Raw genomic sequence first — 286,054 nt, forward strand, 5'->3', positions numbered from 1 at the left:
ATATTATTATTATTATTATTATTATTGCAATACATGACTGCAGTTAATTTTGTAAATATTCAAGTTTGCAGCCACTAGGGTGTGGAATCCAGAAAAATAGTCTGAAAAACCAAAAGAAATACCATCACAGCCCCCATCCAAAATTACAGAGAGATTTGGGTAGGTGTTTACGCCCAGATAGAGGCTCAGGGACATTTCAATCAGATTTTGATACAAGTGGCCTTTATTCAATAAGCTTGCTACAAAATTATCACTTGCTTTGGTTAGTGTTGTGATGACAAGGTATTCTATTGTATGTGTAAAAGTGGGAATATGGCTTCTTAATTTACCTTCAAGCACTAATCCTATTCATGGCTAGTTTGGAAGGGAAATGGGCACTTTTTGTATTTGGTATTAATTGCTATGTAATTGGTATTAGTTACATAAAAGCCTTATGTTTTTTGACTGACGCTTTTGACTGAAATCAGTCCCCAACAGCCTGTACTAGTTTTCTTCTTCGTAAAATCAGAAATTCAGATTGTTTCGCAATCTCTGTGCTGACAGAGCTTGTCTGACATACATCCGGCATGGGAATTTATACCTGCAAGCCATATGTAGCTTAACTTTAATATACTTACATAAATGATAAAATCATTAGTTTTCAACTCGTGGATTTTAACATTCCTGACATCATACCTCTCTTCCTTGGGGTTATACCTAAAAGCAATCCAGTGACCTGTTGTTTTGCACCAGGAGATAGTGGTTTGTTATGGTCCCAGTAAGGAAGACACTCAGACTGTAAAGTATTGCTTAAAATACCATTTATTGGAGCTAACACTGTAAAGAAAAAGGATAGCATAGATAATTTTATGTCTTTCTAGATACTGAGTTGTGTGGTATCGAACAGGTCTCAAATCAGAGCCCCGCATGCTGGGCAGATCCTGTCCATGAAAAGGTCATCTGACGTTTTGGTCTTTTGAGCTCTTACAGGATTTTCTTAAAACAATTCTAGTTCTCATTTCTACTGTCAAACAGAAAGCTTGTTCACTTGAGAACTGTTTGGTGCACTTTTAGATAAAGACAAGGACACACAGGTGATGTAGTCGCCAGTACCGAGTGGGAGCTGCCTGCAGGCTCCTGTGTTACAGCTAGCTAGCTGGCTAAGTTTATCCAGCAGCCAAGGGAAATTTGCTGCACAGCACAGGTCTGACAGCCAAGCTGTACATGCAGCACAGCGCTGGCCTGCGCCTGTTACGCAGATCACTAACTCCTCAACACAGTGGTCTTCTGGTTAGGATCAATACACCTGTGATTGAAGAAAAAATCACTTGGATAAATAATTGCAAAGTGATGCAATTACACATCTAGGTTTTGAGAGCATAAATGTTTTCAGGGCAGATATACAGCCTAGGTGAGTGGGGAATGATCCTAACTGAAACTCCTAAGTGGCTTCCATAATCAAATAATGATACTACATGATAAAATACAATGTGATGCCTGGAGTAGATAAGTTTACCTCTCCTTATAAATCTATTGAGCTCTGGACTGGTGGAGGGTGTTTTGAGCTTGTGCATAGTTTCACATTGATGTAAACATGTCAATTTTGTTGTTGTTGTTTGGGTTTTTTTGATTTGGGGTTTTTTTTAAGTTTTTCTTCCAGTTTATAAGTAAACTTGTTTTGAAGAAATTTTTTGTAAGAAATATTTTTTAAGAAATAGCCTGTGAAACTCTCAGCTGAAAGTAGGAACTTCTGTATTTCATCATGGCTTATTGGCAAATAGTTGGCGCATTTTTCACCTAGTAGAAAAGTAATAATAATAATTAAAAATAAGGTGTGAAAAAGTTCACTCAACGCAGTATACAGATTCTCCTTCATTTAGGGGGCGGGGGGAAAGAAACTCACTGCTCAGTTGTCACTGTGATTGATCAGCTGCTGTCTCCTAGGCAGGTCCGACTGCTGATTGGGCATAGGACTTCTCAAGGTGTGTCTTTTGCCAAGAAGCTTTTGCATTTTAAGAGTACATAATAGACCATGATAACCTCCTTCTATGGTAAGAACTGTTGTATGTCTATTTATTAATCAGTACTGTCTTATCGTTATGAACAGTGCTCACTGGTTAATAACAAATAATTAGGTGTGCTAGCAGATGTTTCCAAACCAAATTTTTGTGGGTTTAAAATTTGGAAAGATCTTAATCTTGGATCTTAATTGTGGCAGTTATTCCTCAGTATGCTAGTACTGTTTTTTAAAATTTGGAATTAAAAGAAATGTGATTAGGTAAGGGGTATTCTTAAATCCAGAGAGAATAAGATAAAAATCTTCTTTGTCATAATGTAATATTTTGAGAGAGAAATGTTTATAATAAGATTTTACATGGTCTGCATTTTTCATAAAAATTGTATGTGTTAACTATTTACAAATTACGTAATACAGGGAATCTTTCTTCTCATGTATAATGTTCAGGGCAATTTTTTTTTTTTCAGACATCTGAATTGGTTTTATATATTTTTTTGTCAATTTATCAATCTAAATTATTTGGAAGATAAAATTAATCTTTCAACCTATCTTTTCAGCTGCCTTTGAAAAAATAAGGCAGAATCTTGAGGAAAAATACAGGAATATGTTGAATAAATTTTTGCTTTGTAATTGGTAGTTTTATGTCAACTTTACTATCAAACAAAAAGATGGAATGATTGCTTTGAGAGACACACAGAGGGATTGAAAAGATCTGAAACATCCTACATAGACAAGTTTGCATGTAAATGTCTGTGATCCAATACTGTTGGATTATGGTAGAAAAGGCTTAGGACAACAGCAGCTGTAACACCCGGTCGGTGTAATGTCTGCTTTCCCACTTTTACAGCAGTAGTCCTTAGAGCTCATTTCACATGACTCTACTTGTTTCTGCTCTTGGAAAAATGTTGCAGTCATGGCACAAGCATCAACTTCTTTGTGAGGGATGATACAGTGAGCCATACTAAAAAGTGGTTTTCATTTTAATATTGCAGTAGTAATGATCTTATTTTTAGCAAATATAGAACCAAAAACAAAGAACCTTTTAATGATAAATAACTCATTTTAAGCAAAGAGATATTTCACCGAACTGTATAAAAAATACAAGGATTTTCTTAGATATTCAGACAAAGATTTCTTGCTATTAAGTTACATGGATTGGGTTCTAGTGCTTCTGCATTTTTTTTTTTTTTTTGGAGCACCAATTTTGTGCTTTAGAATAAAACGATCCTGTTCTTTACGTACATCAGGAGCGTCTCCACAGTTAGTAACATTACAGAGTGGATTTTTTCTCAGAATTTTAACTCTCAGCACCAGTCAACACCAGAGGGTGCCGAAATGCAATATAATATTCACAAATTCCTAGTAAAATAGTGTTATATACATAATACACCTTTTCTAAACATTGCTGTTTTGATCTCTCTCAGCCTTTTCTTGTTTGCGTGTTCACCACCATGATACTGTAATACTAGAATGCTCCTGGTTCTAGGTTTCCTTATAATGACAGCAACACATTCCTCTCACCCGCAGCTGGTACTGTCAAAGAAAGATTTTCAAGTATGCAGATAAACTTAGCTACAGCAGCAATTTATGTCATGTCCTTGTCTTGCTTGTCCTGGCTTTAGTTCTATGTGCAGGGATCAGAGGCTGTGGTTTCTATTTCTATATGCCATGCTCTCAGCAAAGGAAGAATTTAGTAAGAACTTTGAAATGCATTAATCATTCTTAGGCAAGACCTCATGGTGCAATTAATTTTACAATTCCCTTATTTATGTGACGATTTTGTCCAGGCTGAAGCTTTTAGGAGCCACCTGTGTTCCTCTCTTCAAGCTAATTTCCTCCAAGTCTTGCAGCTAGCATGCTTCAACACAAGGGGAACCAAAATGCAAGTGCTATTGATACAGGCATTTGCATTTTATGAGCTTAGAAATTTGACTTCAAGAAATGAGATGTTGTGCCTTTGTTCCTTGGATGGCAAAAATTATAAGGTACTCTAACTGAATGACATATATTTTTAGGTTGTTTTTACTTTCAAAAGATAAAGAATACCATACCTTATAGTCCCTACTGCTGAAGAACTGCAGTGCATTCCTAAAGCTGGTTTTCGTTCATCAGCCCGCTGGGGGAAGATACATGTATCTAGCTGAAGAATACTCTCAGACAGTATTTGTCAGACTTGAGTCAAGGAAAATTGTTCAGCAGTTTACATCATTATAATGGTGGACTGGATTAGTGAATGTCCTCTGTGTGCATGTGCATTTGATGAAGTGCTCGTAAAGAAGCAAATGCTTCTTTGTGTCTTCCTCTTTGGTCACACTCAGTAATAAACTGAGTTCAAATAATAAACTAAGTCCAGAATTCTTGAAAGCAACCATTAATTTCATGCCCATAATTTTGTTTCCTGCCCCAGCAGCTGATTGCAATCACCAGTGCCAAGGTTTAGACACTTCCCTACCTGATCTGTTGCATTGAAGATACATATCTAAGTGCATTATTGGTTCCTGCAGTAAATTACACCTCCAAATAGTGCAAGGATTGCATAATCCTTTCAGTGGATTATATAATTGGAATTATAATTAGGTGCCAGGCTAAGAACTCTTTTTGTCATATAAAAGGGTTTCTGAAAAGAAGGAAAATAATCTAGTCACTGTTGGAGTCTTTTCTGTATGTTTTTAATGAAAGGCCTGTCACTTTATTTGTTGGAGTAGTGTCATCAGATTAGTGCTGCTTTCTTAACTGTGTCTAATCTCATTTGATTCAAGCATCATAGAATAATAAAAAAAATCAATGTAGCATAGGTTTGTTTGAAATAAGGATGGGGGGTGTAGGAAATCAGTAAACATCAGTTCATCATGTCTAATTAGCTAACAGGGATTTTCTGAAGCTAAATTCAGATTCCTGAAGTGGGATCTGAACTAGCAAATTGGATGTAGGCTTATTAATTTATAGGGAAGTTCTGATGTGGAAACTGGAAACTTTAAATCTGACTCTGTTTTCCTTTATACAGACGCTTTCTTTTTGAATTTAACAGAAATTAGAAAAAAGTTTGTCAATATATTTTCAATAGCTCCTTCAATAATGTGAAGCGTTTCTTTTAGTCCCCTTCCAGGGAGCTATGAAATCAAAAAGATTAATATTTGCCTCCATCTTTGGATCATTTTCAGGAAATAAAAGATCATAAACAACTCAGAAATTCCTTTACATATCAATATATCAAATGCAAATCAAGTGAACTTTGCAGTGTTAGAGCAGTGACCTTCAACCAGACTCTGAGTCAAGAATTTCTGTTTCCAAGGCTTTTCATTCTTGCTGAGTATTTTCCTGGCATAATGTATGGATCTTTTGTGGTGTGTTGTTTGCTGGAGAATGAATGAAGGCCCTCTGGCTCATTTATCCTACTGTCTCACTTGGGAGTTGAAGTATGTTGCCAGAAAAGAAAGCCCAGTGCTCTCACTTTCGATTCTAATCCCCTCATCATTAGGCTTGCTATAGCAGTTCCCTGTTGCATGAATATTTTTTCAACTATAGAACGTAGTGGTAGTTTTGGAGAGTCAATAAAAGTTGAATGGTTTTGAACAATAGCTAACATTTACTGGATATTGTATGGTTGTGCTTTTGAAGCTCTCCATCACCATAAACATTTTGTATCTTAGAATGAGAAAAAAAGATCTGTATTTTTAATAATTTCATTTCACTTCCTCCATACACTGTCTTTCTTTTTTCAGTTTGGTTGGTGTCTTTTTATATTGTCCTTGTCTCAAACAGTTGAAATTAGGGCTATCTGATATATTATCATAACACTGATATAAAAGGTATAGTAGACTGAAAAGCATTGTGGGTTATTTTGGGTTTTTGGGGGGGGGGAGGTGTAGGTTGTTTTTGTTTAAAAAAAAAAAAAAAGACTCCCTTTGCATGCAGGCAGATACCATTTAAGAAGAAAAATACTGTTATCAAATATAACTGTCTTGATTTCCAAATCAAGGAAATAGGAATTTCCTTGGAATAGATCATGGCTTTTTTGTTCACTACATATAAGACACATTGGTAAGAGTTTATACATAATTATTAAAAGGCTTTCCTTTAAAAATTATTAATTTGAATTTATAATTAGATCCAAGAGAGGGTAATTTCAGTATGACCATTGAAATTGCACATAGGTTCTGGTTTAAATTGTATATGTACAGTATAAGTACACTGATTTGTATGTGAAGTTCATTTTGCAGATCCTGAAATATGGGTAAACATCTAATCTGGTGCACATTTTGTTAATGGAGTAAGGAACAAACTCCATTTCAAACATTCTTTAGTGGGAATACATGAGACATTTTTTGTAGTAAAGAATGATCTTTTGTGCAATTATCTTTAACTGGATTATATCACAGAATTGCCTTGTATTTATGAACCTCCTGTTAGGTCTGGATAGCTTGCTAAGAAAATAATATAACCCTCTTTTGACAGAATGCACTTTTTAGACATAGTTTTTGGGAGAACAGAATAAATTCTTTTACCAATTTTCTTTCTTGAATTAATTGTCCAAGAAATGGCAAGGCTATAATGTGTATAGTTTGTAACCTTATTAATTGATGTTATTAGAGTAAACGGTTATTAGTAACTTTAAAGAAAACCTATTATTACTTACCATAAAGTTTGGGTTTTTTTTTTTCATTAAAGTTCCCCAAAATATCACTATGATTCTACTGAATGTATGAGCTGGCTGGGGCATCTCTGCACCTTACATCACTGACCGATAGCTGAGGTAATTGTCTCAATCTGAGAAGAGGAGTTAAGGAGCATCAACAAACTTGGCACAGAAGAATGTGTGGAAAGCCTGACATTCACTTGTGGGGAGGGCTGTTTTTATTAACAGACTGTAACACTGGTCATGGAATAGCTGCATCAGTTCTCTAAAATGGTAACTGAATATTCCATGCTATCAGAGATCTTCTATGTTGATCTCTGTAACAGTACCTATTTTCTCCAGAATGAGAAACATCTAGGATTTTGAACTTGTGAATAATAAATATTTAGATACTAAATACCAAAATTATTTTTAGAAATATCGATCGCTACTCCAGAATCCCTAATTTCCGCTGGCATCTCTGTTTGATGCCTGTCTCTTAGAGGTCTTACGTACTCATATCTTTGTGGACTGATATCTTTGTGATTTCTTCTTTAGAAATCACATCTGATTGTTTTACTGTTATCTCTAAACAACTAACAAAACTTAAAATCCAGTTATGGCTTCAGCTTTTCCTGAACTTGCTGCTTCTTTATTGCATTGGCAAAGGACCTTAAACCAGCTACTTAAAGTAATTGTAAAATGGCATAGCTTATTGTTCTGGAAAATGCTGTGGTGAAAATCCATTGGAAGCTTTGTGACACAGTGGCCATAATATAACCTGGAAAAAGTGGCAGAAACGTCGATGTTTCATTACACAGTTAAAAGATTAAAAATGGGGAGATTTTTAATCCTAAATTTCACTGTCAAGTAGTGGATTGATATATTTTAGACTGATCTGTTATTTTTAAATCTGTGATCCATTTGCTTGTCTGAACCTCAGTTGTATTTCAGCAGTATAGTTTCCTGTCTTTTTCTTACCCTACATCACAACTGTTCAGAATGTTAATGATTTTTAAAAAATCCCACACCTCTGCTGTTAACTCTCCCTTAAGACCTGACAAAATAAAGCTAATCAAAAAACTGCCTCGAAGAAGACATCACTTTACAGGGATTCAGTCAAAAGATGGCATACCAACTGATGTAATTCAAGTGTGGAGGTTTTTTAACTATGGGGGAAAAAATTGTTTCTTTAAAAAAACGGAAACCTATTATTTAGCCAAGTGTTGATCTACTTCTAGAGCAATTAACATGTTTACAGACTCTTCCACTAGTAAAACTGCAGTATTGCTTGTGTAATGGCGGGGGAAAAAAAACACAAGGAAAATTCTAGTCATTCTTGCATGTCAGTTTTTTCTCTAATCATGCTTACTGCAGGCTTTCAGATCCTTGTTTTGGACTGTGCTAGATTCCTGTTCTCTATTCTCTTTACTCTCTTTACTAACTTCAGCTTAAAATTTTCTTGATGTCTTTTCATCTGGCTGGTTTTAGCTTCTGTTTTTCTTCCTCTTTACTGCATCTCACATTTCTGCCTGTGCCTTTCTTATTAATATGGAGCTTATTTCCTACTTTTTGAAAATATTTTTAGAAAGACTTCTCTAGAAGTGGAGTCTATGAACCTGTAAGAGGGAAAGTGAAAAGTAAAAGGACAAGATGGTTTGAGGAGGGGGATAAAAGAGAGTTGTTTAGTTATACGTAGAGAGAGAATGACTTCAGAAAAACTGCAATAAAATTAAAAAAGATCAGAATTCGCAAAAACAGTTTAGGAAACTTCTCACATTACTCCATCCATGAAGTTTGGGAACCATCAATAATCTCTAACATTTCAGTGAAGGAAAGAACAGCTCTCAGAGTGATTTTTCATACAGATAGGAGGCAGAAGTCCTCAAGTGCAGTGTTCTTGACTGGTGTTCCACTGTCTTTCTGTGTACAAGCTCTGTTTGTACACCCATGCCCAGCCATGTCATTAGAACTGAGAGCAGAAAATTTCCTTACAATGTTAAATATCTTATGGAAATATTTCTTTATATTGTAGCTTAATGTACTTGGGAGACTATAATATAGTCCTCTCACAACTACACAGTTAGTAAAATGACTACTGTGTTACAGACTGGTGTACTTCTTTCATCAGATTTCTGGATGTATCCGTTAATGTTAGTGTGACTTTTAACATTAATGTGGATACTTGTGCTAATAAACTTCAGGTTTTACAATACAATGCTGTCAGTCTTGAAACTCGCTTACCCTCTTGTTCCAGCAGAGAACAGACCCTCCCCCACAGAGAGCCTAATCTAGGCTCGCTTTGAAAGCCTGTCTATTTAACAAGCCCTCCAGGACAGGAGATGAGCTAGGTTCAGTTTTAGTTTCATTTTGTGGAATACTACTGCTGATGTACAAGTCTGTGTTACTTTTGCATGCAGATTTACTATTGTATTGTAAACACTTGGAATGTCTTTGAAATAGGTGGAGTACAAATGAAGGAAAATATATCAAAGGAGAGCTGCTATTACTACTGCACAGAGTTGTAAATCAGCTGTTTCTGTCTTCTTTTGCTCTTCTAATGAGAATACGTAAACCTTCAGACAGATGCCAGAGGAAGAGTCTAATGAGTTAAACTTCAGTGCTTAAAAGCACTGAAGCACTTCTTTCAGGTTGTACTTGATACAGCATAAAATTTGTGATGAGGAGTTTATCTGGTAATTGCAAGATTACAGACACAACACAATCAAAGGCAAAGTAGTACTGCAGGTGGAAGCCCAATGCTTCACCTGCAATGCGCTGGGATTTTAACGCAATCTAAGATACACTTGTGTCACTCAACAGGTGTTCAGCTATTGGTGCAAATTGAGGGCTTGGCTGAAGCAATAAGCTTTGCTCTGAATCACAGCTGAGTTCCTATAAGTTACACTTGAGAACCAAAGTTCTGCTTGATGGTGTCCTATACTGCAGCAGTATGGATCATCTTGTCTTTGCACTAGTGCCATGTTCTTGCAGCAGATTGCTACATAATATGGTGAGGCAAGGCTGGAGACCCTTCTGATGAAGAGGCTCAGTGCACAGCATAGTGTCGATGGAAGCCTGTTATGAGGAGTGCCACAGTATGGAAGTCAGCAGGTAAGGAAAGCTCAGTGGTAATGACTGAGAAATCAATAGAATCAATAGAATCCAGGCTTCATTTAAAGGTTACTGCATTGAATGCAGTAACACTGCATGAAGGAGTAGGAGGGAAGCTGGAAGGGACTGGAAAGAAATCCTTTGTGCTATCTGCAGAAAGACCAATAAAACTGTTGTGTAGACAGACTTGGTAAGGCATGAAGCTTGCTACCACAAAATTAATCAAAAATACTTTGAACAAATTTTAATTGGCATCACAAATTTAGACTGGCTCAGCATTTTGTGTTATCTACCTGTGGTGTTTTGTATCTGGCTCTAGGAATCCTGGCACTGCCTTTACTGTATCTTCAAAGGGAAAGGAAATAGTTCTTTGTTTATCAGACTTGCCCTGTGTTCACAAAAATACAACTGGTAGCATTTTTGCAAGTAAAGTCAGTTGATTCAAAGAAATTCCTGACTCACCACCAATGTTTTCTGCAACTAGAACCCAAGTATCTTAACATTTCAGCTAGCTAGCTAGCTCTTTGGGTCCAAAGGTATAGTAGAAAAATAAGCTGTTGCTTTTTGCACATATGATTAGATGTTAGAATTTAGTAAGGAAAGGATCTGTCTGACTCTTAGAGGCAGACTGACTTACTAAGAAGGTTGAGGAGATTATGATCCATACTACCCTTTATGGCTGAGCTCCCCATAAAGGTTCTGAACTGTTGCAATTTTTAGCCCAAGTTTTAATGATACTCAGACATTTTTTTATTGCTAGCTGTCTCAATGCAAGTTACCTGGTCTTGTGAGTTCTAGCCCTAAATGTCACGTATGCAGGGATCCTCAGTTTAGAAGAGGGAGAGAATATCAATCTAAAATTAAAATAGAATTTAGGTTAAAGCTACATTTGTTCCAGCTTTGTGCCCAGTGCTCTATAGATCATTCTCACTGAATAAAATACTTTATTTTAATAAACCTGCTTATTTGGATTCGATGACCTTAAAGGTCTTTTCCAACCTAAATGATTCTATGATTATTGATCATCTTCAGGAAGTGCACTCTTTTTCTTTTCCTGTGTAATTATAAGTTGATTAAAAAGAAACAAATCAGCAAGTGATTTTACTTTGAGGGAGTTGAATTTACAACTAAATTATTTTTTATTTCAAAGTTAATTATTTCTGTTATTGCTTATTATGCAGCTTTATGAAGAATATCTGGAGGTAGCAGCTGGTATGTTATGTTCTGCTCTAAACCCCTAAACAATTCTTATCACTTCATTATCTTTGCTAGGTAACCAAACATCTTAAGCAGTAGATGTTTTTGCCATTCACTTGCTTTAGAAATAATACCAGGAATTTTTCTAACAAAATATTATTTGCTATGATATCAGTTTGCTATGTTTTATAAGGAAGAAATATTTTTATTTCAAAGTAATTTAATTTACTGTAAAAAGTTACAAAATAAGCTTTTTATGTTAAATGAAAGCACCATGGCTTAGCAGGAATGTATTTTTCCTGTTCTCTTAGATCTTATCCTTAAGTATATTTTGTCACTAGGATTCTGTTTGTTGGTTTTGTGAGATTCAGTACCTAACTGGAACAGTTATAATCAAAGTAATCAATATGAAATGTTTTGTCTAGTGTCTTTTCCTGTTAATCCATTATTTAAATAAATAGAAGCAGTTTACATTAGGGGTTGTGCTTGAAATTGTAAAATAAAAGTCAACAAAAATGAGTGCATACATGGCTAGGGAAACGTACCAGGCATGGCTTTGCAGCTTGGCATACCAGACTGATAGGGAGGAGTGAGAGGCAGAGGGAAGGAAGGAAGGAAGGGACAATTCCTGTTGTTAACTACACAGTTCAGAAGTTTAGAGCAGCCAAGCGGTAAGAATACATGTATGTGAGAGCAAAGGCAGGTTGCAGAGTAGAGAGGCCCAAGACTACTAAGCTGTTGCAGAAAAGAAGAAACCAAGCTCAGATAAACTGAGACTTTTGTTCTAATCCATTTCAATGCAAAATCAGCTGGGTTTGCTCAAACCACCTTTATCAGTTTCTTAAGCTGAAAAGATTGATTTAGCACTGGTGTGTGTGAGGAGCGCCAACACAGTCCTTTCTTTTGTTACACTGCAATAAACTGCAATATAGGGGCGTAATGAAGCACAACTTTAAAAGAAAGCATGTGTTTGTCCATCGGTCATAATTTAGTAAACACACACCTGTGCTCTATTTTGTTATTATTACTGCTGCCAGTTTGATTCTTATCACAAGTCTAATTTGGTAGATTAGATAGCACTCAATTCCTAGAGTTAATTGGTCATGTGAATATCTCAGCCTTTTAAAAAAAGTTACATTATTTGTAGAACAACTTGAAAGAAAGACCTAAATTTACCAAAAAAGTTCAAGCACCAGAAGACAAATAAAAAGCGTATTGTTATTAAAGAAAAAATTGTGGGGCCTGATTCAGGAGTTCTGTGTGTATGAGCAACCTTATTAAAAAAATACGGCAGTCCTACTATTTCCTTCCCATTCTGAAGGGCAGAAGAGGTGAAGATGAATCTATTCTGTGACAAAACATTTCAGAAACCTATTGCAGTAGTAACTAGTCATTAAAGAACTTGAGACAGGCTCTTTATTTGAGTGGTCCTGGGTCTGCACATTTTTTAAAAATGCACACTCTGCAGGGGGGCAGTTGTTTTGTTTTGTTTGTTTTGTAAAAGAGGACCACTTCACATCCAGTTTAGCATTTGACTGTGCAAATGGTAGACTTGGTGCAATGGAGGTGAGTAACTTCTAGGTTGATATGGCTGAGGAATTGAAAAGAGCAGGACTAGAATGTTTTAAATTGGATTAGTCTACAGTGAAATTTTAGCTTGGAATCACAGCTATAATTTCATTTTCTCTTGATCTCCCCTCCCCACAGAGAGCTTAGCATGCTAGCTTTAACCAGATTTCTGATTATATGGCATATGCATTTACAGTCTGTTACTGTTGGGTGCATTATAAGCTCTGGCTGTTCAAGCTGAGAAGCAGCTGTGGAGTCTTTGCAACAGTGCATACTGGCTCAAGTTCAGCATTGCACTAGCACTTATGCTGTTTGTGATTGGTTTCAGGTGCAGGTAGAATGAATTCCCATTTAGCTACAAAAGACCACATAGACATACAGAAAGAGGAAAGACTGACTAGACTGTAGTGGTGAACACTTTCTGTTGAAGTGCTTGATGATCTTAGTTTGTTTATTTAACTAGAGTCTGCATCACATAAATACTGTTACAATTAGCCCTAGTCTTCAAAATATCTGCTACGCTGCATGTACTTTGGAGATTTGTACTAGTCTTTTCTGGTGAGGTACTAGGTTCATTAATACTTGATCACCTGATTGCCGTCAGATCACCTGCCAGGGCAAATCTGAGCTGCATCAAGCATGAACATGTAACATTTCTGTCAATCAATAAGCATACACAGTATACTATTCATGTTAGCTTTAGGCCAGTTGCAGGAGGATGGACAATAACTAGTCTGGGCATAGAGTTAGGGAATTGCCAATATGCTAGATCAAGTATTGTTAAAGTCTGCAAGAGCAAAGTGACATTTTCAAAATTCTTTGAACTAATTTGCACTAGTGGAGCAGGTTTGTGCCAGATCTGCACTCCAAGTGAAATGCAAGAACATCTGCATGGGATCAGACCAAAAGTGTATCAGTCTCTTCATAGGACAAGCTTATGCGTATAGAAGTGTTGTAAGAACATAAGTATACAGGGATACTTATTACCCCAGGATATCACCACAGCTGTTGGTAGTTTCTTGTGTAAGGATTTTCAGAGATTTTCGTTGTCTCTGTGTCTTTGTTTTAAAGAGTTTTTGATTTTGTTTTCTCTGCACATACTGTCTTTTAAGCTTATTTATACTTTTGCTACCCAGAACATCTGTGACAGTATGTTCTCCATTGAATAAGATTGTGTGAAAAACTGCTTCTTCTGTTTTAGAGTTTCTGCTTAATAATTAAAAATATGTTGATGTTAAGAAGTGGAGAAAGTTGCACTTCTGTTATGTAAGGAAGGTAAATGAAGGGTGGTTAGTCTATGCCTTCCATAAGTAGCACATAAAGAATGATGAACCACTGTCTTAGCTGTTTCTTGTAAGCTACTGGTGATAGGTATTGGCTACCTACCAACTGAAAATACCTGGTTTGAAGTCTGACATAAGGATAAGTAACTCGGTGTTTGTGGTATTATTTGTGAAGTGTCTGGAAACCAGAACTGTATCAGAAGGAGAAAACCAAATAGATGTATTCCATATAACTGAATTATTCTGACACACTAGTCTGAGTAGATGTTAAGGCACACACTTTAATTAGCTGTGAATGATAATCTGCTGGGTGGTTGCTGAGTTGCTGAGTCAGCATGTATTTAAGTCCGGATTGGTATTTTGTAGACATACAACATTACTCAACTTGTATATGCTGTTCTGGCCAATGTTTATGTAATGTTTTGTGTTTGTTTCTCTGTAGTCTGTAATAGATTTGCTAAATGTTGGGCTGACCTAAAAATCCAGGTTAGAAGTGTCACTTCAGTGCCTAGCCTGCCAACAATATTTACACTAATGGTTTCTTTTCAAAGAATTCAGTAAGTCCTTCACAACAATTCATCAAAATTTTACCAAAAATATTTTTATTATGATAGCTTAAAACAATGATTTGAACAAGGAAATATGAAGCAAATCAGGGATTAAAATAAATGTATGAGAGTACTGATAGTCTGCTCAGTACATTGTGTGATACTGCATATTCCTACTAGCTCTGCTCTGAGCTATTATGGTAAAAACCAGTTCTCTAGGTTCAGGCTGAACAGCATGTGTAATGTCTGTGACAGTTTGAGCCCTTGGAGATGGAATTGGTTGAACAGAGTAGTCTATTCAGATAAATGTAGGGGATTCATTCACATGGAAATCGTTCCTGGCACAGCTGATACAAAGTATGAGTGAAAGAGGAAACAAAAAGGAGCCACAGAGGGCTGCACTCCCAGCACTAGTAAATCAGCAGAGCTTCATTGTTCACCATACATGTAAGTTACTTTACATCACATCAGTCTCACCCAAAGTTTTAAGAGGTAGTGGTGAGACGGAGTCCTACAGTAAAAGGTTACTTTAAATTAATTTGAAACCTGATTCTTATTTATGTATATAAATAAACCATGTTATGCCATTATAGCAGCAAACTTTAAAGTGAAGTGATTTTCATCTTCCTTAAAAGCCCATAGATGTTTTCCTATAGTACTGAAAAGTTGGATGAGTCTAGTTTAAATCAGGAGAGAGGGTAGAAAAAATGCAGAGCTAGCCGGTACCAGCAAAAGCCTGGTATTATACCTAAGAAATCTGTGTTTTTCTGAATTTTGCTGCCAGATGTGCTTCCACTAGGAGGAGTTGTCATCATATACTTATGCTGTAAAAGTATCAGACTTGTGCTTTAATTACTTAACTCATCTGATGGAAAATGCAATTACTTATAGTTACAATGTGAAATATCTATAAAGTTCACCTATATCTGGCTGGCTTGTTGTACTTATTGCTAATTGGTATCAACATAAATATGAAAGGAAGTTTGCATCTTGTGATATCTTACAAGCAAACTTATGTTTGTCATTTGCATTTAGGGCAAAAATTGAGTTAATTTCCTAGAGATCATAATTTATTTTCAATTTAATGTTTTCCATAGAATATTGTGATAACTTGAGAATTTCAGAGTTTTAAATTATGTTTTAATAGTCACAGTTAAGTGAAAAGCTTGAAATGAAATGCCAGGATGTCTAGAAAGCCCAAGAAAGAGGCAAGAGGGGGAAAAAGTTAAATCTCATGTGTGCACAGTCTTAGGATTTTTTTGTTTATTTGTTTTTTTTGTTTAACACTTATGTTGCAAATACTGATTATGACTTAAAAATATGGTGGTTTAGAAGTTCTAATGGGACATACTTTCATTTGTATTTTAAATTCAATGTCATACAGTTACTGTTTGGATTTAAATGCTTCCTTTGATCTGTTCGCCACTCAAGTGTTGCAAGACAGTGGTACACTTGGTGGCACACAGTTTTGCTGTTTCTCATACTGTTTTCCAGTACTCGTCTCTTTTCATCAGATCATGAAATATGATTCTAGGAAAATGTATGTTTTGGTAGTTTTTCAGCAATACCGCTTCTGCATAGACTCCCATGGGAAAAAATAGAGACACGTTAAGCCTCTCCTTTCATTAAGAGAAGGGGACTGCTCAAGACATATATCAACTTGGTATGTTTAAAAGACTTTCAGATTGTTCTAGAGCAAAATAAAACAGATGTTTAAACCTCTTGGATATCACAAACCAGAACTGAAGTTTTCCATGCAGCTTTACTGTTTCTCTTGTCTCAGGGCCTTGATTTTTGCACTGAATCAAATAGCTACAGTGACTTATAGTGCTGCCACTCCCCAGCTGTCTTCCCCATACCTTCGCTGTAGTTGTTTCCACAACGCAGTTGGCAGAAATAAGAAAGTCTGTGCCTTACTTGCTTTATTTTTCAGTCCAAGATGGATTAAAAGGGTGTATGTTTACATGCAGACTTTTATCTGGATGGCAGAGGAGTCCATAACCTGCAGCAGAATTTGAGAGGAGATTTAATGTCTCAGATTCGCACTTTTGCTGTTTGACCACTTCCTCATCATTGCTTGCTTTGTGCCAGCACAAGATTTTCTGTGGCTGTGCAGTGAAGGAAATAAGAGACCTGATTTGACTTAAAATAACAACCCCTTCCTCTGGGTCATTTTCTCCGACAGATCAAGTCTCTGATCCCCTTCACTGCATGGTCAAGCAAATGCTAGTGCTGGCACAGCAAAGAAATCAGTGCAAGGGAGAAACAAGTACTTCGAGTTGGAGGCTAGTAATAGATGGTAGCTACATAGACTGGCTTCAGCAGTGCTGCCACCAGACATGTAACCATAACTGAAAGCCACTGAAGACTAATGGTTGTAGTCAAATGAATTTGACAGAAAAAAGCAGAGCAGTGTTTAGATAGTCTATTGGAATACGAATACATTTCTTCTCTATTCATTTTTACAGCTTTTATTTGCATCTCTTGAAAGCACAGTAGCTAAATGCTTGATAGAACTATAAGAAAATTATTCTTTTACAATATATTAAATACACATTTGATATAGGCAAGGTATTTCCATGTTTGTGGACAACAAATCTCTACATTTTATGTGGACAATACAAGTAAATACCAGTTTATGTTAGCTTGTGAGTTTTTTTGCTATATTCCAGAGTCTCAGTTGAATTAATTTTAATGAGGTCTGGGTAGAAGAAAAAAAGGAAAAATAAGATTAAACACAAATTAAAAAAATGCGTATCAGTTAGCCAAAGACCTTGGCCTTTTTTTGTTTGTTTGATCCAAAAGAAATTTTATTATTCAAGTTTTTTGATTTATCTGCCAAAGTAAAAAAGTCTGTTATTTGCCTCTTCAGCACAGAAGATGACAAAATTGAAAATGCAAATATATTTCTAATTTTTTTGAGAATGTGATATACAACCTAACAGTAGTTTAACACAGTTTGTGTCAGCCATTACTGTATGCTGCCAGCAGCATGGTATGCACTGTGCAAATGCATAGTGCCTTTGGAGTGGTCTAATTTATTTGCTTAGGCAGATAATATTTAGGATGCTGGTTGCTTTGACTCTACCAGCTTACCCCAAATTGCTTAAAACCCCAGTAAGTATTTGTTTGCATTCTCCATACGTACACATGCATTTATTTTAAATAGCTGATGTGACTCATTACACAGGAATGTCAGACTTTGAATCTGTTTTAAATTGGATATCTAAAAGAGAAATTCTCAATACTTTCTTCTATGTTTCAGTAAAAATCACCACCAATCGAAATAATACACTGGAAAAAGTATAAATGTAATGATGATGAAAATTCAGCAGTGTGATACTATTTATGAAAAACTTAGATTTTATAATAAAGCTAACTGTAGCAAACACCTTGCTAGCTCTAGCAGATAACATTTGCACTGAAGGTTCATGTTCAGTAATTTATCCTTTTAGTTTTCTTTCTTCAGTTAATCTCTCCCAGCATAGTATGAGATTATTAAAATGAAGAAAGTAAGTACATTAGATATGTGGTTTGACAGATACTTTAAAAATTGCTAATTACCATTGCCTATGCTCTTTTGACAACTGCCTTCATTTTACAGATATTTTAATTGTAAGACTGCGTGTCTTTTCCTTTCTGTAGTATGAACAACACTAGAAAGGAGTCAACTAAGTCGATGACTTATGTTCTTTTTGTGGTCAAGCTTACTGAGTATGGGTTCATGCTTCCCTCCACCCCATATGTATACTTCCAGATTTTTTTCTGATATCTGTTCAGTTGCCTGTTCCACTTCCTTCACATGCTGCCTTATGGAAATAGCTTGACCTCATATTTTCTCCTTTTCCAGTACTGTGAGAGCACCTTGGCTCTTTACTGTTTGAACTCTGCATGCTTACATGGTACTGAGAATAGTTGCATGTCAACAGATGGTTCATAAAATGCAGAAGGCATTAATAGTTTAGGTCCAGACTGTATAGATGTAATTAGTTTCCAAGAGAATTAAGTATGTATTTCACTTTACTAGGCCACAGATTTTCTGAACTTAAATTGCATGTATTTGTGTTAAGTAAAATAATTGGATCATCCACATTTTTTTTCCCCATGATTTTCCTCCTCTTGTGTGTTTTCTACATGTTATAACAGCGGTTTATCAGAGGTACTACTTTGATCGCTTTTATTTCTTTGTTTTATTTTGTTAAACCATCATCATTGTAAGAACATTAGTCTTTTTTTACATTATGTTCTTATGCTTTCTTTTTCCCTCTCCACCCTGGATGACCTCTGCATGTGGTTTGTACATAGGTCACATATCCATCTATGACATTTTCATATGTAGGTAATTCTTCCCTTGTAAGATGTTTTTTGATGGAAGTCTAGAGATGGAATCTGATTGTAGTAATTATTACATGATGAGTAGTTGTTGCCTATTATTCCTTTTCATGCAGAGTTAACCAAAACTTCAAAGTTTTGCATATTGTTCCTATCTGAAGGAAAAAAACAGTGGTAGCTTATCTTAGATGTCATCCAGTTTACATGCAATGTACCAAGCTCTGTTTCTGTGAATACAAGAGGATTGACACAGTAGGGGAAACAGGTTTTTTAGTCATAGTTTCCCACTCCTTTCAGCACAGTCCTTGGCCCAAGAAGTGCTTTCTCTGGACTGTCTAGTGCACAGTGCCAGTATTTGTTTGATCAGTGTCTGACACTTTGGTTCTACTGATGAATTGCTTTTCAGGTATTTCTGCTGCTTCTGTCTCTTGCCCTGTCTTGCAGATGCCCTTCCCTTTTTGCTAGCAGAAAAGATGGAGATGGCTTTATAATACACTGTTTTTGATCAGTGCATTACCAACCTATAGCCTTACTAGATTAGGAGAACCATGCTCAGTTCTTAACTAGAAAATGTCTGGTTTTCGTTTAAGGCAGTAGGCTAGAACAATTCTCACGGAAATTATGGCAGTTTACCATTACTGTATTAACAAATCCTGGAGAAGAAGGTTACTTTTCTCACTAAGATGTTATCACTGCCATAGAGATGAAACAAGCTTTGGGTCATTGACTGGTATCTTCTGACTTTCCCACTCTGCATTTAGTATTCCTTTTACAGAACAGTCAGCTTCTGAGATTTTTCCAAAATACACAGATTTACTGTCTTAAACTGTACTACTGTGTCCTGGTTTCGGCTGGGACAGAGTTAACTTTCTTTCTAGTAGCTGGTACAGTGCTGTGTTTTGGATTTAGTGTGAGAATGATGTTGATAACACACTGAGGTTTTAGTTGTTGCTAAGTAGCGCTTATCTTAAGCCAAAGACTTTTCAGTTTCCCATGCTCTGCCAGCAAGCGGGTGTGCAAGAAGCTGGGAGGGGACACAGCCAGGACAGCTGACCTGAACTAGCCAAAGGGGTATTCCATACCATGAAACGTCATGCCCAGTATAGAAACTGGGGGGAGTTGGCCGGGAGACGCGGATCGCGGCTTGGGAACTAACTGGGCATTGGTCAGCGGGTGGTGAGCAATTGCATTGTGCGTCACTGGTTTCCCCCCCCTCCTTTTTTTGTTGCATTCCTTTTCATTACTATTATTATTATATTTCATTATTACTATTGTTAGTATTATATTTTACTTTAGTTATTAAACTGTTCTTATCTCAACCCACGAGTTTTACTTTTTTTTTCTTCTTTCCTTTCCTCCTCCCCACCTCACTGGGAGGGGGAGGGGGAAGCGGCTGCGTGGTGCTTAGTTGCTGGCTGGGGTTAAACCACGACATGCTTTACACTTGGCAAATTGTTTAAAGAAGGGAGACGAGAAATAGAAATATGACCTGGGCTGCAAAAGAAAAGGTAGTTCTTTTGTATTGAGATGGTAAAATCTCTGAGAGGTGGCATCACAAGCATGATGACCACTTCCAGCTTTTCTGGTTTTTCATTCTACTGCATTCAGAAACTGGCACTTCAAACATACATTACAGTAGAACACTCAAGAAATACCTGTCTAAATTGCTTAGTTAAGATGTGATCAGCAGAGAGAGCAGACCTTTGGTCAGTGTTATTACTTAGTGCCACAATATAGGACCTGAGGTGTACAGAATGTTGTATGGGAAGGTCAGCTTTATTGAGGCTGTAATTTTGAGAGTTTGTTGATTTACTGATACCAGAGGAAAATAAAGGTGCATCTGAAAATGAAAGTACGTCTGAGTACATCTGAAAACAAAACTGATGGGCCCTTGATTCAAGGGAGCTAGTTAGGAAGGCACGCCAAGTTCAAGTGGTTAAAATCCTTAAGAAAACTCTTACTTATGCAGGTGTCAAATAAATCAGTCTTCCCCTAATAAATTATTATGTCACAGCAGGAGGCTAGTCTTAATTTGGAAGTACAATACAACAAGTCAATTTTGCTGAAGTAGAAAAGGCATAATAAGAGAAATGACTTTCCAGATGAGATTAAATTGCTGGCTCTGCTGGCTTACCTGAATAACTTTGGTGGGGACACGATTACACCATGATACGTGACTTGCTCCTTGTCATATTACAGCCTGAATACCCAAGGGAGACTGAAAAAGGAGCATGAATTGTTGTCCCTGGAATACTTGGTATATCCACGCAGTGATTTGGAGTTACTCAGCCTTGGTATCTTTGTAATACGTACTCACTTTTCAAAAATTGCAGTGAGGCTAATTTGACGAAACCATAGCTGAATTAAGAATCTGGTATTACATATCACTTACCTTGTGTCTGGCGTATAACAAGCCAACATCAGCAGCAGCATCTTTTGATAGTTCTGGGATATTGTGATAAAGAAGAAAACTAATGAATTTTCAGTATAGTAAATCATTGCAGTATGAAAAGTTGGATTTAAAAGCTACATATAAAACACCTTTTTCTGTGCTTTTGCTTCAAATATGCCCCAGTATGTATGACTGCAACTGTGAGCAAGTTTTTAAGATAATATAGAAAAGCACTCCGAGAGTAAAAGCTAAGTTCAGTTCAGTAGATCAGAGTGCCACTGTAGGAACCTCCCATTGTTACCCAATTGATAACTTTTTGGCAGCAACTTCATTTCATAAAAGCCTCTGAACAGCTGGTGTTCAGAAACAGAACTGTGCAAACCTAGGTTGGATTTGAATTGTTTATTTTGATGTAAAACAACCTGAAATTGTATAAATGATGTGGGTAATACTGCAAGACCTTCCACATAAGGTTTTCAGAATACTATAACTTCACTCTTGAGCTTGTTAAGTAATAACAGAAGAAAAAGTCTCACTGAATAAATAGAAGCAAGTCATGGAGCATCCATGGTTTTATCTCATAAAAATCTGGTGATCTGACTAAACCTATGAAGATCTCTTTATCGCAGGAAACCTGAGATGTACAGGAAATGACAGTGTTTAAAATGGGTAATTAGAACATAGATCTTGTATTGCCCTCCAATACATGCTGTCATCTTATATTTTTGTTTCCTTCCTTCCTCTGGAAAAAAAAATGTGCCCAACATCTGCCACACACCTTGCTGGTGTGTTTATAATCATATTTTGGATGTTAAAAAATGTTGGCATTACCTGCCCTAAGCAAGAGTTAATCCTATTTTCAGAAACAAAAACAAATAGTGTAAAAGTAGAAGAATAATAGGAAACTCCCTCTGCCTAAAACCAGTTCTCATAATGATATATTTAGGGTCTTTTAGAATTTATTTTGTAATTCCATTTTACTCTTAACCTTGATCAGGCTCTGAATATATCTCATGTCCTGACCACTAGGTTGTACCCTGCATCCAATTAACAGCATAATAATGGTTAAATAAGAGATGCTTGAGTTAACGTTTCTGTTACCTTTCTTCACTAAAACTACCATTAGCAGAAGGATCAGAAAGGCAATTAGTTATCTTGTGAGAGAAAGGAGATTTTTTTTCTTTTTTTTTTCAGCTGTAGGAACAAATTTTTCATTAAAACAGTAGGGAAAAATCTACACAGGTGTCAATAAAGACTTAATAGCATGTAAAAGTATGCCATAAAATAATCACATTCAAAAGTGTAAGTGCAGGACATTTGAAAACAATGCGTCTTGTATCCCTTAGTATATTGTCATATAAGGTTAACGTGGTTTTCTGCTTGCACTTGAATTTCCTTTTATATGGAGGTTTGGAGGTGGGGGGGTGTTGGGGGGGTTGGTTTTTTTTATTTGGTATAAATTAATAACAGAGCAAATGCAGCTGGTCAAGTAAGATTAGATAGCCACTGTTTATCACTGTATTGTTTCAAAAGAATTTTGCTCTGTGGAAATTCTGGGATTCCTTTCGTGCTTAGTGCAGAATTTCTCTTTGTTCTGGAATGATAACTGTGGTGACTGTGCACTAATTCTTGTAGATATTTTTTAATTGTTGTGTACTAGCATGGAAGCTAAGTATTCAAAATGAAATACAAAATTTCTAGTCTTAAAAAATATATTCCTAGTGAAGCTGTTAAACAGTTTTTGAAGACAAGTTCCTTTATGACAACAAAATTCAAGTCTGTGACTGAATTAGAAGTGTATGAACCAGAAAAGAGCTATTTGTCCATGGTTTTACTAATGTCCTAACCAACTAGCTGTGTTTTTTCCTTTTATCTCTCTGAAAATTGTATGCCTTTCATGCTGTCTTGCAGTCTGAAAGTACCTGTTTAAAGCAAGCCAATAAATGAAAGATTTCAGTGGCTGAGCTTGTCCTCGCCTCACATAAGAATGTTCTCTGTGGCTTTAACATTCCTCAAAGAAATTCTTTTGTGGTGTGTCCATTAAATGTTGAGATTTTCTGATCAATGTTACTCCACAAGATGCTCTTAGTTACTGTAATGCCACCATTCTTTAGATGTATACTTGTCATCCACAGCCTGCAATATTTTCACAATAATAAAAACCCTGCAATAAGTCAAGTAATATAGCAGAGTATTCCGGTGGAGGATAGAGGGATTTCATAATGTGGTTTGCAAATTAGCAGGTTTGTTCTTTAATAGATCATGAAATGACAAATTCCAGGATTACAGCTTCTGCAGGGTAATGGTGTGTGTGTGTGTGTCTGAAGTGTAACCATTTTGACTTGTTTCCAAGGTTGACCACTGAGGCAAAATCCATAGTGGCTTTCAAAACCATATCTGGTCCAAAACATTGTCTCTCTTACGGTACTTGTTCTAATTTAAATGCTTTTAAAATATTTCTAGGAATGTATTGTACTTTAACACAGGTAGTACTGCTACTGTGGCCTACCTTTCTGCAGGACAGTATTTTTGGTTTTGCAATTTGTATTTAAAAGAAAGAAAAAGAAAAGCTTCAACACTTTTCTAATGTTCCAAGAATTATAAAAATGCTAAACAGCTTTCTCTATCTGACAGAAAGCAACACTGGCTCTTTGCTGACCGTAACATGTCAGCCTTTGGGCAGCTTCTTGTCACATGTTCAGAGTAGACGGATGTGTTGGAACAAGTGGTTTGTGGCTGGAAAGTCATAATTCCAGTTGGTTTATACAGAGCTAATGAGCAAGTACTTTTCCTGAAGTATAGATGAGAGGAAAATCTTCAAATAAAAAAAAAAGTATCAAAATGTATGATGACGCTACATGTCTGAACATAAGCATTTCCTGCTTCTGGCATCAGTGCTCTGTTAGGAAATGTTCAGGTCACAAGTTACAGATTTAGAATTGGGCTTCCTTGAATTTATTTAGGATATGCTCAAACTTGTAAGTAGAAATCTCATCACAAATTCGGCAATTCTTTGGAAGCTTAAGTATTTGTTTATGTAGATCTTGCATAACTGCTTACATAGAGTAGTAATGTTGGGAGAATATTTTATGTGTCTATCTTTTGTCTTCCTATGTCTATCATGTGTCCATCTTAATATCTATCTTTTATTTCATTTTAGCAACTGGGAAAAAAGTAACAAAAAGTATTTTTATATTCAGATGACATCATGATGGAGACCAAACTGTAACAATCTCTCAGTTGCTTTTGTTGTAGAAATACTCCATAACAGGTTGACTTTAGCTATGTTCACATCTTCGACAAACACCCACCACAGAATCTTTTTCATTTTGACTGTCTTACGGAATATGCTGTTTCATTCACCTCCTTCATATTCCTACAGATAACACTGGTCCTTTCGCTATTCCTCTTCATTTTATACATTTTGTCATATGTGTTTGTCCTGGTTTCGGCTGGGATAGAGTTAATTTTCTTCCTAGTAGCTGGTATAGTGCTGTGTTTTGGATTTAGTGTGAGAATAACGTTGATAACACACTGATGTTTCAGTTGTTGCTAAGTAGCGCTTATCCCAAGTTAAGGATTTTTCAGTTTCCCATGCTGTGCCAGCAAGCAGGTGTGCAAGAAGCTGGGAGGGAGCAGAGCCGGGGCAGCTGACCTGAACTAGCCAAAGGGGTATTCCATACCATGGAACGTCATGCCCAGTATGTAAACGGAGGGAGTTGGCCGGGAGGGGTGGATCGCTGCTTGGGCATTGGTCAGCGGGTGGTGAGCAATTGCATTGTGCATCACTTGTCTTTTCTTGGGTTTTATTTCCTTGGCTATATTCCTTTTCATTACTATTATTATTATTAGTGTATTTTATTTTACTTTAGTTATTAAACTGTTCTTATCTCAACCCACGAGTTTTACTTTTTTCCTTCCCTCCTCCTCCCCACCCACTAGGAGGGGGAGGGGGAAGCGGCTGCGTGGTGCTTAGTTACTGGCTGGGGTTAAACCACGACAGTGTTACACTTGTAAGAAGAATGGCATCATCACTGAATGAGCATATTGAGGAACATTCTCTTTGAATACAAAGGCTGAGTATTTTTTAATTTATACTACAGTATTGAGTGACTGATTCATCTTCTAAAAGATTAATTCAGCTGTGAGAGCTAAACAAAATATAGTCTTCAACATTCCCTGTTTGTATGAGGATTACAATGAAACAATTAATTAAATGTAATAATCTTAATGCATAGATAACTACCTATTACCAAGCGGCCGAGAAAGTATTAATCTCTTTGGCCATAATGGTAGAACTTCCATGCTATTAAGTGCTTTCTGAGTTGTTCAGTCATTTAACATTCCTAAGCAATAGTATTTGTAATTGGGTTTTGTTTTTGGTTTTTAAAGTCAAAGGCATTCTGAGGGAATAGATAATGAAGTATCTACTGATTTCTAACTGGCTGACCCAGCTTGGTCTTGCAGAATATTGCACGCTCTTTGAACAATATCATGGCATAGAGGTAAGAATTGGCTTTTTCAATAAAATTCTTGAGAAAATGTCAAGCAAGATGACACAATGCAAGTGATTAATGTTCAGTGATATGATGTTGGAGCAAAAAACCTAAAGGCTGATAGTTTGCTTTTGTCTTAGGAAAGGAGAAAATAAAACAAATGTCTCCTGTAACTGTGTGCTAAAACTCACAGAGAAATAGTCGCTTACTGGTGAGCTAGATAAAATGAATATTTACTGTTTCTAATGCTGCTTGTCCTGTATTAGTCATGGCTGTCTCAGGTTGTAACAAATGGACATGTTCACCAGAGCAAGAATACATAGACAAATTTTGTTCTGCAAAAGTTAACAAATAAGTTTCTTTCTTAAACTTCAGAACTAGGTAAGATACAAACTTATGTGCCAATTGTTATAGGAAGTTGTTTGTAACATAAATGGATACTATGTGGCTTAAGAATAATCTTCTCTATTGAGCAAATACCACATTACAGAAGGACCTTACATGAGTCATCTTGAAGATCCCTAGAAATTTATTTTAAAATTCTTAGGAAGCCCTTTTCCCACAGGTCTTACTTGATCAAAATTTCCTTTTATTGTCCATTTTGTGCTTTCAGTTCTTATAATCCATGTACAAATTTATTGACACTTACATACTATGTCATCAATTAAATGCTGCTTTGACATGTTTTAATTCTGTCTCACTGTATTCTGAATTCAGAACATAAATGTAAAAAATACAACTGAATATTCTCATCAACTCAAAATATCCTTGGATTCCCTTTTAAACAAATCTTTTACAATTTTTTTTTTTGTCACTAATCAAAGTTTCATGAAGTGGCACTGAAGTTTTATTTAAAGTTGGCTTCTGTGTCACATCTGTGCTTCTTGTATACCAGAGTTCTTAGTGAGTGTCACAGTAATCTCATAATCCAAGCAAAATAAAAATAAAAGGATTTAAAATGTAAGTAGAATTTGTCACAGCTAGGAAAAGGACAGCATTTTCTACTTTCCCAAATGGACTCAGTCAGTAAGACTTAGAAGCACATTGGAAAATGTTATTACATGATTCACACTACCATTGTAACACAGAAGACAGTAATATAGAACCATGGGACAGCTGTTTTGACAGTCAACAAACAAAAAAAATCCTGCAGCAAAGATAGTTTATGGCTTACTGAGCCTGAAAGCTGCCTGTAAAAAGCTTTTGCTGAAGTGCAAAATTTAAAAATAGGCTTAGTGCATCATTCTGGATACAATGGACTGCTTTTAAGTTCAAGGCCATGAGTCAGAATTTCAGTTCTGCAATATCTGTAGATTACAAGCGTTATATCATTTCTTAGTTCCTCAGCCAAACTGAGTATTTTCCTGAAACAAAAATTTAATTTGAGAAAATACCTGACTTACCCTGACTTCACATATTTACTAACCTGCTTAATACTAGGCATACGCTTAAGAACCATGTTGAACCAAGCTTCTAAGTTCTGGAAAGTCTAAGTAATTGCCTTTGATGTCTTCTACTTTTAAAAATAATTACTAATAACTATTTACACTGGAGTTTTTATCTCTGCAGTAGAAGGTATGATTATATCCATTTTGCTGAGGAGGACAGTGATGCACAGTTTCTTGAATTAAATTTTTCTTAGCTAAGTAGTAAATTCATGGCAATAGAAGACAGAGGTCTTGGGTTTCAGTCAACTGCTCTAGTCAGTTCTTAAGCCAGACCAGAAAGCGCTTATGATCTTGAATGAAGAAAGAAAACTTCAAGGCGGGAGACTGTTCTCCCTGGCAAATAAAATTTCCACATATTAGTGTTGTCTGCTGCAAAATGCAGCAAGTTCTTTAATGCTACTAAAAAAAAAAAACCAAAATGTGTCTATAAAAGTTCCCACCGTGTTACCCTGAGCATATGCTGTTCAGTACTGGAGTTAACACCAACCTTTTTTGTATTCCTCCTTACAAGCTTTTAGCTAAACTTTGAAGGGCAGGCATATTGCATTTGTACTTCTTTGTGTGTGTTTTTTCTTGGAGGATGATTTTGGGGGTTGGGGGGGAGGGTGTTGGGGTTTTTTTTTTTTTTGAGAGAAGCAGAGGGAGTCTCTGTCACTGTTGCCAAAGATGAAAAATCCTTTCTACTGAAATGTGAATTCATCATTAGTACCAATTTTTGCATTTGGGTAAACCTAGAAAGGGATCAAGTAAGAGTAATATTCAACTCCTTTCTTTCATGTTGTTAGATACATATGCGATATCACTTGAGAAACACTTAATATGACATTTTCAGGCACAACTAAATTTCCCTAACAGCTTTGAAACATTATAGCTAGTGACATAAAAAATTGAGGCTTGCAGCAATTAGAGGACTACTCAGTCTAAATCAAAGAATGTCATGCTTTTGCAGTGGTTTTAGTTTGAAAGATAGATTTTTTTTTAAATGCCAATTTCAAAAACAATGGCTCACTTAGAGTAGAAATTCAGTGTCAATTGTCTTATTTACACAGTGAAACAATGTGATTTTGTATTTTAAGGTCTTAGGCCTGACTTGTAAAATCTCCATTAGAAAAGGCCACTTCTAGTAATATGACTTGCCAGTAACAAAATGGAGTACATCCTATGGATTTCTTTTTATCTGATTTACAGTGAAAATACAGAATAGTAAAAATAAAAAGAAATACATTTGATCATAAATTTTCTACTTTGGATGTGTTTTCTTTTTGCTCTGAAAGATGTCATCATCAAATGAATTTATAAATCAATATCAAATTGAAATGTTGTACTGACTTATAAATAATGCCTTGAGTCATTCAGCAGCTTATTTTGAAAATAAAATAGTAATGATAATTGTGGAGGAAAAGGGGAATAAAAGAGAACAGTTCAGGTTTGATTACCCAAGTGCATTATCTGGAAATTAATGTTTTTCAAAACAGTGTCACAATCCATGTTATCTATTAATTACAGTGAATATCCTCCTGATTATCCAAAACCTTCCTTTCCAGTATTATTATGCCCCTCAGTTTGCTCTGAGATTTATCTTTCTTCATTAGCTCAAGTGCAATTGGCATACTAGCACTTTTGTGTTTTGTTGGTTTTGGTTTTTTTTATTCAAGAGAGTCATAGCTTTTAGAAAATCTCCAGCTATCGTGACCAGTTTTGTTTTGAGAAAAAATTTAGAGACAATGAATTAATGTTTTAAAAGAAATGTTCTTCATCCCGTCAATGACATAGCTTATCACAACAAAGGGGCTTCATGTAATGCACAAATATACTTAGGTTTGCTGTTACATAGCTTACGGTATCAGAAACAGCAAACCTGTCTGAAAGAAATTTGAATTCTCCTGGACTAATAGGTATAGTATGTTCCTTACTCTGGCATTTGCTACAGGACTTACTCCATCTTACAGAAGCTGATCTTAGAAAAATGGGAATTGAAAATCAAGTCCACTGAACACACATCATTTCCAATATCCTGCTGCTTCAGGAGGTAGAAAAAAAGAGAGGTAAGATTTCCATGTTGTCTTCTAAAGACTAAGAGAATGAGTTAAGGCAACCTGAGCTTTCCTGTCACAAAGATGATAAACTAATACTCTGATTCAGCCTAGGATATTGCTCTGAATACCCATCACAGGGGTACTTTACATAGACAATAAGAAGAATAGCTAAACATTAATCTTTTGGCAGGATTTTAAAAAATAATATAACCTGTACTTTTTTTAGAAGTTGTCATTTAGAAAAGGCTTCACTTTCATTTCACTTTCTATTGCTCTCACAGTCTTCAGTTTAACAAGATACAGTAACGTTAACAGACCATAATTGATGGAAGACTGTCACGAATGTCTTCCTCACTCTGAAAGATCGTATCAAAAGGTCTAAACCAAGCTATTTTGTGTGTATGCCACCTCATCCCTAGTGAGGAGAGAGGAAGAGTGCTTACACAGGCAGTCCTGACCCTCCTTTTCCATTTGGGACTTTGCTATGAATTAAGACTTGATCACTACATCTTTTGTTGCTTTTATGATGCTTTTATCAGTTCAGTATAAAAATTCAACTCAAGTTTGTGAGAGTTGGAACAAGTCCTGTAAGACATTCTCTTCTGAGTGGAAGGATATAGTGAGATGTATTCAACTATGACTTATTGTACAGGATATTTTGAGAATAGTTAACAAGATAAGAGTCTTATGCAGTCTGCCCAATAATTCTAAAGATCACTGCCTAAGGCTTTTACAAATCTAATGTGAAGCAGTTATTTACTTGGCTAACATTCCTGCTTTTACCCTCTCTTGGTCAAGATAAAAAGACTTTTGGAGCATGTGTAGAAATTGAATATTCATAAAATGTCTTTAGGTACTTTAACTTTTCAGAAGAAACTAGAATTGGTTGTGTACAAGTAGATCAGTGTATTTTCTCAATGTTTTCTGAGAAGTTCAAAACTGGTTTAACAATTATGTAACTTCTGCAATTCATTGGTTTAACTTTCTTAAAATATGAATATAAATATGACATTTTTGTAACTGCTACTGTGAACAGATTAGGAAATTATTCAAGTTGATTACTGCAGTGAAACTAGATGTATTTCAATTAGAATCTATTTCCATGTGGCTTTGGGACTACATTTTGTAACCTTTTCAGGTACTGGAGTGAGGAATATATTACAGTTCTCAATGTAACATTTTTTCAGAGGAAAGGACTGTTCAAACTGTCTTTCACATGGTGAAATGATTTATAGATAGTTATGTAACATTTCAATCAACTCACTGGAACATTCCAAATTCTATTAACATAGCTACAACTCATGATTGTTCAGCTTCAGATATGTTGAGCTAAATCTAATCTTGCCGTACTGCTGGTGACTTCAGTGAATTTGAATTTGAGTCAAACATTTTATCTCCAAACTGGAGTGTATATATTTTTTGACCTCCGGACATATGTCTTGCAAGGTGACAGCATGATATTGTTTGTTTCTTTTTTTTTTTTTTTTTTTTTGGCAGTTAAGTGCTAGAATTCTTTAAGCTAAGTTCCAGTAAAAGTAGTGGTGGTTCATATTTTTATGGTCATGTATCTTGGTGAGCAATGTTTTTGTTCATTCTCTGGTTTTGGCTAATGAAAATAATTAAGTGTATAATTGAATTATGTGCTCAAAAAAATAGAGCCAAATTGATCTCTGAGTTGTTCTGTTTACACCAGGATATTTACATCCTAGATGGCTCTGCCTGTTGTCTTAAAGAATTCTGGGAAGGCTGCAAAACAGATAGGTTCAGTCAGTCATACATGAGTGCAGACTGTTTTGTTTTCACAGTAGGGACTAATGGTTGTTATCTAGTCTCCAGCCTATTATGACATGGTTTTGTTTTGTGTCTGTCTTTGATAGAGTGCTGTGTCTAGGAGCAAAGTGCCTAATCAGTTACACTGAAATGCTTGTTTTCCAGCACTGAACTGTACTGAAGTCAGACATTAGAAAAAAACTTTTTTTTTTAAATCTTCCATTCTATTAAATAAATACTAGTGTCCTACTAATGTACTTACCAGTACAGAGCGAAGACTGTATTATTCTGTTTGCTGTTATTTTGAGCTTTAAACAACAGCATTGTATTTGTTGCTGATTCAACAGTTGCCAGACAGTGCTTGATGTGATAAGTCACTTTAATATGTAAGCATTTTCACAAGGTTAATTTTATAGGACTAAGCATTTCTTTGTACAGGGAAGTTAAGTTTTTGAAACTTTTGTCAAAACATTTTCTGTTTTCTAAAATGTTATCTGGTTCTGAAACTTGTGAACAGAACATGTCTTAGTACACTAAGATTTGGATTCATCCCGTCTAACTCTAGTTACTCAGGCTGTGTTTCCACAGTAATTAATTCCAAGATCTGTGCATTGACATAATGCCCAGCAACACAGTTGACCTGGATCAAATATGTGCATGTGATCACATATCTGTTGAATTAGGCAGAGTACACAATACGAAGTTCACTACCTTTATGCTTTTACGTTATCTTTATGCCAGCCAAAGGTAGGGAAGTGATTAGAATAACTGGTTTGACGTGAGTAGCATTAGCTAATCAGTAGAAAAATAACCATTCAAAATTGTTAAACCACTTCAGTCCAGCAGAATGAATTTTATAGTGGATCAGTGCTTTGAATAATGGGGCTCTGATCAGTGTTAGAAAACTGAAAGGCTGCTGTGCCATTGACTCTGGACCTTAATTGAAGCTGGGGTTCCAAAATGCCAGCCTAAGCAGTCTGCACCCTCTTCGGCTTTCCTTTAGCTTCTTTTTCCCATCTCTGTATCATTCCTTTTGTTGTCAGTAAAACTATCCTGCAGCTGCATGGTGAACCCATTGGGAAATTTATCTGGCTGAAAACCAACTTTTTTCCCCTCATGTTCATCCAGATCAAGTCCCCATGCCAGTTCACTGTTCAGCTGCGCAAACACTTGCACAAGTATGAATGGCCAAGGAAGAGACAGAAGAGGTGAGCCCTGGTGGCTGAAACAGCCCCACTGCCTAAAGTGAAACCACAGCTGAAGGTGTTCTATTAGGAGGCAAGTCACTCTGTGCTCCCTCTAGGTATTAGAAAGAGATAGACGAATTCAGCAGATAATTCAGTCCACTTTCAATTTGAATTACCTTATATAGGTGTCTATATTTTTTTTGTTGATTGTAGAGATATCCCAGGATGGCTGACTTCCTGGCAGATCACTCAGCAAGTGCTGACAGCTAGTGGAATGAATTTAGGCCTAAAAGCTACAACTGCAGTTGGCCTGGAACATTTCATCTCTTCTTTTGAGTGCAGATTTCCAAATTTCAAGAAAGCGTTTGTTTCCTTTTCTCTAAATCCTGGTGATCTCAAATATCAAGTCCAGAATCTTGTATCAGGTGGTGGCAAAGTAGATGTCAAGTGAAACATGATAAAGCACACCAATCCATAGCGATGTTTTCCCAGAGTACTTTCTCAGCCTCTAAGCATTTAATCTAACAAAAATGAAGTTTCAAAAAGGTATGAATGTGAAGAGCCATAATAAGTACTCTTTCCACAATCTTTTTGCCTGTATCTTGACTTACCTTTTGATGAATGCTGCAGCACATTCTGGATCTTGGTGTCCTGCCATCTAGGCCAGTATCCAGTCATGTATTCATAGCATGCTGTGACTCCTTTGAGATGTACCTTTTGTTTTCTGTTCCAGGGAAATTGTAGAGTCAGAGGGTGGGGCCTGCAGCTTGCCTGGGCTTGTCCCAATATGGAATCAAGATGCGTCCAAAATTTGGGTACTAAACCACTCCTAAGTAAAGGAGCGGTTTATGGGCTGCGCTTCTGTCTGTGCTTATAGGAATGTTCTCAGCGGCTATCTAGCACCTTATTGTAGTCTTAGAAATGTTTGTTTGGCATCGCAAAGAAGCCAGGAAATAACATATCCTCTTCTAGAAGTAGCTTCTTCTGGTATGAGAGAAACTGATGACAAATTAGGTATAATCTGACTCCTGTATTACACAAAAAGGTCTTCCTCCCCAGAGCATGAGGCATAGCGCTCTGTCCTGTAACAATCAGCAGTTCAACACAGACATCCTGAAAGCTATAGCACAGTACTCATAGACTAGTGCTCCAGGAAGGAACTGTGGTTTTCTCAGTATCCTCTAATGCAACTAAAGCAGGGTTTGATGCTACGTGGGATTGGGACAGAATGATATTTAATCATGTTACCATATTGTGCTACAGTCTTTAGGAGTGTGGTTTTATTATGATTTCTTATGACCTATAGTAAAAGAGTAAATCATGCTTCAGATGTGTTGAGGAATCTCACCATGATGTGACCAGCTCCTTCAGTGTAGTAGAATGTTACCTACAGAGAGAGTAATGTAAATATATAAGTGCAAGTGTCTATTTTGATATAATAAAAAAATACCTTGGATATTGCCAGACATGGAAGATATTTCTTGGTTCCTTTATAACCATGAATTTAAATATAGAATTATTTTGGAAAGCTTTGTATCGTTTAACTATTAAAATGTTTGTGTACATTTGTAAGTATTCATTATGTACTTTTCTGTACATCATTGGTTGAGTTGTGAGTGGAAAGATACATAGAAAGCTGAGTGACAAGAAGGGGTTTTTTATGAGGTGTTCTAAGAGTTAGAACTCTGGTTTTCCAGTACCACCTTGTACTGAGCTGCATTCTGATTAATAGCATTTTATGGCTTAATGTGATTTCATTAACATGTTATAGTGTTTTCCTTTGAGAGGCTAAAGGTATAAAGAATCTTTCCTTTTTGTCTTGTATGGGTTTTCTTATACAGAGAGATTGCAGTTTTAATAGGATATATATTTAGATCTTTTATAATTTTATTTGTCATACAAAGAAGGCCAGCCTTAATGGATTTAAATAAAATATATGCATTGACGTAATTTATTGTGGGTGAATATAAAATAATATGCAAAACCTGAATTAGATTAAATGTAATTAATATTCCATAACTTCCTGCTTTTGGTGGGGAAAAGAGATTTTGCATTTAAATTCTTAAATAACTGTTTCTGCATATGTTGTATTTCTTGCCCTGCTGCAGTAGTGTAAAGTTAAATATGAACTGCTTTCTTGCCATGTGGGTCTTCTCCTTGTCATTCATTATATAGAAGACCTAAGATGTGTGCTATTAAGAAGGAAGATGAGTAAGCAGTACAGATCGTTGTTTGTGCTTGGGACAATACAGAGACAAGTCCGTCTTCAAAGAAGGTGTAAAATAACTGAGGGATCCCTCGTGTTTTTATTAGATGGTCAAAATAATTAGCATAAAGCCATGATTGGTTTTGCCTTGTCAAACCCAAATATCTTGCCTTTGTCACTCTCAGATAAAGCCCTTTTACTCATTCCTGGTTTTTTACTTCTCTTTGAAACATTACAAACAACCAGAGTGCTTTGGAGCAGTGGTATGTAGTGTCAACCTGGCAGATTCCAGACTAGTGCTAAAGTATTCTGGTAGCTTTGCCAATAGATGGAGAGGAGGCTGCTTTGAACACTTTCATCTGCATAATAGTTAGAGGTGGTATTGCTACCTGTGTGGTCTATTTTGCTCTCACTAAGAGATACAAGGATTTGAAGGTTTTTGCCATTTTTGTCTGAGGAGGTCAGAAATGTAGATGGTGTTAAAGGTGTAAACATACACCTCTGACTGTACCATTTCATCTGTTGAAAGTTCCAAATTTGTTTATTGCTGCTTTCTGGCCTTCTGTTTATCCTTGTCTCTACATCAGTTATGTTCTACATTAAAAACTCCCCAACATCTGTCACATGCAAAGAGAGGCTGTTAATTCTCTTGTATTTGAGACTTTTTACAGAAACACAGAAAAACAGAAGCTTACAAGGAAATCTTAGCTCCATAGTAACAGTTCTTCCACTGCTAGAAGCAAAGAGAGGAAAACAGGCCCCCTGGTAAAAAGGAACCCATAAAACCTTATCCAGCTTCTTTCTGGTGTTGTCTTCCAGTTTAATATGTCATTTACTAAAATTAGTCAATAAAAGAAAACTGGGTTTAGTGCAGTTTTACCCATGTATTTCCAACTTCTGAAACAGGTCTGTCTAATCTATGCCAGCACAAGTTGCTTGACATGATTTTCAATACCAAATTGAAGGCGGGGGGGAGGAACATAACATGTTCTTGTCACAGAATATATGCAATAGTTTATTTTTACTATTTTTTTCATTACTAATTGTTTTTTGTTAAAGATGATACTCAGTTTTCTTGTATTATATCTGACAAGGGCTGTACTTAGTTTTTTTTGATTCTAGTAGTGGCTGATACTAGCTGACTCAAAACACATGGAATTCTGTAGCTCTGAGAACTTCTGATATCTACAGTGAAAATTTTTTTCCAAATCTTTCCAAAAGTTTTGGTTTCTCTCTGACTTAAGACTTACAATAGTGAGCTGCAGATTAGAGGAGTTTAACAGTAAACCAATTCCTATTGGAAAATACTGATTTGTCAGAACTATAGTTTTTAGCCAGTAGTAAATGAAGATCAGACATCTGGTATTATATGTACCCAGTTTGTACTCTTCTAGATCTGCAAAATTAAATGTGCTGTAGCCAGAAACTCCAGCAAGTCAGAGCATGTTCATGCTCCAGTTTGTCACTGAATGAGCTAAGGTTTATATAACTCCTCAAAGTCTCTTGGTTTACTACAGCGTTATTTCCAGGATGATCAGCTACAGGACATTTCTGCTTGCAAACTCTTCTGAGGCTAGGGATCGCAAGGCTGCTTGACTCTTACTCATAACAGATAGCTCTTTGGGAGTTTCTGAAGGACCTTCTGTCTGCAGACCTAAGACAGACCAAATAGCAAGACTGGATGTTGCTAGCTTTATTATGGAGGTCTGGATAGCTGCTGACTAAACTTGTCTGTTTCAGTTGGCAGCTGGGGGGGCCCTTAGAAAGCACAGTTGCCATAGGTCATAGTTTTCAAACTAAATATTGTCAGATTTCAAGTACTGGAGCATTTTCACTTCATATTGTCATTCTAATTTGGCCTGATATGTCTTCGATTAACTTGAAAATTACCAGCGAATAAACTTGATTTCCTAGCCAACGGTTCTGCTGATCATTATTTTTTCTGTGTGGCATCTGTGGGAGTTGAGGGAATGTAGCGTTTTGTTTGTTTGGGTCCTTTCTCTTCTAAGACAAGTCTACAGTAGAAACTTGCTTTGACTTTTGTTTATCAGGGAATCTACAAGAACTGCTGTGTGAGCAATCTATGCATACCATGTCCTCATCTTGTGTAGTTACTTCTGCATTTTATCATTGCGGCTGCACAGCAGTGCTTTTGGAGTAGATGTATTTTCTCCTGGTTCTTTTAGGAAGACTGGAATTCTGATGTTTAAGGTCAAACTGCAAAGTTCCAATGAATCCTCTTGTTTTGTCCCATCATCTCTTTTGTTACTGTAAGCCAGGCATATTTTGAAAATGGTCTCTCAAGAACTGTCAAGTACCCAACTCTTGGCACAAGTAAGGTACGCAAGCTACAGCATCACAGGTCTTGGGACCTATGTCCCAGTTATGTTCCTCCTCACTCATCTGTCTAGATGGCTGCTTGCATAGGTGTCTTTGCAGTAGGTGGAAAGATGCACCTGTACATACTCCCTTCCTTCAGAAAGCAGAAGTCAAGGGTGACCATAGAAGGCCACAGCAGTGTCTGATGTGTGACCAGCGATGGCCAGCACACTGCTGGTTTCTCAGCCTTCCCTAGGCTGATGTCGCAAAGGGCAGCACTTCACCACTAACGTTTTTGTGGCGAGGTAATACACAGACAGCATGATGCTGTATAGATAAACAGATGGTTAAGGGGTAGGGCAGGTCAACATCAAATGCTGATGGGGAGAGCTTGACAGAGGTGCTGTGCTTGTTTCAGGACACTGGTGCTTCCAGACTTCATCCCACATCTCAGTAAATCCATCTCCAAAGCAGATACAAAGTATGAAAACAACAAAAATTTTGCAACGAGGAATCTAATCTAGCTTAATTCAAAGTAATTCACAACTAATGTAGCTAGTGTAGGCAGTCCTGTGAATTCTTCATTCTTACAGCTTGCAGGCGAATTCTCTTTAACAGCTTTGCATCAAGTATGTACAAGGATGGCTTGTGTAAATTGTCATATGTGAAGACAAAGAACAATTTTCAATTTGATCTGAAGACAGAATAAAACTCCTAGGAAAAGGATGTAATGACTCATGCAAGAGTAATCACAGTTTATGCAGGGCTGCCCAGCTACCAGTCCCATTACTTAGCACGCAGTCATGTTACTAAGGAAATTACTACTCCTTTTCTGGTTCTTATTCATAAAACATGACAATGAAGCATGACATTGCTTCCGATGTAATTACAGTGCCTGAAGATTTCCTGAGTTTTTAGAATCAGCCAATAGAGACCACCTTATGTGCTAACTGATGTGAGTTTGTGGCGTGATTTTAGATGTCTTTTACCTGAACTGTGGAACGTATGGTTTAGATAGAGAAGCAAGACATTTTCCTTTGTGCAATGAGGAAAATAATAGTGTGCGCTTCTGTAGCATCTTCCACTTGATGAGCTGATAAAGTACTGTACAGTCTTTCCTGTGGAAAATATCTACCACTGATGCATGTTACAAAAACGTAAATATAGGTCATACAGGAAGTAAGTGGGTCAGAACACTAGAACTGAAAGTGTAATCCAGGTATCTCAACTCCTCTTTCTGTATTCTCACCATAATTCCATTTTTCTTGCACAGGAGGTATTAGTGAGGCATTTTGGTGTCCAAGATGGGATCACAGTCTGTTGGTTTTTGGTTTCTTTCTCCTCCTCCTGCTTTTCCCCTCCCTCCCCCAGGTATATTTTGAAGAACGATTGTGCCTGAAATATCGTATGGGAGATCTCCGTAGATTGTTACTTGTGGCAGTGAAGTTCTGGAATCTGTCACTGTGCCTGAAACATTTCTGGTACGTCTCTGTCCTCAATACTTACCTGGTTTTACACAACTGGTAAGACAAAAGCAAAGTGCCATCAGCTATTCAAGATTTGCTAGGTTTCTTAGTTCATCAGTAGCTCAAATGTCATTGCATTTGGGGAAAAACTTAGTTGAAAAAAGATTGGAGTGGCGTTTTGTTGTGCATTTAGGCCTCATTTTATGTGAAGTTGGTTTGAATTCAGATCTGAACTTCAAGGTTCTGTTTGGTGTCAGTATGATGTTATAATTTTCTGTAATTTGGGGGGAGAGAGTTATGTAAGTGTGGCATGCTGATGGACACAGACTTCTACAAGTGGTGACTTACGTCCTAGCACCAGTGACTGAATCCTTTTGGAAACTATTGTCTTTCACATTTACCTTAATCTTTCTGTTTTGGAAGTTGTTATTGTAAAAGGTGTGTGGCAATAGCAACAGTGATAATGCTTTCCTACTGCTCGTGGCTGCCTTAAGGAACCAAAGTGGGGTTGCTATGGGAAGGGGGGCACCAGTCAGAAATGCCACTGTGAGCTTCCTTTACCTTGGTATATTAGATAGATTTAACTTTCTAATCTTCTGTCTCCTCTTCTTCCCTTACTGCATATTTGAGCGCTTTCTGCCTTTATTTTTTTTCTCTCTTATTTTATACTAAACTTCATCTTACATGAGCTTTCTTTATGCAAAGGTTCTACTCATATCTGTGAAAATTCCCAGACTTTTCCAAGAACTTTCCTCTCCCAATACCTATTTCTGCAACATACATGATGGCTAAAGAATCTTCTCTTGATGAGCTAAGTGTTTCTTAAGCTCTAGCTACACTTCAAAGGAAGGTCCAGTGCTCTTTCTGTCTTGAATTGCTTCATTTTTTTAAAAAACTCATTTTGCTGGAAGATATTTTAGATAGCTCAGATTGCAAAATTCAGTGTTCTGGACAATGCATAAAAACCCAAACTACAAAGAGATAAATGTCGTAGCTCTACCCAGTATCCAGAGATGTCACTATGGTAAACCAGCATGTGGAATTTTAATCCTGCTGTTGTTACCATTGGATGTAGCTTAACTTGTTTAGAGTAAGAATACCATAGTTTCATTTATTTTTGATGATTGGTTTGATAATACATAGAGGTCCTGGAAGATGAATAATCTGCTCCTTAATGACATTTATCATTTAGATAGTTTAGGACCACAACTTCAGCAACATCATGTAGTCAGCCTCTGAAGTAGATACATCAGAAGAAGCTTATTAAAGCTAGTCCTGGTAAAAATGGAGAAAGAGAGTGAAAGGATTGAACATTGGAGTGAAATGAAAATAATGCATGAAGAGGATCTCCCAAAACAGAAGAACCATACAACTAGTAGGGCTCAAATATTTAATGTCAAAATCAATTAAATGTTTGGTTAGGCAGAGAACTATTTGCCTCTGGAAAACTAATACCAGTAGGATAGCTTTGAAGAGGTTTGCAGAATGTTGGTTTGCAAATTCTGATAGGAGGGAAAGAACAGCGTTATCAAAATTGCTTTGGACAACTGGAATAACTGCAGCAAAACCTGAGAAATGTTGGCCAGGCAGCCTGAAAGACTGAGCCAACAGGAAAGAGACAAATACGATGTTAAAGAAAAATTTTATCTAGACAGTGGTTTAAAAAGTCAACTGAGTGTGCCTTGATTTCTATTTAAGCAAAAGCCCTTTGGCTGAGTCAGTGGTACAGCTGAAGGTGCCTGAGGTAATTTGTTAAAAATGAATGTTCTGTCTGTAATTATCTGATTGTTTTAATGGGTATACTTTACAAAAGGAGGTTAACTAGTCGTCTATTCTGTCAATAGCTCTCGATCCTTTACAGCTATTTGGCCATTTGTTTTAGAAAATGCTTTTTATCCCACCAACCTGTTGCACAGATAACTTCATGTGGCATGGTGGGATCAGGGGGAAGTCTGCTAATGTAAGTAAATTGTGTGTGTAAAGTATGTAATAGGCTCTTGAATCGTCCGTGGACAGCGTGGTTTTAGGAAACTTATTTTCTTCTGTAGTTTGGGAGACGAAATTGTGGAAGTCAAGTTCTTAAATCCATGGAAAAGGGCAAGGAGAGGTCACTGCACGTAAACGGCTTGCGTGCCGGGGGTTCGGCGAGACTCAGCCTGAATAGCCTGCGGAGGGGTGTGGTTGGAGAGCCGTAAATCACGGCTCGGCGCTGGCTCTGCTGCTCAGAGCGCCTGCGGCCGCGGCGCTGCCTGAGCTGCCGCACGCAGTGCACGGCCGCGGGGGGCTGCAGGGGCCGGCCCGACGCCACCTCCCCGCGCCCGCCGGTGCCGCGCTCGCCAGGTGAGTGGCGCCCGGGAGTCGGTCTTGTTTGCTGGGGTGAAAACGGGAGAGTCACGGAACCAGGTCCGTACTTTCGCGGCCCGGGCGAGTGAGCGATAAGGCGCTCTTAGAAGGCTCCGGTTGAGTCACCCTTAGTTTAGTTATCGCGAGCTGCTCTTCTTTAGGGCAGGCTGGTGCAAGTGTACGCGCCGGCTCCTACCGCGGCACGGCCATACCTTGGGCTCTCCCGAGAACGTCCCAGTTCGTTTATTGGAAGGGCTCCGGACCGCTGGTGTTGCGGGTCCGGCCTCCGGCCACCCCTTCCTCCTGCCCGGCTGCCCGCTTCCCCCGTGTCCGCCGCCCGCGGGGCTCCGCAACCCCGAGGGACCTGGACGAGACTCGCTGCCAGGAGGTCGCTTGGCCGGGACAAAACCTCCAACTAATTCCCAGAAAGCCTGGAAAGAAGCAGCAGTGATCAGACTGGTAACTGTGGGGACAGCGTTGTCCTCTCGGGCAGAGAATTAAAAGCTGGTTCGTGTGAGTGTGTGTGTGTGAGTGCGTCCTTCTGTCCCTCCTCCTCTATCCGGGCAGGGAACGGGGGAGCAGGGCGGCGGTTGATTTGCGGACTACTAGAAATGCGGTAGCTGTGGCAGTAACTACTGAGACGTTTGATCCAATGCTTAGGTTTTGTAGGGGTGGATCCCACGGAAATCTATTAAATATTCTTTAAGTATAAAACACTGGTGTACTCGAGATGCCGAGATACTTCACTGAGTGGAGAGAAAGGAAATGCTGTGTCCTTTTTATTTTTTTTGTTTGTTTGTTTTGTTAATTAAAGAGGAGCTTATATAAAAGCGCTTCTTTCTGTCCAAATTTGTAATTTCCATAAGTCAGTTGTTAGTTCAAAATAATTAAGTGCATACTTGCTGCTGAAAAGTTTTTTTTAAATACTTCATTTTCAGTTAGAGTGGGTTGTTTTGTGGGGTTTTTTTTCAGTAACATCGTGGGAACAGAGAAGCAGGCAAAATAATAAATGACTTCCTATACTAGAGGAGGAACAAAAAAAGCTTGTATTTTGAAGTATTAGCTGAAAAACGCTTAGATTTGACTGCAACCTTGGTGAAGTCCTCTATTTCTGCCCGCAAAATGGGGAGAGAATGTTTATTTCAAGTCAAGGCTTCATACTGTTCGGGATTACTGAGCTAACTGATTGAGCACTTAAGTTTCTGAGATAATTCCATAGTACAGGCCAAATGAGGAGGTCTCTACTTACTATTGAATCCTCTTTCAATGGTAACTTTTTCATGGCATGTTTTATAGATATCAAGGCATTCTACATGTGAAAACTCACTAAGAGAAGTGTGGGGTTTATCTGTTTCTCTCATCTTGAAACAGAGGGATTTCAAAGATAACTTACCCTGGCCTGTGTGCTTTCTGTTGCCTGAGAATACTAGTTAAAACTAACATTTTAAATAGATTGTCAGATTACAGTGCAAGGATGTATGGGAGGTGGAAATTGTGTGACACATAAGGAGAGAGAAAGAGAGCATGAACGTTTTGATAGCACTTCAAGACCCTTTGGAAGCACTGACCTGGCTGTAATCTCGTGGGGAGTTTTTGATGTTTGACAGACTCATGTTTTTTCTGATAGTAGCTTAAAGCCTTTGAACTATTGCATATGTTTTCTCAATCTATTTCTACGTATCATAACAGGCTGTAGGTTCTTGAACCTTATTATTCTTCTCAAAGTCCTGTGACCTGTTTGCTATAGCAGCTGCTGCATCAGTTTATCTCGTTTTAAAAAAAAAAAGGCAGAAAATACATGTTGTAGAAAGCTGCTTCTAAGCCATTTTGGGAGCAGGAATCCTCTCTTTATTATACTAACGAAGAAGACTACATTGCTTCTGGGGAGACAACATGAAATCTACATTGAGTTTATAGTGGCTACAGTTTTAACTGTATTTCTTTCTACGATATGTTAACTTTAGTGGCTTTTCAGTCATGCTTTTTCTGTTTCTGTAACTTATCCTCTTAGTACACAAAAATTAAATCTGAGGAAATGATCTGGGTTTTGTCCTGAACTTGACTTTCTTCACCATTAAGATCGATCACTTTCATTATTTCCCATGTGCATCTGCATAGTGCATGCAAATGTGCCAAGTAACTTAGCAGGGAGAAGAGAGTAATGTGTCTCCCACTTGTCATAATTTATTGTTACTGGTTATGAGGGAGGGCGGGCAGGCAGGTGGGTGGGAGGAGGTTGTGAGGAGATTTGCTGTGTCAAAAGTAAGTAGGGTTTTCACAAAAGTTGACTTCATCTTGTAAAGACCTGAGAATGTAAGTTAGTTGTTCTTCAGTTGGATGTATTAAACCATGTTCAAACCCCCGTAGCTTCATAGCATATATAATGATAAAGACATGGTAAGACTTTGGGTAAAATATTGTACCATTGGTGATGTGATAACACCAGGTATAGACTTCAGAGACTTTGATCTAACAGGGAGAATCACCCAGACTGCAGATCAATAAGACTTTGAGAGAAGTACGAATCTTTTAATGTCCAAAACTGGTTTATATATATAACAGAGTTTTGAGATAGCTTGAGAGTCTGGTTCGAAACTCTGAAATTGCTTTTCTATTTCCTTTTATGAGGTTCCCATTAGCATGAGCATATACAGCCTTGGACTGTTATGCCATTCATGAATCTCTGAGGCTGAACTGGAGATTCCCCTTTCCCTCACTTCCCCTCCTCCAATGTATTGAAACAACAAAGTAGCAGCCATTGCCACTAGTTGCATTATGTTGTGGTATGGAAGGGGCGCTTATTCTTGTACCTGTATCAGGTTGAATGAACCACCAGAATACTTCTTCAGACTGTGTGAACATCAGAAAGTTTTCATGAAGACAAGCTGAGCCAGAAAGTTTGTATTTGCATCCCAAAGCCAAGAGGGCATGAGCAGAAGGGTATTTTGTATGTTGTTTTGGGGAAGTGAAGGTTATTTGTTTCATTGTTCATATGGTTCTTTTTTGTTTTGAGCAATGATGTGAAGAGATGCACACCCCATCAGATTAGAACTTGGTGCATGTTTGGTCTTGCCCACCAGATCTGTATTTTATTCTATGTCCAATCTCATACTGTTTTCCTAAATGCCATGTTGATTTTAAAGACTTCTTCGTTTGTATTCCCTCACCCTCATTCATAACAAAAACTAGAACATGTCAGAAGTTACCTGGAAACCTTTCATGCCCTCCAATTCTCTGAATTCACAATCTGACTCCTGGCAATTCCATTCCCATATACTTTCCCAAATTACAGACTGAAGAAAGAGAAATACCACTCTCTATATAAATACAAATTCACCTAGCATTTTTAACATTATATTGGCATGAGTCAATCTTGTTTGCGTCTAGTTAGGGGAAACCTGTATGACTTCCGAAGTGCTCTGTTCTGTTAGATGCTGCATTTTGACAAATAGGAATGTGTACAATTAAATTTCAGTTCCTTTTGGGTTATCATTCTGCTATAATTTCTACCATTTCCATTGTTGATTGTATGATGGCAGATGTTCAAAGCACACTGTCTCTTAGGGAGTAAAATTTTCAGGGTTTCTATATCTAGTAAAGTCAAACATTCTTTGAATCATATGCTAAAGTATTTGAGACATTCCAGAGTCTTCAGTTGAAGAGGCTCCCTCCTTGCAGTGTTTACATTTAATACGAGAAAAATGTATGGATAGTTTGGCAGGACTTTTGTTACTGAGCTAATTGTTGTAGTTCTTGGTTTACATTTATGAAGAATACATAGTACAGCAGTACATAGGCAAGCAGATAAATTTATGGGTAGAAGTTAGCAAACCTGTTGTTTTGGGGTTTTTTGGGGGGGATGGTTTTTTTTGGAGGGGTTTTGCAGGGAGGCTTGCTCAAAATATTATCAAAGCTTCTGTATACACTTAATTGTGGCTAAGTGTCTTGCAAGTTCTTGAATGTAGGTATTTCATATTAACTTTGGAACTCTAACTTGTTTCCTCAAAACAAAACTCGGTGTGAAATTCAGGATTGGGTATTCAATTCATAAATCATGGGATGTTACTGAGAGTGACTTAAAAGGTGCAATGATTAGGACATAACTGAGGGAGTTTGGTTTTCTTTCTTAAGAAGGGCTTCTTAGGAAGGGAGGTTAAATGGAAAGTGCTGTACTTCAGAGTCATTGTTTATTTGTTGAAAATTCTCAGACTGTTGGATTGGAAACCTACTGGATTGCTATACTAATTATCCTGTGATTTGGTTAGGAGAGGGAATTCTCAGCTTAGTGGATCCTCAGACATGAAGTGGTTGACAGTTTACTGTGACTGTAAGCCTATCATTGATTCATCTGGTATCGACTATTAAACCAAAGCTTTCGTTGGTTATATTTATACCTGCTTGTTTTGATACCCATTTGCATGAAATGTCATGTGTTCCGTTTCAGCATAGTGGTGGTAATCTTGCAGGAAAGCCTAAGGAAAATCTCTCTGACTGGATAACCTGCACTTAAATAGTCAGAATTCAGAGGTTTGGAGGTGTTTTTTATAAACCAATAAGAAAGTATGATTATTAAGTACAGAATCTCAGTGGCCCCCAAAAGGAGAACAACAACATGTTTGTGCAATATGAGCAAGCTAGCCTCCAATTTTTCAGACTCTGTAAATGGTGTTTGTTGCCTTGCTACAGTAAACACACAAAGTTGAGTTTTCAAATGAATTTTAAGAAGCTTTTCTTTTTTTCCCTGTTGTTTGAGGTAATTTTTATCATTCCTCTATAATAATAAAGCTGAATTTACTGGAAACAAGCTCTGTCAGTTTGCTTTAGCTATAGGAGCTTGTAGTTTTGTGGTAATCATTTGCATTTTAGACCTTCCTGTCTCTGGACCAGTTGTTTTGCTTAGAACAATTGTAATGCAAAACTGACTTTACAGCACTTTTTTTTTTTTTTTTTAAATTATTATTTTGAAAATAATTATGTGATATTTTTAATACTGGCCAGCAGAAACTGTGTCCTCTGACCGCATGATAAATGGAGAGGTGATTTAGTATTTCACCTCAAGGGCCCATATGATAATTTGTGGCAGATTTTTTGTGAGAGTGTGGTTTGGTTTCTTTAGGATTTCGAGTTCTATTTGGATCTGTGTAACTAAAAATGTCAGTTCTTACTAACTTCTCAACTCTTTGCTACTCTTTTCAACAAGAAACCTGACCAAAGTCAAACAGATTCTCTCTGGGCAGAGGTGCTATTTCCAGAGGCTTTTCTACTATAGTATATAGTAGCTGTGCTCAGACAGAGCCTTGGCAAATTGAAGATTAAAAAAAAAAATCTAAATATTATTTATCATCTGTAATTAATGAGTATTTATTGTAGGACCTTCAATAAGGGAGAAGTGGGAGGGATTTGTTGTTGAAGTTTGGAAACCTTATTCAGCCTGTGAATCTCTGCAATGCAGCTGACAGGAAATAGCAGAATTCTTTCATAAATTTGGGATCAGCTTTAGTGTTACTGTAAAACTAAGCCTGTTATGATAACCTCTGAGTAGAAATAACAATAGCTTCAGTGCAGCAATGCTTTAATAGTACCTGTGATGCTGAGGCTGGAGAAGGGAACAGGAGGACTATAGAGGCAGCTCTGTTTTCCTTGCAACACCTGTGCATTCCCCAAAACCAGAGGAATTCTTGTGCAGCTGTAAGCAACTGACTTCCAGGCTGCTGGGCCTTCAGGGTGCTACTCTTATTTTTCAGCATGAAACTTGACTAAGGTCAGAACAGATTCTCGCTGTCCATTAACTGTTACTTCCAAAAGCTCTTCTGCTTTCTGATTTTATATCAATCTCTGCTGCTCCTGTGGCTTTTCCAGGTTTTATAGGAAGCACCTGGTTGACTACCACCTAGGTTAAATAATGCAGGACTGGTTGACCTTTAGATCTGTGTGTATGTTCCATAGAGTGGCTTTTGCAGGCTAATATAACTGGATAGGATAAGGCAGCCTGTCTTCTGTAATATAACACTATAAAGTGAGCACAAGGCAGCATTTTTTGAGGAACAGAACAGCAATCTGTTAATGTGCCTGAAGTGTTTGTCTCACAAAGTTTTTGCTCAGAAAAACCTGTACTGTATGGCAGGCTATAACTGATTGTACGAGAGACTGACAGCTATGCAAATCCCTAATATCAACAATGATTTGAGCCAGTAGGCTGTACATGCTGAAGAAGAGAATTCCAGTAATCTGCTCCTGCCCTTATCTCTTGGGTAGAGCCCTTTAGTTTACAGCCTGTTAGAAATGTCTGACCAGTTCTCTGCTAGATTTATTACTTGAGCAAGACTTTTCAGAAACAGTTTTTTCCTCACAGTGTGCCACCTACTGGGTTTAGAAACATATTGTTCCAAAGCAAGCTGTAGAGTGTCCTTTATTTTTTGTCAAAATGTTCTTAAAACTTTGCTTTTTGTTGATGATTCTAAGTTGATGTCCGAGTCTTCAGAGGATGTGAAGGAGCAAAAAAGAGGAACTTTGTGGATAAAAATGGAGAATTGCTCAGGGCCTGCTCTTGCATGTGTGTCCAGATCGGTTGTTTTTTGTTGTGACTTTTCACGTGTGTAAAAGTTAATATACATGTGTGCTTGATGTGCAGTTGGGACCAACGTGACTGGATTATAATACAGGCTACATCTTGAGGTATCTGACTGCCCCAAAGCAAAGTAGAAGTTCAGTTCTAGATGCCTTTGTTAGTCATGCTATTTACCTTCCATTAAAGTGGGGGCTTTGATGATTGATGTGCTATGGTAAGTCTTGGTTTTTGTTTTTCCAGAACCAAAAATGATAGCTGCAGGAAAATTTTCAAGTCTTCCCAGAAATGGCCCAGTGAACCACCAGTTCTCATTAGCTTCTTCCATGGACCTTTTAACTACTAAACCTTCACCAACTGAGCATCACTCGGACTCCTTTCAAGACATCTCTATCCATGGCACTCTCCCCAGGAAGAAGAAGGGGACAATTCCTACTAGGTCTTGTGATATGTTTAGCCACATGGGAACACTGCCATACACCAGAACACACCGGCAGCAGCCACCTTTTGTGCAGGGTGTTATAGAAGAGTACCCTCCGCAAAATGGGAAGAGCAGCAAACTCCATGCCAGGTACCTTGTAAAACTTTAATTTACATATGTTTGTTGCATAGGAATTATTATGTATTTTTCTAGACCTCTAAATGTCCAGTTATAGGTGCAGCTGTTTATTGTAACTCTGCATTCTACAGCGGTTGATTTTTCTCCCTAGTACTCAGTTTAGGTCTTGATTGAAGAAGTCAAACAAAAACCAAAGTGAAACATGTGCAGGGTGGGGGAGGAGTGAATCTGATGCATAGATTTCAGGAATTCTGAGAATTTCTTCTTTTTTTGACTTACTGAATAGCTCAGGCTTCAAAATAATTTTCCTTTTGCAATAAGATCAGTCAGTACGCGGGCTGTCAAATACTTATGCCTGTTTAAAATGTTCTTCTATACCACTCTTTCTGGGGGATCTAGTGATTTGGATTTTTAGTCTTTCTTTTGACATCTGTGTAGTTTTTAAGAATAATTTTTAAGGACTAGATCTTGCCTCTGAATGTTTAAAAGCTATAGCATCGCATGTACTATTCCCATGGAGGAAACTTTTAAAAGTCACCGAATTACTTTGAAATGACCCTTTGCATTGTTCTAACAGAGCAGTTTTAACCAAGAAGTCAGACTGTTCAAACTTGGTTTTGATTTGGATTCAGTGCTTTTATGGATGGAGTGCAGAGGAAAAGGAGAGAGTGGTGTTCCAGCTGCCTCCAACCTAGAGCTACACGTGAGCTGTTTTTCTTGAAGATTCAGTGGAACCCAACGTACACTGAGCTAAGGGCAAATTATCCCTGTTTATTATTGTTGCCTGACTTCCTGGTTATAATATTCATGACTCTTGAGAAAGAATTATACTCTCATAGCTAGCATTTCTTTTGGGAATCTATTATCATCACTGACATTTCATTGCTTACAAAAAAGTAATTTATTTTTTAAATGTCCTTTTTTTGTTCTGATATTGAGGCCTACAAAATGGGAAAAAAACTCCAGCTAACACAAGAAAAATTCAGTGTAATGCAGTGGATCAGTTAAAGGCACAAAGATGAGAGAGTGTTAGGTTGCTTGGGTGACAGAGTTAAAGGCTGAGAAAAGATAACCAAATGACAGCTTCTGAATTAGGATTTATAGTCTTGCTGTGTCACTGTAAGATTTCTTGTTCTCAAATCTTGTGAGGGAAGGACAGTTCTAATTATGTGGGGCTCTGTGTGTAGAGTGGGTTTTGTATGCTTTTTTGCTTGTGGCATACAGGATCAAGCTTTCTTGTCACTTGAAAATAAGTCTTTCTTCTCTATACCCCATTCACTTTGAAAGAAGAAAGGACCTCAGTGTGTTTAGTATTCCTCTGTCACTGATCTCTGAGATGTACCTGCTTACATGAACTGGCTTTTTAACGTAATTTGCTTTTTTGATTTGCATACTTTTAGAGAACGCAAGCAGCCAGGGCTGCTGCCATAAAAAGAACATGGTGGTATACACTGAAGTTTTATCTTATGTCTTCCTTCTCAAGAGCAGTTGCTAAACATGATTTGCAAGAGGTGTTTTCTTTTCTTGAGAGATCAAAGCCTCCATATTAAATATATTTTATACTTGTAACTGATAACTTTCCTTGTCCTGTGAAGAACACTTTTGCACAAGTAACAAGAGTAAGAACAGAGTGCTTGAGAGGAAAATGTCAAGAAGTTCTGCCTGATCAGAATTAAAACATGATGCTTTTGAAATAATAAGAGATTCAAAGGATGTTGTTAGTGCAGCCTGTTAATAGAATTTGTGTCTTTTTGAGTCATAGCAGCAAGTGCTGTTCCTGTGTTTGATCTTCCAATTGCTTTGCTAAAACACACACGGAATGCTATGGTAACAACTTCTAACTTTTGCTTTCTTTAATTTTTACAATGGATCTTTATACGTTCTGTTCCATGACCTGACAGCCCAGTTGTATTAGAGCAGAAGACACTACCAACTTGACAATCAGCAAATATATCACTTCTTGAGTCTTCTTGGGGTGACTCTGCACATTTCATTAGTACACTTAAAAGAAAATTGAGAGAGCAAGTCTGATTTTCCTGTGGTAAGCATTCTGCCATATATGCTAAGGTATATATTCTAATGCTTACACTCACATTGAAATTAGTTGGGACTAATAATATAGGGAAGTCCATGTTGCCTTATCAGAGTTTTAGCAAAAAAGCCCTGTAATATTTTTATTTCAGTGTAGGAACTTGTGAAATAGTATAATGTTACATGGATATTCTCATTTGGGAGTAAATCAGTCTTTCATTGCTGTAATGCTGTTTACAAAAATTAAAAGTGTGAACACATTTTAATCAAACTTTTTCATGATGCATTGTTCAACCCAAGTGCTGTATTTGATGTCAGTGGACCAGAATTAATAGTCACTAGGATTACAGTGTTCATGTGCACATGGATCCGATTATACTGAACTGTGACTCAGGCATGTCATAGTTGAAGTTTGATTAATTCTAATTTAAAAAACATAACTATATTAACATTTTCAGTAGTTCAAAATGAGTAATATAATCTTTAATATATAAATACACAAGACGTGATTTTGTGGAACAAAGAATAAGCCAAAGCGAGGAGAATAGGAAAAAGATAATGAATTGTGTCATTCCCTAATGGAACTCTTCTGATTTCCAGCAACTTTTCTCCTGTCTTATAGCACAGCTACCTAATTGCATTACTCTGCAGCCAAGATGAAGTGTATGTATATTAATTTATTTGTAGGATTATAGTCTGTCAGAATTTTTACACCTATATGACCAGAAATAGTATGTCTTTATGGAATTTCTAGTGTCTTCTGGATTAACATGGAAAAATAAAATTCTGATGTACAAAAGTACTCTTCTAATGTTGCAGTAACTAATTCATGCAGTTTCGGGGAAAAAAAAAACAAACAACAAAACACACAAAAGATGAAATCTCTTCAAACCTGATATCACCTCTGAAAACTTGGAGAAATTTTGTCAACTTTCAATACAATAAGGTTGTGTTCTCTTCTGCTTGGTTTGGGAATGTACACCTGTGCTAGTTAGTTCAAGGGGAAAAAAAATTTCTTTCTTGAGAAAGTCTATATCTGATTTTTAGAGTCTCTTGGAAATAATTAAATGGCCAAAGTTAGAAGCAGCGGAGCTCTTGGAAGTTCTTGAAAGTTAGGTTTGTTGGCTAAAATAAGCATTCTCTCTTGAAAGTTCTTTGCTTCTTATTTTAGTCTGTAAAACTGTAAAGCTGCTTGTGTGTAATGTTCTTTATTATCTGATGTTGACAATTAAACCTAAATAAAACACAATTGGAATTTCCCTTTGACACCTGGTCCATGGGTTCTCTTTGTTTAATTAGCTTCACCTTCTATTATATGATACCTTTATGTAAAAGAAAAATTGTTCAAATGCATATCTGTTGCTAGAACCTGTAGTCTTTTTTTGGCCTGCATCTTGTGGCTGCCATCAGGAAACCCAGAATTTCCAAGGTTTTTTTTTAATTATTAAAGTTTCACACTTGTGTGGATGAAGAAGGGGGTCAGCCCACATATCTTGCTTGCTGCTCTTGCTGAGGCAAAGAGTACTGGCTGTATTTGCTATATCAAATGCTTCATTTCACTATGCTGATACTCATGGTCTTGTGCAAGTATCTTGACTAGTATCTGTTCCAGGGAAGTAGAATAGTTCTTGTTTCTCTATTCTAGTGTTTTGGGAAGAGTTAAGTGGTTCTCCTGCCCCCCCCCCCCCCCCCCCCCCAATACTTTCCTGGTTTTCACAGGCAATGCTAGCTCAATTATTTGCATAATTTTAGACTCTATAGATCTTACAAGGCATATTTAATTTCCAATAAGTGAGTATTGGAAATGTCAAACTCACTTCAATTTTTCTGTGACCAAGCACATCACACATCTGCGGTCCTCATTAGGAAGATTTGTTGTACCTACATTTGGGCAAAAATCAGAGAGATGATGAGTCATAGCCTCATGTTGTTAAAAGCACAAACTTGAATTTACATTGGATTAACAGAAGAAATGCTGTCACTTGGAATTATGTGTGCACTTGGATGATTATGGTTCTCCCTGACTGACATTCCAGTTTAACAGACCTGTGGCATTTTCATGCTTTTTCATTAACGCAGCCAAATATCCCTCAGATAAACAAGATGTAAAAGCAATGCAGAACTAGCACTATCACAGCAAGTTTGAATGTAGTGATGAAATCAGCTGTCAAAGACCAATTTCGACATTCTACACCATTTTGGTTGTCAATAGTACCCCTGTAGTCTTGGGTTAAGGTAGTAGTTGTCCCTGTGGGTTTGGTACTGGCTCTGATACGAACATACTTATTTGTTTCCTTTTTGTAGAGATGCAAAGTATTTCTGAGGGTTGTTAAGAAGATGGAATGGAGCAAAGATTTTTGCAAATATTCCAAAGCAAAAGTAGATTCCAGTGTTGTTACTGTGCTCTCTGTTTCATGAGGCAGTGTGATTGCAAGAGATAGAAGACCAAGTAATTGCTTCTTGGATTGTCTGGCAGCTGACAGCTATAGTATTCTGTGTTCCTAAACTTCCTAATTAAAAAAAAAAATAAAATCTATCGAGCAGTTTCATAAAAACTAACAGAGTCTGATTCCAAAAGACATGTTTCTTGTACAAGGCTTATGTTTTGTTTGAATTTCAATAGGGCTGTGTATCTACTATCCATTATTGGCAAGCCAATCCGCATGCCAGGGAAAGAAGAGGAAGGAGGAGCATAAGACATATTCTGAAGGTTTTTCCTCCAGTTGGGGTTTTGAATTGAAATTAGTACTTTCACAAGACACACAAAAATCCATTTCATAGTCATGGGTGCTGCTGCATGTATTCTTCAGTACTTAGTCTAGAATAAACATCAACAAAGACTTTTTCCGTGGTTAGGATATTCATAGTGTTTCTTCTTATGTGGATTCTCTGACTAATAAATTTTGAACCTTGTGCCACAATCTCACTCTTAGGAAGCTGTCATGGAGGAAGTCGTTCCCTCTGCTGCCTCTTGCCACTTATTTTTTGAAATTGTGAGAAAGAAATATATTTTTGATACCCTGCTGTCAAACAGGTCATTAGTTCCAAAGTTGTTTTGTGGGGAGAGAAATAATGCAAGTGGTATGATAGTTTCAACATTGTATTCTTAGAGAATCAGGCTAATAAAGATGTGATCTTCACAATCAGTTTAAAGCATGGTGAAGGAAAGAAAAAAGATACTCCTTCTTCAATACTGGTAATTCCTCTATTGCCTGCAAAGTAATAGGAAAAAAACCCAGCCTGTATTCCTGTTGAAACAAACAGGCTTTGCGACAACATTAAGTGAAATTCAGTTTAATACCAGCTCTGGTGTGAAATTGTAAACTGTCAAGAGGCCAGAAGTAGGATCCAAATTTGCACAAAGTTGGCATTGTTGTGTGGTTTTTTTTTTTTTTTCTCTTCATGATGCTTTGAAGGAATTTAATACAAATTTCAGGACAGATAATCTAGCGCAGTAGTAAAATCAAAGCTAGACACAATTTCTTAGAAATAAAGTTGTTAATTTTTTATGCAGTTTGTAGAGTAACATGCCTATTTAAAGCCCTGAGTGTTTCATGTGTGTCCAACTCAGACTTTTTAGAAAAAATACTTGACTGATAAAAGTATGTGTATGAGAAATTTAGCGTTTGATGGAAAGAAAGATGAGTTAATTCTGTCCTTGCCCTGTATGTGTAGTACGGGACTCTTCAAAGAGTAGAGCTTTGGATATTTTCGGAGAAACTGTGTGGTCACACATTTGCATTAAATCACTATCTTCCTTCTGCTGAGCCTTCCCCTAGGAAGTGTTGAAGCACACCATCTGCCACAAATGATCACTCTAAGTTTTCATGCTAATTAAAGCCTCCAAACAAAGTTGATGTTAATTTACACTGGCTGTTTCCTGTTATACAGGATGTTTGTGAATATATGCTGGTTTAATTCCTGTTTACTAGCTGTCTTTCCAGTAGCCATTTCATCTGTTCACACTTGCAAAGACAATTTTTTGTTCAAATTCCATTCTTTATCTATACTGACATTTCAAAAATAAACAGTAGGGCTGTACTGTTCGAACTGGCTTGGAATCAAAATACTTGGTGCATTTCTCTAAATTACATATAATGCCCTGGATGCTTTGTTTTATCACTGTTCATGAGAGGTTCTGACCTACCAGCTGGTCAAAATTAATTTTTTTTTTCCCCTCCTGTTTTTAAAGCTTTACTTTTAACTGTCTATGTATTTAGAAGCATAGAGTTGTAACTACAGAGCTATAATTTTAATCTTTTCTCCTTTTCTCCTGTCTTGATTTTTGTGTTTTCAAGCCCTGTAAATTCCTGGCTATGCTGAAAGTCCTGAATGTGATTGTAGCTACAATGCTACTTCTGGTTTTATTGATGTGGCTACAAACTATTCCTTTTTGTAGGTAGATAAGGCATAACAGCTTCTTTTTACTCTACCAAATTCTCAAACATGAACTGTTCATATCCAACACTTTTTTAACATGGTTCAGGCATGTTAAAACAGAAAAATTGAATCGGGGCGGGGGGGGCAGGTTGTGGTTAGCTTGATTCTTTCACTGAGGAAATGGGCAAACCAGTAGCTCTAACATCTTCCAGTGCTCACTGAACACTGTTGCAAAAGATCCAAATGTGGCAAATAACCTGTAAACTAAAATGTATTTTATAGACTAGCCCTAAGCGTCTATGTACAGATGCTAAGAATATACTTAGTTTCTGTAGTTCTGAAAGTATGATAGGTGTGTCCAACTGTATATTTAGCTAGACTACTTAGTTCGAGTACTGATCAGCAGACTTTTTTTTTCCTCTTGTTTTTCTATGTCAGCTTTTTTCCCCGTTACTTCAGATGAAGTGCTATCATCTAGCATTGGACTTTCTATTGCTGTAGCAGAGTTATTCTAGAGTAGATTAGTCTGTCTGGTCATTTAGGATGTTCTGTACTCTTCAAAATTTCTCATCTTCGAGGCTCTGCATGTTTAGCTGAGTGAGACTTGCATACTTGTCTCATATAACTGTCCAGGAAAAAAATAAAAATATGTTCAATTTTAAACTTGACTAGTACCACTGACATTAATAGGGTAACTTCATCAGCATAAAGTTAAGCAGGCGCACTGACCTTTGCAGGACCTTGTCCTTGGAGGGTAGGTACATTTGGGAGTTAGCAGGGTGTTAGTCTTGAGGTATAAAGCCATCAATGGCTGGATTCTGGGTTCCTGAAAACTTTTCCTTTCCTCTTTGTGGTCTTACCACAATAGATGAGACCTGCTAAAGTCCTTGAATTGACAGTTGATTTATAAGGGAAAAGAGCTGGCAAGGCAGTACTTGGTGAGGAGCACGCTGTTCAGGGATTTGCTTCTTTCTTGTCAGAATTTGCAGCCCGTTTTGCTTCTCCAGATGCTGCAAATTCTGTTTTTCTTTGGGTTCTGAGAATGGGGTGGGTTGGGTATTTAGACAGCATTTATTTTGTTCTAACTAGTGATTTTGAAAATGTTATTCGTTGGATAATTTTAGTTTGAATATGTGTTACTTTTTTATATGAATACTGTGTGTACACTTACAGCATATGGTTAGGTGCACTTTGAAATTAAAATAAAAATAAAATTTTTGTGAAGTTAAGATTTGAATATATCAAGTAAAGTATGTATTTTACATGTTTCCTGTGTGGAGAAAAGTAAATAATACTGTTTGTTGGATTTATAGAATGCAGTGTAGTTCTTCGGGTATGAAAATATTTGCAAGATTAACAGGAAGATCAATACATTTGGTTCCCTTTAAATTTTAGGGTAAGGTGGGGAGGAAATTTTTATAAAACTACAGAATAGTAAAAATAAGTAATAAGTAAAAATAGTTACGGTTTTGGTGTAATGCCTGAAACTTCCTCTTAGTATGAGTTTTGTTTTCCAAAAAACCTGAACCAGACTGTTTGTGAGTTTGTGGTTGTGTTTTTTAATAGGAGTAAGACGAGTGTGGTGTGAATTTAGGGCTACTGAATATCTTGTTGACTTCTTCCATGCACACATAAATGGTTTTTCAAAAGGAAGGATTCCTTAGATGTTGCTAAAGCTTCATGCTTTTTGTCCCAGAATTTCCCATTCTTTCTCTGGATGTGTCCTGTTCACTTACGCACCTGCAAATCTGACCTCTGCTGTCTCAGAGGTGGAGCAGAGCTACCCACTAAAGCTGGTAGATGTTTGTGGTAGGAATGCTCTGCTGTATAAGCAGAGAATAGCTAATGTTCTCTGCTTACGTTCAGTACCAAATCCTCTTATCCTTTAACTTTTAGGGGTTGTTTCTGTTTTGGCTTGTCTGCCTTTCCTTTCTAGCCCTTCTGTCCGTTGTTGGGGTCAGATTCTTCTGTTGTGAAGTTCTACTCAACGCTTCAACCCTTTGTTCCTGTTTGGTGCACACATCTGCTGTCTTTGCTTGCTTGACATAGACCTGCAGAACCAAAGCTTCACTTCTTGCTTTTTATGGGGATTTTGGAAACCTGGCTACAGGCGACAATTATGAAAAACCTGCCCGTGTGGGATCTTGCGGGAGGGAGATGAGGGGAACGGGACAAAATGTCTCAAAAAGAGAGACCATCTCTCCAGTATTGGGGATTAATTAAACTCCAGTCCTTCAGCTTCTGAGCAAAGGAACTGAAGTGCCATATGGGATGGGCACAGTTGTATCATTGTTTGAAATTAATTGTGGGATCAGAACCTTATTGTTAATGAATGACTTGCCAGGTAAACTTGAGCCCAAATTCCTCAAAGCCCCAACCAAAATGAGTGTATGTTATTTTTCAAAAACTTCCTGAAAAATTCTGTCTTTTCAGGCTGTTTCTTCTTTGGGCAGAGGACACTGTATGTAGTGGAAAGTTTCTTGAATTACTCCTTCCATCACACCCAAAGTTTCTCTCCTAGCTCTGCTGTTTCCTGGTCTCTTTTGTAAAGATTCTGGAGTGCCCTATTCACTTGTACCAAGTACTGTATTGCTTCCTCAGCTTGTCTCCTGTCCACATGTGACCATTTATTTTCCTTTCTGCCCCTTTTATGCTTTAAATAAAGATCCACTTTCCATGACTACTGCAGGGTATAACAACAGTATGTTGGTACCTACAGCTAACAACTAACAGTCTTGCAGACAAATGTGAAAGTGACTATTTTCTTTTCAGTCCCTGAAGGAAGATGGCAGAAAGTGCGTAGCAAAAAGGCAACTATGATTTTAAAATACCTCTTTTCTCACCTGTGCTTAGGTGCTTACCTGTAGTAAATGCTTTTCTTAATCAGGGCAGCAATCATTTTAGAGGCCTTCTTTTTAAAAACACAATAAATCAGAAGAGATCATGACAATATTGTACTAGGACAACTGTCCTTATAATTTTAGATTATGGTAGACCATTTCTGTATCAAAAGTTTTACCAACTGTATATATGCTGCAAGGCACCTGTTAACATGTCACCTTCTGCATGAAACTACCATTTGTAGCTGTACTTCTTCCTTTCAGCAAGAAGTGTTTGTTAATAAAAGATAATAGTGCATTGTAATTTCTCCTATGCTACGATCTGATACGTATTTTTATAGTAGGTTGTGAGATACCTGCTGGCCTCTGAAAGTATTATAGAAGCTACAGTCAGTTCTTCACAACTCCTCCTCTTCCGTACCCTTGCTATCCTTCTTAATACCTTAGAACTGCTTTGTTACACTTCACAATTTGTTCTTCTTAAAGGTATTTTCAGTCTTTCTGTTCTGTAGCTGAAAAAAAGCGTGGAGCCAGTGCATTTTTCATGTCTGTTCTGGTAATAAGATAATTTGACACTTCCACATTTAAAGAATTTCAGCTACTACTGTAGAAAGCAGTTCACTTAGCACAGAAACATACACATGCATGAAATTAAAATCAAGTATCCCTAACATTTGCTAACCAGCTCCAATAAAGGAACAGTACTTCTATGCCCACTTTTTGCCACTTCTGTGTGCTAAGGTTGCATGTTTTCGGAGTTGTATTCTGAGCTTGTTGCAACTCACTGGTGCAAACTTCTCAAAATACAATCTGTTTTGATATTGTAAGGTGGGGAGGGGAGATGAGTGATCAATTGTAATACAGGATTATAAATTTCTGTTAGTTAGCAGGAAATCAGTGAAATTGAATAGAATATCTCCAGTGTAGTTAAATGTCACATAGGGGAATATGTTCCTAACGCTCACATGCAATGTCCAATGTAGAGAGGCATTTGATGCAATGAGCTTCTTAAATTGAGGTAAGGAAATAGACAGGGAGGACAGTTCTTCCTCCCACCATCATCTTACTCAGTACTAAAGGAAAGGATTAATTTTCCTATGCTTCAGTCCAAACACACGTTCCTGAAAGACATATCAGCCAGGTGACAACCATGCTTTGTGAATAAACTGTACCTAGATTTACATGAATTTCAGATGAATTGATGGAGTCTGTGATTCTACTGAGCATTTGTCAGTCTTTTGGGAATGTGCGTATTCATTTTGCAAGGTTAAATTATTTTTGAACACTGAAAAATTTGTGGAGCTGGCTTCTGAATAAATACAGCAACTAAAGCACTGACTGTAAAGAGTTGCCAACTGAAGGTGTAAGTTGACAGACGACAGCACACATATAAAGAAGTTTGTAGAAACAGTGACCATTTTGGATAAGCGATAGTCTTGCTGCCCAACCACTACTTTCACAACATTGTTACAGTCTGGGGAATAGAAGATTTAAGAAGGACTTCGAAGAACAGAGTTTTGGCTCTGGGACTCCTAAATGTTTAGGAAAATAAAGGAAAAAGAATGGAGGTGCCTAGTCTGAGCTTTTGAACGGGTTGTAGAGACCAGTACTGTATGTGGTGCAGAAGTAGAAATTGATTTGGAAAAGGTAGAAAAAATGGGGTAGATTTTTCTGCTGTGATAGGTAAAATGGAGCAAGTTGGGGGGATGCAGAAGATTGAAGTGGTAAAAGTAAATGGCTGTAACATTATCTGTGCAGGGGCATTGTGAACAAATATGAGTGAGTTGAGATTTCGTTTAATTCGGAGAAAACTACATTGTATCTTTTCTTGAGTTTTAATTACTGAAGAGTTCCTACTGTTCTTGTGTGAACTGCAGGTCATTACGCAGTTAGTCATAGCAGTTTGCACTTGTTTCCACTGGTGTTTGAATGAGTCATGCCCGTGGTGGTGTGCAGCTGTAGACAGAAGGGTGGAATGGCCTTAGGAATGTAGTAGGAGTGTGTATGTGAAGCAGAAGCTGCTGGAGGATAAAATCACTGGAGCTTTTACTCTAGTTTACAGTACAAATAACATCAGTCTGCAGTACACATACTTAAACACAGTATGTCTAGCATGCTCAGACTTGCACTTTCATACTTAAGTAGCAGTGTATTTCTTAAATCTACGTAGATGGAGAGATTTCAAAGACAGAAATTGAAGAAGGCATTTGATCCCATGTGGTCTCTTTATAGCAGTTCTGTCTGTGTAAGCAGCCGTGCAACAGCTTGGTACCTTTTCAGTTTCTCAGGCTCCTTTTGAGCCTCTATTGTCTTCACTCTGATTTGGCGTTGGCACTGTTGGTGTTGGCACTATTGAGAACATTGTTCTTCTTGGGATCACTCTTTCAATGTAGTAGAAAGGAGATGCTTTTGAAAATGTCCCCAACAAAGGTCACTTTCAAATAAACAAACAAACATACTTTCATACATCAAGTACTGGCAATATGTCCTAATGTTTTTCCCACAAGTACATTTGTAAAAGTGTGGAGTAGCACAAAGCTGCTTCAGGGCCATTCAGCAGTTTCCATTACTGTAAGAATATCTATATGATAGTTGAACGATGGTGAGGATTTGGGCATCTCTGATAATACTGTTGTGTCTACGCTTAAATTTTGTTAAAGTTATCACAGCTAATTTATAATTGTGGCTGATATGTCTGTGAGGATGCCAAAGGCCTGGAGAAAGCAGATGCTTAATATGGCTTAGTCTGTCAAGGGCTGTATGTTGCAGGATTCTTTACAGCAACAATGATGAGAGGAGGTAATGTACAATTGTTAGTGGAAAGGTGGAGGTTTTCGTAGAATCAACAGCTAAAGATTACAGGATATCTGCTTAAAGGTTCTTTACTGAAGCAGTGCTATAGAGAACTATTGGCAAACCTCAGAGTCTGGCAAAAAAAGACTGACTGTTTCTGAGTTACTGAAATTCTGGCTATTCTCCTGCACCCGCTGAACTGAATAATTTGTGTTGGGGTTGAGCTCCAGGATTCGGCTTTTCAGTTGTAGCATTGATTATAAGTACATAACAATTTTATTAAATATTTTTAAAAGAGTGACTACTTACTCAGACTTCAATGTCTTCTTTACCAGATTTTCATGTTTGGTTGCTCATTGTCTTCAGATCAATGCAGGATTTGAAGTTGGCAGTATGACAGTATTTAGTTTGTCATACCAGAAGTACAATTCAAGTTGCTTTTAGGGATTTTTTTCTTCCTTTTAGCTGATGACTGCTGATGTTGACAACTTCAAAAGGCTTTTTTTTTTTTAATTCTTCCCACACATTTGGCTGTCATTTAGAGGTGTTGGGAAGTGGAAGAATAGCATCCAATAACGTCTGAATTCCCTTCCCTTTTCTCATCTCAGCTTTAGCTGTATCTTGAAAGAGTCTACCTATAATGATAATCCCTGTTTTCTGAGAAGTTATGTTGGTTCTCACAGTGTTCAAAGGTATCAGTACTCGCTCATAGACAGTCACTTCCAACCAGTATGACACCAAGCTCTTCATTGTTGCAAAAGATTTTGTTTTGGGGGAAGAAGAGGGAAGCAAAGGAGCAGCTCCACATTTTCTGTTGTCTTGTCGTCTTCATCTTTTTGTAGGGTTGCTGGAGCTCCATGCCTGACTTTCAAGCTCTGTGTTATTTTCTTGGCAATATCAGTAAGAAACCTATATGTGCAAAAAACCTCATAATTCTAATAAGAATCTTGTAGCTGGACTGAAAAGAAATTGAGATAGTTTCTAAGGACTAGTAGGGAGAGATTAAAGGGTTGTTTGTCTGCAAGATCAGCCAGCAGAGAGAAAGGTGTTGTCAGATGTCAGTAGGGATGCTCTAGAAAGAATATGTTTCTAGCTAGGACAGCCTCAGAATGGTGAAGGTTAAGACTGTGATGACTAACTGCTTTCTTTTAGTGATGAATTATTACTAGGGGAGTGTCTATGCTACTACAGTTCCCACACAGACCTCCTACCTGTGGAGGAGGATCAACAGAGGACTTACACTACTCAGGAGAATGGTTTAATTACATGTATCAATCAGGCGCTTTTTTTTCTTTTTGCCCTTTTTTTTTTTTCTATGAGAAAAAAATGCTGGAAAGGGATTTTGTTTTGTCATTAAATGAGGTGATAGAGTCTGGCAGCAATGTGAATACCCAAAAAGGATGTGGGAGTGTGTTTGCATCCCTTTCGTAAATTTGTTTTGGTGACAGAATGAGCATGAAAAGAGCACAAAGTCAATACTGTGTGTCCTACTGCAGCCCTTACCCAACACGTTACCTTGAGGTGTCCTGAAAACTTCTCTATTACAGGTGACATCTTTCTGCATTTAATGTGCTTTTTGTCTGAATGGAAATGGGGCTTATCTGATTATTAGGAAGCCAAAATGTGTAATAAAACCCAATCTGTCAATCCACAGTTTACACAGTAATGGTTGACTAATGTGCAGACTCTAATACATACATGTTGTAGGTAAACAGATGCAAATGAATACAGCTGTGAAGTCAAGCTTATTATGAAGATAAACATTAGCATTACTTGAAACATAATAAAATCTGAGGAAAGATGAAGAACTTAGTATTATTGAAACAAACCTTTGGTTGAATTGATTTGAGAGACGGCAGAGCCTGCAAGTACCTTTCATCTGATCTAGTAGTTATCTGAAAGTATTAATTTTTTTCTGCAGATCATCTAATACAAGAAGTGAGAATGTTGGTTCACCATTTTTATTAAGATTCCTTAAGAGGGAAAATGGAAAGGAAAAGAAGTGCTTTATATTTTTCTCACGTTCCTGACATTATAGATTTCCTTCGCTGGGAGCATATGGCATAAAGGAGCACATCATCATTGCTAACAGAGAGCTGAGATTCAGGGGTTAGTTTTGTGATCTAGTTATTTGGTTAGTTCCTACTTATTTGGGCTAACTGCTTAATCTGTTTTTCTGCATATAATGTGACAGTATTATGGTGGAATCGAATGACAGGAAAATGGAAATTACCATTCCTTGAAAATAACTTCAAAAAATTTGCACAAAGATGAAGACTTAGACAAGGGATGATGGGGAGAGAGAGAGAGCTAGATCTGGTAGGAGAAAGGTATCTGAGGTGAATAGGGCTAAAATGTAAACATCATTATGTATAACCTGTGCTTGTGGTGAATTGCAGGGTTTCCTACATTTTGCTGTGGAACAGCCTACCAGATTAAATATTATAGTACTTGTGAAGAGATTTGTTACGCCAGCCGTTTCCTAAAGCCAAAATTTTCAAAGCACTTTTGTCACGTGGATGGTGAAGGAAATGTAGGTCACTTCTTTCCCTCTCTCTTCTGGTTTTCCTGCTTTATATAGCAGTAAATAGACTGTTTTGTCTTAAAGCTTTTCTACCTCTTTCATTTTGCTTTGGCTTGATCTGTCCTAAAGATCTTTTGTCTTGTACCTGACGGTGGGAACAGTGGAGTCCGTAGCAAGGCTAGTCTGCAGGAGCAGAGTTTGTAAATGCAGACCGTAACAAAATGTGCTCACTGCTGAAGTAAGCAAGTAAACTAGTTGTTAGCCTTGTTGCTCAGGTTCGTTCTCTTGGAGTGTGTTGCATATGCAGTGCTGGTAGACCCTTTGTCCTGAAAGATTCCACAGGCAAATGAAGAACTAAACTGCAAAGTTTTTCAGAAGCATTTGGTACTGGCACAACTTCCCTCAGATCATTTGAATGTGAGAAGAGTTCAGCCATGCTTAATGGCTTTGCTGAACTGATTAAGAATGGGATTTTTTTTTTTTCCCAGTCAAATTGCAAAGTGTTGAGAGAGAATTTGGACCACTTGAAACTTTTTCCTAGACAATATACAAAGAAGGGGCAGCTTGGTAACTGTATGCACATAAAATATGTACAGGCATACCAGAGAAAACAGGGGTGAAGCACAGAGGAAAAAGAAAAAGGAAGTTTCTAAACAGAAAAAAGTTTTCTATTTCTATTTAATTTGGCAGCATTGTTGTTGGTTTTTTTTTTTTAAATTAAGCTGGGAATGGAACTTGACCTGTGATAAATATTGGGATAATGTGAAACAGTAACCCATGATATAGCCCAAACAGCTGAGCACCATCATTTAAGGGCAGGGCTGAGAAGTGGGAGGGCTCTGTTTTGCCTCTGTGTAGATATTCTGGATTAAAAGCTGTTGGGGAACCAGACCAAAACCTGAGTATAAAATAACAGCTTAGTTTCAGGTGATACACAATTACATTCAAAACAACACAGGGAATTTAGAGACTGTATTCTGCATTGGTTGATTCCAGTGTAACCCAATTTCCACATATCTGAAGCTGCTTATTAGGTTTCCAGTGTTACATCATCGTAACAAGTTCCACCAAACAGGATTCTGTTTCTAAATTTATGGGGCATATGTTGGCGTGTGGCAAACTTGATTGCTATAACAAGCTCCTGATCCCTCTGTAAGTTTGCAAAGTTTTCATTGTGCCTGTTACATGTTTGTATTTAAGGCAGCACCAGGTATGTCATCCCAGGTTCTGTAGAAAGCATCCAATCATGTACTGCAAACTCATGTACCTGCTAGTTCTCAAACAAAAACAAATATACAAAAACCTTTGAAAAGATATGATTATTTTTATTTCTATTTATGGAAAGAGTTGTAATTGATCACAGGGCTCTTCACTTAGGCTTCTGTGCCCTTTGCCATCTGTATGTGTAGAAAACCTGCAGAGAGATCTTTTCTTTTTAAAATAGGGCAATGACTTGATTATCTGGCTTTCAAATAATTGTCATGTTGAAATTATGATAATTTTGAGCTCTTTTTAAAAGAGTGCAAGAACCATATTGATTTTTTCCAAATGTAAAATAAAACATTCTACTATTGCAAATCTATGAATTCTTTGCTTTGTTTATATAAAAATTGAATGTTTCGCTTTCTATTTTCTTATGTTAGCAAAGCCCTCTCAATGCTATCAGTAGCAGTTGCTTAAATAGGAAAACATACAGGCAAAGAAATAAATTTAGAAACCATTGGGAGAGCTCTCTTTTAAATTTATTTCAAATGTTTTAGGTGGTATATAAGTATTTTCAGCTATCTGTTGAAATTTCAAGATTTTTTTTGCTTTGCTTAAAACTGTATAATTGACTTTATTTCCCAAATTAATTACTAGTGGCTCTACTACCTGATCTTCTAGAAGAAATCAGTGATTTATATATCTGTTAAAAGTTAAATAGCATAGGCCATCTAGCTATAACACACAGTTTTTAATGAGGATTTTAACATGACTTAGTAGCCTATTGTTCATATGAATGCATCTCTTCAGTATGAGATTATATTTGGACTCACCATTTGTTTTTTTGTTTGTTTGTTTTTGTGTCCTTTCTTCCTCCTTCCTTGCCCCATTTTCTTACAGAGATCAGAATATTCTGGATCCTACTTTGGAATATGTTAAGGTAAGGTACCATTTCTTACCCTCAAAATATTTTATTCAGTATATAACCAGCACTGCCAGAGCATTTCCAGTCATTTGTAGTTAAATAGTGCTTCTGTCTATCTTTTGCTACAGAAGAACTAATTATATATGTCAGACTATTTTCTGCATGCTTTAGTGAAATACGTGTGGGCATTGTGCTTTGGGGGTAGGTTGCATTTTTATATTGGGGCCTCTTTTCAGTTACATGGTGACTACCTACGATCTTGCCTTTGTTAACAGATTAAAAGAATCCGTATTTCTTGCTTATGGATTTCTGGGGAAGTAAAGGAACACATCTGAAAAGATCATAAAAATTCAGATTTAGATTTATGGTTTTAGCAATATACTTACTAACATTACAGTTAAAAATTCACTTCTGGTCCAAAAAGTAACTGGAATCCTGGCAAAATTTTAAGTTCTGTTTTCCTTTTGTACAAGATCAGAGTGCTGAAAAACATAAAAAATATATAAACGTGTATTTTGTTAGAGTAAATAAAAAATACTCTGGAGCATTCATAAATTTTATTCAAAAATCAGTCCTGGATTGGCAATATAGAAACTTTGGAGGAAGCCTTAGGGATGTAATTCTGTACTGGGAGTCTCTTGCAGTGCTGTAATTTCCACTGAATTAGTACCTTTCAACATGTTTCATTTAAGAGAATGTTATTTCTCAGAACCTTGAAAGAATCTGGCTTCTATGTCATGTCTCTCAACAATGGGCTTCTTTAATTGTTGGGCTTTGTTCCCTGTCTTTTAGAAGACCATAATCTTCTGAAAAGTCTCTGATAAACACAGGTTATCCTCGAACGTAGGATATTCCTGTAGCTATTCATGTGGACAGCCTGAATTTCTCAGACACCAGAATTTCTGCTTCAGTTTAGAATTTGGGTGAGGAAGAGACTGAGGAGAGCCAGTCAGCTGGGTTCTGCTGCCAGAATTCCTTCTGTGGGTGTTCATAGTTGAGAGAAATGGAGAGGTGCCCAGGTTTAGGGTTCAGGTTGATCGAAGAAGTAAACTAGGAGAATGTAATGCAATGTTGAGGGAGGACTGCCAAAGGAAAGTGCCAAGGATTAATTTCCCTGAAAGTGTGAAGGGGTCCTCTGCTGGACTTTCTGCCTAGGGTTGGGGTGGAGGTAGGAATTAGGGTTTGGAAGAAGAGAAGGGGAAGAGCAGAACATGAAGGTCCATGGAAAAGGGGCTGCCAAAGGACTCTGAGGACTGCTGCTGGAATTCTGCTCTAAACAGCTCAGTGTTGCAAGGTCCCTGGCCTCAATCCCAGCCTAAAGTTGGGATATGGTAAAGTAGCAGAGATAGAGAAGGCCAAGAGCCTTCTGAAGAGTACTGTAGAAGAGGGGATGCCAAAGGCAACAAAGTGGTGGACATGTTAATTGCTCAATTTAATTTACTGTGTATCATGCAGTATGCTGTACAGGGTACGTTGTTACAGTTTTAATAATATGACCAAGTAGAAGGCAGAGGTTTCATGTGCCAATTCATCAATATGTGTGTCTTGTCTTGTTGCAGCAAGTTGTATATTACAAATGTGGTTTCTGATCTTTTCAACTTTTCTAGTAGAAGCTTGTCTTGGACTCTTGTCAATAGCAGTGGTGCTAAGCTTAGTTATTAAAACTTTGATGTTGGGGAGAAAAGCCTGGGGAAAAGAGACTTATGAGGGAGAATACAAGGGTTACCATCCCCTTCTTTTCTCCTTCCTCTTTCAGTTTTTCCTGTCTATATCCCTACCTTTAGTGAACTGTGAGTTTGGTCCCTGGTTCAGTGGTATTGTAACAGGAACTCTAGACAAGAAATCTTAAACTACAACTTTGAAAAATATGCAAAAATTGCTTTCCAATAAATATAGCCCCCCAAAACATTTTTTGGCTGTAAAAGTCCAGGTTACTAACAAAGCTGATTCCAGAAATGTATTCTTACATAAAAAATTATGACTAATGCCAAATAAAGGAGGACTGTCATAAATAATTTGTTATCAGTTTACTATGACTGTAAAAGATGTGCCTGAATTCATAACAACAGGATCTTAGAACCCCCTTTGTTGGCTTAAGTTTCAGCAAGTATGTGTTTATTGTCTTCTATAACTTACCTTATGGTAACTATTATATTAATGTTTATAAATTTTCCAGCTCCTTGAATAAATTATGATGGCAATGTTAAGTCAGGTTTATACCTGCAGTTTATACTGCAGAACACTAACCTACTCAAGTTACAAAGCTGAAAGAATAGATTTCTGTAGCATCTCACTATGCTTGTACCAACATTGCCATTTGCACAAAGTCTATTTGACATATAATGTGTGCATATTTAGTTTGAGCAAGCAGGGTTGGTGCCAGTTGGGTAGACTTTGACAGATGTTGCTTAAGTGGTGAAAAAAATACCTTTAAATGAAGAAGAGATAGTAAGAGAAGAGGAAGAAAACAACAAGAGCACTTTTGGCAATCCTATTTTGCTGATTCAGGATGCCAAAGTTCTGAGAGACAGATTCGTATTTCTGATGTACAGGAAAATATAGTTAGTATTGTCTCTAGGCAGAGAAGTGTTGATTGACTGACTGAAAGCACGTATAAACTTGAGTATTAAGCATGTATGATGTATCAAGCATACATCGAAACTAACACTAGAACAAGCTAATTGTACCCAAAAGTCTTGATACTGATTCTTGTTTCTCTCATCTTGCTGTTCAGACTGTAAAGAAAAGAGAGACTTTGGATTAATTTGCCTTGTAAAAAATTGCATTGTCTTGAAAGTAGTACATGGCACAAATGTAAGTTGTATTACGGTAGTCTGGCTGCTGGTGATTCTACCCAAGAGTTACAGTCCCAAGCAAAGTGTACTATGTCAGGGCCCTGAGGGCACTGATTGGCCTGAAGTGTCCTGACCAGCCTCATTTAAGACCTCCACCCACACCCACTGAGTAAGGGCTCCATTTAAGCTCAGACTGGGGCCATCGGGCCCTGCCTGAGCTGTCTTAGGTGTGCCTGCCCCTAGCCCTGTTCCCGAAGTGCTGTGTGGGAAGCCCTGGATGGACCTTGGACCTGGCCTGTTACCCTGTCTTGCCTGAGGCTCACTGGACTGTGATAGGACCTGTTGGTGTCATCACTGTGCTCAGCTTGCTTGCATCTTGGTGCTGTGGGACTGCACCTTGTTGGTGAGCACGTTGCCCACCCTGTGCTCCCGGATCACCTTCCCTTAGGGAGCAGCCCCACTCTTGCTGCTCCCTGACAAGCTAATTGTAGCCGGCTGTTTTGAAAGATCCAATATGATCCAACATGTGCCATCCTCATAACTGGTCCACTTTATCAGGCTGCACAGGCATACCTAGTCTCCTTCAACTCCAACACAAGCAGCTAGTTTTAAACTAGTGAGATTTAAAAAGCAATTTTAAAAAGGGAAGCTGGGCACAGAGCTGATCCTGCAGCTTCACAGTTGCAAATTAGCACTGTTTCTGCAGTGATGCAGGCATGCTACTTGAGTTTCTTGTGAGTCCTGTAAGAAAGATAATTAATACTTGTTCAGAATGTGCTCCTGCTGGGGAGTGATCAACATCTCTTCAGAACTGGACTCTACTGTAAATAGAATGCGGAGAATTCATTCAGGTTTGAGGAAAAGTAACACAGTTATTTTTTTGATTTAGTGTGCTCTGTTTCACAGTGAAAAGAATATCATAGTGTTTATCATGGCAGTAGTGACTACAAGCAGGTGTTGCTGTATAGGGCAGAGAGACTGATGGTAAACTTAGAAGCTGAGTGTATCAATTTGCTTTTTATACAAACTTTTCCTTGCTAGAATCTGGTGACTAAAAGTAATATAAGTAATTCCTTGTATTTAGAAATACTCTGGACAGAGGAAAGGCAAAATAAATTGTTTTTTCTCACGTTTTATCCTGTTTAAGATACAAGACAGAAAGCACTGATTATAAAATTAATCCTCCAAAGGCATTTTTTTAGAGAATGCTCTCCATAGATGCACAGTGGTTTCTAATACTTGAATCTAAATTACAGTTCACAAATGGCAGTTTCCTGCATCTTGAATATTGATGTATTAGTTCATTCAGTATATAAAGAGAGCTAATTATGCAAAAGCAAGTTCTAAGGAAAAAAAAAAGTACTGATTTGCTGGAGTCTGAGTACTGAAGTGTCCATATGGCTTCAACCCTTCCTTTGTCTTCACAGTGTTGCTGAAACCATGGTCACAGTTAAATGGCTCTTTCAAAAAACCCTTTTATGGTAGAAGTGAAAACAGGCCAGACTGCTTTGAGTCAGGCTGCTAACCAAGTCATGAAAGAGATTTACGGACACAATAGCACGTTGTACATTCTGTGAGATTTTTACAAGTTTTATGAGCCAAATAATAGATCCATTGGTAGTCTCAGCAGGTTCTTCCCACACTCTGAGTCTGCACATCCACAGAACAGACTCCTGCAGGGGAGAAAGGATCAAGTGCTGGCAGATTTGAGTGTGTCAGAGAACTTCTTGTGAGTCGTTTCAATCAAATTCATGTGAACTAAAGATAGCTTTCTGTCACATTCCTATTCACTATAAATACTTTAGGATCTTTTAATAGAAGTCTGTGCTGTAATCATTAAGGCTGTATCAGGGTGGAAAGAAAGAAAAACAGATTTCTGTCCTCCTTTCATGGAAACCTTCTGAGCATTTCCTGTGGAAATAGTGCTAATAATTACAGAAATACTTATCAGCGATGAGTTGATGAGTATTTATTATGGCCTGAGGTTTTGGACTTGTATTTTAATCCATTAGCGGAAAAATTACAAAATTTATGACTGATTGTCCACTCAGCATAGTCATGAGGGAAGCTTATATTTAGATGCAGACTTGAAAAAACTGTCACTGCTCTAAGGAAGTTACAGCTGCAGAAAAACATTATTCCCTTGTGAAGTTCTACAGAAGGATTCTCGTTTGTCTCAGCCCCATAGTGTTCATTTTTTCCCTATTTTTACTCCTCCTTGATTTTGTTAGAAAGCAAACTGTCATAGAAATTATTGTCATTTATGGCAGCTTCTGTGAGCACAACTGAAAATAAAATTTTGATGACATTCTGATGTGTTGGTCGTTATCTGTAGCTTTGTGAGATAGGACAATATTTTGTGGGTTTAATTCAACTTCAGGGAACTTTGATCAGGTGATGAGGTTTATTGATGCACAGTTTGTATAGTTAATTGCACAAATTCATAATATTGTGGATCCAATCAAATATATGCGTGGGTGTTTGACTCTCATCATTCTAATGGCTGTGCCAAGAAGGTAATATGGTAAGAATACTATCAAAAGCAAAGTTTGTATGTGTGTATGTATGTTTGGGAAAGTTTAGGAAAAAAGTCTGTGTCAGCATGACAAGTAGTCACAGTTTGGGAAGGAATTCTTTCTGATGACATTGAAACTTCATTGCAAGGAGCCTTTTTTAGACATGGAAATATATTAGAGAAATCCCCACCCCTCTGAAAAAGTTGCCAACTACAGTGTATACCTGTTCATGAGCTGCTACATATCACTCTCCTGTGGAGACTTGCTTGTTGAGATGCGAGTTGTGACTTGTGAGCAGGAAGTTTGTTGGGTTTCTGCGTTGTCTGGCAGCGTTATACATTAGTATCTGAGCTTGCAGGAATGCCTGATGCTAAGGCACCAAATGATCAGGAGGTTCTTTTTGAATCTGTAGCTCTATTTTTTTTTTTTTTCACCCCTCCTTTTTGCAACTGCAGCAAGGGCAACAGCATCACAGAAGGTGGAATTATCAGATGGAATGTATTTTGTTGAGGAGAAAAGGAGTATGCCCATACAGCTGACTTTGACTTTACACGTCTTTTTTGTCATTATGGATTTGTCGTCCAACTCAAAGATCATTATTGGTGTCAGTGATGTTTCAGTCAGAGATATTTACCTTTTTTCCCATGTTTCTCTGCTTAGTAGGAACTGAAGCTTCACAAACATCACTCCACAGCAGTTGCCTCTTGTATACAAGCTGTATAATTCAGAAAGATAAGATCCTGTTAGAGCTAATCTAATGTTAAATACATATATTTATGTCTCACAATGAAAACTTTCAGGTTTGATGCTTGATGGGTAGTTGCTAGTTATACACTGCCCTCTGCTGGAGAAAAAAAACCCTAAGTATTTTTTTTAATCGTCATGGCTGTTAAAATCATTCTTCATAATAATTTCATTCTAACTTTCGTACTAATAAAAAGTCTGTAGCCTGACTGTTGGAAGTTGGTTGCTTTCTTCTCCAGAGGCACAGAATGGGGGGGGAAGATTCCCCCCGCTCCTCGCCATTAAGTTTATAGAAGTAGGTCCTAGAGGCAACTCAAGAAATTTCTTTGTCGGGGTGTCACAGAGATTGTTAGAATAGATGTTCTGATTTGTTCAAAACCTCCAGCAAAAGAGATTCTGTAGCCTCCCAAGATAATCTGTTCGACCTCCCAAACTAGATTAGTCTAACGGTCTTTTCATTGTTATTGTGGAAAAGTTTTTCCTAAAATGTGATGTAAATCATCTTTTTTGCACATACAGGTGATTTTTTTCTTTTTTTTTTTTTGTCCAGCTGTCTTCTTTTTGTTACCTTGATTTAATTTTCTGGTGGGATAAGTTTTGGCTGTTGCAATAAGTTGGACAAATCATCTTGTCTTGTACTTTTAATCGTGTTCTGGTAGTAGCCAAGTTTTGGGTAGTAGAATTTTTAACTCAGCCTTATACCAGGCTTGTTTCTTACAATGTGTGCCCTTTCTCTACTTAGAAGGGGCAACTGTTTCTTTAAGTATGTGTGATAGTTATTCCTAAAAGCTTTCAGCAGCCCAGGAAAATTTCAAAAAAGACTTAAGGAGTTACATATGTAGTTGAAATTCAGCAGCTCTCAAGTAGTTAATTCCCCTAAAATCATTAGGGGAATCTTGCCCCATTTATTTGGAGATAATGAAAACTTGTTTTATTTGATAGAATGCAGTTATCCATAATTAGTGATGGAATCTCACACCCAAGTTTCAGTATTTTCTCATGTTGAATTTTGTTTGACCAACAGGCTAGTCTCTGAAAAGATGGTTGAGTCAGCAGTTCTGTAATCTTTTGGGTGCAAAGTGATGAAATAAAATCTAAGCTGGTGTTTGCAGTAAATATGCAGAAAGTATGATTTTGTGGCTCTGCAAGACAATGCACTTTTCAGTCTACTGTCCTAGTTCATGTTTTCCTAGTAGAGAGATTCCCAAGTTAGTCTGTTACCGTTTGGGGCTTTTTGTTTTTTCCCAGCCCCCAATTCCTGAATGACCTGATTAGCTCTAAGATCTGGGGGGTTTTGTGGGTTGGTTTTTTGTTTTGTTGTTTTGTTTTGTTTTAGCATACTGTGAGAAGCGATTTTTTTTCTTTGTGAATTATAATCCTCATATGAATTCAGTCAAGTGGATAGTGGCTTTCTAATTATTCTGGCCTTTATTGTGAAGTCTTTTAGCAGTGGCTCTTGCATTCCCTTCCTCTGATGCTGAAATGGATTTTATGGTATTTGGCTTATGGAGCATCTTTTGTAATGCTGAGTATGCCTTGGTAAATCTAAAATGTTGATAATTTTTAATGCAGCGTGCATTCTCTCTATTTGCCTGCTAAGGGTTAATCTTACATCTGTCCTATCATGAATTTGACCCTGTTAATGTCTGCGTTCTACTTCTTGTATTATTCCTCATTAACTCTTAAATTATGTCTGATCTGGAGTCATCAAAAGCCATTACATGCACTGAGATTGCACTGAGCTTTGAGTTAAAAACTGTCTATAAAATTACTTTGCGCTAATTTCCTTGGCACCAGTAGTAATACTAGTGGCAGTAGATACTTAGTTGATCTTTTCAATATCTTTGTTAGATGATCAGTAACTACTATCAAGCCTTATTCACAGATGAGAAGCATAAGCTGGAAAGGTCTGAATGTGAAACACAGGATAGGAGTGTTGAGGTACAAAGAAATATTTTGTCTCTAGTGATCTTGTGAAACTTGGATTTAAATGAATTACCCTTTTTCTCCAAAATATTAATGCCTGTGGCTCTCAAATGCTGACAGTTATACGTTGCTATTGATAATATCCCCAAGTCAAAATGACAGTGTCAGTGAAAGGAAATACTAGTAAATGGTGACATGCTTTTACTTTTCAAAGAAAGGAGAAAAAAAGGGTAGTTTTTACTTTTAAGACATTGTCTGGTTCACCTTGATTTGTGATCCTTTTCTGTTGCAAACAGAGTTATTGTATCTTCTGTCAGATACTGTGATTGTTGAAGTGATTGATCATTTCTGACAAACAGTGCTTTCCTGTACTGAATTAAGACAAGGTGTAATCCTGGACCCAATCCATTGCATTGCAGTAGGCAACTGTATTGCCCCCTTTGCCAGAAAAGAACATGCCATTTCCCACAAAAGTGCTACCTATGAGGAAGAAAGAAAGGGGCTGAATTATAATATTGCCATGCCTAATTTTTTCTGCCTCATCTGTACTGAACATTTTTTCTATCTTGGTAAGAGCAACCCCATGCACAATGAAAAGGATCTGAAGATTTGAGTGGAGACTAAGCGGTAAAGTGCATAAAACTTAATCTACTTGTAAAGTGAGTTTGGTTTTCTTTCTGTTTTCAATTTCTGTGCAAATACTTGTGTCAATTGACACAAAGAGAAGAAAAAGATATCTTTCTGTCTGTGTGATGGCATTAGCTGGAATTCTTACAGGTTACTGTAGGCTTTTATATACATATATGAATAGGGGGGGTGGTGGGTGTGTGTGTGTGTATATATATATATAAAAGGTATGAGTGCCATACAGAATTTTACTCCTTTTCATGTGAGATATTTAAACTGTTAATAACAGCAGAGATCTGACTACAGTCTACCATCTTTTGTGTTCATCTTTTCTTAACTGTTGCTGAGCTGTCTCTCTTGTGTGGAATACTTGTTTTTCTATTCATTTTGGGCTTTCAGTATTGTTCCACAGGAACTATGCCTTAAAGATGATAGTTATGGATGTTGTTGGATCCTTTTCATAATTTTGAAGATGGACTAATAGCAAAAGCTGACTGGGACATAAAAATATTTATATTTAATGCTGTCATAGCAACGCCTTACTGAACTTGATTTTTAAATGTATATAAGCATATGAACCACAAGGGGGAGTGAGTATATAGCGTGTGGAAGGCAGATTATTAATAAGCATTTCAGGTACTCTTACTGATAAAGCCTAGGGAGGTAAAGCTCCTAATCTCTTGGAGCTGTGTTTATAGATAGTAATTAGAGTAAGACTGGTACATTGTGTGTGTCTGTACATCTTGCCTCTTTTTGGAGACATACTGTTTAGATACAGTTTGGCTTGTGGAGAGGGCAGCAGAAGGAGCATTAGTACATTTCAGTTGAGATGCCATCTATTAATGTGTGCTGTCAAAGGAGCAGGTTTGTCTGAGATTTTTGTATGTCGGATACTATTAGGAACTAAACACCTACACAAATGAAGGAGTATAATGTTATGTTGGCTATCTAGAATACCCAGAGGTTGTTTGCCTCCATGCCCTCAAATCCTTCTGTTAGTAAAATGTTGAAAGGGAGGTATATGAGCTGAGGTGAGCTTGCTGCTTTTGCTTCATCGAAGTGTATTGTGCAAAAATGTGGGAGGGAGACAGGTCTCTTCAAACTCATGCATGCTGGTAAAGACTTTTGAAAAACTGAGCTCTGACAGAGCTCGAGTGACTTCTGAGTTTTATTTTCAAGTGCTACACATGCACAATCTCCCTGTGTATGAAAGGGAAGTATTTTAGGGTATTCAGGAGTTTTAGATAAATAGCTGATTTTGAAATGCGTCCACTTACCCTGGTGAAGTAACAGAATTTTTTCATCTTTGAATTATATGTGGAGTTGGTGTAAATCTCAGACAAACACTTTGCTTTGACAGGACTGGGGAGGCTTTCAAAAACAGAAACCTGAAGTTAGTGATTGTGTTAATGGCTTCTTTTTATATGCGAGAGAGCTCTTGTGCAGTGTCCAGCAAAGCTAGATTAATGACAGCTAAGTCAGCAGGAAAGAGAAGAAAGTGTGAGACATAAGTTGTGAACTAATTCTGAACAAAAGGAAATTAATGCCTTTTCATATTTTCTTTCTTTTTTTTTTTTTTTCCAATCCAAGGAATAAATTGAAGGAAAGACAGGTGAGACATTACAAAATTGCTTCATGTTTGTACATGGGTCGGCAGACAGTAGATGGAGCTCAAGAATATGTATACTAGTTTTTGGTAGGATCAATAAAACCTGCTGGTGGCTTCTTAATAGGAAGATGGCTAGTAGGAAAACCAGGCCTATTGCCAAATGACTTTAAAGTTGGTATGTTTTAGTTATAAAAGATCCGATTTTTCAAAGGTATTTGGATGTCTTAAAGTGCAAATCAGGACCTACTAAGAAGCTTATAAGCAGGTTGAGCGCTTATATTTCTTGTAGCTGCCAATCTGGGTTTTTACATGAGTCAGACTTTGAAAGAGATTTATTCAAGCAGCATTGAAAACTAAATAGATGCAAATTCTGTTTTCTCACTATTCCTGTACAACTGCAGCTTATTTCTGACTTTGCCTCACGGAACTGCAATAGAGAGGAGGAAGAAATTATGCTGACCTCTCCCATACCACACCCGTGCAATGCAAACAAGCGTAATTACCATTGCAGCTGTATCTATTGATTTACGATCAGAAGCTGCACCAACAATAGCCTCCAGGAAGTGAGGCTGTAGAAGAGAACACGAAAGAGTCAGTTCTATTGAGAATTGACACAGGAACGGTAGGACATGAGCTGGGTGGTGGGACCTTACGCGCCTGTAGACAGTTGAGTTAGGAACAGATAAAAGTAAGCAACACTTTCGACAGTGTTGTCATCCCCTTTCTTCCACTTATTCTACACTTTAAAAAGTGTTCAGCTGTAAACAGTTGGGCTCTACCTGTGTTTGGAGGCATCCCCCACAGAACGTTGTTAGAGGTGATGGGCCATGTCTGAAGGACTAAGTACTGAGGCTAAATGGTAATGGGCATTGTGAAGATGTTGTTTGCCTGGACAAATTATTTATCAGTTGTTGTCCCCTGTTTCCTGACTTTTTCTTACATTAAAAAGAACAAATAACTAGTTACAGAGAAAAGTCTTATGTATTAAATAAAGAATGTTTCAATCTGAAGATTGAATGCTTTGATTTTGGGGTTTTTTTTTCGTTCAAATTTTATATATATTGTACTTTATTACAACCTTACAGGTGCCATTTTATAGCCATAGGCACTTACAACCATAGTTAGATTGTGCATATGCACTGTGTAATCAGCACATATCTGTATTCCATGTGATGTCATTAGTCCAGCGACAGCAAGCAGCATGCTCTGGATTGGCTGCGTGCTGTATCAAATCAGATTTATGTTGTTGACCCTTGTACGGTACACCATGCCTTCTTTCATTTACAGCTGGCTTTCTGCCTGGATTGTTTACTTTCATTTAGTGGAGAGAAATCTAAAGCATTACATGTATTTCACTGAATATGGTTAGGCTGATTTAAATGCTTAAATGATTTGTTGATGTAGTACTAAGTAACAGTGGCAAGCCACCAATTCCCTCATCTAATTTAGTCTGAAATTATTTTCCTGTAATATGAAATCACAAATGATAATTCTGTGTGTGAATTATAAGCACTTCCATGATCATGAGTGGTATTTGGTTTAGAATAGCTTCTTGTAGATCTGCAGACTGTTTTGATAACTTTAGACTGCTTATGAGTTTTTGAGTGTTTATATTTTTATGGAGTTTGGTTGCTTTACTCAAGCCACTTACAACTTTGAAGCCAAAGAAATTTTTTTTTTTATGATAAGACAAAAAGAAACCAAACCCCCCTAGAGGAATTATCCCTACATTCTATCTTGTTTAACCTGTACAATTAAAGCAGCCTAAGAGGATTCCCCCAGAGCAGGTTCACACTATCCAGTGTGAAGTCTTCAAACTCCTGCATATGCAATGTGCTGTGAGTGGAGCTGGACACAGTTTAGGTGTGTCAGGGGAACAGTCCCAACATGCAGTGCTGGGTGAGTGTAATTTAAACCAGACCATGAAAACACCATAAATAACTCTAGAGGCTTTGTAATAACACAGATGGGGTCGGCAGAGACACCTTAATTTCTCTTCCTGATGGACTATCAGGAACTCAACACAGAATATGTGATCAAGTGTCCTTAAGCTCACGATGAGGCCTTGAATTCTATGAACTTAGAAATCCTTTCTTAATAAACTTAGTTATCAAAACCAATCTACCCAGCCATCCTTAGAAACAGATAAGAGATTATCAGATATTTTAAGATTCTTGGCGAGAATCTTTGAAAACAAAGAAATTAAGCTAATGGTTGATCTGTTGATGCTGGAGAGCATTAGAAATACATCAATAGATTGACTTAGCAGAAAGATTGTATTTGATGTTTCTAAGGTGCAAGAAACAGATGGTTTATTTCTTACGTGCAGAGCCTAAGAACCCAAAGTACCAGTAAAAAGTCAGAGGACAGGAGAGTGAAAATGTGGCTAAACCATCCTTTGTTTCTCTGAGTCAATATTTACAAGTGTACATCTTATCTGCGTATGAAGTGTAATTTGGAGCAGCCTGAAGGCTGTTCTCGATCATGCTGGCTGAAAACAGCTCCACGATAGTCAGCAGTGCAGGAACTATCATACTATCATCAAGAGGTTTCTCGTGTACTCTCTGAGATTCCTTCCAGTAGTCTTAATTTTCATACTGTTGTATCACAGTGTCATGCAAAGGTTCTGGTTCTGACTCTTAAGAATGTGTGAACCATTCATTGAACTATATGTGCAGAAGTCATGTTAACCTTTAATAAAAACAAAAATCCCATTCGTTTTGTTTTAAAAAAAATTAAATTCACTCTCTAAATAAAGCACCCTCTTTCCTGCCAGTTATACTGTTGATAAAAAGTGTCAGCAGCTGCTGTATGAAATTGTACAGTATTATTTTTTAAGGTTCATTATTTCTGGCATTCTCACAGCATACATAATTCTTGATTCTTTGCTTACTCCATTACAGACAGGAAATAAGGAACTAGCAATTACCATTTGTGATTTATGCCCTGCTGTTCATGTTGAGCTGTGGATGTAACGTAAACTTTTTTCATTGCTGCTTAGTAACAAGCCTTTCAAATGAACAATAGACACGCCCACATTGAATACATATTAGGCCAAATTTACTTTCCAGATTGAGCTGTGCTATTCCCATTGAAGGGGGGATATTGTGCCTACAATCCAGGGAATCTGTTGAAGATATACTCATTATGTCCCTTTGCTCTCAGTAGAGAAAAGACTAGAGGGGGAATCTAGTTCCTGTTGAAAAGGTTTGGGAAGATGATTCATATGCAAAAACTTCATTCTTTGCCTCCCTTGTGTTTTTACTACTTGTTTCAGGGGAAGGAACCATATTGAGAATTATATCATTCAAACTAGACCAGTGGAACTATATCAGTAAGTATCCCTGGGTAAACAAATCATATAAGAAGTTGCAAAACTAATAGGTCTTTCTCTAAGACATGAATGTACGTGTAGTTATCAAGGCCTGGGGAAATACACGTGTGTTAGCTAGTGAACTACAGTAATGGTTGGATTTGCAATCTAGAACTTGACAAAGTAGGAAAACACGAGTACATAAAGGATACTGCATCCTCTCTATTGTCACAAGTACCGTATCATGCTACTATGGGGACTTGGGGGGTGTTTTTTTCTTTTTATAAAGTGCTTCCTGTTGAAATCTATTAAACTGCCACTCCAACCCTCAATTTTTTTTGAAAGTTGGGGATTTTTATTCTTGGTGATGATTGAGAACCTTTGTCTAAATTCCAGTGTAGGTTTACTCATTGCTAGGTCATAATACTACTTGTCCCCCCCCCCTTTTTTTTTTTGACCCCATAAAGAACTCCTCTCCTTTTTGGAACTTCTAATTCTTCTCAGAGCAAAAGTGACCCACCGTATTTTGCATGGCTAAACCAGTTGGTTTCTGCTGCCAAAATAGATCAGTCATCCTAATACCCTCTTGTCATCTGCTGTAGTTTTGAGTTACTTGTCCTGATAGTTTCTGTTCATGATATTCCAAATGAAACCTTAGTGTATTGTTCAGTGATACTAATACTTTCTTGTCACCATTATAAAGCAGAAATGCCTCGACTGATGCATTCTTGAATTTAATTTCCCTTTTTGTCATTTTTTCCCCCCTTCTTATCTGTAAATTGGATTAGGGTGTTGTTATAAGAACTTCTTGATGAAGATTCTTAAAAAATACAGTCCTTGATGAGATGTCCGCCCACAGTACCAAAAAACTCCAGACAAGAAGTCACAGTTGAGGCTTTTGTGTTCGGAGTTCTGCAGGGTATCTTTTAATCTTCTCTTTGCTGGCTACCTGCTAAAGCAATCCTATGGATTTCCTCAAAGTGGAAAAAGAACTTAAAGTAAATTAAAATATGCTGCAGCATAGAGTAGAGAGAAAAGGAGGATACTTTCACATTCTTAGTATTTTATCTACTCATTTATTGTCTGAGTTTGTCATAACCTACTTGGAGAGGCATTTCCTCTCCCCAGCTATAGCAGGACTCCATCTTCAAAGGCATTATTTTCAGCTTCTTTTGTGAGCCAATCTTTCATCCTTTTTCTTGCCCGGGTAATCACTTTTCAGCCCATTTAATGCTCTAATCTTTTATTCCTACAGAGTTTTCCTTTTCTCAAAAGAGTCACAGGCATAACATCTACACATGGCCAAGTAGTCTGGCTGGCTTTATGAACATTCTGGTTTTAGTGCTTAACTTGGTGCTAGATACCTGCAAACCTTAGGTGGTCAAACAGGTAAGAGAACTTTACATGTCACACTTCCTTTTCCTTATTATCAAGACTGAGGTTTCCTTTTCTTTTTGGATAGGCTGTCCATCCCACTTGCCTTGAAAGACAGTGCAAATTTTATGTCTTGTCTTTGCTATGTGCTGCTGCTTGGTTTATGTGCCAAGTCCCATTGCTTGATGCAGACACTGAGGGCACTTCACGTTGTTCAGTCAATGTGGGAAGGAAGTACTACTCTGTTATTAGGTGAGAAGTATTGCCTTGCAAGTAATACCTGAGGACATCAATAAGCATTTAATATATGTACCCTCCTAATTATGGAATATATTTGTAGCTGATGAAAAAGACAAGTAGCTTTTCCTCTTAACCACTCTTTGGGACTATTTTATTCCTAATCTGAGATCTGAAATGTCTGTGACTTTTGGACTTTTTGGTACCATCCAAGTTATAAATGACTGATCTCTTCAAAGTTTCTCTTTGTTAAGTGTTACAGGCTTTCTTATACCCTTCACTCCAGTGCATTTTGTTTCCTTTCACCAAGTCTGTTAACTGGGCTGCTATGGAGGTGAGGTCTTGTCTCTAATGGCTATTATAATTAGTCAAGTTATTTGCCTTTTTTGCCTTAGTTCTTGAGAGGGCCTTGAGGTATGTAGGACAGATTCTTTGCTGATGAGTGGTTTACTGGTCAGTAAGCTATGGAGTATGCTGTCCAAGAGAACAGAATCACAGGCATAAATAAAACTGCTGCTTTTTATTTTGTTTTAGTGTTTATTTTTACTTTGCCAAATCCGAGGTGTTCTTGAATTCAGTTCTTTCTTTCTCTAGCAGTTTGCACAGTCCCATGGGACTATCACCAAGCTAAAGCTGTCCACTGATACCTTTAAATACTAAAGGTACCTTGGTTGCACCACTAATACTGACCATGCTGACAGTGTTGGTTTCTTGCTATATTTTCCAAGGACTGGTTGCCAGAAGGTTCCTAATTAAAAATAAACAGATTTATCATTTTCCTTGGTTACCTAAGCTCTAAGGATGTAATTCTTATTTGAGTATGAAGAGTAACAGTCATCAAACAGTAATCAACTGCTTTTCCTCTTTTTTTTTTTAATGTGTATATTATTGATGATGCAGATAGAGACGTTGCATGATTGAGCTGGAGCAACTGATTAAGCCTTTATCAGCACAGGGAGACAGTCAGGCATTGTATCTCATCAAGAAGAGAAGTTTGCCTTGAGCTGGTGGCTTAAATACATCTCTGAGCCAGGGGATACCAAGATAGAGGAGCTAGGATTTCACTGGTGAGTGAAACAGATCACATGAAGATTCTGGCACTCTCTATATGGCATGCTGGAAGCAAGCATGCCAGCAGCCACTGAATTGATAGTATCAGCTTCAGCTGTGGAAAGTGTCCCAGACCGATACGTGAGTAGGGGGGTGTAGCCGCTCTGGCAGGCAGTGGTGATACTGAGGAGCTTGCTAAACCTCTGAAAACTGCTAATAGTGACTGTTTATCTTCAGTCTTGAGGAACCACAAACAGCAGAACTGAAAATGCCAAAGGATTATAATGTTTTTCAAATGCTGGTTGCAGCACTTTGCTGCTTTTATCATCGTAAGTCTATTATCAGAGTCAAGGTAGGTGACCTTTTTCAATAACAGTAAATACATAGTGTCCTAGTCAGTAATGCTTTTAGTTTTTGTTCAGAAGTGTTTGTTTTTATACAATGGTTGGGTACAGTGTGTTTCTGTTCTAAAGAACATCTTTAGAATTCATCATTGTCTCAGAAACTTAAACAACTTTCAGTTTTATGAGCCTGAAGCTGGCTGTCTTTATGTTTAGGCATTAAGCTAAAAATGCCCTGGTTTGGGACTTGCGGAAGAGAATTTTAGCGAACTTTCAAGCTTTCAGAATTTAACTGATCAGACCACTTGGTTCCCTAACTTTTTCACGTCCTTACTGAAAACATAGGCAATTGTGCTCAGGAGCTCAGGTTTTTTTAAACACTTCAGACGATTTTGGACTTGTCCTTATATTTTAGAACTTTTTTAATTACAAAATACACAAAATCATATACTCATAGAATGGTTTGGGTTGGAAGGAACCTGTAAAGATCATCTAGTCTGACCCTCTTGCCGTGGGCAGGGACATCTTTCACTTTATGAAAAATGCACTATATGCATTATATGCAAAGAAAAAGCCTTTATAAACATTTCAAGCCACACTTGCGGAAGTGTCTAAGTGGCTTGGGAATTGAATTGTAATCAGGTGGGGTATCTAACTACTTTTGAGTATCTTTGAGCTACACCTAAGCTTTTAAATCTTTTTATTTAAGATTTATGCTTGAATTGTTCTTTGAATAACGAAGTGTCAGCTCTGTAAGTCACTGTGTAATGTGTATAGATTTTCTGGAGCACTTGTAATGAGGAAGGATGTGAAGGTTGCTATCTTCTGGCTTGTCGGCTTTCAAACTTTGATGGAGGCACTTAAAAGTTGGGAACAGCTGCCCCTCCTCTCTCCGCCAGTGATTTAGCCTTTTTTAACTGTCCATTTCTGAAAGTAGGGTGTGGGGCTCAGTCTTTTTGGCACACTGAAAAAGTGACTCTGATCAGACTGTCTTCTCGTTCTCTCTGGGACAAATGTCAGAAGTTATCAGAACAGGGAGCTAAAGATGCTCTCCTATTACTGTAATTAATTTTCATTCCAATTTTGAGCATAAGGCTTAATTCTTCTGTTCTAAAACTTTAAAAAGGACATTGGGTTTTATTGCCGGCTGTCAGAACAGTTATAAAACCGTTGTTCTTGACCATGCATGCCCTTTGTTTAACTTGGCGTGAATGTCTAATACCTAAAATAATGGTGGTGTTGTCATGGCAACTTTCCATTTAGTCCATTTAATCCATATAGTCTCTAGAGAAACTGAAACATTAATAGTGTTTGCTGTATGGAGGGTAAAAAATAAAACCTTTTATGTAGAAACAAATTACAGCTGGGCTCTTTCAAAAATAAGGTTCTATTTAAAGAGATTTGCAGCATTTAAAATAGATTTGAATGCATGTGTTCCAGCATGCAGATTTAGCATTAGTTGAATCTGATGAACTGCTATTTTAAGAAGTTCTGATGGTAGGAAGCTGGGGTGCGTTTGCTGAAGAGAGAGTGGCTGTAGGTATAGAAACACCTGGTGGTCAAATCAAGTAAGGTCTGCACCTTGGGGCCAAATGATGTACGTTCCATGAAATGCCAAAGTGCCTAGGATGGTATGAACACCTGAGCCTAAGTCATTGTCTTACTTAATTTGTGAAAACATACCACTTTAAGCAAAATCAGTTTGTGTAATTAGATGAGATTAATTCTTAGTTTTAATAGTAATTACAAGTGTAATGAAATACCAAATAGATCCATAAATAAGCATGCTGAAGTCCACAGCTACCTCTGAGAGGTTCAGATTTTTTGCTGCACCAAGATAAATTCATTGTAATTATGTTGTCCAATTTAATTGAAAACAGTATGTGGCCAAGCTGAGAGATGCCTCATTGTGTCCCATCAAAGCACAGGAAACGGTACAAGACTTGAGCACTCACGTTTTGCTGTACTTAATTTTAGCATGCGAAATTAGGATCTCAATAGCAGATGTTTGGTTTGTTTTCCCACACATTAATAGAAAATACAATGATCAGCGCAGAAGATCTGAACTTGGATCAACTCATTCTTCAGTCATGAGGTGTCAGTACCTTTTACAATCCTATTTGGTTTTAATAGCTGTTTACAGTTAAGGTCAGCTTCTATGTTTGAGGAAAATAAAGAGAAACTTCAAGGCAAGGGGTTCCTGTTTGTGGTTAAAAAAAAGAAAATGAAGAGAGAATTCTAAATTGTGACTTACACCACTTTCAAGCCAAAATATTGTTCTTTAATTTTTGCATTTTTTGGAAGTTAAGAATTAAGTTAAGACTAAATCAGTGAAAAAGGTGACTTAAAAAATGAAGAGGTCTAAATTAATAAAGTTAACTTTGCCACAAGACAGCTTGGTTGTCATTGGAGGGAAAGACCTTGAAGTTCAAGTATTTTCTTTCTTAATTCTCTGCTATGATTCACCCTCAGCTGAAGCTGCGCAAAAGGGGAAAGCCACTCAAATTATCAGGACTGCCAAGTTTTAAAATTTTCCAGCCAGTAACGAGCTAGATCAACATGCTAATGTACTAATGCTATGAATGTGGCATGAGGAAGAAGCCTTTTATAAGCAGCTACTTATTGCAAGTGCCATCTCTTATCTTGGATGAATTGCAAACACTTTTTATAGATAGTAGATCTTAATTAATATTTCTTCAGTATGTGATGATCTAAATCTGTTTCACTGGCATCCTTGGGCTTCGTGTATCCAGTTTCAGCATGTATGTGGAGGCAGTTGGATTTGATAACATGAGTTTACAAGTCATCACCACCCAGCATTATGGGTCTGCCTTTTTGATGTTAGGTTTGTTGTTGGAGAGGGCCAGATGGGTAAAGACTGAGTTATGAAAATGATGTGAAATTTTGTATAGGTCCGTGAACTTTGATTCCCCATTGTCTTGCCACTTTTGATGAGTCTTATACTATATAACTTTTTTCAATTTCCTATGGTAATTTTATACAGTTTATCAAACTTTCACTGCAGTATACCCTCTATCATAAACATATAGATAGCACAGGGACCACTGGTGCTCTGTAAGTGATTCCTGTTTGATGGGAATGGGAACATTCTCCAGTAGATATTTATGCATTTAACGTCTGGGTAATACCTTTCATTTAGGTATTTCTCAGATTAAAACAAAAAAACTACCCAACTTATAAAATCCTTTAGATTTGGTAGTCAAAATCCCCAGGGTCACTGAGTGAGGAGGAGATTAGGATTTGATTAACTCTAAACTCAGGATTTCTCAGGATCCATATTCTAGAAATGAGGCTGTCCTCCTAGCTCTGAATGTGGTCACCTAGAAAATTAAGGAATTACTATCAGTGTAGTGTTGTAGTGGAAGGTGGATGCAGAGTCCACTAGAATTAAGTCTTTCCATTACTTTCACTTAACATTAGACTGAACTTGGTACTAAAAGCCTTTTTTATTTTCCTCCTCCCAAACAAATATCTCACTTATTAGTTAATAAAAAAATGACTGCTTTTCTGTGAATGTCAGGCAGGTTATGTTGTTCATAGTGGCAGACTGAGAACATGCACATCATGGAGTTTATTTGATTTTAAAGAGCCGTCACAGTTATGATGGAAGTTTTCATGGTGATTTGTTATCTTTTCATCAGTAACCTCAAAAGTTGTCACCTATTACCTAAACAAGCACACAGAAATCTTGTGGCTTCAAAATTGCCGTTCTCCTGTACTAATTAATCTCTCTGAGTAGTTCGAGATTTCTCTCCTGTATCTGGGGCATGGCGAAAGTTTATATATTATTTGTTCTGTGTCTCAACCAACCAGTTAAGCCACTAGAAAATAAAAATAAAATCCTGCAGAAGTTGGCAGTCATCTATGCAAAGAGACTTTTATCACCCGTTTTGTACCTCCCATTACTTAAGATAGCACTTGTTATAGTCCTGTGTGAACTTTGGGCACTCTGGAAGATTAGAGAAAACTGCCCCTGTGAAGAACATTGCCACAGTTGTAGTTCAAAATGTCCAAGTTAATCAGAAAGTGGTTTCCTGAATTTAGGAACTCCCTTTTTCCCATTAGTTCTTTCTCAAAAAAACTATTTCAGAAATAACTCTGTCCGTGTGTTCTTGTCACTTTGTAAGTTCTTAGCCAATGATACTGCTTTTTTGTACAGGAGAAAATAAGGACCAACAAGAATGTTTTCAAAAAAAGATGTAGAGTCTGGTTCCACATGGGTATTCTTTTAAATGCCTAGTACAAGTCTGTTTGTTTTGGTGGCCAATTAATAGAGTTACAAGTGAAATGAAATCCATTGTACTCATTATAAATAAAATTAAAACATATTATAAATTGATGTAACTGTATGTTTTAAAATGCTTGTACTCATACTGCCAGACAGGCAGTCTGATCAGGATCACAAGAGCATAGGGTTAGAGACTTAAGGGATCTCTGCAGCCAGTAAAGTATATCTTGATCCAGAATTGGAACTTTGACAACAAAATGTTCATTTTCTGTATGAACAAGTTGATTGCTCTCTAGTGGTTTGGAAATAGAAGAATTTCATTAATTTTTCACTTTTCCAGATGTTTTTAGTGTCCTGTGTCTGTGCGTCCTCTCCCTTCTTTCTCGTTTCACATCTTTGTCTTCCCTCTTGGTATTTCCTGTCCCTGCCCCAGGATCCCCTTCACATTTTCTGTTGATTGGTCTTTCTGTTAAATTATCCACTTGGCTAAAAGCTATGTAAATCTCACAAAATTTAAGTTTTTGCTGAATGACAAAGTATCTCCCATCTCTCCTCATTTATTTGGTGATTCTGTAGGACCTAGTGATTTTACAAGGTCAGAAACTTGTAGTTCAGAGTTCATGGTGCACTTAACCAAACGCAGCAGGCCTCCAGTGTTGGAGAAAAGATGGATTTGGGAGAAAGCTGTAATAGATTTGGTTTAGATAGATACAGTACATTTATTAAAAGTTTAGGAAAGGTACTGGCTTGACTTATTTCCTCAATCAGATCACACTTCAGTTTTCACAGAGCTGTTCTCATTTATCCCTAATAATTATCTCTTTTTCTTTTTTACTTGAAACCTTCAAAGGAACAGGAAATCAGGTGGTTCCAAGGCTGCCTGTTGGGCTAATTTAAGTATCAGCTGGCAGAGCTGTGCAAAGCACCAGGAAATAATTGAGACTGAATGGAAATGTGGCCACCTTTAATCATGTACCTGTAACAGTCCTTGGCTGTGCTTTAAGTAAATACTACTTTGCCAGAAGGATACAGAGTGAGGTGATATGAAATTCCGCAGTATCAGGACTGAAGGAGATGATCTAGCATGACAGATTTTGGACCACTTCCAAACTGTGCCTAAAAAGTGAAAGTCTTTTCCTCATTATTCAAGCTGTTTAAAAAACCAAAAAACAAACAAGCAAGAAAACCCCCACTTGATCACCTTAGAGAGGAATTAATTAATAACAATTGAGGTAAGCCATGAAAGCTAGAACATATAAGTTACAACTTTGGATATATATGTGGAAACCTGTGTGATTCTCCTCTCAGGTATTTTGATATTCCATTGGTACATGTACTTCACTGCAGTTGTTGCAGATATGAGCTGGAGAAAGAATCCACTGCCATTAGGCAATAAAAATAACTGTGGGACGTCTATTTTGTTTACCACCAAACTCATACAGTAGATTATTCAGCACAATTAAAAATTATTCTAATCTAATGTGATAAATTCAGCTAGGATGGTTGACACAAGAGCTTGATATAGCGAGTTTCCTTTGGAGGGTGCCAAACACTCAAATGAAAGTAACCCCTTGGATGCACAAACAACACATTATTGTGAGAAATTCTCATTAAAATGTGTTCACAAGTTTCACAGGTACAGCATATTGTGGTAGGATCAAGTACTTTTTAAATTTACCCTAAATAAGATCCTATTTTGATGTTTTACTTCCTTAAACTTTGATATTTTCCAGTTTTCAGTGCGCTAGATTAATATTTGCCTGAAAAAATGTAAAATAATATGTAACATCAAGGGTAGCTTGTTACATCTGTAAGCACAGTCTGCTTTTAGTTTAATGGCCCTGAAGTAGAAATCCTTTGTGAAATACAATAAACTTGCCTGGCATTTATTAGAAACACTAAAATAACTGTACTGACTGGAAATTTTTTTCCCCCCTTCTAAGCTCTTGGCTCTTCAGGTTTTCCATTGGGTATGTAAGTAGGATTGAGGGCTTTTGCTGGAGGTTGATAATATTGTATTGCTAGATAGTTTTGTATTTTTCTTTTAAAGACCTGTTCACAAAAACTCAGCATGGCAGGAATATCTTAAAATAGCACCAGGACTGGAAACAATGCGACTAAAATGTGAACAAACAGTTCTGGAAAGCACATACTTAGGGGGAGTTCTTTGTAGGTCAGGAAAAGCATCTGTATTTGAAAAGAGTTCTGCTGACTTGATTTGCTTTTATATTCCAGGGATCTCTGACAGGGTTGTTACTATTTGGAAATCTTAAAGAATTTAAACTGGAAGCTTCCCTGTGTCGCTTCAGCCGTGTTTTGTTGCAGAATATACTGAAGTCTTTAATTTTTTCCCTAGATTTTTTTTTTTTAAATTTCTTTTTAGCATCCACTTCACTATCTGGCTGTAAAAGTAAATTCAGGTTTGTCCTGGTTTTGGCTAGGATAGAGTTAATTTTCTTCCTAGTAGCTGGTATAGTGCTGTGTTTTGGATTTAGTGTGAGAATGATGTTGATAACACACTGATGTTTTCAGTTGTTGCTAAGTAGTGTTTATACTAAGTCAAGGATTTTTCAGCTTCGCATGCCCAGCCAGCAAGAAGGCTGGAGGGGCACAAGAAGTTGAGAGGGGACACAGCCAGGACAGCTGACCCAGACTGGCCAAAGGAATATTCCATACCATATGGCGTCACACCCAGTATATAAACTGGGGGGAGCTGGCTGGGAGGGGCGGATCGCTGCTCAGGAACTAACTGGGCATCGGTCGGCGAGTGGTGAGCAGTTGCATTGTGCATCGCTTGTTTTGTATAGTCTAATTCTTTTAGTATTATTATTGTCATATTATTATCATTATTTTTCCTTCCTTTCTGTCTTATTAAACTGTCTTTATCTCAACCCATGAGGGTTTTTTTTCGATTCTCTCCACTATCCCACTGGGTGAGGGGAGTGAGCGAGCGGCTGCGTGGTACTTAGTTGCCGGCTGGGGTTAATCCACGACAAGGTTTCTTTCTGTCATTGGGTAGGAGCCAACAAAGTGTCTTAGACAAAGGCATAAACTGAGGACATACTACTAAATGAAGGTTTGTCACTATGAAGTTAGTGCAAATTTACAGCACACCATTACTGCCCATTAACATTTGGGTGCTATTGGGAAATGAGGCTGAAGTATCTGCATCATGTTGTGTGGAATAGGTCACCTTTTCTTTTAAAAGAAAACCCATCGACATAGCTAATTACAATGTTCTAAGCTTACACTCTTCCTTATTTACAGACTAACATGCTTGTGCAGGCTGTCCCTGGAGTGATTTTTGAGCCCTTACTTGCATGATGTGAAGTTCAGTGTATGCAGAGATTCTTGCAGGACCAGAGGCCTTTGGGTGTAGCATTTAGCATAGAAAGGCATAGGCTGGTATGGTTACAGATAGTTCATCGGTCACGCTTCTCCTTTAACAGACATAGGTTGTATAAGGAATCAGTCTCAGCCAACAAAAAACTGTCCAGGAAGACATGCTATTACTAAACTTGCTTACCTAGGCAGTTTCCCCTCTGTGTATTTTGGGATTTGTGCTAGCCTTAGGAGTTCTTCCGCTGAGTTCAGAGTTGCATAAGGGTTATTTAAGCATGTTTCCTTCATCTCAGGAGATGTCTGACCTCTGGCAATCAGAGTATGCTCAGTGTGGTTAGACCATGGTGGAGAGGATTTTTAACAAACCAATAATCATGAATGTTAACAATTTAGTTGGTTTGGATTCCTTAAATGTTTTTCTTGTTGTGTAGATGTAATTCAAGTGCAGTGTGTCTCATTACATTCATTCGGATAGTGAAAAATCCACTAAAAGAAATTCTAGATTTCTCTGCTGTATTTGTAATTCGTGTGTATCTGTAACTTGATCATCCTGGTTTTTTAAGGTAATTTGTGTCAGTACAATGGATGAAATTAGTCCATATGCAAAGACCTATAGCTCTTTTTGTTGGCTAAGGATCTAGCTCTCCTAAGCAAATTCAGTTATTGCATTCGTATGCTATAGTCTGTTCCATTTACGATGGCTTTGCCTACTACTGAGGTACAGTGAGATGCTTTTGGAATGATGGTAACAATTTGTACAGTAGCTTTGGGTTTTTTCAGCTCTCTATTCAGTCAAAAGCATCTTTCAAAAACTTAAATACAATTCACATTAAAGTAGTAGTTCCTTTCAGAAGATCAGCAAAATACACAACTATGAATGTGAGAGATTCATATACCATTACAACTGAACGCTGTTGTGTAGATTGAAGGGGGTACTTTAAAAGTTCTCCAGCCACTTCCTTGTGCGGTCAGGGGAAAGGTGTTCTTGGAAAGTCTACTCTCAATTTGTGTGCTCTTCACTCTACCTTCAGCTTATGTAAATGCTATAATACTTGCTATCGTTCTGTAAGATGTGGCAGTGAAATGGCTGTTAATTCTGGAATCAATGTCAGTCAGCTTTAAATGGGTACCCAGCCATTTGAGTTGGGAAATAAAGGTGGCAGATATGTGCCACTAGTCCTTTAGCTGTGTTAGTCTGATAGGTCACAGAGGTTTGGAGTGGAGGGGGGATTTTTGGCCTTATTTGGCTATGTTTTGATACTTTGATATGCTTTTGGACTTGAGTCCTCACCAAGCCTCTTCTATGACTCTTTCTACACCCAGTAACTTAACCTCTTCACATTGTACATGGTTTTATGAAAGAGCCCTTGCAGTGAAGGTCTTTTTTGGTGGCATTGTTTGTTCCTGCACAGACTTTTCTCCTTATAAAGCCTGGGAGGAGTTGGTGAAAGACCTTGACTGTACAAAAGCACAAAGGATTTACTCCTTGTTGAAAATGATTGTCCATTTTTAACCACATTTGTATGGATAAATACCACCCTGTTATGGTTCACAGAAGCAAAACTGAGGTGGAAAGTGATTCTTTACCAGGTTGTTTTTATCTGTTGCCTACCTGTATAAGCTACTATGCTCATTTGTGTTTGTCTAAGAGAAGCCTTAGTTTTCTCTGAGAGAAGAGGAGAATTTATCTCAGAGTTTTTCTGGGCTCCCAGCATGTTTAAATAGTCTTGGCAGCAGGATGCCTCTTCTGGCATTATTCCACCAGAAATCTGCTGTCTAGTAATCTGTTGTAATTCAGTCTGCTTGAAATTGCAGGGAGGATTGTTGAAAGAAGTGATAAATGTATGCCACCTGCTCCCACGGTTAGGTGCTGTGAGTATTCAATATGAAGAAGAAAATGCTATAGAGAGCAGTGTTCATGGAAAGAATAGGATTGGTAGGCAAGCATTCCCAGTTCTTTTTTAAATAATGCATGTGCTGCATATTTACATCAGTGTGTCAGTGAAGGGAACCTGTAAGCTTTGGCTCATATCCAGAGCTAAGAAAAAAATCCATAATGCACTGGGGCAAATGTTGCATTTTAGTCTGCTGTCCAGCTGGAGGCCCCTCTCTCTCTCCCCTTCTCTCTTTTTAAAAATGTACTTTCTTTTAAAAGAGAGTATACTCTGATTCTTTGATCAATGTAGAACATGTTCCCTGCAATGAACCTGTTTCTCTTGAGTATCTTAGGCTTCTGAAACTCTAAAGCAACAGTAAAGGTGGGCTGGAGTCCCCAGCCCTTGGAGAATGTAAGGAAGTCCAAAGAACTTCCCTCCACAGGGAGCTTATGAAAGAGTACATGACAACTCTCTAGAGAAGATACTACACCTTACTTTGTGAGCAACACTGCATCCACAAGAAGGACTAATGAGCCAGAGTGGTCCAGCATGGAAGCTGTACTCCAAGAAGAGATGAAGATAGAAATTTTCCAGAAAATCTTGTAGTAGTTGTATAGTGGTGATGGAGATATCTCCAAGTAGATCTTGTGCTTTTTGTGCTAAGGGGCAACAAGAGCTTTTTTCTCTTAAGAAGGGAACATCTTGGACATGCAGATTTAATGCCCATTAGAAGGGAGCCCTTTAAGGTTGAAAATTTACTTTGGTAAACTGTTTTTTAGTGCAACAGAAATATTGAACAACCGTGTATGTCCAGGTTAGCCTGTCTTGATGGATTTGGAATGTTCTTAATTGGATGGGTTCAAAGGGGGTGGGTGGGAAAGAATCTGAAATTAAAATGGAAGTTTAAGCAGGAGGAAGAATATTGGAGCAGGGCATTTGGGTCCAGCTGCATTTTTTTGAGTATAGTTAGAATTCTTATTGGGAAGAGGAAGTAAGAGAAGTGACTTTGTAGGTGTGTCATTATTAGCTTGGTGTACAGACAGAACACTTTGCTCTGTTCCATGCAGTGTATAACAATCACGTTATCTCACTGAATGCTGGATTTTGCAAATACAATCTAGAGAGCGAAGCCAAGCCAGCCTGCTAAAAGCAGCACCTGCATTCCAGTGGCTAGTGCCGATCATGTGATACAAGTTATAACCCAGGTAAAATGTTAATCACTAAACTTGGCACAGTTGAAGCTTTTAATCTTTTATTGCAGTTTTCTAGGGAGAGGCAAGTTATGGACAACAGCCCAGAAAAACTGAAGAAGGAGTTAGAGGAAGAACTGCAGCTAAGTAGTGAAGACTTGCGTAGCCATGCCTGGTACCATGGACGTATTCCTCGGCAGGTACGTGGTCTTTGCATTGCCAAATGTGCTTTGAGCTTTTATAGACAAGCAGAATTGCACTAAAGTACTATACACATCTCTGATATCTGCATTAATTTAGTAGAAACATAATGCTTATTTGTGTGAAAGCTATGGTATTTATCACAGCTTGGCATAAAATGAGGCTGAGGAAGGATTCAGGGCAGGCACTGGTGGAAAATATAGGTATTTCAGGATTTGTGTGCACTGAATAAAGGCGGAAATGGAATTTAAGCTTTATGTGAGAATAGTATCCCCACGTATTGTTCAGACACACTGACATTAATTTGGTTCAGTATTCTTAGCCAAAGTTAAAATGTTCTCGTTTGTTGTCTTTCTTGCACTTGGATTTGGGGAAGGGGAAAAAAAAACCACAACAAAATCTATGCAATAACTTAATTTTGATCCTTACAAACGTAGTTAAAAATATGTTAAAGCTGTCGTTGGATTGGCACTTAGGTTCCCAGAGCACCTGGAGCTCCCCCTGCGGGCCTCCCTCCTGTGCGTAGCCGGCTCTCACCAGAGCTGCGAGCTGCCTGCTGCCCTTCACCTAAATAAGGAGAGCAGGCACAGCAGCCACATACACTGCACTTGATTAACTGTTAGATGTGTAGTTTATCACATGAAAGGACTAACTCCAAACAGAAAAACAGGATTTCTCTGACTCTTCCTAGTACTATGCGGTATTCACAAAGAATGAAAAATGAAAGCTTCTGTCACTTAAGATAATAATGAAAGGACAATTTCCGGGGTCCTGTAGTAATGGCTTCTAAACTTCGGTGTGACTGTCTATTCAGATGCTTTAAACTCTAAAATCCTGAATCATTGCTTTCCCTTCATGTCTTATTTTCTATTAGCAAACCAGAAGAAATCTATATGCAAAAGTGGGTCATGCTTCTGGCTGCTGGGCATTTTCCAAGAAACCCCTCCAGATCTCTGCTGTGGGATGAGCTCTTAATTTTAGAATTGGAGACATCATTCTTCTACCACACTTCATGCTTTGCTTTGTCTTTCTGGCTTTGTCTGTCCTCCCAGAGCAGCCAAATTAAGTCCTATGTTTAAGAATATTTTGTTGCGATGTGTTGTTTGACTACTTGTTTTCTGATTCTGAAAGTATTTTTTGTATAATTCTTTTTCCTCAAAGGTGGCAGAAGGCCTAGTTCAGAGAGATGGAGATTTTCTGATTAGGGATTCTCTCTCCAGTCCTGGGAACTTTGTTCTTACCTGTCAGTGGAAAAATACCTCTCAGCATTTTAAAATCAACAGAACAGTTCTAAGACTCAATGAAGCCTACTGTCGCGTTCAGTATCAGTTTGAACTTGAAAGTTTCGACAGTATCCCTGGCTTAGTTAGATACTATGTTGGGAATCGCACACCAATATCAAAGCAGAGCGGAGCAATTATTTTTCAGCCTATCAACAGGACTGTGCCTCTCAGGTGTCTAGAAGAAAAGTATGGTGTAACTCCACTCCGACAAAAAGAAGGAAAAACAGAAACTGCAAAAAGGCTGAGTCTTGGTATATGCAGCATGCAATCCCCAGAGCAGAGCATACCCAGAGGAAATCTTTTGAGGTACTTTAATTTTGCTGTCCTTATGGAGGGAAATGAGGTAACTCTATCAGCTCCTGCTGTAGGTGATGTGAATTTTCACTCTGATTTTAGATGGAAGACTAGGTGTGAGGGTTTGCTGATTTTTAGCAAAGGATTTTTTAGGCCCTAAAAAATCCTTTGCTAAAAATCAGCAAATCCACAGAGTGAGAGCAAATGTAGACTCTGGAAGCACAACAGCGGTGCAACTTGTTCTTCAGTGACTTGGCAAATCTTGACTAGTATAAGACAAAGGATTAAAATAAAATCTTGCTGCTGCTCCAGAGAAGTCTTTCTTTCCATATTTGACATCTACAATAAAAATACCAAGTGTGGGAGAATGGATCCTAATTTCAGTGTCCAAATCAAATGTTCCTTTAAAAAGTCTTAACATTCAAAGAAACACCCTCACAAATGCTGCAGGGTCACACATATTATAGCCCATTTCATTGCTACCACAACAGCACGAAGTACCTTTTATTCTTATAAGCTGCCCAAGTGGAAAGCTAATGATCCTTGCACTGGTTATGATATATTCTGGCAATTAGGTATGTATGTTAAGAGTGTTGAATATATTGATATGTTTTTGTTTGCATTTTTGTTTACCCTAGAAACAAAGAAAAAAGCGGTAGCCAGCCAGCTAGTTTGGATCATGTTCTGGAGAAAAGATTCCCTTTAAAGGCTCACCAGTCAGAGAGCTATCTGCTAATAGGTATGTTTTGTAATTAAATGTTTCACACTTAAAATCTGTGCGTGCCCAGGTGGTCTGTTACACTTCAGACCAAAGTGAGACTGTTGAGTGTTCTGAGTACCGTATATACAGTTATATTTAATGGCCAATGTAAGCTGTGTTAGCATACTGCTTGCTCTTTAAGTCATCGGAACAGGTTTTTTATTTACAATGCACCAGCTAGTTGAGTACCTTAGCACACAACTCAGCAGGCTTCCACACTAAAAAAAAAAGATAGCTACAGTTGGCATTAGTATCCTTTTTGACAGTATTACCTTTCCTCACTTGTGCTGTACAAGAACTGACTTGTTTCACTCGTGTCATTCTGACAGAAGTCTATTAAGTAGAAGTGGTGTTTCATGGAAATCCTGGTAACTGCTTTTTCTCAGGGTAAAGTATGCAGGATGTGGTAGTGTTCCTCCAGGAGAAAAGCACTACCATGGCTTTTGTACTGAGTTCTGCCCTTCTCTCTCTCCCCCCCATCCCTTTTGTTTTTCATTCCTTTTGCTGCTGTCTGGTTCCACGGCCACTGTCATTGTCTCCCTCCAGTGATACAAGGTGTACCAACACTTGATCAGTTGTTGATCATGGCATTTTCTTTCTCAGATTCTTCAGAGGTTTAAGCAATTGTTTCCATACTAACATACTGTGTAAGGAAGCTTGCAATGATGCATCTATTCCCATGTGGACAAATTCTAGTGTTTGACTTCCAAGGCTGCTAGTAATTTTGAACATGGTAGCTGTTAAAATTTATAGTGCCTATTGTGGAAAGACTTCTTGAGACAAAGATAATATTAAGTATTTGTATGGTGAGACTGTATTTTGATAGAAAGCATGTGCTCCTGTGTTTAACAGTGGGATGGACAGACATTCATAAAACAAGTTTCTGTCCATCTGTAGTTGAATTGATTATCTTATTCCAATACATGGCTACAAAAACTTTTCTTTTGGTACTGTAACAGTTAACCTGAAGAGTACTGCCGTGTGTTTTGTCATGGGGTCCTCTAAGCGGGTTCTGGTATCATAGTGCTCACAAGTGGTGACAGGCTGTGATTTGCAGATTTTGTTGTCTACATAAATTGAGAGCCAGCTGGAAACAAGCAGGAAAGCCCACATGATGCAATGGGCCACTTTGCTGTAGATACCAGCAAATGCACTGAGAACTGCAGATTGGGAATGTCTGATATAGGGTTCAGTCCTATATTGGATGCTGAGGTTTGCATATGCAAGGAGTACAGGATGAGGCATAAATACACAGAAGTATATGGATGTGTTTCTCTAGCTCTTCAAATCAGCTACTGTTTAGCAAGATTAGCATCCCTGAAATTCATTCCTTCCATACCTTATTGCAGGTTCAGGCTTGACTTGGGGAAGCTTTCCTTTCATCTCAAACTTGTCATTCTCAGAAATGACTCATCTTTTATGTGGTGTGGCTGGAAGTTTCTGTTTTTATAGACTAGATCAGGTTACAAAGAAACCTCCTATTCCAAGCCATGGAGACTATCCAGCTCTGACAGTATAGCCTATGTATGCAGCAGGGACTGGAATTATTGTCAGCATTACCACAGAATAATATTATGGTGCAGCTGTTCTGTGTATTTGGGATTTTGGGAGGATCAGCAAGTGAATGGAATTTGCTGGCTAGCTCATTCCTCAAAATATAATTTCATATACATTTTTGTCAGCAAGTAATTGACAGGATCGGACAATATTTTCCTCAGGAAATAGCATTAAGAGATGACCCCTGGGACAGGCATCAGGAATTGTATATGTTTTGGCCTTCTAAAATACCGTTTTCCCCTGCAGGTTCAAGACATCCATCTCGATTACCTGAAGCAGATGCAGACTCCTGTCCAAGCTCTCCTGCGTTTAGAACAGGCAGTGAACCTTCTCTAAGCCCCACAGTTGTTCAGAAAGTCACCTCTGAGTCACAAGTAGGGGAAGCTCTTAGAGGATCAGACAGTCAGCTCTGTCCGAGGCCTCCACCTAAACCCAGCAAAGCGCCCCTGATGAAGCCCCCCGGTTCTCCTTTAGCTTCCCGCAGTTCAGAAGGACACTATTGTGAGCTAAGCCCTGCCAGAGACCCTGCAGCAACAAAACAACATTTATGTCAGAAAAACAGCTATGTGGAACATCTGACACGAAAGGAGAGGGGAACACACTCGTTCAGGAACTCTGAAACAAACTATTTGATCCTGGAAGATGACTCTACACTGAACTCTGCAGGTCCTTTAGAAGCTTCAACTGAGATGGCCGAAGAAGACAGCATCTTTTCTGCACCTATTTTTGAGACGGTGTCTAGTTTTAAACCGAATGATTTTGAATCCAGACTACTTCCTCCTGAAAACAAGCCATTGGAAACATCAATGTTAAGAAGAGTTAAGGAGCTTTTCACCAACAACAATCCAAAGATTATTGCACAACATATTCTTAAAATGGACTGCAAGGTAAACAAACAAACAAACAAATTCTTGCATTTTATTTTATATTGTGCAAGTTTAGACTTTTTAAAGAACTGATTTGAAAAGATTAATGGGTAGATTTGCAGCTAATGTAATAAATGTATTGACTTGCTTGCAGGAATTTTTAGGGTGGGGTGGTTTTTTTCCCCATTTGAAGAACAAGAATGTTAACAAACCCTTTGGACTAAAGGTCTCCCACTGTCCTTGACTTTAGACTCAAATTCTCAGTGTTCCATACATCTTTTTAATCTCCTATCAGTTGCTGTGTATCTGTGATTCAGCCTTTCTTCTATACTGGCGGAAGAGCTATCTATGCTGCAAACCATTGTGGAAAGAACTACTCGTGACGGGAAATAGCTAGTTAGCTTGCAAGGGCAAACAGTTGACAGACATTATCAGGTTGCCATGTTGCTGGCCATAATATAAGATGTTCAACGGAACTAAATATATTTAAACTTCTAAAACTAGCTGCTCTTCTAATCTTTCTCTGAGTCTCTGTCTTACAGCTGGATAGGTGGTGTGGGAAAATAGCTATCAGGACTTCTGCATTTCTCTCCTGTGAGAGAACTGTATTGCTAGTGGAATTGTTTAGAAAGATGTAAAAACTCAAAGAACTATATTTCACAATGTAGGCTTTGTTCAGCTGACAGGGCTTGGAGATAAGCTATTGGGTCAGAAATATGGAAAGACAGGAGAAGTCATCTCCTTATGAGATGCTGACTTTGTGTAATAAAAGAAATGCAACTGCAGTTGAATCAGCACCGCTTTGCTGGGATGACTGAGTGCTGTACCTGCCACAGAGCAGCTACAGGAACCAAGTGTCATGGGTTTTGGTGGGTGGTTGGGTTTTTGTTTTTTTTTTTTTCTTAAGAGCAGCTTGGGAGCAACACACATGACTACTTACCGGGCAACTCCGTTACAGACAAGAAAGGAAGTGGGAATAGTGGTGCTCCAGAAGACACGTGTCTGTTGCACTCGGCTGGTGCTGCTGCACTAGCTGCACACCATAGCTCTGGGAAGGGGGCAGTTCACTGGAGCAGCAGTGGGATGAGTGTGTGTGAGTGCCTGCCAGCTGCTGGGTTCCTGCCAGCAGCAAACACAGCTTCTCTCCTCAGTAGCAGTGTCGGCTGCTGCTAAGTGAAGCTTCATGCAGACATGGTGACTCAGAAAAACTCGGCTCCACAACTGCTTGGTCTTTTCAGCAGTGATAGATTGTGGCTTCTTTACTATGGTTCCAAGAGTAGTAACAGCATTCTCTAACATTTTAGTTCCAAAATTCACCTTTTCCGCCTTCAACCTAATAACAATAACCAGTATGTCTTAATATATTGTTAAAGAGTATGTTGCCTGAAGGCATAGGATATGCATGCCTTAGAGAAGCAGTAAGGGGTTTTATATATGTATATATATATTATATTCAATTAGCTGATTATTAGTCTCCTTATTTTAAATCCTGTAAACTTTGGAATGGGGCCAAGGAAACTGGCCTGCTGGAAGTGTGGGAGCCTGTACAATTAAGAGTCACTGGAGTGTTTTACAGAAACAGGTTTTTGGATTTTGGAGCAGGAACAGTAACTAGCTGGGACATGTAGAGAAGTCTTGTTTTATCTTCATCTCGCAGTGCTGAGAGCCAATGACTGTCATTCATTGGTAACTTGTTGCATACTACTGCACTGATACGAACTGCATGATACAATGAGATTGGCATGTGAACTGGGCCAGAATAAATGCTTTGTACTGAGATCTGTGATAAGGCTGAAGTTTGTAGGTCTTCTGTGTGGCATCAGTAGCTCAGTTTGCCTTTTAAATAATGGTATTTCTAATAATGAAAGAAGCACCCATATGGTAAGTGATGGAGTGAGTATCTGCCCCTTGCACGCCTGAGAGGGCTTTTTGTGATGGAGTAGCAATCAGTGTGTCTCTAGGGGGTTCATATCACTCCTGCATCTCTAAGTGAAACAGGTTTCTCTACAGTGCTAGATTTTGTACCAGTGAGGCTTGTTGTGTGGCCCAGCTTGCTTTCATCTTTTCATAACCAAGAAAGCCTGCTGATGGGTGTATCAGAAAATAGCAGGCAGCTTGGTTGGTAAATGTGTCAACATACAGGCCTTAAACCAGCAGATAATACCACATTATCATATTAATGTGGGTTTGCTTGTAATTAGCATATATAATTGTTATTGATATAACCAGTAGCTAATACTGTATGTTTAAAAAGCAAAGACAAATTGGTGACAGTGTCAGCTTTCACATACTGACTTCATTAGGCACTCAACATTCAGTGTCCTCCTTAAAGTCCTTTTACTAATTAATCCTTATGAGGACCCTGTGGTGTAATCCAAAAACATTTTGAGCAGTTGCCTTTCTAAAAATGAAGAAGGCAAAGCAAATGTGTACATCTTTAAGGCCAAAGAGCAGTGCCACCCTGAGAAGGATCAGGCCAAGAGAGCACCACATTTCCTGGAGCTTGTGTATGAATCTCCTTCTGGAAGTGGAGGACGGAAGTTTGATAAAGCATTTTGGTCACACCTTTTATAGGTTTTTTGTGATGGCCAAATCATGCAAAAAAATATTTTACTGGGGTTTTTTTGTGTAAGGCACTGAATGTGCATAAGTTAATTTTTTTCTTAGATGACTGTATTCTAATGTTGTGCGCTGTGCACTTAGCTCTATATGCCCTGCACTAATCTGGAGGACTTCTACGTGGCTCGGGGTTTTTTTGAAGTAAGTTAGTTTCAAAACTCATGCACAAATTTTTGCACTTGACAGGTGGCGAGGATACTAGAAGTTTCTGAAGAGATGAGGAGGATTATGGGAGTGAACTCTGGTCTTGAACTGATTACCTTGCCTTTTGGACATCAACTGCGCCTTGACCTAATTGAAAGGTAAACGTTCCTGTTACTCATTTCCAGGGCAGATTGCCAGAAGATCAGATCACTGCTACATTGTACTCTGCGTTTCCTCAAAGAATGCTCTCCTGCGCATTTTCTGAATTCACGTGTACAGAAGATAATGTAGTGAGATGGCATAGAACTTCTTTTTGCATAGGAAAAATTCCTTAAGGTCATGGAGCAACTCCATGCATGTAATACAGGGGAAGGGGAACTGTATTGAAAGCAGGATCCTTAGAGCTGCTGAACACCCTCAGCTCTCCTTTAAGAGCTCAGGTAAACTAAAGTTCAGGGGACCTCTATCTAGCTGAGCATGTTATGTGTTTGTGGAAGAGACTGAAGGCAGTAGCCTTCTGCAACTGGGGAAGAGGCTAGAGGATCTAGTAAAGTAAAAAATGATCAGCAAAGCGTTCTGCAAAACCTCCGCACAAGTTAAAGGGGAAGAATTAGGGTCCTCTATCCCTGATCTAGCTTTTCTGCTTCTCTGATTCAGATTTCAGTAGTTCGGTTGCTGAAATTTAGGGGGAAGGTCCCAGGATTTGAGTGTGGAGAACAAAGAGAATTGGGGCAATTTTTCCAAAAGTGTTCACTCATTCATTGGTTGAGCACAATTTTGTATAGTGGTAATATCTTAGGAAAATCTATTAAATTTATTAAAACATAAATTCAAAGCCAATGTATATATATTCCGTATAATGGCATTGCTGCTCTTGATACAAAGATGTTAGTAAGTTTTCCGGGCACACCAAGATATTGAAATAACCTTTGAATTGATCTTCTCTGAACACATGTACAGCATAATGTATTACTAATTTAATAATTTGTAACCAGTAGTATAAATTGTTTCACTTACAGGCACACCACCATGGCAATAGGAATAGCTGTGGATATCTTGGGTTGCACAGGCAATCTAGAAGATAGAGCGGCAACATTGAACAGGATCATCCAAGTCGCAGTGGAGCTGAAGGACTCGCTGGGGGATTTGTATGCATTTTCTGCCATTATGAAAGCCCTGGAAATGCCACAGGTAAAAATCTGTTTCTCTTCATGTTTTGGAACATGGAGTTGTTTGATGGTTAATTTAATTTATGCAATTTCTTCAAGACTAGAGAGATCATCAGAACAGAAAGTTCGTCACTAGCAGTGTACTTTTCCTGTGAATTGCTATGGAGTCAATAATGGGTATTCTGTATTTTGTATGAACAGGTCACTAGGTTAGAACAAACCTGGACCTCTCTAAGACATTGTTATACCCAGACTGCCATCATGTATGAAAAACAGCTGAAGCCGTTTAGCAAAGCTTTGCATGAAGGACAAGATCAGTGGAATAGTGAGTATGAGTGACACTGGTTTCTATTTAGCCTGTTAACTCTCCCACTACTGCTGTCCTGTGGAGGGAGATGAGGCAGCTGCGCGTCATATGTTAAAATGACTATGTGAACTTGTATAATGCAGTATAAGACAATGAAATAGAAGGAAAGAGCCTGCCAGCCAAACATCAGTATGTGCTTGTGTGTGTGTACCCATGCAGAATGTAACATTCTGCCCAAAGCCACACTCCCTCTTTGTGGAGCAGAAACTGAAACACTCTGCATCATCTTGCCTCAAAGACGGGAAAAAATCTCGTCCTTCCTCAGAGGACAGTTACTTCTGGCAGATTTTGCTTTTTATTTGCTTTGCCTATTGGATCAGAGGAAGAATCCTCAAATACAAAGAATGGGTTGGCCAGCTAATTCCTCTGCTCAGGTGGTCCTGCGTCAGATTCTTTGCAGCTCTAGTCTCCAAAGGGGTGCAAGACAGAGATAACATTTCTCTGAACACTTCTCTTAAGAGAATGGGTAGAGAAGGAAAACTTTTTAGCCTCACAGAATTTATTAGAATGACCCAGACTTTAAATGTGTTTAAAATGTCTGTGCCACGCTCTAGTAATTCAGCAGAGCCTTCTCCTGTAGCAAATACAGTTTTCCGACACTAATTTGTCCTGGCCTTGTCCCCCAACCAGTTCACTGGAAGGTGGTAGGACAGGTGTATCTGAGGTAAGGTGTTAATTTGAAAGATGGAAGACAAATAGTAGTTTCCAACTTTGAAAAGAATACTGCAGTTACAATACCTTCTTTAAATGTCTGATGAGATGATTTGTTCGTTACTCTCTATCCCAGACACAGTCAGTGCTCCACAGAACAATGTAACAGTGCCACTGCTGATGCCTCTCGTTACCTTGATGGAGCGACAAGCTGTCATTTTTGAAGGCATGGACCTGTGGGAAAGCAGTGACCAAAGCTGCGAAATAATGCTCAGGCACTTGGCCACAGCTCGTCAGATAGCACAGAATGCAGAAATGTACAGCTTGACTGCAGAACGGATGCTGGAAGGTAAGAAGTACTAGTAGGAGAAACTGCTGGACATTAACACAATGTGTGGGTTACGCCTGAAGAATAAGGTCTCTGCCTAAGTAAGCGCCACTAAAAGTCAGCGCAAGAAATTCTTCTCCTCTTTCATGGGAGCTGAAATAGTAGCAAATGTCCTGCAGGAAACTCAGTCTGAGGACAACATCAATATTGTTTAAAAGCAGACAGTAAATTATTCATCAATATAGTTCTTCAGTAAGCAATAGAGCATACACTTTTGCTAAACATACTTGAAGTTCTCATGACTTAATATGCTGACCCTTCTAGCAACTGAATAGAAGTACAGTAAGGACTGAGGATAACTTCCTGGCTTCTGTACAATTTAAAACTCCTGCTCTGATTTTTGTGAATAAAACACCACCCATCATAAGAAGTTTCTTTACAGCAGCCCAAGATGCAACACAGATCTTGACGGCTTGCAGCCAGAAAGCAGCAACATGTTACTAATGTGACTGTATTTTAAACTTGCAGTGAAAAAAAGTTAAGGGAGGGGAGAGAAATGTAAGTATTTCTGCAGGCAGCATGTATAAATCAGTACTTTTATTTAAGGTCAGGCTATATAGTGACCATTCTAGACCTTGAGCAAAGGATAGCCTGTCCCAGTGTCCCTAGAGCCATTAGTGTCCTACTAGAATGTCACAGATGGAAAGGATTTTCACTGGTTTACTAGCTTGTTAAAATTGCTGTGCAAAAGGAACCCAGCACGCTACAGCTTATCTTATTTGGAGGGCATACAGTTTAAAAGCAGTTTCTTCTGAATAAAAAACTTGCCTGATGGTGATAATGTGGGATTCTTTTTACTTACTAGGTTTCCAGCCAGATGAAGAGATGAGTGAAATCTTCAAGACAGAATTTCAAATGAGATTGCTCTGGGGCAGCAAAGGAGCACAAGTTAATCAAAATGAAAGATACGAGAAATTCAGCCAGATTTTAACTGCACTTTCCCGAAAACTGGAACCTCCTCCTGTGAAGCAGGTGGAACAATTAAGTATATAAGACTCAGTAAACACTATTTAAATATTAGACTTGAAATAACCTTAGCTTTCTTTTGGCAATTTGATACTGCACAAACTTCTTGCATTTCATAAGATGTTTAGAACTTTTAACTGCAAAATGCACACTTGTTTTAAAACTACTGATTTCTAAACAAATTATTTATTTACTGTGTCACCAAGTCATTTAATGATCCCTTTAAACAGTTAGGTTATCCCTGTAAGATAGTCTTACAGCTTTCTGTATTTCCCCGGAGTTGCAGTGTTTTGATAATGCCCAAGAGTAAGGGCATTGGCATCTTAATATTAAAATGAAGCAGAGAGTGTAAATAAAATGATAGATTAAGTACGTGACATTGCAGAAAATTTGCTGTATGATATTCCTTTAATGAATATAAAACAGTGTACAGAGAATTGTGAATTAAAGTGTATCTTTATGCAAAATAATTCGCATATTTGCAGATCGCAGAAATACTGTAGGTTGCAGAAGTGATCCTTTATCTGTGACCACAACAGAAGGCTCAAATATCACTGCACCTATGGAAGTAGAAAATTAGTTGTGTATGTGTTGTGACAACTTACAGGTTTTTTTTTTTAAGACGGCATCTGTAGTAGTTTGGCTTTTGCTGGAGCCTGCACAACAGCTACGCTGCCAGGAACGAATGATGAAATGGCAAGAACAAACAATCCAGATAATTAAAATGCTTTCAGATATGAGTAAATGTGGGTGTATGTATATATTAAACTTGCTTCATTTACTGAGGTGAATCACTTTGGTAAGTAGTATTTTTTTCTTTTCCTTGGATGAAGGCAAAGCATAAGCTGTTAGCACTTTTCATAGGAAATCAGCATGCATGGTGTTTATATAAAGAGTGCTTTAGCAGCAACTTCCACTTTGTCACATACAGAATTGGTGTGTAAGCATTATCCTCAGAAGTTGTATAAATATTTAAGCAAGAACTATGGTTAGAGCTGCCTGTGCTCATTGTCAGTAAGCCTATTTCTGGAGTGAGATGTTACTTACAGCATTTGAAAGTATTTGAGTAGGCTAACAACAAAACCAACACCAAAATGGTATTATCTGTTCCCCCCCATCTACAATCATAGCAGAGGTTCCACCACTGTAACAAGAGGTTCCAGACCTCATGCTGAAAGTCTCTCTGTCAATCTTAACAGAAAACAAATGGGGAAATTAATCACTTAGACCATGAAAAGATTTTTTTATTCCATGAAAATATTCTCAACAGAGAACACTATTTTTAAACAAAGCATTTAACATTTAGGAAATCAACATGTGCACAAAAAAGGATTAAAAATTACTGGAAAATGTAAGATTCTTTAAGACAACTCACGTTCAAAATTTTAGAATAAGTGATTTATAACTAGCTGTGCAAGTACAAATGTTTTTTTCCTATGTTTAATAACCCTCATACAAGTTGCACTATCCCTCAATGAAAGCAACCTGCCTCCAAAGGAAGCAAATCCTGGTTTTAGAAAAACAAACAGTAGCGTGAAAAGAACATTTAGTCCTTTTACCAGGAAGCGTTATTACTGACCTGCAAGGCGGTTAGCCAGGCAAACCACAGGCCCTTTAGCAGAAAATACACAGATCACATTTCCTCCTTTTCTCTAACTTTAAAATAAAAAAGAACTAATTAAAAAAAAAAAAAAACCAAAACAAAAAAACCCATCAAAAAAACCCCAACAACCCCAAACCCAAAAAACTACCTAAGTAGTTTTGTCAGTATTGAGTAATGTCACATTATTATATAAATAACCCTGTATACAAGCTCCAAAAATCTAAACTTTAGAGTTTAATAGCCCCCATAATACACTAGGTCAAGCTGTGTAATAGTGGTATACATAACAAAAGGAATAAACCTCTACACAAGTCACTCAAATTCAGTTTTACTGGTAATACAGTTCCTAATAACACTGAAATTAAAAAGAATCCAGCACTGCTGCATCCAAATATTGCTTCAGACCCCAGAAAAACAGGATGTTTTGATTATTATTTAATTTCCCCAAACAGCAGGTGGCTGGGTTGACAAGCTCGCTTTGATACAAGTATCCCTCCCCCAACATCTCTAGTCTAATTCTTATCACCCTAATAAATCAGATATGATGTATTTATTAATAGAACCACAAATGGGAGGCAAGACAACATAAGCAATAGGGGCACTGCAGACAACTATATTTACACGTATAAACATATCCAAATTTCAATTGTTTACAAGTAAAAGTGCACATAGATCATTACGAAGTATCACTCAAATTTCAACTGGTCCATACAATGAAGCATCACCTGGGAATGGACTAGCACTGCAGTAATTAAAATGGGAACTTCATAGTGAAAAACTAAAAGACAGTTTCCATAAAAATATTCTAAAAAATATTAAAATCAAATGAAGAGATACACATTTCAATGTATAAAATTCATGATGCACCATGTATCCAGTAAAGTAGAGCTCTAGAAAACACCTACCGTGGCTACCTCAGCAGCTGCAGCACTGTGAAAAGAGCTGAGACACAAAGCCCTTTGTGGGATACTGTCAGTGGTAGTGTTGGCAAACAACAGATTTAGGCACTCTAGTTTAAGGCAGCATTTGAATGGCAAGTGGTTGACTTCTGAAAACAGTCATTAGCTTGCAGTGGAGATCTCTCTGGTGGTGTTCCAGGTTTTCAGTGCTCACAACAGGTTACTGAAGTGCTGAAGATGGACCACAGTTCTCGGAGTTTCTCTTGATTGCATTGTAGGCTAGAGCCGAGATGTATTATTTCCCCAAACCAACACAAATACATTATGGTCTCTTATCAGTTGTTATGCCAAAAACTGGAATGTAATGATGGTTGCAGTGGTATAGTTATAGCAGCATACATGGATACTGGGATGAAACTCTAGTGCTGAAGATACTTAAACAAAATGATTTGTTACAAAATAAGACAAGCAATAATGGGAAAGTGTTATGCAGACATGCCTGACTGTCCTAGGCATGCAGGAGGAGGTTAACAGCGAGCATGGAGGTGGCACAGGCGGACTGATAACTGACATATGGTTCTAAATGACTGCCAATTAAAATGAGTTGGAAAAGAGCATAATTGAGATAACCAAAACACAGCACAAGCTAAAATATAGTTTGTGCATCTGGGACAACCTAGGACAATGAAAATGAAGCAATTTTAGGAGCAGTAGCCTTTTTACTCTGGTAATGGAACTCTTATTTTCCTGCACAAATTGAAGAATTTGTAATACATCCTTACCTATGTATGGAGATGCTAAGATGTTAGTGACTAAATGTATGTCTGCATGCATTCATGCAACTAGCTTTTCCCCTTGGGCCTCCCAGTCTAGTACCCCCCCCACCCCCCCCCACCCCCCCCAGCAGCTGCATGTAACCTCCTTCAAGATCTCGCCCATTTTCTCAGAAACCCGCTTCAGGAACCTGCAGTCCAAGAGGAAAAAGAAAAGAACAGAGTTACTGAAGGCCTTTAGAAGACAGAGAAGCGTGCTCAGTTCTAACAGGCCATTCTCAGTGGCTATACATTAGCCTTGTACTTAATTCCACAAACTCTCATTAGAAATACAAGCCACACCTTTTAGATTAGGGTTTTTTTTCCCTAGTAATCAAGTAGTGCAACACAGTTTCCAACCCTCAGTGATTTAACAGTGAGGGGAATTACTGTACATGTAAGACCTTGATTTCAAACTAAACATGATGCAATTCAAAGACTTAGCTTACAGCACAGATTAAGAATATAAAAATGATTCCCTTTTCAGGAGCAGAGAGAGGTTTCAGTAAGACATCAAGCATTACACGTGGTCTCTTTTTTGTTTGTTCAAGGTATCTAGAGTTAAAACAATGAAGTTGTGTCCAATACACAACATTCTACATTACAAGTACTGAAAAGGAAGGAGAGAGGCAGGTCCGTGGACTTTCTGTCCTTCTTAATCATAGTGTTTTTTCCTGAGTATTTTTGTTGAGCTTTCAGAATCAGAAAACATTTTCCTGTTTAAGAAGTGAAAGCTGCCAAGTATTTGCTGAGGAAGGAAATTAATAATTTTCAGTAACTGAGTTCAGTTAGTTATTAGAGGAAAAAACCCTCTGTTTTAAGCATATCGTTTAATCATAAAAGTGGGAACAGTAAATCTTAAGAGACCTTTAAGTAATTTTTCAGTTCTCTACAAAAACAAAGTATTCTACAGAACAAGCAGGAATCCTGGTCTTTTTGTTGAATTGGATTTAGTGCTTTGTAAAGCAGGAACACTAGATCAGTTAAAGCAGAAGACATTGGTCAAAATTCCAGACCAATGTAAGATGCATAATTTAATGCGGTCATCTCTGAAAAAACTATAGCAAACTCACATTGCAAACAGACCATTGCTGACTTCTGATATTCTAATGCTTTCCACGAACCTGTGTAACTTACTATTTTTCCACTATTTTCCCTGGGGAATGTACAACTGAAAGCTGCCAGTTTACTGTTAGATATAGGTTACTGCACCTTTGCTGTTTTTCTCTAGCGTTACATCTATATATGATGTTGGCACATAGCCTTCCTCTCCATTATGTCTTCGAGCTCTTGTCCACCCATCTCCTTTGTCCTCCTCAATAATGTACAAAATTTCCCCTTCTTTCATTGCTAGAGTGCCTTCATTATGACCTGGGAAAAAACAAGAGGCAAAGAAGTCTCAATGTTCAGACAGAATTTCAAGTCATCTTTTCCCCAGGGCATAGTTTGCAGATCATATATAAACAGGAAGAACCAAAAATCTGTGCAAGAGAACATATGGTCAAACAGGCTTACAGACAAAAAACTAGTCCAATTTGTAAAGCTGAATATTTGCCAATAGCTCTGCTAATATTTATCTTAAAACAGTACAGAAGTACTGCTCATGAATTAAAGTGATTTATAGTTCCACTGATCTTATAAGCAACTAGTTGCTCATACAGTTAATTTACTTTAAATTATTCTACCTGTCTTCTCTGTAACAAATAATCCATGCCTTACAGTCAAAGAATCATAGTGCATGTTGTTAACCTTACCATCAAATGGATATATTGCCTTGCAATGTCCTATAGCTGGCAATGGATCATCATCTTCAAACTCATCATCAAACTCATTTGGATGTGCATGTTGCTGTGGCGGGCCTCGAACTTCCTGATTTGCATCATCCGTGTAACTCCCTTCGGGGCTATAATGCAATGATTGGAGCATGAGGACTCTGAAGAGTTCTTAGCTCTAAAACTCAGAACAGACGTGCATCACAGAAAGGGCAGACCCTGGATATCGCTCTGGGAATGCCTGCTGGCAGTTTTTATATTTACTGCTGGAGGTGATTTTCTGAAAATACTGATCTAACAAAGGCTTGGGCTGAATTCTGCTACAAAAACAAACGTAAATTTGACATACCCGTCTCTACAGAACGTGGAGAACTGATGAGCCTTACGCAAGAGAATAAGATAGCTTTAAAAGGCACTGCTATTTAATGAGTGGGTGTTTTGATTAGACTCACTATTTTTTTATGTTACCATAATGACATGAAGTGACCTCTAGAATTCAGAACCAGTAAGATCTTCCTTTAGAAGGACATAAACTTTCAGAGGATAAGTAACAACCATCACCTACTGTTAACTATCAAAGAGATGTACTGATTCTAGCATAAGGTATAAAAAGCAGTAGAGATAGAATAGTGACCTCTCTCTGCCCTGTGTTACAAGGTGGTTGATATCACTGCTGTGCCGCCTGTCGCTTCTGGCTGCTACTTTACCTTCAACTTCAGAGAGCCAGGCCTTGGGGAAAAAAGACAAATAGTGGTGTCACAGAAAACTTGATTCTAAACCAGCAAATAACATTTAACAAATGCACTTAACTGCATACAGTTTACTTGTCAGTACACAGCCACAGAGAGACTGCATTCACATGCGGAGTCTCATAATTACTTCACACGAAGCATGAACCTATCCCTCATGCTTAGCCTATACTCCATGCTAGTCTTAAGGAAAAAAATAATCTTTCATCACATATGAATTTCAGAATAAGTGATTAATAAGAAATTCTTCTAAACAGTTTACATCTTTATTAATGTACATCCTTATTCTAGCTAGATGAAAGTACTTGAAAATATGGCACCCCACAAAAAACTGTATCAGGAGCGCTTTCTTAAATCAAGTATTTTTCTGTGTGCTCTATTTATAACCCGTATGGCAAACTACAATTTTACCACTCATTTACATTTTCCAAGGAATTGTTTGAGAGTCTAACCTCATTCTTGTGTATTTCCATCCGAAGACGGTCCATGTTGCTCATAGTCTCAGTTAATTTTGGCTGCAAACTGCCTGGATCACCCATCTGGGGGTTTTTTTCATAAACATCCTTCATCTTGATGAGGGCATCTCTAAAAACATACAAAACCCGACAATAATTATAAAAATTACATACATCAGTACTGATTCATTAAAGCTAAAATAATGTGTATGAGATCCTGACCCATGATTAGATACTAAGCACAGACATCAGGAACTACTGCTCCCCACACCACGCCTAAATCCTTTTCCCATTCTGTCATCTGAGCACTTTGCCGTCCTTTCTTGTGTCATGCACAAGGACTCCAACCGTCGACTCTTCTCTATCTAGTCTCAATACTGTTTCCCATATTGTTTGTTCTACACAATTTCCTAAATAATGTTCTTTTCTTAATGCACTAAGTTGTAGCTCTCTTGCTCAACAGACCTACGCGGTGATTTTTTTTTTAATGCATGCTTTTAGATCCAATGTTTCCTATGCAACATTAGGATCAAAATGTGTATTATAGTAAAGCAGAAGGAAGCAATGCTAACAGAACCTACATACAATAAACCATGAACTCAAAAACGCCTTGTAATAGCCTAGACTAGTACATTGTCTCCTAGCTTCTGAGCACTGTTGGCTTAGGTAGAGGACTTCAAAAGAAACAGACATAGAGAGAACCATGATGAAATTCAAAAAAATGCATTCACTTTTGGTCTGTTTCCTTCTGTAGTTCTCTGTTAAGTTCATCGATTCTCTGTTGCAGTTTCTTGCGTCTTTGTTCTGGAGGGAGATGGCTGAAGTCTTCTAGTGCAGGGCCCTGCAAGTGGAAATACTATTAAACAAGTAACACGCACATATCTGGACAGCTGAACTGACATACCCACACACGGACAGTGTTCACTGGAAGCAGGATGGACCTTCTTAAAAACTCTACTTGACACACAGCTCTATAAAAGACCGCAACAGAATAAATGCACGTTCTTGCTGCCAGATCGTAGTCATTCATTCAAGGTTCTTTCTGCCTTCTGTAACAGTTGGCTCACAGATGTAATTCAAAATTTGTAGACTTAATTATTTTTCTGAAAAGCTGAGCCACGTACAGCCTCCTGTTACATCCACTGCACTTAAAGCAGATTTAGAAAGGACAGAATTAATTACTACAGAGTAATTTCAGTCAGAACAAAAATCTAAGGTATGTGTATAATGATAATACGTATATAATTGATTCTTTCTCTGGAGTGTGTGTTCTATGGTGATTTGGATGCTATCAAAAGAAAAATATTGTATTTTGGATCTTCATTCCAAAGTACTATTATAGTTCTCTTGGGGAAGTTCAGCAATCTTGCTAGAAAACATATTAAAACTTACGAAGTTCTGATGCATTTTACCTCGAGTAAAAATAGTTCATGGAGCACAGAAAAAGCCTTTGTAATATCAAAATTTTGACATAAATTTGTTTAATCTTTAGCAAAACTTGCTCAAATATTCTAAGTCACCTTTTTTATTATAAAAAATAATGTTCCAGGGAGGGAAAAACCCTCTAACTTTCCAAACTTTTTTTTTTTTTTTAAAACTGAAGACCACCTATTGTTATGAGCCCAAACCTGCAAAGGTTTGATTGCAAACTTGTGCCAAGGCTATAAACAGAATGGAAGGACTTGGGTGTGAAAAGCATGGGAAGAGATTGTTACGTATCTTGTGAGTTTGTTGTGAAAACTCTTGCCCTCAGGGTGACAAGACACCGACAGTGTTAAGTTAAGAAGGAAATGTGGTACACGTCTTAATAACAGAAAGTTAAGTTACATTACTTGTGTCCTAGTTGCCTAGGAAAGTTGGTTTTAGCACAAGAAACCCACTTGCCATTACAGTAACCCTCCATGGAGGCAAACTGAACTGGAGAGCATTTCTTTTGTCAAGAAGAAACTTGACAGAAACTTGACTGTTGAGACTGTGAGACAAGCAGCCTTAGGCTCAGGTGCCAAGTTTCTAATATTCCCTCTTAAGATCCTCTTGCCCCTCAACTTTTTGGTTCTTTTGCACTTGTAAAATCATAATCTCACTGCTTTTTAAGAAGGGAATACGAGACACCATAAAAGGAGGTAAATCAAGATATGATGTTTCCAAAATAAAGCAGAAGTGTTTCTTTCTGGAGGAAAAAAATAATTAAAATCCTTTCAGGTGCTTTTACACACTACAAAGAAACAAAAAGACAATCACATCCTCTGTATCATTCTTCCTTACAGGTCAGTTAAAACCAGAGTAACCTACAGCAATAATCAGAAGACCAGAGGTCTTTTTGTGAATTTTTACTGATTTACTCTGCAAAACAACAGTATCGATTAAGGTGTGGTTTTCATTTAATATAACAGCTTTCTAATATTCCTAAGCATAAAGGATCATCTCCCCTGCGATTTTTTGGTTAAATTCAAAGGAGTGAATTTTGCAGTATTCAGTATTTCTCCTTTACACAAGTTTTGTAATCTTTTCATATACCTATTTTATGCTGCTTTAACAATTTTCCTGACAAAGAGAAATCACCAAGTATTTCCATCATGACCAACTCGTGAATACCGGTCAACCCTAAAATTCCAAAACCACAGATTTCGTGGCAGCCAGATCACAAGTCCAATTATCTTACATTAAGCATGGATGATTTAAGAAGACTGTGTATATGAGTGGAAAATCTGAAGATGTATTTCAGCACCTGACTTAAAGCAGTTATGATATGGAAACACTTTCAAAAGATTACTTTCATGCTATCTTAGCAGAAGTACAGCAGACAGATCAGCACACGGGCTTACCATCTTCACCGACCACTGCACAGTTCATTTGAAAACAGAAAGAAACGGGAAATTATTCACATACAACGACCAATTACAAAAATGATTAATGCCTAAAAATGTATCTCTAATATTTTACTTAAGGATTACAGTTTTAATTTATAAAAAATACATTTTACTATAAGCACAAGAAAAGCAAAATACAATAATCAGAAATGCACTTCTGCTTTAAGAATTACTGATGTAAAAAATTGCTAGGTGATAATGGGTAGTTTAACTTACGAAATTCTAATACACAACTTCATTAAACTACTTTTGAATTTTAGTGTTTTGAACAATATGCTAAAGAACTTCTGTTGTAGGAGAAGAAACAAACACACAGCCAACATTGCACAAAGTAGCAGAATTTGATGATGATGAAGGACTGGTCAGCCATATGCAAATAATTTGTTAATTATAGCTAACAATCCACTACCATCACTTTTACAAACGTAATTTTTACAATGTCTTTATTATCACACTAGAACTACAGTAAACAAATATCTTTTTCAAGTTTAGAAGTTAGTAATTTTACTTTCCAAAAACAGGATTTGGGTCATTGCTACTATCCTGGAAATGTTTTAGTCCAGCTAAAAATAAAGACATTTAAAGAGTAAAGACTTTATCCTTAGAGGAAGCAAATGAAACATGGGATGCCAGCTGTCATATCTTGGGTTTAACATTCACAGTCTTTTGAAGATCTACCATGCTTTCAATGACTTTGGATAACTCTTTCCAGAGAAACACCAAGCAACTTGGAAGACACATATCTCTGACATCATTTATGACCCTCAGCAATTGTTAAGGCTGTTGATTGGGGCACACACACAAAATCAGAATTTCTAGCAATGAGGAAAGCAAAGCACCATACAAATGATACTTTGGTAGGAACCTCAATAAAGTCCAAAGATGTAAAATGGCTCTAGAATAAACTTCTTGCTCCCTTTAGAAAGAGTCTTCCAAGAAAACACAAGTAAGGTTTACGTATCATTGTTGACAATGTGTCTATTTATGTATTAAGTGGCATTAAGCAAAGACCTCTCATAAGCACTATCTGGAAATGTTAAGATTTCAAAGGATAATAAGCAGCATGTAATAGCAGTACTAATAAAGTAAGTTACACTTGCTCACACTTAAAGACTTTTTTCAAGAACCTATTCTACAGCTACTGTTTGCTGCTTTCGCTATACATCACGATAGGAAAATCTAATGCATGAAGCACAGAATAAGGAGAGTCTGGTTTTGTGATCTCCAGTGCCTTGAGTGAAATCTTGTACAGGGCATGTTAAACAAAATAACCAGCATGCTTACTGTCTGATATATGCCAACTCATGGATAAATCTCGGTAGAAGCAGAAGCGAATTAAATACCATTGGGTAGTTCTGCCTGTCAGTACCACTTGGACATTGTTTTCCAGGGACAAAACTGTGGAAAGCAGCATCAGGTACTAGCAACTATTAAGCAGTGAATCAAGATATATTATAAAGATAAGACTGATCAATGAGATTTAAAAAAAAAAAAAAAAAAAAAATCTATTAGCATTACAGTACACATTTAAGTTGAAAAAGCACTCTATGTGATAATGTGATGTCTGTTAAAATGCTTGCAAGGAATTTCAAAATACATAAAAATTAAACATTCATCCTGAAGATTTACAGAGACTAACTATTTAACATTGTGGGATATTTGAGTTAATGCAGATTTGCAGGATACTAGTGATCCTTGCTAATTTTACGGAATACTGTTCTATATTAAATTCATTCACAACATGAACAATGAATTGTAAGAATATAAAAAAATAAATAAAAATATGGTTTCATTTTCCATTAGCATTCTGTAGTTGTTAGGAGATGATCTTTTGCTTCAGTAGGAGGTTCTAGAACTACTGATATTACAGGGTGTTCATTTGTGAGCCAGGAGTCAATACATTTACTGATCAACAAAAAGGAGGTGTAATCAAGACCTGTGCCATTTCAACAACTATCTAATCCAGTCAGATCCTCGCCGAGTACTAAAGGAGCAACATTATCTTCATGACCAGAACAAATTATGATGTAAGTGACTCAGAAGGGGAAAGGAGAAACTGTCCTCCATAAATACTTAAAGGACCACAAAAATTTTCTAAAAAACGGTGGTGGTAGAAAGGGTATTTCCAAGATATCTGGGGGCCTGAAATAAGATGCCACAACATGACTTAACGATAAAGAAAGTAAGTTTTAAGTGTAACTCATTCTATTTCAGAAGGACAGCAAGGGAGCCTCTAAATCATAACTTCACTGCAACATAACATTGTTGCACTTTGATCTCCACATTATGTCAACAGTAGTCAACCATTCTTGATGCACATGAGCCAGCAAGTCAATATTGTTTTCAAATATCAGAAAATCATGAATTATATATAATCAAATGCATCCAATTATCTCATTATTTAGATCAATAAGTATCGTAAAACGTACATAAACTGGGCAGCCTATGCGTCACTGACATAACAGGAAAGTGCCAGTACATTTATCACTAGTACTATAAATGTTGCTAGGAAACCACTTAACATTTCCCTTTTATTGTCTTCCAAACAAATTCTGTTTGCAGAATATGCCACTATAAATTAGTAATTGAATTGATAAATGTCAGAAGATGGCATTTGGTAGTAATTTTTCAATAATTTTACCCAAAAGAACCTTGGACAAACAAGAACAATTTATTAATCAGAAAATGCATTAAAATTGTAATGTTTCAAAAAATCAGTATTTCAAAATCTGCAAGCACCATGTGCTATAGCATTTGATGTACAAAAGAAATGAAATTTCTCTCCCTTCTTAGTTCATGTCTCGTAATCAACCACTATTATTTCAGTTAAAAGTCAGCAAATAAGACATCTGACCTGTCAGATGTTTTTTGTGGTGACTATATACCCAATGATAAATTACTGCAAAAATATGTTACATGATGGTGGGAAAACATTTGTGAATGTGAACAACAATGAAGAAAGGTATCAAACACATGCTGAGCACCCTCTTTATAACACCTTTCTTTTAGGCACAAGTATCTGGAATGCAATAAAGAGTATTTCTGTTTTATTTTATTTTTAACCTGTTGGTAACTTCTGTATAATATGAAACACAGTATCCTACAAGTGACCTTAGAGCTGAAGTGTTACTTTTAACAAAGTAAGCCTTATAATGAGGGTGAAGAGCATTAGAAAAGCCACATCACAAACACACTATTCATAGCCCATCATGCATTTCAACTTGTTATCAAACTTACCCCTCTTTTGAGGCTTCTGAAAGAAGGAATTCTGGGCTTCCCTGTTTTTATGTCACTCATGCAATAATGCACTGGTTCAATGGAGAATATGGGATACTGGGACCCATTAGGAGTACTGGATGTGTATAAACTAGTAGGGGTTAGGGGTGGGGATTGTGGCTAATGTGGAAATAAAGAAAGCAATAAATAAGCCAAATGTTCAAAGTGATTTTAAAATGAAAATTCTGTCTTACAAAAATAAAATTTCCATCCAACACAGAAACAGCTTGTAACATTCCAGATACATTTACACTATAACTGTATTGGTTTTAAAAGGTTTCTGTCATGAATTAATCTTCAGAGTTACAACTTGGTGCAGAGAATGAAGGAATACTCAAAAAAGCGTTAGACTCAACACTTCCACAAGATCCCGAAGCTGTCTGCCTCTTTTCCCAACTTCAGTTACAGCCTTTCTGGAAGCTTGTGCATTCCTGCTCAGTGTTTCTTCCTAGATTTTGATGTACCCTACCAGGTAAGCTAAAATAGAAATACTAGGTACGTCTACGGAGAATGACTAAAGCAAAAAGTATACTCAATCTCTGTAGTCAGGCTGGGCTGACACAATGGCTGCGTGGCATTCTTAAGCAATATCATCATGAGAACTTCCTCCACTTTCTTCCTCCCCTTTTTTCAAATTGCTTCTCTCATTTTTTGTGTCTCATACCTCTGCTGCTTCTTCCCAGTTCGATTTTTCTGTACTATTTCCTCTGCTGCACAACTCATTCCCTTTCCGAAAGACTTTTATGTCTTTGACAACATCAAAAATAGGTAAATGCGTATCTGGAAGTCAAGACCAGCCATAGTTTCAGCTAAATGAATGCCCAAAGGCCACCATGAATACCCCAGCTACAAGAAATCAGCATATTTTATATTAGCTAATTTAAGAATATCTTTTAAAATCTGTAAATAGTGTTTGGAATTAAACATGTATCTCCTGAGAAGTATTTTGCTCCCAGCTACTGTTCTGTAGAGCGCCCCGCCATCCTCCCCAAAAACAGGTGAAAAAAAGGGACATAATATTCCATTTCCTCCAGGTCCTTAAGGAAGAGATGCATGTAGTATGCATACACGTATGTTTATCTGTGATTCCATACAGGAAACAGTAAGGCTGACTCTCTGAATTCTACATACAAAGTGAACAAACTGGGGAGAAGAAAGAGTAGGGAAAGCCCTGTCAGCTTTCTTCAGCTGTCATCATACTAAGGAATTTCTTATAACTACAGTAAATGCCAAGGTCCAGACTGAAAACCAATGCAGCTTCCCTCTCCAAAGTTCTCGGAAAGATGTCTTGTTGTCAAACTGGTAATCACGATCTAATTTCAGAACAGGCTGAATCTCACCCATCTCTGCAGCCAAATGCGATAAATATGCTAATGCATTAATGCATCTAAACTATTATCAATCATTAAATATACTGCATGAAAAGTGAACAATTAGTTTTCATTTTAACACACAGCTGCAGTTACATAATATACTGAGGAGGGAATAAAGAATCAGCTATATCCTTTCCTTCTGTAAAGATCTGCTTTCTTGGAATACTATCAAGTGGGAAATAAATCCTACCACTAACAAGCTATAGTTTCCTATAATAAATGGCAGAAACTGACTTGGAGCATTAAAATAACCTCATAGAAATTTGTGGGAATCATTAAAATGACTCACTGATATGCTCCAATACTAAATAAAGACCTAGCATAAAATTTAAATATGTATATGCTTCATTATTCATTTATATAGCTAATGCATGTATTGATAACCTTTTTTGTTGATCTATGAAGGCATCTTGCACAGAAAGTGTTAACTGAAACTCATATAATAATACAAGAAAGGAGTAATTTCTCTGCTTTCAATTTTTTCTTGAGCATGGGAATATTTTTACCTATTTCATAGTAATATTTCTTCTGGGACATTTACCTGTATGGAGCTTCAACGGTATGTTTTATCAATGAGGTATTATAAATTTTAATGTTCTCAGACAAACCTCAGAAGTTTTCAAAACTAGCAGCAGGTATAATAAAAATCCGTATAACACTCCTAGATATAAACATCTACAAAATGCGACAATTAGAACGGGGTTGCTTTTTGTAGTATAAAAGAGAGATCTGAAGTCTGCCCGATTCCAAAGCGTACTCCCCCTCCCCTTATTTTTACATTCACAATTAACACCTTTTCTATGCAATCGCAGAAAGTCTTTACAGAAACTTAGAAACATTACAGAAACGGGAAGCTACTTTTATCAAATAACTATGAAAAACATTCCCAGACACAAATCAATAGAAGAAAAATTGGAAAACTTCCCCCATCGAGAACTTCGATTTTTAATACGTAAGTATCCAACCCTACTCAAACCTTCAGATCTCCTTACATATCTTTTAAGACAGTGGCAGGCAAGGGGAAGGTTATTTTAAAATAAATAAATTGCTGCTTCCATGCACTCTAGATCTTCACATTTTAATTTTCCGAATAGTAATTTCTTAATTGTTACCTTTGGCTTCTTTCCAAATAGCCACAGCTTTCCTTTAGCCTTGCCCACTGTAGTTTTTGAATCAATTCTCATTCCTTCCTGCTTTGGTGTACTGATGGTTCCATCAGAGATAGTTCTGTAAATATTCTGACTGTAATCTTCAAATGGAAAATCTCCAGGAGGTTCAAAACCGGATTTGAAGCAGTCTATCACTAGTTGAGAGTCCTAAACATAGGACATTAAGGAGTTTAAAACAAGCAAACCCATCAAGAACCGGAGAGAGAAAAACACGGAGACATAATTTTTCCCTTTAATTGCAGAGACGCACAGATGGGAAAGTGAGAGCGTGCTCAAAACGCATGCTTTTGGATAGATCAAGTTAAGATAACGTATGTTCTTGTTTCTCAGTAGTGTTACCATGAGTGTAAATCAAAGCATACCCTGCTATTCAGAATCCACTCCCCAAGGGTTATCACAAATTTAAAACAGGACATGCTTTAGGGCCAAACTACTACTCCACCTTCTAATCCTTCAACATTAGCACTGAAATGAAGATAACACTAAGAAACTAGATGTAGTAAGATAAAATAGGGAAGAACCCGTATTAGAAGGAATAAGAAAGAAGTGCCAATAGCTGCAATCAAGGAGGGCGTAGAATGATACTTTGTTAACTGAACACCCTTTATATGATTTAATGCTACATACTGGAGAAAATACCAACCATGGTGGTATTCCAGGATGTTCCAGGATAACCAGAACAATGTGTCCAAAATCACGTACAGTGAGAAAGTGTCAAAGATCTTCAGATAACAAGAAAGCAATAAAACAGGAAGAGAACAGACTCCGAAAGTGGAAGTGACCATTTAGGCTAAAACTGAAGTCACAACACTTTTCAAGCAGACAAATATTTGACAACAGGAAGATACATGTACAGGGTAAGTCCGTCTTTCCCCTCTCCACAGCTTCCGTATCAGATAAATTGCTCATGCACATTTAAAAAGTCACTCAATTCTACTTACTCTATGTTCATCAACTGATTTTGCTGCAAGGATCATCCCTTCTAAACATTTAGAGATAATCGGAATAACCTTGCGCTCAGAGTCAGCAAAGCCTTTGTAACATTCACTAAGTTTGATAGTCCTTCTTTCATCCATTTCTTGAAGTTGCTGCAAGCACAAAGTAAGATAAAATGAAGCTTTTATTTGCAGATTTTTTCCCCCAGTCCTGATGTATGCAGTTACTGTGGTCACCACAGCATGGTACAGAATTTCTGTGCTTTCCCAGTATTTTTATTTGCTTAACAAAACAGAACTTATTTAAGTTAAAAAATCAAGTCCTTTCAGACATAGACCTAAGATGCCCAGAACAGTAATTACAAAGAGTTGATACGCTCTGATTTTTAAAAATTATATAAAAGACTGGACTTTCTTTTCCTTATTCTTTTTGAAATCATGTATACAGTGTCTACAGCCACCTATTTAGTTTAAAATATTTGTTTCATGCAAAAATGAAAACTACAGTAAAGAAATTCTACTAATTTCTACATCTTCTCACTCTCTCCTAGTTCCAAATAATTTCTCTCTGGTGATAAATATCTCTATCTTGCTTTTATTTTTATACTTTCCAATAAATACCAATGATTAAAAAAAATAGGAAAAATTAGAAATATTAAAATTATATGCTGTTTAGACATGCTCTCTGATTTGAAATACAAACCATTTCCTTTAGAAGTGTGCAAGAAAATAAAGAAAAGAATACTATTACATAAGATTTGTAATAAAAGTCTACTGGAACACAACAAAAAGAACAAATTAAAGAGAAATACTATTAAGATAATAGCCCTGGACCTTTCACCTGGGGGGGGGGGGGGGGCAGGCGGAAATGGGGACAGGGGGACAGGACCAAAAGAAAACAAAAAGCAATAGTACATACATCAATAGGATATCAAAAAAGGGATAAGAATTGGATCTTTCCTATATCTACTCTAACAAAGGCAGATGTCTCAAACAGCATCCAATTTCATCTCTCCAAAAGAAAGCAACAATCTAGTCATGCTAAATCCCTCTCCCAAGGTTTTCCCATAGAATTTTACCAAATACTTGCAAGCAAATAATAAAAATGTAGTCCCAAGAGAAAGTAGGACTAGGCCTTTCTGCTCTTACTGGAGATTTCAAAAAACATAAGCAATATCTTACAATGATAATGGATTTTAACACTAGAGAAATAAAGGCAATAAACCAAAACTCTGGTCCAAGCTAGACAAAGATGATCGAACTGTTTCTCCTGGGAGTTGACTGCAATTCCTCCATCAGCGTGCTAATGTCAGATCTACTGTAGCGCTGCTTAACAGTTAAAGTATGAGAAAATTCTTTAATAAGCCAAGGCAATTTTCTCCTGTGAATCCCAGACGTTCTAATAAGTGTTTTTTAAAAATATGAACTCCCTTGTGCTTCTGGAAAATATCAAGCATTCTGAAGTTGGTACACCTTCAAATAAAGTCAGTATTTTCACTTCCCACTTCCTCACTCCACGTCTCAGAATCAGTTTCTATAGTCACAGTATTCTCCCAAATGGCTGAATGTATATGCCAATACACTTCTGAACTCTCCCTCACCTGACACCCCCTCAACTACTTGACTTTAAACTAGTTTTGCAAAGTCTGTTTTTGAAAGAATCTTAAAAAAAAATCTTAATAGTTACATGAAGCACCTTCCAAAATCCCCTTTTTAGATGCAAAGTATTGATCTAATTTGACCTTTAACTTTTTAAATTATTTTAGAGAGTCCTGTGGATTGCTGGTAATATTGATGAAGCAATGACCAACTGGGGGGGGAGGGGGGAAGGACTTCTGCCTCCAATCCACCCATTTTATACCTGTACATGAGATACATTAAACCACATAGTCACCATTAGCTATATGCTTTCCTTCATCTCTGCCAGAGTCAAAGCAGTCACACAAAAATACCACAAGAACTAGCGATCAAACCTTATTGGAATGATTGTTTTAAATGTCTGCTCTCACCCAGATGTGTCAAATGTTTATTTTGCCATACCTCTTCAGCAACATGTAAACAAAGAGTCTATAAAATATAAAATCTTCATAGAAAAGGCAACAGAATATTTTCATTACAAGTCTAAGCATAATTACTGTAAGCAGTAAGTCTCATGATAAAATGCATGTTATATCAAGATTATGCTAATTTCTTTATAAAACAATCCACTAAAATCCCCAAAAATAAAGTTTTAAATTTAAAAATCTACTTCTCCCTTAGAAGATCAGACATACTTTCTCTGTTAATTATTTTACCTTATAAATCTGAGGAATGACAATGTAGTAGTGTTTGTGCTGTTCTCCATTAAAATTCTGTAGTTGTGCAGCATATTCATTTTTGTTTTCATCAGCCATATGTGTGCGCAGATTTAACTGTTGCTTAGCCTAGAAGGAAAGTGTTACCAGTTCAAACATGTCTTGTGCTTTGCAATGACATACAGCATTATTTTAATTTATTTTATCAACTATGCAAAAACGCTAATCACAAGTAATCAAAACTGACATCCTTATAATTGAAATAAAAAGAACGTGAGACTTCATATATACTGACAGTCTACAGACCTAATTTGTTATATACAAAGAGAGCAATGATCATTTTAGCTCCCTTAGCCACGTCGCTTAAATGCATATCCTAAAAAACACTGAAGTGACTGAACACATATACCACAAGATACCAAATACCAGTAAGCCTGCCTAAGATAATCATCTCAACAGCATCATCTCTAGACTGATGAAGCGTACTCCCTCTCTGTGCTGTCTTATATTTTACTTTTAACTTTGATTTTGCACATAATAAGCAAGCATATTTTATACACAGTTTTATACACTCAAAGAATGTTGTTCCAGTACTGACAATAAACATGCAAATAAAATATTTTTTATAATAAAGAGTAAAGAAAGAAATGGCACTGCTCTTACCTTCTCAACATCAGCCTTTGTCGCATTAGTGTCGTTGTCCAGTCTTTCGTAGCTTTGCTGTGCCTTCTCTGCCTCTCTGCATTCCCTCTCAAATTTCTTTTTGCTCTACAAAAGCCACAAACTTACTGCTTCAACAGCCATTATCCCCTTCTGGTTTTGTACAGTAATTTTGAATTCTAAACATCAAAGCTTCCATTTAAATATCTTAAATTCACTAAGTACCTTTAAGTAAATACATTGTTCTCACAGCAGCCAAGTCTCAAAAATTTTCAACTTTTCTATGTAAAACTTACTTCCTTGAAATACCAGCAAGGAAACAACTGTAATTATGCTATAAAATATCAGATAATCAAAATACAAAATAACCTATTACAAAGATCTGCAGTTAATTATAAACAGACAAGTCTACTTTCTAGCCTGACTTCAATAACCTAGATAGAAGTTAGGGGGCTGGAAACTTAATCCTGGACTTGTATGAGTAAAATTTTCAAGTTCCCTTCTTCAGTGATCAATTTGAATTGAATAAATTTAACTAAATTATTTTGAAGGTAGTCTGAAGGATTTATCTACATTACGAGATCTTAGCATATCCATCCATTATCATCAGTATTCATATCAACTGGCGGAGCTGTAAGCAGTACAGACAACAGTATTCAATGTACTTGATGTCCAATATATCCGGCTGTTGTCAAGGCAACTGCTGTAGGAAAAACTGTTGCAGCTCAAGAAGTTAGTATCTCTAGAGACAAACTGGCAACAGAGATTGTGTGAGCACCACTCTCCTGCTTCAGTGCAAAGTCAAGCAGTTGAGGTTAATGTGTCCCTTAAAGGCTGTATGCATTTAAAAGACTGACTTTGCACACAACACAACTGATTGATTGAGGTGAACTCTGGGAACTATCTTGGTGAAGGGTGACAGCATCTAAAACTACCACATCTGCTTCTACTCTGATCCTCTGACCATGAATTAAGCTCTTTGACTTGACACTGAAGAAAGACATTGCTTATCTGGGTCCACAACAACCACATAGAAATTCACCTCTCCAGTACTGCTTCACAGTACTCTGGATCAGATATAATAAATTTCTAAGACACAAAACCAGCAGAATATCAGAATGCATCTTGAATGCACTTGGTTGAATTTTATATTTTCTCATCTTTAAAAGCATGTCTCTCAAGAAAAAGGACCTTATAATCTGTTCTAGAGACATTCACTTCCTGCATTTCTCTCTTAAAAAGTAATTCTACCTCCTGAAAGTATAACAGTCTATAGTGGTATTCTTGAATAGACCTCATGTAACAAGCCCTCAAACTCAAGTCAAAGGCAGTGACTTAGGATTTCATCTTCATATAAATAAATTGTCATTATTAATTACTCTCTAAACAAAAAGCAGCCTGCGGACAAGCAACCAATGAAGTCTGTACCCGTGTTAAAAACAGATTCCTTTATGCTGGATTAAAGCCAAGGCTTCACTGAAATATACACACAGAACCTGTTTACAGGAGATTTTTTTTTAAACAGGGAACTACAAATACATTGAACTGTATTTTGGATGTTCCTAAGTCTGATTTGGACATTCAGTAACATAGCTAAACATTAAAGTCTAAGCAAGACAGATTACAACAGTTCCATTTACAGACTGTATATTATTAAGTTTGACAGGAAAAACCCCAAAACACAAACTCACATTATCCATCTGTTTCCAGCACATGTCCAGATACTGTTGAGCCTTTCGCCCTTCCTGAAGATGCTAAAAACACCACAAATACGTTTAATTTACATATCTTTTTAGTACTATTAGCATTAGTTAGTCCCTGCTCTAGTTGACACACTACAATGTGCAGTATCTCCCACAAGTTACCAGTACTCTTTGGAAGACATTACTAATCATATAAGAACAGTACCACAGATGAAAGTTACACTGGCAAAAAAGTTACTAGTAAGCACTATCTCCCAAGATCTTAATTTTTAGGTTTAATAACTGTAGTAAACCAGTACATAAAAATACAGAATAACTTTAAGTGTGTTTTATAAATATCTTACAAAACCTAATTACTGCCAAGTTCATTAAGTTGGGTAAACAAATACATCAATTCATTAAAAGACATATCCATTTTGATATCCTATTATCAAATCAAAATATAGAAATTACCATTTTTCTCTCAGTTTTCAGATCATGAGAATATCTCATCAATTCTCCATACACTCGGTGTCCCATTTCTTCTGCAACTACTTCTCGTTGTCCTGCATAGTCATTCAACTCATTAAGGATGTTAAAAAAGGCAATACACGAAGTAAACCTGACAGAAAGCACATACACACAAACATACATACACAAAAAGTGAGACAGTTTTTTTACATGGACTTTGAGTACAGTCTGTACTCCTGATTAAATAAAAAAACCATACATATTTTACAATAAACCTTATCTTAATGCTAATTGAATTATAGTAGAAATGCAAGTTGGGAAAGCCTGCGTTAAGCCTAGCATGTGCTATATGTTGCAATGGCTCTTCAAATACATTTCATAAGAATACGGATTTTTGTGGATGGAAAAGAAAGAAGAAGAATACTACCTGGAAAGCCCTGTAGTATAGTGGTATCTCCTAAGCTGCCAACTGAGAGGCCTGAGCTTGGGAACGGATACATGCGTCCCTAGGCTCGGAGGCTGAACTTGCTGCAGAGATGATGTGCTTGGTAGTCTTGAGGGTGGAACATGCCAATCAAACCACTCATATGCATCCCGATGGATGATCTACAGAACAAGTTTGCTATCAGCTCTGGAGACAGCTGCCTGTTTGCCTGCCCACCTCTTGGCTGGAAGTAAGGTGCCACTATGGCTGGCACTACAAAGGGGGGAAGAGGAGGGGCAAAGGGTAGAAAGTGTGTGTGGAAGGGAAGAAAGGAAAAAAAAAAAAAAAAACAAAAACACAGGCACCACATTAAAATATACATCTTTCTCTCTTTTAATTGTGGAATACTGCCATCTCCATAGGCTTGGCTCTGGGGAATTCAAATGCCACCCTAGCACTAGAAATCAGAAAACCCATTCCCTGTGGTCCAGGATCTTTAAATAGTTGAAAGAGCTAGAGGAAATCCGAGTGTGAATTCTCAGGCACTCTGTGCACAGCATGTGCTCTGGCTGCAAACTGAAACTTGCCCACTTTCTTTCCTTCATAAGAGTTATCCCTGAAGAAAAAAAGTATTGTGTTTTTCTAAATAAACAGAAAAATGGCTATGGACATGGACAGCAAAAAAAGCACCTCTCTGATAAATAATCATAAAGTAGTTTAGCACAAATTGCTCCTCCACAGTTAGACAGTCACTTATTTTGTCTCCGGAGTCAAAGCAAGCCAGCAGTTTAAGAGCTCTTTTTGCAAAAACATGACAATTTTGTGTACACTCAAGTCTCAGTATACAAATGTATAGCTACATTCGTATTGCTATACAAATGCACTGAAAAACTCTACTAAACTAAGCAAAAACCACAGCCTCAGGACACATAATTGCTTTTCTATAAAAAATAATACTAGACTGTACATAGCATACTAAACTTCTGCTTTCAAACTTGCAGCCAGCTAAAGATTAATTTGGAATGGAGCAAGTACAACCTGCCATGTTTACTACTTTACAATACTAATAGAAGTAAACTCAGGTTTCATGCTTAAGAATTACAGCAGAACTGTAAGAAGCCAAGCACAATTCTTCTGTTGTCTTAGCCAATTAAATACTTTATCTTAAAAAAAGGGGGGGATATCATCCATAAAAGGACAGAGTATACCATAGTCCTTGTTTCTTATACATAGAACTTGAAATACACGTTTTACACGTTTTTACCTGGGTTCCTCGTCTTTGGGTGAACGTTTAGGACAGTACTTCTTAACCAGATTTCTATTAAGGAAAAATGAAAGAAAGATGCATTAGAGTCTCTTTTGAGAAGACATACACATAGAAAACTGCATGAACAAATTATTTCTTTTGAATGACTTCAAGGAACGAATCTATTCCCTCTGTTATCTTATAAGGGTCCTTTAGATAACACAAGGCAGAAATCTACGGCATTTTCAAAGTTTTAAGTCACTTTGATCTGGAACAATATAAGTATTTTAAAACCTCTATTGAACAGTGACTAGACATAAAATAATGAGTTCTTTATTTAACATCCTTTTCACACACGCAAAAGAAGCTAGCAGACAAGAAAAAAGCAGATGTATGATCACTATGTAACATATAGATAGCGCACACTGTATGCTATATGCATGAGCACAAAATCCATGACTGAATTAAGCTTTGAGTGTACATTCAGGTCAAAGGTTTTAACCACAGCATCTCCAAATATTCAATAAGGATATTTCCAGAACAGAAGAGGAAACATCTCTTTTCAGTTGTTACATGCCATACCACCAGTGTTGTAAATATCAGGTTTTTAGAAACCAAGAAAATCTCTAAAAGACGATCCATGGGACCAGCACTTTACACAGTATCACAGCCCAATTTCTGAGAACACTGATATGAACTCATTTGCTTATACAATGCAGAAACAGCACCTTAAGAAACATACAAACCACATCACCTACTCTACCCTAGAGTACAAATAACACAGGCATACACTGCTTACACAAACAACTGCAAAATATTTGCAGTTACATATATTGCTACAAATATCCCAAATCCTGTGATGAACATGAAATGAAGCCACACAATTTTACAGACAGGAGGAATAAGAGGATTTTTCAAATTCTTATCTTCCTGTACGTCAACCTTGGCTTTAAACTTCTGAGTACGCATTTTTTCCAGCACAGCATTCTGCCTGGACTTACTATTGTTTTTCTGACAGCAATGAGGTCTTAAAATTCTTAAAATTCAAAAGGATACAGGTTGTCAGTCTTGGGAAAAAAAAGCCATAATTTCGTTCTCATTTTTAGTAGCTGGATGTTCACACCTTCAATTGGTTGCATTTTTTTATTCTAGCAATTTTCAAAACTGTCAGGTTTTCCCATGAAACAGAAAAATTGAAATTATAACTCTACTACAGTTCTTTTCCTTTCCCCCTGAGAGTTTGTCATTTTACAGCAAATAAAGAATCCTTTTCTGTACAAAAGAAAAACAGGTAAGACACAGGATTTTTCTCAAATTGCTTACCCTCAACTTTTGTGCTTTTTGAGGTCAAAGAAGTAAAACATCTCAGTTGCTGTGTATTTTTAAAACCCGCAAACAGTATTTAAAGAGATATACTACTCAAATTAAATAGACCAGTATTTAAATACCAATGCCCACCCTCACAAAAATTCTCATATTTTCCAAACATTAGAACCACTTCATCAAAATCTTGCTAGTAATGTTTAAACTGTGGACCAGATTGCCTGCTATGATATCTCTCATTTAAACTATCAAAGTAATATTTTCAAGTGTGAATTAACATCTCAGCAGAAAATAATGCATGTCAATTATTTGCTTTACAACCCACAAATAGAAGCAACACAACGCTGGCAATTTTTTTCCCTATACATCTCTAAATAATCACACCTTCCATTTAAGAACAAAAAAACCCAACAAAACAAGTGCACACAACTGAATCATTTTGTTCAAGAGACAGTGTTTGCCTTGAGCTTGTCAGGGAAGACTTCTCAAAGTGTGTTCTTGAGGTGGACCTGGATTACGCAAAGAATGCTTCTGGTTTTTAACTGGTATGAAATAGACTTCATTCAAACTCCTGTATGGTGTAAAGGGAGGATATTTTGTAAGGAAACTATCTTACACATCCACCCAAAGAAGAAATTAAGTACAAAACAATGCAAACCTAGCAGACCTGCTTTAACAGTTGTCTTTTAATTGGCCTCTGGATATAATTCTTCCCCCTGTCTGTCCAGTAGTAATCAAGATAATTGGCCATTGACTTCTTTGTCTAATTATTAATATAGCCCAAAACAGTTTCCCCAAAAGCAGCAAAGAAGTGGACTATTTAAAGCAATCTACACCCCCAATGCTACAGAAAAAAGGAGAGGAGGAATAAGAGAAGATTCTATGAAACAAAATCTTGCATGCATGTTTTGTATCTCATTCCCACTGTCTAATGTGTAACTTCAGTTGTTACAAACTATGAACCACCTTATCATTAAAATAAGGGTGCTGCTTTCACATAAAATAACCTTGTGCAATTTCTCAAATCAATTTATCTGGAAGTCGTATTATCTCTACGGTACAAGGGTACAAGTAGTGAGACTACATTCAGTCACAAAGTATATACCAAAATATGAGCAGGGAGTCGGTGTGGAAATAGCAAGCTTAGACCCTTTGTCTCTTTCCATACCCTCAGAGACTACAACCAGAAAGAACAATCATGATAAGACAGCCAAGTCCTTTTCACATCAGTATGTACTAAGAAACAGAATAAACACTGACTTTTTAAAAAGTACCTACAAATTTTATAAGAACGTTCTCACTAAAGTTAAAACAAGAATCTCTCTTCGCTATCACCAGAATCCACTGTCTGTTGTAACACTTTACTTGGTAGGGATTAAACGCAGACATTTCAACTGGAAAATGCATAAACCCAAGTAAAAGGAAAAAAAGAATAATCTTCTTCGCTAAGTAACTTTCCCATGTTTCATTTTCCCTTACATTTCTGCTTTGCTCCTCAGTGCTTATTAACAAATGGGAAACTCCTAAAATTCACCTTATTATTATTCAGAAGGTGAAATGCATAACAAGCATACAATGCTGTAGCCAAGCAACCACGCACAAGCCTTTTCAATGGAAGATTTTCAGAGGTGTTAAAAATGAGAAAAGAAACCACTTACTAAAACCCATACAGTTTAAAGTGGCAGGAGAGAAGGGCCACAAATATAGACTATTTACTAGCATGCTGATTTCTGTTCTGGTTTCATTTTTTAATGCAACTGTTTACTATTTCTAGGAAGACAAACATATTATATAGTCCTTTCTCCTAATAAAAGTCAGTTTCACTAGTCAATGCTGTCTACCTTAGGATCACAGGAACATACAGTTTTGAGACACTGTGTGATCAGGATTTAAGGTTCAATAACAGCATGAGGTACAATAATCAAAGTCAATAAATACGAAATGACAAGCAGATGCAGAATTTAAAGTTCAAAGAAAAATCCAGTGTTCATGTGAACAATGAAACATAAATGGCTTTTCCAAGAAGTGAACACCAACACTTAGAAAAAGTAGAGAAATCAGATTTAAATCTTTGAAAAAATGCAGGTTGACAAGCAGCTAGTATGAGTGTGGATCTGAAGAGTGAAGCATTATTTCAAAGAGGAGCCAGTTGACACTTTAAGGGGGCATAACGTTCTTTAACATTTTTATCTAAACATGTGTCTAATCCTCAGGATCCAAATATGGATCTGGACTAGTTTAGAAGAAAACTGCAGAAGTAACTGCAGATCATCAGAACTGAACCAAATCTACAAGGTAAATTGCTCTATACTTCCTTAGAAAAGCGTAGATTGATGACACTTCAATCCTCTCTGGAAGTACAATTTAAACCTCTTCTACCGCACTCTGTCTTAGAGCCATGTGGAAGCAGATTTCATACAGGACCAACCACATCCAATTGTGCTGCTCCTGTAATTTTATCAACCTCTCTTCTCAGTAAAAATTGGTGTCAGGTCAACACCAGTGAGATAGCAGCCTGGACTACATTACTGATTTTTAAGAGAAGTACCACCTCAGTCACGTAGCCAGAAGTTTCAAAAAGCACTCTAGTTAATAAATTAAAATTATTTATAGTCATGTACATAAAACATCTACACAAAATTTTACAGACATTTGTACAAAAATTGTGTTTATCAACTCAAAACTAAGTTTTCTTCAGTCAATTAATATGGAATGTAAAGAACGGGAGCATCATCATCAATATGGTAGAATTTGTATTAAGGTAGCAGCTCAGGTACTGTGGCATCTGCTTATACTAAACCTCTACAGCCTCTATATCGTATTACGAATGAGCCTGGGAACACACTTTGAAGCCTGCTTTCATAAGTTACTAAAAAAACGCAGTAAGTACTTAAAGGCATTTCATATTTATATGTAAAGTAACATTTTCAATAGGGTTCTGATGGCTTCAGTGATTGCATATCAATATGATGGACTGGGTGAAAACAATGACAATGAACTCTACTTAGTAACATGGCATCAGAAAAGGTTTTAACTGAAGAGATGAATCTTAAAAAATTGTAACATGGAATTTGGGTTTACAAAGCTGAATATCCTTGGAACTGTTAAGAATTCATATGTTTTGGCTTGCAGAAACATCACTATAAAAAAAACCTTCCAAATGCACATTTGGATAATAATCAACAGTGTAAATTCTCAGCTCCAATCAAAGGAAGAGGGGTTTGAAAAATGAACACATACAGTGATAATTTGTGTCCCCAACTTCACATTTGAGCTTACACTCACTTTCAATAATGTTTCCAAGATTCTGCATATAAAAATGCGGTACCTATGTCTCAATTTGACTAGACATATGCTTATATTAATACTGTATTTAGAAAAAATCCACTTATACACAATAGTACGCAGAAGCAACATGAAAAATACATTTGCTCAGATTAACTAGACATGTCCAGAGATCACAACGTTCAATCTTAAAGGAAAACACTCAAATAGTTCAAGAACAATCATCACTATTTTCTTTAAACTGACAAAAGAGAAGCTGACCAAACTCAGAAATCTTATTCCACATGGTAGTTTCATCTATAACTGCAGGTAGAACTTGTATTACTGCCTAACATCACAGGAAGTGGAACTCCTCTGTCTTCTCAAGTATCATAATGCTTCAGACAGAACAAAAAGGGAGTGAACCTCCAGAATTATTGTGTGTGTGATGATGTGGAAGTAAACAAAACAGACCTTCACCTCACCCCTTTTAAGCAACAATGCTGATCAAAAACAGCATCTGAGAATTCAATTACAAAATTCAGCCAAGAGCCCAGTAATTTGGCACACACCAAACCTATTTTTTCCCACTTATAAAATAAGAACAAATTAAACAGTCATATAATTAAAATGAAATCTGTTAATCTACAATGTATATTGCAATATGTTTGTCCTGATTCATATCCCTGTAACTCAGTAACAGCCTATAATAACCTTCACAATCCTCGGGGTACCACAATACGTTAGTTGAGACCTAAGCTACACACAACTTAAGATTTTGCTGTAAGTCAGCTCAAAAAAAAAGAAATTATAGTTTCCTTTTTCAGAATAAAGTATATTGCAGACAAAGACAAGACAAGCTCTCTAGACATTTTTTTTTCTCCGTAGACATTTGAGGATTCCTCAATGGTTTCAATTTTACACTTTTTCTCAGTATCAAGAGCTGCCTATCAAAGAAGAGGAGCAAGGAATGACCTACAGCCTAAAACCAGCATTTGGACAGGATTCTCACGAGTTACCATTTCTGGAATTACTCAGCGACCATAAACTGCAATAACTGCATACGGTAAGAATATAGTGAGTTCACTCAAACAGTTCCTCATATGCTGTACATGCATCACTTGTCATCTCCTAGAAGACTCGGAATAGCTGTTGCACCTGGGAAAGTCTCACCACTAAGTTGTGACAGTATACAAAAAAAATTTTTAATCAAAATGCAAGGCTATACACAAAGTGAATATGAATTTCTGCCAGGACATTAATTTTCTGTTATGAAAAATTCAATCAAGTTTTCATCCTTGTATTTAAGTCTATGAGAATAAGATCCATCAACAATCTCAACAGAATGTTCATGGCCCACACTGAAACCAAGACAGAAAAAAAATACCACCATACATCACTAGCATTATCTCCCTCATTAAACTTGTTTTTTCTTGGTCTCCCATCCAAGTACTGAGAGCTGTAGAACTACCAAGATGTGACCACTCACTGTACTGTTTATACACCTACTAAACAACGGCATAATAAATCTCAGTTATAAAGTTCATTATGAAGAGATTCTCACCACTCTATTTTTCAGATTGTATTTCATTACAAAAGGAAAAAACTACGATAAACTAGAAATTTCTATCAGAGATATTAATATCTATCTCACAGGCCATATGCTGCCAGCATTAAAATTCACCAGAACCATAGTCCATCCCCAAGATCTTCTCTCTCAGAACTTCTCAGGAGCAAGCTGCAGGATGGCTAACTCTTCTGGAGGTGAAAATTTTGATTGATCTCGATCTCCCCTGGGGCCTCATGACTGTTTTACATGGTTAAAAACAGTGAGTGTCCTCAAGAGCAATGATGGCTGAAATCAAGTTGCTATCACAAGACAGTTCACTACTAACAATCAATTCTCCCCCAAGGAATACACAGGCAAAAATATTGAAGAGTAGCTTCATTAACTGGTCTACTGGCAGAAAATCAGTCACCCTCTTGTGTGTGTGCTGTCCACACCCTCGTTGGCAGCAGGCAGGAAGTGCATACACGCGCTGTACAACACATGTGCAGCAAAGACCCGTGCTTCCCAAAACTGTCATACTTACTGCACATGGACAGTCAGTCCAGTCATCTAACAGAAGGGGTACTCAACAGAACTCTTTCATTTTTGAAAGACACTTTGAGAAAAATCACTAGTTTTACCCAAAACAGTAAAATGCTGAACGGAGATGATTTCCTATTTTTAGTCAAATCCTGAATAATGTGGTGTCTCATCTAGCTAGCTGTAGAATGAACCTTTAAACATAATTAAGCAAAATAGCATTGGTTCATACTATTTAAGGAAAAGATCTGAATAGATCCATGCAAATAAAACACATTTCCATTTTTAAACAGACAACTGAAATCAAAACTGGGCTGTGAACTGGTGCTGTGCATGCTTCAAACTTTCCTTTACCTCCTGAAGTTCTTCTACACCAGCTTTGGCAAAGTGGTATTTATTTTCTTCCTTTTAAGAAAAAAGTTCCTTCAGTAATCGAGTATTATGTTAGGTGAATATACACAACTGGATCAAAAGAAACTGCTAAAGAAATCAAAAAAGAAATGAGCAGCCTAGACAGAGAACATCCATACCCTCAGCTGTGAGCCTCATTACTGCATTTATGAGGAAGGATTCCTCAATTCTGTATCTGGTGACAATCTAGTTTGCCAGCGATGAGATGATGGAAGACACCACAGGAGAGAAGCAGCTGTCAGTTTCAGTCTGACAAGGGCTAGGCAGCAGCTTCAGCTGAATCCCAAAGGAATTCAAGATAGCAAAGAAGTGAAGGTGAAGGCCAAGTTCACAGAAGTGTCTTATTTTAAATCTTGTTCTTCAAGCACTGTGTGCACCTTTTGGTAAAAATCAACCCTACTTTATTCTGAAGAATGTGCTTCTCTGCCATTTCATTGCTGCTACTCTTTTTGTACGATCCCCAAGGGGAAATTCCTATTGGACCTAAAAGATGTTTCACTTGGCACCAACAGAAAGTAAACTGGAGAGGTAAGACAAAGGGTGGTTGGGTTACAGACTCACCCAAAGGGACAAGACCAGCTATGGAAAGGGTGCGCTTTAAGGACAGGAAGATCTGCTGCTTTCTCAAGTTCTACTCAATGATTTCAATAAGATTTCTTAACACAATGTAGCGTAGCTCTTGCCAGTTCAACATGAGAAATTCATTAGTAGCAGAGGCTTGAAGCTGGTTGAACACACACGCACAAAAACGTAGATATGGATAATGCACTTTGCAACAAACATGCTGATAGTCACTGGAAAAATATTACTATGGTTTTGTTTTGAATCTTACAATTTAAGTCTTAAACCTTTTTAGTTCAAAGATTTGAAGGGTGGGTCGGAAGAGAGGGAGGGAAGAAGGCAAAAACAAGCAAGCAAGCAAGCGCACACCCAAAGATACTTTTCTGTTTTGGACTGATGAAGAAAAACTTGTCTGTCATGAAAAGAACTAGTGATCTAATTCACTCTGTAAATGAAAAATGGTCGTTAATCACGACATTACATACTTGCCTATCATCTGATACAGTGATTTTAAGTAACTGTTAAGATTCTTCTAAAAAGAAAAAGAAAAATCCTTACCTCAGTTGTTTTGCATAGTTTTGCTCAATTTCTATCCTTTCTTTTACAAATTTTGCGTATTTCTCCAAGAAGTCAATGCCCCACTGCGTATGCTTGTCCAAGTTATCAAACTGATCCTTTAAAAACAAGAGGAAACAAAAATACCCAGAATTAGTTAAGAATCACAGCAGCACCTGAAACGACATATAATTTATTTATGAGTTGTGCTGCGAGGGAATGCTTGCTCCTTGAACAGAAGTTATTCAAGTTATAAACCAGTCATGTATATATATACACCAGCCATATACCAGAACAGTAAGCTGTATGTGCAGGCACAGATCTACCTCTTTCTGTAAAAACAGCTCTAAATACTTGCATTTTAAGTTGCATGCAATCTTCGATCATTTTCACAATGCAAATGTGTCTTTTTTTCCCCCTAAAAATCCTTTAATTCAAAAGTGGATCTTTTCCACCAAGATAATGAAGACATAACTGAAGATCAGTGTTAGGTAAATAAGAGACTGTTCCACAGAAGAGATGTGTTTGGCAGTTTTAAAACACAAGAAGTTGTAATTTCATTGGACACAAAAAATTACTTCCACTCTTACAATTACCCACTGAAAGAAAAATAATATAAATTATAGCTGCATGACTAAGTTGGGTGTAGTCTGCATATGAAAAACATTTATTAAAGCAAATCTACATACACAGTTCATGATCAGCTCTAGCAAAAGATTCCAAAGAAAGCAAACCTGTCCTTAGCCATTAAGAAAGTTATAGCAAAGCAAAGGCACAAAACAAAGAAGAGAAACAGTCAAAAATAAATGACGCTTGCAAAAAAAATTGGGGGATTTTTTTAATACATTAAATCATCTTCAAAACCAATCTTTCACTGTATTCTGTACTGATCAACAGGTGGAAAATACACTAATTAGGACAAGTTGAAAATTCAAAAAACAAGTGGAAATATGGAGGTTAGGAATTAGACAGGAATGAATAAAGGTACAAAATACAGCCTAGCAAAAATTTTATTCTAGCACATATTTGTATTTTACGCTAAAAAATCTGCCACAGTGGAAAAATCAAGGATTTTCAGCTTACGACAGCATTTACCGTAAATTTTTCTTAACAATTACTTAGTAATCCAAAAAGACAAGCAACTGCAAGATCAAAGTTTGTGTCCTGTGTATGCTGAATTAAAATACACTTCAGGGTAAATTTAAAAAATAAAAAGTAGAAAAAGGAAAAAAAAGCTAGACAAAGCATTTGAAGGCAAAGTTTAAACTTACACAAAAAACTGAGGGGTGTTTATCAGAAGCTGTGTCTTGCAGATTCAGTAACTTGCCTGAACCTAATGAATTATGTCGACCTTTAACATCAGTAATTTAAGTTCAATTTCAACATGCAGTAGGATGATCTGAAGTTAAATCAAAAAATGCCATAAAATGCTGCAGGGCTTAAGACTCAAGGAAAACGTATTCACTAAAAGAGATACCAAGACAACACAACTATACACAACCAACAAGAATAATAAAAAAAGAACATAATGGGATTAAGGTTGCTCTCAAATTTTGCCTTGCGGCTCTTAGTAACCTACACCATGGACTAACAATCATGGCCGTTAGTGTCTTGAACACTTCAATCCAATGGCATGCAAGTACTGCCACCAAAAGCACCCATCCTGTTCCACTACCAGCCATGTGCTCCTGCCTCTGCATCACTCTCTCCACCAAAAACATAAACACTTTCCCTGACCTGTTTCACCAGGGAACCATATAAACAGCCAAGAGACAGGAGAGGGAGTAAAGACAAGAATTTAATATATTCGGGAAACCACGGCCTGTATCTCATTGTTCTGATGCACCCACTTTACACCATTTCCACACTAAGTATCTTTTCTCAAATAAAGTGACATTCCTGCTATTGTTTATAGAAAAGTTGCATGTGCATTGTTTGTGTGTGGGAAGAGGGAGACAGTTACCATGCTGTAGGGTCAAACCACTGTTGCATATTGCATAAAAATACACCATCAATCTCAAGAAGCCTTTCTTTTTTATATTCCACTCATTTTTGTAATTACTCTGACAACATTAACCTGGCATCCAAAAGTTGTTTTCAAAAGGTGCTTTTGGCATGGAGCCAACATCCAGTACCATTAAGAAGAACTGACTTCCTTCAGTGCACAGCAGAACAAAGCCTTTGCTGTCCTACTTAGGCTCTTTAGTCCACAAAGCTCTCATTTGCTGCTAAGGTTTCATTAGCATCACGGAACACCACATTAACTTATGTTTCCAAACATGTAACCAGAGAGGATGGCTTTCCAAGTATTTTGTTCAAACAAAAAAGGACTCTACTGGTCAAAATTAATTCTCTGCTACTAACATGAAAGTGGAATGGAAAAAAGTGAATACATTTGACATGCTATTCTCCCCTCATGCTTTACTGGAAGTATTTCATCACTGACCGAGTGCCAAAAACTCTTCCTTTCCTCAACTCCTCTTTTTCATCCGATTCTAGAAACAGTACGCTCTGTGCAAAGACAGCTTTGTAGAATTATCCCATAGCCCCTCAAGGGAAGAAAGAATTTGTTCCCTCCCTATATGAGGAACATGCATAGAACACGCACAGAACAACCTGAATGGAGTAAATCCCATGTAAGAAAAAAATTAAAACCCATTAGCTATCCTCACCACTCTGTGGACCTTTACATTAGTCCAGCTCCTCCGCCATTATTGACATCTATGAAACTACTCATGGATGCATTAATGATCTCCCAGATAAGGAATGGAAATCCTAATTTAGTGAGCCATTAGTCCACATTTACTGGAATTAAAAAAAAAAAAAAAGTAGTAGTACGTTCCCACTCTTCAAAAGAGTGAGACAGCTTCACGTCAGTTTGTTCACTGCCATTTTTTGGTCAGCAATTATATTATGCACTATCTTAGAATGAAGCATACAGTATGAAGGATAAAAAAAATAATACTTTCAAGAAGTACCAAAGCATTTTCTGAAAACTAGCTTATAAATGACCAAAGTTGGATGCCTTTTAAAAAAAAAAATCTACAGATGATTTGTAGATTTGTATTCAAAATAAAAACACTATAATAAACTCTCACATAAACATTGATTCCTTGGATTAAACTGGACATACCGACAATGTCTCTTAAGTTCTCTAAGTCACGTATGTACTGTGGAACAGAGCTCTGAATTAACAGATAAAGAAAATATATTAAGCAAACACATCAGCTTCACAGTTTTTCAAATTCTCTATAAACAACGAACCAGCGAATGAAAGTCCACAGTCACAAAAATCACCTTACACTGCTCAATAATGACACAGATAAATGAGCAAAAGATAAAGGCAACATCAATGAATAAGCAGAAAGGAATGGCCTTTTCAGAGAGGTTTCTAGAGGTGAGCTACAAATTTACTCATGGTCCTTTCAACTTCTCTCTAGAAGCATCCATGTTTGAGCTCTGGGCCTAGATTAAGCAAAAAGTTTCCTTTTCATCCAGGAACACAAGCAGAAAATCTTCCACACTGCTACAAAGGAAATCAAATCAATGCACTGAGATACAAGCCAAGCCAAGTGATATCTTGAATGGAGAAAAAAAAAGGCACAAAAATCAGGCAATACTGTACAGAGGACAAAATGGACCAAATAGTTGCAATAAAATTTAAGCCTGGAATTTCAGAATAAATGTATCAGTGTATTAATTTGTCTGGCTGCTTTATACGAAATGTGAAAAATGCATTAACTAAAGATCAGCAAAAGGCAGTTAAAAAAAAAAGAGCACATCCTACAATATCTGGCTATCTACTACCTTGATAACAAAGTATGTTCTCAACAATGTTCCAAGGCAAATATATATTGCTGTTTGTCCAGTAACTCCCCACACCCCTTAGCAGCTGAGCAGGCAATTTTTGTAAAAAGCTTTATTAAAACTGCAGCTGACTATTATTAAACTGATAAATGTCAGCTAATGGATGGTGGCCCTAAGTAGAAACTGCCCACTCAAAAGCTGGAACATAGTCCAAAGTCTCTACATCATAAACAAACAAATCTGACACTTCACAAAAAGTTTGTAGTAGGCCAATATAGACTATTCCAAAAGAAATGCTACCTCCCTAAATTCTACTTCCAGATTATTTACTGGAACCACAGATCAATGTTATGAATACTTCAGGTATGCAGTTCTAAACTTAGCAGGTTTTTGCAGATATCAGGAAGCTTTACAATAATAGCAGCTGAAGCATCAAAGCAAGGAGCTAAGCTGAATCAAATCTGCACCAAAGACAAAAGAGCCTTTCCTGGGTTAAACTCAAGATTTGTTCTCCCCCTGTTAAGAGACACCTGTTTTTTTCCCCAGACATGCCTCAAGAACCAATAAAAAGAAAAACATGGAGGATCTCTTCAGAGGGATGAGCATGGAGGTAATGCTACAGCATAAATACCAAACCTTTAGTCTTCCTAAAGCTATCACAGTAGCTAGTCCAGACACTGTTTTATATGAGTTTCAAATAAAAGGCATTAAACCAGATTCAGATTTTTAAAGAGTTAATGTTCCCAGTTTTCATCAACTTTGGAAAGCATTTCTACTTGCATTAAAAGCTAGGACTGTGATATCAAATTCTGTAAAAAAAAAAAATTTCTGCTTTACTAAATGATTCCTTTACAATAAACTCTAGTTTACTGCATCAACATCAAATTGCCGATTAGTCTCCATTTCACTGACCTCTGTTTTGATAACCTCCAGACAACACAGCTGAAAGCCTTAAGAATCATACTAAACATAGAACTACATCAGCTTACAAGTTTAAGCAACTGATCTCAATTAATTACTATAATTAATTAAACCTGCTATATTTTTAAATTATTTAATAAAACATTTTAGTTTAAATCATGACACTTCGCATTAATTATGCTACCATCATTTTATTCTCTTTTGACTCAATTGTACATCATTATTTCCACACTTTTATCTGACCACAATTTTAGTCTGCAGTTACCCAAGTGATATTATTTGCAGTTTTGAAGCACTGGTACAAGATTAGTTTTTTTCCCAATTCTTTGTTCTCCAGGCTGCATAGCTTCGCTAGCCTAGACTTCCGATTCAGTGAGTGGGAGATTAAAAGCTCAATCCCATATTTAGCTAAATTCTTAACACTTATGCAGTCCAGTATAAGGAAAAATATACTATGCCCTAACAAGATTCCACAAAGAAAGTGTTCAGAGCAAAGAAAAGCAGGAATCAGGTCTTTTCAGGGAAAACACCCAAAACATTTGGCACCAAAAAAGCCCCAGTGCATTTGTGGATAGAAATGTTGTATTTTATTATCACTTTAGGAAAAGTAACAAATTACTTGACCACACAAACTGCAAGTCCACAGTAATCCAACTGAGAAAATGTGGCTGATTATATAACTCAGCATTGATCATAGCAGTCCTTGTTTACTCAATTAAAGCCCACGAGGGTTTCTCAAATGAACCTGAATTATGGATAAATTTAAATGATAGGTTAAATTCTGCACAATGTCCTTCCTTCCTGCATCAGCAGTACTGCAGAAGACAAAAAGACCCAACTCTATTCAAGAAGTTAAATACTTTAAGTTATAAAACATTATAAAGTGACTACTTCACATATTAAGACTTTATCAAACTCTTTTCCTGAAATATCTGAAGTGTTTCTATAAAACATTATGCAGCTTGCTTTTTGCTTTTTTCTTTTTTTTTTAAAAATAAAGATCAAGGCCTTGAATTAAGTTCAAATGATTCAATATTTTACATGAATGAGATGACTCCGGGTAATTTAATTTATTTAAAAAAAAAAAAAACTTGCAGCATTTGTGCGAAGAACTACTTGATGTGCTACATTAAAAATTATGGGAGCCATAATCAAACATAAATATATTAATGAGAAGTTACCAGTATTAGTATAGTATACCTTTCCCTATTTGTCTTCAGGACAAATTAGATTATAAAATTTTCATTAGAGTATGTTACGCTAATATATTTCTGGCAATACATTTCAGTTTTTCTCATCTTTGAAACCTCTTCAGTGCCTAATTGTTTTTGTTTTCTACTTTTGTCTCTATCTTTATGCATTCCTGCTTCCTTTTCTGTTCTAGGATAATAGCTCTTCTATTTTACTGTCTGAACTGATTATCACTTCTCTCTCTTCCTGCCCGCTTGTTTTTATAATTATCAATTTGGTCTTCTGGTCTTTCTTTTTCCCTTGCAACTGCAATGTGCTTCTTCCTAACAGGCAGACAAGAACTGCTTCCAGCTAAACAGTAGTTTATTTTTTTTAAACATCCTGTTAGTTTTACATCTAAAAACTAACAAAGGGCTGTTTCTATATCAAGAACAAAACAGAAAGTGTCTTGCTTTTCTGCTTTCTATGAGTTCTGGATTGTAGCTTCCAGACTAACCTGCAAATTATACCTCATTCGTCTCTGAAAACAATCTATGTATTGAAGTTAAGAGTGGAAAAAATGTGGCTATGAGCAAACTTAAAGGTGAAGCATTTTATAGACTAGAAGATTAATCTCAATGAGAAGGTTCAGAGCAGCAACATCAAAAACAACAGCTACACTGGAAATAAAGCAGAGGCACTCAGATTAAGATGAAAAAAACTAGTTACAGGTGCATATACGTAAACTAAATAGCACTTCACATTTTAATTTCATATTAAAACAAAACCTCAGTGTAGACTGTACAGGCAGGATAGTATGAAGAAAATCTACGAGTCTTTCGGAGACATAAAAAAGAAAAATAATTCCTAAAAAGAACTTCCGAAAACAATTTGTAAACTGACCTCCAGGACACAGAGCTATTTTGCTTGCAAAAATTAAGACACCGGTGTTAAAAGTAAACTGTATGTTGCAGCTTGAAAATATTTAAGTGAGAAACTCTGCTAGAAATGCAGACTTAAAGTGCTTAATATGCAAAAGGAAAACAATGGGAATTAAAAAATTACTTTTAGCTGGATGAAAGACTACTTTGCTCTAAGGAGTAAATTAATAAATTCATAGCATGAATGCAGTATGAAAAATCCGTTTGATTGTTAAACTTCTGTATGTATTCTTAAAAAGCAATACCACTGTCAACTTTGATTTTTAAAAGTCAATTTCTATGATTAGAGAAATGTTTGCATGATAAAGTGAGCAAACAACTCAAAAGTAGTACTGAACTGCTGGAGATCTAGCCATGCTGTAAGACAACACATACAGCAAGTCAGGTTTCTAAAGTGAAGCTAAAAATGGAGAGCCACAATTGAGGAAGAGAAATACAAAGTCTATGCTTGTCTCCTTAAAGATCTCAGACCAGCAGCAAAGGAACTGCTTTGGAAACTTTTGATGGGAAGTCAGTTCTGGCAGGAGGGGATATCTTGTTTGGCAGCTAACAGCTTCACAGGTGTGACAGACACATTTATTTTCCAGGAAAGGGCAGGAATTTACCACAGACAGAAGAGGAGTAGAAACATTTGTGACTGCTTTTGGAATGAGCGGCCAGAACCACAACAGAATCCAGTTCTGCACCCGGACATGAGCAGATCAGCTGGAAGACATTAGAGATTGGCGTTAGAGATTACAGCTGTGCACACCAGTTCACCCATGCCACAATGTATCAGTTGGACTAAGGATTAGATTTTAACAGCCTTAATTTTCTACCAGCAGAGCAAATTGATTGAAACAGTTCACAGCTGGGACACTGAACACCAATGTTAAGACAAGAGAGGAAAGGAACACGCTGCCACAGAAGGCATCTCAACAACCGCTCCTATTTGGAGTGCTCCACTGGACAGCTTATGAATCACCTCCAGAATTATTCAGTTAATGGATGGGCATGTTCATATGAAGTAAAACAGTGTTTTTACCTCACTGTATCAGGACGCAAACTTAAGTGAAGAAATATTCAATTCTTCGCAAGTTTACCTACAGGTCTGCTTTCTGTTTCTCTTGGGGGACTCCCACTCTGTCTTCCCGTGGCAGACTCACCTCCTGCCTCACTCCCACTCCGCAGGGAGGGCGGTTTCCTAAATGCACTGTCTCCTCCTCAGGAAGTTCTACCAACACAGTGCGCAGTAGCCAGAACATGATTACAGGCATCCTTCCTCTCTGCTAGCCATCACAGCCTCTTCACATTGTGCTTGTCAATGAACAGGGTTGTTCGTTGTGGGTACGTATCAGCTTTAATTTAACATCTTTACCTACAAGTTAGTAAGGAGGCAAGATACTCTGTCCCAAGCAAACAGAATAGTCTTCCTTACCACCACCAGTTGAGAAAAATATAAACACACACACAAAGCAGGTATCACTAACCATACACCCCTGCTTGTAGAATACAGGCATACATAAAATATATACCAGGAAATCCTACTTTGAAAACTGGATCAGAATGCACTCACTTAGCTTTCAAATAGCCCCTTAATCTCATTAAACTTTTAACTGAGAAGAAATTTGTTTAAAAAAAAAAAAAGATTTTTTTCACATATGCTCTTTATTGAGATCTTAAAAATACTTGAGTCTTATTTGAATTTGAACCAAAGCTTAATTCTGAAACAGTAATTCTCCACTTAGTTCTACTTTAAGCTTAATTCCCACTTTAACACACATCAGACCATTTTCAAACAGCTCTGTCCAAGACAACAGCAGATCATAAATCATATAAATATGTTTTCAAGCATTGTTGGATTAAAATAGTTGCCACTTTAACACAGGGACAGCACTACACTTGCCTTCTATATACTAAGGACATAATTATGTCCATTCCCCTAAACAACAAGAAATCTTATTTTCACCATAGCCAAGCCAGAAAGCAGGCACTTCCCGAGTGTTCTGAGAGTGGCTGAATGCTGTTAATAACAGACACAGGCATAAGTAGATTTTTAGTCCTAGTTACGTCGCTTGTAAAAGGAGCCAGGAAGACTAAGTTTAACCATAAATGAAGCGTGATACAATACATCACATTAAAAAAATATTACTGTCTGTAAAATGCTTAGAGATGCTGTTGCTCATTATAAGAAATACCTGGAGAAAATCCCATGTTTGCAGTAACACAGGAATAACACAGAGTATAAAGCAGTTGGGCTATATATCAATTAAGCAGTAGAATACTGAATCTGCTCTATGACCAATAGCCATGCGAGGCCTCACGTGAAGCAGAAGCTCTGTACAAAACCAGCGCATTTACCACATGACTAACGTTAGCCTGCAGAAAATCTGCAAGAACAAAGTATCTGGCTTGGAAAACAATGCTACAAGATTGCAGCAGAAGAAAACAAGTTCCACCAGCTTTGCTGCTCATTCTGTTGCAACAAGCCTGCATCCACTGCTTTGCAGGACACAATCATTGCTTATCATCTCCATCCCTTACGTGTACATATACAACTCTGTACAAGCTGTATTACAGTATGTCCAGTTGCATTACCATGAAACCCAGCTTACACTGCACTATTTAGTGAGTTTTACTGAATTAAAATGTGGCTTAAGTAAAATCACTATTAGTTTGCATATAACTTAGTCAGAGTCTATACTATAGACTATACTATGGTTGAGAACTACAACAGAGTCATAGCTCTGAACTCACCAAAAAGCCAAGATGACTGTGATAGCAAGTGATACAAATTTAAAACAAGGAAGTACTTTCTGCCAGCTAGGGGAAGTGAAAAAGAAGGGAGAGTATCAACTTCCCTGTCATCCAAATATCAGTTCCTTGTATTTATCTGCTCAACTATTAAGCAGACCTTTCTGAGGATACCATTTTTAACTGACTTAAAAACCATAAAGTGTTTAACAAGTAGGGTGCACAAATCCCATGCAGACGAGTCACTTTGGTGTGTTTCACATTTAAAGATGCGCCTTTAAGCCTTATCTCAGTGGAAGAAGTAGAAAGAAAAAATCCTGTTTGGTATGGGTTGAATCATACTGTTTATCATTCTGACAATTAGGACAAACATAGTATAAAAGTATCCGTACAGAATCCAAGCACTCAGTAACAGCAGCAGAACATCGTTTCAACACACACAGAGCAAGGTATATTCCTTATAACCTTCCTCATACATATTTAATAAAGGTGCACATTATTTAGAATATTAAACTCAAGTCAATAGTTCCTTAAACAAAATATACTTCATGGCACTATTTCCACACAGTAATTGGAGTAAACGATGAACTCATAAAATAAAACTTACAGCACAGGAATAAAACAAACATGTCCTGGTGTTAACTTTTAGATCACTTCTCACAATTACACAATAGGTGTAATTAAAATATCCAGCAAACCTACAAGAACTTGGGACTGAAATAATACATATTGGATCTTCTGGTAAACATGAATCTTTTACCTTTAAACACAGACGTAGAGATCCAGACAGAATCTCCTTATTTAGCACAGCTCTGATAAGCTGTTTCAAGTACTCTCTCTATTCCTAATGTAGGAATATACAGTGAATGCAACTGGAATATAAGAAGGTATTTCCTAGTGTTATTATCAGCTCCCATCGGACAGATTTAAGATGAAGGCATATACCTTACATTTGTTGCTATTGGTATTCTAAAGATACAACTGTACTATACAGATTGTCAACAAATATTTGCTCTTCTAAATCACTCAGAGTAAGATATCCACACACAGGTATTCTGATCAGCTCTTCAATTTTATTAAACTGAATCATTAGCCTTTTGTTGTTTAGGAAAGGCTGCAAATATTAACACAATTAATCACCACAGACTCTGATCTGAGCACACTCACTTCCCATTAAATGGGAGCAGACACCATTCAATGCTTCAGAAGATCAGAGATCACTGGGGACAGGTTAGGTAAACAGTTATGAACTGGAAGGCTCACCTGTTAACTGATTCACCGTATACTGTTTGGTTTTGTCAACTCAGACTAGGGGATTTTTCTGTAAGAAGTCCTACTCTAAGCTGAACTTCCCTTTTCAGTATCACCTGTGAATATTTTAGCATTCAAGAGAAAGAATATACAAGCCACACCTTTTCCCCTTCACAAATATCTTGCAAACAGTAGTAAATACTTTTCAAACTTGATTATAAAACCAGATCCATATACTTAACAGGAAATTAACATGGCAGTAAATTAGAGCCTTCCTATCTTCTTTGGAACATTATTTCAGATAAAGATAACACCCGGGGCAGGGGACAAAACCAACAACAAAAAAATCCAAATCCACAAAAATCATCCTCAATTCACAATGGAATCTACTGCACTCATTGTTTTTAAAGCAAAATTCGTAGTAACATTAACATAACTGAATAAAGAATTTAAACTAAAACCAGATGTTACTACTGGCATCTTCAAAACAATGGAATTTTTCAAGGTTTTGTGGTTCAGATAACATTAAACTGTAACACAACTTTGCTGTGTACCAGTTTATCTCAGAGATTTTAAGATATGAGCCTAGAAATACACAGTGAAGTCCTCTTATATTTCACCATAGACTTCAGAATCATAACCTGTATTGTAAGAATAACATTAAAATTATTCATAAAACTTTTTTTTCCTAGTAGAAATGTACTTTCTTTGCAAGATCAAATAATACAAACACATACTGTTCCCCTTCCAGGTTAACAAGGTATTTTTCCTTCCCAAATACCTTAAATTACAAAGGAAATTATCAGAGTGATGTAATTTAACCATAAGCATATGCACTTCCATTAGAAAAGTTACATTTTTAAAACCATAAAAAACCCTCTTACAGCATATTTGGACATTGAAGTTGCATATACAAAAGCTGAGTACAAACTTCAGTGTACTGAAAAAACCTCACACACTTTTAAACTGTCATAGCTAGTTTCTCATTCTTTCCAAAACATATACAAAGCCCAAACTCAAAACAGCTCAATTTCATACTGTTTCTGTAATCCGGCATAGCAATTACATCAGTATTAAAAAGACAATGGGCTCCATAAATATATTCCACACCACTGCAGGAGTTCAATACTGAAAGCAAGCAAATCTATAGCATAATCAGTGCAAATATTTCTGAAGCAAGACAAATAGTACTCACATTCAGGAGAGAAGTAAACATGGAACGACAGGGTCACATCTGGCAATACTGACACCAGACTGCATCCATTTCTTTTTGGAGAGCCGATTTCTTTTTGAGAGCCAATCAAATAGCCAATGTAGAAATTAAAAGGTACTTCAGCAGGAGCCTACCTTCTGCAGTTATTTCCTTCCTGACTAAACTAATAAAAATACAAGGGTATTCACACTGAAATACAGTGGAGATCAGAAAGGTATAAACAAGCATCAAATCTAGGTACTTTATCTGTGACTGAAGCAGAAGCGTCTTGGCCACTTTTTCCCTCTCATAATTCTCAGGATCATTTTGTAATCATCTTCTAATCTAATTTTTTCATCTCCTAACTACTACTTACCTTTTAATGTCTTCTTTAAGCCTCTTTTGCACAATTTACCCTACTGACATAACTTCACTGTTTACTCAATAGGCAGACACTGAGAACCTTCTCTCTGCCCTAATCAAGAAATACTTTGGGAAACCAATTTAACAACAACATTTTAAGCACTATGTTAATTCTATACTCCATACAAAGCAGCTTGTTCCACTGATAACAGCCACAGAAAAACTGCTACTGTAGTAAATAATTAGTAGGTTTCTTTCCTAATGACTTTTCAGTATTACCAAATCAGAAATAATAAAGAGCAAAACAGTAAAAAAGTGCTCAACAATATACTGGAGATGTAGTTCAAAATTCAATTGCAGATCAGCACAGTAACTTGCTACGAATCATAGTACTTCCCTTTCAAAATCCAGTTCCAACCAAAGAACCCTATAAAACTAACACTCCTTACTACACATCAACCTGTTAGTAGAAGAAAGTGGCACAGTCTTTTTCTCATCTAAAGATGTGGAACCTCTCCTGTATTTTATGTCATTGCCACATCACATTCTTTATGTCCTATATGGAAAATGCAACTATTTGTAATTTCATTCTTCAACATGAAGTGCTACTCATGTCTTTACTAAGTACTCATTTCACTAAGTCCTCAAGGAATTAAAATATCAAAATATTAAACAGTAAGTGATAAATTTCAGTAAATAATCAATGTTCTAGGAACTGTCATAAAATGCTAAATAAATTCTGACAAACAGCCTCAAATATTGAATAAAACATGAAATAATGACAAAACCACAAAACCTTTTCTTTTACACTGAATAAAACTGTTATGTCTTTTCTTATTACATTGACTATAAAACTGAAACCATCTAATTGCATAGGGGAGTTCCAACATTGCTTTTAACATTATGAGCTTGATTAAAAACCCACTGAAAATTGATGTTTTGTATCTGGGGAGCCTTAACACTTTATATCCTAGCAAAAACATTTTCAAATCAGTGATTAAAGCATGCCAATTTGTAATCAAAAACACATCAGGATTTTGTGGCAGAAAAAATGCAAGAGAAGTGTCTTTTCCCTACGTATCTCTTTTTTTATTTCATAAATCATTACATATCAATGTGTAAAACCATGCCTATTTTTTAGAAAGAAAATAATTAAAACCAAAATAAAATTTAATTAGTCATTTTCTTACTGTGTCAGTACCTGAATTCAAATTAGCATATAATGGGAAATTAAAGACACTCCCCAGCCACCCGTTTTTTCTGAAGAGAATTACTTGGGAAGGAAGCAAGAAAATCTCAAGAAAAGAGTTCAAAGACAACTCCATAGCATTCCTGCAAAGGAGGAGAACACTATCATAAATGTTTTTTATTTGTAACTCTCATCCCCATGAGTCTCAGATAAATACTAAATATTTAAAATGTTCAGAAGATCATTTATCAAAATATAGTTGACTGAATTTTGAATGTTCTTCTGTATCACATATGATATCACAAAACAGTCACATGAAGCATTTATTTCCCAGATGCTTTAAAATGTTTGATAAGAATAAGCAAAATTATTATACTTCTACAAGAGCAGAACGGGCAATTTACATTAAAAAAACCACAAGGTTTATTGTGACAGCAAAATTTGTTTTCATATCACAAAAAAGCATAAACAAAATATTTAACTCATAGATTGAGATACATTAAACTATTTCATACCAAGATTAAGTATCTCCACTCTCAGCTTCAAAGTAAGTTAATAAACTGAAACAAAGGTAGCAAAACTGCATCAAGTAACAGTCAAGAATATATTTTTATCTTAACCTGTTAGCAGTATCCTGAAACGTCTCTTTAACAATTAAATCCTCAATGCAAAGTTTTTACTTCAGAATGCTAGATTTCTTCTATTTCTTTACTCTGAAGCAACTTCACTCCTCTGCGAATTGAAAATAACCTTGTACTGTCTAGAAAGATTTATATAGGGAGAGAAAAACAGAAGAGAAAGAATACTGCTTACAATTCGATCTTCCTATCTGAAGGAGTCATCCAGAGAACTAGATTTTAGCCCAAGTCATTTAAATGAATGTGACCCTGATGATAATGGCATGAAACACAGGTTAACTCTTGGCATTTCTTAAACTGCAAAAAGAAAGCCTATACTGTAATAAAATTTATTTTCAGCTCTGAAAGTTATAGTGGACTTGGTTTTATTCTAATTGTTAGAAACTCAGTTTTCAAATTAGATTATATATATGCAGGAACCAACTCACGTGACACGTGCCCAGCACTTACACTCACACATTTTGCATTAGTCCATTAGGCTGGAAATACTCATTTGATATCAACCTGTTACAATTAAAAATGCAGTCCTAATAGTAAAATTAAAGTTTCTCTTTTTTTGTTACATACAATCCAAAATTTTTATGCCTCTCAAGAATACATAGTAGCACAAACCCATAACAAATACTTGAATCTCTAGCATTCCACAAACCGATCATTCACACAACAATTCAATTGTTTGGATTGTTCCAGTATCATCCAGTTCATAGAGGCAATCGCTAGTAACAAGCGAGCAATTTAAAAATAACTTAATGCTCTCTAAACTGCTATAGTTCTCAGCATCCATCTTTATGGTTGTCACCATCATTAGTTTCATTTGTTCTACTTGCACTTTAAAGTCATGCTGAGATACAATATACTAATATCTTAATAATCACACTTTTAACTAAGCCTATATGAAGTGTTTTGATTGATATGGAACTTTATTGCTCATGAGTATTGCAAACATCTCACATCAAGGATTCCAAACTCAACAATAAAGTAAAATGTTAATTAAAATGTTTTTCACCATGCTGCAAAACAGTTTTCCCCATTTCAACGAACTACTGGAGAGATTACACAATACACTTATCACCACATCTGCAGTCATCCCTGATTTCTGAATCTGTGAATCTTAGAAACAACTCTATTCATTTTTACAACTGTAATGCGTAAACTAATAACAGCTTTTTTGCAATAAAATGGATGTAATAGGTAAAGAACTCAAATAGAAACAAGTAGATTCTCAGTAACTACAGCAGAATACTGAATAGCAATAAAACTGGGCCACAACATCAATAAATGCACAACTAGTACACAAACACTGAGGTGAAATCAGGCATATAAAATCATAGAGAAAATACTGAATAAAGGTGCTTTTCTCAAGATGTAACTTAGGATTCCTAATATTAATGTAGGGTAACAGCATACCAAATGTAATTCAAATAAACTACTTGCAGCTGAAACAGTAATCTGTTTCCAGCCAGATGAATGTAATTGGATGAGCCGTACTACCTTCTGTGTCAGCTAGTATTAAATACAGCTTTACTGGAAATGTCTTTTCGTATACTGTCCTTAAGGTTTAAAGCCAAAAGATAAACTCATAAACTTCACATTTAAGCACTATATAAAACATATCTACCATTGTTTCCACTCAAAAAAGTTAAAGCAATGATGGCTACTGAAAGTGTTCTTCATATGGCAATACTGATTATGAAAGCCTGCTGAAATATTAACGTGAAAGCCTTCGGTAACACCTTTCTAAGATGTTGCAGTTGTTTCATACCGTATAATAGAGATGATAAACCACAGCTCATACAAAGCCCAGGAGAAAACTGCACACGTCAGAAAGCATGCTGTACCCCAAAAGAAGACCTTCTTACAAATAACTTTATATAACTGGTACTTCTTCATTGTTAACTTGCCATGCTAACTCTTTATTCTTCTACTTTCCTCATAAAATAGAAGTTAATACTAAGCAGAAGACAGAAGCTAATGCTGTTGAAGCAACTGAATGAATTGTAACTCTAAAGAGATAAAAAATTATGAATAAAAATAACATAAGAAGATAGTCAAAATAAAAATGGAGCAAGTAAATCATTAGGAACTTCTGGCAAATGAAGATAAAAAGAAATTGTTTTCAGGAAAAAGAAAAGCAGAATCTCATGGCAAAAAATTGCTTAATACGTTAGGGTGCCATTTCCTGGTATAAACTTACCATTGCATTAGGTTGTTTAGTGGCAGAGAATATTGAAAGATAAAGGATCCAACTTCAAGCAAAGCCTCAAACCCTTTACTTATGACAGGAATATACAGATTTTTATTTAGATTTTTCAAGTGCCCTCATCAGCTCTCTGCAAAATATAGTAACAACTAAAAAAAAAAATTATCTCTTGCAATGAGGTTAAACTGCATACTGTACTACTTTGAGATAATTGAAATCAACTGGAAATAAATGAAAAATTTGCAAAGTGCTCTTGAAGAAATGCTTTAAAACTCACCACCTCACTTAAAGAACAAAAACCCCTTTACACCACATGAAACTGTTTTATGTTGATTGCTTTAGGACAGATGAAGCCTGCAAGTGTTCTGTCTTTCCTTTGTATTTCATTACGGTGATCAATAACAAAACAAAAATTTACAGAAGTTTAAAAATATGCAGTCATTCCTCAATGTTTAACAAACAAAATATGTAACCAGAACTGAAGATAAAGTATTCCACAGCAGACATTCAGAAATTAATTACTGAAATGCCACCTAAAAATCCACTGAAATTAACAAGTTCAAGGGTACTTTGTATTGACTAAGAGGAATTAACAACCTAAGAAAGGATAGGAAGAAACAATATTATGAAAAGCTATGCTGTCTTCCTAACAGAGTAACTGGTACCAGTCCTAAAAGTATCACAGGGAACATCCAAACAACTGTCAGATTAACTCAGAGATATAGGAGCATGATCCTCTTCCCACAAGCGAACAGAAGTCAGCAAAAAATTAAGCCTCTTTTCCAATGACCTAATGAAGAAAAACAGTTATGAAAGCCACAAGCTTCAGGTTTGACTTATGGTCTGATTATGTCTGCATGATAAAAGTTTGAAATGCTGAGTACAAAGTACTACAAATAGTCTATCAAGATCATAAAAAACATTTACATATAAGGTCTTTGTTAGAAATTCACTGTTCTCAGTTTCCCAGCATCCAGTATAGCATCCAAACTAATAGCAGTACTCCCACCTGAGGTCTGTATAAAGGTAAAACAGCAGCTCTCCTTTCAGAATTAAAACTCAAGGTTGAAACTTGTGTTTGAGGCAGTGATATTCCATTGTAGCTCATTATTGAAAAAAGCATGAATGCTGGCTATCACCTTCAGTTGATTACATAGTTTCTCAAAAATTGCAAGGCATTTTATACAAATGATGTCAAGATGTATTCATTACACAGCCCACCATTACAGCCTTGCAGTGTAAAGCAGACAGAACATGGAAAAATGTTTTATCGAAGAATCACTAAGCATAAATACCACTGGCATCTCATCTTTTTAAGACTTTATTTTAAACCTCTAAGAAAATTACTTCAGTTCAACTATTGAAATTTCAGTGAAACTAAATGACATCCCCTCAGAACCAAAGTAATTGAAAGTCACTGGGTGCTAAGCCATCCAAGCACAAAGAGCAGCTAGCACACTCAGCCTATCATTGTTTTTGTTTGCACTTACTAAGGTTTTAACATACAGAGCGAATTCCTGGTTTTACAAGACTCCAATTCCAATCCACTGATTGGATGTTTCTTCCAGTAAAAACTTGTTAGTTACACACAACTACTCCTACCTCACTATTTTCCTCTCAGGAATGCAGAAGATAAAGCTGAAACTCGGGGAATCACACTTGTATCTCTCAAGTGCTAGGCTAGCACCAGAGCAACTGCAACATTGTTCCTGGAAACAGAGAATCATTACACTCCCTAGCACCAGTACCAAAGTAAAAATGTTTCTTAAAAAGCCATTTTAGAAAGAAGTTGCCCTCATTATTAGAGAGAGATCAGTCAGGAAAAAACTTCTTAACAAAGCCTCAAACTCAGGGAGATAGGTTAGAAAAATCTAGGTTATATGAATCCAATACTTCAGCCCGAATGAGAACATGACAAGGAACACAAAAGGCCTTGCAGCTTTTACAAAACAAAGCAGCAATCAAGCTAAACAAATAACCCACAACCCTTACTTCCTTTGTCTCAACCTAAAGACTTAATCAGACCACCACACCTCTTGCTACAAGAGTAACTATTTGAGTATCATACCAAAGAGTCAGGATACTTCACAAAATTGCTTGGCTTGCTTCACATGGCGACATATCTATTTAAGTTTCATGGAACTGTATAGTCTACATTCCCCTCGCATTACTTATGAAGTAGAAAAATCCCAGGCATTTGGATTTTCCTGATAAGTTACTATTTATTTTCAAGAAACTAATTTTTCCTCTTTTAAACATGCCATCTTCTTAGATATGAGACCTAACCAGATATTCCAGTCTGTTTTTTCCCATTTTATACATCATACTGAAGAACCTTTCAACAGAAGTTCATCCTTTTCTTCCCCTCCTCCAAACAAATTTGTAACACCTTCTTGACCATATTGCACAGATCTCAAATGTCATCATCTGTTTAGCAAATTTCACAGATAATAGTTAAGATAAAACTTTTAATTAATTAGATTAATTCTAAATCATTTGAGAATAAAACTTTCACCATTCATAAATCCAAGTACTAACCTATATCCTTGTTACACTAAATCCCAGTTTACAGCAGTCAAAGCTCATAAGCCTGAAAAGAGATCCCATTAAATAATTAAAGAAAATAACAAAACATCAGTAATTTTTGCTGACTTAAATAATGCAGTGCAGCACAATCTACAGGTAGAGCCAGGAAGCTCAGATGCAAAGTGGTAACTCAAGATATATTGCACATTTTACCACAGAAACACACTGGAGGGGCTGGGCAGGGTGAAAAACAGAAGACTGTCCTGTAAGATTACTTTGAAGAATGCATTAGTACTGTAATATCACTAGAGCATCTGCAGACTTAATCAGCTCTGCAATTACCCTCTCTCTTAAAAAAATCTGCTCTGTAAAGTTCCTGGTATACAATACTTAGTCTCAAGCACATTAATGAGTTTCACTGATCCTGTGAGACCTTTGCTCATAAAATGAACAAATATTGGTAAAATTAAATATATAGACAAGTATCTGCACTATTAGGGTCTGACTAAAAGTAGATCTAAGGGGGATGAGGGAACCCATACTTGACTCTTCAGAACAAAATTGTTTTATCAGTCCTCATTAACGGACTTTCATACAGTTTTCCATTTACTAATCACAAATTTGAACTTATTTTCAGAGAAAAACTAAGATAAAATATGTTTCATTAAAATGCCAATAATGTGCATCATCTCTTATCAGCTACTGCACTTTATTGCTTTGTACCTTTTATAAACTAGGGTCTTAACCTTTAGCTTTTCTTTCACCTGAGCATTTGACTTCTTTCCTGAATCTCAAATCCATATTCTATCCTAAGACTTGTTAACAATTTCTACATAATTTTTTTTTAAATCAGGCTCTTTCTAACCATTCCAATAGCTGCAATCTTTATCCATTCTCTATCCATCTCATTTCTCAATTACAGCAACATCCTTTTCTCTGGTATTGAGAGCCTATCATTTCACTCGCATACGTTTCTTTAGTGTTATCTCTCCCTGTCTCTTTGCATCTTTCTCTATTGCATCAAACATTAGCTTCTTAACCTCACTTTCAAGGGCATTGCTGGCTGATTCCAGCTCTATTACCTCATTATACCAAAGGATTACTGTTTGCTTTTCATAAGACTCCAACACTCCGTCATACATTTCAACAAGTATTTCCTGCATTCTCTTAGGTTGCTTATGTGCTAATCCTCTACAAACATGACAAAGGTCCACCCCCTTGCTACCCTTTGCTTGCAAGGCTTACCAAAAGAAACAGTTAAGATGCTGCAGTTGAGATCTTTGCCCACCATGCTGAACAATATTGGGTTTTGCACAACTCTGTCATTTGGCACGATCAGTAGATCACCCACCTTCTGCTGGAATTGAAAGCTGACTGAATTGGGGATGGTCTTTACACTCTGTGTTTGTGTAGAACACAGCACAACACAAGCCCACTATACGACTAATGCTTCTAGGCACTAAATAAATACAAACATAAAATATGCTCCAACTATTGATTACAGATGTCAAATAGCCTAAATATTCCTCTAATTGTGACTGACTTCATATAAAAAGGAGAAAAAATTGCAGGACAATTAGACGTCGTAACAGATAGCTAAAACAGGAACAATTTGTCCACTTATTATAGGAAAAAAAAGTGTTGGGCAGTAGAAACATTATCATTTCCTCTACCAGAATATCCCTCTGCTGCAGACAAAGCCAACTGCATCGTAGCACAGATATTGTCTTGGGTTCACACATACCAATTATTTTCCTACTCATAGCCGTAAGAAAATCCTACGCCACCTAGCAAATGCTTATTTGAAAACGTTATTCGAAAAGTAAAACATGATTTACCTTCTTTGAAAGAAATGAAGCATCTGGGGGAAGAATGAAGTGTACAAGAAGCATACCCACATTCAAAGAAAACCCCCTCAATTACTCTGCCAACCAGAATGTACAAAGTGAGGTTTTCACATCCACTTGAGTTGGGCACCCAGCATGAGAAAGAATCCAGCAACCAAATGCTGTCTTTCTAAAGGATTTACAAAGCAGATAAAGATCCAAAAGGCACACCCATCCTCATAGCCTTCACTCACATCTGGTTCCCCCAAGTATGCCAAAAGTAAGACTGCCTCTCAACTCTACAGTGCAATTGCTGTCATATTTCAGAAGTTCTTCAGTATTTAAGTAACACTCCCAACTCAAATCAAGTGGATGTCATTTCATTGCACAATGCTGGAAAAATATTGTTTACTTAATATGGAACTACAAAAAAGCATATTGTACTATTTCTTGTGTACCAGCTGATGAGAAGTGATTTGCATGGTACCTGCCTCCTGAACAAATACTTGCTAAGCGTAAGAATTACATGAATAGATACTATGATAAAATGGTGAACTTTCTTGTTAGTACACAGCAGATTTTGCCCATTCAAGTGAAGAGTTTTAAATGGTTACTTCAAGTAGACAGTCTGATCAAAGAGAATCAGGACAAGTTATTAGAACTCGTTGCTTTTTGTGTTTTGCTTTTAACATTTTAAAACACTATATTGCTTTGCACTTACACATTAAAGAACGCTGAATTATTCTACAAATGCAGGTATTGTTACAATATTAATTTGATTAAAAAGACCCCCAAGCTTCATTCCAATTTTACAACCCAACTAACAGAGACAAAAAGTAAGTTTACTTGCCCAAGACCACACAAGAGTTTCACAGTAAAGCCCAAGAAAAATTCAAGTCTTGCAATATTAGCTTTTTAGCTCACTGTAAGACTGCACTTCTCCTTTGAAATATGTAAAAAGTAACAAAACTATGTACAAACGTACAAACCACAATGCCAGAAAGCAGTTTTAGCAGTCGAATGCCCTTTTTATTGTAAATGACAAAGCAGAAGCAGAGTTCTGACTAAAGAAAAAAAATCAAGGAAAAAGTATTAATAAATCTCACATGTAACTATTTCAAATTTCAATATGATTGAAATTAACAGAAAAATAAGTACATCTGAAATTAAACCCTTTCTTGTTCTTGTCACCTAGTAGCAAATACAATACTGCTGCCACTCTCCTCTTAAATAGAACTTGTAGTTGAGAAAAAACAGCAACTCAGACTAACAAATTTATTGCAGATAATTCCATAAACAAAGTCAGTGTAGAGGGTCTGCATTTTAATGAAAACCAGAAGGTTTTCATTAGTATAATACTTTTTTTTTTTCCCCCCCTTCATTCTCCTCCCATCCAGCTGAAGCACTGACATGCATCTGAAGACAAACCTCTGAACTTTCTGCCAAGAGAGCACTGGGACTGGGGTACGCAAACTCACTAGGGGCAAAATGAAACAAGCTGATTGGAATTTCAGCTTTCACTGAACAATTTGTTCACCAACAGAAGGAAAAAGCTGAACATATCGGACTTTGGGGAATTCTTTTTCTACCAAAAAGAATTCAAGTTGCTGAAAAAGTAAGCACACGTGTGCTACGAACAATGAAAACTTAATCCGAAATGTGTTAAAGAACCTCCCCTCCATAGAAAAAAACAAAAGAAACCCCCAAAACCCCTGTGTTACTCAATTACTGGCTTTACCAAGCACACTAAGAAACTGCTCTGCAAATGTACAGACTGAAGTATTTAACTATTGTATTAATAACAGAGGGTCTCACTCAGATCAATCCAGTATAAGAACTAATTTAAATACACAAATGAACTTTTAGACATTTTAGACTTATTTCAGTAGGGCTACAGCATCAGTGACAACTCTACACAAGCATTAACACAAACCTTCTGTCTTACAGTATTTACGTGCAAACTGTTGAAAGCACAAATCATACCTACTTGGACACTCCTCACCAAGAACAGAAACCTGAACACATTTACAACAGACTTTTCTCTACTCATGCTTTTCCCCATACCAAGTTCTGATGGATTTGCTGTTTCAAAGGATCATTATTTTGACAGATACACTCTTCAAAGAAATCCTCTGCTTGGCTGAGATAAAAGATCTTGCAATCTCAAACAACCTCCTGCTATTCTCACTCAGGAAATCAAAATGCCAGCTGCAGCATTTAGAATCTTGATATAGGCAACTCTCAGATTTTGTATTATGAAAAAGGATACTACATACAGTTTTAAAAAGACAGAAATCTTTTTCCAGCGTTCAGCATTTCCACATTAGTAAAGTCCCATGTACGTTTGTACAAAATTCCTTGAAGAGCACATACATATCCGAGTACATACACAAGTGGGGCCATAAATAAAAACAGATGCCATTTTAATAGGTATCAGGTGATAAACAGTTTTCAAGACTGAAAAAATACTTTCTAAACAGATACTCAAGGGCACAAACACGTATGCATTCTTAAGTTATGTTCAACATCAAAACCAAACTGATAAAGTCTCAAGACAATGACTCACCCCTTCCTGGAAAAATCAGTATAAAGGTCAGATGTTTATGAACCAGACAATTGCTGGAAAAATACGGACAAACATTATTTCTAACTAAAACTCGATACAATTGTTTTCATTCCAGAGCCTGAAGTAACTACACATTCAATAATCAAGTACTTGATCCTTACATAACTTTCTATTTGGAAATCTCAGAGGTCTTCACAAGGATAAGATAAGCTGCACAATACTCCTTGTGAAAGACTAACCTCACAGAGGTTAAGCATTTTATCCAATATCTTACCCATGACAGAGGAAATGTATGGCCATCCCATGCATCTGGAAAACTCTGTAATTTCATACTTCAGCCACAAGACACATTCATTGCACACATTTGCAGACCACAACAGCAAGAACACTGAATGAAAAGAGAATCCATACAGAGTACTGCTTGCAATCTTTGGGTTAACTTGAAGGAGAAATCTGGGAAAAACACATCCAGGTTTCATCTCAAACATCTACATATTAAATAGAATATTGCCTTTAACACAGTTTATGTTAGCACGCTGGAAAAGAAGTTTACAAAAGATTAAGATTCAAAAGTACAGAAGAACTTCCACATGGGATATAGTTTGATATTTAGAACTACTTTCAACGGGTTTTTAACTGTTTAAAAAAACAATTTGACTACATAACCACACAGTCATATTAATTGTAGAGAAAGGCTTCTCAGTTTCAAACTGCTTTGAAAAAAACTTTTATCCAGCTAAAAAAATCAAATTTTCTAATCTAGTGAACAAAAATACAAGGAATTATTAAAACAGAAATGTGCTGCATAATACTAAGCTACTTTTTGAAGTCAGCTTTTTCATATTTACATTGTGGATGTTTTCCATATAATTAAACTTGGCAACTTTTGAGATTAGACAACATCACCACATAATTTATCTTCTTTTATAAAAAGAGAATATATGATTTTAAAACAAGAAGGAAACAATGTCTGAAACAGGCACTGAAAGCATAAGAAACTTTTTAACAGCTTTTGAAAAACTACTGATGCAACTGAAAATTATTTAATATTTTTGTAAATAAAACTTGGGTTTAGGCACGGAATGGATTTTGTTTAAGGAAAGATTAAAAAGAGCACATCACCAAATATTCTTTGATCTTTCTTTGGTCCAACATAACTCATTTCTAAAATAGTATTCTACAGTGCCAGTGGTTTCTTAATTATAAAAGATGGTGTGCTTCTGGCCCCAAGGAGCTCACAACAATAGTATCATTAAATCTTCTATAGCTTTTTTTTTTTTAATCATGAAATCTTAGCACAAAAGCCCTCAGCAAAATTTCTGCTTTAAATATTTATCAAGAGGTGAGAAACAGATGGCTAGACTGGTTTTACAGACTGAAAATGTTCTGACATGGTATTCAAACTCTTTTTCTGCCAACTGCTATTATGGGGTTCACAGAGGTTCGAAAGACAGAACATGCATCAAAAATTGAAAAACATCCTTCCTGGTTTTTTTTAAAGAGACAGCACAAACTCTTTAATTAATTTCCAAGGAAGTCACTTCAGAGTGCCAATCAGAGCTTCACTTGTCTCCACTCATTAAGCCAAGAACTTCATTATCAACCATTCTCCAGTCTCCAAAGCTTAGTGAGCCTTTAGCATCAAAGCAAATGCACTACATATTCAGTTTAACTGCACAAAAACCCAAGACAACAATAACCAGATACATTTTGTTAAATATTCTATGTTAATGTTATTTGTACACTTTACACCCATCACAAAAAGAACTCCAGATGTACAGAAACATACACACTGAACAGATGCTCATGCTGAGTAGATTCTTTCGCATATCAGAATCCATCATTTTTATTTCCAAATATTTAAACTTACTAAAAAAAACCCAATTTTAGTTCCATTCATCTATTCTTGCCTTGGCTACTGCAGCACAGTTTGATAGAAGTCAGACAGGGGCACCTTATAAAGCAAGTATGCAAGTCTGCCCAGGACTTCAATGTGTAAACCCTCTTACTGCTCATGAAGGGAACATAAGCATGCTGCATTTGAAAAAAGCATGTTAAAAAAAAAAGTTAAAACTCTGAAAAGTGTATAAAAATAAACACCAACAATTTTCTATTACGAATGAAGTGCAGCAATGCTACTTTGTGATTACGTGCCCTCTTTCATCAGATGATTATTGCTTTACAAATATTACCTAGGAAAAAGTTAAAGATAGGAAAATTTAGCACACAACAGTCAAATTCTCAGAAAATATAATTTCAACTGGATTACAGAAGACCAGACTTCCTAGTTCTCACTACTCTTTTCTAACCATTAAGAGAATATTATCACACAAGGCAGTTCACTGAAGAATCTTAGTTTTTGTGTGGACATACCGTAAGAAATATGCTGCGGAGTGACCACAAAGATAAATGCACTGATGAGAATAACACTATTTGTGGAATAATACTTTCAAAATTGACCAAAAATTTTTGTTGCAATAAAAAAAAAGCATAAAATGGGAACACATTTCACACAGCATAGAAAATGTAATAGAATGAAATAGTTCTAATGACAGGATGACTTAAATCAACATTTATTTTACTATTACTAATTCACATTCGTTCATAGAATGCTATCAAAGGAAACACAACAGGGAGCATGCTGTTTAGCCAAGACATACTGAAAAGCACAAAGTGCCTCTAACTACTTCAGCCTTCTCAAGACATATATGTTTTGGCTAATGCACACCCACTTCAGAGAATGGTGGTGTACTTATAAAAACAGTTGCTTGAAAAACAAAACCCCCCATAATCCACAAACAGAAATAGCAGCTACCAAACGTAAAGAATTAGAAAATACTGGCCCATCAAAGAAAATCTTTCCCTTGTCATGTCCCTGATAAAACCATTTAATTAGCATATGCATCATTTCAATACCAGAACAACCATATTAAATAAGTACCACATAAATACCAGACATGAGTTGCTTTCCTAATCCCCTAAATTTCTCTTCTGGCTCTCATTTGTCTCTGAATTCATCCATGCACACTTTTTACTTTATCAGAAATAGCATAAAGCATATGACTCCAGAAAAAAAAAAAATCAGAACTGTGAATCAGCATAAAAGAGATACAATTTGAGAAGGCAGGGTTAAGGAGATATTAAAACACCTGATACAAAGTCATCAAATTTGCCTCAGTGAATCAGCAAAGCCTACATACCTATTTGCAAATGTTCTGAAAAACTATCATCTAGATACCAGTCTTAATCCTGAAAAATTCCACTGTATGACCACAGGTGCAAGCACTAATGAGGGAGAGCTTTAGGCTCAACGAGGTCTCCAGAAAACCTGTGCAGAACAGCTCTCTGCAGCTGGAGACTCTTCACACCGTGAGCTGCCAGTGCCCTGCTGCCATTAGCAAACCCAGCATGGCTTGGGCTGCCTTCTGAAGCTGCACTGATGCTAGCAACAGGAAACAATGAAGGAAAAGCTACAGTAGAACACAAATACATCTAATAGTTTATTCACTCCTTGTTCAGAGCCTTGTCTTTGAAGCTCCACAAATACTGTTTTTCCTTGTGTTTTTAACCTAGATTTAAGCTAATTTTTAATGAATTTAATTTTGTGCCAGATTTAAAAACAAAAAAACAAAAAAAATCTTTATTTGCCCAACACAAGTTGTTAAAACAATTAAACGTTCAATATCCTTTTCAATCAGTAAGAGAAGCACTATTTTTCCAACTAAGAAAACAGTTTGCTTTATAACCCCAACAGACATTTTTTAAAAGTATGATTAGATTCAACAGAAAAAAAAAAATTTAAAAGGTACACTTTAATGTAAAAACTTGTATTGTCAGAGTCTAGTTGTAGTTACAAACAGACCATTTTATGCATAAAGTTACCTCATTAGCGTAGAATTGCAGGTATCTCCTGATATCAAGAAAAAATATATTAAATTTTGCTGAAATAAAAGTGTTGCAGTGAAACTTTTAGCTTAAGATTCTGGCATTATTTCTTCAAAATAACACATACGAATTAGCAACTTAGGAAAAAAACCATATAGTAAGGTCTAGATAAAATTCAGCTAGTTTCATGACACTGAATGAAATGTCTGTCATTAAAAGGAAGTCTGAGGTCAAAATCCACCTTTTTGTATATATTTATTAAGCACATAAGGAAGATATACACTTTCTTACAAAACTGAATACAAGATAGACTACAAAACCTTAACTGTCACTTACAAGCTGAACAAAGAAAATAAAATTAAGAGGCTGCCAAAATGAACAGAGATGAGTAAGCTAAAACTGTTTTCTAGAGTGATACATACTTAAGTGCTTACAGAAGAAAATTCAGTGCTCTCTTAAAATGCAAACCCCTACTCTTCCAAAACAATGAAGTATATACAAGCATGAGCTACAAAGACACACTGGTGGTGCCAATATAAATCATGGCTTTTACTTACTCCTTACTGTTAATATTACAACAGTTTTATATTTCAGTTTTGTTACAGCAGTGCTGTTAGTACTTCACAAGTATATTTTATCTGAATTCTCATCATGCCTCATCATAAATCCTACGTACAAGGTACTGTACAAAACACTAAAGTAACCCCTAAGTATCTTTAAATCAGGCTTCTCCATGTAGTACACTTGAAGCAATGCTATTACGTCTTCATTTTGCATAGCCAGACACGACTTATTCAGGTGGCTTCAGGAGCTTCACTGGCCCAACTCCTATACCCCACCCACATACTCTGATGGCGATGCCACAGCCTGCCTTTGACTCCCCAGCTCACTCGGGCAACTAGTTGTCTCAGTGCTGAGGAGATCTTTGCTCCTCTAGAGACCAACAGCCCTGTACTAGAAACTACTGGTAAAGGAATTTAATTCAACTTCAAATTTAAAAAAAAGAAAAAAAAGTATAATGCTAGGTCCAAGTTAAGAGTTCCTGAATAGACTTCAAGCCGCAATGTTTAGCTTTCTGTAAATTTTTTTTCTGAGCACAAGTGTCTGTGCTTCACAGTCTTTAAAAGCAAATAAACGAAGCGCAGGCAGCATTTAAAATGGGGACGTTAAACCCTCCTTGGTACTATAATTTTTTTTTCCTTAAGCTTTCCCACGATCAGTGTCAGCTCCAGTTATAGCAGCAGCAGTAGGAAATCTGACAAGAGAAAATAAAACATCCCACAACTGCCTGCGAGTAGACATCACTGTGCTTCACTCCGGCAAGATTCCCCCGGGAGAAGCCCCTTCTTTACTGCTCTCGGCACAGCCAAAAAACCTTCGGAAGAGTAGTGGAGATTTAAGAAAAGATCTAACGCAACGCAGACACAGGCGTCTGTCTCCTTGCTGCCAATTCTTCGTATTAAAAAAAAAAAAAATACAATACAGTATTAGCCAATGTTCTGGAGTACTTCTAGAGACAAAGCTATATAATAGCTGCTTCTAATTAGGGGCGACAGCTCAAAACGCTTTACTCGTCAGAGCAGTCCGGTGGTTTTCGGGAGAGGAGGAGCCCTGCGACCGCCCGGCACCGCCGCCCAGAGGGTGCCCAGTGCGGGCCGCGGCCCCTGCCCGAGCCGCGGCGGGACTCCGCCCCACGCCGCCGGCCCCAGCCGCCTCAAACCGAGAGCCCTCCCCTCCTTTCGCCTCAGAGGAAGGCGGGGGGCGCACACAAAGAAGCCCGACCTGCTGTGACCGTTACCGGGCGAACGGTGGAGGGCGAGGCGGCGCGTGCCCCCCGCCCCCCCCCCCCCCGGTGAGCGCCATGGCCGCGCGAGGCGGCGCGCGCGCGCACCCACACCCCGGACAAGGCGCTCCCCGACCCACCGCCCCCGCCGAGCGCCCGCCCCTCCTCAGCTCCCCCTTCCCCAGCGCTTACGCCACCTCCCTCCGCCGCTTCCAGCGCCTCGGCCACCCCCCCACCCCCCCCCCCGCCAAGCTCCCCCTGCCCGGTGCCCGCCGCCGAACAAAGCGCCTCGGCGGCCGCCTCAGCTCCGGCCGCTCCGCGCCTCCCCCGGGGAAGCCGCCTCAGCAGACAAGGGAAGGCGGCGAATCCCAGACACAATGAGAGGCGAGCCGGGACTCACCCACAGCTCCGTGCCCCAGCTCATGGCTGCTTCCCGGGCAATGCTGGCTCCAGCAGAGGCGACGGCGAGATTAGGCGTCGGGCGGCGGCCGGAGAAGGGGTCCCGCCGGGCAGCGCCGGTGCCCTCGGTCACTGGGGAGAGACGGCGGCAAGGAACGACGTCGCTCCCAGCTCCAGCTCCGCCTGGCTCGGGGAGGGGGGAGCCGCGGAGGAGACTGGGAGAGGGGCGGGTCCGACTGAGGCGGCGGGGGGACGGGGCGGGGTGAGGCCGCGGCTCCTACGGCGCCACACGCACACCAGAGCCCCTAACGGCCGCGGGGCGGAGGGGTGTCACGGTGCAAAGTGGCTCCCGTTGCCGGCTGCATCGTTACTCATTAACGAGGAAGAGGAGGCGGCAACGAGGCCCCGGGTCTTTGTATCCCGCCCGGCTGCGAGGCCTCCTCGCCTTCCCCCGGGAAAGGGCTGACTCACGCCCGGGAGACAGGCGGGAGTCCCGCCTGCCTGGCTGCGCAGCGGCGGGGTCTCGCACCCTCCTCACCTGGCACGATGGTGAGAAAGAGAAATAAACAAGGAAGGTTTGTTGTTGGTTTGTTTTTTTTTTTTTAACCCCACAGGTGTGTAAGTGAATCATAAATTGAGAAGTTAGGAAATGCGAGGCTGACATCTGAGGAAGAATAACCTACAGTTGGATGAATCGTATCGTTGAATGACTGTAACGGGGAGTTTCCTCAGCAACTAGAAAAGGAGGGGTGTTATATCCTCGTCAAAGATTATTTTTGCACCAACGTGTCTTATGAAGCTACTAATAGAAAACAAAGGCTTTGAAAGCCACCTGAATTAAATTCCCCTCCAAGGCACCAATTTCTTGATTTTCTCCTCATTTTTACTTAAAATCATTTTTATAAGCTGCAATAAAAACTCAGTGAAAATACTGCTGTCTCAAGTCTCTGTATCATGAAACAAAAATGACTTAAATCCAATCATTTTTTCATTTCCAAATCACCTTTCAGGTGATGTTCCTTTGCATCATGCTTAATTTAGGTTTAGTCCTGTTTTCCATATGAAAGGAAAATGCAAGTTCTTCTAGATGGATATGAAATTATTGTATTAGAGTAATATTAACATCAGAATTTATCAAAATAAGCAGATGAGATCACAGATCAACAATGTAATTTCTGGAGTGAAATGTTTAAGCTAGTCACAGTACACGAGAAATGCATTTGGGTCTGCAGGGATCCACAAAATGAATAAATGTGCCACATGCTGTGGTGGCCTACATGTACGTTTTGGCAAGCTGGTGGTCATATAACCCCCAAATTTTAGACTCAAGATTAAATTCCACACTTGGGCACACTTCAGTTGAACTCTGACACATTAACTCAGTTTGTAGATTGCATGCATTACTGAAAATATTCACCAAGCAGAATACATGTTGAGGATTCAGGTAATGAAGCAGAAATAAATAAATTATAAAAATGATGAATAAATATGTATTTGAATTCACTCAACTTACATGCCTTTCAGGATTAGGAAAAAATAATTTCCATCAAATGCTGTAAACTTCAATTAACATTTTGCTTAGCTACCAGTTCACCACACACCTTTATACAATTCTTCAAAAAATATAATCAGATGATATAATGAGATAACCTGGTTCAAAACATAATTAAGTAAAAATTAAAAGAATTTGCTCATTTTATATGCTTTTTAATACATGTTTTAAATTAATACCTATGCTATAAGTTGCTGCATATGTAATAATTTTAGAAAGAAGGATTTCAAAATCTTTAATCACGCATTAATCCATATTGTACTGTGTCCTAACCAAGGTTTATAAATGCACCCAATGATCTGGGCACCTTTGGTTTTGGATGCCTGATTTGGCATATTTTTTTTAAAAAGTGTATTTTTGAGAAACAAATGTACACTGAACCTTTAAACACTGGGGGTGAGCGTCCTGAGCATTTAATGGTCAGGAATTAGAAATTTGCTGCTGGCTTCAGGAGAGCCAGGATTTTTTTACTTTCTGATCATTTCAGGAAAACTCATCTTTCCAATTATTTCAGCTTAGATATCTAAAAAAGGAACCCTAAAAAGTAACTCTTGAGTTAAAATTTTCAATCTTAGAAGCCCCAATGAGGTACTGAAAAACAATACTGGAAAATGGATCCTAAATTCTAGATCTATGGATCTAGAAGCTTTGAAAGTCAGGCACTTACTTGGCACTCAAATTTGAAATACCAGCCTTTCACTGCATGAAACATACATCAAGAGAGTTTCAATGTGTAAAATACATATATATTTATATATATTTACATTTGTGGTTGGTTGATTGATACCCGAACCCTGAGGTTCTTTTACTTAACTTTAATTTAAGAACTAATTACTCCGATTTCTGCAAAATGTGCAAGGCCAATATTCTCAACATGTCAGGATTTGTTTTCAATTTAGAGCAATATAACAAGATTGAATGTTTTATGGTGATCTTTAGCCATTTTAGGAGAAGGAAACTGCAGCCTGTATCATAGGTACATAAATAAAATACTTAGCTTCTCAGTAATGCTTAAAAAGCCTAATTCCAGCTAATGAGAGGTTTTCCCAGGACAAACAGGATTCCTTCTTTCCACGCAGCGCTCTTCAAAAAAACATCTTTACAAGCCCTAGGGTAAAGCAAGCGTCAGGAACTGGACAATGTTGCAGAGATTCTGGGTAACTTCACAACCTCCAGAACAAGTTGAGAGGCTGCTCTGAAATACTGTGTAAAATAGGATAGGTGTTATCACAGCAGCCTCTAGGCTATACCTACCTTTTAAGAGCATATGTACACTATAAAGAGGAGCAATCAAAAGATATTACTGAACAGGCTTTGAACAAGCTAGCACTGGAATAGGAAACTGTATCGTTGCATCAGAGCACTACTGCAGTCTGGCTAGTTATTCATGTTCAGAGGTTAACAATTAGACCTGGGAAGTAAGGCTGATTAGGCCAGAAGCTGTACACATTAACATACTGTTTCTGGGACCCAACCTAGTGTTTCTGCATAGAAGCGTGATGAGCCATTTAGCTGTATCAGTTCATTCACAGCTAGCTCAGATCTTGGACCTTCATTGCGCAACATAGAAACACCCCTAGAGAATTAGCACAAAATCTGACTCAAAGGATATAGTTCACAATTATCTGAGATACTGCTGATAGCCGTTGCTTCTTCAGGTAAAGTAAATGAAACAGACTGGGGAGAGTTGGACAACGTATAAACACTGTAGGGAAATGGAGGAATGATTGCTTCCAATATTCCTGGAAAGGCAGTAGGATTTCTTAATCTAATCTGGACATATTATTATTTTAAAACATCAAAAAAACAATGTAAGCTTTTAAAGTCTGTGTGATATAGGGTAAAAACCTTCATAATGCCTTTTATCCAGTTTTCATATTACAGGATTCAAAAAAATTCAAGCGCAAAGCCTATTTCTTGCCAACAGATTTCAGTGGCTTTCTTAGTGTTTGAATTGAAATACGGGCACAACTGTTTTCAGGATTGGTTTCTGATTTTTAGTTTGCTTTCTTCCAAAAACAGAAGTACATATATGTATCAGGTATGTATACAGAGATGTGCATTTCACCTTTACTTAAACTAGGAGCCTCCTCTTCATCAGTAAAGAGAAGATCATAGCTCATTACAACAATAAACTACAAAGGTAATTGATTGTAAGTTAGTTAGAAGACAAAAAGCACTTACATAAGTTATCACAGAACCTGGAATTCATAAACAATATATTAATTAAGACCATGTGATCAAATCAATTTTTAAGTCATTAAAAATAAAACAGAAGTCTTAGCAGCATAACACTTACCATTTCAGCTTAGAGACAAGTCTGACATCAGTCATCATTAGGCCCTTTTCCTGCTTGAGTACACTCTTGCTTTAGTTGATTCCCATATATATACTGAGCTACGCTCTCTTCCAGTTTAGCAGTTCAGGATGTGAAATGACCTAGCTGTAAGACGAGGGGAAGAGTCTACTGCATCTCCGCAGGATATTGCCGGAAATGTTATAATTAATCATTTAGAATTCTGACATTGTTTCCGTTATCAGGGATTGCAAATGGCCCTAGGCCTAGAAGTAATTAAACAAATATTACCCTACAGATTTTTATTCTTTTAGTCACATCCTTAAAAACATTAGCGGGGGGGGGGGGGGGGGGGGGAGATTTAAAAAAGTCTCACTAAAGGGACTCAAGAATACATTAAAGACATATTTAAGTAATTTTTACATGCAGCAAAGGCTTTGTGATAAACTGCATTGTTCTAGTATCCTTGTAAACCATTAGCATTTTCTGGAAGATAATGACAACTTATTTTTAGCTTCGAAAATTTACAGTTATATTTAGCTCTTTTCCCCATCATTGACTAATTAATGCAGGCTTTAAAAGAAAACTGCCTGATTTTATTTTTAGACTGAATCCACATAATTCCAGTTATTACAATAGTTATGTATTTTTTAAATTCTATTCACTTCTCAACAGAATCTACTTGAGTTTACAAGTGCACCTAAGGATATTATCTTAGCAGAACAACAATCTGCATGATTAATTTGGAGTGGCAGAAAAGCTGTCTGGCACTCCCTGTGGGCACACCTTCTAAAGAGAGAAGCAGCTTAGCTTTCCATTGCCACAAAAATCAGCAGGACCAAACAAATTACTTCCAAATATCTCTTTCTCAGTGTGAGGTGCCATTAATCCTTTTCTCTGCTAGCCAGCAGTCTCTTTGTCATATTGAAATTGGATTTTTACTCCACAAAGAAAATGAAGTGTTGCAAAAACCCTGAGTATTATCTCTTTTTGCTTGAAAATCAAAAGAATTTAGCTCCCTCCCCCCTTTACACATGTATTCCCCCATCACCAGCACTCTAAGTGCTCTAATTTTTAAAAATATTGATGTCCATAACGCCTCCATGTGGTGAGTGGGTAATCATTACTTTACAGCTCAGGAAATACTTTGAGACAAAAGAATAGGTGTTTTGACATTTCAACTTGTGCCGAGTTCTCCGCAGACTTCCTCTGTCTCCCAGAGGCTGGTTATTTAACTATAACCAGCAGTATGCAAAGAGTTTGTAGCTGTGCATCTGACTAGAGGCTTACTTCCACTGGGTTCCTATTTCAACTATTAGGCAAAATAAACTTACAGTTTTACCCTGAGTACTGATTTTTTTTTTTTTGAAGCAAAAAATTAGCAGGAAACTGTATTAGTTAGACCACACCACCCCTGCTTCAAGGCAGAATGAAAACTGCACTTATTAATGCAGCCTCAGCCACTGCTTAGGGTGACCTAATTCTAATTTTTCTCCTAACTCTGAATTTTTGTGGGAAGAACTGTACCCCCCATCTTTTCTAGTCTGTACTGAAATGCATTTTACATAGCAGAAGAAAGGTATGTTTCTTCTTTTTCTCTTGTCTCAGCAAGCAAAAAGCAGTGATCGGATAACAACTGAACGGACACTACTTAAACCAGCTATAAATAGGAAGAAAATGAGAACTTCCATCTGCTTTTATGAAATATCCTGTGTTCACTCGTTTTGCCTGCACTATAGCCAAGAGCACATCTTTCCATGCCATATGTAGCAGAGGAAATGTGGTGTCAATCAGCATCAACTAGCAATATCCCAAGTACAAACAGCCTCTTATTTCACAGGAATTTGCTTTTTTCCAGTGAAGCAAGACTATCACATGATAACTCAGCATTTCCTTTTGATAACATACAACTCTATCCCAAGCTGGAGGCTGGACAATTACAAAATATCAGGGAATACCCATAAATCATGATATCAAAATATTATTTTCAACTCTTTAATGCTTGCATTACCTGCTTGAATACTATAAATCCATTGGCTTTCATTGCACATACTTTCAGAATTATATCAAAACATAACCATAAATGCCAGGGCTTTGCTACCTTAATTTCTGATATCGCCAGTTCACCTAACCCATGTCTTCTCCATTTTCCCACCAACCCCACCCATGCACATTTCCTTACATTAAAAGAACATCAAGCTGTATCTAATAAGCAGAGTTAGGTATAGCTACGGTGAAGTCCAACAGTTAAAGTTTTTCACTACCATATTATCTACAGGCATAAAGATTATTAGTTTTGAGATAATAGCCAAAGACTTGAATAGTAACTGCTATCTGCATCGATTAGCTAGCAGCTTTCAAGCAGTGTGTATGGCTTGGCATACTGTATCAATATTGAAAGATGGAGAGTCTGTCATGGTACTAATTCAAGCTGTGGAAAAATGAAAAGAGGATGAATGTGTAGCTAAGGATCAGCACCACCCAATTTCAGACTTGATAAAATATTTTACTACCATCTGACTTTGAATTATGATCAGAAACAAATATATATGCAGTTGTGCAAAATCTGCCTTAACATTTGAACATAATCAGTATCCTGGGTTACTGGTTAATCTCATTAAAGAAGTTTTAATTTAAAACTGGTTCATGAATTATCACCATAGACTGTAAGGTTCAGTTAACAGGTTTCAGTAGTTTCAACACATCCAGCTGAAATCCATTTCCTGAACTTGACAGCCGCCTGCTGGCAAGCGAAAGAACAAGCAGTTTAACAGAATTCCAGCCTGTTTCTGCTGTAATCAATCAGATCCTATTTCATTGAATAAGGTATGAGTTACATTAATTTGAAACTGAGAAAGCCAATGATCCCTTGATTGTCCTACCTTCCATACAACTGCAGAAGTCTTGACTTCTCTCCTTTAAAGGATTTCATTTCAGTGATCAGTGGTTTAGTTTCAGGTGTCCGTCCCGTTATTTTAAATCTGTGGTGGTTCCTCCTTTTCTCATGAGAAAGTTGATGTCCACGTTGCATAATACCACCTTTAACTGGTGCATGAAAAAACTGTCAAAGGATGACAATCTGGAAGTAAACTCAAGAGTAATCCACATAACCAAGAAAACTCTCTCCCTCCCACTATTAATCACTTTAAGAGAACAGGAATCAGTAAATAAAAATGGGAATGAGAACTCAGTGTGCTGTGCATAGAATAGATATCCCACTAAGCAAATCAATTACCTATGTCTCCTTCTCGCATTAATAAAGATAGCTACAACTCTGTTTATCATTCTTATTTGTTCCAAGCGAGATTCTGATCAGAGATTAACTGCAGAAGTTTTCACATAATCCCAAAGAAAAAAAAGCCGAAATAAAGAAATCACTTGTTTAGGAAGGAATTTTATTTTTGTGACATTACATTTTTGGAGCCCTATTTAACTAAATTCGAATACCAACGCCTGCTCTTTGGACTTAAAAGGCAGATCAAATCTAACAGGTAGCCAACTGGATCCTAGTAAGAGTCTTTCCCTCACCCCCCTTTGTCTTTGCATATTCTTCCCTTTGAGACAAGGTGAGATGCAAAGGGAAGAATACACACAATTTCTTAAGCCTGTTCTTTTCCCTCCCTAACACACTCATCTTCCAGTAGCCAGGGTTTTTCCCTTTGGATTTACCACTAGCTTGGGTACTTTCCTTATGTCCAGATCTTCTCAGCTGGTGAATTTTTGAGCTAGTCCACAAAAAGAAGTTATCATGTCACTACTTCCTATGGCCTTTTCTTCCCACTAAAAAATTGCACCATTTTCAGCACCAAGTAAAAAATTTGACTGAATTTGAGGACTAAACTGCCCCTCTGCGCTGGAATATATACACCACTGAGGCAGGTTACAAAACTATATCTGAACACAGATACATATGAAAAAAAAATCTATTTCAGCATTCAGAAGCTTTATTCTGCATTCATAAAGGAGAAACTTTTAAAATATGCTATTGTAACACAGTCAATACTAGAGATTTCATTCTAGGGCAATGTCCTGTTCTCAGTCCCTTTTTCACATGATTAAAGCAAAAACACAAGTTAAAGCAATCAATGAAATGCCCTCTCCCTCCAGGCTTGTCTGCTACTATAGTTCTTCCTGCAGGACTGTGATTCATGCCCTAGATCCTTTTCATCTATGAAGGGAAGCCAGTTCATCATTTTCCTGAGAGAAAAGTTTAAGGGGTGATTTTTGTCTCAGAACATCAACTAACACTTTTAAAATAGGTAAAATAACATTTTTTAATATTTTGGAAAAGATAACTCACTAACAGCAGTGACAGACAGTTTAGCCCTGTGTTTTTACATCCTGCAGACAGAATAAATACCTTTTTCACATTCAGTCAAAAATTGCCCCTTCCATTTTAATGATACAATATATTAAGATAAACTAATTTCATTTGTTTATAAAGCTTTAGTTTTATTTAAATTTTATTTAGAACTATATTTTTAAAAACAATTTTGTAAGCATCTCAAAAATTGCAAAATTTTTGTAGAAATGAAAACATGATTGTTTCCAACAGTTTCAAGTTTCAAAACATTAGAACATATTGAAAACAAGAAAAGAACAAGTTATTAATAATTTAAGGGTAATGAGTTAAGCTGCATACAACTTACCCAGCAATCCCAGACAACTATATTACCACAGGTATAGAATACATAACGCTGTCAGAGAATATGGAAGACGTATGTAAGTGCATATTTAAGAAGCAACTGTCTGTATTTAAATTTTTAATTTTATCTGCCTGAAAAATAACTATATATGCATGAAAAATACCAGTTAACTGTTTGCATTACAGTAGGGGGAAAAAAAAAATAAAGTCTTTGTTGCTCACATTCCTCCATCATACAGATCTTCTAACATTTTTACAAGTGAAGTCTCCTTTACTGCAGGATGGGACAGTGAAGACTTTCATATTTTTTGCATTACTAACACTGCCACTGCTCTGATAAATTTAGTTCTTTTCCATGGGTTACACTGCTGCCTAACTGAGAAAACAAATTTGTATCTGAAACAAAAAGGATGTTGAATTTGATTTCTAATTCAGCTGTGTTTTTTCACTCTGTAGGTGACAGAATGAAACTTGAACACAACGTTAATGAAACCAAGTCCTAGCCCATAACCAGCAATCTCAAGCACTGTGCTATTACAAATAAATGCTTTCATCTCTGACAATGACTTTTATAACAAGTCTGTCTGTTTTCCCAATTACTTGCTCTCTAGATGAGTCACCCTTCCATGAAGTCTGACATGAAGATAACATCTCTTTCCTCTACATAGTGCACCACCTTTTAGTTCTGTAGCATGTGAAAGTGTTAACTTCAAAGCACAGCATGGACTGTTCAAATACCAACATTATTACACTGGGCAGTGTAACATTGCCTACACCTAATTAATGCTTGGACAACGCTTTGAAGATATAAAAGTTTATGATTACTGACTAGTAACAGTATTGAACTAACACCAAAACTGGACTAATTCCTACTGAAATGAGCGTGGAAATTGTTCAAAGTTACACCATGCAATACTACTACTTCAACAACATTAGTTATCCTAGATGGGGGCTGAGGGGGAAGGGGAGAAATCAATTACTTTCTTTGAAATAAGAAAAAAAACTCATCTCTAAAGTATTACAAAAATTAACCACATTAACATTCAGCCTTAAAATTAATTGTAATCTTTACATAATTTAATACGCCTCTTATAAATCTTCACCCCAGATATGTAAAGTATAGTAGCTCTTCACATTTAAAACTCAAGAAAAAGGAAACAGGTTGTAGCAAGTACTGTCAATCCTTACTTGAACATTTGGTTCAGGCTGTGGGATAGAAGTCTTCATGTTGTATTCCAGCAGTTGACATGACAATAAATCACGGCCATGAAGAATTAAAATCAAATGTCCCCTTCCCCAACATATGCAGGAGCATCATCTGCTACATATTTCTACCCTAGGTTATTCAAGTTTATGCTAGACTCATTCACACAGCGAAACCCACGCTTATTGGATTTGTGAATGACTGATGTATGGGATCTGGCGTATCCAATTGGATTCACTGTCTAATAATTTTGCTGCAAAACCTCCACTCCCCAAGTACTAGCTTGGTTGCATTCTAGCACAGTACCACAGAAAAGAACAGCCTCCAATTCAAGCATTAACTGGATCTGTTTCTTCCCAGGAATGCACTGCTCTAGCATACTTGTTGCCCCACGTACCCAAGAACTGCGATAACTATTTCCAATGCCATTATTAAATTCTCAAAATTACTCATTTCTGTAGCTATGTTTGCATGGAACCAAAAAGAAAAACACTCATTTCCATCAGGAAAAAAAAATATTCAAACTAAGCGCAAACATCTTTTCAAAAGGAACCTATCATTCCTGATTGCCAGCAAACCTTAACCAGCCTATGCCAAGCCTCACTGACACTCGTTTTCATCACTGAGTTATACCCGGCATACTCTAGTCACAGATGGCACATTCATTGAGCAGACTTTTAGCAAGTCCAAGGGATCAAAGAGCTACATTGCCTAATTTATCTGTAAGCAAAAACCATCCTAACACAGGCCAGTATCCCACTGAGATGCTCCCACTGTGTAAGCTGCAAAGTAAAACTTTTCCATCTTAGACAGATTAACAGTGTAATACTAAAAGTAAATTTAACCACAGCATTCTTAACCTTTCATACTACACTCCTCCTTTCACATTGTTTTGTGCATGGTTTACACAAAATCACAATCCAACACTGGGAGACTAAAATGAGGTGTACATTTCAGAGTAAGGGTTTTACTGTTCCACAATCATTAAGTCACTTTATGCCCTTGACTTGGCACTGTTGCAAAATTATGAAAAGATCAACACAGGCATTATTACACAGAGTCCTCCTTAATGGAGGTACTTTTACAAAATCTGAAGAGCACCATTTATAATTGTGGCTTTCGGAGACTTTTTCCATTCTTGCAGAAATTCCTTTCCAGTGTTTCAATACCAAACTCAACTAGCCACATTTAAGTAGTGAAATTCAAATACCATTTTAAGTATTTGATGTTTAGAAACCTTAAGACACTTCCTTTAAAAGTACCTCAGTGTAGTAAATACAACTATATTCATTATTCACAATGTCATGCAGAGATACGCTTTATTAAAGTAACAGAAAAGAAAGATTTCGCAAGAAAGTCACTTAGTGAAAGCACTCTGAAACAGACTGTCAGAATAATTATGGAAAACCCACAGATAATCTCATCAACTCAATATTTAAGAAATAGACACACCCTTATACATGTTTCTTCTGAGACAAAGTAACAATACAGTTTACTAACCAAACTTTACACTCTATGTATCTGGTGTACCAAAAAATCAGTGGCACCACAAATTCAGAAATCTGTCTTCACTGAGCAGCTAGTACATGGAAGCACAATAGGAATGTAATACAAAGTTCTTAGTTTGTTGAAAGATCAGTGAAGATTCTCCCCCTGCAATTGCCAGAGTTTACTTTTCATACTTGAGGTGGAATGGCTGAATAAGTAGAGTAGTCTCTAAACACAACTATCCACATGAAATTAATTCAACAGGAGACTAACATACGCTGTTATTTCCCCAGCCTCTGCCTGTGGTCTTTCACTTTGTTAAACTGAAAGTATTTCAGTAGATTATACCTGATCTACAGGGGTTTTGTCCAACTTTTCAAGTTAAGAAGGTCAGGTTATAAAAATGCATATACACAAAATGCAATTCCCAAGAGGAAAGAGAGCAGGTCAAGCCCAGAAATATTGCCTGCAAGCATTAACAACCCCAGTGAACAGCAATGCCATCCAACAGCACTCAGGTTGTAAAGACTTTGGTCACAAGAAGTGTTCAGTGGGTCAAAATAACAGCAGAGTTTAAGTAGTCTTAACTTTTCTCTTTATAAATGCAATGAAGAAGACAGACTATTCATTAAATATAAAAGAATTTTATAAAAACACATCAGAATTTTATTGCTTGAAGAATACAGCATATGAAAAAGCACAAGAATGTCCAAAAGAAAGGTCACAAGGATCCAAACATATTACACCATACATACCAGATGCAGTAAAATGTTAACCTGAATTCTGCATCAGAAAAGAAAGGTGTGAAAATATACCTAATATTATTTAAAAGGAAAAGACTCATTTAAAATAGAAAGTGTGAAGGTGTTACAGTACAAATTAGAAAAGCCAACACTGCACATTAACATTGAATCACTAGACTAGATTCTCTACCTTTGGTACTTAAACCTTTACAGAAAACCACTTCCTCGGTCAAACCTTGCCTAACATGTTTCATATAGTATCCATGAAAGGGTTTTTGTTTTGTTTTTCTTTTTTAAACTTAAACATTCAAACAAATACTTTTCTGAGTGTTCACTGCATTAATGCATTTAATCAAGTGTTCACATTTATTCAATACGCAACTTTATGTATCTGAAATTTAAAGCAAAAGTCACTATGTGACTGAGATCTGAATATATGCCAATTGTACCTTGTTCAGATCTTTTTGTAAAAATGGGCACACCATTTTCTGTTTGCATCCTTATGTAAACAGACTGCTGCAGCCCTCCTCAAGAATTCTAACTACAGCAACTTGCTGAGGACATGGGTTAATAAAAAATCCACATTGTTAGAGAGCTATGGGATCATCTACAGCAGCATGCAAGTGGCTTTTCTAGTCTGCTCAGATTAGTGTACCAGAAGATATGCCAGTATTACTTCAAGTAACACATTAAAACTCAGCAATGGACACTACTGTGCTTTATTTCAACACAAAGAACAGCTGCTCATCCATTAATCAACAGAATTTTCAAATCAACTATCAAAAGGACTACTACATCATTTCTGTTCCATGTATTGCTGATCACTCTTGGGGAATAGTTTATCAAAAACTTGGACTTACCTACTAACCAATTTGAATGAAGAAAATGTTATCTTTCAACAAGGTATCTTAGTAATCCAGTGGCAATCTAGTCTGGAGAATGTTAGCATTATGCTGACAACAATGACTAATCAATGTTAAATAAATTCCCTCTTTTATGGTAAGCATGCTCTTAGCTTCAGCTTTTGCCTTCTTAGCCTTGAATACTTAATCATTCCCAGTTACATCAGTGGAACTAAAACAATTTTATCAAGTTCCAACTTTATATTTCAACAATATGAATAGATCTGGACTACGAAATACCATCAACAACAGTTAACATTAAACTGGAGTGAAATAATAGAAGAGTTAGTTCTTCAAACCAGGCAGTCTTTGAAGTGAAATACTCAGTTAGGACTGTCAAAGGATGTCATAATAAAACCATGGGTTTATTTTTTTCACCCCTATACAAAAAAATGACTGAATTTGTACAACTCCTATTAAACATACCTCTTCCTAGCTTGGTGAAAACGTATCATTTTCAAATTTTAACAAGTGTGGTATTTGAGCATATATAATATTTATTGCCATATACATCCTCATTTTAAAAAGAACTAAGAACTCAGACTCTACTATGCTGAACTCTGCTTTTTGCCCATTAACAGATTATGTCTACTGTACCACTCCCCCAAAAAACAATTAAAAATTCTAAGTAAGATTTTATAGTTTAGTTAAAAGGGAAGAAATGCAAATGTGGATTTAGAGCTTTTTGTATAAATCTCACTATATTTTATAAACTCATTGTTTATTGTAACACTGTTTATTGATCAAATAAATGACACACTGCTATCTAAAATTTCCATATACACCATTAAAAATCCAAAGTTGATATGATACTGAACCTTAAATCTTCAAGAGTTCAAAAAAAGACAGTTTATACATGTACAGCACACAACAGCAGACACCCCTAGAATACCAATTGCCAGTCCATGATGCATACAAACTTACAGGTAAGCATTCATTTCACTGTTTTCATTGTGCAGGAAAAATATTTCTTAGTAAAGACAAACTCAGCTGGTGAATTTCAGATATCATCTTCATCATCTTCATCCTGAGAGGATCCTGCCTGATTGGATGCACTGGCTGAGGCAGCAGCAAGCTGTGCCTGTTGAGCTGCTTGTTGCATCTGTAGCCATTCCTGCTGCGCCAGTTCTGCTTGCTGTTGTCTAGCCTAAAGACATGAATTTAATTGTTAAGGCCATACATAGCTTGTGAAGAATCTCAACAGCACCTTATCTTTAAAAGCAGTTCTATCTGCACCTGCAGATTCCTTTTGTATAATTTTTATTAACTGTACATATAAAAACACATCTAGAAGTACCTTAATTATTTGTACCAAGATGTTTAGCTATATTCTCTCTTCTGCTGAAGAGGCCACCATTTGGAGGATTTACAGTTACAAAAACAAGGGGCAGAAGCTAGTGTGCTTAAGTTCCATTGTAAGGATTGTGCTGAACCACTTCCTAATGGAAGAATTAAGTGAAGCAAAGCAATGGAAATTTTAGGCTTCAATTTCAAGGGATTTTCACATTTAATCACAGTTCAGAGATGAGAACAGCCCTTGTTGATTACAAATACTGAAACTTGCAATTATGAAATCATCCAATTGTACCACAAAGGCACACATTATTACAAAAACATAAAGAAAGCCATTATCTTACTTTGCTAAGCAATCTTTAGAAAACAGAGCAATGTAAGGTCTTCTCAAATTCAGGTATGCAGATTGAGGATGGCTTTGCTACAGAAAGGTACAGTCCTTTACTGAAAGGTACAAGATGTTCTAACAAAACATTTCAAATAGTTCAACTGGTGACCTCCCATTTTTCTATCCGGGGTTTTCACTTCTTTTTCAGCAACTACTGTTGATTTCAACAGTATACTAATCAATTGTGTTAAAGTTAAAACTTCAATTTCTATTTTGAGTGAACATTAAGAAAAAATTCTTAAAATTAAAAATATTCAGTCTTCTTGACTTTTCTACTTTTCCAAGTCATCACTAAGACTGTAATGATTTCCTTTCTAATCCCATTGCACTCACAGAATTTTCCTTTTTTTTTCCAAAGCATCAACAAATTTTACAGTTTTGCAAACTTCAAGATGCCAAAAAATGATGCTTCGAAAAACAATCAAAACCACTTTATCTACTTAGCAAAGTGAAAAAAATGGGAGTCTTCCCTTATTATAAGAAGTGTCACATTTCCTCAGTTTGTTCTAGCATTAGAAGAAAATACTTTTACAGAGGTAGAAATCTCTTCTCAATGAAGACTTTTTGGTATTTCAAACTTAAAGTCGTAGTGAAGTTACAAGGGTTGGAAAACAATTTAAGACATTGTAAAGTTTTAAACAAAGGAAGACAGCAGCATCTGTACACATAGGAGAGGCATAAATATTTATCGCACACAAGGTAACAATAGGGCTCCCTACTGTTCCTGCTACAATGAAGTTTACTATACACTCAACAAGGTGATACACATGCATGCACCAGGAATCAGAGGCTCAGCACTTCACACTGGGTGGATCGCTTTGTCAGTGCCTACCCTCACTGTCATATTTATAATGACATCACTTAGCCATTTCAAAAATGGAAAAAAAAGAAAAATTCCATTGAGTTGTATTGACTAAGAAGCTTTATCAGCATCTGGTAAACTTAACTCATTTATTGCACAGATAAACTTTAGTGAGGAAGCCTCAAAAAAACCCCAAATCTGTTAGGACCCTCGTCTTGCACAGAAACTTATAGACATGCACGAACATCGGGATAAGCCATTCCCCTGACTTCAAATATTTACAATCATCCAAGCTATAGGCATCAAAACATTCGTAACATTAACAGGCAAGTATTTTAAACTAGACCAAGAAGTCAGCATTAGTGTCATGCTCTAGAATATTAACAGGATTAGCACAAATAAATGAACATGCACTTGTGTAACTATTTTTAAGAATTATTACAGTACCTCCAACAGCATATCACAACTAGTATTTTTAAAAAATGAGACTGCCATCTTTGAATCTAAGCAGAGATCTTCCATATTACCACAGACTATTTTAAAAACATCATTCATACAATCTTGTCAAACTTGCATGCATTGCCTTAATTCAGACATTAAGGCACAGTATTATAGCATTTAAACAGAACATACCTCAAGGGGTCATTCCTTAGATAAAGTGTGGCTTACATAAGGTGGCCACGGTTTCAGCATTTTTTTTTTTTTTTTAATGTTACTCAAGAGGTAGTACTCCCTTAACACATACCATGCTAAGTTATTTGAACAAAACAGTAAGTAAAAAACAGGTATCAAACTGACTATTATTTGTAAATCTTACCCTTAATCCAGAAGCAGCCATATTGGTCTTTCTAATGTTAGTACAGTCAAACAAAAGCTAGGCACACATGAATTTATCATAACTAGTTCACTGCATGCTAACAATAGCTACGTGGTATGCTGAAATTTTAAATGCCTTAAAATTCATCACGCAATTAAGATTAAAATAGTTGGCATGTTGTAATATGAAAAACAACAGTTATTGTTTCAGCAAGATACAAGTATAGCAAAGGGGAGAGAAGGTCGCAGTAATCAGACATGATAACACATAACTGAATAAGCATTTTCACCAGAGGAAATTAAGCAAATTGAGAAAATAAGACTCATGCCTTGGGTAAGAGGAAAGAGAAATCCAAGATAATTTTCACATCACGTAATTTAGAGAATGGTCTTCTTGTCAAACTAAGAGAATAGTAGAGAGAAAGATGGTGTAGAAAGATAAATAAATAAAATTGGCTTTTAGCTATTTAAACTTGGAGATGTTCAGAAACTATCTGGGAAAGCTGGGAGGGGAGAAGGCTGGGATGAAGGAGAGTGTGTGTGTGTGTGTGCGCGTGCACGCGCACATGTGTGCACAGTATTTGCAGGCAAATGCTCTTCCTATGCCTGAATTGCCTCTTTAAAAATGTATGCATTAATTCACTCAATTAGAGCCTTGCCAAGAGTAAAGGAAGATGAGAAAGGACAAATCAGAAATTTTGAACGATTAAATGTTTCTTTCAAAGCCTAAGAAATAACATTTGTGCACTGATGGCCAGAAACAGAAAAGATATTTTCACTTTTTAATGCATCAAAACTGGTAATTTCCTAGAACACCAGCTGTCATTCTTCCATTTCCTCAGCCAAGTAATTCTTAATGTATTCTCTACAGCAGAATGGAAATACCCAAGTAGCAGCAGTAAAAAACCATGCTTTTTAAACCTAGAGTATACAATTTGTTTGTATACAAAGTCCTATCTGTCAAATCACAGAAGTAACAAGTAGCAGCATCTTACTTGTTGACTTTACTTTCCCCAATTCAAACAGGCCAAGGTCAATAGCATCTTAGATGCCACAGCAATTCACAAGGAAGAGGACTCTTCTTGAGGTCTGCACATGCTTTTGTGGCACTAGATCTGCAGCATTAATTATTCTAACCTCATCAGTACAAGTATTGCTTCACTTACTTTTGCAAATAATTCCTGTTGCTGCCTTAGAAGCTCTTCTTCCGGAATGCCGAGGTTCTCCAAGCGTGAACTGGCCTTTCTTCTCTTTAGTGCTACTGTTTTGCATTCTTGTAAGACTTCTTTTACTTCAGTGATATAGGAGCCAAACCCCAAACTTTCTAGTGCTAGAAAGAAAGAAAGAAAACACATTGTTTATCATTTACAAAGCTTTTGATAACGGATATCGATTTGTTTATTTAAAAGATTAAAAAAAAAGTAAAGAGTTTGATCACTTTTCTATCATCTGGTGACGAAAATCTGTGTTCATAAGAAGATCTGACAGCTATTTTCCCTGTCTCTTCTCCTATGCCATTTAAGAGTGCATGTTTTCAGGCTAGAAAAATTAAGGTTTGTCAAGTACAACCAAAGAAGTTTGCACTTGCAGAGGATTCAGGGCTTTCAGATACATTTTGCTAGAGATAAGCATTCTTCTCCAAAAGACATCTTTCTCCCACCTTCTACATATCAGAATCAAGCAGAATTTATACAACTAAGCAGTCCTTCCTATCTGAATTGTTAACCTTTAATCTCTCAGGGATTCTATCTTTCCAGGTTTGTTGCAAGTCTTCAGAAGAAGGTAAATTAGCAACCTATAACAGAGCAAAAGCAATGCATGTAAAATGATCACAGATCCTTCATTAAGGCAGAAATAATTATTACCTTAGACTTCTGAATTTTAGCTTTTGTTTTTTAATATCTAAATTCATTTCAAGTGCCAAGAAGCTAAAAATGCATAGTTCACACATACAAAGTTCTATAAAATTATGTATGAGCTCTTTATTGTTTTATTTCTCAACAGAAACCGTTTTCTTTATCTCCACATGAAAACGTATTCAGAAACTAAAATCTTGCACTTTTATCTGCCCAAAGAAATCTGAAATGCAGCTATATCCTGCAACAACAGGGTTTTTTAAAGAATGCAAAAGTAACAGGAAGGATTATAAAAACTCAGACAGAATATGTGACAAAAGGCACGCTCTGTTTCCTTATTCACCATTTACTATGATATGCCTCCACATATACACACCCCCCAAAGAATATGCTAGAAATATTACATAAACACCAATTATACTAGAAACAAGTCTCAGTTTAATAAAACACCTGGTTCATTTCCAGTATTTACACAAATCAGAGTTTTCTTTAGGGAATGATCGTTGTTTTAACCTTTATCTTACTTTATTTCAACCTTATGTCACAAGCTATTCAAGAAATACCACTAAAATAAACTGCACAACAGCAATCAACAGCTTGTTACAAACAAGCTCTTAGTTACACTCAGACTATATTCTAACATTAATTTTGTAAGCAACATTTTCCTACCCATAATTATGCCAGCATGCCATTGTATCATACACCTAAACAATAACCCAAAGGCACTCTGTAAGTTTTCAGCTTCCAACCTGTACTCAAGGAGACAATTAATACACTGTCTTCAATAGGGCAGCACAGTGCAGCCATCTAATCATGCAGGACTACCATTCCTTTAACAGATAACATTTGGCACATGAATTTACATAATATCTATTTCTTAAGAAAAACAAAGTTAAAAGACAAACTGCTTTAGAGATAATCAAATTACTTCAGAGACAGTATGCCAGTTCAGCCTCAGCCCATACACAGACATCGGAAACACTTTTTTAAATTAGCCCACAGTTTCTATGAGAATTATCAAAAACCTTCAGAAACGTGTTTAATCCAGCCTCAGCAGATAGGAGGCAAATCCATGTCTCATGGTCCAGAACTCGTTATCTAAGCAGTCTATAAATATTTAAGAACTCATTCAATTTTGAAGTGTAAACAGTATATACAGCAAACTATCTACAAGTCACAATTTTTAACCAAAGTATAAAATTTTAAGAACTCTACAAGTCTAACATCACTAAGACAAACCATCATAGTAAAACCATAGGTGTTCGTCAAAAGAACATTCACAATGATCAGGGTTGGCAATCTGCTGCATCAGAATACGAACAACTGCCCAATCTGAAGTCAACAGTAAGGTGTGTTTTTACTGAAATTTTAAGTGGCCCTTAAAAGAAAATAAATTAATGGAAAGAACTTGCAGTTACATATTGAATATAGCACACAAAAAAAATATCCAAAAGAAAACGTGTGATATAACCAACACAGATTTGTACAATTGTTCAACATAATAAAGCTATGAAGAACCATATATGCACTATAGGTCTAGTGCATCAAAATACTGCTGGCTGTGAAACGATTTAAGAAGTTTACTACCTTCTTGAAACACATCAAAGCTTTACAGAACACATGCACGGAAGGAATATGAATCCCTGTATACCAGCATGGTGCTAAAACGTGGGACAAATGATTACTACTTTAGCAGAGCTACTGTTCCACCAAAACTCACAGTCTATTTCTTGAGTCTGAAATCTATATGTTTACCCAGATCGCTGAAAATTAGGTATCTGACTGAGGTTAGAATGATCACACCAAATTTAAACAACTGAATCCCAAAATACAGCATCTTTTACAGGGGGGGAGAGGGACAGGGGACTTTCATATTTACAAACACCAAATCACAACTATCCTTTCCCCAGTTTCCTCCCACTCTTAAAGACTGCATGAAGGTGCAGATCTCCGATTAATCAGTTAAGCATAATTAGTTCTACATTTGTTTATACAATCAGGTCATTCATATCTGAGACTTTCAACTTTTTACACTCCTTTCAAAGAAAAAATAACTTCCAAAGTAAAATCCCAAACATTAACAGTTGTTTGGGTTTTTTTAAGATTAAATGCTAACATAAACACTGTCAGTATCCTAACAGCCCATGAAAAGAAGCTACAGGATTTGCCATCAATCCACAGCCTACCTTACTGCACAACAGTTCTACGTAGACCAAGTACTCAAAGTAATCAACTTCATAAAAATGGTGATTTAACATCTCACCATTTTCAGAATTCAATGGAAGTTGAATTTCGCATTAAAAGCCTGCTTTGTCACGACTCACATAACAATCAAATGAGGCTATTTTCTGTTCCAGGATGGAAGGATATTCATTTGCTTATTAGAGTCTCAGACTCACAGCTGGGTTCCTGATGGTGGGATTCAACAATAAACATGGAGACTATCTCCACTTAAGACTATTACATAGCCTTGATGCTTTTGGGTACTCTCCAGGGAAGCTGCTTTGTGTTTTATCGCTAATCGTGAGTGCTTGGCACAGTCTGAGTACATCTACCAAATCAGATCTCTCATGGGATGCAAGCCTCTGCTTTCCTTTCGCTATGCTGTTGACAGCACTGTGCCAGTCAAGTGTTTGTGCTACCACACAATGAAACACGGGAGGGACTACATCTATCTGAAGCATAACCCAGTGGTAGGAGGAAAGAGTTCTAGCACTTGGCCACACAATCATTTTACCAGTGCAGCAAAGGAAGGGGTGTCTTAAGCACCACTGCTGCCAAACACATAAGCACAGTGATGAAGTGCAGTTTCACATTACCTCTAATATAGTCCAATGGCAGGGTATCACCAACTGCATTTTCTCTTCCTCCTTCCTCCTTCCCAGTGAAATACCCTTCCTGCTCCTTGCTTCCAATCTAGTAACTTCTTGTTTACAGAACAGTCAGATCAGCAGACTCACCTGACAGAAAACTGTGCTCCCCTCTAGATTCTCAAAAAGCCACAGGGTCAGTTGTATCAGCAATTGCTAGATCCAGCTCTAGGAAGGGTACAAAAAGATTCCTCTTGGCAGCGCCCTGTGTTTAGACTGGACCAGGTGTGATGCAATGGCCATTAGCCTCATTTTACTTCTCAATGAACTGGGTTAAGCATTCAAAAGGAACAAGATATCTGGATGACCACAACAAACATATTTCAATTACTTAATCTGTTAGCATCGTTGTCATGGAGCTACATTAAGAGGCAGTCAAAACAGCAAGTATCTAGAATGTATGAAGATGGATGAAAATGCTGAAATACTATGCCTATATACACATAATCACTGTTTCCAAAATTAGCAATCTAAACCCTCATACCTCACAGAGGGATCATCTGCCAACTGACCAGCATCTGGAAGAAGCTAATAGCACATACATCACCCTAAAGATAAGAAAAGCAGAAAATCCAAGAACAACTCCTTCCATCTCTGGAGCATTACAAAAATGGATACATCTCCAAAGTTTTCCTTACCAATATTTGACTAAAAAGTACAGTTCTAATTTGAAAATAACTTTTCCTAACTCTAAAATCTGGTAACACAAAGACACAGAACCCAGCGAAATACCTGGTTTGGGACCACCTGCCGATGATATGCACACGCACGTCTGTATATACGCACACACATTTTAGTTTCAATTTGTTTTCCAAAAAACCCAGACTAACCCTAGGGGCAGCAATAGGTGAAATCTTTTCTAAGGACCACCACTACTGGGCAAAAAATACTTTCATACATTAATTCTTTATTGTCCTCAATCTTAAAGATAACGTCTATTCCTGTGTTAAGAACTGAGCTCAAACATTTTGGTGGTCACTTGGAGAAACTATCCATGTATCAAGAAGCATCATACACAAAGTATGCTTCCAATTGCAAGCACAAGTTTTATTCTTTACATCCTGAGCTTCTCTGATGGAGTTGCTTTGCTAACTTCCAGGTTCACATGTATTGTCTTTAATATTAAAGCTCATACACGCTACCTATTTTCTTTTGCTGTTCATAATCCAGTCAAGTCTTTGAAACTCTTCTGGTGAGCGAACTGATATAATCCAAAGGAATTAGATTTTTTTGTTTGTTTCAAACAGAGAATCATTACCAAAAAACCACAACATTTTTTTAACTAACTTGATACCATCACAGTCCTGAACACAGCTCTACTGCAAATGCTGCTGTTAATCTCTCTATCAGGCACCAGAGTAAAGTACTCTTTCACTATTACTGCTATAAATTTGTTTGCACAGACACTGATATCAACAACTTTTGCTTAAGTAGCAAAGTGAATGATTCCTGACAAAAGATGCCTGTTGCAGACTTAAGGATGAGGCAAGGAAAATCCCTGTTTGTGGCACAATTTAAAGAAAAGCAAATGAGACACAGAGAGAGAACTCTCCTTTTATTCAAGCAACGGGAAGTGGAAGTGAACAGCAGAAAAAGATGGAAGGCCACAGGTGACATTTAAATGCTTTCTACAACTGATACAAATACTTAACGTCAAACAATCAGACTCCAAGGATAGCCCCAGAGGAATATTTTACTCTACAGGATCCAGACAGGACGACTCTGGATTAAAGCCTGGGCCCCACATACTCAATCATACATCTTTTGTCAGTCTCCAATTAGAAAGACATTTAATAAATTCCGGATCTTAAGACATGCCGTAAAAGAAATCTGCATTACCATTCGAAAAAGCAGACCTCGTTTCACAGGTACGAAAAAGACAAATGGATTTGGTGACTTCACTCAAAGCATCACAGACTTCTCTGGACCACAAAATGAGAGCTGGTCCTGAGCACACTCAACAGTCGCTCTAACCACACAAAGACAACCTTCCCTTGCGATGCGACTGACAAGCCAGACAACATACTTCTCCTCCAGACCCTTAAAAGATCCCTGCCTTTTGTCTTTTATATAGCTACAAGAAACCACAGAGAAAAAAGTCGCAACAGGACAGGAGTGGCTCAGAGCCTGAATGACCCGTGGCGTACCGGGCAGAAGCACGCCGCCCCCAGAAGCTTACCTTGTATGACATGCTCTGGGGAGATGGTTTTCTTCTCCGATTTGTTGCAGATCTCGTTGGCCTCGGAGGAGATGAGGTGGATGAATTCAGTGCAGCAGTTTACCACCAGCTCCCGGGCATCATTTGCCACGCGGACGTTGGGGAGCGTTTCTTTGATCATCTTGTTGATGGCAGCCCTGGGGATGGTGAGGTCGTCGTCGTTGCCCGACGACGAGGCCATCCTGGCTGCCACTCGCTCCCCGAGAGGCGCTCAGCTCCCGCGCTCACGGGCTCCCCCTCAGCTCCCGCGCGGGGCTCCAGCGCGCGGGGAGCCGGCGAGGGGCGGGCGGTGCCGCGGCAGGCGACGCTGCGGAGGGGCGGCGACGCTGCGGAGGGGCGGCGACGCCGCTGGACGAGCGGGCCGGGCCAGGGGCCGCTGCCGGGCCGCCGGTGCGCGGAGCCGGGACGCGCTGCTCGGGCTCAGGGCTCCCTCGGCCGCGGCGCCTGCCACTGCCGCCTCCACCACATCCTTCGGGCGCTGGCGTCGCCTTATGAACAGCCCAAGGGAAGGCGAGCCGCCAAATTACCCGCGCGCAGCACGGCTCGGCTCCGCGCCCTCCTCCCCCGGCGGCGGCGGCGGCGGCGGCGTCTGGCCCGACGGTGATGGGCGGCCGCGAGGCGGAAACGGTCTGACTACGGGCTCGACCTGCGAGGGACGTCGCTTCCGCCGGAAGCCGGAACACGCTTCCGCCGCCTGGCCCCTCCCGCCTGGGGAGCGGCGGAAGGGCTGGCGGCGCGCAGGCAGTGAGGCGGCGCCACGTGCGGGCGGCGGCGGCGGCAGCGAGGGATCCGCCGACCTCCCGCCGTCGGGCTGGGGCCTCTGCGCGGGCGCCTCGGCCTGGCTGGGCCCGACGTCTCCTTGGAGAGCTGCTCTCTGTCCCTGCCTGGGCTCCCCCAGGCCCCACCCGTCCTTCCCCTCGGTTTCTGTAGCAGCAGCGGATTTTACACCCTCGGCAGGCTCGTTCCCGAAGCAGGACGAGTGGCTGGCGCTCGGCTTTTCATCCGCGGTTTATCCGCGAGTTGCAGTCATTGCTAGATTTACTCAGGATCCATCTATGAAGTTGCATTTTGTGCTTTCATCCACTCCATAAACGGTGGTGTAAGGGTTGTATGAAAATTAACCAAACCACACTGGCATTGGTGGAAGGCCCATTAAAACCTGCAGTCCTGGTAGCTGCTTGCTTCTTTGTGCTGCAAAGGAAAAACCCACGGTAAAGCAGCCCAGCCCCAAGCTGCAGGCCAGAGACAACCACACCTAAGCCATACTGAGATGCTCCAGCTGCAGCCCTCGCCGCTGACAGGCCGTGCTCCTTGGATGTGTCTGCCCAAGCCGTAACCCTGCGCTGAACCCTAGCCCTCAACAGACAGCGACGGGATCTCTCTGGCTGCCCCTCAGGGTGCAGAGGGGCAAGTGGCCATGCTCCCTTCAGCCCTGGCAGCACTTTACTGTCATTTTAATTCCTGCCTTCCTATTTGCAGCCTAGCTGCTATTCCCACCTCTGCCCCATCCACACACTGATGTTGAGGTGCAGGCACCAGCCTGGTATTTTGGAGAAGGAGGTGTGAGTTATGAGTGGAACATAGATTAGGCCTCCAGCTGTGCGCAGGGGCTGCTGCAGGCGCTGTCCTGCAAGCACTCCCCTCCCTGCAGTCCTAGGGAGGTCCCTGCACACCCCCACATCTTGGGCCCCACCAAAAGGGTCATGACTGCAAAGCAAGCCAAGCATTACCTGAAGTGCTTGGTATCTGCAGGAGCTGCCTACATAGGGGCTGCTGCTTGTTTCCTCTGAGCTAGCCTTTGGGGAGAGGCAGGGCAGGGCAGGGCAGGGCCACTGCAAGTCCCAGCACGGAGTTAGATGTAGGCTTAGTGAGAAAGCCAGTTCTTGTATCCCCAGTGAGCTCGAGCTGGGCTCTCTGAGTGAAACCAGGACTGCTGCTGGAATATGCTGAGAAACTGCAGCCTGGAGGCCCGAGGGGCGCTGGGCCTTCGTCTCAGCCTGGGGCAGCGCCGAGGCAAGGTTGGAGGTCAGAGAACAAGAACGCCCTGCCGGAACAGCGCTTAAACCCAGGTCCCCAGCTTAGCCTCAGCTGACTTGTAGGACTAGAGTGAGAGAAAAGAGAGGGAAAAGACCTTCTCCTCATGCTAGAATTTTGGTTTAATACGTACTTATTAAGATAGCTTGGAAAAGGAGAGCTTGTGGCTCAGCTTCAGCCACTCAGGGCACTGAAGGCATTTAATAGATTACTTCTTACTGATAATATTTTGTTATTTTTGCAAAAAAAAAAAAAAAATAGTACCCAGACAGTAAGAGGATGTTTTAAGATGCTTTTAAAAAACATTTTATTGTCCACTATATGTAATATGCCAGTAACCACTGCATATAAAGGAAGCATTCAGAATATTATAACATATATATATGAATAATTAATATTCTAGTTGTGACATTTTAAGATTGATGAGACTTTCTCCTATGTTACTGGTAAATAGACCTGATTTCTGAAAGTGAGAATGCTATTGTGATTGAGGGATTACTATACTTATTCTATTCTAATAAGTAAAAACATATTTTTATGATATTAATCTAAATAATCTACATACAGTACACATCTCAGTATGTATTATATTATGATAAGTGAAGGGGAACGGTTCAATATTGAATACGCAACTATCAGTCAATGTTCATGTTCCTATGAAAACAGTTCTCTAAAAAGCAAACACTAAACAGAATAAACCTATAGTTAGAGGATTTTCGTTTCAAGGTTCTGCAAACTGTAAAGTTTAAGATAAACACATTGAGCTGAATATCTTAGCTAAGCTCAGATAAACACCTTGAATGCCTTTTCACAACTACGGAGCAAAGGCATTTGAGTAACAACATACTGCATTATCATTAGCTACAACAAGTAATTCCAATTTGCACTATATAATCTTATATTTATTGTGAGGGTTTTCCCAGGTCAAAGCTCTTTCTACTTCTCCACCTTAGCAACTTGATAAAGTTAAGACTTGCACTGAAGATTTTGTCATGATGAAAAACCATTTTGTAGAATATATCAATGGGCAGATCTCCGTTTGGATCTGCGTATTTCAGAGTCGTCATCGGAGTATACAAAGTGTTGGTCTGATGGCGAAACGGTGGATTTTCTGCAAGAATTATCTTTACTGTATGCTGTCAAGAATAAGAAATAGAATTGTTAAAGAACCTTTACCAAAATAAAGTAAAAATCTAGTTTTCAGTTAAGCAGTGGAAAAGTGGAAGAATAAAGTGCTACAATTACGTAAAACCCTGTATGTAGTAGTATTAGAATTTCATTAGAAGTTTTTCTTAAAATATTTTTAAGGCCATAAGAAGTACTTCTTGTTTGTTCTTAGTCCTATTTCTGTTTATCTATACCACGGTGATAGCACCTTACACCTAAGTATCCTGAACAGTCCTCCAAAATTATCCTATGTGCCCACAATAGGTAGATGCTTTCTTTTACAGTTCACTGGGAAAGGATTGGAACAGTGCACTTTGCAGCAAGATCTGGGAACCTTCAGTTGACACTGAAGCTATTCCTTAGCAGCAAGCACCTGAAATCATTGTTCCCTTCCACAGCTTGCCTAAACTTGTCTTCCTGCAGGAAGCCCCAAGCGCCAGAAACCACAACCATGTATCTTCTATTGTGCCTTGGTGGTCTGGGGTAGCTGAGTGAACTTCACATTAGTGGAGGGATTACTAGTGAGATGGAGAGGAGAGCGGCTTTAAACAATGGTGGGAACCCTGTGTAGATGTATGGTAACACTGCAGAATGTCCAGACTTCACTGATGTATAAGTGCATCTAATACCTCAGTGGTATTTAAATTACAATTCACGATTGTCTTCAATACTTCAAAATGAACATTCTTTTAATATTCTAAAGGGTTTTGTTTAAAACTTTCAAGATTCTCTTGAGTTTTTTAAAATATTTTTAAATTGTGTACATTACATTTAATTAAATCTAATGCTTCTACCAAAAAAAACCCCACCAACCAACCAGGGCATTCGTAAATTACAAAGAAAAAAAAAATTTGCGAAAAAAGAAGATGGAGAATTGTTGATGAGTTACCTCTGCAACATCTTCAGCACTTTGTCCCAGGCTCTGGAAAATTTGTTTGTAATTTTTAAGGTAAATATTAGTAAACATCTCAGCTGTTTCCTCATCTGCAGCTGAAAGATCCATTTTCATTCCATCTTCAAACACTTTTCTTTCAAACTCTGTAACTACTGGGCCTGGTTCAATCAGACTTAACCTGTTCAAAAAGCAAAGATATACTGGTTATTGACTATCCTCCGTGGGTCTGTAAAGGCTATCCATGCCACATTATTGCTGTCATGTTCCTACCGATGCACAGGTAGTAGTAGAAATCTGCGTAGCTTAAATTTCAGGGAAGTGCTCTAACTTAATTCAAGGCAGAAGTGAGTGCACTTGTTACCTGCTGTCTTGCAGCTGTGGAATGTTAAGGATGATTTATCCACAAGAACTTCTCAAATATTAAGAAAAATGATTAAAGAATGATAACAAAATTCAGTACTTTCTGGACAAAATCCTACATAGATTTCTTTGTTGTAGCTTTCCCATGATAATACTAGAAGTAACTGAAAGAGAGGGGAGAATTGCCTAAACATGGATTTTCTTTGTCAAGCTATCAGTGTTACATAATTCAAGATCCTTCCACAATATTATAATAAAATACAATATAGAGAATTTTACTGTGGGTGGACAGATTTTGGCTGCTGCCAAATCTGGAAAATTTTATTCTGCTCAGTAGCGTATTATAGCAAATCACTGAAATAAAGTTACTGGTCAGTTCTTTCTGGGTTCTTTTCTCAGGCAGTAATTACTCCCAGCCACAATGTTTATCAAAATACTCTTTGGGTTTGGACCTCTTCCTAGACTTGAGTTCTGGTCAGGCTCTTCTTTAGAACTAAATCAAGCTATTGACCTTGACAGCAGAATTCCAGCTGCTGCTGCAATTAAAGCCTTTTCTCTTGCATCACTCTTCACACTGGACCTTGGACTTTCCCCATTCTACTTTCTTTTTTTTTTAACCTTTTTGCTGTATCTTATACTCTTGAAATCTTATTATGAATTCTGGTATATTCTGGGTATCATTACGACATATTTCTTTTAAATCCCTCCAAACTTTTCAGAGTGGTATGCAAAACCACAGTTTGGATGCTGCCTTGTCTCTGAAATCCCATGACAGCAGCCGTCTCTTCTCCCACAGCACAAGGGTTAAATGCTTAGGCACACAGAGATGCAATGGATATTTAACAATTGTTGGACTTCACACAAAGAATAGTAGTAGAATTACATGAATGTGAATATACACGTGACAAATCAAACCCCAGAGTCCCACAGATGATGAACAGGACCATTCTCTTAAATACTGTCTTAAACATTAAGAAACAGTACACTGCATTCTTCTCACTTTCCTCCCACTTCCTGGCCTTATAGGTATCTTGCCCTGTGTTCCATTCTGATGGATTTCCACTTGCTCTCTCTCTATGCTGAGCCCTTGAGCTTTTTTATCTGTGAATTGCCTAAGTCTGATATCCTTTCTAAAGGAAAATATTACAGGTTGATACTATAATTTTGTTCTTATGATATTGTATGCAAGAATCTGTTTTCAGAAGTGTTACATAAACTGTACTTTATCCAAAGCTAAACAGCCTTTAACTGTTCAAGAGAACATGTTTATTTTAGCATCTAGACCTTTTTATTTGCTTATGTAGTGTGAAGAATGTGGACATTTCTATATGCCTTTTGTGATGTACAATTTCCATGGGTTCCTCAGTCTGTTTCTCCTAGATAGCAGCAAGCTTTAAAAATTTGTTTGCTAACTCTGAATATATTTAAAACTATCTAAAATACAATTTACACCAGTGGATCAATACTTACTGCAGTTTGAACTTGAGTGCTTGTATAGCTAAACTCTCGCAGAATCCTTCCACAGCAAACTTAGATGCAGCATAAACATCATTAAATAAGATACCTGAAGGTACAAACAAAACATCCTCAGAATATGATTGTATTCAACATACTAATAGTTTAGTTTTAAAAACTCTTGTGTTTTCCAAAAATTTCTACAGTCTTTCTGGGAAAACATTAGAAAAAACCTTGTGTATACTGAATCTAAATACTGATTTTTTTGCATATGTTCTCAAAATTGCTTATTCTAGGAAAGGATGCTTGGACGAATGCTTTTCCTCCTCCTAGCTGATGCTCTGATCTCTTTGGATGATATTAAATATTTTGTAGTCTAAGGTATGAAAGTGTCTGTACATGCAATACCATCTGCATTATTTATCAGCAAGACTTTAATAGGCTATAGATGAACACAGAAGCTGAGTGCAATGCAGGAGCTACAATTATGCAAGAGATCCAGCTTGCATCCGAGTGATTTAGAAAAAGCACTACATCGATCCACTTAGGTGGATGGTAAGCATTGTATTAAACAATAACAACTCTTGCAGTTTGACTTAGGACCTTCGCTCACCAGAATAATCCAGGTAAGATCAATGCCACTGTTGTAATAATTGAAACAAATAGAGCTAGACCAGATGGAACACAAGAGTGGGATCATCATTATCTGTGGCTAAAATTAGACTCTGTGGAGTTTATGAGAGGAGAAACCTTACAAAAAGATGGTACATTTGTCCAGGACATGATTGGATTTTATTCCATTATTGTGCAGAGTGTAGTAAGCATGTTTGCCTGTCCCCATAATCTTTTCCAATAGGAAAGAGGAAAGTAATGCTAATTACTTATTCCAGATAATAAAAATAACATAATAAAATTAAAAAAAAAAAAAGAAATAGAGTTTGAATTAAAACTGTAAAAAAAAATTCACTCTGCAGTTTCTGTTGTTAAAATGTCTTGAGAGTAGTTGTGTAGTAACATACTACCTAGATGCATAAAAACCATCAGGTCTAAGTGCTGTGCTTTTTATAGTTGGAACTTCAGCATTACAAAGCACAATAGTTAGATATGCTAGCTTCTACATTTTTTTTTTCAGCTAAAAAGAGGTAAGCTTTAGATTTTGAATACTGAACTCTTAGTTCAAACAAACAAAAAAACCAACTTTGCCTTGTATTCCCATAACACTGCTTATTATAACTATATGCCCGCTCTTTCTCCTCTTCATGTCAGGCAAAATCTCCTTCAGGAGTCGAACCAGTCCGAAGAAGTTGGTATCCATCACAGTTTTCATTTCATCTATGGTCTGACATTCTATAGGTCCAATGAGTCCCATTCCAGCATTGCTAACTGCACAAAATGGGAGACAACAGTGAGCAATAACCTCCATAAACATTAACTTGTAATCTTCACTGGAAAGCATTTGAAAGTAAAATGAGGATTAAGGATTAAATGACCCTTAAATAATCCTTAAAGAAAGGATTAAAAGATGTTATTCTGTCACTAAAGCTTTGCAAATACACTTGACATTTCCATATATTTTTAATTATGCTTTTAAGCCAATTTAAATTATCTGATATTTTGCACTTTAACTGATTTATTTCTGATTAGTCCTTTTTCTTTAAATTATAAAAGGATTACAGGGAAGTGAGCCAAGAATTATGTATATTTGTTTATAATTCAGTATTAAGAATTAGAGACTATAGTCAATACCCATAGGAATGAACCGAAGTCTTCAATTTATTCCAAAAGGTGATAGACCAGGCCATATTTTCGTCTGCTTTTTGTTTTGTTAACATTCACATCTTCAAGAAAAAGAAACCAAACAAAAACACACACTTCCATCGTTTTTTATTTGCCTCCTGGATATTTGTAAGTGGGGAATGATAGATAGAACTGGCATTCTGCACTACAACTAGTATGTCAAATTAGAGTATAATACAGTTTGCAGAAGAAGCTTGTTAAGCAGTGCTTTAATAATTAATCAAAATAAAGGCAGGTCCACAATTTTCTATTAGAGAAAATTTAATAGTTGATGGTGTAAGCAATTTCCATCTTACTAAGATATATTTATTTTTAGCAAAACAGTATGAAAACACTTCTTGTTGAATGATTTGTAAAGTTCAATTACAAGTCTCAATACAAAGTGAAAGTACCCTTACTTTCTTTGCCTTTGTTCTTTTACTTGCTAATTCCCAAATGCTGTTGCTTTCTTAGGACAAAGAGCTGTTGCCTTCATTGTAAATAGGGCTATGCTTCATCGATAGGGCAGAAAGTCTTGTACGTGAATATGCCAATTTAGGCAAAAGTTCTTTTCTCACATTTACTAAAAACTGTATCATCTTATCCAAGACACTTCTCTGTGATGAAGTTTCCCCTTTGTAAACACGGAAACCAAGCTTCCCTGCTTCATAGAAGCATGGTGAGATTTAATCCACTCACGTCTTCATGAAGCCTTAAGAATCTTGAACACTATATAATTATTATTACTTTGATCATTTAAAAAATACACTAATGAAACTTCTCCAGGGTATTTGAGATGATGTTAAGTAGAAAACTGATATCTGTTCATAGCATACACATCCTGTACTTGCCTAGGACATCAATCCTTCTGTCAGGGATACTATTCACACAAGCTTTAATAGACTGTTCATCACAGACATCCAGTTGTTTAATTTCGAGGGTTTTGCCCAGCCTGCGACCTGCAGCTTCCTCAAGTGGCTCTTTCTTAGCCAGATTCCGCATTGTGGCATACACTGCAACACACCAGAAGCAACAGTTATCAGAAATAAAACCTTTTCTGTGGCAGTCTGACTGAGAAGTATTAAAGAATATTGCTTTTACATCCATATCTTCAGTATCAGTGATAGAATCCAGATAAAAACTTAAAGTAGAAAGAATCTGTTTTCAACACATGTTGTCACCGATTTCCCAGCATCTGGTTCTGAAATCTTTAAGAAATTCAAAAGGAGAATTAAACCGCTATGCACAACGAAGAACATGCAGTGTATGAAGATAATATTATCATCAAAACTTTAAATAATGGGTATAAGGTTATGCCGCTGAATCATTTTTAGGTACCTAAAACCTAATTTTGGATTCCAGATATCCTTTTTTTTTTTTAAATCACCGTCAACATGTTTAGCAGAACAACCATAATTTTATTAAAAAGCGGAAGGACAGATGCTTCCTTAGGTTGCAAAAACGTCTATTTTTGTCTACTTCTCAAAATAGAAATTAGTTTTATCATTCTTGTGGCCTAATTACCCAGAAAACTATGAATCTGCATCCAGTCAGTTAGCAGTAAAATACTGTGTGAGTAAGTGTGAGAAGCTGAATTACCACACATTGCTGTATTTGCCTTGCCATCCATTTTCAATCATAGCAAATACCCCATTTTGCAGCAGAAAGACAAATCCCAACCCCTTTGTTCACCCTCTTATGCCTACACATGGTTGGAATAATGAAACATGCTTTAAGGAAAATATTGCAAATTTAAGAACTGTTTTCCTAAATTAATTTCTTTGGTCCTCAAATGGGCATGTACGTTTCATTCAACAAAGATTTTAGTAGCCAGAAGCAAAGCTAACTACAACTGTGAATGTATATCCAAGGTAGCATACTACAGACATTTTCAGCTATTTGGTTTTATACTTTTTTTTTTTTGTAAACTATTCAGTTCAAGTAGCTGTTCAGCTTCAATACAGGTACAGAAATATCATCTGCTTACAGAAAGCAGTATATTTTCACTGTATTGTATTTTCTTGACAGTAGGGGGGGGAAACTAACAAGAAACAAGTCACCAAACTGAATACAGTCACCTGTTCAATTACAGAGGGGGAAAAAAAAAAAAATAGTACTGCCTTGAAGAATATCTTTTTATAAAGATAAATAACAGATACATTGTTACCTTTAAATCTTTTCTGTTCATCTTTTGCCATTTTTTCAGCTAATGCCAGTCCAATTCCTGAGGAGCAACCTGTAATGAGAACATTTCTTCTTGCCATTCTTTTCACTGGGTGGTTCAAGCGAGTTCTTGTTCAGAGGAGCAACAACCTAAATGTAGCATTAAAGGCCAATGACATTATACTGTAGCTATCTACAGCTTTCCTGAGCCAACAAATCTGAAAATGCACACCTGGACCCTGCATGATTAAGGGATAATCTCCAACTAGACAAAAACAGAAGCAGATGCTCCTGCATGAGCTTATAATCTGCATTATCAACATGGACTATATTTAATACAAAATTTGATTAATCTTTAAAATGAGACATTTGTAAGCTACATGGATTTTTTTAATAGTGGAATAACCAGTTTGCATACTACTGGCAGGAAAAGCCTTGCCACAATTACAATCAGTCTGTAGTGTCAAGTCCTCCACTCGCATGTATGAAAAGTGAACTGCACCCAAAATGGATCCCTCTGCTAAAGGTGTTCAGACTTCCTACACTTACAGCACCCTCCTCATTCTTTTGCGACAGAATGACAAATGGATTTCTTCCCTGATGCTTTACTATTATAAGAGTCCTAATAGGCTTTACAGAAAAAGTAAATTGAAAAATGGGATGTGGATTTGGAAAGAGACAAGTTGTTTAGACAGATTCCTCACATTCTTTTTAGCACTGTTCCCAACCAAGAATAGAGAAAGTAAGCAAGTATGCCAGCAGTGGAGAACAGCCAGGAAGATGTGGAACAGACCAGCTTCACTACATCCTTGCTAACACTGAAATATCTTTGAACACTTTCTATTCTCCAGTTGACAAGGGGTGGAGGTGGGGGGGAAGTCAGAACTAGCATGATGTCTGACTCAGTTTTAGTTTTGGAGAAAATATTCCACCAACTTTGCATAGAAACTCTGAATTAAACAGAGGGACATCTGGACTGGCAATTTGGTGCAATTCACGTTTAACATACAGTAACTGTAGGCATACTACATTCACAAAGAAAATCAGTCTCTTGTGAAATTTATAACCCATCCTGAGTGACAGAAAAAGAATCACCTTAATAAGCAATTAGCCTTCTGAACAGCATTCAGCTAATTGCAGTGCCATTATACACACAAAAACGTTTTCCAAGATTCAATAACCCCATGTTAATGCAATGCAGTTCGGAAGAATGAACTTACGTGTTCCAGGATTTGCATAGATCTAAATTGGTTAGTAACTCAAGAAAAGTAGGACTCTACTGAAACGTTGAACTGAAATTATGATATTAGGAAAAAAAAAAAATGTCTTTCCTTTCCAAAACAAATAAATTCACTTGAACAGTATAACAAGTGGAATCATCAACTTCTCAGGCAAGCAACAAAATAGCAAGACGGCATCTAAAGTTAAAGAAAAAATGTAATTATGATTCTACTTATTTATCAGGCTTGACCCACAGTTTTGCCAGAGGAGTTAGTATCCAGATACACAATTTTAGTGCAAATGCTATTAAGCTGATTCAGATATTAGGCAAATTGCTTTTGCTGCTCATGCACATTTATATTTAGTGCATGTAGGAGGAGCAAGCGAGGCTTTATGCAACACTACGTTAGTGGAATTCCACTAGTGTTGTGATGCAACTGTAATTACAGATTGGTTATATTTTCTACTTGAAATCCTGGTATGAAGGGCTTACATGTACCTTTGCTTTAAAAAAATCTGTGTGAAATTTGATGCGTAGATTTCTAGCCTGAAGGCAAACTGATCTGCCTAAAGAGAGGAAAAAATTGAAGTAGTTTAATATTTTTCAATTATTACACTGGTCAACCTAATTCATTTACTATTATGTAGAGAAACAAATAGCTTGATTTAAAACACACAATATATTTATTTCCATAAGTAAACAGTATTTTTTTGCTATATCATAATTTTCATAATAGCAAAATAAATAATCTGAAACTGCAGAAATACTTTAGATGAGTGTATCTTGACCTTGTCAATGGTAGCAAAATGTGTGCCTGGTTTTGTATAACCACTTAAAGCAGAGCAGTTGCATTTGTGGAACATGTTTACATAAACAGTGAAAGACCTACCTACTAACCAAGGAATTTAGCACACTTCCACCTGCAGAGTTGCTGAAATACAACAGATAGGGTTGTTGGCCAAGATACACTTTTAACATACAAAACACTTAACTTAGGCTTAATCTTTAAATTGCAATACATCCTATTCTGGTCCTCTGCTTTATGTCAAATAACTTTACTAACCTGATTTTCTGAAGTATGAATCACATGCCTTAATGCACATAAATCATGTTTGCATTAATCAGACTCAGATTTAAGCCTCATAACCATATCTGCAGTTTCTGACTCTTACGTAAATATAAAAGTGTTAGAAACTGGGGCCACTAGCCATTTGTACTAGCTAAATTGTGTAGTACTTTTGCAAAACTGGAAATAAATATGTTTTAGAATGCACAGTTATGATGACATTTTAATCAACAGTAATTTTTGTATGGATTTTGGTTTGGGAAAAAAAAAGTTCAAGTTTTATGGCCCTTTGCATCTGAAAGATACTGCTTGGAGTAAAGCAAGCAGGTTTTGCCACTGTCTATGATCAAATCAGTGTCCTAAAACATCTTACAAACAGGTCAATTTTAATAAGATATTGTGTCTGCAACATTGTATGTGTACAAAAAAGAAGAAAAAAAACCACACCAAAGAGAAAATATTCCCAAACAAAAATTGTGAATAAGGTAATACCATTGTCCTCTTAATTAGAAGTTAGGTGTGAAACACAAGCACACAGTTTAAAATCCTTGGAAAAAAATGACAGCTGAAATTAATTCCTCCAACTCAAAATACTTAAATAAAATTTATTTCTCAAAAATAAATTAAGATGTTATTATATCAAGGCAATAATCTCAAACACAGTTGGAAAAATAAAAAGGTTGTCATTTGCATCAGTACAAATAACCACATTCATTATTTACAAACACAATGTTAAAATTTCCTCTTTGAATGCACGATTATGATGCTAGCAACAGCATTCCTGGGTTGCTGCTTGTCCAATGGGCAACATTCCTTTTGTCACAATTCTTGCCCCTGAAACAAAATATCTGTGATCAGAACCTTCCTTTAAACTTCTGCACTCAATTTACCTTATCTAAATCCATTTGTACCAAGATGTTACTTTTCATTATTAAGATTTATCTTTCAAATTCAAGAAACCTAGCTGCAGGTCTCAAAGTCCATGGCTTCTTTCTCAAATTCTGTCCCCTAGACTGAAGTTATTAATGCATTTTTGTTCACTGTTCTTGTAATTGAAGTGCATTTGCTTTCAAAATGAGCATAATTTACAAAAATTTTTCAACATATTTTAAGTTCTAGCAGATAAGTAGGAAAATATTATGCAGAATATTTTGAGAAGAAATCTTCATATACAAATCCCTGTAAAAATTTTGTACAGTTTAAAGGAGCACTGTCTTTTGAAATAACTCCTCTGTGTAAGGCTTAAGGTTTCACATTGAACTGCATTATTGTATTTAAGTTCCTAACAACTTAAGTTTCTAACAATTCAGGAAGTGTTTGTAAAAAAACGTACCAACAGTATCAAGGTATCAAGTATCAAGAGAAAAAAAGCCTAGGATTTCTACCAATACAAAGTGAGGAAAATCTTATCAACGTTAATGTAAGTATTCTGGATTTTCTACAGCATACAGAAATAAATGCAGCCAAACACAGTATGTTTGGGGTTGGGGGGGTGGGGGGGTTTGTTAATTTCTAGAGGTTTAGCTTCCCCCTTCCCCCCCGCCTTTAAAAAACAGGCTTACATGCCGGACCTAATTATTTGACGGTTCATTTATAGGAAAACACCAAACAGGAGTATTAGGTGACCAACAAAATGGTCTCTCTAGTATATGATACACAGCAGCTATGTTTACGTTAGCCAGTACTGTGGCACAACAGAGGCCATATCAGCCACCAGTATTTCATAACATCACATTATACTATGGCTCCTGTTAATTATAAATATAAAAGTGATTATGTTGTATCTATTCATGTTTAGCTAGATGCTTATTCTTTATGAGGAATGCTATAGAGTACACAGACATCTATAAGTAGCACATAATAAGCTTACAGCTAATGAATGAAAGATTATTACAATAACTTATAATTATTTTTATACTATGTATACTTTTACAAAAATGTTGTAAAAATTACTTTTTTTTTTTTTTAAATCAATCTTTGTAAGCACTGACTTTTTCTTACTTCTGTTACCATTTTTACCAAGATTTTATTTCTTATTTCAGTAAGGAACTGTGGCCACAAAAGATTAATTTGCTGTAAGTCAAATCTGCCCTTTTTTTTTTTTTTTTTAAAGTAAAGGAAATTACTTCAATTTCCCAGAAAAAATGAAAAAGCCATTCTGAATGTTCAGAAAGATGTTTCCAGTTCCTTTATTTGGAATACTTACAACTTCTAAGGGTAGAAAAGTGCTGTATTGATACAAGATCTTCACTGCAGATTGAAGCAGAGTAAGAACAAAGAACAATTCAACTGAAAAATCTGTGACCTGGTTATTTCATGAGTCCCAAAAGGGCAGAGTGGACCAGGACAGAAATCAACCCTAGCTAACAATTCCTTTCCTGAAATAATATATTTTCTGTAATAAGCAAGGAAGGTAGTGTATTAAGGGGAAAAAGAATGAGACAGACTATACACCCAGGGAAAACACCCACCCCCTTCCCCCAACCCCTACCCTCACCCCTCCCCCTTTCCCCCAGATAGATTAGGTAATTGAATTTTTAGAACTAGGACAGAAAGTTTCTGTGGAAGATTAGTCAGTCAGTCTGCAATGTGTTACTAATGGAGAAAGTCTTTTCTTACGTCATGTTAATATACACAATTTTTAAACAAAGAAGCAACCATATCATATTCTAAGTGGAGCCAGAACCCCTCTGCAATATATTTCATATTTTATGCAGAATGCTTCCAAAATCCATTGTTTTATGTACTTAACTACAATGAAAAACGTGACATTTCATTTCCTTCATCCCAGGTCTCTAAAGGAACATGACTTGAGTAGGTCTATTTTCAGAGCCTTTCCTATATCATTCTTGGGCCTCCCCTTACATGGTATTTCTTAGCAAAAATAATAACAAGGCAATTTGTCTGGAAAGGAAGGGTCTAGTCAGCAGTTTTACAGGGGCTAGCTAGGAAATCCTTTTCTTCAGAATCATCCCCAAAGTCTTAGGAAAAGTTGGAAATATGTTAATGATATGTGTGAAGGGTAGCAGCAGGCACTGTCCTGTTCTTGACTGTCATAAATAACCTTTAACAGAAATCAAGATGGAAGAGCTGACATTGCTTTAATTTGCAGTGAAAGACCCTTCATATTCAGCTGCGACACAGCCAAGCCCCCATGATCTAGAACATAGATCAAATGCCTTTGGTGACTACACAGAAAGAAGACTTCTCTGATATCTTATCCTAGGGAAAGAAATAAGACACAAGTGCACCATAATCAAAATGGCAGAAGCCATTTCAGTTTTGGTGTTTACCTCTAGCTGGCAAGCACCTTTTAATCAACTTATTTATCCAGAAAGCCTGTTTATCTCAGATTGCATTTGTACTTGTAGTGACTGATTCATGCCCCAAACCAAAAAGATTTGTATCATTCATAAACTAAAATCAGCTATTTTCTCTATTCTATCTGTATGCTCCCATTCACTATGCCAAAAAAGTCTCTCTTCTCATTCCTACAAGCATGCTAGATCTCAGTGCTCTTTTGATGCAATTATTTTCACAAGATAGATACCTAAGTCATAAGAAGCTCTCATCATACAGCATATTGTTTCGTTTCATGGAAGACCATGTCCATAGCCAGAACATCAGGTTACCAAAGATAATCAATATTCAAATTTCTCTACAAAGCAGACAATTAGGAGTGTGCCATTAAATTTGTAATTTTTAAATCATTAAACTGGTTTAACTTTAGAGGATTAAGATTTAGCTAACACCAGGATATACAATACAATTACTTGGGGAGAAGTAATGACACTTATTCTAAAGAGACACCATATCGTTCCTTCTAGGCAGTTATGGTAATGGCATTAAAAATTGTTAATTTTTTGTGTATCCAAGGAACATTTTACCTTTTGAAGAGTTTCTAGGGTCTGTTGTTTTCTATTTTTTTCTTCAGCTGATTTATTTCTTGATCCCGCTGGAGCAATTCAAACTCTTTTTCACGAAGCTCATCTTTAGAATGCTGGAGCTTCTTCTCTAAGCTCTCAATCTGAACAGAAAATGCAATTAAATCAGAACAGATATTTTACTGAAATCAGGACAGTTAAAAAAACCAAACAACACCCCAAACAAAACTCACAAACACCGTCAGTATTACCTCTGACTTTGGATTCCCATGTCAATTTTTTTATTTTATTTTTATTTTGTCAACATTTTCCTTTATTAAAAAAAGCAGTTTGGGAGCTATATCATATCAAGTAAAAAAAAAAAAATACATTTTCATTTTTATACTGGTACTTCCCTGCAAAATTCTTAGTTTTAATTGACAAATATAAAATATTTTTGCTGGTACATTATTAAGGTACTCCTTTCCCTCTCCGTACAATAAAGGAACCAGTTTTACTCTTCTAGATTAAACCTGGCCAGCTATTGTGTCCTAGGACCAGACTTGCTCATAGAACTAGCTGCCCTTTTTTAGGGAAACTGTTTTTTTAATTTAAGCAAGAATTACCTGTTTATTGCATTCCTTAATTTCTAACTCTGACTTCTCTAATTTGCACTCTAATCGAATTATTTGTTGTTCCATTTCTCCCCTATGTTCATGAACTGTCATATCCAACTGTGTAATCTAGAGGTAAAAAAAGGAAGAAAAGGAAATATTTTATTTTCAACTAATATGCAGATTTCAAGAAGTAATATTACAAAAAATGACAGCAAAAGGAATTGAACTAATCCTTTGTAGTCTCAAGAATAGCTATCTCGCTTAAAAAATGGGGGCCAAACACAAAGAGAAAAGGGGAAAATTGGGAAAAAGTCCATAACTTAATGTGTTTGGTCCTCAGATACACAGAATACAAACCTAGTTCTCATTTTAAACGGTATGTAATGAGTAGCTTAGTATACTTTGCCAAATTTTGCCAAAGCCAAAAAAAAAACCAAACCCTATCTCTGATGAATTCCCAGAGCAGCTCACAGGGTACTGTGGCAAGAATATATTGGAAGGTCTGGCCTCCTTGCAGTATTAGTTCCTTGAACAGACTTTTTTTTTTTTTTTTTTTTTTTTTTTTAAATCTCCACCCCTCCTTCTCTCTGCACCTCAAATATTCTTGGATACAAAGGCTGGCAACTCCTGCAGGAAGTAGCTATTAGAGGGCTAATTATAAGTGACGGAAGAATAGTTTTTCCATGATGGGTATCAAATCCTGAAGCCAGACCAAAAGACTGAAAATATTTCAAGTGAGCTACAGAAAATTCACAACAAAGATACTGTTTCATATTTAGAGGCTGCTTTAGAGCTAATCAAATATGCCTCAGTGCAAACAAGGAAAGGAATCTATCATCTCCAAGCACACTTCAGTGCAGATCTTTCCTTCATTTTATCAAACATCAAGATGACAACAGTTGTCCTGTAACATCACTAAGGAAGAATTATGGGACAGGTTTGCACGAGGCTTCTGTTCTATCAAAACAGTAGTCTGTGGTCCCTTAGGGGAGAACAACCTTTTTTCCTGGTACCATAAGGCTTCAGTAACATACAGCTGGTTTTGAGGTTGACACTGTGGCTATATTAACAGTACAGGTTGGAATGATGTGTGAAGCCAATTAAACCTAGTGGACTTTTTATAAGTTATCAACTACGTAACAGGAATAATTGCAGTAACATACTTAAAATGATCTGACCTGAGCTGCTCTTTGTTTCAGTTCCCAATTCCTTTCTTTCAATGCTTGTTCCATGTCAAGGAGTTCTTGGTTTTTGTCTTCAATTTCTCCCTTGCAATACCTGAAATTCTCATATGTTTAATTGCTTAATGCCCATTCAGTTGCTTACCTTCAGCTATCCAGCTTGAAAATCATGAGATCTATTACTTAAAGCCAAATTACTCTAAAACGTGAATCAACTAGTTGATTGCAAAGAAACAAATCTAAATGGAATAATTCTTTTAACTATATTCCAGGTGGAGATTTCCCAATAACTTCATTATTCAAGTTATTTAATTGGTTATCAGGACAACATGTTCTTAAAAAAAGGCACAGAAAAAAGTAACATTAATTTATAGTCAGAAAGTAAACAGGACAATTTCACTATAAAAGAAAGTAATTCCTCTTACAATTATTTAACAACTTTGGGATTCAGAAAATAATTTTAGCAGATTAAAACAGAATTCCCCAAAAAGAATGCAGCACCACTTTCAGAAATTAAAAGTGAGCTGAGGAGCTACTGTATCAAGTTACCTTACAGCCACAAACCACCTAAAAATTATAGAGAGCTGCTAAGAAGATGAAAAAAGACCATCCAAACTACTTGCTATTCCTAAGGAAAAACTAACACAATTAAGTTTTCATGATGCAAAAGATACCAGCTTACCTGAGCTCAGTTGTTAGATCCATGATAGCAACATGCTTCTCCTCCAGAGAGGACTGTGCATTCTGTAATGCATCCTGCAATTCCTGAAGCTGTGTTAAAGTGGATTTTAATTCTCCATGGGCATTCTGTAATGCAGATTCTAGTTCTACTATTTTCTGTAAGGCTTCCCTGTGGCAAGTCTCACTTTGAAGCAGCTTATCTTCTAAATCATTCACTATTTTACACACACACACACACACACACAACAAAACACAAAATGTTTAATCAGTAAGTCAGGTTCTTTATGCAACACCACTGCCTAGTAGCATTTGTGGTCATAATCAATTTTCAGTATCATTATTTTTAGGAAAATCTAGAAAATCAGTGACTTCTGAGGTTATACAACAACCTTTTCATGGCACCTAAGTCTTTGCTGGTTTTATTCAGCTCATAATCTATAACTGACTTGAAATATGAGGATGTATCTAAAAACATTTGGCCAAGGAGAAAGTACAGACAACATAGTAACCGAATATGCAGTGCTATGGAAAATGTAAGCAGAATTGCTAGTAAGCCTCCAATTTAAAAGAATGGTACAATTAAATGGAGGAGGAGGGGTTGGAAAGTTTATTTCCATAGACTCTCTTGTAGGGTTTTCTGTTTGTTTTAAAGAGCTGAATTTTTGTAAATAGCATATGCCTTTACTAAATCTATGTGTCTTGTTTGATTACCACATTAAGAATCTGCATTACCAATTTACAGGGAAAACTACTTATTCATTTCACCTGGAGTAAAGGTATATCCCACAGAAGTGAGACTTTGCAAAGGTACATTAAAAAACAGTTTGTGGTTTTTTTGAGGTTTTGGGGGTGCGGGGGTTGCTTCTTGGGGGGCGGTGTTAGGTTTTTTTTTTCCTTTCTTTTAAAAACTATGGAATTACCAACACAGTAAAAAAAAAAAAAAAAAAGAAAAAAAAAAGAGTAACCTCTCCATCAAAATTATCATATTTTTACTTTCATGGACTTGATTATAAAACAGGGGAAAAAGGAAAAATATCTAATCTAATACATACAGAGAACTAGCATGATGAAAGGAAGCCTGGAGAAACAAAATAGCGGAATTACCCTCATTTGCCTTTTCATTGAGCTCTGATCGTGCTTCTTCCAAAGTAATATCCAACTGATTTATCTGCATTGCTTTGTCTTCACCATCTCGTTTTAACTGCACTACTTCTTTTTCCATACCAATAAGTTCACTCTTGCACTGATCCATCTCCAATTTAATTTGTCTAAATAGAAGAAGCAACCAGAACAAAATGAACCTTGTAATAACAAAAGCGACATATGTCCTTAACATGCTCTAAGATGACAAGCATTTGTGAATAAAACAGCAATAAAAAAAGTCATGTTCAGTAGGCTTTTCTCGCAATCAAAACCATATTCTTTAAGACTACCAAGCCCTCCTAGAATCTACTATCTAGAATTACAAGCAGCTTGATATATTTATGAATTGAATTGCATTATGAAGTGCCATCTTAAGACTAAATAGGTTGCCAGGACACACATTAATTCCACTGGAAGACCGTTCCAGAAACTCATGCCTCTGCTAGTTAGATACTTCCCTTCTGATTTCCAGTCTATGCTCATACAGAGACTGAACTGTATGACTACATAGCTGAATACCATTTCAGACAGCAATCTTTCTTATTGATATGTCTATCTGCAGAATACACCTCTCAGTTATTCGAAACCTACCTGATTGTACTATTAAGTTCATCCACCTTCTGTCTGTTTAAATCTGCTTCCTGAGCAGCTAGGCGAAGTTTCTCCTCCACCTTTCTCAACTCATCTTCTGCATATGCTTTCTGCTTCTGAAGCTCTTGTTCCAAATTGGATACCTATTTAAAATGGTATTTTAAAAGTGTTGCTACTTTTAAATTACATACCAAAGAAATACACATCCTTGTCTTGCAACTCACATAGCGAGAGTTTTAACACAACAGATTTCTTTATAGCCTAAAATTGTACATAATTTAAGACTAGAACTTTGCAGTCACATTTGAAAGACAAACAGTTTCTAGTAAATACAACATGATTCAACTTTCTGAATTTCAATACACCTCTCCTTAATTGCAGTCTAGGGTTTGATTTTCCAAGTACTTAGCCACTCTAATGCTAGCTAGAGTTTCTGATAGCACAGAACCTGGTTTAAGACAAAACAAACCACTAAACGCTTTATTTTAGATACACCTAAAATAATAACTATCAACTCAGTTATCAAAGAAACATTCAGATTTTAAAGGTATTACAAAAACATATATAAAAGCATTTAATTATCTGTCTTTATGTAGACACTTCTCACCATACTGTACCTGTTTTTCAAGTTTAATTTGATTATCTTCCAGCTCCCCATTTCTAATAGTTTCTTGCTGTAACATTTGCTGCTGATGATGCAAAGTTTGTTGTAGGAGAATATTTTGTTCACTTGTGTCTTGAATATTCTGATCTCTTAGTTTTATTTCTTTCTGTAAATAACGAACCTGAAAACACATTTATGTTCTGTTACAATAGAACATTTTTGTTTGCACTTGCATCAGCTATTCCCTTCATTCTTAATGAGCACAGAACCACACCTATGATTCAATAAAACTTCTGGCTCTGAATTTAGTTGCATTACAGTTTCAACAGTACATAACACATCTCATAATTCATCACTGAGTTGTGCTTTATAAAGTGAGGAAAGAAGTAACTTATCAGCCCCAGTTTTTGAGTTCTTGCTTTCTAAACATACCTGAACTGGTCAATATTTTAAAAACATATATAACAAAGATTTTTCATTTTTAAATTACTGAACTACTTTTGTTTCTGTCACTCTTCTTTATTTCTCAGAAAGTCCTTGTTTTCCCCTTGAGATTTTGTTCTCAGTCCTCCCCTTTATTTCTTCCTGCCTCTATGACAATAGTCATTTCAATAAAAAACAGGAATTCTGAGTGCCTAACTTGTCACATGTTGAATGGTCTGATTTCTCAGTGATGAATGCCAAGAATGGGGGCGGTGGGGGGGGGGAGGGCAGGGAAGGAAACGTTCTTTTAAAAAAAAAGAAAGAAAGAAAAAGAAAAATAAATCACTGCCTGCTCACCCCAAAGTGGAAGTAGTGACTCCGCCACTTACTTATGAAAATATTGGTCACAATTACAAAGCCTTACTTGCTACCCTTGAGTTTCACACAGTATCCAGTCTCTTCATATGCAGTATTAGAACAACAGATTTTAGGGCTTAGAAAGCAGCAGTAAATATCACAGGCTTACACATAACACAGACCACAGATTTCCATCCAGTTACTCCTGTACAGGGTCTAGTAATCTCCAGTTGACTAAAGCCTATCTCTCAGCAAGTAGGGCAGCACTGACATGAACAGCCTACTATGATAATTATTTCATGTGGTTAGGCATCCCCAGAAATAAAAATTCATACTAATAATAATTAAATTTAATTCTTTCTTGCTTTCATGTAGTAGTGGAAAGTGTAATAAAATTCAGGGGTTTGAAGTAAAAATGTTCTTATGCCCAGGACTTCTTCCCCATTAAGATACTTGAAACACAAATCAAATTATGTGCACCTAAGTTTATATTGCAATAATGCTCTCTCCATTTTTTTCCAAGATAATGCTTTCTTTCACTTAATTCTGATTTTGTTACTTCTTTCAACAATTCATTTCTCGTGGTACTTCTTTTCCCTAAGCTTATCCAGTGTTTCTTAGTTATGATTTTCCCCTTTACCCTCACAAAATGTAGTCTTTTCCTAGCTTACTTCCTATTCGCAGTTCCTACTGCAAATGTTTTGTCTCTTATTTCACAGACAAACTTTTAGATTAAATCATTCATAACAAGTGTTCTCTGCAATACAGAAGAGCTGTTAAAACAAGCTGTTACCTCTTCAGACTTTTTTTTGAGCTGATTTTCAAATATCTCCTTATTTTCTTGTGACTGTTTCAAATACAGTGCAACTTCTTCCTTACATATGTCTAGTGCTGACTCAAGTTGTCTCACCTAGTTGAACGTAACAGAGTACTTAAAAATGCATGGCATGGTTTTTATTAACTAGTCTAAAAAAAGTGTTAAAAAACATCTTTGTGTAAAATGTCTGAAAAGCTACATTTTTATCTAAAGAGTATTAAAACAGGCATGGAAGATTATGATAAACTTTAAAACTGAAATAGTATTCAGAAATTAAAATTATTTGTGAAATTAAATTATAATACTTTAGACTGTGTTTAAATCAGATGAGACTATCAGTTATGAGACGATATTCCAGTATTTTTCAGTAGCTAGAATTTAAAAGCAAAGATATGCCCAGTACCAAATCATTAATCCACCACGTTTTATTACATATAGAATTGTATAAATAAATTTGGAATGATCATCATATGTGAGTTGTGACAAGTCTTTTTCAAAAATAACATTCAGATCTTAATACAATTCCTCTCAGAAAGCTACAAAACAGCATTTTTTTTTTTCATTTCTGCACTGAGACAATGCCTGAATTCTACCAAAAGGTAAAGGAAAAGCTCTTAGCAATGTCAACACTGTTAATCTATTTTACCCTTTTACTATTAATTTGGATTTGAGTAATCTCTAACAAATATCTTACAACCTCAAACAGATAAAGATTATAATGAACAAACCCCCAGAGATCTTAAGCCATGGTAATTAAACTTTTCTTAACTATTTGGTTTCAATGCTAAGACAACTTTTCTCATCAACGAGAATTGTGCTGAATTTAGCTCCAGATTGGCTAATGCTTTCAATCTACCAGTTTTCGAAACCATATTGGATTGTATACCTCTCTCCCCACCCAAATCAAGAGCTTTTTGAAGAGAAGTGATAATGGGTCGTAATTTTAAATCTCTGGAAAACATCCCAAATACTACAAAGCTACTTGGATAGAAAACTGGTCCAACACAGGTTCAGAAAGAGCATGCTACCACCTAAGTCCCCAGTATCTTCTCCTAGTGATATCCTGAAGATTTAATACTGTTTGAAACCTGACTGTGGTAAATCACCACATGGCAACAGTTTATTAAAATACTGTTGCAAGTGCTGCATGGAAAATATTTATGAGGCAAACACTAGGAAGAGGTATTATAATATTATAATATCACATATTATAATATCACATGTCTAAAATATATCATATTTAGAGCAAAAATCTATATAACATTATCTTTTTTAGACAACGTTTTACTTTAAGAGTACAACAAACACAAATCTGCCCTATTTGTAACTACAGTAATTTTTATAAAGCAATATGCATTGCATGATCTCTTACTGCAGGTTTCACCATACTTATTTTAAATAAAAAAAATTAAAAAAAAGGAGGGAAGACTTCAGGTTTATGACTTCTGAAATATTTACGTAAGACAAATTTCTATAAAGCAGCCTTAAGATAGTTTTTCTATAGAGGATAAAAGTAAATACACCATTACTGCAAACTTTAAAACTATTAATTGAAAATTACAAAGAGCTTACTAACTTTGATTGTTTCTTCTGTTAACTGACTTTTCAGCATCTTCAATCCTTGATCTTTCCTGACATTTTGATTTTCCATTTCCTGTTTGTACACATATTTTTATTCAAGAGAACAAAATGTAAATATAATAACAGTAATTTAACTAATAAAAACTCATACTAAGAATCAGGAAAAAAAAAAATCAGTGTATTTAAAACACAATTGCTTGTATACTGTATTTGTGTACATCATACTCTGAAGTGAATTTGGTTCCTGATAGGTGTCCCTTCATATTCTGCAGCAGCAGGAATTATTAAAAGGAATAAAACATTGCCATAAGAGAACATTCTTGCTTTTGCACCTAGTGCATAATAGATGCAGTTGTTCTTTATCCAGATCTGTTTCCTTTGATTAGAGCGAGAAGCCCAAGGGGCAAACCAGAGGCATAAACAGAATGCTGAGATAGAAAATAATGAAAGGTCATTAAAGTTTGTACAATATATAGTAGTAGTAGCTGGGGACTACACTAGATTCAGCCAATTACTCAAACAAGAATTAAGAAGCAAAAACATAAGTATCTTTCATTTTCTCCAATTCTTCCATGTGTTTATGGATATGCTTTTCATCATTATTAGTCACTTGTTTGATTTGTATTTAAAGAAAGTCAAGAGCCAACCTTACCTCTCTGCTTTCTATCAGCAGCCCATCCAATGATTCAATGTGATGCTGTTTATGTATAACATCTTGTTGCAAAATAGATATTATTTTCTCGTGTTCAATGAATTGTTGATGTTTCTTCTCCAGCTGTGTCTGAAGCTGTCCGTAAGTAATTCATGGTTTATTATTTTAATAAGCTGCTTCAGAGAATTTGTGCATCTAAATATGTCATTCAGTTCTATTCACCCATCACTTTAAGAATGAAAAGTAAATACATTCCTGCCATCAGCAGTACTGCACAGTCTTAAAAATATAAAGAAATCCCAAATGCTTAATATTTTAAAGCAACAGGATAATCAAGAGAGTGAGGGCAGGCAGAGTGTCTGTCATCAGCCAAGACAGTAAGACATGCATGCGTTCTTTAGTAAAAGATGACAAGCTTCTTGAACAGCTAGAAATAGCCATGGTTATATTTCTAATCACATGAAGCAACAGAATTCTTCTCTAAAGACTGAAAAACCTACCGACAGTTCTCCCTGAACACGGATGCTCATAAGGCTCAGGCCGGCAGAGGTTCAGCAAACTAGAGAATATTGTTAGAAGCTGTCATGGTTTAGACATGTAGACAAAAAAGCTACACTTTTTTTTTTTTTTTTGCTAGGTGTTTGGAGCAAAGAACAACAGTATTCTTCCCACGTCCCTATTTCTCTTCAGTTGAGCAGAAAAGAGGATATGAATATCTCAGAGAGAAATCATAAGATTGTGTAGTGTTAGATGGAAAACTAACTAAAATCAGGAAACGTAGGGAGAAGATACAACTTTTTAATATAACTTTTTAATTGGACATCTGCCTCAGAATTACTAAAAAGACAAAGAAATTAACATAGGAAAAAAGTTACCAAGTATATCACTCATACATACTGGCACACAAGGAAGGTCTTACTAGTTCAATCTGTTTCTCCATGTCTTTATGCTGCTCAAGGTGAACCAACTTTGCTTTTTCAAAAGCAGAAGTTATTTGCTCATGTTCTTCGCTGATAGTTGTTTCCAACTCATGAATGCGCCTGTTTTTTCCCTGGGAAACAGCAACAACAAAAAGGACTTAATAAAAATACTTAGCTGTGATACTAAATAGTGTTTTATTTGATGATCGAGTTCCTAGATTTCATAAAAGAACAACAGAGAAAATACTGGAGTTATACACAGTATGTTTCATCTCAAAGGATGTCACACCTATAACATAGGTATAGAATGCCACTAAATGCAGCCATTACACAGAGGCAAGGTGTCTCCCAAGGTGGACTACTGGCACAGATTATAGCAACTGGTGCAAGGAACTTCTGACAGAAACAAAAAAAAATTCTATGTTCACATGGATAGATGGCATCTTTAAAATACAGGTTTCCATTTGAAAGGGACCACATAAATAGTTTCCTTTTCTAGCAACCTTAGACCCCTTCCCAAAACTAAAAGAGTTTGTATAACAATACCCATACTGGAATTTACAGTGCTCCAAGTGTCAGATCACCTTCTTCACTTATTACCATTTAGAAGACTTTTTTACTCACAGGTCTACGTGTATTTCACTGAAACAAATGGCAATGCTACAACTGATTTCAATAGGACCAGATTTTCAATGCACATATCATCACAAGCAAAAAGTAACATGTCCATTAATAACTTACCATGTTCAAAAGCAGGAAAAAAAGGACGTTTTATTTGAAGTAAGATTCAGTTTTTAAAAACTGCACTGTCTAAAAACTTCACAGACTGTTTAGCAGATCTGAAAGTCTATCCATTTTGAATACGTGGAATAATACTGTTTAACTTAAACTTTCATCTCCATTTATGTCTTTTTACATAAATGTAGTTTCTCACTGAGAACGTTTTACCATGAGTTCTTGTTCCAACTCAGTATTTCTTGCTGCAGCAGCGGAATAAGCAATAGTCTTTTCTTCCAACTGTTTCTCAAGTGCAGAAAGTTGAGAAGATTTCTTTGTTATCTGAAATTAAATATGGCACAAAACAGCATGAAGACAAGTGTTTCGGGTTTATTCAAGTATTTGTATATACTTTCTTCCCACTGATTCCATTTTAGCTACTACTATTTCCTAGTATTTTTGATTATTTATTTATTTGGTTGGTTGGTTTTGTATGATCTATTAAACTTTATTACTTACAGAGAAGAATTCAGGACAATTTACCTCAAATTTATCCAATTCATAATAATTATCAGTGCCATATGAGTGAATTAGCTATTACAGATTTATAACATTTATGGCCATTATTAGGAAATACTGCAAATCCCATTATGCTGGAATTCTATAAACACATTAGCACCAGAATGTAAACATTAGCATTTTAACTTATTCAACCAAAGAAGAGATAGCTGAAGCTTAATTTCTTTCTTTTGTGACTCTCCAGTAATGATGTTAATCTCTGACAACCGTACTAACAATTAATGAGGAAAAATACAACTGTTCCTTCAACATCTGTTTCTTAAGATTACACATTAATTCAACCATACAAAAGCAACAAGAGTGTGCATAGTTTCCACATAACAAATCAAAATAGTTGTAGTAAACCCCACTAACTACATCAGCTTTAAAATGAGATTTCTGACAACTAACAAATTAAGGCTGCTGTCTAAGTTTTTCGGCTTGCTCAAAAGTTTATTCCCAATTTTTCTTAAATAAGCCAGATTTTAAAATTAATATGGCTATTGCAGTTTTTCCATAACTATTGTCTTAACTATCTTTGATTACTGAACTAAACAAAAAGTGACATATTTTTTCAATGCCGCTAAAAACTTACTTCTCTCTCTAAGCTACTAGTTTTTGAAGCCTTCTTCAATAGGTCTTCCTGTATGATTTGAAACTGACTGGCTCTCTGAGCCATGTTGGTCTTCAAAGAAGAATTCTCATCATCTGCTTTTGTCAGTTTAGCGCGTAACTGTTCTCTCTCTTTCTGGAATCTTTGCCTCTCCTTTTCAAATTGTTTGCTGATAAGTTCCAACTGTTGACATTTTCTCCTCTCTCAAAGTAGAAAAAATAAATTTAAGATTAATTTATAAAAGAAAAAGAACATACAAACCAGCACTCAAGAAAATAATCATACAAACCAAAGAGAGGAGAAATATAATTTAATGACAGCATATTGAACTAACACATATAGTATTCAGAAACATGACTGTTTATTTTTTCCCCGTAATGTAACTGAAACCTGTGACTCATGAAAACAAAATAAAAAAAACCAAACAAACAAAAAAAAATTGAAGACAGCATCATTATATAGGTGGCCTGAAGTCATTTCATGGAGCAGTCCTAACAGTAATCGCAGAAGCGATTGCAGAAATTCTGCAACAGCAGGATACAGAGGAAAGAATCAAAGAAAATATGAAGACCTTAGCATAACCTGCATAAAGAAAAAATACATGGTTCTATTTCAACACAACTTGTAGCTTGGATATTGCTGAACAAGGCACTTAACTAGCAAAAGGAAGAAGAATATTGTGCCTGGAGAACATGACAATTTCCAGAATTCCAAGGTGGCAAAATGCTCCCTGTTCAACCAAACCATATCTGTTAGCTCAGAGATATATTTAAAAAACACTATAAAAACAATTTAAACCCCACCAAAAAATTCCTATTCTGTGGATTAATCAGACAGAACTGCACAGCTATTTTGGTAAGCTTACCTCCTTCACTTCTGATCAATTTGACAGGCTCTGTTTCCAGGCCACATAACCTGCTATTTTCTTGTCCTTCATTATCATTAGAAAGATGCTGAGCTCCAGTACAGATAGTTAAGTTTGCACAAGGCTTTTGAATTTCTGCTTCTTTCATTGCCAGTTTAATGCTATTATAAAGGAGGAGACAATTATTTAACATTCTTCCTACATGCTAGTTCTAATACTACCTTATTATCTGTCTATTCTTGCCATAATTGAGTAACCAGAAAGTTATACCTTAGGTCTGCAATCAAAGGTTTATTTGATTCACAAGATTCAGAGAGAGCTTCTTTTGTTGAGGAACTGGATAGCTGGTGTTTCAGGTGGTGCCATTTAAACTAAAAGTTAAGGGAAAACCAAGATCAATGCAAAATCAACTTTTTATTGCTTCACAGCATGATTAATTCATGTGTTATACTAGCATATAAATTTTAAGACACATACGCCAGGATGTTAAAAGTTTGGATAACTTGATCATTAAAATTGTTCTCCTAAGTAAGTGCTTGCAGAGCACTGCAGGTTTCTCACATTAGTAGACATTATAGGCATTAAGGCCCTCTGAAACTGAGATCATTCCTTTAGATATCTTTGCACAGGTACTGAAGCATGAACATTTTTGCTGTGAAAAATTAAAATAATGGAGATTGTATCAGTAATTCCATGTTTTGAACTTCTCACATCATGCTTCCTTTCAGATTTCGATGACTGCATTTAATACCATTTTTTTCTCAAGTTACAGAGGGCTTCTGAATATTTCATTAAATTATTAGAATAATCCCAAATTTTTCCAGAAAATGTAAATGTATTTTCCAAAAAGGGCCCTAAAACAATTTTTAGGGCTCTTCCAAATAAATGTCTATGGTCACAACAGCCTAAACCATCATTTTTATACAAAATTACTATATTGTCTTCAGCAGAGGTCACTTTGGCAATTCCAAAATCATACAGAAAGCGTATTTTTTATTTTGTTTTAATTACAGCTACTCACATTTATACTTAAAAAATAAAGATATCTGATGCAATCCGTACTCCTGACCTCATATGTCTCTCTAGCCCCTCCTGACTTCCCAAACAGTTCCTCCAGTAACCCCAGCCAGTTCACAACTTCGGGTTTTTTACATGATTCTCCCAATCCCAGTCAGTTTAGTGATAAACTTCACCAGTACAAGCTTCAGGCTCATAAGCCAGGGTTCATCCTGGTAAAACAACAGTTCATTCGCAGCCAGGGACGGTGTACCTTCTCTTCTGCAGCCAAAAAAAGTTCCTACAAATATCTCTCCTGCTCTAATTTCTCCATTGCTGAGGTTGACATATCGACTCTGGCTGTGTGACACAATGTGTCTGCCATATGGGAAATGTCATACTGTTCTACTGAGCAGAACCTCTGCATCATATAATAGGACATCACCATATTTTAGAGAATATACATACATCTGAAGAATCAAGACATAGAACAGAGGAACAGAAAGTGTAATTTTTAATGCTTGCTGATTAATCAATTCCAAAGCACCTATTCCTCATTCTTGAATGAGAAGACAAAAGTAAAATATTTAAATTAAAAAAAGTCATCCATGCATCTTGCAAACCAAAGATATTTTACTCAGATTATTTCTCAAGAACGTCACAGGATTTCCATGCAATGTCAGTTAGAATTGTTTAATACACATAATACAATTTTTAAGGATGTATCAGTTACTGTACCTCTTCAGATGTACTTAGAGACAACTGGGAAATAATGGTTTCTAATATGTTGAGCTCTTCCCTTGAATCTTCAATTTCTTGATGGCATAATTTCAAGCGGTTATGTTGCTGTGCAGTAAGTGCTCTCAGCTCTGCATTTTCACTTATTAGAGCATTTTTCTCTTTAAGTACTATTTCTTTTTCGCTAAGTTCTCTCTCAAGCTCAATGATCTTCTGATCAGACTGAGTCAGCATTGATATCATTTCAGCGTTCTTTGCCTCTAGAGTCTTAACTACTTCTTTCGTGCTACGATTCTCTTCCTTTAATTGCCTAAAAAAGTATATCCATTTAAAAGGTATAGCTCAACATAGAGGATTTTCATTATTAAAAGTATTAGAAGAACACACCATAACTATACCGTTTTAGTAGTTTCCTCCCTCCCAAAATCTAAGATTAGCTGTATACAAAGGACAGAAAAGTTTTCACTGCTTTACTAAGCTTTCACTGTTCCTAAGGGCCAAGATGCAAACTGCTATCAGCAAACAAAAGGAGAGAATAAACTACTTCTCATTCTTAAGCAACTTAGTAAGTTTTAAGCACTGTCAGGAGAGTCACTGGTAGGAAATAGATCCAGGTGGCTTTAACTGTGCTGAAGCCAAGGAAATTTAAGAAGAGGATAAAATAACTATATAATGATACCTAAAATCACAACGGATAAAGATAACGTACTAAGACTGAGCTCGTCTAACATTCTGCTAACAAGAGAGGGAAGGGTCCTATTTCTTCTCTCCCATCATATCTGACTGTACAGTGAGCCAATTGTATTTTTAGCCCATCACAAATTATTTACTTGTTTAGGTACCTGTTGATTTAGCAAACTGAATTAGCTCAAAGGTACTGATAAGTGCCAAACCCAGTGCAAGTTAGCAGAGAAAAGAGGGCAGTCTAGAGGAAAGACCCCCAGCAGCAGCAGAGAGCTATTAAACAGGCTCAAGCTAGCGTAAGGGTGCTCACACACTGCCCACCCTTGCCAAAATGGCCTAAAGAACAATTGTTAAGACAGGAATGTGAGTGTGGACAGCATGTGTGAATGGGCTACCCAAAACTGTCTGAGAAGGTGTTTGTCCAAACTTAGTAATGCTAAAGACAACCAGCTGATGGTTGTCTTCCCTCATTAAAGTAATGAGGGAATTACCAAAAGACTTCTGAAACAAAGGGAGGTTCAGCTTGAAAAGAAACATACATGGAGCATAAAAATCTGTAACAGTGGGAAAGGACCTTGGAATGGGAACAGAGTAGCAGTCAAAACCTGGTTTGACACTTCCAGAAGTTGCAGCCAGCATCACAACCTCTGTTCAGGCCTGAGTGCAGCCTCCCCATTGGATGCCAAGAGTATCCTTCATTCTAGCTAGGGACTGACAATATGGTGTGCAACAAGTAGGGACTCGCACCTGGCGGTGTAAGTGAACTCATAGGGTGCCTTCTTATTGGCATGTACATTAGCAGACCAGGTATACAAAAAGCCAGAGTACCCACATCTCCCACAGAAGCAGTGTGCGAGCACGGGAACCTATGCTCCCAGAAGACTTGGTGGGGTGTTGCTTCTTACTGTAAATATGTGGCAGTGTGTGGGATTAGAACTTTTAAGGAGTAGTTATAGAAAAGAATTTAGAAATTTGTAAGCGTATGCTAACATTTTTTACCTGTTTAGTATTATGGTTTGTCTGTTGTATTGCTGATACTGATCCTAAGTGTTCACTGATGCTGGTCCTGATTTGGTTTGAACTACGCGAATTGACCGGCACGTTCACAGTGACAGTTGTAACATGCAATTTCTTCTCAAATAACTGTACAGAGATTTTTAAAAGCCTTTGTGTTACCTTAATTGCTCTTCTAGGATGTCTAGATCCTTTCTGTAGCTGACACACTTTTCATTCAGCTTGTCTTTTTCTTTTTCACAATTAATTAAACGTTTTCCCAAGACTACTTCTTCAGCTTTAACCTTAAAAAGCAATTTTTTTCGTTACTGTACAATAATCTAAGCTTCCATGGCCAACAGGCTTTTTTTAAAAAAATACTATAAACACTATGCTGTTCCTTTTTTTCTTTCTGGTAAGCCTGTAGATAATTCTATTGCTTGTTGTGAAGAAAAGGAGAGGGGCAAAGAAGTTTTCTTTTTTCCTGTCATTTGGGAAAAAAGTAATGTTATTTTGCCAACCACAAATATGCCCTAAAATATTAAACCAATCTCATTCCACAAGGAAAGGAGTGTAATCAAATAAAAAAATCTCTGTTAGAGCTAACTGTCTCAGGCCTGTAGTTTCTCCTCTCACAAGGCAGGAAGCATTAACAGTTTTGACCACTGGAACTTTGGGAGATGACTTCATTTTCATCTTAGCTCTTCTCTAGCTCATGTTTCATTGAACAGGATACAGATGGAGTCAAAAGAGTTCTTTTAAAAGGTTCATATACTTTTAAAATGTAAAATTCCCAGCTGGCAAGCAAGAGACAGAAGAAACAGCAGCAGTATTAGGATACCTCAAAGATGCAGACTGTCGAGACTGTGCGAAGACAGTTTAACACTGGATAACTGAAGTTATCACCACAGACAGTTGCTTACCCTGTCCCACCTTTCTTAGGACTTTGCAACCAACAAACAGAAACAATTGACCCACTGGTGAACCCGTTGCTGTTTGCTGCCTAGCTTATTGGAAGAAGCAAAATCCTAATAGCATGGCAAAAACAAGTGAAGAAAAAACTCTTACCTTTTCTAATTTTTCAGTTATTTTCTCTTTATAGTTTTTGAAAGCTCTTGTCAGCTCCTCCGCGTTCAACAAAGCTTCATTTCTTTGCTGTTCTGCTCTGCAAAGAAGCGTACCAATTTTAAAAATCACAATTTTCAGTCATTATGTAACTATCTACTCCAGTTACTAAAAACAACTACTAAATTAACTGCTCCAGGTAGCTTCCTTTCTTCTTCCAACTTTCCAAGCCCTAGATAAAAAAAGTTTCACGAAGCATAAAATCATTTTAAATATTATTTTTGCATATTAACATAAACAAAATTCCAATAAGACTAAGAATGTAAAAATAAACACTTTTGATTCCCCTTCAAAAAGAGTTTTCCAAATCATCCTCCTGTCCCTACCAGTAAAAGCCCATTTTAGGGACTGGGATAGCATGCATGGTAAGGAAGCAGAAGATAGCAGTGCTCCTTAAAATTCAAACTGCTTAAGGGGAACTAGAAAAGATTTTGATACTGAAGGGAGTTCTCGTGATGGAATTATGGTCAGACTGACAGGAACTGATCAAAGGATAAATTATTTGGGGGATACTAGAAAGATGGCATCAATAATAGTAAAGGAAGCTGAGACTGGGATGATATCAGGTGAGCAGCTGTTCAAAGCAGCAACCCAGACTGCCTGCTATTTCACTCTATTACTCCGCGCCCCTGCCTTTTTCTTACTTTCCCCTATTGTTACTCACTAGGGAAGAAGTTGGAACAGTAACCTTGGGACAGCTCAGGTATACAGTCTGTTCAGGACACCCAGAGGCACACAAGAATTACCGCTGCTCAATAACATTTGTTTCTCTTCCTGTAAGGAAAGTGTGGGGATGGGGCAAGTGCCTCAGCTAAGTACAGCCTACCCTTAGATCGGTGTTTCTCAGTCTGAGGACCACTGCCCATTTGGAGATGGCAAAAGTACTCAGAGAAGAGGATAAAGAGATTTCAGAATAACAAACAAAATAGTGTTAGTCTAAAGCACTTCAGTTTGCTTGGCCAAAGAATAGTAAGTGGTTGTAATTACTGATTAAAAGCAAACTGTAGTAATTGTTAATACTAACTGTAACACTGTATGTTGCCTTTAACACCTGGCAGAAGCTCAGTTTTTTTAAAGTACCAAAATATTTACATTTTCAACTAGTAACTAAGTACAGCTAGTTCCAACCTCACATGCTCTGAATGAACAGGGAACATAAATAAATCAACACATTTCTTCACCAGCAGTGCAAGCCCCACAGTATTTCCATTTGTCTAGCTACAGGAAGGTTAGAGGTAATTTCATGGGCAGATAGACAAGCCAAACGGTTTTGCATTCAAAAGGCAGTGCTAGGTTAACAGTTGGACTTGATGATCTTAAAGGTCTTTTCCAACCTAAACGATTCTATGATTCTAAGAAAAGCTTTTGTAAGTCATTAATTCAGTTAATTTTTGCCCTAGGTAATGCAGTTCAATGAATTGGGCACGTAAGAATCTTTTTATTTATTCCTCTCATTTCTTTAAAATTACATTTTGGAGGCGATAGGATTGTATATGGTAACTTCCAACAGTCAAAAGAAATTATCTAACCCTCCCAGTAGCCACACAACCACTAGGCTAAAGAAGGCAACAGGAAAGGGAAATGGTAGTTGGGATGGAATTACAGCACCCTTTTCAATAGAACCATATAGATAGGTAAGATTAAGGATAACATAAAAATGTTCTCTCGATTAAGTTGTGCTTCTATCCCTTTCCTCACACTAACCCCAAAAATACAGCACTCAGTACTGTTGAATACTGAGTGCTGAGCATACGCTGTAGGTTCTTACAAGACAAAGTCAAAAATAATTCAGGAAAAATATATTCTGGACGCATTTCAGCTCTCCACTGCAGTACATCTATTCTGAAGGGAAAAAACAGGTGATACTGGTTACTAGTGTATGATATCAGCCTGCAACTACCAGCAAATTTCAAGATTTAAAAAGTGCCTATTTAAATAATAATTATCTTCAGACAGAATTTCCCCATTTTTAAAAAAATAATATCCATAAAGGAGAGAAATAATTTGATTCCACAAAGTAAACATCTGCCAATGGAAATAAACACTTATTCACCATTATTTTGTATTCAATTTATTAAAATTACTTAGCTACCTCTTTCCTTGCTTGCTTTGTTCAATTAACTCTGTTTTCAGATTTTTATAGTCCTTTTTGTATCTTTGCAACATGTTTTCTCTTTCCATTCCTGTTTTCCGGCTTTGATCTAGTTTATCTTCTGCATCTCTAGCAAATAAACAAAGCATAACTAAAAAATAGGAACTTTTTTGTAAAGAAACTAGATTTTTGTTGTTCTTTTCTGCATATGATGTTTGAGAAGTGCTAGACAAACACGCTGCAAGTCTCAAAACTAGATTTGGAACACCCATAGTCTCCAGACTCGCCAGGAGTAAGTCTGCAGTCTGGAGTGGTATCCAGACCTCATCAATAGGCATCAGGTATCATGATTGCCAAGGACCCAGATGGCTGACTTCGTGTCATGAGATCTGAACATAGGAATCACCATTTTTCTGGCAATAGGTATGACTGGTCAGGATACACATGTGGGAGACAACGCTAAAATATAAATTAAATATAAGTACTTATACTTGTTTTGTGAAGACAGACTATTGAGTTATTAATTGAATATTATATAGCATGAGGTTGTAAGATAAACTGACAGCCAGGTATGTCTTCCTGACAGCCTCTGGACACTGTTTGCATTAGCTTTGTTTGGCCATTTGCCTTCATTAATATATTCATGAAGAAAAGATCCTTTATGCTACATGCTGCACAATCATGTTTGAGAATATGTATGCTTGTTTACTACAGAAGATATGCAGTCATGTAGCATACAATCACTCTAGTCAGTTATAAGGGCACATTCATGTTTAGCATACATTATAAACTGGTTTATTTTACCAGCCTTTATTATTTTTTCTCCATTTCTTGAAGTACATTCCCCATATATAAGATATCAGTACAAAATAAAACACCTCCCTCCTCCTATATATGGCTCTGAAATGAAAGTTTCAAGCCCCCAGACTACATGACCCACACAGTATCAGTAACTATGTCATCCCGAAAAAGAGATTGCACTAGCAAGCAGACCAGGATAAAACGTTGATTTAAAAGTACACTTATTACCTCAGAATTTTATTGTGAGCTGAAACTTCTGCTTCTAAGTTTACAATTTGTTCTTTTAACTTTGGAATGCTGACTAAACGTGTACCTAAAGTCGATTCAAGATAAGAAATCTGAAATACAAACATTATAAAATAAATATTAAATATAAATATAATAATATAAATATTGTTAAATAAACATTAAAAAATAAAAACACCATTCCAGTGTGATATGCTGTCTAGCAGAGTGATTTCTTTATATGTTGATCTTGCCTCTTGCTTTTCCCCAAAAGTTTGTATTCTGCTATTTGTTCTTTCCATGCCAGACAGTCAAACATTTTGTTTATCTACTTATTTGTACTGTCTTGGAGATAACATTTCTCAAATAAAAAGCATTAAGCATAGCTATGTTTTATTAATATTAAATGTAAACTAAATACAAGAATGTAGTTGTCCTGAAAAAAACTGTACATACAAGTGTATATTACATCAGTAACGATTTTAGATACAATATTTCCTTCTAACTCACCCTCACTTTTGCAAAATAGCAATATTAATCCAACCTGAAAGGTCAACTTTTTTCATTTCCTAGACAAATGACTACTGTTCCATTATTATTCACATTAATCTTAATGTAGCTCAGACACATTAACGTACAGTACTAAATATATTATTGAACTATTTTCTTACGTAATGTACTCTTCATTCTGTGACTTACTGGCTTTAGATGAAACTTGGGAACATGAATAGATAGAACTCATAATTAATATAGTTGTTTTGCTCATGGAGACATAGATTCCAAACTATTCTGTTCCAAGATTAATGCTGAATATTATGAAAAAATAGAATATTAAACTTTAAAGTTTAAATATTAAATTTAGATAGATTAAGACAAGACAAAAAAATAGCATGTTCTGCTTGGAATTACAGATGCAAAAGTCATGGTCACTGGGGCAGTTTTTTGGGTTTGGTTTTGGGGGTTTTTTGATGAATACACTAAAGATACATACTCTTGTTTTTGACTGCATCAATTCCAAGTTCATTGTTTCCACTCTGTTCTTTAGGTGGTGGTTCTGAGAAGCCAAAGATGCATTTTGCTTATGAAGGGCATCCAGCTTTTCCTTAAGACGTCCATTTTCTTCCACAGTTTTATCAGACGTTGTGGATACTGAGTAAGACTAGACATAAAAAAAGTTATATATATATACACACACACTTATATATGCTTATGTAAGCAATATATACATAAATGGAAACGCTGCAGAACGGATGTATTTAAATCATATTATGTTTAAGAGTGCTCGCGATATAATTGCCCAATGCTAGAGTGTATCAACTCCAAGCCCTAAAAGCAAAAAAAAATTCATAAACACAACAAAGAATAGAAAACAAAAGTAATAAAAATAAGTAATGAAGTGCAATATTTACTTCGGGTTTTCTTTGAAAATCCTGGCAAGATGTTTTACCAGCATTCTTCTTACAGTTGGAAAAGCCTTGATAGTTGCAATTAGGCTGAATAAGGTCCTCCAGAGTGAAGTCTACAGCCTCATCGAAGCAGTGGCCGTAATGTTCACTTGTACTAGTGCTAGGAAGGAAAGTAAAAAGTTGCTAAACCATTTTTTCTTTATTATTTTTAAATTGCTCATAAAGAGCATTCAAAAGAAAAGCACAAAAGGAGCTACTTGCAATAATCCATTACACTGAATAAGACAGATTCACACTACAAGAGACAGGCTGTTCTCATTCCCAAACACACTCATACCTGGAAAGCTCTTCCTCTACAGTTTGTAGGTTTTTTTCAGTTCTCCTCAGCTGATTCCTTAATGACTGTAAATTTGCAAGCAGGTCTTCATCAGGAGCACTTTTAGAGCAAGTCCACATACTATATTCCATTGGTACCACACATACAGCTAAAATAATATTTAATATAAAACACTGTTAAATGTATGTGAGTACTATTTGCAAAGATACTTTTAAAGATACCGAAATAAGGCAAATAGAAAAAAAGGAAAGGAGGGCAAAAAAAAAAAGAAAAATACAGAAAAGGAAATACCGAATTTCCAAATGTAAACATGCCTTTCGCACACTACCTCTTCCCACATTCACTAAATAAAAATTACTCTCTACAAATTGTCTTTTTTGAGAAAAAGAGTTCTGTATGTATTCATGAAGTACAAGAAGCTTCATGAATTGCCACTTATGAAAAGTGGAAAAACCTGCTATACCTTAGTTGCCAAAAATCTCTTATACAACGCATCCCAGTTACTTCACAAGTCCGATGCAACTGGCGGGGTGCCTAAAAAGGTAACAGCACATACACAACGAATACACAAAACTTGCCTCGCTGTCCAATGACCAGCGAAATTTAAAAAATCAGAGCAGGGAGGACTTGACAGCACAGAGGACGTGAGCTACTAAGCTGGGGGGGCAGTCTTCACCACGGCAAATAAGACTTTGCAGATCGGGCTTGAGATATTTTGCTGGGAAACGCTCAGATGATTCAGAGAAACCAACGCTCCCGGGCAGGCGCTGCCGCCGCCCGCCTTTCTCCAGCGGGACAGGTGTCCCTCCCCCGCCCGGCTTTGTACGCCGCAGCTGGCTGGCACCCGGCCCGGCCGCGCTCCCTCCTCTGCCTTCGCGCCGCTCCACCCACCCCCAGCCGCGGCTGCCCCGGGCAGACGGGAAGCACCGGGCGGCGCGCCCCCGCCGCGGGGACCAGCGCCAGCGCGGCGGCGCAGCTTAGCGACGGCGGTCGCCGCTCCTGCGGGGCGCCCGGCGGCGGAGGGGCCGCGCCCCGAGGACCCAGAGCGATGGGGCCCAGGCTAGCCGAGAGCTGGCGGTATCGGGCGCTCGCCTGCCTCAGTGCTCTCCGACCAACGGCCCGAGGCCGCCAGCCAGCCGCCCGCCCCAAGGGGAAGGGAGAGGCGGAAAGGGGCTATCCCTCGGCTCCAAGCAGATTCGTGTCGGCAACGGAGCCGCCTCGGAGCCCCCTCCAAGCGCCCCGCTTCCCTCTCCACAGGAGTCCCCGGGGCCCGGTCCTTACCCCACTTCAAACAGCGCGGGCCATTGCAGACGAGGCCCGCCTTCTCCGCGAGGCCCTTACAGCGCATGCGCAGCCCACCCCTTCCCTTTGCGGCGGCGCTGCTGCTGTATTTGGGAGAAGGAAGCGCGTCCCAAGCAGAGGGAAACCTGACCCATCGCGTCTCTCTGCCGCAGTGCACTGTGGGCTGCGGCGAGCTGTGCTGCGGCGGCTGCGATTGGGGGAGCGGCGCGAGGGGCGGGCCTCGGCCCCGCCCACGCCCCCGGGGGCGAGGCCCGCCGCTGGCTCGCTCCGCGATGGCGGGTGGGCTCCGCGCACGGAGGGCGCCGCGCGCCGCCGGGATGGGGCCGTGGCCGGGGCCGTGGCCCCGGCTGCTGCTGCCGCTCGGGTGCTTCGCGCTGCTCCTGCCGCCGCCCGGCGCCGCCGAGTTCAGCCCCTCCCTGGACAGCGACTTCACCTTCACGCTTCCCGCCGGCCGCAAGGAGTGCTTCTACCAGCCCATGCGCAAGGACGCCTCGCTGGAGCTCGAGTACCAGGTCGGGCAGGGCGGCGCGGCTGCGGGGTCGGCCCGGGAGGGCGAGGAGCCTCCCCGCGAGGTAGTCCTGAAGGGAGCCGGACGGTCCCGCATCCTGCCGCGACGGCGTCGCTGCCGTCCCTGGGCCGTAGGCGGTGCTGGGCGGTTCGGCTGCCGGCTCCCTTTTACACAGGCGAGGCTCCACCAGTGGCGGCGGCACCGCCAGCCTCTGCTGCCGGCAGCTCGTTCCCGCCTTCCCGGGGGTTCCTCACCCCTCTCCCGGGGCCACGGCTGGAGCCGCGTTGCGGTCCTCCGCCAGCGCGGCCCCGCGAGCGGGCAGTGCTTGGGGAGGCAGAGGGATCCCGGTGCCCTTCCCCGAGCGGCGGCCCGGGTGGCCCCGCCGGCCTTCCCAGCAAGCTGCGGCGGCAGGAGGCCGCCCTGCTGCCCGCACATCCTGGTCCGGGCAGGATGCGCGTCCTGCCCGCGGCTCGCCGCGGCGCTGGGCGCTGCGGGCCTTGCGTAGCGCTCACAAATCCACGTTGGAATTACACACTATTAAAAGCTGTATCTTTGGGAGAAAAAAATACTTTTACAGCCTTTTTAAAATTATTCTAATAGATTTTTTTTTTTACTTTACAAGATCGCAAGTTGCCATCCTTTAAAATGGCAAAAATGTAGCAAGTTAACGGCTGTGACCTTGTGTAGTAGCTCTAAAGCATAAACAAAACTGTTGCTGATGCACAAAACCCTTACTTACCTATCTTTGTGTTGATATTAAACACCTTTTATCTCAATGATGAAAGTTTTCCAAAACCAGTCTGATTTAACTAGATTAACATTAAGGTCTTGATGCCCTTCTTGGGAAGAGTTAAGTTCCCCAGATATCTCTGGGAAACATCTCAGCCTTTTTTTTTTCTTTCCTTAAAATAAAGACTTTTTTTTCAGTAGAATAGGCACAGTGAGAGAAGCTGCAGTGAATATTTTCCCATCCTGCTACTGTGCCTCAGAATTGGCTGGGATCTGTCCATCCCATCCCTCACTTTTTTTCCCCTCTGCTTCCCAACTAAAAATACAAAGCAGAAATTCCTGATTATTTTCTAATTATTGTTACATGCAGAACTGAACAAGAATGAAAGATTGAGGTGTTCAAGGTTTGTTCAGAGCCCTAAGCAAAACAGATGTTTATTTTGCACAAAGTAGGATTTTATTTTAATCATAGTCCAAATTAAAATTTTATTTTAGAACAAATGTATGTAACTGAATTTATTTCTACTCAGGCATAGATTTCTCAGCACTACTGCTAGCAGTAACGATTCATCTTTCTATTCGAATGTGTAGAAAAGGAGCTCTGTATGTTATTGGAAATAGATTTATTTTGTACTTAATTATCCTGAATTGTTAGTGGCTAAAGCATAGGAATATTTAATGTAGGATGCAGGCCATTCTCCAAAGACATAATGCAGTAAACACTATGCTGATACGAAGTTTTGTTCTGGGTGTTTAGATTGTATCATAACCCTAAAGGTATATCACTATGTATGGTTTTTAATATGATCAGCTGTTAGCTACTAATTATCCTTGTCCTTTCTCTTTTTTTGGTAAGCCTCCAGTGTCATTTTAAGTCGGTGTAAACTTTGCCCTCAATTTCAGCAGGAGCAGACTGCTATACTCAAATAGCTCACTGGAAAACAAGCAAACAAAAAAATCCCCTAGCATGGACCTAAGTAATCTAATAAAAATTATCCCTCTCTGCCCCCTCATGCAGTTACTACCTTCCCTATAGAGAATTTCTACAACACAACAGATGTGGTGATACAACTGTAGCCATGTTTTGTAATGCTGTATACACTTATTATGAGCTTAGGAAGCTAAACGCCTTCAATTCCTTCTACCTTTGGGAAATGAGAATGCCCTGGGAGAATTCAGACCTTAAATCTGCATTAAAAAGTGAGGTCTGTGGTACAGCTTTGATTGGCATAAGAAGTCTAGTCCTGTCTTCTACACTCTTAATTCATCCAACAAACAGATCGTAGGGATGACACTGCATAGATTGTGTTCTTGTACAAATATGTACGTGTATATACATAAAAGTGACAGACCTTTGTCATAAAGTTTCTACCACTGAACTAGCATTGGTACTTACCCATCGATGATGTCTGCCATAGAAATGTTTGGTTTAGCCATCTGTTGGTATTCTTACAGGTTGTCTAACCCTGACCATTAATAAAATTGTACACGTTCCTAAAAACAGTTAGGGAAAGGTTCAGTATAAGCCCAGCCTAGCATGATTAGATCATATTTAGTTTAAGATTTGAGATGGCTAAAATGCTTTTGGGTTGAACCAGTTTTTAATCTGTTTCCAATTAACTTGGTGTGAACTCGTACAGACAGATTCAGCTTTCAGATTCTTTCTGTGTTGGTTCCCTTACCTAAAAATGTTTGCCTTCCCTAAAAATGTTGCCATCAGCAATGCAAACAGGAATTCCACTGGTTGGAGGGTTTTTTTTGTTTGTTTCACAGGTTCTAGATGGAGCAGGATTAGATGTTGATTTTCATCTACTGTCTCCAAAAGGTGAAACTCTAGTTTTTGATGAAAGAAAATCAGATGGAGTTCATACGTAAGTTTAAAATCTTCAAACTTAGAAGTGTTACATAAAGTACTTTTCTGGTTTCTTTAACAAATATAACTAAAATAAAGGTTGAGTACTTTTTATTCCTTAGTATTACAAAAGACTTTCTAATAGGACAGCTTGAGTTGTCAGCTGAGATACCAATTACCTTTTTATAAACACTGAATGCTTTTTACATGGATCTTACCATGAAGTGAAGGGTATTTTTGTTTTAATGATAGCTGTTAATGGTCAGTGAACAAAAATAATTATTGTGGAGTTGAAAAAGGTCTCCACATCTAATAGCAAAAGATCTTGTCAGTCATATAAATAATAAGCTGAAAAGTCCTCTATTTTTCCAGTCCTTTTATCAAAATATGTAGTAATTATTGTAATTTTACTATAGAGTATAAGAATTCCACTCATACTATAGCTTTTTTGTAATGATTAATGATTCAAAATCCCAATAAAGGAAAATGAGAGTAAGCTGCTGTCTTCATCATTTTAAGCCTTTAGAGTCAGTGGGATTGTTTTGCTGTGACTGTGCAATCTGTAATGTGTCTTTGCTTTTTATATAAAAATAAGAACTCTATAGTCAGTTATTTCTAAGTGTGTGATTGTCAGTCTTAAAGAGGAAATTTTGCTTACAAAAACTCACTTTCTGAGAACCAGCACAAAAAGTGTAGTTAATTTAATGACATTTTGCTTATATACACAGGGTAGAAACAGAAGATGGGGATTACATGTTCTGCTTTGACAACACATTCAGTACCATTTCTGAAAAGGTGATTTTCTTTGAACTGATCCTGGACAATATGGGAGAAGATGGACAAGATCAGGAAGACTGGAAGAAGTATGTTACAGGCACAGATCTCCTAGATATGAAATTGGAAGACATTCTGGTTAGTATTTGATCTTTAATTCTTTTCAATGTAAGAACATTCAGAAAAAAACCCTCAATGACATTTAGCCATTCTGCCTTGGTCTGGTGCATCATCCTGGAAACTATTCCAGTTCCGTATATTGCTTTTACTGATACATGAAGCCTAGCACCATGGATCTCTTGCTTCCACACAGGAGCTTGAGAATATTTTCAGGACAGACCCTTAATCAGCAAGAAGAAACTGCCTGTCTCTCAAAGTCACTCTGTTTCCAATTCAGCTTCCTTTCTTCCTACTGCTGAAATGGGACATTTTTCCCCAGCAGCAATGAAATGAATATAGTATTAAAGTATTGCTTAATCCTAATGATGTAGTTGGAATCACTGCATAGGTTTTTATCAATGTTTGAAAATAAAGTACTGTGTTAGCCTCTTCTTCCCCTTTTTGCAGAAGTGCCCCAACCAGTGTATGGATTAATATTTCTATCTTCAATAATTTATGTATTACTTTATTAGGTTCTTTTCCCCCAAAATTTTATTTCATCTTTTCAAACTAACAAACAGGACAGGAGTTAATCTGTACTACACTGCAGGTTCACCTTTGCAGACGGTCTATGAATGGTAATGTTTGCTTAAACTGTACGCTGACCCTATTTGACGTAGGATGAAGACTACTGCTGAGTCAAAGCTTTTGTTTCCTTTCATGATCATTAAATGTTGAGATTACTCTAGAAGTAGAGGATCTTTTGGTGTTCCTGTACTGCTGTTCTTAGTGCTTGGTAGGATGCAGTAAGCCATCAGTTTTTTGCTCATAGCTACAGACAACGGGTATCTTAAAAACAAAACAAACCAACATCCACAAACACTTACTGAATACACTGGTGTAGAGAATTACATTGTTTGTGTTCTATTTATTGCAATAAACAAAAATCAGATTTTTAAACAACAAAACAAACTTAATGTTTAAGATCTTTTATAGGTGTACGATACACTTTTAAACAGTTAAAACCAAACACAGAATCTGAAAAGCTGGCCAGATTCTTTAAAATTGGCAGTCAAGACGATGAGAAAAAACAAAGTTTATAGGGAAAATTGTGAAGAAAATCCCTCTCACACTAATCACAAGCAATACCTGAATAGATTTGATAGCTACTTGTGTACATACTAGTATCTCTTCCAAAAGAAAAAGAAATGCAGAAATTGTCTTTATTTGAGAGCCTTGCGGATCCTATCAAGTAGGTAATTTTTGTAAAATTAACATTAGTATTTTATGCTATTGTTTACTTAGTCAAGTTATTACTTTACTTGCAAGTTCTGTGAAGACTTACATAAACAGTAGTTTAAGATAAGTTTTTAAGATAAATAACATTTGCTGGGGAAAATGGGGAATTGTGTCTTCTTTTTAAAGCTCTTTTATGGTGTTGATGTTCCTTATTGTGTAACATATGAACTTTAGTATCATCATAAAATTGTTTGGCTTCCAAATATAGCTCTTTTGAAATATCTGTTAAATATGTAACAGAGAAAATGTCCATGGAGAAAATGTTACTGCTGGGTTTAACTTTTTTTGTTGTTGTTAATTTATAGCCTCCTGTTACTGTACACATTACTCTTCTCACTAAATGTTACTTCAGGGTCCCATAATTATATCAAGAACATAAATCAACACTTCATGAGATCAGCTTTTAGGTTGTGACTATCTATGATGTTGTGACTGTCTATTATGTTGTGGATGAAACTTTTAACAGATCATAGGACCAGGTGTTTACTTTGTAAATGCAGAATAAGGAGTGGATCTTGAGCTGCTGTTGTTACGGCCAGGGTGTTCATGTACTTCCTGTGGTTCCCTGAGACACACTGCGTGTCCTTTGTAGGACCTCCAGTTGTCCTATTCACAATTTATTATCAAAATTCTGCTTTAGTATCAAAGCTGAAGCAGCAGTTCATAGCTACTACAGTGAAAGCATTAAAAAAAAAAAAAAAAAGATGAGGATATAACATTATTGTACTTTTCTTTTGCTACAGCTATAGTCCTGATGGTAGTTTGCATTAAAAAGTGCCTTAATTTGATTATCCAGCAGAAAAAAACCCTACTTTTGTCTGCTACTACGTAACTTGTTTTGAGACTAGTTTTGTAGAGATCACTGCTTTTTACTTGTCTGAATACCTGGAACTACAGTTCCCCAAGATACATGGAATATTAAAAAACTGATTTTAGGTTTGATTTCTCTCTCACCTCCTTAGCCTGTAAAAGCGAAAAACGAAATTATTATAGAACCTTAATGCTATGTTAATTAAGCCTTTTTAGGTGATATACGATAAACCGGCTAGACAAATTAACTGAAACTCTGTGATGAGGTGTATATTTTAAAGTGAAATTAACTGCCTACTTGTCAAGAAATTACATTACAGGTGGTAACACAGTATTAATATTTTGTATGTGTTGCAAGCTATACGTTTAATTCAGGTGTTCTTTTTTCTCTAAAAGTACTCTTTTGTTACTTACCAGGAATCCATCAACAGTGTCAAAGCCAGATTAAGCAAAAGTGTCCAGATTCAGACCCTGCTCAGAGCATTTGAGGCTCGTGACCGAAATATACAAGAAAGCAACTTTGACAGAGTGAATTTCTGGTCTGTGGTCAACTTGGGAGTAATGGTGGTGGTATCAGCTGTTCAGGTTTACATGTTGAAAAGTCTCTTTGAAGATAAGAGGAAAAGTAGAACTTAATATTCAGTATGATCATAACAATATAACAGGTATGGGGGGAGAGGGGGAGCAATAAACTACTACAGTAAAAAAAAAAACAAAACAAAACATGACCTTTAAGATTCTTTTGAACAGGCAGTAGACATCAGGTTTTCAATTCATGTTGGGCTTTTTGGTTGGTTTTTGGTGGTGGTGGTCTGTTTTTTGTGGTTTTTTGTTTTTTGTTTTTTTTAACATGAACAGAATGCCTTGCCCCAAGCTCTTCCATTTTTCCAAGTGCTACTAACAATATTTTTTTTTTGTACTTGTAGCATTTGTTAATGATTGTTAATTACTAACTTATACATAGCACACAGGATGCTTGGTGCATATGCATAGTAATGTTAATACTGTCATTTTTTCATGTTCACATAAAACTTTAAATGGTAACTTAGACATTTGGTTTTTTGCTGTTAAACACCGAGTGAATTTACATATATGCCTAAGTGTTTACAGGATTGGGGCCCACAGGGGTAATCTGTAGTTACTGTCATTATCTTCAAAAATGCGAAGTTATGCATTTTTAAAAATCCTCAGCTTTTGTTGTACAGCATCGTGGAGAAACACTGGGCTAACATTGTGAGAACAAAATGAGAACTCTTTATATACAGATGACTAACATCAGCACTTTAAAAAAATCACCATCAATGTGAAATTGAGTCGGTGTTGAAAAGAATTGGAGAAAATAAGTGCAATTCCTGTTCATAAATCTTTCTGTCTTGTAGTTGTACAACCCTGTTTTCCTTTTTGGCTGTTACATGAGATTCAAGAGACAAGTGACTGTATGGTATACAAACAAATGCACACACACCTTGAAGTATGATTTGTGAATGCAGTTACTGTAACCTCATGTAATAGATAATTTTCAAGAAATCATTTCTCATATTATTCTTTCCCTTTAATAAAGGGGGGGGTGTCACAGTATGTGAAAAATTACCTTAACATTAATTTTTGTATTTTAAAAATCCCTCTTATTTGCCAATTTATTTTTTATTAGTGTTTATCTACATCTGTGACTACTGTAGCAGTTAATAGGGTGACTTACATAGGCATGAAAAACCAAAGCTGTTCACCTAAACTTTCCCTTTTTGCTCATCCTCACAAGTCTTTTAGCTGTGTAAGTACACTCAGTTCGTATGAGCAGTGTTTCCATATCTCACTATTTGAGTAAGGCATGAATTACATAAGCAATCAGTACAGGCTTCAAATTTTAGGATCAACTGAATATGTAATATCACTTAACTAAGGCAAAGCTATCCTCAAATCGGTAATCTGTAATTTCTAGATGAAGTGGCTTTTAACAGTGTAGTGAGGGCATGAAGATTTTTTGTCAAAACCCCTGGTGTGTGAGAATTAACTTTTTTTAATAGTTCAAAGTTAGTAATTTTTACAATGTGCCAAGTCACTGAAATTTCCTGTATAAATGTGTTAAACTACATTTCATCACAAAAGTGTTTCTTAAAAAACACTTTTTAAAAAAAGTGTTTTAAAAAATGTGTATGTATTTATGTTCTGCCTGTTGTTGGGTCATCAGGGTATGAACAGAATTGCAACTTTGAGACTTTCTGTGATTAAAAATTATTTTATGGAGATAAAACAGGGTCAACAGATGGATAAAGAAACACTTTGTTCAAATGAAGCAGATGCTAGCAAGGGCTACAGTACATAGAAACAGCACTTCAGCTTCAATGTCAGACAAGGGGACCTAGCAATAATATTTCAAAGTAGCTTTTATAAGTAAAAGTATTATTCCTTACAGAACTTGTTATAGAGGGCTCTAAAGGCTGTTGAGCTACTTTTTCTTTCTGCAAAGCTGAGTCTTATTTTGGACAGTTTCCCTTTAGGGTTCTGTGTATCTTTTTCCACATGACACTTTCTATTCTAAACTGCCTGGAATTAGTTCATTTCTGTGATCGGACAAAGTCTAGGAAAAATTAGTTCTTTCTGCTAGAGTGGCAAATAATATTTTTCTGCCATTTCCCTGTACATCTCCCACTACCAATATACCACATCTCTACATCAGGGCATAAGCCAAAGCTCACTGAAGTCAAGTTCCAAGGTTTTGATCAGGTCCCTTCAGGACAGGCAAACTAAGATTCTTAGGGCTCTGCCCCTTTTGCTAGAAGAGGAGATCTATCTTCCCTTGCATCACCATGATTGTGATGCTACAAACCATCTGCAAAATGCAACTAGCTCTGTGAAGCTGTGACTAAGACATCTACCTCTTATATCAAAGCTACTAGATCCTAGCTTTCAGCTTAGACCTCCAACAGATGAGCTCTGCCAGGTTTTCCACAGGCACCCCAAGGGATTAGGTTCACCAGCTGCTCTGCTGTGCCTCTCTGACAGTGGTTATACATCCAGTGGCAAAACAGTATGGTGTATTAGCTTAAGCTGCTAACGAATGCAGACTTCTCTGATCAAAGACACAAGACTGAACTGCAGCAGTTTCTCCGATTACAAATAGCAGTCTCTGGTAGAAGGAAAATAACGCAACAATTGTCAGCAGAGTTCATCAGGAAGAAATTATTTTGCAACTAAGAGCTCTGACTGTATTTTCTCCCCATTCAAGGTTCATTATAGAAAACAAAACGGAATAACTATAAAGGTAACTGTGCTTTGACTTTGGCAGCTGGGATATGTTTATCATAGATGAAGGATTTGGCATTTAAACTTGCAGCTAAATAAAATTTCATTTGGATTTAAGAGTAGATTGCTTTTGATTGTATAAAATTTACAAAGGAGCATATAAATTAAATTTTTTTCTTAATGGATTTTTTATTCATAATTAAATGTTTTAAGACTTGCAGATGTTGAATAAAATTGTGCAAAGCTCTGAGATTTTCAATAAATGAATTTTAAACCTGTGTTTGTGTTCTTCATTTTATAATGAAGGAAGAATGCTTTACCTATGAATGCTGCAAGAGATCAAGGATGCTAAGCTAACAAGAACTTTGTTTTTAGTAATGCAGCTTTTTCATTTCTTCCTCATGCAGTGTTCAAATTCTGTTCTTATTCATTGTAACCCAAAATCAACTTTATCAATGCAAATAAGATTTACATAGGTGTCAGATCAGAATGACACCAACCTCTGAGCTTTGTAACAGAAAATACATTTAGTTTTGAAGTTACCAGGTGCATGTCAGGTATCAGCCTTAACTTTTTTTTTTTCCCAGTATTTGCACCTTAGGTAATACTTATATTCCATATTGCACCTGCAGTTTATTACACACAGAACAGCACAGCTTCCAGTTATGCAGGCAGTAAGGTTAGGAGCAATTCCGGGAAGAATAGTAGGTACTATCTTGTGCAAAATTATAGCAGAGCTCAATGATACTCCTAAGACTAGTAAAGTTCTGTGTTCAAAGCAAGAGACAGCAAGACCCTCAGGCCAGCCTAAGTCCAGATAGCTTGGTACTAAATCAGCACCTGTGAGACTTTGGGAAACTAATTGTCTAGTTGAGTGTTACTTGTTAGTAACTAAAGCAAGTCCCAAGTTTCTCACCTCAAAAGAAAAAGTGAGAGGAAACATCCCAAGGAACAGATGATGGGAATTTGTAAGCTTGGGATACCACAGAAAGACAGCAGCAAATTGACACTTCAAAACACACTTTAATGCTCTAACCTAATGGCCATCTGTCCTCACAAATCCTTTTTAAAAAGTATTTCACAGAAGGTACTTTGTCTTGATACGTTGTTCTAACTTGTGTGCGTGTTTGTGTGTTTCCAATTAACAGCAGTACATATGTCACATGAAACTATGAGAATTAAAAAAATAGATGTATTTTTCAGCAGCAAACATCAACTGACATCATCTGATGACCTGTTGAGTGCTTCCATTAATTCTTACATTTTCCTCCTCTAAAGAAACAATTTATTTCACAGTATAAGTATTTTCATTTCTGATTAGGTATAGCCAACGTATTAAACACCTAGGGAAAAATAGAAGGAAAACAGGGAAGTACTATCACAAAATATCAAACTGTAGCAATTAAGAATCCCATAATATAAATTACTAGTAGTTATTAATATGTAATAATTTCACATTATTCATAAGAGAATACACAAGATCCTGAGACTAAAAGCTCAAAATTTTGGAGCAGTTTTTTCAGCTTAATGAAATAATACACATGACAAATCCGAGCTTGTTTACCATTTCATAAGACTCCTGAGAAACCTGGGCCTGTCCGGAAGCCTGCTAACCACATTGTTCAAATAATGAAACAGGAACTTCCTTTTTGTACAGTGTTTTGAATCGACAAAGTAGGTATCATAAAATACTAAGGTACAATGTTATGTTGCCAGATTTGGCAATTAATGGTAGAAGAACAGTGGTTTGACTTGAAAAGGTACATGCACAGTGAAAACTATCAAAAGCCATTTTGGACAAAGACATCAGAAATGCATGCAAAAGTTCCCTCTCCTAGTCTCTTGAAGCGCGTACTGTGAGAAATGACACTTTCTGCCTTAACTTCTTCCTCTGTACAACACAACACTCTTGTACCTCAGACTGGCACAAGTCCATTGCATCTCACATACTCAGCAGCGCAGCACTTCCTTGTTTAACTCTGCTCGTTTGTCAGGTTGCAGCACTATCCTCAGAGTCCATGACCATGTGGAACGGTGGTAAGACTACCTCGTTTAAAAATTTTATTCAACCAGCCACAGCAATTACTTTTTTTTTTCCTTTCCTATTTTTAAAATAAACATTTACATGGCAATCTGTCCTAAAGACTCATTATCCCCAACAGTTAATTAAGACAGCCTGGAACTAAGTAGATTGAGCTATATCTATGTCTTTAAAAACTAACAGTTCCTGTGCCTTCCCTAGTTTCAAAGAACAAGTCTCTTCGAGACTATTTAATTTTAAAACTTACCCACTGTTGGTGCAGACAGGAGACATACAACTCTTAGTTACTGCTGAGAAATGGCTTATGTTAAGCCCTTCCTTTTCCATGCTCTCCTCCTGCTCCAGTAGTACCCTACCACAGAAACTCACTATTCATACAGGAGGAATGCTAGTACAGAGGTAAGCACCATATTTGTAAATTATTGCAGAGCAGATCAAAAGCTATATGCCTTATTGTATGATTTTGTTTTTAAAACCAAAAATTTACTTCAGGTAACTGTTGATTTTTATCACATGCAAAGGTAAAATAATTAAAAATAATAAAAATCACCAAAAAAATTTAGTAGTAAACACACCTAGACTGCTAAAGTTTCACCAGAAGCATCTGAATTACATCATCTTCTCTTATGCTAGCAGTTCATATAGTTGAGGACAGTTAATGAGACTTGGAACCCATACAGCTTACAAGTCCCTTTCTTCCCTTAGTGTGTACCAAGTTTCTGGAAACAAGATATCCTTCTTCACTCTCCATCTGCTACCTGCCAAACTGGAATACAGGTGTGTAAGGAAGGCATAGAGTTGCCAAGAGAAAAGTTCTAAAAGCATATATCTATAGTCTGTATCTTTATTTCAACGTTATGTTAAAGGACCTGACATGAACCATCTAATTAAGGTAATTTTTCTATTTTGCTAGAGGATTTCAGGGAGTGGTAAAAATAAAGTCAAGTCAAAAGATACCCATGACTGTCCATACAAAAAGCTTCTGACAGTTCAATCAATCTCAGTTCCAAACAGTTAATGAGAAGACTCCTGATTACATTCTCTGGAGAGACAGGAAAAGGGCAGAACCAGACCCCACCCCACCCCCAAGCCCTGAGCATGCTTCAGCCATTATTCACTGATGCTGCCTCTCCTAAAATCATTCTTCCCAGTCACTTCTCTCCCACAGGATGACACCACAAGACTGGGAAGAAGGAAGCAGGCTCAGGCACCAAGTGGCCAAACAAATAGGAGTTCCCATTCTAAAGCGTCAGCACTTACCTCTGAATGACTGTGAGGCAGGTGAGCATCTACAATACCCAGGCTCATTACCAGAACCAGAGAAGAAAAAGCATGGGAGGAAAGAAGGAAAGGTCTGAATTAGCAATTTTTTTTTATATATATATTTTTTTTTTTCCCCACAGTCCATCAAAGGCTGTCTTTTTAATAAGCATTTCACAGCCCACTTAAAGATTTCCTTAAAAGTAACAACTTCTCATTGTAATTAAATACATTCAAGTTGTTTCTCATTGTATTTCTCAGACTTGTGTATTTCTACACATAAGTATTGATATTACATATATTTATATACACATACTTCTCTGCAACAAGCAAGTTAGCCTCCCTAGTCAGTTTGTCAGAAAGGACAGTTCTGAGTGTGGATTTTGTACAGAAAGCATCACTTTCCCTAACCAAGAAACTCTTGGTTGTTATCTTGATCAATTTAGTCCTACCTTATATTCTTCCCCTTTTTAGGCTCACCTTTTCCTCCTGCTACCACTACAAATATATTTTAACATCCTACAGCCTGAAAACCTTTCCAATTGTTATTATTTCCTTTTCCCTGAATTTCCAACAATTGTTGATATCTCTAGAATTTTACTTAGTGCTTTCCAGTCTCTGCTGTCATGCAACCAATCTGTGAAGTTATGAATATCAAGTTAGACCAAGCAGGTGAAAAACACAAAGTAGGCAACCTTAGTAATGTTCATGAATGAGAGAAACACGTACGTAGCAAAGCAGTAACTATCAGATGATGACATGAGTGAATACAACAACAACAGTTTCATGAGTATTCATTAGGGAATGGCAGAACACAAATGAAGTACTTTGAAATGGTGATTACAGAAGAACAAACTTTATTTAGAGCAAGATAGAACTATTAATCAGCTTCTTGCTATAAAGCAGGTTTTGAAGCAAATGAGCATATTAGAGTAAGACTGCAGACATCAAGATTGTAAGTTAATGCTACCACGCTGGACATCAAGTAAACAGAAGACTAGGAAACCAAAACCACATGGAAGTCAATCAATGCCAAACACAAAATAGCTAATAATGGGAAGAGAACAGACTGTTGTCAAATTCAGAAGCTGGAAACAAATTCGAACAAGTGAAAAAGAAATACACACTGGTAAAATAGTATCAGTGAACAGTTTAGGAGAAAGATTATATGAAAAGAACAGTATGAGCTACAGCTGTATTTGAAAACTAGTATCTGCAAGGCAAAGTATTTTGGTATCAATGAAAACCAAACAACTGCTATTGTTATGGTATATGGATCTCAATGCTGGAATCTGAAAAAATCTGCTTAAAAAATAGCAGAGATGAGCTAGCTGAGAGGAACATTAAGGGGTTCAAAAATGCAAAAGATAAAAATATGACAATACAAAATCTTCTCTTTCATTGTTGCTGAACAATAGAAGTGAAAGACTAGCAAAAGCGTCAAATTCTAAGCCCATCCTCAGACTGTGCACAGCTACTTGTACTTGTCTTTTGTTTTTCTTTCTAGAAAAGATAGTGCAGGACAATAGAAGATGGTCATTCCCCTTTCAACTTTCTTCAGTGACTCCAAAGGAGTCTCTTTTCCCTTGTCTTTCTCTTCTTTATACCTCACCTATAGATGATGCAATTTACAAAAAAAGAAATCAACTTTTCTACAAACTTTAGGTTGACAACTCAGATTTTTTTTTCCCCCCTCATGCATTACTATGTTTTTCTGACCAAACTAGGATCTCAATGATCTGACACCTCCACATGGGTGTTTAGCCATCAACTTAAGTTCAGCATCGACCAAACACAACTCACCATCCTAAACCCTTTTCTCCATTTCTAGAAAATATCATTTTCTGCCATCATACCCTTAACCGCAGTGTTCCTTTTCATTGAGGCAGATGCAAGGGAACTAGAGAAGTGACACAATTTAAAGCCTGAAAATGTTACCTGCATAGCATTTGCAAGATTCATCCTCTTCCCTCTGTGTACAGAACTGATGCACCTGTCCAGTTCATCCTTATCACTGTGTTCTGACTATTGCTCCGTCTCCAGCCTTGGCACGTTCCATCTCAATTCACCAATTTCCTTTTAAAAATATAACACTAAAGATCACTTTAGTAGGATGTTCCAAAGACATGACCATTTTTCTGTTTATCCACTTATCTCCAACCCCCCCCCCCCCAACAAGAAACTGCTTATCTTCACCTTCAAGGTCTTTTTTGGTTTATTTCTGTCTTCATGTTAAATCAAAATATTGACCTTCATTTCACATATCACACTGAGAAATTTTTCAAAATTCCTTTGTAATCTCACTCAAAATGCCTGTTATGCATAGAAAAGCGTAGTTTTTATTCAAAATTCCTCTTGAAGTTTTTGTTGAGAACAATGATTTGACAAGTGGTTTGCTATGACGATTATTTTACAATTCTGACCAGTAATGTGCCATTATTTCTTTGTTGTCTTGTTCATGTGATGCCTACATTTTTAGAATGGCCTCAAGAGAGACTTCACCTACCTAAATACTACTGTAATACAAATAATATATAATGGGAAAATATTAAATCTGATACACATAGAAATGGTTCTAAATCAGTGACCACAACAAAGTTGAATTACATATATTTACACACATGCATACATACAATGATCAAGTCATACCAAAATGAAATCGTTACGTACAGCAACATTTGTATTTTTCCTTTAGACACTCCATTACTACATACAATGATATTCACATAAAATGAGAGAAAGGCATTTGTAGGTGTGCTTTAATTACTACTCTAGCTCTATCTTCAGCAGCACTATTGCAGCATTTTCCAGTACATGACACCTTGTAACAAAGCATCCCTCAAGCATAGCTGGAACACTAGTTAGTGTCTATGTGCAGGGCAAGTGTCTCCAGGACAGTAACAGGAAAGCTAGAGATAGAGAAACAATGGATGGGAGGATGCCACCAAGTATGTACTTCACAAGAATACAGAATCAAAACTCATTCTTCTCTCTCAAAAAATACACACATTTAATGTCGGTCTTTTAATTCTAAGAAAAAAGCAATTCCAAAAATACAAACTGAACATCAGAGTCAAGTCAACCACCATAATAAAATGAAAGAACATTCACAATGGTTAAGTCTATGGACAGCTTAAGTTTGACAAATATTTTCTCCTCTCCCACTAAAGTCCCCAAGTACATTCCAATATTTATCTTTAAATGAAACTTTATGAAAAATACTGCTGGTGTTCAGTTAGAATTAAAGGACTTGGATAAAGTGAAACAATAAAGACAGATACAGATGGTGTGAGTAAGGTTACAAAGGCTTTACATTTTGCATTATCCCAAGATATAAACATTCAAAAATTAACATGAAGTTGCTGTGTTATCAAAATATTGCAGCTATAGGCAAGGCAACATTAAATTAATAGCTGAGGGTGTGAGAAAAACAACACACACATTTTAGTGAAGGTAAACAGAAGTGGTAGTTTTTAATTAGCATTTTTATAAAGCTAATATTACCCGGCCAGCCATAAACCAAGCACGGGATAAAAAGCTCTCTCTGCTTCCTTTGGCTATAAGGTGACAGGAAAATTAAAAAAAAAAAAAAAAAAAAAAAAAAAAATCAATCACCTTTTCAAGATGTTCAAGATGAGCAGAAAAAGTCAAATAATCAAGTAATGGAATAAATAAGTACTAACCCAGGCAGTACACTTTAAACCACTCTGTCGTTTGTAAATGTTACATAATTTTATTTTGGTGGTAAACTGTAAGCATGTAAGAAAACTAACCTTACACAGTACAGTGAATAACCACCAAAGTAAAAATATTCTTCTGTTTACTCTTTGGCTAAAACCCCCTCAAAAGTAGCAGACAAAGAAAAAACATCTAATACTGGCAAGAGACTTTTTGACTTTTTTTTTTTTTAAACAAGTAAAATAAACTTATCAATTTAAAAGTTGGTACATTTTATAAAAACAGAAGAGGTAATGTTGTAATAAAATCAGCAATGTTACTTCAAATGGCAACAAACTGTTTGTTGACCCTGTGCAATAATATACTTGTTCATAGTACATTTATCAAAATATGACTGTTTCTACAGATATGTAGGAATCTTGTGTGTGACTCCTGTCAACTTAGTTTATAACTGGGACACAAAATTTACAATCAGTGTGCCACAACTTTCAAATTGTTATTTCTAGTAGAGTTAATTTCAAAAAGTTCAGATCCTGCATTATTTTTTAACAGTTAATTCACATGGAAAATAATGGAATATATTACCTAGAGCATATGAACATCAATGACTGCACCCATTGCCAGAACACGCTGCACTGGTTTGACACTTTTCCTTAGTACATAGAAAGCAACAGCACCCAATAAGCCTGAGAAGAAATGCTGCTGTGTAAATACTGGCAACTATTCCTGAAAAAAGAATTATGGGATGTATTCTCAGAAGCTGCCTGATCCCATAATTTGTATTGCATAGGTCACAATCACACATACATATACACGCACAAGTATGTGTGTGCGTATATACATATGTATATACACACACACATGCACACGCACACACACAAAGAATATATTAAGACGACAATGAAGTCTGGTCACAGAGCAATTTACAGGCTCAATATATTTTTTTCTTTTTTTTTTTTTTTACACTTTGTTTGAAAGAAAACTTCAGTATTTTACAGTCTTCAGTAGGCATTATATACACTGCACTTATGAAATCTAGAAAGTATTGAAATAGAAATACATTTCTGCAAACATTTGGGTAAGAAAACAAACCAAAATTTTTCAAAGATTTGTGCTATCTACATAATATTTTCTCTAAATCACAATAACTGTATCCATGGAATGTTCTCTAGAAAATGTCTTTTTTTTTTTTTAAAACACCATGCACATTTTTAAGCAATTGTAACCCAAAATATCCCAACCTAAAACAATCTAACAATGTTCAGATTAAAAAATTTAAGTTTCAGATCAGATTTTAAAAACATAAGTCTTTATCACAAGAGCTGTAATGATAACAATTACATGTTAAGGCTAAACTGGTTTTGTTTTGTTTTTAGAAACACATTTAAAGACACGTTTCTCTCGTGGCTCTGCATTATGAACTGTACTTACAGATGACAGTGCAGTGAACATAATGTTCAGTCCTACAGTCAGGATGCAGTTGCTCCTTCCCACTCCACAAGATACTGCACCTTTCCATCAAGTGTCACCCGACGAGCCAAAACACGGTATTTTTCCCCACAAGCTATTCTACCTGCTGCACCAAAATAACTAGTAATCGAGTTCTTTAGATGATTGAGCTGTAACTCCTGATCTGCTAAGTTGTTAAGTATCTCTGTATTGAGTTCATCATACTGGTAATCTTCCTTGCTCTCGTCATCTTTTACAATTTCTGAATTCTGAGTCTGGAGTGCTTTTCGTGGAAAGCGACCTCTTCTTCTCAAATGTGGTATTGCAGCAGGCCAAGTTCTTCCTGTACGAGTCCTTTTTCTTGAGTCAGATAAACTATTAAAGAAAAAAAAAAAAAAACAAAAAACAAACAGCATTAACTCCAAGAAACTTATTCAAAATGTATGCTTTATCAGTTATTTCCATGCAACTCATAACTTCTTTGTTCTGTTTTTCACTGAAAAATACTTGTTGCCTATAGATAGATGAATATAAATATGGCACTTGCAAAATAGAGATTTTTTTTAAATAAGGAAAACTGTACTAATTTAACAAAATGTCAGAAAGGTTAGCTAAATGATATTAACTTATGCCTAGATATGTTAAGAGTACTATTTTGATACAGCTTAATTCCATTCTTATGCAAATTTTAAAAAATTTTCTTCAGAGAAGTCTGCACCAAATGTGCTTAACTTTGCAAATTAAGAATACAACTTTATCACACAGGTAGGCCTCAATTACAAAAGCTATACTATAAAAGAGTTTGAGACTTGATGTTAGTTAAGACTGTAAATAAAAAATGAATTTATGCATAGTTATTTTTTTCAAGCTGAATTTCAACTCTGAAATGTTTCTGGCATTATCCAAGAATAAACCATCATCCAAATATTAAAAGTGTCCAAGATATAAATCCTTATGTAAAAACCTACATCTATAATTTGCACATACTAAAACATGTTTGATAAAGTCCTAAATTAAATGGTATGCAAACTTTGATGTTCAAGACTCCCATGTAACATACTAAGGAAAAAAGCGCATCTTTTTAACATTAAAAAAAAATAATGGAATAAAGGGCAGAAATAAAAAACAGTGACTTAAGTCTTTAGGTAACAATTTCAGAAGTCTGTAAGTTAAACATGAGTTTTTGAAGACAGGCTACTTGTAGCAGTAATGCACACAAAAATGACTCATGAAACCACTAGATAGCATAAACCAGAAAGAAGAGACAAAATAAAGTAGACTGAGGATCCATGTACCTCAATAAAAGAGAAATTTATGTCTGCTGAACTTGAGAGAGAAAAGTTCAAGTAACAATTTATTTGCAGAAAAGTCGATGATTGTTAATAGTTTATTTTTGAAGACTGTGCCAAAAATTTTTCACGCTCTATTGACTGTAGAAAAATCACAGCATACTTACTATTCTTTAACATGAATACACAAATCTACAAAAACAAAAGCTGCTAAAATTAATTCAGGGTACACAGCAGCTCTTTTGTGGCCTTTATTAGAAAACTAAGCTCAGGAAGTGTTTATGGAGTTTAATTCTTTTCAGTAAATGTAATTTAACTACGTATTTTACATCAACAAAGAACAGTGGTTAGTGAGCACAAAAAACCCCTCCTCACCCTGTGTGTTGTAAGCAGAACTAATAAAGACTAGTTCTCTTTTGTCCTATTTCTTTAGATTTCCCCATGTAATTTATAGCTCTACTCTGAGTCTCAGCTGCTCATTACTCCAAATCCCAGTGAATTACCACATCCTCAATGTTATATCCCTTTGCAATATCCTCAGTTCTTCTCCATTTATTCTCGCACCAGTTCTGCAATACCCTTACCTCCATTTCACATCTACTACGGCTGCCTCATAACTTCAGTCAACCTCCTACCTTACCTTCTACCTTTGTTTTGCCAAAGCTTCAACCAAAAAGAAAAAACCCCAGGCAAACACCAATAAATCAACAAAACAGCACTGGCAATGACTAGGCCACAGATGATTAGAAAATTGTCTGCCTTTCTGTAAGCATAGGTTGCTGGTTTGGGGGTCTCTCATTCAAGCATGAATCATGTTTAGACTGTAATTTCTTTGGAACTACCTGGATCAGATTTCATGGAAGTTAGCCAAAAGGTTCAGAACTGACTGGAAGTACAACAGAACCTCAGGTTTTAAGAAATCAGAAAATTACACGTCATGCTTTGGCAAGATATCTCTTGTAGGGTCCCTGCAACTTCTGTTTAAGTGTGAAAAGTGTTGCTGAACCAATTGTTTCCTGTCCCCCCCTTTCAGAAATTTTTATTAAAATTAATATATTGCAAATCTTAAATCTTTATAGCAGATAGAGTAATTGAATAATTACCTATAATGTCTGGAAATGCTAGATGAGGTAGTTTCTTTCATACTGGCAGCACCTGTGGATTCCACATCTGAGGTATTGGATGAATGCGCAGTTCCATCAGATTTCCTGATATGCAAGATAACAGGGTTGCCATGTAATGAAAATAATCTTGTATTAAAAACTGAGCTGACATTTCAGAAGGAAACAGATAAATGACATGGTATTGCAATGTTTTACAGGGATTTTTTTTTTTTTTAATTTCTTTTTTTTAATTTACCCAACAGTGCAGGGTAATTCCAAGGCCGGGTTCTCTATCACTGGAACTGGTTCATTATCCTAAGGAAAAAAACAAAAACAAAAAAACAACACAAAACAAACCACAACTTCAAATTAAGTTTTAATTGCTGTAGCAATTTTGTTTGAGGGTGAATGGGGGAATATCGTGATTCAGATTAACTGGTTATGTTTTTCTTCAAAAATGATAATCCAGTTAGAGGGGAAGGGGGGGAGAACTTAAAAATATCCAAAACCTTACCAGAGGAGGCGACTCTGGAGTTTTGTGAATCATTTTTCTTGTATAGGGACCAGGTGGACGACCTACTGATTTTTTTTTCCCCTTTCTTTCTATACCATTGCTTAATTCCCTAGAAGAAAATTTATATTTTGTTCTGTATTATTGAGGATAATTTTCATCGAATACAGGTTTTCCTTTGGCAATGAATACACGATTAGATGTCTATTGCTAAAACATTGCGCTAAATGAGGTTGTTCTGGTAAATCAAAATTGTCACATCCAAAACTACATATTTTTGCCTCTAGAATAACAAACACAGATACAAGATCTTTCTAGTGACATTACTAATTCCCTAATGTTGAAGAGGAATGAACAAGTGTTAAATGTTGTTTATTCATATGATCACACTTAGTAAAAAAGATGGCACATTTACTAATACAAGTTACAACTTCACATCATACTTCCTATTTAGAAGTCTAGTTAGATTATTGCATAAGAGCTCCAGAAAGGCAAGAGATTTTGTTTCCCAAATGGCAGCAAAGTTGGGATATTTTATGTTGTTCTTACTGCTAAATTTCATCTTGGGGTTGTTTTTTTTTTTTTTAGAAGGATCCTAATAGAAAGCTAATTAAATTTGTTCAAAGACCTTGTTCTCACAAGTAGTCCACCTTTACAGTTATTTAAAAAGTACGTTCTACAATGAAAAGGTCTTTTTTGTAGGCATCAAAAATACACCCAAAGTAGCCCCGATTTACCGCAACGTTGCTCGAATGACTGGGTTATTTTACCTCACATCAGGGATTGGTTTAGATGATTTTCTGCCTTTAATTTTGAACTCATGAGAAGTTCCTTCTGGTTCTTTCTCAGCCTTTAAAGCAGCATTTGGTGGCACAGGAGGAACACGAATTCTCAAGCCAAACAAATGCTTCTTTTTCTTTATTTCTTTTCCAGACATAAACCTAAATGATTTTAAAATTAATTGTTAAAATTCTGACCCCAGGGAAAGCAACTTTTAAAACAACAGTGTACATGCAAAACAAAACTATGCAAATTAGAATATTCATTCTAGTGGTATTTTATTCCCCTCTTTCCCCGAATGCAATCCTCACTCTCAAATACAGAATGTGAAGTGGCAAGAGGATGGAAGTTAAAACAATTTTTTTCTCATGATCTGGGTTCCACTCAAACAGTTATGTAATGTTATAGTTTGAAATAAAAACAGTATTTAAAATTTAAATGTTATCTGCAGCCAAAGTGATTATCAGATAGACTGAGCAAAGGAGACTGAAGACTGCAATCTACATCAGATTAAATAGGCAAACAACATTTAAAACAAAAAGTACGAATAACTTACATGGTCTTGTAATCATTTAATGCCTCCAGTACATGCTCATATCTTTCAGATTTTGGTGTATCTGCCAGCTGTGAAGTATTAAGAAATCATTTAACCTGTCGAATTCTTTAGTAACAGAAAGATTCCAGTTACTTTGAGTCACTGTAACTACACATTTGGATGTGAAGTACATTTATGAAGTATTAGCTGTGGAAACTACCTAACCCCAAAGGATATTAATCATTATCCCATATATTCTGTGATTTACATCCACAGAATTCATGCCAGGATCAAGCACAGGCCAAAGAATTTGAGTTTCACTTGTAAGAAGTGCAAGAAAAATATCAAAGAATTTTAGTATACTCAGAGAGCATAATACTAGCTTGCCCTCCCAAGACTGCTAACAAGAATTCTTCTGTGGCATTATGTACTCCCAAATTAATTGAGATTGCAAGCAGAAGATAACTATATTGGCACAAGAACTTATTTTATTGGTGATCATTTTAACCAAAACCCTGGCACAGAACCTAATTCCCATTTTTGCCAGCGTTACATTTTTATATCATGTTTTAATATACAAAATGGATGATATAAAAAAAATGGAAGAGGCCCAGTAAAGTTATTAGACAAAAAAAAAAAGTAAATCCATTTTCATACCCCTTTTGCTAAGACCCAGTCTAACCTCCCTTCTTGCACCGAAGTGTGAAGTAGCTAGTCCCTATCAAGCTACCAAAACATGGAATCCTCTCTCTGAAAAATTGCATCCTTATAAATTACAGAGACATAAAGCAGAATAAGTATGGTGGTGACTATAAAGAAGTGGACACAACATTTATGTAATAGAATTTAAAATACGATTATTTATTTAGACAACTATTTTTAAATTCCAGTGAAGCTACCATATTTCCAGTTGCCATGCCAAATGTTCCAGAACTTGTATTCAATTGGCTCTGCAGTAAGTTTATCTTTAATTACAGAGCTGACAAACAGTTTAAGTTTCACTACTAGTATGAATACTACAGAGCAGACTGCACAACATTTGTAGCTCAAAAAAAAACCCAACCTTCAAATATTTTCTAAAGAATACAATTCTGACCAAACAGGACAGATAGAAATGCTCAAAGGATTAAATGTGCTAACAGCTAAATAAATGAGTAAATACACTCAAAAAACCCAACTTTTAACACAATTTTGGGCAAGATTCAGTCAGTCCACCTGACTACCAAAATTAAGGGAAGTATTCAACCAATTTTAGCCAAAGAAAGTAACAACTGTTTTTACACATCTTTACCGTATGCATTCAGTACAATCCATTGCTATCCAGAGGTCTTGCAACTCTGCAGCACTTAACTATAGAAAACTGCCACATATTTTTTGCATCCTAAATAACAACATGCTAAAAATTACTGGCTTAGGAGGTCTGATAATTCCACCATTTACTCCTATCTTACCTAAGGCTAAAAAACTTTTCTTCTTATTCAATTATAAGCAGCTAGAGAAAGAAACCAAAGTGTAATTTCTAACAGTGGCAAGCTAAGAATATTACAAAAACCCTAAAACCATTATACTGTAGATGTTATTCTTTCTGTGACTTATTTCTGTTTAATAAAGAAACCGGACTAACCAAAGAAGTAAAATACATTTGCCTCAAATTTTCCAAGCCACAATTTTTTCCCAGCTTAGTGAGAGACATTTAGAATCTTTTCAGAATAGTCTTGAAGATTTCCTCAACACAGCTTTTATGCATTTATTCAAAATCTACCCCTTCAAAAATGTAGTCTTCAGACTTAAAAGAAGTAGTTTCCTTGAAGGTGCAGAAATATTGATTAAGGAATTGAAAGTACCACTTAAAGAGGTGAGTTTCCTTATTTTGGATCTCCCCTCTCCTTCCTCCCCCGTAGTTACATGTTTTTCACATAGATTGAGCGTGGATGGATTGAAAGCGGAAAGGGGGAAAAAAAAGCACAATGAGGACTGTAGCCTTTCAACTTCTTCAAAATGGCATGTGTGCTCCAAGTCAATGGCAGCTAGATAGCTCCACTCTCCTCATTCACACCACAGCTGCTCTGACTGGCCGTTCTGACATGAAATTATGTTAAATCTAAAGAAAATTATATTATGTGAAATAAACAAACATTAATTCTTCTACATTTTACTCAATACTAAGAGGAACAAAAGTCAAAATTAAACACCGCTTACTTATTTGTTAAACTGTGCAGTAAGACAGCCAGAACATTTCATTCTATTGAAAAGATGGTATGAGAATTACCACATTTTGTGTAGCCTTTTTTTTAAAGCTTGAGACTTGATACGACAGAATTATTGACTTGATATGACTTAGCTAAGAGATGCCATACATCCCAAAGTAAACCAGATGTCTATTCACAATGACACTAATTGTCATTTTTAGTAATGCTTGAGTGTTTGCTTGTCTTTCTAACAAACTATTGACACTCATAGTCTAAACGTGTATTTTAAACTATTTTCCATTATTTATGAAAAGTGGTTACTCATTTGAACTAAGAACATACATTTGATTCTCAAATTGTGTCCGTTAGTAAAAATGGATTAGATGTATGAATTTACTGAAGAAGTATAAAAGTAGGATGCACTCATGATAAGAAAATTTCAAACCAGTTATATGCCACCTGTATTAAAAAAAAAAAAAAAACAACTTTAAAACCCTAAACAATTTTCATGCACGAAAAAAGTGCATGCTCTACTAGCAGTATGCCAATTTGACTTTAGACATAAATTTTGCATCCAACCTTACATGCAGAAACAAGTAACTACACTGCTCCTCTTAGTTTAATATGAAGTTAGTCTGCTTGGGGAAATGGATTTCCTTTAATGCTAAGATAACTGCCCAGTAAATCAAATAGCTGGAAAAATAACTAGTATAGTAGTGAACTAAAAACAAGATGCCTTGACAAGTAGCAGAATCAGACTGGAAAATGATCAAAACAATCTTTAGACCTGGACACGAACTAATCACCCCCATGTTTGGAAGAGGAAGGAAACAGGAAACGTTTGTGTACAATAATTTGTTATGTGTTACACCTTAGAGACTTTGAAGATGTCTTCATGTGCAATATACTCTGCATTCAGTTCTACATTTAGATTTCCTGGTCTGTGCACATGAAAATATCAAAGAAGTATGAGACAACTACAAAATGAAAGAAAAGGAAAATATATATATGCAACAGAATAAACAGTTGAGTATAAATAAAGTTGTCATGCAAATAATAAAATAATAGTTACATGGATCACTTGAGAAATTTTACAGCTCAGAAAAACATACACCACTTAAAAAGCATTCTATTTCTACAAGGAAATTAAAGATGATCTCCTCATTACTTGGGATTGCCAGATTTCAAGATAATAAAGGATTTAACATCCAGAATAAAACAGTTTATAGGTCACTAACTTTCAGGACATACGTATGCACTGTCAGGAAAAACAAGAAAGAGTATTCCAATTACTTACCTCACCAGGATGCAATCTATCCCAGTTTTCATTAATGTAGGCCATGAGTTCAAGTTCCGAATCAAAGTATTTCTTCTTATGAATAACACTTAGGTTGTAAAGGCATAGATGTGCTATATCTACCCTAGAATTCAGAAATATTTGAATAAAAACCAGAGGGAAAAAAAAAAAAAAAAAAGTATTTTTCTTCCAATTGCTTTTCTTTGAAATAATTTAGTAGAAAAGATATTAGCACAATACAGTTAGAGGAACACAAAGCACAACTTAAAACACTCAATCCAGGGAACAACATTATGAAGTCTCCTGTCATTTCTCTTCCTCAAGTGATTCCTCCTGCTTTGAATCTTACTTTCATCTCTGCCTCATCTCATTGTCATGATGATCTTTTAAACTCCAAAACTGGTCTAAACCATGGGATATTTAAGTAATTCCAAATTCATACTTTAATGTATCAATTCTGAATTCATGCAAGTATTTTGCTGAATTAACATTTAACAAGGTAATTTCCACCATGTATTTGTTAGCACATATATCCACTAAATCAAATATGATTTCTAATATGGGCTAGTTCAAAAATTTCAAACTAAAACTAACCACTAAATCTCATCAAGGAAACTACTACAAAATGTGTCAAGATGTGTACTCTAGTACTCACTACATTTGGCTTATCTAAAGTTTGTTCAGATATCTCAATCATCACATATACAACAAGTAAGTAGTTGCTTGCTACTTCACTGAACAATCCCAGGAATAAATCCCAAGAGCACGCAATTACAATATATCTCTAAATTTAAGGATAAACTTTGAAGGAAAAAGTTGTCCCTGTTCATACAAGCAGTAAGAACAACTCAGGAAACAACTCAAGACAGCAAGTGGATTTCCTTTTTTGCAAGGAGAATCAAAATACCAAAAAGAAAAGCAGAGCATGTATTCAACTCACGCTTTTTTTTTTTAATTCATACTTACCATCTCAAGGGTAAACGTTTGAGGTATTCTGGTCCAGAACTGCAAACTGAGCAAATGAACGTATAAAACCTAAAAATATATACATATGTATATGTACATGCGTCTGGGTGGTGAGTCTTTGTACACACACTCTTAATGTTTTAACACCCTAGTTATGAAAAAATGAAAGTTAAGCAGGCTAGAAACCCAGCCATATGATATTTCACTTTGTCCTCCACCCTCCTTTATCAACTTGACAATCTGTGCTAGTACCTACCAGGCCAGATACAAGGTACTTCCTCAATTTTATCCTGGTACCACTGTTTCATACTCCCTGAGAAAGTCCCTCAGCCTGTGACTATATCAGTGAAGATGCTCTGCAGTGTCCCCACTCCATTCTCTCAAATGCAGAAACCTGTGCACCAGTATAAGCATGCATTTAAAGGACCCATGCATTCCTGGGTCCTAACTCAGTTCCTTCATACAGACATTCCAGCACAACCAACAGCTAAAAGAGAGTATAATAGATAATGAACGAGATACTCCTTGATTCTGGTCTCCAGTTTTCTCTCTCATCTGCTCCAACTGCTCCAAGTTCCTCTTAAAATGAAAGCAGAGACCAGTACTCTTTTCATTTCCTTTTGTCCCAACTCATCACACATGAACAGAGGATGTACAGAGTTCCCCTCACTCTATCCTTCCTGGTTTCTCCAGTTCCCTATACTGTTAGTACAGGGAACTACTACTGCACACACACACTGACAGCCTACCTTGAGGCATGGTGCTTGTTGCATACAAGAGATTAGTCACCTACACAATGTGACCTTGAAAGCCCTTATCTAACTTACAGGCCCACTAAAGTGGTCTGCGTTAAAGCTTCCAATCTCCCAGTAGCCAGCACCTACAGTATAATGGACTTCCACACAAAAGTGAAGTCAGTAACAGTTTGAATTCAACTATCCATTGGTTACCTCTCCACCACCCACCACCCTACCCCATCCTCCTTCAGTAAACCGAGATGAAGAACTGTATTTTCCTGGCACCTGAACACATGCTTTATTTCATACAATCTTCCACACAAAACTCACCCTGTTTTTGGAAAAATACTATTGTATTAAGGGTGCCTTAATAAAAGCTCATATGTGAGAGTCCCTCCACATTTTAAATAAAGACAACCATAAAGTACAGCTTAAGTTTCTTACCTGTCACCAAAAAGCATTGGCTTTTGGAGGCACTGCACGCAAGCCTCATGAAACCACTGCTTACATTTGCAGCACTGCAACATCTTTAGATACCAGCTTCACCAACAGAAAGAAAAACAAGATGTGTTAAAAGAGTTACTGAAAATTGTTCTTCGTTACGTTTAAATTAAATAGCAAGGGATCTTCTGACCCAAATTGATTTTCACAGTTTATAAAACAAAGTCATCTGTAGGGATATTTCAGTAACATTTAGTTCCATAATGAATCATTACTAGCAAAGAGTGACTAAGAATAATAAAACATAGTCTAGTAAAAGGATGAATTAAGTTATTAAACGAAGAAAATAAAAATTTAGTTTCCTCTGACAACCACCTTTTAATTCTTGATAGTAAGAATTCAGTAACTCCATGTAAGCTCCTTCTCACATACTCTATTAGCTTCCTTGTTATTTTCCACAGCACAAACACAGACGCATTAAGTCACAAACATTTGTTCTGAGGATTCAACTACGTGAATCGTCAAAATGAACCTCATAGTTTACTTTTCTTTCTTTTCCTCTTTCAGCTTCTCCCTTGAGAAAAGCAACCATGCAAAATTGAAGGCGATGTTTGTCCAAGTCTGCAAAATTCTCAAGCCAGAGCTCTGTCCTGTGAGTATAAACTCAAAAGCTTTGCTTCTTTGTGGGACTCCTGACTTGCCTTGACTTCAAATCTTCAATGCTATTTTGTTCATTCACTCATCCATGCAGACATGAGAGTATTTATCTCTACCTGCCTAAGAAGTCCTCTTCTTGCCTTTCTTGTCAGAAAGAACCAGCAGAGGACTCTGTAATGCCATAAGAGGAAAAAAAGTCTTTCTTCCACCAATAATTGCAATCCAAGGTATGATGTTATGGTAGAATCAGACAGCTGTCTATTCCAACAAAATTTAATTAACTAATCTCCAGATTAGTCCATTTATATTTGTGACTAATGACAGAGCTGAGTTAACATCAGAAAAACACCGCCTAGAATTGCAGGAAGATCAACAAACAACTCCATCCAATCTCAACACATTAACAGTAGCAATAAAAAAAAAAAATATATTCTTGCTTGTTGTAGAATGGACTGTGATGTCATGTGATGGTCACATGACAAAATTAAAACAAACCAAAAGATCTGATGGGAGAAGGAAAGCCATTAATAATGTATTTCCCATGAGACATTTAAAAAAATAAATATATGTAATTCAAAATTCCACTTTGCATCGAGTTTAATACCTACATACAATAGAAACAGAAACTAACAGGTTCACAAGTAAAAGTCTACAGGATCAGGGCCAAAGTTTGCAGCTGCATTACAGAGAAAAGTTCTTATATATTATCTGTTTACTTACTCTCCAGGTCCTCCACAATAGCAGTAACACTGCTGGACATTGGTTTTATGACCTGCATCCCACTCAAGGTCTGTTGCGTTATATGGTAATGTTTGTTTCATGACTTGCAGTGCTTTGGCATTTGGTCCTTTCTTAAGCGCACCACCTCTCTGGGACAAAACAAGATATATTAGTTTACAAAAACAATACTATATTTCTGAAACTTTCAAATCCTTTAATTTGAAAGTCACAAATATTTGTCTATAATCAAGTAAAATACTTTCACCTGTATTTATGTTTTAATACTAGCATATTTGTTTAAAAATAAATTGAAAGCCAAATATCATCTATTTCTAAAGTATTAATTCCCAACATATAAAACTTCCATTCAGATCAAAGTTAACAAAAAAAAGAGATCACTGAAAAAAATGCTATTTCTTTTATTTTTTTGTTTCAACTTCAAAAACAAAGTATGCATGCAATATGAGATGTATTAAGAAATGTTTTTCTGGAAACACACCTTTGTTGTTGTTGCAAAAACACACTGTCGACAGAGCCATTTATCATCTGAATCAATCACACTGGAATCAATATTTGGTGTGTGACACAGCTGATGATAGCCTGTATAAAAAGTGATCAACCAAAGTGTTATTAAAATGGCAAAAGAAGCTCACACAGAATTAACGATATATAATTTTAATGCAACTATAAGGCATTATTCATCATTAAGTGCCAAAAATCTGATCAAAACCATTGGTAAAACACATTCAAAATGGTCTTTTAAGTTTTCTTAGTAGAAAAAATAAACTTTACTTACAGAACAGGTGTTAGTCACTTTAACATGGATTATCATTATTCACTGAGCTTTTACTAGCCGCTAAGGACTACAAAATTTAATGTCAGTTGAGCAGTCAGTCATAGCCAGGCAAATATCCTCCTTCATAAAACAAATCAAAACATCTTTTAAAATGCAGTAAATAGAAAAAAATCTAGTTACCTTGCCCACATTTATCACATATAACCATTTCATTCGGTGCTTCTGAATACTCTTCCTGACATATTGTACAGACCATTTCCCCACTTTCAGTGGCTCCTAGATAAAGATGAAAGTGTGATTTTTTTTTTTTCAGATTACATCTGCAGTTGGAATGGTTACCACACATATGGCTTTTTTTGTAATGTCAGTTACAGATCCATGCATTGTAGAAACATATTGTTACAGAGCCTAACTTCCTAACAGAAATAAATTCAGACATTTTGTACCAACTGTATGTGTTACAAATGTTTATATCACTTATGATAGGCTATCAGATATTTATAGGCTACATATTGCCTATTTACTATGCAGTCCATGGTTCCTTAATATCAAGAACAAAAATTAAATAACTGAATAAAGAATGTAAATGCAGGCTAAAAAATATGTATAAACAAATCCTATCTGGACAACTGATAGATATATTTTGTATTTACAGTAGTTTGTGCTTCTTTTCATATAAATACATGCACAATTTGGTGCATATCTTTTTGACAGATCTGCCCAAGATACTTTAATATTAAACTCCAACACTCTTAGCAAATATGTTATTACTTCTTATACATATCTGCAAGCATACAAAAGCATACAGTAGAGGTAAGAAAAAAAAATGTTAGCTTGCAAACTGGAAACAAAACTACATCTTGCTCCAATTATATCACCCATCAGTGTAAAAAACTGGATTAAAATACAAGTTTCTTAATCTACATGTTATCATATCCATGCACTAAAGTTTGATAGTTACGATAAACAAATCAAAGATCATAAACTAGTACTATACAGAAGCAGAACAGCAGTATTTTAAAAGCTTCTCAGAAATAAAGCAGTTGATTTTTTGCTATTATGAATACAAAGCTTCTCGTGTTAGCAGATAAAGTGTTTAGTTTAAGAACATCAAGAATCAGCGAGAGCCAGATCAGATTTCCATTGCCTTTATACAATGAGGAAATTGTAACTGATTTTCAGAAGAAATTATCACTGATATTGTCATCCATACTTCATTAGCATTAGATTATCAAAATACTAGCTACTCCCCAAATATGTGAAAAATCAAAGCTAATATACAATAGATGTCTCACTTGATAATTGCACATTTCTTTATATCACATGAATACTCCAAAATCTGTAATGGTTTCTTATGTGCAACAGTTAATGGTGTTACTTTTAAATGTGAAAACTCCATTCAAACCTAGGATTTTCCAGTCTTTGGTTTCTTTCCACGTCATGTTGTTTCAACTGAAAACAATAGGAGGACATAAACTCGGTGTAAATTAGGGCCTGGAGTTTTCTGTTAAGACAGAGTATTGTACTCTATCCCCATCCAAACAAACTAAAATGTGATTATTTTTAGAAGAGTTCTCCCCTCCCTGCAAATAGTTATGTGAAAACAAAAAAAACCAAACCAAAACAAAGAAGTAACTGCAATGATAAAGAGTTGTTTGAAAAGAAATTATTTTATTTTTATTTGCCCAATTCATGATCCTGGATCACATTAAACTATATCGTTCTTTAGGATACAAGAATATAATGTAATAATTTGTTTTAACAGATATACTAATCTAAACAAAATACCAAACAATGACTACTTCACTGAAGTTCTTGCCTGTTTGTATGTCCTTCCAGAGAACCCAGGATTTGGAACTGTCTTCAAATATAATGAAGCAGTTCTGTTTCAGTTTGTTTATCTGAAAAACAAAAATACAGTGGAAGCCATGAGTAAAAGGACTAAACAGAAGAATGTATTTAATACTAAGTAAGTGAGACAATAATACTGTAATATTTAACCAACGTATGACACTGTAAGACTCCAGTGAAGTTAAAAAATTGTTTACCTTTTTGATAGTTCCAAGATAAAACAAGCCATCTGACCATCTAGCTAGGACATCCTGACCCTCTTCAAATTTACACAGTGGCTTTTTGGCTTTCTGTCCATCACGTAACGACAGCTTGGTCAGAGATGCTGAGGTCTTATGGCTTCGACGTAAAGGAGACCGCTTATGGACCAGTGAATTACCCACCGCTGTAGAGTCTCTAAAGAAAGGGAAGCAAGAGAAAAGGTAAATCAGAATTAGGTTAAAATAAGAAACCATATATTTTAAATATGAATATGACTCACAGCTAGAACTCACTTAGCTAACTCCAGAACTTCAGGTAACTAAAAACGTCGTCATGTTTGCAGACTCTACGCATCTTTAGTAGCAGTGCCTCTGCTACCATAAGAGTCTACAAAATTTGAAAGAAACAAGTTTATATAAAGAAAAATCTTCTATGAAATGAACTAATGTAAATGAAGATGGGGAGACACAAACTTTCCAGCTCAGAGACTGTTCATAAAGTCACCAGAAGCATCAAAGAATGCATCAAAAACATTCAATACAGGACTACTTACGCAAAACATTAAGTCACTCGAGTCGCTGACAGTTTTCTAAAATTCCACGGAAGCTAAAAAGGTCCTAAGCCAATTCTAACTACATTACCTTGGTAGGGAGAGTAGTAGTCAACAATTAATGTGGTACTCAGCAGTTAGTTACTCAGAATCAAAAAAACCCAACCAAACAAAAAAAAAAAAACCAACCACACAACAACCCCAATAGTGTCCTATATAGTTTGATGAGAATTACTATTCAGATATCACAGAAGTTACTTTAAAGTTTCAAAGAGAAGGGAATCCCTTCTCCCTATAAAGCTTACTATTTACATTCCATATGAAAATAAAACTGGAATTATAATGGCGTAAAACATCAAAAATATGCAAAAGAGAGTATTCCAGAGAGCAATCAACAATTCTTTTGTACTAAACAGTTCAAGAAGGTTAGACACAAGAAAATTAGACAGCTGTTTTAAGCATATTTATAATGAGCATAACTCTAAACAATGACTTGACAGTAACAGCAGCCATAATGGGCCAGACAAGTGTTCCACCTAGTCCAATAACTCTAGCATCCTCATGCACAACTGGGTCACCAGTTTAAGTCCTGCCTGATCCCAAATAAAAAAATATTCAGACAGGTGACTCGGGAAGACCAGAGGAACAGAAAAAAAAAAAAAAACCAACAAAAAAACAAAAACCCACAACTTACAATAGCACTCCTCTCCCAAATATTCTCTAGGTCTCTTACAGGCTGTGGATCCAAAGATCTCAAGCAGCAATGTCTTTATTTTTTTAGTCCTCTAGTGGAATTTTCTTCTGCAAGTTTTCCTACATGTTTTGTTGAACCTGTAAAGCAGCACTTCTTTTGGCTTGTTTCACAGCTGGCACCTTGTCACATCATTTGACACCCTTCATCATGGCATCAGAAAACTGAACTGCCATTTTCCATCTTCTCCCTTCATGTCCCATTAACAATATTTAGACCCACCCAGCCATATTTCCCAGATAAAGAATCCTACCAGTTCTGCTGCTTCTCACGTGAAAGCTGTTTAAAGTTACCGCTGCTTTTCCCCAGTTCTACTCTAACCTCTGATAAATGGGACGGGATGCATGTAGCATTCAAAATAAGTTTACAACAACAGGGTAATAGCATGGCAGCCCAGGCCATTTTTTTATTCTTCGCTCCTTTCCAACTAATAACATTTGTAGCCTTCCCCCCACCCCCCACTGCCCCTGCAATAAGGCATTGAGTTAAAAATTTCAAAGAACGACTAGAAACTGCAGGTTTTCATTCTAACTGCTCCCAGACTATTGTTTCTCTTCCCACTGTGTATTACTTCTGTTTGCACCACATTTCATTTGCCACTTCATTATCCTGTCACTCAGTAGCTTAAAGTCTTTCTACACCTTCTACATTATTCTGAATAACCTCATACCCTTAGAAAATTTCATCATTTAAACTTACCATCTTTTGTACATCACTGCAAGATTTTGCCCCTTATCTTGTACAGTAGCTTAAATTTTTGCAAGGGCCCCTGAAGCAGGGCCCCAGCCCTCAACACTTGTTGCAACCACATTCTACTCTCTCCTTTGTATCTGTACAACCATTTACACACTCAAGTACCAAACAGGCTCAGAAACAAATGTCTGAAGTCAGCCAGTCAAGAGAGGAAAAAATGTTTTACCTTCATCAGTTCCCCAAACCTTTCTGTCTACACACACATCCAACTTAGCACAAAGCAAGCAATGTTCAAAGGCTAGGCAAGGCTTGATCAAAACAGCCTAGAAATAGTTGTGAAACTATAACCTGGTCTTAGCCAATAGTTCTTCTCTTGGAAAGGACTCACCATTACAAAGTATTAAAGTATTTAGATACTTCAAATTACACCTATGAACTTGATTTAGCATATTAAACAGATCAATAAGTTGCCATGTGTAATTCGAAGCACCTAAGGCAAATTCATTAGTGCACCTTGAAACTGTTTTACAAGTGTTTTGACAGGACTACTCTCTTCTAGAGGTTCAAAGATTTTCTTTCCAGCTTTTTATCTGGTTTGATTTAAAAGACTAGAGAACGCAGCTAAAAGGCAGGAAATGTTGGCTCTTCTTTTCCAGTACTTGAAAAAAGGTGTGAAAGATCTTGTACAGAATAAGCAAAAAGACACAATCAATTCATTATTATACATAATCTAGTACAGATTTCCATTTAAAAATCAACTACTATTTTTATGATGTTTATATTTTAAAAAGTCTTCAAAAGAATGAGACATTCTTTTAAGTACAGAAGTCTGTCCAATAACTCCATTCAAATTATAACAAAAACATGTTGTGCATCATTTTCTGACACAAAGCACTTAAATGAGTCTATACATCGATTTATACAACAGCCTAAATTCACAATAGCTACTTCAGACACTGAAGTATCTTGACACACAGTAAAGGTCTGAGCCAATAAAGCAGACACTTCTTCTCCATTGTCCGCACTGCTCTCGGTGGGAGATAGCACTGCTGAAGTGATGACTAAACAGCTCATGAAGTAGTTCCTGCTGTGGCAGTTTATGGTTTATCTAACACAGGGACTGAAAATAGGGTTAGTTATCACAATAGGCTGACACTAGCTTAACAGTTGCTTTCCACATGGATAAGAAGTTCCTCTTCAGGGAAACATTCCCTCAATGTTTTTGATAGAGATTAAGTGGGAATAGCTACTGTTTTAACAAGTTGACTTTAATTAGCAAGTCATAAGTTACTTAAAGTAGGTGTCTCTGAAGTGCCTTCTGGAAACAGTGCACAAATCACAAGAAATTCAGTGTAGACCAGCATAAAAACTACATGCTTAAAATGTTAATAACTTTCTCATCTGTCTTGCCACAGCTCTCTCCACTGTAGTGGAGTACCAAAAAGTCACACCTACCATTAAAATAAAATTTCTGTTGGAAGTTAAGTGAAAATGCTAACTGAAGTTAACTTCTTGTTTGCCAATTTTGAAATTAAAGGTTCCACATTTTTCTAGAGACTTGCTTTCAAGTCTTCCCTAACGTCAGCTCCATCGCACCTTCCTACCATACCATTGTTACCAACAAAACTAGTAACTTTTAAGTAACAATTTCCCCACCATCTTAAAAACTTCTCTGCAAGAACTTCTCGTTGCAAAATATCCAACAGATGTCTTGTTTTAAAAAAAAAAAAAACACAAACTTATCCAATATAAAAATCTACTTTATCTCATTTAACTCGCACAACTAAGCTACACTGCATGTCATACAGCATGTCCAACCTACCTTGGCTTTATATCCTTTACTCAATACTGAATATGTTGTGGCTGTATTCTTACTCAAGCACGTAAAATTCAAAGAAAGTACTTACGTGCCCATACAATCTTTCAGAAGTTAATGGGGGAAGTCAGTAAAATGTGTCTGCATGTTGAAATATGCTTCAAAATAGAAGTGCACTTTCACCATTTCTTGAGAAGTTGATCTCATGAAGTACTGAAAATGCTCACTGATTTTCCACCTTGGGGTCTAGATCATAACCACAGATATTCTCAAGCAAGACAGGCAGACCTTCTATTCATCTACTTAATGAATTAGTTTATAATATCCTGCAGCAGCAGCAGGAGATAGCTATCATTCTTTGTCAACAGGAACGGCAAACTCCTGCTGAAGGTAAGCTACCTAAATCAGTCTGATTTGTGAACCATGACAACTTACTATGCATAGCATTGTATTTATCAAAATTAGATTTCTATTAGTTTTGACTTGTTTGTAATTCTCTTTAACCTCTTTACTAGAGGTTAGAAAATTTCAATGTTCATTTGGTGCCTCTGACTCCTGCATCTCCACAGCAATCCTACAGAAGGAAGAAGTGCAAAAGTTAGGGAAAAAGATGTGAAGAGGCTGGAGGATTAAGAAGACTGAGCACTCTCCTTCTCGTTTCCAAGTGTCTTTTTCCTCAGCAGTATTGCCAGGTTAAGGTCATTCATACTCCTGTACTCCTTCAGTTGTAACAACTGCTGTGAAACAACTCCTGTTAAGAAAAACTCCCTTGACAGAGTTATTTTTTCAGCCATCTCAATTCACTGATTTGTTTCACAGAATGGTTTGTCAGCACAACAGAACAAATGCAAACAAGCAACTTGGGACACAAACTCACCCAACTGGCACTGCCAGACTGCATGACTGAACTATACAGTTTCATTGACAATCCATGCAATTTCAGGAAATTTCTTCCAGAAGGGCTGCCTGATTCACAAATACTGCAACAGTAACAGATAATAGCCACCCTATGAGTATAGTTTTTGGAAGCCAATGTAAAGATACTAAGTTTTAACAACTAAGTGCCCAAAGCATATTAAGAGAAAATTTTAATCCACCGAGACAACTCATAAAAGTGGGTCCTACCGTCAATTAATTTATTCCCAGTAAATACAACTCACACTGAAGGGAAGAACTGAAGGGAAGATGAGTTTAGAGAGCCCAGCAGATTTAGCAGAAGGGAATTCACACTAGAAATCACATACACAGTTTCCTACTAAGACAACTCACTTAGGTTTAGGATATCTCTCAAAACTGGAAAATGTGATATCAGATTAGAGAGGAAGATCTAGTGAAAGAACTTAATGATAACTAGAGATAATCAGTTTCAGTTCTGAAAGTGTGACATTACTGCTGTTTAATTGTAATTGCTGTGTCTGAAGTTACAGACAAACTACACTTTTATTAAACTTTAAAGAAAACTGAACTATGAAGAAGGGTTGTAAAATACCAGCAGTCTGTTCTGCCCTCCTTAAAACAGGACAGTTAACATCCAACAGGGAATGGGGGGGGGTGGAGGTCTAGCAAGGGCTCAGAACACGCAAAACTGAGGGCAGTTTCACACATGGCTTATCCAATACAGCAGCTTGCTCCCCTCCCACCAGCTCTGGAATGACAAGCTGACTTCTCCATAAGCTTTCTATTCAGTTTTCTTTCCCTTAATATGGATTAATTTCCTGATATTTTAAACATATTAAAGTACCTCACAGAAAAGTCTGGTGACTAGACAAGCCAGGTAAGCAGCAAGTGCTCATAGCCAGAAGGCAGCAGAAAAGGGAAATTAATCTTTTCCGAGAGCCACCATCTTAGCTGGTTTACCCAGCACCACATAACCAAGCCCAAGCCATGCTTCCAATGTAGCTGCTAACCTGTGACTGGGATCCAGTACCTCTGTTAGCAGCTGGAGAGATGCTAGATCCCAGCCACATGTTTCTTCCCATCTTCCTTGCAGCTTCTCTGCCATTTATGAGATCTCACACCAAACATTATCTGTTCACTTTGTCAACTGTACCTCCCTCCCCCAAAATGAAAAGATTCTGCTGGGCCAGGAAGACAAACAGACTTAACAGCATACTTCCTCTGCCCCCACTCAGGCCCAAACTTAGGATCAGTCTGATTCAAAAAACAAACAGTTCACTTTGCTTTTCATAATGGCAACTTTGTTGCCACAGTCACTGTTCCAATTATACATGAACAGACTATTATATTAGTAAATTGTCATTAATTTCTTTCAAGCAGAGGATCCAGTACAAATCTAGATTATAGTCCATCCTTTTACGCTACTTCATGTAGCCAAATGAATATTGAGCTTCCACTGTGCCGTGTCATAGACCATCTACAAGATACACTTTGAGCTCCTTATCTTTACACTATTTTGTATTCTGGTACAATCAAAAGCCTAAGCCACATCACCAACTGTACAGAAGAAGGATAAAGGGACTCTAACCTAGGCATCCCTCAGTCTAGAAAAGGAAAGAGTAACGGCTGGGGGATAAGAAACACATTCTCAAAGTTATTTTCAACTTTTGCCGTTGTTTAGGATAATAGAATAATTCAGGTTAGAAGGGATCTCAGGAGTTCTCTAGTTCTGCTCAGTGTAGCGTCAGCCATGAGGCCAGACCAGGTGGCTTTATCCAGTCAGGGCTTGAAAACCTCCAGTGATGGAGGCCACACAGCCACCCTGGGCCCCTGTTCCACTGCTGAACTGTCCTCATGGGGGGGGGGGGGGGGGGGGGCAGGGAACATTTTCTGCCCCATACCCATCAGAATCTCTCTTATTTCAACATATGCATGTTATCTCTTGTCCTCCTGCCATGCACTGCTGTGAAGAGACTAATTCCATCTCGCTAATCTTCTCATAGGAGCTGGAAGGCTACTGTTAGGCCTCCCTGAAGCCTTTTACTCTCCAGGCTGAATGAGCCTGGTTCCCTCAGCCTCCTCTCATAGGGCAAGTGCTCCAGTCCCCGACTGTCTTGGTGGCTCTCCACCAAACTCGTGTAGTTTGATGTCTTTGTTGCACTGGGAGAACCAAAACACAGTATTCTAGATGCTGTCTAACGAGTTCTGTGTAGAAGGAAATAATCACTTCCCCTCAATCTTCTGGCTGAACTTCTTTCTAATGTGCAACAGATTCATAGACCTAACTGCTAATCAGCTGAATGGGCTGCATGGACTCAGTTCTTATTACCACTTTTTTTTAGAAGCAAAACTTATATTTTTGTCAGGTAATGTGATGGATATACTTTTGAAAGCATAGAGCTACTTAAAAAATACACTAATGAAAAGATGTTCTCTGATTACTAGAGAGTTCTCTAAAGTATCTAACCAGACAGAAGAATTCAGAGAAAAAAATCATAGCCAAAATGTAAGGCTGTTTCAAAGGATTAAAAAAAAAACCACCACCACCTTATTGGGATAGTAATGTATTGCATGAAAATCACATGTGATCACGATGGGTAGTATTATGGTTGACTGGGTAGAGCTAAGAAGTAAACAAGTTACAATTTCTCATCTTGCTGACAAGGAGCACTTTATATAGAGTGGTTGCCCTGAAATCATTGATAGGACAAAGTTTTTCTGCCTTAAATTATGCTTTAACTTCTCTCCATGGTGGATTTGTTAAGCATTGCTTGCTTGAGTGGCCTGTGAATTGGCTTGCTGCACGTTTAAACAAACATGTGAACTTGACTCATGCAGGCTGATGGGACCAGACAGGCTGCTTTCAAGAGCACCAAGATAACTGTGTGATGTTCTCATGGGGCTGTTCTTTGTCATCATAGGTTGTGGAGAACAGGAGTAATCTGTAATGATTAGAGAATGGCAAATGTTACACGTATCTTCAGAACGGGCCAAAAGTTCAACCCAGGGAACCACAGGCTGGTTAGCCTCACTTCGGTCTCTAGGAAAGTCATGAAGTAAGTCTTCCTGGAAGACATTTCTGGACACATGGAAAGGTGGTGACTAGGAACAGTCAGCATATATTTACCAAGGATAAATCATGACCTGACCAACGTGACCACCTTCTGTGTTAAAAATGGCAGAATTTGTGGGCGAGGGGAGAGGAGTGGATGTCACTTACATCAACTTCAGCAAGGCTGAAGGACGTGGCTGATGTGAACCTCATGAAATTCAACTGAGACAAAAGCAAAGTCCTGCATCTGAAGGAAGAACCTCAGGCTAAGATTGGCTGGGGGTCAGCTTTGCAAGACTGGCAGGGGGTCTGACAGACAGAAAGCAGAACACAGGCCAGCAGTGTGTCCTGTGAGCAAAGGCAAGTGTTATCCTGGGCTATACTAACGGGAACAGAACCAGAAGATTGAGGGGAAGTGATTATTTCCTTCTACACAGAACTCGTTAGACAGCATCTAGAATACTGTGTTTTGGTTCTCCCAGTGCAACAAAGACATCAAACTACATGAGTTTGGTGGAGAGCCACCAAGACAGTCGGGGACTGGAGCACTTGCCCTATGAGAGGAGGCTGAGGGAACCAGGCTCATTCAGCCTGGAGAGTAAAAGGCTTCAGGGAGGCCTAACAGTAGCCTTCCAGCTCCTATGAGAAGATTAGCGAGATGGAATTAGTCTCTTCACAGCAGTGCATGGCAGGAGGACAAGAGATAACATGCATATGTTGAAATAAGAGAGATTCTGATGGGTATGGGGCAGAAAATGTTCCCTGCCCCCCCCCCCCCCCCCCCATGAGGACAGTTCAGCAGTGGAACAGGGGCCCAAGGTGGCTGTGTGGCCTCCATCACTGGAGGTTTTCAAGCCCTGACTGGATAAAGCCACCTGGTCTGGCCTCATGGCTGACGCTACACTGAGCAGAACTAGAGAACTCCTGAGATCCCTTCTAACCTGAGTCATCTTTTGACCCTGTGAAGTATGACTGTCCTTAACAAGATTGCATTTATCCTGGTGGATACCTCTTTTTAATAGCATGAATCATTCTCATGTCCATAATACTACAACCATTTCTGATTTTGGTTTTACTTGCTCACATTCTCCCTCAAGAAATAATAAATAATGGGAAGTGTTTTAATTCTATTTGACATGCAAAGTGAAAGTATTAGTCTTTAAATTAGTCATTACAGAATAGCATATTTCCCTACATATTTAGTATGTAGGGAAACAGGGTAGGGCAGTCCTGTACTGTAAGAACCATTTGTTTGGGATTGATCATGTGTTTGTACACAAAGAGAAGAGGCAGAAGGTAGTATCAGGGAGAAAACAATGGTATCAGGTCACAACACACCTTTTCAGATCAGAACTTCCCTTAACTGTATACTTAGCACCTCCTTGAACACAGCAACTGCCTTTTGGGTTTCTACAGTATCCAAATACAGGATGTCCAGCAACATACCTAAGGGAGTACAGTATGAGCATGCACCCAAGCAGTGAAAGAGATAACAAACAACAAGCTGACCTGCACTGCGGGGAAGGGGGGAAGAAAAAGGATTTCAGAGGTGATCAAAACCCCATAAATTTCCTTCTTTAAAGCTAGTCTACAAGAACAGCAACCTTCATAAGCACTCCACAGAAAAATTAAAAATAAATCAATCTAAAACATAAAGTATTATTATCCTCCAAGATATTTAGTGAATGAAATATATCCAGACTCATCAGGAATGCTCTCATCATTAGCTCTCCTTCTCTCAAAGAAAATTAAGCCTCTTGATTTCACTCCTCCATAGAGATTATACCTTCTAGGAAGAGACCATCAGCTTGAAATCTAGATTGTTCAAAGTGTAAATTCAACTAGTTTCAGTGCTTTCAGTAACAGGTATTACCCTACTCAAGGACCCTCCAGTAATACCTGTGGTTTTATAATTCTTCTCCTTATGTGTTTTACTCAAAGACATCCTTCCCCTCCATTTCCTGCAAGGAACGCCTGTAAAGAAGGTGAAACCAACTCTGCAGCAAGCTCAGAGGTCAGTCACCCAAGAAGTACTGTCAATTCACAAAATAAGAGAAGACTCCTATTGGCTTTAGTCACACATGTTTCTTCCCTCCAAGCTTTCTCCTCCACAACTAGCATGAGGAACACAAAATATACTTTCAAGCAATTTTAGGTGCCTCTAGTACTATATTCATTCACATTTATCTCCAGGGAATACAGAAGTCCACTCTCTACTAGGAAATTAATTGCAACTTATTTGTTACAGCTGCTCTTCTCAAACTTTACCTGATTTCCTAATGCAGGGAAGGAAAAACATAACTGTATCCGAGGCCAGCCTTGATACTAACTACCAGTGCATATGCCTTTCACCCACTTAAAAAAAATATATACCTCAACAACTGGTGACCAGCCATATTAAGCCAGTTTTTGAGAAGCATCTACATCTGATTCAAAATTCCTCCCAGAGTAGAAAAGACAAGTTGTTGAGAAGCCACACATCTATATTTGATGAAATAAGAATTAACTGTGGAAAATATTACTATATTATACTCTCAGTATAGATCCACATTTCACCAGCTTGTAGCTCCTTGCAAGGATCCTTCTCACTTTCACTACCTCATTACACACCTTCTTTCACATTTTCAATCTTTGTTTTCCCTTATTCCCCTTCCACTAAAAAAGCTACGAATCTATTAACCTGTATTCTAATACTACAGGAACTAAGCTTTTTTCTTCTTTTAACCTCAAATGCTTTCAAATTAATTGTAATTTGAGCTCTCAAAAAAGGGACAAATATTAACTCGTTAATTTTTACCAACCTGATTACAGACCAAAAGAAAAAAACAACAGGGAAACTGTTCTCTTACTATCCCATGCATTTGACAGTTTAGGTATAAAGCATTGATCACTTTCCCTCACACTAAGTCAGGAGAAAATCATGCTGTTACCCATTACTATGTTTGACCTTTTAAAGTCATGAGCAGGGCTAAACTATCAGAAATTCAAGAAACAAGCATAATGCTACACTGCTTTCCTGGCAGGCCCTTTCATTTAATTATGCAGGCCCTCCACTTTAAATAGCCCCCAGATACTTCGTGGATGGATGATAACCCCTCGTATTTCAACACGAATATCAGTGTCCAGAGCATCCAACACATTACCATATTGCTCTCGGTGACTAACAAAAGTATCAACCCATTCTTCCTACAGAATTCAACTACCAAAGAAAAGAAAATACATTATTGCACATCCTTTCAGCCAGCAACAGTTACCATATTTTAGTGGACTAAAAACGTAAGCTTCTAAGCACATTCAAATTGTCCAGCTTGACAGAGACTAAGAGGTGAGGCGTTGCAAACAAAAAAAGAAACCAAAAACAAAGTTACTAGCGACCACCACCACCTCTTTTGTGCTGCTCTCTTTGCACTCGAGCAAATACAGCCTACTCGGACAATATCGTTAAACGAGAAGATAAAAATACAGCTGGCGCAAGCCTAATCGCAACCTCACCGCTGCAGCACCTCCACGGACCCCGTTAGATGGCCTACTGCCTCCGCTCCCTTTGTTTTGGTCACTGAAGATCACCACTGACCCCTTATTTGCTTGCCAGCGTCCGCCTCAGAGGGAGCTTCCTCCCCCTCCCCCAAAGGCCTCCGGGGCCCCCTACGCCGGAGCGGGGCCCCTCGCACCCCCTCCCCGACGGGTGGCGCGGCCGCCGCAGGGGGGTGGGATGCGGCACCGGCGGCCCAAGCTGTGGGGCGCGCCCGCCCCCCGCCCCCGCGCGGGGCCCGGCCGCCCCTCCCTCCACCCCCACGCCGCCGCCGCGGCCCGCCCCCCCACCCCTCACCTCATTCGGTCTCTCCAGTGGTGCCAACCGCCTCATACAGGGAAATCAGCGAGCTCAGGAGCCTCCCCCCGGCGCCCCGGTGCGGCCGGGCCCTCGGTACGCAGCAGGACCCCCCCAAGCACGGACCCGCGGCGCAGCGGAGGAAAGGCGGCGGGGGAGGGGTCAGACCCGCTTCACAGACAGCCCGGCTCCACCGTAGCCCCTCGCCATTTTTGTTTCCCGCGGAGGAGAAGCTGGTGCATTCTGGGAGCACAAAGGGCCTCGGCCCCGCCCCGGCGGGCCCCGCCTGCGCCGACAGGCAGCTCCTGGGCCAGGGGGCGGGGAGGAAGAGCGCCGCGGCGGAAGGACACAGGTGCAGCAGAACCTTTGCCGCTGGTGAACAAAGAGGGACTACTTTAGGCGTGCTTGCCGAAGGAGAAATCCCTGCCCGCCGCCCGGGACTCGTTGCGGCAGTGCCGAGGGGTGCGCGGAGCCCCGCCAGCCGCCGCCTATTGTTCCCCGCCGCACCTGCGGGGAGGGGGCCCGGGCTCGGGCGGCGCCGCCCGCCCCGCCGCACCCACCGCCCGGCGGCCCTGGGGGTCCCCCGCCCGGGCTCAGGGCCGCGGCGCAGCTCCCCGCGTCGGTGGGGGGTCGGCCCTGGCATCTAGAATGATCCAGGGAGGGCAGGAGGGGAGCCCGGCTTCGTGCCCGGGTGGCCGGTGAGGCGAGGCGAGGCCTGGCTCACGCCCGGCCCAGGTACCACAGGCTGCTGCAGCCAGTTTGTTGGTACCAAGGGCACGGGGCAGTGGGCTGGACAGAGTGCTCCTCTGCAGTGACGGTCATCAGGATACTGCCATTTTAGGAGACGAGTCGAGCTAAACCTCAGTTTCTGTTTTTAGCGGTAGCTGTATTAGTTAAGTGAAATAAGCTTTTCACTTTCCATCATTGAGAACAGCTTGGTTTTGTGAATAGTTTCTTAGAGTGTAGTACTGGACCGGCCTCTGTAGTCCTCAGGATTAAATGCAGCGATTGCCCAATATAGTGGCGACATATGTTACAAAGCTTGCCCTAACCCCGTAAGGGCAGTTACTCGGCGCTACTCAGGCCTCTGCACAATACTGAAATGCAAATATTTACTGGATCAGATATCACCAACTGGTGTAACAGACACTCAGGGCGGGGGGGGGGGGTGGAATGGCTGAATTCGGTGGACTGGAGGGTGAATTTCCAATTCCCAGCTCTGTCCTGCTCACGCTGCCCGAGTTCTCAAAGCCGCCTTCCCTCCCAGGATAAGCCACTGAAAATAAGACACTGCATCGGTTTCCCATCCCCAGAAGGGGCACAGGGAGGGAAGCCTGGGCAGAGCACAGGAGTATAGCTTAGTCTGGCCAACTCCTAGTTACATCAGAATAAAGCGGTATTTATGATCAAAATCTCTTGTTCACAGTTGTTTTAAATACAAGTTTTAGAGGATAGTTCTCCCCTGGATGCGTTAACTAGACACTGTTCAGTAATCGTGACGGTCTACTGCTAAAAACAGACTTGCACAACACAAAGGCCCCTGGCTGCTCTTCGCAGATTTTCACAGACTGTGAACAGCAGTCAGGTACTGCTAGTGGTAAAGGCAAAGGGTCACCAGCAGGAGAAAAAAAATCGCACTCAATGAGATACACCTGCATACAAGTTTTTACTTTTTAATCACAACAGTGGTGTGAGAACCAGTGTTTAGCTAAGTTAAAAAGCAAACTTTCTAGTCAGCAACAGAATAAACATGATTAAACATCAATAATTGGCTCCCTCACAACTTACTGTTTTAGTGTCATGCTTGGAGGGTCTTACCAGCCTTGTCCTGCTGTATCTTTGAAACGACTTAAATCAAGACTTGTCAAAGTAGAATCACCCCCCTATAATGTAAATTGTTTCAACATCAGCACCAGCACCAAAAAAAACCCACAAACCCATCACAAAAGCTCCTGACCAGCAAGACACATGCTAGCTTTACCCTCCTTATCCTTAGAATATTGTTCCCAAAAGCAGTTTGCATAACCCCACCGCAGAATTGTAGAGCTGCATGGCCCCATCCTATCCATAAAGCACCACTTGTCACAAAGCTAGGAGCTGCTGCTGGAATAGCATTATCTGAGGGCAGCACGAAAAGAAACTAGGAATCCCTACATTATATAAGAGTAATTAGGGTTGATAAACTGATTAGTTTGCTATTACAGGGATTGCACTAGTTAGGCCAGAATGCACCTCCCAAAGCTTGTTACCATTAGCTACAGCAGACTGTATCAGTATTTTCCCACAACCTAGATTGCACATAGTATCTTTCTCCCATAATATCTGAGAAGTACAATATGTGTTCATAGCCAAACACCACATAAAACCATTTTAAACTGTGTATCCTTTAAGGCCAGCTATTACTGATAGCTAGAAAAATTCCAAGCCATATACCTCCCACATACACACCTCGCCCCCCACCACCTTAATTTAGTAACTCATACTATAACATCCTTTTTTTATCAGTTTAGCAGGTCACTCAACCTCCATCTGACAGGAAGCCCCTTTCTAGAGCAGTGACCGTGTGGCTCCTACCCATCTCATCCATCTGCTAGACCAAGTAAATCAAATGGCTGAGGTATACGTGGACACAGGTGACTTAAGTTCAACAACTTGTACTCTAGGAGGAGAAATTTGCACTGGAAGAGTCACTTTCATTGTTCCTTTGCCCAACCTGACCAGATTATTACAGGGTTGGGGCTCTGACTGGAAATGTGCAAATGATCCTTCACAAATGGTTTTCAAGTCAAAATGCTCAAATCAGCAAACCTATATTTGCAACGGAAGGAGGATCCTTGTTAATCACTGGCATATGTGGGGGAAAGAAATCAACAGCAATAGTAAAAAACCTAGTTTAAACACTCTTTCCACAATTTCCATTACTATACTCTGAGACATGTATGATTAATCTGATTTGGAGCAAGCTAGAATCTTTGCTTTCTATTCAGTGCTCGTAGTAAAACAACCAGTTATTTCTTTTGTTAACATATGGCAAGGCTGTATGTCATGACTTTAGAATGAACTTTCCTGCCTTACTTTCTTTTTTCTCTTCTGCTAATACATCAATAGTATTTGAACATACAGTTTAAGCAATCTCTCCTGTTGTGTTTTCAATTCCAGACATATTATATATGTACTTTGAGGCACAGAGTGATCAAAGCCAAATTAAATTACTTTCCCTCCAATGTCAGTAAGGGCTTTCTTGTGTAGAAGTTTCAGGAAAAAAAATAGTCTTTGATTATCTATCAGGTTCTGCTTAATAATAGATATGTTCAGCTTTATTCCATGTCATCTCATAAATAGCTGTATACCAGAAAGGAGCTAAAGAATAACAAGCTGGCACTGTCTTTACCTCTGTTTATATTTGTCCACATACTGTTAGGCAAGCTCTTGCCATAAAGACATGCTAAAGCAAAGTCTTGACGTTTTAAAATTGTATCTTGCCTTGCTGGCACAGCAGAGAAAAATTAAATTTCATATTCAAAATGTAAATTCCCTGGTACCCAGTAGAGATGGATAAATCTTAAGAGTCAGAAATGGTGGCATTTCCCTTAGCCAATGGCCCTCTCTCAAATGTTAACGTGTTTTTTAAAGGTTGGTGTTATGTTTATATACTTCCCTTGCCACAATGGCCACATAAATATTAAACAAGCCAACCAAAACACACAAAAACCAAAAGTGTAAGTCAGCAGTATATGTAGATGAGAGCACCAACTGCTGCACAGTATTATTTTCCATTACCTTATTGTATCACACAACATAACGTCAAAATTATACCCTTGAACAAGACAATACTGTAAAGCTTATCCTTGTGCAGATGGTTGTCATGACCACAATTCAGTAAGGAGGGAAAATTAGATCCCAGGCCACTTTCTCTGTATTGTTTAAGCATGGGAACAGCAAGGAAGCTCACCTGGGATCTTCCTATCTTAAATCAAGATAAATATGGTACATCTATTTTTACATAAACATAATAATTAGTGAGACAATGCACATATGCTGCATTTATTATGGCTCAACTCAGAAAAGAATCTTCAATTTCAAAATTTAAAAAATAGGCAAGTGGAGTTATATGAAGTACTGTGTATTAATTCTTACAACTAGCTAACAATTGTAATAAAATTACAGTAATTATTCTATCCTTATACTAAAGATATAAAAATAGCACTGAAAACATTTAAAAATAGACATCTTTACATATTTTTCTAGATAGACAAGAATATGAATAATTTTTCATCCTCATATATCGACAATACAGAGGAAAATAAATAAATATTACTGGCTGTAAGGTACCCTGATACTGGTCTTCACACAGAAACACTTTTTTTCTAGTACAAGCACTTTGCCATGCCCATCTTTTTTATCTTCTTAGAGATCAGGAAATCCTGAAAAAACCTGTTCTGTACTCCATCATCTTCTTGTGCATGTCAGGATCTCGCTTGATAAATCTTAAACTGTAAATATGCTTTTAAATGTGTTCACTATTGTGGTCATTGTTGACCCAATTTAGCCAGTCAAATACTATTTTTTCTGTTAAATTCAATGTATAGAAAATGTATTTGCCCCACTAATCCTAAGCAACTATTTCTTCATTCTTATCTCCTTCATATTTAACAATCTACTGCTTGTAACTTTTGAAGATAGAATATTATGAGAGTATTGCAGTCCTGTTTTTGACTGTAAGTCTCTAAAGCGCTTCTGCAACACATGCATTAAAGAGCAATTACTGTGTGGGTTAGTATATGATCTGTTTGTATCACAATCTTAATTAGCCTTTGAACTAAGCCACATTTAAACTTGAAAACCATTAGAAGGTTGTTTACCTTCTAAAAAGTAACAATTAGCAATCTAACTGTTCTTTAAATCCTTCCCTGGCACTATTACTCAAAGCACCAAAGACTCTTAAAAAAAAAAAAACTATGGGTGTTAGCTCTGCATTTAATAACAGATGCTTCAGATGCTTCAAAAAATGTCAAACAAGCTGCAACTTAAAAAGTCCTTAATACTTGATTAAAAGTTTTAATTTTTATTAAATTTTATTATAGATGTGTAACCTTTCTGAAATTACTTGTAAAACATAGGTCAGGATTTTGTATGACGGAGTGGTCTTTAGTAGGTGGATAGACAGTTCTTCAGGAGCTCTATAGTTCACAATTCAAAGCACTTACAAGCTATTAAATGTTCACATAATTCTAATATAAGACCTTAGTTATTCCTAAATTGCAATTCATACCCCGCCACGGCTGAAATCTCTCTGTTTGCTGGAAGTGGCTGAACAAGAAGCAATCCTTCAGTTCATGTATGTCTAACAGTGGAAAAAATAAAATTTGTAATAGACTGAGATATTCAAGGACTGAAATAGTAAGAGCTTGAGACATACTGTTTCTACATTACTTACAACATCTTTGAGTATGCTAGCTTAAGAGTGGGAAGGGCTTTTATTGTGAGACAGTATGTGTCTCACGTCTATCTTAGTTATACTAATGCTTTTTTCCTACCTAAAGAGAGTGAGCGAGGTCCGAAGGTGAGAAGGTAAGTGCTTGACTAGGTTTGGCCTTGCTGAGGGTGCTTATGTATGAGTTACTGTGTTCTTACTGGTAATACTGTCTTTTCTATGTTGAAGACTTATGAGCATATGTAGCATTATTTTCGCTCCAGAAAATAGCTGTGAGAGAACTGCAGCTTATTAGTACTGTTCTAGCTAGTGGGAATTTTCTGAAGGTATGCAAGCGTAGTCCTGAGTAATCTTTCTTCCTGTCTTTTTCTTGTGAGACCAGTGCATAAAAATGTGAGCTCATTACTCAGAGTTGGAATTTAAGAGAGGTTTACTACTCTCTCTGCACTGTCGTTCTGCTGCCGTGGTCATATAATCACCTTCTTTCAGAAAACAAACAGCTGCCAAGACTTGAAATTTTGGTTAATTGCCTGGATCAGAAAGAGATTCCTGTTCCCAAACTCCCTGAGAATTCAGTCATGCACCGGTGTGATGCATTCTTTCCCCTACTCTCTAAGCACAGATCTGAAAGCAGTATCTGAAACTCTAGTGACTGAAGTTAAAATGGATAGTCAGCATTTCAGAGTTAAAGCCTAAGCAAGCATTTTGTTCATTCACTTTAGCTCTGTTCTGCAGATTTGCAAAACTAATTGCAGTCTCAAATATTTTACATCGTGATGGGTTGTATCATAACTTCTTGAAAACTGTGGCATCATACAGTTTTATGGCAAGGTTTTGTCCGTCAGCATCTATGCTCCTTTGTGGACTGTAAAAATGTCTACTAGAGCAGAATTTCCAGCTCTTGTGTGGTTAAATTTTGTAGCAGTACAGACCAGACTTACCTCTTAACTCTTAAACTGAAGTAAAAAAATGTTTAACAGCCCCTCAGGACACAGTTACGTGGCAGAATATTGCCATTTCATCTGCAGTGAAAAATCTGTTCTGGACATCAGTCTGGCCGGAGGGAGAATTAGTACAGCATTCCTTCTGCTCTCCCACCACCTGGAATGCAGTATGGGCCTTCTCACAAGCTTTCAGCAAACCTGCCAAGTCCCACTTAGATGGAAAGTCCCTCACTTCTCTTATTTTCTTCCCCCCCCCCCAATAGCGTCTGTTTATCTGATGAAGATGGAGACAAAATACTTTTGAACAGTACAGCATGACAGCTAACACTTACAGCTGTTTGCAGTCTGGTAAATTCAGCTGCAGGGGCTGAAGAGAAGGCAGTAGCCCTTTCTGTAGCTGCTGCCAGTCCAAGAGGGCTGTGCAGAAAGAACCGTAAGTGGTCCCAGGCCAATACACTAGCCAAGTCATCAATTCCATACTTCATTTTTCCTCTGCTTATGAAATAGTGATACTGTTACATTTGTTAACTTTGATATGCTTAAGTAAAAGGTGCAATCTAAGTATCATTCTTTTGGCTAATCCAAATGTAATAGCTATTGTCCAACGTGTATTTTGATCTTTCCACATTGATGCCATGTTATCTCAGCCTGAAAGCCCAGATTCTGTTCTAACACAGCATTGTTTATCTGCATTCAGCTAAAAAAAATGATACAGAAACAAGATCAAAATCAATTCTTATTATATCAGTCAGTCATTTTCTATTTTGACATCCTTCACACTGGCACTGACATCCCCATTTATACAGTCCTGACTCTATCCCTAAAATGAGGGGCTGCCAGGACAGACAATATTTTTTTCTTTTGTTTTTTTCATGCTATGTGCTTTTGTGATGAGTTAAAAACATTAGTTAAACATCAATGTAAAACCAAAGCAACAGTACGTTCACTTGCAACATCATCAGGCTGCAAAAGCGTACTGTAAGCCAGATTGTGCCTCAGTAAGCTAGTGAAATTCTTACAATGTATCAATAAAATAGTAGAAAAGAATGGTCTTATCAACACAGAAGAGCTATATTTCTACTAGATTAATGTAGTTAAAATAGTACAATCTGAAGTTGTAGCATGGATGTAGTTACCAGATAGCTAAACTTAAAGATGGGTTTGGGAGAAGCGGGGGAACATGGCACATGCGCACAGCTGGCCAAGTCGTTCCCTGCCCTCACTTTTGCAGCCAGGTGGAAGTGCGAATTTTCCAAAGCAGCTAATGTGATCTAAGGGCTGGCAGTCCTGCTGCTTCCCTCCCGACATGCTGCCAGGGCTCCCCTTGAGCCCACCTGGGCGCTCCTCTGACGCTACAGTGACCTGCTTCATAGCGTTAAGTAGTACAAACTAACCCCACAACAGTGGTAAATTGTTTTCTGCTGGTTCAGTCCCCTGAGCCTACTCCTCACAGAGGCAGGGGAGGCCTGGGCCGAAGGAGGGGGTGGGGAGGCGAGCCCCATCGAGGGGCTGCGAGTCTGGCTCTTCTCTGCAGTTGTAGCTGAGGGTACAGTTTCCTGACCCAGCCGAACTTGTCCGGCAGCTGCTGCCATCTAAGGTTGCGCTCGCTTCTGCTCAGGGGGCTGCTGACGTCATCTGCCGTGGTGGCTGTCCCCTATGCCGGGAGCCACGCAGATGTGGCAGGTCAGTGAACTGCTCCGCTGAAAAACATCACTTTAATGCATATATGTATGTATAACACATATATGTATGTATAAAAATGGGTTTGTTTTCAGCCAGATCAGCTTGCAGTAACTTCATGAGTCTAGAAGCTGACAGTACGTATACATTGAGGAGGGAGTACAGAACCAAGATAGCAGAAGAGGCGATAAAAATATTCATTTTAGAAAATGGAAATGCGAAGAGAAAAGGTGTATTCCTTCCTCTGTTCCAGTTATAGAATGAAACATCTACAACAAGCCAACAGGGAAACATAAACTGACCTTCAGTTTGACCCCATGGACTGCCATCTTTCTTTCAGATGGCCAAACGCATGTTCCATGGTTGTGGGCAGCCCATGAAGTGATAACTGAAATATTTCTGATTATGGGCGAAATGAGCTGCTTCTTGAGTCAGGAAAGCAGAAGTTTGCCAAGCAGGACTGCCAAGTAGACATGCTGGCCCTGTGAATTCACTGATACTGAAAAGCGTCGTGTGATGGCCTCAGCCTGCCTGGAATTGAGAACCACATGCTTTCCTAACCTGGGCAGTACTGATGGCCGTACAGGGGTCCTGACGGCTCTGCTATGCTCCCTTACAGTAAATCAGAGTCCATCCTCCTGCCCGTGAGGAATGCAAAGGGGAATTTTGCCCAGACCTGCCATAAGCAGATGTGAAGACAACTTCAGGATGAGAAAGACCACATTCAAAGGGCTTGCCTATATGAAAACACCCTAAAAAGCTGAGACAAATTAAACTTATGAAGACAATGCACAAAAGGGAAAGCGTACTAAGTATGTGTGAGGATTATCTAATTCAGAAGTCAGTTTGCTATAGTTTAATTCTCCTTCAAATTACAACAGTCTGTTGTCAGTTTGCCTCTCCCAGGACCTTTACCAACTGCCTCAAATTTCTCAGGTAGGAACGATTCTAGAGCCGTACTTGCCAAGGATAGGAGGAAATGCAGGCAAGCATTAACAAGACACTGCGCTAGCATGCAGGTGATTGCTAAAAGTAGAACTGATTTTCTTTCACCCTGCCTGGAATTCAGCAGACCAAGAGGTCAAGTAGTGATGGCCTCCAAGGACTTTTTAATTTACTACAGGTTCTAGGATGTAAAACATCTGTGACAGTGCTATCATACTAGTAAAGATATAATACTGTATCAGATTACTGGTGTGATTTAATTACCAGTGGATACCCTGTGGTGAAAAGGGCATTCTTACAGGCTAGACCTGCAAACCCTGGTCTTATTTAAAAACATTTTTAATCAGAAACAGCAAATTTAGTATGAATTAATCACTGGTTGAATATGTAATTTTCTTCTGTTTAGAATGCACTTTGAATCATACATGATAGCTGGGAAGAGGGATGAAAAAAAAAGAGAAAAGTTGTGTGGTTGCCACTTTGTTCTGATTTTAAATTAAAACAAATTGTAACCATCAGTTTCTGATGGGGAACAATAGTTGTGCTTAGAGTTTGACTTGAAGTAAAACTGGACATAAACCTATATCCTGAGTTGTGTAAATGAGTCCAGGTTCAAACAATACTGTGCAGAAGGGTTTTTATGTGGACAGTTGCAGGATGCAAACAAGAAGCTGGGATAAAACATAGGTAAATGGAGGTCAGCTTGGATGTCAGCACACAGTAAGCCTGTTTGTTTGTGTATATAGAGACAGTCACAAAATAAGTTGATTGAAAACTCTGCAAATCTCACATCAAAGTTGACCTAAACTATAACAAGTTATTTATTACATATCTAGACAAAATAGAAAATAAATATCTGTAGTCATCTGAAATATTTTCAAAGAAATTGCACTGCCTGTGTCAAATACAATGACTGCATTGACCAGCTACCAGTTAACCCTTATTAGAGGTGTAAAAGTCTAACAAAGACTCTCTGTGTCTTCAGAGAACTGTTCAGTTTACCTCACCCACTACTAATTTTTTTTTCAGGTATACTCCCAAACCCAAATTGGTTTTGTGGATTGGAAATGCGGGTTTGTGGATTAAATCTTCTTTTCTTCAGCTACTTTGTAATATAAAAGACCTAGAAAGTGTCTGATTGCTTGCTTGGTCAAAAGAAAATGCTTTATCTGCTACAGCTTCTGTCCGAGTGTGATGGTGTTGTCATTTGAATGCTCTGTTTGGAAAGAGGGCTCTGAGCCTACGTACAATGAGAACTCAGGGCATGCACAACAGTTGCGCTGTTCACCATAATAGCACTGAATATATTCAGGTTATCACAAAAGATATCTTTTCAACATGTTTCTTCTGAGCTAATAAATGCTTTAATTAACTGCAATAGTTTATTCTTTATACATTTAGACAAATTATAGCTACTTTTAAGAGACTTAATTGTATATAAAATGCAGCCTTGATTTCTTTTAAACAAAAGACAAGGAATCAAATAGCATGATTTCTGATGTAGATTCATACAGAGCAATCTTAAAATACATCTTTGAGGCCTACGTTCTTAAAGATACCATATCGTCAAATAACAAAATTACTTTAGTTGCGGTTCCACGATGAATTTTCTTTAGCAGTTGGGCTGGTTTAAGAAGTCCCCACCACAACCTCCTTCTCAGGTACTCTCCACGCACCCTTAGTGCAGGCAAAAACTTTGTTCAGCTGTGCTGTGAATTTCATCACAGAAACAATCTGGGTTAAAAATAACCTCTAATTAAAAATAATTGAATAATATTGATGGTCTAGGTTATAAGACTGTCTCAAAACAGTTCTACCCAGACTGGGGGGGGAGGGGAGTAGGGATGACTGTGATGCAGAAATAAAATGAGCTGGGAGGGGGCAGGAGAAAAATAACTTCTGGTGTGAACTTCAGTGTTGCTGAAAAAGCATGTGGCAGAACTGGTCAGTGAGAGCTGCAATGCTGCGCAGAGCCAGGCTTGCAGAGCCTTGCAGGAACCGGGCATAAGCCTAATTTGACAAGATCCTTTTATAGTATATTGATATGATGTAGTCAGTCTGTGACTGCAGTGATACTTACCTCCCCAAAGTTAAATGAAGCATATAGATAAATATAATACTGTATACTATATTAGCATAAGCTTGACCATTTACTTAAAGAGTTTTAAACTATTACTGCTCCAAATTGTCCTTTGTCATTCAATTAGGGAAAAAAACACCTTTAGAAATGCTGTAACGTAGTAGTTATTGTGTCATCATTCATTTATTGTTTTGTATAGATGGATCAAAACCATCTGTTGTTCAGAAATGTGTACTATTACATAGAGAAGAACTCAAAGAATATATTTTATACTACTGAATTTATTCTGCTTGGGTATTTTTAATGATGTAAGAAAATTTGTGTGTGAATGCAGTTCCATACTTTGCTTAAAACAGCATTTTTACTTCTAAAAATAATCATTCTAAGTATAAAATAGTTTTACTTTATTCTAGTAATTACGTTTACAGTGGGAATTGCTGCTAAGTACTGTAGAAGTTTAGATGTTGACAAATTTAAAATAATTCAATTAATACTTTATGCCTACTGGGATATTTTCTATCAACAATCCCACAGTACTTTCTGTAAAGTAGGCTACAGGAATTAATTAATATACAATCAATAGACTGCCTACTCTAGGGATCGAAAAAGGCATCTGCTCTGTGCCGGGAATATACTTGACTGTCTGGCTGTTTGTTTTGTTGTGTATTTAAAGGGAACTGAAAACTGTTTTATCTAGAAAAAACAATGGTGAATACTTAAGTAGATCAACTGTACATACAGTTAACAGCTTGGAATTTAAGCAATACATTGCTGCTTCCTTCATAAGGGGTGATAAGCTTTTTAAGAAAGTTCATGTATTACAAATTACCTCAGAGTTACCAACTTTAATAAGATAATACCAAAAAGAAAAAAAAAAAGAAGGATTTAGACCTAACAAATTTATAATCCTTACAATTAGAGGTTTCCTAAAAGGAAATATTTATTGCCTAAAGATTTCTGCTAATTATTACTGCTTTTCCAGGGTGCTGTCAGAATCCTCTAACAATTCAGTACAAAATTTCTGCATTTCACATATAGAGGTTTTGAATGTAGCAAAACAAGTAAGACAAGGTGTTATGTTTTGAGCAATTTTTACCAATATCACGAAGACTGTTTGATAAGGCATGTCGGTACATTGTACTAATTCTTGCATACAGGGCCAGATTCTCAGCTTCATTAAAGCCTGCGAACTGAAGCAGATTTACTTATGTATGATTTAAAGCCTGAAGGAATGATTAGTTCAGTTCAAATTCCTACATAACACAATGATTCATTCACTCTGCCCAACAAATCACTGGGCTGGAGTATATATTTTAAGGAGACATCCGTTTTAGGGCAGATTTGAAGAGCTGTTCTTATCCCATTTTAAGCAGTTCCTGTTTCTGCCGCTTCTTCTAAATGCCAAGTTATTCCTGCATTTCTGATTATCATAGTCCACAGTGGCATGCAGAATCAAACCAGAGAACTGATGTGGCTTTTTTCTTTTTCTGAGTTATTTTTAATTCAGGTTCAGCAAACAGTTCACCATTCAGCTACACAAACAGTTGCATGGCAGAAGAGAGAGAACAGCATGGGAGTAGGTGTAAGTAGGAGAGGACAAGAGAGGAAAGGGCTTCACATAGCAGCTCTGTTACCTGTAGTTGCGCTTCTGCCCATTTTTTTCCTCCGTACCATAGCTGGCAGAAGGCAGGGCATATCTGTACCTCACTAGCTGAGGTTCACAGTCTAGCATTTTAGTGTGAACTGATGTTCACAGGCAATTAAAGCAAATACGCTAGACTGTGAACTGAAACAGTTCTGTTGTGGAAATGTCCTCCGGCAGAGGGGATGGCAAGACAGCTGGGGGTAGCAATGCATTAAACCATTGCAGCTGTTTTCCTCATTGTGCTTAAGTCAGAGCTCTTAATTAAGTACACCACGTGTTGAAAAATGTACTACCCTGCTAGGTAATTTGTTCCAATACTAAACTTCCTCAGGAGTTAAAAATGAACATCTTCTTTCTGAACTGAATTCTGCTGACATCTCCTCATCACTGACCTTCTTATGTCAGCATCTACTAGCTTCGGTACTGGAATCCAGTATTTGGAACCTAAGTAGGATTTTTGAAAGAGGGTGGGCTAGAACTTGGATGTTTCCTAGCTCTCTGAGCTACGTTATAAAGTAAGGAGGAAGGTGGAAGTGCTAATTCAGGGTAAGAAGTTTTGGGAAATGGCAGTAGGGCATTAAGAAAATGCCAGCTAGGCTATTTATCTTTATGGGAAAGTCCATAAATAGGAATTAAGACTCTAACATTCCGATTATAAAAATGTTTGGGTTTTTTAACAGATGACTACCATGAGCGTAAGATAGAACAAACAAGTATTTTACTTCAAGTAGTGTGAACAGAAGTTCATAGTAGATTATAACTTTATTTTGCCACTAATTCAAAGAAAGAAACAGCCTGGATAATTAAGCAAAATAACCATGTTGAAAGCTGGGTACATTTTAAAAATCATTAGGCAAAAATAAGTTGTCTGAAAACGATAAAATGATTTCCAAACCAGAAATAGATTAATGCTAGCAAGTGTACTCTGAGCATGCTTTTTAACATATAACCTCAATTAATCTTGAGTAAAATCCTTGAACCTCATAACTCCAGCAATTAATAGAGGAAATAGACTTGAAAGGACAAATACATACAAAGGAAATTATTGGTTGATTGAATCTGAACTGTGTTGTCTTTGTAGACTTTGAAACAATGAGAACACAAATGCAAACTGTTGTTTAGCATTTGCTTACAATTGACCATTAATGAGGTAATGACTACCTTCAAATCTTTTCTTCTGAGCAGAGTATTCTTGGAGTTTCCTCAGTCCTCTAGCATATAAAGGACTGTAATATACAAAGCTTTCTGTTCTGAATTTATGAAGACCTATTTACTCTAAACGTGTTAGGTTATTAAGACCTATTAAATGTAATGTTTTCTAGTACATTTTGAATTTTAAACAATATACCAGAAAAACCAGATGTTGTGTCTCTCAAAGCAGACTTGTACCCCAAATTAATCAGCATATCTGAATGTTTAATAATAGTTGGATCTAATCTCAGTCAAGAGCTACAAATGAGTCACATACATTTATGTCATTTATCTGACTGTATTAAAACATGATTTTTGATAGAGATATGTTTAAATAAGAAAAAAGTTTCAGTGGTTACAAACAGCCACTTTACTCTGGCGTAAATCCAAGCTACTGACGAAAGGAATTGGACTGCCTCTAACCTAACTCGGAGGAAAAAAGAATTAAGGTTAGTTTTTAGTTCAGATCATTGATCTAGTTCTTTATACAACATAAATGGTTGTGCCAGCCCCGGGGAGAAGGTAGGCACCAACAGCAAGAGCAAGAGAAGAAGGTGACACCATCTGCTTCTGCAGCAGAGTGGATTTATGCGAGATTAAAGTGACCATGCAAATACAGCCTTAGAAATGAAACCTGCTGGCTGGAAGAGTCTGTTTCCTCAAATAGATTAATGATTTGTTTATAACAAGTTAAGCCACAAGGGAATCCTTAATGGGCTTTGTCTGCTTTCTGGGTAAAAGATGGCTCCACCTATTCATGCACTAGAAGCATTAGCATTTATAAGAATTTGAATGTGATAGGAAATAATCTAGTAGGATAAAATTAAAGTTAACACACTGATTAAATCAGAGTTCACAGGAATTTGCAGGAGGGGAAGGAAATAGAATCTCACTCTGAAGGGAACACGAGGGAGAGCTTAGGTCTAAAGGTTGGATGTGTCCCCAGATCTTCATTCTCTTCCACAAAGACAGGCCTAAGGAAGTAGGGTCTGTATAAAAACAGACTCCCAGACAGATCTCTGAGCAAGCACCTTGACAGCTGGGTAATACGAAGAGAGAGAAACCTCTAAATTTTTGTAGACTTTATTTTAGGAAATGCAGGTGGTTTTATTTTAAATCATTGTCATGCTGTATATTGTGTAAATACATTTATTAAAAGTAATTACAAACCAAGGCAACTGGCAAATACTAAAGTGTTCCATTCCTACTGGTGCTGTAATACTTTAAAACTGTGGTACTGCCCAGGATCATAGAATATTTCTTAGGCATATCTAAAGAATAAGAGCACTAATCCAGGAAGCCATGCTAGGCAGACTGGAAGTTGGTAAAGCTGCTGTGAGAAAGAGAAGTCTTGTGATTATTAACATTGGCCAGAGGTTCCCTGCATATACTACAATGGTGGGGAGAGTGTGTGAACCCTGAGGATTTCCCATGGAGTCTCTTATGATAGCATTTGAGTTAAATCGGTAAGTGGGTGCAGCTGCTTCAAATAACTGTAAGAAGCAAGTCCAGCACCATTGCAATAAGTTAATATTTAGCTTTTGTTTAATATTAAAACCTGTATTACTTGCTCAAGTAACACAGACTTTCCTTCAAAAGAAATTGGATAAAATTCTTCATTGTATTTTTAAAGGTGCACATTATACTGAGTGTCTTGAAGAATTCAGATTCTTCTCTGTAGTTTTCCATTCTCCTCATTAGTCTCATATTTTCATTCATTATATGTCCAGAATTCCTGGATGCTTCAGCACATGTAACCACTCTTAGGTTTTTCTGAGTTATTCTTAGTATGTAAGAAGCTCCAAGTTGTCATAGAATGGAAGGTGAAGGTAAGAAGGTATTATAAAACCACATTTACCTTTTGACACTGTAAGTGACAAACACTGCACTTGTATAATCAGCAGTTGATTTCTATCTTATACACAAACCCTGCATCACTAGAATAACAACACTCAATGTTGATATAGCTGGATAGGAAACTTAAATATTAACAGGTAGCAATAAATCAGCGTAACTTTTACTGCTTGGGCATTAAGATATACCAAAGTTTTGGCACTGGCATACAAAAATGGATGATGTGTGAACTGCAGAGTGGAAAGGCATGGGTGAATGGAAAGGCTGTACAGTAATAATACATCAGTATGATTTATGGTCTACCTCTGTTGCTTTTCTGCATTTGCCCCCCAGTCTTTAGAATATTCCTTTGGTTTTACACATCCACCGAATGCCAAGTCAGTGCATGTTACACCTTTTCTGTTACTGTTCGGGCTTACATGGCCTAGCTTTTCATGGGAGTTGCCTCTACTGAGGCTTAACTGGGAATTCTGTGTTTAACAGGTAGCTGAAAAAGGCTGAAATGGCCTTACTTTTTAGTATTTAGCAAAGCCTGGGCACAAAGAGTACTTGAAGAAGAACTAAACACTTCAGTGCTGGAATAAAGCACCTGCTCTCACAGATGACGAAGTTCTCATGTACTAAGCGAAAAATATATCCCCTAATGAACATATGCCAGGAACTGTTTGGATCCAGACGTAACAGGAATAAAACATTTAGATCCTTGCCAGCCATATGGGAGACCCACATTTCACGATTACTCCCAGCCTGTCATTCCAAGGGTTGGCATAGAGCACTGGATGAAGTAATGGCTTGAGATTATTCAGCAAAACGTTTAAATGTTTGCTCTGTGGTCTCCTCTTGTGTTGCCTTTCCGTTGCATGCCTGTAATCTAGCTAAACTTGTGCAAACCACTGAACTGTAGAGGGAGGTGATGCAGAAAGCGCAGCCATCTGGGCCTGCCTGAATAGCAAGAGAAGAAAACACCCTTACTGCGAGAGTCGCTGGCTGTTATTAAAGCCAGGATTGCTTTTACAGGAGTGCCAAATCTTACTAATTAATTTTCAGATTTATACTTCAGAGTGACTCTGAAAGTGATTATATTATTCAAAAAGCAGTTGCAGACTGTTCTTGAATCTTAAAGCACAAGTCTCTTTAAATTCTGCAGAGTTTTAATACTTTGTGAGCTCCTAACATTTGGTTTCCAGATACACATCTGTCCTTAAGAGTAAGCCCTGCCAAAAAAGGTAACTTATTCTTACAGTAGTATTTTTGTGACCCATCTTTTCATCAAAGCAGCCTTCTTTGGTAAGGGTACTGAACACCAAAAGCCATAACGTGCTACATTCATCTCCTTGTTATTTTTATCCCCACACTGTGGCATAATCTTTTTGCCCAAAGTCTCACAGTCAAAAAGCATCTGAACAGGAGACTCCCAGCTTCTGACTTTGACTCTGCTAAACACATTGCGTTAAAAGAAGTCACAATCCAGTCATAAACACAAGAAGGCAGAACAAAAATCAAACTTTACGCAAGAAAGGGCGATTTTACTTGAAGTTAACAGTGTTCCCACTAATTTCAGTTGGACTGGGACTTCTCACAGTGCGTGAAACATTGAGAGATCCTCTGCTGAAGGAGCAATTGGTAATTTTTTCCCTGCTTTATGACACTGATGTCCCTAATCGGTGTTAATATAGGCCCAGGCAAATGCGCCCTTCTTATTTTGGAGGAAATACTCGGTTTTTTAGACTGTAACAGGCCCGCAGCTGGTTTTAATACCCTGTCCAGTAAATGACGGGAGCCTGTTCGCAATCAATGAGACACGTTATTTATTAACTGACTTCTTCATAATTGTCCCCAGACAGGGCCCGAGCACTTTCTGGCAGACAGGAGAGCCGAGGGGAACTCGGGGGTGGCTCTCGGCTCGAAGA

At 37.3% G+C, this 286,054-nt stretch overlaps 7 protein-coding genes across 11 annotated transcripts; 2 read left to right on the forward strand and 5 right to left on the reverse strand.

The window, feature by feature from the left end:
* The first annotated feature begins 9,578 nt into the window (after positions 1-9,578).
* Positions 9,579-103,383, forward strand: BCAR3 (BCAR3 adaptor protein, NSP family member). 2 transcript variants are annotated; one of them, XM_050900780.1, is made up of 13 exons: positions 9,579-9,725; positions 28,921-29,035; positions 47,126-47,453; positions 64,113-64,152; positions 91,399-91,527; positions 92,690-93,117; positions 93,744-93,844; positions 95,669-96,309; positions 99,094-99,209; positions 100,071-100,242; positions 100,422-100,545; positions 101,375-101,587; positions 102,432-103,383. In XM_050900780.1, the coding sequence occupies exons 3-13, from the start codon at positions 47,134-47,136 to the stop codon at positions 102,617-102,619; spliced, it is 2,472 nt and encodes an 823-aa protein (XP_050756737.1). In that variant the 5' UTR covers positions 9,579-9,725; positions 28,921-29,035; positions 47,126-47,133; the 3' UTR covers positions 102,620-103,383. The 2 variants fall into 2 exon arrangements, with proteins under 2 accessions (XP_050756737.1, XP_050756736.1); XM_050900779.1 differs by lacking the exon at positions 28,921-29,035.
* Positions 103,384-105,997: 2,614 nt separating this feature from the next.
* FNBP1L (formin binding protein 1 like) lies at positions 105,998-163,116 on the reverse strand. 2 transcript variants are annotated; one of them, XM_050901192.1, is made up of 17 exons: positions 162,877-163,116; positions 133,489-133,604; positions 125,301-125,354; positions 123,616-123,763; positions 123,151-123,213; positions 121,463-121,567; positions 120,800-120,928; positions 118,512-118,658; positions 117,514-117,717; positions 114,990-115,148; positions 111,708-111,722; positions 109,614-109,723; positions 108,880-109,012; positions 108,313-108,407; positions 107,661-107,809; positions 107,119-107,277; positions 105,998-106,058 (listed from the first exon to the last, which is right to left on the reverse strand). In XM_050901192.1, exons 1-17 carry the CDS (start codon positions 162,898-162,900, stop codon positions 106,051-106,053), a joined length of 1,818 nt encoding a protein of 605 aa, XP_050757149.1. In that variant the 5' UTR covers positions 162,901-163,116; the 3' UTR covers positions 105,998-106,050. The 2 variants fall into 2 exon arrangements, with proteins under 2 accessions (XP_050757149.1, XP_050757150.1); XM_050901193.1 differs by lacking the exons at positions 105,998-106,058; positions 111,708-111,722; positions 114,990-115,148 and having other exon boundaries at positions 106,572-107,277.
* A 12,390-nt stretch (positions 163,117-175,506) lies between these two features.
* On the reverse strand, positions 175,507-186,129 carry DR1 (down-regulator of transcription 1). Its single transcript, XM_050901058.1, has 3 exons — positions 185,910-186,129; positions 180,171-180,334; positions 175,507-176,852 (listed from the first exon to the last, which is right to left on the reverse strand). Exons 1-3 carry the CDS (start codon positions 186,127-186,129, stop codon positions 176,706-176,708), a joined length of 531 nt encoding a protein of 176 aa, XP_050757015.1. The 3' UTR covers positions 175,507-176,705.
* A 2,589-nt stretch (positions 186,130-188,718) lies between these two features.
* LOC127019129 (retinol dehydrogenase 8-like) lies at positions 188,719-195,899 on the reverse strand. Its single transcript, XM_050901057.1, has 6 exons — positions 195,803-195,899; positions 194,487-194,648; positions 193,063-193,242; positions 191,875-191,968; positions 190,039-190,222; positions 188,719-189,118 (listed from the first exon to the last, which is right to left on the reverse strand). The coding sequence occupies exons 1-6, from the start codon at positions 195,897-195,899 to the stop codon at positions 188,885-188,887; spliced, it is 951 nt and encodes a 316-aa protein (XP_050757014.1). The 3' UTR covers positions 188,719-188,884.
* Positions 195,900-198,683: 2,784 nt separating this feature from the next.
* CCDC18 (coiled-coil domain containing 18) lies at positions 198,684-224,994 on the reverse strand. 2 transcript variants are annotated; one of them, XM_050900850.1, is made up of 25 exons: positions 224,948-224,994; positions 223,667-223,814; positions 223,333-223,489; positions 222,915-223,082; positions 221,927-222,036; positions 220,898-221,026; positions 218,749-218,845; positions 217,864-217,985; positions 216,004-216,313; positions 214,540-214,640; positions 214,270-214,430; positions 213,387-213,607; positions 212,465-212,575; positions 211,516-211,647; positions 210,597-210,731; positions 209,940-210,017; positions 208,340-208,456; positions 206,780-206,947; positions 206,163-206,305; positions 205,533-205,696; positions 204,430-204,643; positions 203,745-203,844; positions 202,576-202,692; positions 201,974-202,113; positions 198,684-198,920 (listed from the first exon to the last, which is right to left on the reverse strand). In XM_050900850.1, exons 2-24 carry the CDS (start codon positions 223,795-223,797, stop codon positions 201,988-201,990), a joined length of 3,312 nt encoding a protein of 1,103 aa, XP_050756807.1. In that variant the 5' UTR covers positions 223,798-223,814; positions 224,948-224,994; the 3' UTR covers positions 198,684-198,920; positions 201,974-201,987. The 2 variants fall into 2 exon arrangements, with proteins under 2 accessions (XP_050756807.1, XP_050756808.1); XM_050900851.1 differs by lacking the exon at positions 208,340-208,456.
* Positions 224,995-225,012: 18 nt separating this feature from the next.
* On the forward strand, positions 225,013-234,560 carry TMED5 (transmembrane p24 trafficking protein 5). Its single transcript, XM_050901012.1, has 4 exons — positions 225,013-225,480; positions 227,979-228,076; positions 228,786-228,969; positions 231,457-234,560. Exons 1-4 carry the CDS (start codon positions 225,013-225,015, stop codon positions 231,673-231,675), a joined length of 969 nt encoding a protein of 322 aa, XP_050756969.1. The 3' UTR covers positions 231,676-234,560.
* A 6,652-nt stretch (positions 234,561-241,212) lies between these two features.
* Positions 241,213-268,521, reverse strand: MTF2 (metal response element binding transcription factor 2). 2 transcript variants are annotated; one of them, XM_050901274.1, is made up of 15 exons: positions 268,372-268,521; positions 256,780-256,978; positions 256,551-256,632; positions 254,912-255,007; positions 254,435-254,535; positions 253,936-254,084; positions 252,562-252,657; positions 251,381-251,449; positions 250,415-250,538; positions 246,950-247,017; positions 246,384-246,554; positions 245,617-245,725; positions 245,359-245,417; positions 245,103-245,207; positions 241,213-243,085 (listed from the first exon to the last, which is right to left on the reverse strand). In XM_050901274.1, the coding sequence occupies exons 1-15, from the start codon at positions 268,374-268,376 to the stop codon at positions 242,731-242,733; spliced, it is 1,788 nt and encodes a 595-aa protein (XP_050757231.1). In that variant the 5' UTR covers positions 268,377-268,521; the 3' UTR covers positions 241,213-242,730. The 2 variants fall into 2 exon arrangements, with proteins under 2 accessions (XP_050757231.1, XP_050757232.1); XM_050901275.1 differs by lacking the exons at positions 256,551-256,632; positions 256,780-256,978; positions 268,372-268,521 and adding an exon at positions 256,137-256,186.
* Between the last annotated feature and the right edge of the window lie 17,533 nt (positions 268,522-286,054).

Source organism: Gymnogyps californianus, chromosome 8 (assembly GCF_018139145.2).
Source record: "Gymnogyps californianus isolate 813 chromosome 8, ASM1813914v2, whole genome shotgun sequence".
In the NCBI taxonomy this organism is placed as follows: Eukaryota; Metazoa; Chordata; class Aves; order Accipitriformes; family Cathartidae; genus Gymnogyps; species Gymnogyps californianus.

Coding starts and splice junctions, on each gene's coding strand:
- DR1 (XM_050901058.1), bottom strand. CDS start 186,129: ATGGCCTCGTCGTCGGGCAACGACGACGACCTCACCATCCCCAGGGCT. Junction 180,335..185,909: donor CCCAGAGCATGTCATACAAG/GTAAGCTTCTGG, acceptor CTTTCTTTCTAG/CACTAGAAAGTTTGGGGTTT. Junction 176,853..180,170: donor AACAGGAATTATTTGCAAAA/GTAAGTGAAGCA, acceptor TCATGTCTTTAG/GCTAGACAACAGCAAGCAGA.
- CCDC18 (XM_050900850.1), bottom strand. CDS start 223,797: ATGGAATATAGTATGTGGACTTGCTCTAAAAGTGCTCCTGATGAAGAC. Junction 203,845..204,429: donor GATCTAACAACTGAGCTCAG/GTAAGCTGGTAT, acceptor TGAGAATTTCAG/GTATTGCAAGGGAGAAATTG. Junction 202,114..202,575: donor TTAAGGAATGCAATAAACAG/GTAATTCTTGCT, acceptor TTTTCTGTTCAG/ATTGAGAGCTTAGAGAAGAA.
- MTF2 (XM_050901274.1), bottom strand. Junction 252,658..253,935: donor TATTGTGGAGGACCTGGAGA/GTAAGTAAACAG, acceptor CTGTTGGTGAAG/CTGGTATCTAAAGATGTTGC. Junction 245,208..245,358: donor GAATTACCCTGCACTGTTGG/GTAAATTAAAAA, acceptor CTTGCATATCAG/GAAATCTGATGGAACTGCGC.
- BCAR3 (XM_050900779.1), top strand. CDS start 9,695: ATGAGGAGTGCCACAGTATGGAAGTCAGCAG. Junction 91,528..92,689: donor ATGGACGTATTCCTCGGCAG/GTACGTGGTCTT, acceptor TTTTCCTCAAAG/GTGGCAGAAGGCCTAGTTCA. Junction 93,845..95,668: donor AGAGAGCTATCTGCTAATAG/GTATGTTTTGTA, acceptor TTTCCCCTGCAG/GTTCAAGACATCCATCTCGA.
- FNBP1L (XM_050901192.1), bottom strand. CDS start 162,900: ATGAGCTGGGGCACGGAGCTGTGG. Junction 123,764..125,300: donor CCCAAAGACGAGGAACCCAG/GTAAAAACGTGT, acceptor GCTTTCTGTCAG/GTTTACTTCGTGTATTGCCT. Junction 115,149..117,513: donor TATTTGGAAAGAAGCCAAAG/GTAACAATTAAG, acceptor TTTCCACATTAG/CCACAATCCCCACCCCTAAC.
- TMED5 (XM_050901012.1), top strand. CDS start 225,013: ATGCGCAGCCCACCCCTTCCCTTTGCGGCGGCGCTGCTGCTGTATTTG. Junction 228,077..228,785: donor AAATCAGATGGAGTTCATAC/GTAAGTTTAAAA, acceptor TTATATACACAG/GGTAGAAACAGAAGATGGGG. Junction 228,970..231,456: donor TGAAATTGGAAGACATTCTG/GTTAGTATTTGA, acceptor GTTACTTACCAG/GAATCCATCAACAGTGTCAA.
- LOC127019129 (XM_050901057.1), bottom strand. CDS start 195,899: ATGGCAAGAAGAAATGTTCTCATTACAGGTTGCTCCTCAGGAATTGGA. Junction 193,243..194,486: donor CAGAAGGATTGATGTCCTAG/GCAAGTACAGGA, acceptor CATTTTGTGCAG/TTAGCAATGCTGGAATGGGA. Junction 189,119..190,038: donor GTGCTGAAGATGTTGCAGAG/GTAACTCATCAA, acceptor TATTCTTGACAG/CATACAGTAAAGATAATTCT.